Source organism: Heterodontus francisci, chromosome 2, assembly GCF_036365525.1.
Source record: "Heterodontus francisci isolate sHetFra1 chromosome 2, sHetFra1.hap1, whole genome shotgun sequence".
NCBI lineage: Eukaryota > Metazoa > Chordata > Chondrichthyes > Heterodontiformes > Heterodontidae > Heterodontus > Heterodontus francisci.
In genome coordinates, this window is record NC_090372.1 from 14,891,771 (window position 1) to 15,144,870 (window position 253,100).

Sequence of the window (253,100 nt, forward strand, 5' to 3'; positions counted from 1 at the left end):
ATTTTTCCAGGCACACTGTTCAAAATGGAAACTGGTGCCAACATTTATTACCACCACTTATTAGCGAAAATAACAGGGGCAAAAAAAAGTTGGAGGTAACCTTTTGAATTAGCTGGAAATTGGTTGGGTCGTAGGAGAGTCTGTAGTCCGAATGGCAAGATGTAACAAAGTGGTAGTACCAAGCATCAACGTTTCACATTTATTAATGATTTGGATAATAATGGAGAGTTGCGTATCCAAGTTTGCAGGTGGTATTAAGAAAAGAGGGACACTAAGTAGTGTAGATGGGAGAAGAGGGACATAGATAAAATGAGTGGGCAAAATTATTGTAAAGAGAGTTCAACGGGGGCAAATATGAGGTCATCCACTTTGGATCCAAGGAAGGTAAAGTTGGAGTTTTTTCCTAAATGGTGAGAAACTAGGAACTGTAGAGGAGCAAGGAATTTGGAGGTCATGTAAACAAATTAAAATTAGTTGTATACAGCCTTGGTCAGACCCCAGCTGGAATACTACATTCAGCTTTGGGCATCACTCTTCAGTAAGGATACATTGGCCTTGAAGGGGGTTTGTAGCAGATTCACCAGAACCATACTGTGGGTTACAAGGTAAAATTATGAGACTGCATAAACTTGGTTTGCATTCCCTTGACTACAGAGCGATCTGATCAAGAAGTTTACATTTTTTTTAAATAAAAGGCTTTGATAGGGCAGATATAGAGAAACTATTTCCTCTGGTAGGGGAATCAAGAACAAGGGATCATAAAATTAGAGCTAAGCCATTCAGGAGAGAGATCAGGAAGCACGACTTCACACAAAATAATGTTAGAAATCTGGAACTCGCTCCCACAAAAAGACAGTTGATGCTTTCAACACAGATCTTTTTGTTAGTTAAGTGCATCAAGGGATATGAAGCACAGGTGGGTAACTGGAAGTTGAGGTGCAGATAAGTCATTATTCGACTGAATGGAGGAGCAGGCCCAAAGGGCTGAATGGCTTACTCTCCTTTTTCTAATGTTAACATTGACAGGAGGAGAAAAATGAATATGCTTTGTAAATGTGCCAATGGGGAAGTTTTCTTCAGCTATGACTTACAAATTGATCTTCACTCAGTGATGAATTCTTAAAAGGAAACAACCACTTTGATACTAAATTCTTTTAATGAAAGAGATTCAATTAAAGCAATTAACAAAATATTTTAAATGTTGCCAAAGTATTAAATTTACAATGTTGCAGCCAGACAATACAAAATGCACACATTACTGTGGTTTCAACACCTAGAAATGAGTATTCTAGTCTACCATCAAGATGTCTTATTGAGTTTAAGATATTTTATTAAGTTTATGGGACTTCTTAGTTTTTCAGAATGATCAGCACCCAAGATTGGTAAAACAGGTGAATTCTTGCACATTATATACACATATTTGCAACTTAAAGCTGAAATATTTCAACAAACAGCAATACAATTATACTCTTACGTATAACCGTATTGAAAAATGTCTGAAACCACCATCTTCACTTTCATTCAATACTGAAGAACTCTTTGCTCTCAGTAACTGGTGTTGAAGCTAAGATAATGAATCATCATTCGCAGGTGTAGGCATTTTACATTTGTGGTCCCTACCTATGAAATAAAACACAGGATAAGAAAATAGTAGAACATGATGCAAATATGAAACAAGCTTACTTATGAATTACCTCTCAACCTGCAACATAGCCTATTTATAAACTGTTTAATTAGATTCCCTGCACCAAAAATGCTATTACAGTACAGTGTAATATTTAACTAGGCTAATGGGAAATGGGAGCCAAAACTGGATATTGCCTACTATAATAGTAGTTAGGACATTCAGAATGATAACTGAGGTGTGGTTTATATGCTATATCAATTTCAATGTATATTAAAGTTTTCACATATAGCCTAAACAGAACCTGCAAAAATAATATAACTAGTGAAGTCACAATCATACGAAAACAAAAGTCTTAATATAACCAAAATTTATCACCAGAAACTGTATTGCAGGTTTCAAGCTGGGCTTACAGAATTATAGCTTTTTAAAAAACCTTACTACACTTGCAGCAAATCAAATCCTTCACTATAAAGACAACATCCAACAAAAAGTGGGATTATTTTGGTTTCTGAAATCACAAAATAGTCTTTGGTAAAGATCAAGTGTTGGGCTCCTTGATATTACGTAACAACTATAGGTCAAACTTTCACTACCTTTCCTTAAATGAACTGCCCAAAAGCCAAAATCAATTTAAAATCGGCAGGGTTCACTTAAACCTGTAACCAATTTGTTAATCTTTCACTAGAAGAGTAGCAATAAAAGTAAAATACTGGTCCTTGCCAGTGAAGGTCTTTAAAGACACCATTTTAATCGAAAAATCACAAGCAAACAGTGATGTTCTAGTTACTTAAAGTCACTGTAAGTGTTGTCTTTATGGAACAGAAACCTTAATTCAGTCTTCATTTTCTTGCAATATGCATCGTCTCCCATCAGGGTGCACCTAAGAGACAGAGAACAAGTAAAACACCTTGATCCCTTAAGTTTTGCTGTGCTTTTCTTTTTTTAAAAAAAGCCTGTGAAAAAATTTTGCATAACAATAAGGAATTTAATAATTTTGAGTAAACATCTCAAGTCTGAAGCTCTCAAACTTAATTTACAAACTTTAAATATATCACAATTCAACTGGAGCAAAGCAAAGAATCCTTAGAAGTGTCAGCTATTCAAAGAAAAGTGTTTTATTTTCTTTAAAGATAACAGTTGCAAGAAATGCACTTTTCATCTGGTATGAAATGCTTATCTAGGCATGCCGTCAGAAATGACCTTGTGGAGAAGGTGAAGGAGAAGGTGTCTCATTCAAAGTAGGCCCATGGAATAGGCGGCGTGGCCTGTTGCCTCCCAGCATAGCAACATAACGTGCTTTCCTTTCTCTCTCAGCACCATCGAAGGGAAGTAAGAAAACAGTACAAAACATTAGTCATTTTGCAGTAACAGAGTAACTGGATTAGACTTCCAAACAGCTTTGTGAATTGTGGTGACCTTTAACTGGCATTACTCTGGGACACTCAGTTCCAATAAATAACATCACCTTTTAAAAGGTACTTTGCACAGTAAGCTAGAACATTAACTAAACTGATGTTGAAAAGAGACACTGGGAAACTGATCAACTACTCCTTTGCATAAATCATTTTTACCAGTTTTTATTTTTTTTTGAAATAGTAAGTGAAAGGCTTACAGCAACTAAAGGCAATTTACGTTGAGTGCATTGATCTGTGACTTGATAATCTTACTTTTTTTTACTTTGTACAAAAGGTTGTTGGATAAAAATGTCACATTTACATAGAAAATGACGCTCGTTAAACATTTCATACCAAGACAATTGGGATAATAAAATAAAATAAAAAACAGATCAGATCAGCAAGTCACCACTGTAGTTTTATAGTTGTACAGAGACTTGACTGCACCTTTGGACCACTGTGAAACAGCTATAATAATGCTTGTTCAAAATGAACACTTTATTCACCAATGTATCTATAAATGCATACCAAAATCCTCCAGTATTCTGCATGGGTAACTTTAGATGCAGGAAGAATGTGCTGCTGTCTGACAAAATGCCCCAACTTACCTTTATATATAAGCAAAGGCATTGTGCAATTATTTTAGCTCCTTCACTGGCCATTTGTGTGTCTGCAGGCCTTAGTACAACACTAAGCTCTGATCAGTTAGTCTTTGAATGTTACTTTTCTTTGTTGATTTATTTCAAGAGGAGGATATCAAAAACATTTGTGCCATTTTATGCATGGATTGCCCCATAGGTGCAACGGCTTACTGAATCAAAAAAAATTATGCAAACAGAAACTGGAGGGTTAACAGATCCTTTTTCAGTCTGAAATCAACTGTTAACTTGTGCCAGTGAAGGGGCTAAGTGCAGAACTACAATTCAAAGTCATCACAACTCATCTTAAACAAAAGGAAACTAAAAGCCAAATTAAACGTACAAAAGAAAAAAGGTAAAGAAGCAATTACCGCTTTAAAAAGCAGCTTCTTTGCTCAAGAGTGGAAGGTTATGTATGCCTGTATTGAGAGACAACATGATCACAAATAATGAAACCAATGCACATAACGTAGCAAAGGACATTCTTACTGTAAAACAATTTTAGTTTTAATTTTTAAAAATTCAGGAAGTGTCATTTTAGCCATCTACAAAGAAATATAAAATCCCAATCTTTTTCCATTTTAATGACTAAATGAAACTGCTTCTGTTTATTAATGGACTATAGGTACAGATTTACTAAGAAACAGAATTTTATGGCATCGACAAATTTCTACCACAATTCTATAACAACGTCAAATGGTGATAAACAGTACACTGAAGGTGCTATACTCATCAAGCTTCCCTGCACTGAAGTCTATAAATTGGCATAGTTTCAGCAGTACATTAGCAAATTCACAAGCTAGTTAATATCTTATCACATTCGCCAGCATGCAAGGCATTCTGCCATGATGCTAATACTTCTCATTCATGAGTTGTGCCTATCTGTGACAATGAATGCTAATAGACCAGTAATGTTGATGGTTTAGCTTACCTTCAGTGTACTGAAAGTGGTACACAACCTGCTTTAAATGATGTGACCATCCCTGCGAGCAGGCACAGGTAGGGACAGACCCCTTCGGCACTGAGTACACCAAGGGCATGCTGGCCTGCGCACACACACCTAGGAAAATGTGAATATAAACATCATTTTACCTCGGCCATTGTTACAGAGACAAGGATGGGCTAAGCCTGCACAAAAACAAAGATGTATTTTGCAGAGTTTCAGCCAAAATTCTTCTCCAAAAACACCACTGTTTACAAGATCTTAAAATAACTTTTTTTTAAATTAACAGTTTGTGTGCAGTCTTAGCAGTTAAAACAATTCAACAAAACTACAGTGAAAGTATGAAGAAAACATTTGGAAAAAACAAATCAATATATTTACAGTGACTCATATTCCTACTAGAAGTAACATTTCTCTTAACTTAACTTCATGCATATTTCACGGTAAACATTGTGTTTCACATATACTAAAATACTTTTCTCTGACTTTTCCAGTCTTTGTTTAATTGCTCAAACCCGTTAAATCCTCCGATTAAATCTTCTCCTGAATGAATGGGTGCTGCAGTGCCTGGTTAATGCTGACACGTTTGGCTGGGTCTAACATAAGAATCTGCTCGAGCAAGTCCTTGAGCTGGTGAACTTTTTTACGCTGGTCTTCTGGCAAACGCTGACAACCAATCATGTCCGACAACATGTCCTTAGTAGAATTAATAGTGCTCATAACAGTGACTTTCTCCTAAAACAAAAACAAAAAAGAAATCAGCCTTTGTCTGGGTGCATCCTGCGCTTCATTATTCTAGGTGCGCAAAACATCCAGAGCTCTATGTACTCAGTAGTGTTACAGTGACATGCATTTTTCAAAGCATTGTACCCAAAGACAAGACAATCCTAAAGCTGTGTATAATTAATGATTAAGCCTGCAAAGTTGTAAAACATTTAAACTTCAACTGTCCTAAATCAAAAATAATTGCAAACTTTGCTGCAAATAATCACCCACAGAAAAAAAGTATAATGAGGCACCATAGCTGAAGTACAACGGAGCAGAACACATAGTGAACGTAAATTTCGACACGCTTAAATTTCTGTGGGCTGTAAGTCTCAATTATAGCACTGCAAAGACACTGTAGCTCAAATACCAATCCATACTCATACACTCTACCAGGTTTGCTTCACAGAACTGCAGTGAACTAATGGCTCATTGCCAGTGTGTTCCAATTAAAATATTTTTGCTGTGTTCTATGCTTTCAGAGCATTAGACACAAACATATTTTGTTAGATTATAGGAAAACGTGTTAGTTTCCTTTGCAGACCATACCACCTGCACAGTATTCCATAGGTTTCTTCTGCTTACAATATGTTAAAATGTACAAACACAGTTTCATTATCTGAATGATGCCCATGAGACATCACAAGATCTATATACTCAGACTATTGTCCCATTTATCATTTACGCCACAATAAAGCAATAGGTATATCTAAAAATAGTAAAGGATGTTTGTAATTTGTGTTTTATGTCCTTATTGTTGTAAATCATAGGCCTCAGAATCTGATCTAATTTGAAACAAAACATGAATGCATAAACAATGGAACTTAACATGTAACCAAACCATGACGCAATCATACAGTGCAGAAGGTATGATCTGCAAACAATATAGATACCATATTTTCCATAATAAAGTACCATTCTGGTCTAAGTGGAAGCACTCTCATCTTATTTCAAGCTCCATCCAGAGCTTCAGCACACAATCTAAATTAACACTACAGTGCAGTACTTGGGGACGGGGTGGGGCTTTTCCATCGCTGGAGGTAGTTTTTTTTGAATGAGATGTTAAACTGAGACTCCACCTGGGCAGCACAGTGGTTAGCACCACAGCCTCACAGCTCCAGTGACCTGGGTTCAGTTCTGGGTACTGCCTGTGCGGAGTTTTCAAGTTCTCCCTGTGACCGCGTGGGTTTCCGCCGGGTGCTCCGGTTTCCTCCCACAGCCAAAGACTTGCAGGTTCATAGGTAAATTGGCCATTATAAATTGCCCCTAGTATAGGTAGGTGGTAGAAGTAGTCAGGGAAGGTGGGGATGTGGTAGGGAATATGGGATTAATGCAGGATTAGTATAAATGGGTGGTTGATGGTCAGCACAGACTCGGTGGGCCAAAGGGCCTGTTTCAGTGCTGTATCTCTCTATGACTCAAGCAAATGTAAGATCTATTTGAAAGGAAGGCAATTCTCCTGGCAAGCATTTAACCCCCACCACCCCAACCCCTTCCCCCTGCCACTTCCCCCTCCCAACTAACATCACCCAATACAGAATTATTTGTCATGTTATTGCTGTTTATGGGAGCATGTTGTGTGTAAATTGGCTGCTGTATTTGTCTACATAATAACAATATTTCATAAGGCAATGAATTAGCTGTTAAGTAATTTGGGCCTTCAAAGATGAGAACAGTGCTATAAAGATACAAATTCTTACTTTTAACATTCTTCTGGGGCTTTGAAAGTAAATAAGAACTAGTGGAATATTCAGAAGTGTATTGCTTTGAGTTTTCTTTACACCTTCGGAGGTGTTATTGTCTATACATTCATGTTCCGTTTCAAATTATGCCAGATTCTTGGACCTATGCAATGACAATAAGAACTTAAAACATATATTACAAATATCCATTGCTTTCTTTAGATACACCCAACATCTGTTCTTCAGACTTCTGAAAGGCATTTTTATTCAGAACATTTTATGGGGTCAAAGGACTGAAAACAATTAATATTTCAAATTGTCAGTGAAATTTAAATACTTCAAAACAATCATTGCGTCTTCAAATGTTTGAAGACAATGCAAGTTTTTGTACAAATTTATGGTACTTGAGCCTGGATTTATGGATTAAACTGTAGAAAATTGCAGAGCGTACCATATATGCCAGAGAATTGTAATGATTATAAGTCAATAGCATTACTCAACTTCAATATAACATGTCTTAATTAAAACAGGCTGTAGAAGCAGTATTATATTTCCTCCCACTAAATCTGGTCTCTATGCTATTGCTACTACACCCTCAAACCAATTCTCAAACATTTCCACCTGCAACATCATCCCTTAGAGATTGTTGGTAACCGCTACCTGTTCTGCTGTTACTTTTACCCTCCTAGAGGCCACAGTTGCTAGCCAGAAACACTACTCTCCCAAAGCAACTACAAACACTATCAGCTGAAGCAAAAACCTCCAAATTCAATTTTCATAGTTGGTGAAAACTTGGCACATCAATACAGAACATTTTAAAACCCTACTAAGCACAGTGTATACAGAATGCATTTCGCAGTTCATTATATTTGGACAAAGAGGGAAGGTTTCTGACTCAGAAATCAGACTATGAATTACGTTCAGCAGCTGCGATTTCTGTAATACTTAGTTCAGAGATAGCAATTCATGAGACACATAAAGGGAAACAAAATTTACTCTTTGTTCATTAAGGAGCCAAGATATTTTTTTCTGGTCTTTTTTGCTGGTGGTGGGAGCACACTGGAATTTCCCATTTAAAATCCTTTTTAGCCGATTGCTCAGGTTAAGCTAACTTGACAAAGAGCAATATTTGTGTTTCATTCTATTTATCGCAATGTCTTTACCAAACAAAATATTCAATTTTTAATAATGATAAAATAGGATATCTTCCATTTTCAATATATTTACTATTGCGTACATCACACTTACAATTATGATTGTTCACGAGGTTGAACAGAAAAGAAACTCCAAGATAATGCAGCGCTAAATAAAATATTGCCCGCAACCCCCAAGTTACTTGTGCCAGCTGGAATGCCCAGAAGAAGCTTTACTGACTCAGCAGAGATAACCTGGACTGTTTTCACATACTTCCAAGTGGTCATCATAAACTGACATTTCTAGAGATTGAGAATGGATCAACTACCCATCCACAATTGCCAGAGAATGGAAAGGGATATAAAAGAGGTGGCAAAGTATAACAAAAAAAATGTCCTATCTAATTATTCCTTCTCTAGTCTCCATGGTCTTCACACACCACCCAACTCGCTACAAAGTGCAATCGAGGTGCAAGAGGCGGCAAGGACAACTGTCGCTCATGTTTGTTGTTCTTTCCCGTGAGCAGTCAATTGTTCTTTATTATATATCACATCTTTGTACACCACCACAGATGCTGAATTTAAGAGTGGCATTCAACACAACAGTCAAGGTATCCTCTCATTTCAACTAAAAGGACTGCATGGGATTATCAACATAAAGGAAATACACTGATCTGAATGTCATGATGTGTGTTTTTTTTAATAAAAAGCAGCAAGTTGTTTTGTGCTGCAGTCGAAAGAGGGTATAGAGGGTATAATTTGAAAGCTGAAACAGACAATGCAAAATACTTTTAAATTCAAGGTTTCCCAACTGTTTGCCTTCAAAGATCAGTCTTGTAGTGTGAAAATATTAAGGACTATAATCTAAAAGACATTAAAAGCTGTAGTGCACTAACCCTTTCCGTCACTTTATCTACTTCAATGTACATGAAGTTCAGATTCTGATCAAAGTGCTGGTCCTTGAAGACGCCTTTTCTGATCATCTGAAAAGAATCAAATATTTTTCACACATTTGTACAAATACACAAGAAGTCAACCAGAGATAAATTCTAGCACTCAACAGAATCTGATCTTTTACTGATCAAAGAAGAATACGACTGAGTTTCCATCGTGCAAAAACATAGCATTTTTGGATGGCAAAGGAGAAAGTGGAAGAAAATAAATAACTACAGCCAATAGCTAATAACATAAACTATCCCATAGAAAAGAAGGATTCAAATATTGACATTGTACCCAAGCTATTAAAATCTGACAAAATATACAATTTATACACAGGGAGGTGTTACTAAAAGTTTGTTTCTCTGATAGCGACTTTATAATTTTCATAAAGATACAACATCCACAGAATGGAACTTTATTTTATTTAAAACAAAAAATACCTGAAAAGACTTGCTGAGCTGCAGTGGACCTCAAGAACTAGTGAAGAATACAACAAACAGGAAAATGCTAATGTACCGACCTTGGGTCTGGCCTTCCATACTCAGTGGATGTAGTTCAACCTCCACAAATAATTCAGAATTCCACACATGCAGAGTCTTGTGCACCAGCATCCAAGTACCAATAAAGCTTATAGTGTTAACAAAGAACCGGTAAGACAGTTGGCTTTTAAACAATAAAAATAAAGATAGAGATGATTTTAGCCAGTCCAACTGTTTAAGTGTTATCTATGCTGGGTTAAAATCCTGGAACCTCCTCCCCAACAGTACTGTGCGTGTACCTATACCACATGGACTCCAGCAGTTCAAGACAGCAGTTCACCACCACCTTCCCAAAGGAAATTAGGGATGGACAACAAATGCTGGCCTTGCCACCACACCGACACCCAATGAAGGAATTTTTAAAATCCCACTACAGTGCAAGAGTACTTCTTTTTCTGTTTTTTAAAAAAAAGCCGAAGCTGAATCGCCCAAAGCTACGCTGCAGATTTTGCATCGGCTGACACAAAATGCTAGGTATAACTGACTCATGAAGTACAGCTGTGATACAGTGTATACACAGAGAGTGTGCATCAATTTCTTGTCACCATGGCTTAACGCTGTAAGAGGAAAACTAAACACTTACCCAGCTTAAGAATGATTACTTTCCCCAAAATTATTCCACCATAAAAATTTCTATTTTAAAATTTGGTTTTCCTTAGTAACATGTCGTGATAAGAAACTAGAGAATTCATTCTCAAAGCATCGCTGTTACATGCAAACGATGAATTAACTGTAAAACACTTGCAAATTAAAGTTCTCATTACCCAATGGATAGAAACCAAATTCTAAGATTAGTTTTCCTACCTTATTTGGCATTTTGCCCTTTAAGTCCATCATGAGTTTCAGCATATGGTTATTAGTTTTGCCAGGAAATAGGATTTTTCCTGTGTATAGCTCATAAAGTGTGCAACCAACAGACCACAAGTCTATGGCATAATCATAAACCTTTCCAATAACTGTAAAAGATAAACAGAAATCATTGGGGTAAGACACAAAAAGGACGCAAGGTAGATCCAGAGGGAGGAAAAAAATAAAAGAAATTAACTCAAGACTGCTTCCTTAACGTGGCTACAGATCAGCAACAAACTGCGTTTATATAGCTCTTAAATGTAGTAAAATGCCCCAAAGCACTGGAAAAACCCTTGTGGCAAGTCAAGAAAAAAATCTGGCAGGTCAAAAAAAAACTTTATTAGTTCGGTGGGGAGGACAATCTATAAATAATAAAGCAGCACAATGGAATTCCAACACCACAGCATGCAAGCATGCATCTATAATTGACCCACGCTACGTTTCTGAACTCAGATATGCAGTGGCGCAGTGGTTAGCACCGCAGCCTCACAGCTCCAGGGACCCGGGTTCGATTCTGGGTACTGTCTGTGCGGAGTTTGCAAGTTCTCCCTGTATCTGCGTGGGTTTTCTCCGGGTGCTCCGGTTTCCTCCCACATCCAAAGACTTGCAGGTGATAGGTAAAATTGGCTGTTATAAATTGCCCCTAGTGTAGGTAGGTGATAGGGAATATGGGATTACTGTAGGGTTAGTATAAATGGGTGGTTGTTGGTCGGCACAGACACGGTGGGCCGAAGGGCCTGTTTCAGTGCTGTATCTCTAAAAAAAAGTCTGCTTGAATCACTCAGGTAGCTCCTATGGTCAGCTATAAAACAGCACCGGAACAGGCTTTGGGGGGGGGGGGGGCAGTCTCCAGCTTAATCGCTTGGTCAGAATATATGTAGATCATCAGGAGGCTCAAGAGGATGAAAAATGTGGAGGAAATCTAATTACCATAAAGCAAAACTAAATGTGCAAATTTTCAGCTGCTTCAGATGTTCGGTAAACAGTTAAAACTTACTGATTTCAGGGGCTCGGTAAAATCTGCTGACGAGGTATGGCGTTATATCATTATCAGCCACATGTGAAGCTGACCCAAAGTCGCAAAGTTTCAGGATGGTTTTGGATTCATTTACCTGTTAAGAAGAAATCATCGGCAATGAGTTCCTGAGGGTCTACATGGAAAATTCACATGCAATTTTTACAGCAAAAATTATAACACTTTTTAAGTAGCATTTTCAGTACTAAATAATGACTGCAGATGCTAATCGATTCCAGTAATGCTAATTTCACATAATACATAGTTTTAGTGATTATGGCATTTATATCGTTCCTTTTCATGCCTAAAACAATGAATTACTTTTGAAATCTTAGATGTTTGCTTTAGTTTCATGAGAAGTATAAATCTGCATCTCCAATTGTTACTAATCTCAAGAACATCTAATCAACTAATGGTCAACTTAAACTGGTGGCTTACAGCCAAGGAGCTATCTGCTTCAGATATTAAATAAGGACTTAAAACTTACTGATTTCAGGGGTTCAGCAAAATCTGATGAGGAATGGTGTTAAGATTATCAACCACATATGAAGCTGAGTCAAAGTCTCAGTAAACAAAATGTTTACATCTTGCCAAACATTCACAAAAGACTATTCAGTGCATGAATTGCTTAACAGCAAGTTGCCCCAAGAATCTGAATCTCTGAAAATTGATACTTGCATACAGGCTCCTCAGATTTTAGATACGACGCCTTAGTGGGGAAATATGTTGTTTAAATACTCCTATGTATAGCATTATGAATAGGTCTCAACTGCCCCCCAATAAAAGCACCATACGTCCTAATGTGCGATGCACTAAAGGCAACACTGCCATCATGCAAATGAACTAAAAGCCCACCAGTGCAATTTAGGAAAAATGCTGTGAATCCAAGAGAAATAACTACGTGTTTATTTTTGTAAACTCAAATTCACATACCGTGTACACTTAACTCCTCCCATTTTTCTCCTTGTAAAGGACTATTACAACCTTAATCTAGCCATTCTGCTATCCTCCGTTCCCCCCTTTCCATCCCCTCCTTTTGCTTTCTTTCAAGAAAATATCTACTGGCCAATCCAAGAACTTACAAAACTCAACTGACAAGAAAGGAGTGCTCTACCAATGCATGCTATGAATGATTAAAAAGTAGTGGAAAAAAAATTATGGAGATTTGCACCCATCAAAAATCAGAATACCATAAACTTTTCATGCAAACCACTATTTTAAGCTTATATTACTGACAAAAGTTGTAATTTACCAGAATATTGTCAGGTTTGATGTCAGCATGCAGGATGTTACATCTCTTCAACAGCTTCAGAGCCAGAAAAAGCTGTTGACTGTATGATCTTACAGCCTTTATATGAAGGCCGACATCTTTCCCATATTTTTTCAATACTTCACGCAAGTTCATACTGTGCAAAAAGGGAACAAAATGTTTTAGTACCCAAATTGTATAAATGTACATAATGAAATGCAGCACACAACTCATTTTACACAAAATTTTAAATACAAGGGGAATTAAATTATATCTTTATAACTTGTTTCAACTTAAGACAAAATGCTTGGTCCATATCTTTTAAAATATATTGAGTGATGCTCAACTGAAGCCAAAATACTTCATAATCACCCCTATTATGGTTTTTCAGTTCCACTCGAAACCCAAAATAGCCTTAAATCCGACTTCAGATGGAAGAAGTTACAAAGAAGTTCCATAATGCCAACACTTACAGGGGTGCTCAAGTGCAAGTTGTGCTGTGAGACTACAAGAATTCCATTTTAATCTCTCCTACAGTAAAGGCAGTTTCCTTCCATTTTCACAATAGCTTTGTTACATTTACCCCAGTATTGGTCAACATCCTGTTTTTAAACTGATCAACTTCCTCATCCATCATGAATCCTCAGCTTCCTTCAACTGGTAGTGAAAGGTGAAGGGAAAGTACATCAACTCTTCCAACAGGATGGAGCTGGATTTGCTATATTTTTAAATGCTTTATACCATGGATTTAGCAAATCATATACGCTTAGTCAGACATCTATGTTAATATCCTCAGTGGGTGCTGCCTCTCATATCCTACCCTCTGAAATTACTCGTCAAGACCAGGATGATAAAACTACTTCCTGGTAAGTTATTTAAATAGAAAGCATCCTCCACTTACCACAAGGATAACCTCTAGTTACCACTAAGGAGATCACGAAACAATGCTCCTGAAAGAGATTATGAGCCAGAATGTTACAACTCTAGTGTGGTCCCTCTGCTCTCCCTACTACGCTAACAAGTTTGTACTGAGGATGAATGAAAATAAAGTTTACCAGTCAAAAGGAATCCCTCAAGACTGGGGTTTATGGTACAAAGCTATTGTGAAGATGTCTAGGTGGCAGCACCAAAATCAACTCTGTAATGTGAAAAATCAAGAGCAGAAATTCCATGCTGGCCAATACTGAAATGCTTTGTGCTGAACCTTGACAACCATTTAAGCATTAATTACATAGTGCTGAAACATTGGTGTCAAGAGATAGACGGCAAAGTCTGGTTCAAGAAAAGGTCACCGGTGAGCAGTGGTCCACCCACAGACATTTGCAGCAGCTTTAGATCATGTGTATACATAGTACTATTTCTCAGGAATTCAAGACTGAACCTCTGAGTTGACAGTTTAAGACTGAGGGAAGATATTCTGTTTTGTTGGGCTCTCAGGAAGGAAATGTTGGCCAAGACACTAGGAGAACTCTTCTTTAAAAAAGTTCCTAGGAATCGCTTATCCCCACGTTGTCAAAAGTATAATTCTTAACAGTAAACTATTAAGGGCAGCACAGTGGTTAGCACCGCAGCCTCACAGCTCCAGCGACCCGGGTTCAATTCTGGATGCTGCCTGTGTGGAGTTTGCAAGTTCTCCGTGTCTGCGTGGGTTTTTGCTAGGTACCCTGGTTTCCTCCCACCACCAAAAGACTTGCAGGTTGATAGGTAAATTGGCCATTATAAATTGCCCCTAGTATAGGTAGGTGGTAGGAGAATATAGGGACAGGTGGGGATGTGGTAGGAATATGGGATTAGTGTAGGATTAGTATCAATGGGTGGTTGATGGTCGGCACAGACTCGGTGGGCCGAAGGGCCTATTTCAGTGCCGTATCTCTAAATAAATAAAAAAATAATAAAAAATAAACTACAGAGATGTAGCTTACTTTTGGCATGGGGAAAAAGACTGATTCCCACGTGAATTTTTTTTTTAATGCAGCACAGAATTGACACTGATGTTAACCTTCAAAACATCCTAAATAGGGTGCCGTTTACCCGATTCTCCCTACTGATACCCTTTGCTTACCCCATGTAATATAAAAGTTGTCAATGCAGTTGCATGATTACTAATAGCCACTTACCTATGAAGTTTCTCCAATAATAGTGATTAATTTATTTGCCTACGTTCCTTTACAGAACTCCTCTGCACAACATTGCAAACATCCATTTCAAAGACTCTGCGTTGCAGCCACAGAGATGACATTAGCCAGAGGATCCCTCCAGATTACAAGACGAGCAAACAGAAATCCCTAATCAGGCTGATCACAGTAGTTTGTTTGCTTCTCCCCCCTCCAAGTTTCTGTTACATATTAACCAAGTATTGGTAGTGGTATTAAAGGGTGGGTGAGAAACGGAAATATATTTACAGGGTAATATAGTAGCCAGTTACCTCAGAGGTTCAAAGACCAAGCAGAGATGTTGTTTGTGGTAGAAGTGCCTGAAGAGTCTCAGGCAGTGGAACTTATCATCAGGGTCTGCATCATTTAGCTTCTTCAGGAACTCTAGCTCCTTCAAACCAGTCTTCTGCCTATCAACACAAACATCAGCCTTAATTTTATTCAAAAGAAAACTGAACTGCAATGAAATAAATTGTATTGTATGACTAAGGAGCAAAAATACACATCAGTTGGGGGTATATGTGCTACAATTTACTGCAGCTCCCTTAGGTTGGGAAGGGGGCAGAAATCAGCCAGGGCGGCTGCTGGAAGTGCACACGTGGATGTTGGGCGAGGAGAGCATGGGACTGAACTGTGAAGTTCCTCACAACTAATATCCAGCCAACACACATATCAGAGTCCACATATGAAAATGACCATTTGTACAATTTTTGTACTTTTCAAAATCTTTTACCAGATGGTCTACTATTGGATTTGCTAGTGCACAGCAACAAATAATCACGGTAGGAATTCAGAATACTTCTATGCTCAACTTGCGCATAGAAAGTCCAGGGATAAAACTTCTTTGATGAAGTAACAAAAAGACTGTTGATGAAGGTCGTGCAGTAATGTTGTATAAGTGAACTTTCAAAAGGTACTTGATAAAGAACCACAATTCAGACTTATTCAGAAAATAGAAGCACGTGGTATTAAAGGAGCGGTGGCAAACTGGAACATAGGGACAGGAGATAATTTAGCCCCTCGAGCCTTTACTGCCATTCAATGAGATCATGGCTGAATGGCTGATCTAACTCCATATACCTGCCGTTGCCCCATATCTCTCAACTCCTTTGGCTAACAAAAATCATCTATCTCAAGTTTTAAAGTTAATAATTGATCTAGCATAAATTGCTGTTTGCTGAAGAGTTCCAAACTTTGGCACCCTTTGCATGACATTTACTAATGTCATTCCGGAAAGGTCTGGCTCTAATTTTTAGACTACGCCCCTTGTCCTAGACTCCCCAACAAGCAGAACTAGTTTCTCCTAATCTACCTATTTGTTCCTTTTAATATCCCAAACTTTGATCAAGTCATCCTGTAACCTTCTAGATTCCAGGGAATATAACCCTAGTTTGTATAATCTCTCCTTGCAGCTTAACCCTTGGAGCCCAGGTAACCCTCTAGCAAATCTACACTGCACTCCCTACAAGGCCAATATATCCCTCCTAAGGTGCACTGCCCAGGACTGCTCACGGTGTTCCAGGTGTAGACTTTGTAGATGAAGCATTACTTCTGAGCCCCTGTATTCTATTCCTCTTGATATAAAGGCCAGAATTCCACTCGTTTTGTAAAATATTACTTTCAGTACTTGTTCATGACATTTTAACAATCTATGTACCTGGACTCCCCCAAGTTTCTTTGGACTTCCACTGTTTCTAACTCTTCACCATTTACAAAGTACCCTTCTTTATCCTTTTTATGTCCAAAGTGGATGACCTCACATTTACCTATTTTGAAATCCATTTGCCAGAGTTTTGCCCACTCAATCTATTATCTTTGTAATTTGACGCTTCCATCTACACTGTTTACCATACTGCCTATCTTGGGGTCATCGACAAATCTGGATATGTGGCTTTCTATCCCATCATCGAAGTCGTTAATGAATACAATATATAGTTGAAGCCCCAACACAGATCCTTGCAGGACACCACTAGTCACACCCTGCCAATAGGAGTACCTGCCTATTTTCCCTGCTAAGACTTGAATCAGATTCAAAAGTTGAGGTTTGCGGAGGAGAAAAGACCAACAGGTTACCAGAGATTGTCTTATCAATGGAAGTCCAGGTCGAATGTGCTCAGGGGAAGTGAGTGAAGAGGATATTGGTTTTGAGCGATCCAACCTATTGCAACTGGGAGGAGTTTGGGACTTTTAACTACAAAGATACCAATTCAATGAGAACACGAAGTATAAATGTGGTGTAGGGTTTTCAAGTGTTTTAATAAGTTAATGGGAAATACCTTTCTCTGTAATTTTGTGTTTTAGCTACCAAGTACTGTTTAGTTAATGTCAATTTTTAGTTTAATGTCGATTTTTAGTTTAGTTGTTCTAGTAAAAGTCTTAAAACCTGAAATCTTGCATAATGATTTAACTGGTCTAGCCAGTTCATATTTCTTGTTTTTAAGTTAACGGTCTCAGCTGAAGTTGTAACGCATGCGGAACCTTTACAAATCACTGATTGGACCCGAGCTGCAGTACTGTGTACAATTCGGAGCACTACACGCTAGGAAGGTTGTCAAGGCCTTGGAGAGGGTACAGAGGTGATTTACCAGGATGATACCAGGGATGAGGGACTTCAGTGATGTGGAGACATTGGAGAAGCTGGTATTGTTCTTCGAGTAGAGGGGGTTAAGGGGAAACCTAATTAAGGTATTAAAAATGAGGGGTTTTGATAAAGCAAGTAGGGAGAAACTGTTTCCACCAGCAAGTAGGTCAGTAATCAGAAGTCATAGATTTAAAATAATTGCCAAAAGAACTAGTGGGGAAAACAGGAGAATTTTTTTTCAGAGGGTCAAGATCTGGATCACACATGAAAAGGGTGGTGGAATCAGATTCCATAGGAACTTTCAAAAAACAACTGGGCATGTACTAGAAGAGGACAAATTTGCACGGTTATGGGGAAAAAGTTGGAGCGTGGGACTAAACTGCAATGCTTTCAAATAGCTGGCACAAGCAGGACAGGCCAAATGGCCTCGTTCTGTGCTATAAGATTCTTTTATGACCTACATACAAAGTAAACAGTACATTTCCTTATCATTGTTAGTCACCCAAAAACAATTATGGAAATATACACTAAAATCAATAAGTCATTAATCAATCCAGTGTTACACCTCGACCCACCTCTTCGTCCTTTTGACAGGCCAGCAGCTGATTCTAGTTTATTGGTCCATGCTGGATTTCCTAAAAGGGCAGATGAGTCTACTCTGAATAGCACATCACTGCACCAACCAAAAGTCTGGACCATCCTGCTCTGCATGGCTGACTGCCACAGTGATGTATTTTTCTTTCCTTTCATATGCCGCGCCCCTAGCCAAGCTGTTCCAGCACAGCTCCAACACTGTCATCCACCCTGCAATGTGGAAAATTGCCCAGGTATGTCCTGTACACAAAAAGCAGGACAAGTCCAACCCGGCCAATTACCGCCCCATCAGCCTACTCTCAATCATCAGTAAAGTGATGGAAGGTGTCATCAACAGTGCCATCAAGCGACACTTGCTTAGCAATAACCTGCTCAGTGACGCTCAGTTTGGTTTCCGCCAGGGCCACTCAGCTCCTGACCTCATTACAGCCTTGGTTCAAACATGGACAAAACAGCTGAACTCAAGAGGTGAGGCGAGAGTGACTGCCCTTGACATCAAGGCAGCATTTGACGGTGTACGGCATCAAGGAGCCCCAGCAAGACTGAGGTCAATGGGAATCAGGGGGAAAACCCTCCGCTGGCTGGAGTCATACCTAGCGCAAAGGAAGATGGTTGTGGTTATTGGAGGTCAATCATCTGAGCTCCAGGACATCACTGCAGGAGTTCCTCAGGGTAGTGTCCTACGCCCAACCATCTTCAGCTGCTTCATCAATGACCTTCCTTCAATCATAAGGTCAGAAGTGGGGATGTTCGCTGATGATTGCACAATGTTCAGCACCATTCGTGACTCCTCAGATACTGAAGCAGTCTGTGTAGAAATGCAGCAAGACCTGGACAATATCCAGGCTTGGGCTGATAAGTGGCAAGTAACATTCGCACCACACAAGTGCCGGGCAATGACCATCTCCAACAAGAGAGAATCTAACCATCTCCCCTTGACATCCAACGGCATTACCCTCACTGAATCCCCCACTATCAACATCCTAGGGGCTACCATTGACCAGAAACTGAACTGGAGTAGCCATATAAATACTGTGGCTACAAGAGCAGGTCAAAGGTTAGGAATCCTGAGGCGAGTAACTCACTTCCTGACTCCCCAAAGCCTGTCTACCATCTACAAGGCACAAGTCAGGAGTGTGATGGAATACTCTCCACTTGCCTGGATGGGTGCAGCTCCAACCCCACTCAAGAAGCTCGACACCATGCAGGACAAAGCAGCTTGATTGGCACCCCATCTACAAACATTCACTCCCTCCACCACCGACGCACAGTGCCAGCAGTGTGTACCATCTACAAGATGCACTGCAGCAATGCACCAAGGCTCCTTAGACAGCACCTCGCAGCCTCTACCAAACCCGCGGCCTCTACCAACTAGAAGGACAAGGGCAGCAAATGCATGGGAACACCACCACCTGCAAGTTCCCCTCCAAGTCACACACCATCCTGACTTGGAACTATATTGCCGTTCCTTCACTGTCACTGGGTCAAAATCCTGGAACTCCCTTCCTAACAGCACTGTGGGTATACCTACCCCAAATGGACTGCAGCGGTTCAAGAAGGCAGCTCACCACCACCTTCTCAAGGGCAATTAGGGATAGGCAATAAATGCTGGCCTAGCCAGCGACATCCACATCCCTGAATGAATTTAAAAAAAAAAAAATCCTCAATGTCCACGAAAGGGGACGTAACTAAGAGATCTCTCCCTCCACCCCCATGTATTACATCAGTTTTTACACATGCTATTTATTGCATCATATTTGTGTTTTAATACCTTTGCTACAATAACATTGCTTGCACACTGCAGCAATTATACAAGTCATACTTGGCAGTATAAAATGGTACCATAACTATGATCGCATGTCAGGACCTAGGAAAAGTCCAATCTTGTCCCACAGAATAGACTTACATGAGCTCATTATTCCTGATGATTTTGACAGCCACCTCCTGGCTAGCTCTTGCCATGTCTCTGGCACGTACAACATTACTGAAAACTCCTTGACCAGTGTAACCATATACACTGTAACGCTTATCAAGAACTTCTCCAATATTTACTCCTGCAAAACACAGACGAACATTTACAATGTGTTATAACTTAAACAATGATGTTGCATGAAAGTAAGGTAAGAGAACCTTTCCTCAAATTGGCCAAGGATTACTCAAGATTAACAAATGTATGGGTCAGGTTGACAGGATCTACAGTTTTCCCTTTATCCACCTGAGTTTTTTCTAGTATTTTTTATGGTTACTTGTTTAGTACTGCCTGAAGCTAGTTTACTGTGTGTTCTTTCTTCAGCGTCTTCTCTCCCTGGTTAGGGCCACTAGCGTCATTATTCACAGGCTAAGGAGAGCACCTGAATTAGTTCCTACATTTCACAAGTGGGTCAATTTCCCCTCTAACCTTTCCTCCCTAGTGGGAAGCAACTCATTACTTGATGTCAACATGGTTGAGATCCAGTCTGAATCATACAGATCATGGGGAACAAATACAATTGTCCACTGCTAACAGACATATCAAATCAAAACATTTTGTCACATTCAAATGCCAATTTATGATGAGTTGGCTAAAGGACTGTGGGTTGAATTATTCAGTGCAGATACTGTAGCTTTTCATAATGTGGACAATTGAAATGATTGTTGAGGTCTTAGCTCAGTTTAACCCAAGACCTACAGATCTGTTCTAAATCCTTAACATCATTCGCAGAACGGTCTTATACCACTTTAGAGCTTGAATGCTCATTACCAAAGTATGGTCAAATGTGGGCTTGTGCCAGAGAGAAGTCACCATGGGACTCTTCTTATGTGCCTCCTGGAGGCCAGCTTAATAGCAGTCCTGGCAGATGCCTGGAAGGTCTCTTACTTGCCCTCTCAGCTGGAACTGGTGTGTGACTTGGAGAGCTGAATATGGGAAGAGAAAATAATTTTAAAATCAACAGCAGCTTGCAGCAACTACCCCTCACACCCCCAAGAAAAACTACAATTCCTTCCCCACCTCTACAGCATCAATTAAGGCAAATAAAGCCCAGCAGATGTAAATTTGTTAGCAGAGAACTCTCTCTGACTGTTATGTCAGTTGCTTAGCAAGGGTATCCCCTTGCCCTGAAAAACTTCAAGACAGATGGTTCAGTGCCACAAGCCACGGGAACTGACTCAGTATTTATAACACTGTGGAAATAGAATGAGACGGGAAAGGATTTCTGGGATGTAAGCATGTCAGGCACCATAGCCTGTCATACTCAGCCTGCCTCAACTTTATCGCAAATTAATTTTGACATACAAGAATAAGTTTAATTACAAAAACAAATCTGAAAATTCACTGGTGGTAGGTGGGAATGTATATTGACCAAAACTGTCCAATTTTCAGTACTTCAATCTTCCTCAACATAGCCGCGAGAGCAAATACCCTTTCCACTCATCGAAATTGTAGTTCGTTAGACAGCAACAAGGACACTACTAGTGACAGACACAATGTTTTGCTCGAATATGGAATGAAATAAGCTTCCATTTGTCAAAAAATCTTGAACAAAAGAACAAACAGGTTTCAGAGTGAACAAACAGGTTTGCTTCAGTCCTTGACTAAAATGAATACGACACCAGAGGCACAGGGAAGAGTAGAGATCAATGAAGAGGAGAAACTCACAGGAATTAGTATAAATGTAAAAACTGTCATGGGATGATTTAACAAGAATAAAATCAGAAAAAATACTTGGGGCCCAGAAAGTTTGCACCAAGTTATTAAAAGAAACAGGAAAAGAATGCGAATACATTAGTTATAATCTTTCAAAGATCCATGAATTCAGGGACAACAAATGATTAGAAGGTAGAAAACATTACATCTTTAGTCAAAAAGGATGGAACAAAGTGACTGTACACCAGCAGATTTAATGTTAGCAGTAGGAAAATTACTACAAGATATGGTCAGGAACTGAATTAAATGTACATTTAAAAGAAAAAACTGACAAGGTGGGCGAGTACAGTTTTATGAAAGGCAGGTCATGTCGAATTAACCCAGTAGTGTTCTTTGATGGTCACTTCAGATGATAGCGCAGGTTCATCGATGTCACATACATGGATTCTCAGCATTAGCGAGCAGATCGGTACAAGAGATTAATTTGCTAAAATTTTGGGCACCTGGACTGGCAAAAACCTAAGGAATTGATTGGGAGCTGCAGTGGACCAAGATTGCAAGAGAAGTAACATTGATGGATTTACAGGAAGTAACATATGGTGTGCTCTCATAATCAGTGCTAATGGCCTCAGCTTTTCATTGATAGGGTGGAATGACAACTGATGCAGTTTAACAAATTAGGAGGTAAGGTACCCTGGACACTAGAATGGCAGGTAGGGCTACTAAGATTAATTCAGTAATCCTGCATTTCAACAGAAAGTCACACTCAAGAGTCAGATTGTAGCCCCTATTCCCTTAGCGCATTAAATTAGCCCTAAAGTTTGATAGGGAAAGATGAGATGGAGAGGACATGAAAAAAAGGGATCTATTGAGTCCAAGCGTATAAATTAAAAGCTGGCTCACAGGTCATCAAAAAGTCCAACAGCATGTTATGGATAAATAATGCAAAGAACACAAACCTTGAAGACCATAGAGCCAGATTGATTAAAGCATTAGAAAGGAAGATTGGTACATAGGTAACAGAAACATTAACAGCAATGAAGAAAGTCCAAAGCATTGCAGTTAAGAGATAAGGAACTAAAAATGGTGGAGCAGATTTAGTGAGCGGAATTGCCAACCTAAATATGACACAAGTCAGAGAAACTGGTGCGAAAAATATAACTGATATGGCTACAAACCGGACTGGCTACCAATTCGAAACAGAAAAGTATTTTTCCTACTGGAATAACTACATTGAGACACTCTACAAAATGTCTGCGCTCAGTTCTGAGGCCATGATGCACTCACAGCATCAAAGCAGGATAAGACTGCAAGGCGACAGTAAGCATATGTCTTGGGATCATTGTGCAGTAATGGAAAATTGTACAATCGACTCAATCTAAATTTATATAGAAGACAAAACATTTAAGAAGAATGAAAAGTTGACAAGAATGCAATAGAGTTCCCCGTAATATGCGAAGCAGAGTAAAGAGAGCTGGACTCCGTAAGCTATACCTAAGCGGGATGAGCTCGATCCCGACAAGAGAATCACAAAAGTGGTAGGGTTTCAGTGCTCAGCAGTGGTAATGCCAAGCATACCATAACTCTTACTACGACTACAAAAAAAAATTATACTGGAGATTAAGATGTACTGAATACATTTATCTGGATCATTTTGCTCAATTGGGGAAAAAACTAGATTAATTGCATAGCAAGTTTCTCCAAAAATTGTACTTTCAAAGCTAGTTTTAGAGTAAAACAAATCAAATAAGTAAAATAGAAAATGCTGCAACTACTCAGGAGGTCTGGTGGCAAGAAAGTAAGAACTTGCATTTATATAGCCCTTTTTTGATCTCAGGATGTCCCAACGCCCTTTATAATTAGTTTTGAACAGTCACTGGTGTAATGGAGGAAGACAAAACAGCAATGAAATAAAGGAACAGAAATCATCTTTAGTAATGTTGTTTGAGGGATAAATATTGGTCAGAACACCAGGAGAATTCTCTTGTTCTTCTTCAAATAGTTTTTTTACCTCCATCTAAGAGGGCAGGCGAGGCTTCTGTTTAACATTTCATCGGAAAGTTAGCATCTCCACTCAGTACAGCAATGAAGTGACAGCCTAGATTACGTAGTTGAGGCAGAGGAGACATCATTTCATTAAAGCCTTCCTACATCACTTCTCAATAATTACAGCAGATAGGGTATCAATTTTCAAATACTCACTATAGTAGCCTTCTGCATCAGTCCAGTTATCTCTGAGATTGGGATTTTCTTTGAAATCTTTTCCAAATCCAGCAGCTCTCAGGTGATCCCTCTGGAGACAAACACATATACTTCAGATTTCAAAGTTTTCTGATCGTTTATGCTCCCAAATAGGTACAATTGAGACTCTTGAAATCAACCTTTCTCCACCCCAATAATATGAACATGCCCAGCAATCAGCAAGGTAAACTTTCTGTCAATGAATAAAACACGAAGTTTACAAAATGGCCAATTTCAGAGTGGACCAGACATGTCACGGAGGATCCAAGATTTCACGGTCCATGACACATTTTTTACGGCCGTGAATGTAATAAGGCCCTAATGAGACATAAAATGTTACAACAGGTCATTTGACCCATCAAGTGTTTTTTCTCTTTATGAGTTACCCAGTCTAATCTCACACTTGCTTGAATTCTCTTTTTAAGCAAGTATCTAATTCCTTTCCAAAAATCAACATTGTTTGCAAAACATTTGTGGTAGGAATTTTTTTTTTTATTCGTTCGGGGGATGTGGGTGTCGCTGGCTATGCCAACATTTATTGCCCATCACTACTTGCTCTTGAGAAGGTTGTGGCGAGTTGCCTTCTTGAACTGCTGCAGTCTCTGGGGGCGGCGCAGTGGTTAGCACCGCAGCCTCACAGCTCCAACGACCCGGGTTCAATTCTGGGTACTGCCTGTGTAGGGGCGGCACAGTGGTTAGCACTGCAGCCTCACAGCTCAGGAGACCCAGGTTCAATTCTGGGTACTGCCTGTGTGGAGTTTGCAAGTTCTCCCTGTGTCTGCGTGGGTTTCCTCCGGGTGCTCCGGTTTCCTCCCACAGCCAAAAGACTTGCAGGTTGATAGGTAAATTGGCCATTATAAATTGCCCCTAGTATAGGTAGGTGGTAGGGGAATATAGGGACAGGTGAGGATGTGGTAGGAATATGGGATTAGTGTAGGATTGGTATAGATGGGTGGTTGATGGTCAGCACAGACTCGGTGGGCCGAAGGGCCTGTTTCAGTGCTGTATCTCAATCTAAAATCTAGGTGTACCCACAATGCAGTTAGGAAGGGAGCTCCAGGATTATGACCCAGCGACAGTGAAGGAACAGCGATATAGTTCCAAGTCAGCATGGTGTGTGGCTAGGAAGGGAACTTGCAGGTGGTGCTGTTCCCATGCATCTGCAGCCTTTATCCTTCTGGTAGAGGTAGGGGATTTGGAAGGTGCTGTCTAAGGAGCCTTGGTGCATTGCTGCAGTGGAGGGAGTGAACGCTGAAGGTGGTGGATGGGGTGCCAATCAAGCGGACTGCTTTGTCCTGAAGGCGTTGAACTTCTTGAGTGTTGAAGGAGCTGCACCCATCCAGGCAAGTGGAGAGCATTCCAACACACTCCTGACTTGTGCCTTGTAGATGGTGGACAGGCATTGGGGAGTCAGGAGGTGGGTTACTCACTGCAGAATTCGTGGCCTCTGACCTGCTCTTGTCGCCACAGCATTTATGTGGCTGGTCCAGTTCAGCTTCAGGTCAATGGTGACCCCCTGGGATGTTGATAGTGGAGGATTCAGCAATGGTAATGCCATTGAAAGTCAAAGGGAGATGGTTAGATTCTCTCGTTTGAGATGGTCATTGCCTGACATTTGTGTGGCACAAATATTACTTGCCACTTATCAGCCCAAGCCTGGATGTTGTCCAGATCCTGCTGCAGATGGACACAGGCTATTTCAGTATCTGAAGAGTGGCGAATGGCGAACACGGTGTAATCATCAGCAAATATCTCCACTTCTGACCTTATGATTGAAGTAAGATCATTGATGAAACAGCTGAAGTTGGGCCTAGGACACGACCCTGACGAACCCCTGCAGTGACGTCCTGGGTCTGAGATCATTGACCTCCAACAACCACAAACATCTTGTGCTAGGTATGACGCCAACCAGCGGAGAGTTCTCCCCCATTCCCACTGACTCCAGTTTTGCTCATGCTCCTTGATGCTATACTCGGTCAAATGTTGCCTTGATGTCAAGGGCAGTCACACTCACCTCACCTCTGGAGTTGAGCTCTTTTGTCCATGTTTGGACCAAGGCTGTAATGAGGTCAGGAGCTGAGTGGCCCTGGCGGAACCCAAACTGAGCAGTGAGCAGGTTATGGCTCAGTAAATGATGCTCAATAGCACTGTCAACGATCTCTTCCGTCACTTTCCTGATGATCGGGAGTAGCCTGATGGGGCGGTAATTGGCCGTGTCGGATTTGTCCTGGTTTTTGTGCACAGGACATACCTGGGCAATTTTCCACATTGCTGGGTCGATGCCAGTGCTGTAGCTGTACTGGAATAACCTGGCTAGGGGCACAGCTAGTTCTGGAACACAACTCTTCAGTACTATTGCCGGAATGTTGTGAGGGCCTTTGCAGTGTCCAGTGTCTTCAGCCGTTTCTTGATATCACATGGAATGAATCAGATTGGCTCAAGACTGGCATCTGAGATTCTGGGGACCTCAGGAGGAGGCCAAGAGGAATCATCCACTCAGCACTTCTGGCTGAAGATGGATGCAAATGCTTCAGCCTTTTATTTTGCACTGATATGCTGGTCTTCCCCCATCATTGAGGATGGGGATGTTTTAAGAGCTTTCCCCTCGTTAGTTGTTTAATTGTCCACCACCATTCACAACTGGATGTGGCAGGAAGGCAGAGCTTAGATCTGATCCGTTGGTTGCGGGATCACTTAATCCCATCAATTGCATGCTGCTTCCGTTTTTTGGAATGTGAGTTGTCCTGTGTTGTAACTTCATCAGGTTGACACCTCATTTTTAGGTATGCCTAGTGCTGCTCCTGGCATGCACTCCTGCACTTTTCATTGAACCAGGGTTTGTCCCCCGGTTTGATGGTAATGGTAGAGTGGGGGAATATGCCAGGCCATGAGGTTACAGTTTGTGGTTGAATACAACTCTGCTGCTGATGGCTCACAGCACCTCATGGATGCCCAGTTTTTCGAGTTGCTAGATCTGTTCAAAATCCATCCCAATTAGCACAGTGGTAGTACCACACAACACAATGATGGGTACCCTCAGTGTGAAGACGGGACATCGTCTCCACAAGAACTGTGCAGTGGTCACTCTTACCAATACGGTCATGGACAGATGCATCTGTGACAGGTAGATTGGTGAGGACGAGGTCAAGTAGGTTTTTCCCTCACTATCTACCACAGACCCAGTCTAGCAGCTATGTTCTTTAAGACGTGGCAGCTGAGTCAGTAGTAGTGCTCCGAGAGACTCTTGGTGAAGGACTGTGAAGTCCCCCACCCACAGTACATTTGTGCCTGGTGTTCAACGTGGAGAAGCACTGATTCATCAGCCAGGGGTGGGGGGGGGACAGTAGGTGGAGATCAGCAGGACGTTTCCTTGCCCATGTTTGACCTGATGCCATGAGACTTCACGGGGGCCCCGAGTCAATGTTCAGGACTCCCAGGGCAACTCCATCCCGACTATATACCACTGTGCCGCCACCGCTGGTGGGTCTGTCATGCCGGTGGGACAGGACATAATCAGGGATGGTGATGTCTGGGACATTATCTGCATGGTATGATTCTGTGAGTATGACTGTCAGGTTGTTGCTTGACTAGTCTTTGGGACAGCTCTCCCAATTTTGGCACAAGCCTCCAGTTGTTAGTAAGGAGGTCTTTGCCGGTTCGACAAGGCTGGGCTTGCCATTGTCATTTCCGACGCCTAGGTCGATGCCTGGTGATCCATCCAGTTTCATTCCTTTCCTTAGACTTTGTAGCAGTTTGCTACAACTGGGTGGTTTGCTAGGCCATTTCAGAGGGCAGATAAGAGTCAACCACATTGCTGTGGGTCTGGAGTCACATGTAGGCCAGACAAGGTAAGACCAGCAGATTTCCTTCCCTGAAAGACATTAGTGAACCAGATTGCTTTGTACAACAATTGACAATGGTTTCATGATCACCACTAGACTAGCTCTTTAATTCAAGATTTATTAATTGAATTCAAATGCCACCATCTGCCGTGGTAGGATTCGAACCCATGTCCCCAGGACATTAACCTGGGGCTCTGGGTTACTGGTCTAGTGACATTACCCTATGCCAACGTCGCCCCTAAACACCCTTTCTGCAAGCTCTTCTCTAATTTAATGATTAAATCCGTGCCTTACTGTTACCAGTTTGACCATCACTGCAAACAATTATTTATCTCAGCACAACCTTCCATATTCTTGAAGGCCTTGAGCAGCCACCCCTTAAAATTTTTCAGCTCCAGTAGAAAAAAAAAGCCCGATTTTCTCAATTCCCTTCATAATTACAACGCCTCATCTCTAGTAACATCTTAAGGAATCTATGTTGCAACTTTACCATGCTTTTATAGTTTTCTTTTAATAGGGTGCCCAAAATTTCACACAAACCCCCGATAAGCAACCTGTGGTTTTGCACAGGTTCAACATTACCTCTTCTATTTTGTATTCTATGCCTTTGGATGCAAAACCAACAACTGTTTGCCTTTCTTGTGGCTATCTATTTATCTATCTATTTCTGCTGCCGTATTTCATGATCTGTGTATTTGCATATCAAGGTCCATCTGCACCATTACTCCACTTAAAATCTTATCATTTAAAATGTACCACTATTTTTTTTTAATGTATTGAACTACATCTGCCACATTTATGCTGCTCCTGCAAGCCCTGCTACATTCCCCATATCAAAATTTGCCATACTTCTAATTTGGAGACCCTGCCATGCATAATGACAAAGACTTTTCATGGGCACTCTGAAACTGCTTGAGCATTTAATTTTATTGGGAATAATTTACAGGTAGGGTATTTAGGTCCAAGCTGGGGATACAGATAAAATCCAGGAAATGTAAGTGCTATTGACACTGCTGGAATTAAGACATTTCTAAAAATTCTCATTTGGACAGAAATAGTGGCTATATGGCACTGCATAGTAAGTTACCAAGTTGCAGTTTGGTTTTTAATTAAATTTGAGTTCAATATTGTAATATTAGATATGCGTTATAGCCCGAGATACACTTGAAGTTAATTTAATTCACTGTAATGTAACAAACGGTAATTTATTTATTTCAATTGTGTGTTACTTTGGAAGTTAATTAGAATCAAAAGATTTGGGCTGTATTTATTGTCAATGGGAATATTGTGAGTGGCGTGCAAGCAAAGGGTGCGTTTAAAAAAATGTAAAATTAAATTATAATTTTGCTCCAGAGCTCCCGATTTTGCTTGCAAAAAAATAGGTGTGTCCATCTCTGCAACCAGAGAAATGGAAAGACAGAAATCACATAGAGCAAGAGATTTAAAAAAAGAAAGCCAAGAGGTCAAAAGGACAAAAGAAAACATTTCTGGAAACTCACAAAATTAAGCCTGTTACCAGCTCAAAGTTTTGATTTTGTATGCACTTGCTCTATAATTTGGAAGTGGAATATTCTCTTGAAACTTCAAACTAAAGACACGATATGTATGTAGCAGCTTAATAACTAATAAACCACAATTATAAGACTTGTTGCAACAGACACAGAGTCATAGAATCGTACAGCATAGAAACAGGCCCTTCGGCCCACCGTGTCCATGTCAACCATAACGCCTATCTATACTAATCCCACCTGCCTGCATTAATTCCATATCCCTCTATGCCTTGCTCATTCAAGTACCTGTCCAGATGCCTCTTAAATGTTGCTACTGTTCCTGCCTCCACCACCTCTTCCAGCAGCTCATTCCAGATACCCACTATTCTTTGTGAAAAATTTACCCCTTTGATCCCCTTTAAACCACCTCCCTCTCACCTTAAATCTATGCCTTCTAGTTTTCACCACCCCTACCATGGGAAACAGACTCAGGCTATCTACCCTATCTAAGCATCTCATAATTTTATATACCTCTATCATGTCCCCTCTCAGCCTCCTTCACTCCAGGGAAAACAGACCCAGCCTATCCAATCTTTTTTTATAACTCAAGCCCTCCAAACCAGGCAACATCCTTGTGAATCCTTTCTGCACCCTCTCTAGCGTAATCACATCTTTCCTGTAGTGCAATGACCAGAACTGCACACAGTACTCCAAGTGCAGCCGAACCAACGATATGTTGTGTGGCACTATCACTGTGCTAAATGGGATAGATTCCGAACAGAACTAGCAATGGAAAATTGGGATCCATATAAGATTGGGTACTAACAATTGTGGTGCTTAAATTTGAAACAAGATGGTCAGGTTTGGAATTACAATGCCAACCTCAAAGCTTCTGTTCAATAATATCTTTAAGAATATATATTTGAAACAATACAACACCAACTGACAGGTTTTGATACACAAGCTATTAAGTTAAACAAAAAAGTTATCATTTACATTCAGAAAAAATACACGGTGAATTGGAGATGACTTTAACCACACCTTTGGCAGCATATCATATTTTTAAAAAAAGATAGAGCATACATACATCAAAGTAGGCAGCAAACACGTCATCAGATTCAGTAAACATATCTGGAACTGTTGGCTTTTTCAGAGCAGCTCCTGTAAATAAAAATTAATTAATTTCAGTCAACACTGTTCACAACTTCAAATACAAATTTAACATTGTAAATCGGCTAACTTCACTATTACAAAGACTGGAAAAGAGCACTCTGCATATTTAAAGCATTAGGAAGAAAAAAAACTCTTGACCACCTACCCTTCAAAAAACAATATAGTCGACATATTTTAAAATCAAATTGTGGGAAAACACTACTCAAACTTGAAAAGGGAGTTGGAGGCAAGCTACAAGTGCAAGGAGCTTGTAAAGTCTCCCAAAATATACATGTTGTTACTGGTCACTTGGTATAAAAAAAAATACAGAAAATGCTTCATGATGCTGATTGTGATTTTCAAATGGTTTCCAAAATTTATATCATTGCTTTAAAGCCATGTCTTCAAAACAAAATGTGCACCTATTATGATTTTTATTCAAATTTCTTTGATGTGTTCCCTGGAATAACGATAGGAATGTTTAAATCCTGTGATGATCCAAAGCGACAACCGTGGCTTGCACAGGGAGTGAAGAGGTTGTTGCCGATTCAATGATGCTTCTTGAAGATATCCAACATAGCTTTCACCCAGTCACCAAAGTGCTTGCTGTAGACAATGGCAGCTCAATTATCCTCCTCAGCAAGTCAGGAAGAACACTGGACACCCTCAGCAAAGTAATGCGGCACAGGGCAACACCACAGCCAGCCATCCTGGCCCTTGATCAAGGGCATCCATGAATGACAAATGAACCAATTTTACTGTTTGGCTGGTGATGTCCACAGAGCCTGCATCTATTAATGATCTTGGTAGTGGTTAAATCACTATGTTGAACTATATGTACAAGCCTAACGTGCTACGTTTTATAAGAAGCCATGTGCAGGTGGGGCAGCTTATGAATAAGCCTCTGATGCCACTTTCCCAGTTTCTTTCTCAGATGAAGTGAAGGTCTCTCTTAGATGGGTAACTTCTTGTACACAGGATAAGCAAGCCAGTAGGGAGCTGTAAAACAGGAACCTTTCAGGTACATGGCACAGTCTGTTTAGCTTAAATGACTGAAGATGCTTGGGACTTTCATGAGGACACGAAATAGCAATAGGCTGGGAGAGGGAACAATGCAAACACATGGCTTGCACAAATAGCTACTAAGTTGCCAGACTTGAGGCAGAACCCTGAAGGTAAGTTGAAACCTGTAACTACTACTGAAGGAATGATGAAGGCCCCTACAATATCTTCAGTTTTATGAACTGACTCAGAATACGGCTTTACTGACACATACTTAACGCAGTCATGCAACTGCTCCCTGCCCATCTACACTTGATTCCCTAATGGACTTGGGAGGATTCCAAGCCAAGCTGCAGCCTCAGACCGCTGTACCAGAATGATCCAAACATGGACAGTCTGGCAGCCAAAATAACCTTTCAGAGGAAATAGTCAGGTCAGACACTTCTGATAAGTTGAGAACACAATTCACTGTAAATTCACACAATGATGGAAGGAAGACATCATGGGAATCAGTCACTTAAAAATGTCTATGGCACATTTTAAACCTGAAACCGGAATCAACCAGCTTCTGCACTTATTAGCCCTTGGTAGACTGCAAAGCAAAATATCATGAAAATGATCAAAGAATCTGACAGACCTTCAAATTAAACTTAAATAATTTAAACTGCTTTCTTCTTTTGCCTAAGACCACCACAGGAGAGGAAATAGAACTTACTCACAGCTAACAACCAAAATGTTTTTTGGTCCCAACTTCGATTCTCAGTCTGCAGAGTCAGCTGATCTCAGCCAGTGGAGCAGCTGGAGAATGACTATAGTCTCAGTACTCCTAGATATGATCACTAACTATCAACCCTTGCTGAAAGAGTGGCAAACGTCAGCTGAGGACAGTATTGGACTTGCTTGGATAGCCCCACAGTGCAACAGCCTGTTAACATTCACTGTCTTCGGCGCATACATGAACTATTGCCACTCAGGGAAGGTACTAAAGGGTGCTTGGCCATTCGGAACTGTATCTCTGCCAAAATCTTTAGGAGTGGAAGAGGGAAGAAGTGAGTTAAACAAAAGGGGGGAAATAAATAATTCATAAGTGACAGCTTAATTTTTACTAATCAGAGAGACAGAATTAAGAATGCAACCTGAAAGTGAATATCATATAACTAAACGAGAAGCAACATTCAGGCTGCCAAAGATTAAGCGATACTGCAAACCCAATCCATGCTAATTTCCGAATCTCACCTTCTTTCTGCTCGAGCGCCATGAGGTTGCGTTTAGCATTCACAGAAGCCTCAAATGTATCAACATTTTCCCTTTCGTACTCCTTGACATCAGCTGCCGCTCGCTCAAAAATGTCATCAGGAGAAGGAGAGCGGCTTCTAGTGCTGCTCTGAGGACTGTTTGGTTCGGATAATCCAGACATGTTGCTGTCTTCATTTGGGTTTCTATATTTCTATAATACAAGAGAAATTAGTTTCAGTTTAACCCCTTAACCTTTGTAAACATTACCCACATCCTTGGTTCTTATGTTTTAAGATTAAGCCTTAGCAGCAAAGAGACCGGCGAAACTTGCATATGTGAGGAATGAAAAATATTGATCATACATAAGACATGCATAAGTCTATGGATGCAACTTACATTACTGTTGTACAAGATAATTAAATGCATATAAACAGGCAGCATAATTACTTTCACAACTTAGAAATTTGTGAGCAGATTGTTAACACTTTCATAAAAGTATCAACTGGTGTTCCTTCAAGCCATAAAGAGTGCAAAGTACTCGGGTTCATTTCCAGAGGAACAGAATGCAAAAGCAGGGAGGAAATCTTAAATTTATACAGGACTTTGTTAGGCCATACTTAGAAGTACTATGTACAGTTCCAGTCTCCACACTAGCGAAAGGATATTAAAGCACTAGAGAAAATGTAGAAAAGATTTATAAAGATGCAATCAGAATTAAGAGGATGGAACTATCAGGAAAAATTAAGCAGGTCGGGGATCTCTTCTCTAGCGAAGAGATTTAAGAGACGACCTGATAGAACTCAAATTATGAAGAGATTTAGTAGGGTACATGTGGAGAAACTGTTGCCAGTTGTGAGGTTTAAGTATAAAATAGCCACTAACAGATCAAATAAAGAATTTAGGAGGAATTTATTTACATGACGAGCAGAAACTGTGGAACTTGCTGCCACATGAAGTAGAGCTGAAGCAGACAGTGATGCATTTAAAGGGAGTCTTAATGCATATATGAAGACGGGAATAGAGGAAAATGAGGACAAGATGGGAAGAGATAATTAGGGTGGGAGGAGGCTCGCGTAGAGTATAAACAGCAGCACAGACCAGCTGGACCAAATGGCCTGTTTCTGCGCTGTAGATACTATATAATTTTGAAAGATTGGCATTTAAATAAAATTGTTTAAAAAAAATTCCTCCCCATAACCAGAAAGTCAGACCACTGACATCTTCACAAATGCACAGCTCACATCAGACATCTAAAAAGGTTTCAACAAGATATAACAGAAAGACACGAGTAAGTGTGCCATCTTTGTTCCAGCGTATAAAATTATGGACCAATGAATAAAATACTTCTAAGAAACGAAAGAAGCTACTTGCGAAAACACATTTTTTATTTTATTTATTTTTATTTAGAGATACAGCACTGGAACAGGCTCTTCAGCCCACCTAGTCTGTGCCGACCAACAACCACCCATTTATACTAACCCTACAGTAATCCCATATTCCCTACTACCTACCTATACTAGGGGCAATTGACAACAGCCAATTTACCTATCACCTGCAAGTCTTTGGCTGTGGGAGGAAACCTGAGCACCCGGCGAAAACCCACGCGGTCACAGGGAGAACTTGCAAACTCCGCACAGGCAGTACCCAGAATCGAACCCGGGTCTCTGAAGCTGTGAGGCTGCGGTGCTAACCACTGCGCTGCCCTCTACATCATGACAACATTCCCACAAGTGTTAGATTTTATTAAATTTCTTTGTTTTTTTGAGTTTCATTCACTATTTCTAACCAACATGAACAGATAATGGAGACATTTTCTATTTCAAAGCCAGAAACTAAAGCCTGAAACCATACCTGAACAATTGCCAATCTCTGTTCACGCCTTTGCTGGATAACAGCTTCTTCATCTTCCTCTTCAACATCAAAATCCTCTAAACTAGATTTAAAAAAAACATAAAATGTAAGCATTACATATCACAAACTGAACAAACTAAATTTGGGTAAAGACATTCCTCTTGAATTCCCTATTGGATTTATTGGTAACTAGCTTATATCAACGGGTCCCAGTTTTAGATTTGCCACAAGTAGAAACATTTTCTCTACATCGACCCCATCAAACCCTTTCATAACCTTAAAGACCTGTACATGGACATCCCTTTGCCTCTTTTCCAGAGAAAAGACCCCCAAGCCTGTTCAGTCTTTCCTGATAGGTATAGATATTCAGTTCTGGCATAATCCTTGTAAATCGTTTTAGCATCTTCTCCAGTGCCTCTATGTCCTTCTGATAAGATGGAGACCAGGCTGTCCACAGAATTCAAGGTATGGTCTAACCAAGGTTCTGTACAAGTTTAGCCATAACTTCTCTGCTTTTCAATTCTATCCCTCCAGAAATGAACCCCAATGATTTAAAAACAAGAAATGCTGGAACCACTCAGCAGGTCTGGCAGCATCTGTGAAAAGAGAAGCAGAGTTAACGTTTCGGGTCAGTGACCCTTCATCGGAACACTCCGATGAAGGGTCACTGACCCGAAACGTTAACTCTGCTTCTCTTTTCACAGATGCTGCCAGACCTGCCGAGTGGTTCCAGCATTTCTTGTTTTTAAATCAGATTTCCAGCATCCGCAGTATTTTGCTTTTAATTTAACCCCAATGATTTGTTTGCTTTTATACAACCTTACTAACCTGTGCCACAACTTTTAGTGATTTGTGTGGCTGTATCTCTTCTGCTCCTCTACCATTTAGACTTAGTTTCCAACGAGTACGTGGCCTCTGTATTCTTCCTGCCAAAATGCACCTCCTTACACTTATTTACATGGAAATTAATTTGCCAATTTCAAGCCCATTCTGCAGGTTTATTAATGTCATCTTGTAATTTGTCATACTGTTCTACATTAACAACTATACTTCTCAATTTGGTGTCATCTGCAAATTTTGAAATTGTACTTCTGATTCAGAGTCCAAATGGAAATGGTGAACAACAGCGGGACCAGCAGTGATCCTTGTGGAACACCACCTCCCATCTTTTGCTAGTCTGAGTAGCTACCCATAACCCCTAATACTGTTTTGTATTGTAGTCAGTTTGCTATCCATTCTGCTACATGTCCATTGATCCAATGCCTTGACATTAGTCATGAATCTACTAGGCGGTAGCTTATCGAAGACCTTTTGAAAATCCAAATATATTACTTCTACTACATTACCCTCATCTACTCTCACTTCCTCAAAGAATTCAATAAGGTTGGCAAATCATGATTTTCTCCTTTTGAAATCCATGTTGACTATTCTTTACCATATAAACTTAAAAAAGCCATTCATAAAACCAAGTCCAGATTGCAATAAGAATCAAAAAGGATGCAGCAGCACACTACAAACAGAAAACCCAATCCATTCACAAAATTTTAGTTTTCATTCCTTTTAAAATAAATTGACAGTGCAGGAAAGGCCCAATTTTTAATCACTATTTGCCAACACTTACTTTGTGATTTACAGGCTAAAAGTTCTCACCCACTGCTGTTTCTTGGCTTGCATTAGCCTGCATAACGAAAGTGAACACTTTTGTTTCTTTAACCTAAAAGGGGAAATATGATATAGTACTCTTCCCCTGCTCCAAGTAGCGAAGTTGGAAAAAAGTACATTTAAATCCTTCGCTGCAAACAAGAATATGCTGTGTAACCAGTCAGTGGTGACCTGTCCCAATTCAGACATCTTTGTTCAACCTGCATTATTCCTTGGAGCCGCCTGCTGACTGGTCTCATGCAGCTCCTTACAAAAAGGTTTGAAAACCTTGCATCTCACATAAGTTTAGTGTTCTCTTATCGGAGTACTTTTAAACAAAGAATCTTACTTTTCATCAGAAGATTCCTGTTCAACTTTCATGCCTTCAGAAAGACTTCCTTTAAATTTGTCTTCTTTGTCTCTGCTTCCGCTTCTACGCCTACGTCGACCTCGAGACCTGGATCGCCTTCTGCGAGATCTGCTTCTCCGATTCCAGTCTCTGTCCAGAGACCTGTGGGAGAAAAGAGTGGATAAAGGAAAGGGTGTGCTAACTTTTTCTGTGAGCCGCTAAAGTCGCATGGAATTCCAAAAACCACACAGAAAAACAATTATATTAAGTTCAAGAAATGCTGCATGTTAAAATACACAAGTTTTCTAATTCAATACAGCATTACCAAAAGTTTTTGCAACATAGAAACTAAAATCCCAAGAAAAACAGTGTAAAGACTATTAACTATGTTGGAAATTTTTTTTTTGTCCATTGCTGATTCACACTTTTCTCCATCTCCACTGCATTATTCTTCTCTTCTGCACTTGTTTTCAAGATGTATTTTTTCCACTGTTAGGTTGGCTTCTTGAACTTTATAGAGGATTAGAAAGTACACTACCATACTGGTGAAAAGGAAATTCCACATCACTGGTGGTTAAGGCCTTAAAATTGAGGAAGCCAACCCTAACTGTGGAAAAAATATAATTTAAGCATACAAGCAGAAAATGAGAGGGGACAGGGAATTCACAGGCTGAATAACTGGAGCTTGCAAGTTGGATATAATCAACAGGCCTTAGCTTGAACATGTCAGATACAGAAATAGAGGTGTGAGAATATTCACTCCCCTTGTAGTCTAGTGCGTAAAGGCACTGCCTGGTGTAGCAGTAAGCTATATAAACCAGATGATTCCAGGTTCAATTTCTGAACTATTCTGAGCTACAGCTCTCAGTTGGGAGACAGTTAAAATGCTATAGGCTAACAGTGGGTGGGAAGAGAAGAGCTTGCAAGGATCTCCACATTACTGAAAAATGTGCATCTTTTGGTAGAGACAACAGAGGGAGGGACTTGCTGTCTTCTCAGAAAGAAGAATTTTTTTTTTTATAAATAGCTTTACACAATCAGAGCTCCCTTGAGGGCTCAGTAAGTCAAGATATTACCCAGCCATAGAGACCAGTAAACTCCTCTGGTACTGAGGGGAGTAAGTGGATGTTGTATCTGCATATGGCTATCCAAAAAGCATTTGATAAGGTGCTACAAAGGTACTTCACAGTAAAATTAAGCTGCAGGATATCAGGGAAATGTGGCAAAATAAATATGAAGTTAGTTAAACGATAGGAAACATCGATAGGAATTTAAAGGACACAAAACAGCATTGATTAGACTGGAGGACTGAACTGTGGTGACCTCAGGGGTCAGTATAGGGTTCAGTGCACTCAAAATCTAGGTTTGCACATAGGTGGCAAAATATATACTGAAGTTGGAGCATGTTTTACTGCGAAGAGGGCCACAAATAACTTATGGACACATGAAGGTTAGATTAATAAATTAGATGGATAGGTGACGAGAGAATTTAATGCAGAGAATTTTGAAGTGGTATACTTTGATAGTAAGTATAAGGAAAGAGAAACAATGGTAAAACTTATGACTGATTTAGGGGTTCAGATGTACAAATCATTAAAAGAGAACGAACAAGTTGATAAAAGTTTCTTTTTTTAAAAAAGGTATATCGGATCCTAGGTTTTATAAATAGGTACACAATAAAAATCAGAGACAATGCTAAACCAATACAAATCTGTGGTTAGACCACAGTTAGAACTGTTTGCTCAGTTTGGGTGCCCTACTTTAGCAAGGCTGTCATGGTATTTTTACGACCGAGGTGGGAGAAGTGCACTGTTCGGGCTGAATTTTACGCTGCCCCAGCGGGTCGGATGGTGGAGTGGGGGCGTCAGCCAGCCCCAGGCCAATCGAGGCCCTTAGATAGCCTCTTAAGGGCATTCGCCCACCTCCACAGGTATTTTACCCATGGCAAGTGGGCGTGCTGGGGACATGAAAGGCCACCCAGCGATAGCTGCCAGCCTTTCCTGCGCCAGGGGGAGGGTGCCATGGCAGTCGGGCACAGGGCGCCTGACTGAGGGCCGCCCCCACCTCCCAACCCACCCCCTGGACTCAAGATGGTCCCCCCCGCCCCCCCCAAACAGCGACCCTTGCCTCACCGCCATGACCGACTACCACCACCCACGACCCCCCCCCCCCCCCCCCAAAACAAGGCAAGCCCAACTTACCCGAGGTCTTGACTCCATGGTGTTGGCTGGGCTGCAATCCCAGCAGTGACCACCACTCCCAGTGGCGCTGCTGGGGCCAAGAGCTGCTGGCCCGCTGATTGGCCGGCAGCTCACTGAGGCCGGACCTCCTCCCTCAAGCGGGTGGAAGTCCCGCCTCAGGACAATTAAAGCCCGGAGACGCTTAAAATGTGGGCCGGATCCCCGGGTTGGGCGGAAACGGGTTCGCCACCAACTGGCTAAGTCCTGTACATCTATGGTAAAATCCAGCCCTTCATTCTAGTTCCACTTCTCCACGGGTCACAACATATATTTAAATTTTTTCCCACTTACAGATACGATCATAGACTCTATTTTCATCCCAGAATAAAAAACACAACCAGGTTTCTTTATTAAACAACAAAATTATCGGTTTATTATTTTAAAAAATCAACCAGTAATGAAGTAAAGAATAAAAACAGACTAAAATATTAACGTTCCCTTTTTACCTTAGCCGCTCACACTCTCATAAACCAGTTAACCGGAAAAATAAAGGGATCTTTGTTTTTAAAGCTCTATTACAAACAAAAAAACACTTGGGCTGAATACTTGCTCATTCTTGAAGAAACTGCAGGTGAGATATGCTGTGTTCCAAAATTGGCATATAGTCTGGCCTCCAAGTACACGTAGACAGGTCACTGGGATCTTTTTAGAACAGTTTATTTCAGGCAGCATTGAGAATTAATTTAGCAGGCTTTTTGTTTTCCAAAGACAGGAGACGAGATAAGTTGACACAGTGGACTTCTCAGGGTCTTAGGGCTGCTGGAAAGCTGAGCTGTGTTGGGACCCTCTCTCCTTCCCTGGAATTTCCCTTCCTTTTAAACAGTTCAACCCCAAATCAAAACAATTCAAAAGCAAAACCGACAACAGGTTAACCTTTTGACCTCCAACAATCTTGACCTGTCACTTCTTTGTAAACAACTTTGCCAGGTGTCCAAAGTTCTCTTTTGTTTATTGAGCTGGAAGTCAGGTGGTTTCCCAGAAAGACTGGTTTTCCTCAAGACCTCTCGGTGCCCCTTTTAAAAAACATTTTCCAGGGACTGTTTTTCAAAGTCAAGTGGCCTTTACATGACCCCCTTTGAACCCCAAAGTTTAGCATTTCTTCAATCTTTCAAAAATGAATCCTCAAAAAATATATTAAACAAAACAGAGGCACTTTCGTAACAGTACGAGAAACTTCAGTTAGAAGAGACAAGAGAAAGTAAAGTTATGAGGGAAAGATGATATACTATTTCCACTGATGGTGTATTAGTAACTAGAGAATAAACTTAACACCAAAAGAAGAAAAAGGGATAGGTTAGAAGGTTTTTTAAAAAAAATACACAGAGGATTGTTAGCAATGTTCCCTGAAAGTTGTGCATGCAGCTGCGCAGCAAGCCAGAAGGTACCACGCAGGCCAAACAAGATGTCTCCATTAAGATACATGTGCACAGCTGCGCAAAAAAATGTAAAAGATACTGCACATGCAAATGAACAGACCGCACACGCAAATGAACAGACCGCACACAACAGAAAAAATTTACAGGAAACACTGGCTGTTAGGACATGGAATGCTCTACGAAGAACAGTGTTAGCAGCAGTAACTTTTAAAAGAAACTAGACAATTTTTTTCTTTAGAAAGAAAAAATTAATAGAGTATATGAAACGAAGTGAAACTAAACTTTCAGAGAGCTGGTGACAGTGCCTCCACATATAAGATTTCATGATGCCACTTTAGCAATTGGGCTGATGCAACTTGACTCAGCATCCAGGGTATAGGTGATTACCAGGATCAGGAGGGGTTGGGAAATTTATAATTTTTAAAGCTACATTTTCTGCAGAAAACTGTCCCTTACCGCATTTTCTCATTGTGCATCAGAGGAGCAGGAGATTCAACTAAATGAACAATTTTGACATGTTAAGACATGCTTAACCTGTAAATCTCAGGGAATATAAAAAAAACAAAATTCTACCTTGCTCAACTTCATTAATACAGAAGGACAAATAACTTGTCTCTAGAGACAACTGCAGACAAAAAGGCGCAGCTTGAACCTAAACATCTGTTACATTATCCATCATGCATTGTATTTAGGGATTTCAGTGCATTTAAGCACATTTTTAATTTGCACCAAATTCAGCGATTCCGTTTATTTTTATATCAAATTTTTAATAAACTGCCGAGTCAGGTGAAAAAAGTAAATTTGAAGCACCCCTTTATTGTAACCTGGAGGAAAAAGCAAGATCACGAAGTGGAGAGTCTGAACAGAATTTGAATTCTGTTTTTGAGTTGAATACTCAGCTTTTCTGATCAATCAAGCAAGCTTTTATTCTGTTGATCCCTCACACAGAAATTAAAATCTATTAATAAACAAGTATCAGATGAAGCATTTCAGTTATTTTCAGTGTCGATGATTAAAAAATTATTTTAAACTTATTATGGGGAGAAAGAAGTCACCTCAAAAACCCTAACATTCCTTTGTTGTTGAATCTTGATCTCCAACATTGAACGTTTTCTCCAATTACAATTTACGTAAAAGTTCACAATGTTCAGAAAAAAATGTAATACTTACCTCCTTCTAGATCGGCTTCTTCTCCTTGGAGAACGACTTCGTCTCAGGAGTGAACGAGATCTCCTCCGGATAGGCGATCTGCTGGCCCTCCTACGTGCTGGAGAACGCCGAGAGGTGCTTACATCTCTGGATCGTTCCAGCCTATTCACTGGCTCATCACGTGACCTTATTCTAAAGTTGACAAACACAGTCAATACATAAGCAACAAATGCTGAATAGAAACATTAAAACAATACAAATATTTTTCTTCAGGAGATTCCAACACCACAATCAGACAATCTTTCACCATTGGAAAGATATAGGGCTGGATTTTATTCGCACACCGCACTCCGCGGCAGTGCGCTTTGAATTCGGTGGCCTTCTGACATGGAAGTGCTGCCACACAGCCCCAGCAACATTACGCACAGGAGTTGATTTAAATAGAGGGTGCAAAGCGGTCACCCCCGATGACGCAGAAGGAGCAGCCGCCGTATCCCCAACGGCGTCGGGCGCCACCATGCAGGCGCCAGCACATTTTTTTAAAGGGCTTTAAGCCATTAGCAATGATTTTAATTTTTAAAGTTACAGTAGTCTTGTTTTTGTTTTTAGTAAACAATTAGTATATGGAGGACCTTCCCCAACCCCACCAATGGTCTTTTAATTGGCCCTTATTGACAAAACGTACTTTATTCCCCACCCAAACTTCCCCGCCGCCCCCCCAACCGAACATTTGCCCTTCAACTCCTTCCCACCATCCCCACAGCTAATTAAAATGGTTTTCCCTGCTCCCCCACCCCTCCTGCCCTGAAAGTTTTATTCCTCCCTCCTCCCCACCAGGTTATCACCTTGGAACTCCATAATGAGTTCCGAAGGAGCGTGAGCTGTGTTCAGCCGCAGTAAAATCAGCGTGGGATGGCTGCAGCCTGAAGGTAAGTCAATTTACATCACTTCATTCTTCATTTAAATATTCAGACGAAGGCCCCGCTGCCAAGTGACTGGGGGCGGCAACACCGAGGTCCCCCCGCCGCCGGTAATATGCAGCGGGCCCTTCTCGACGTCGGGGGTCGAGGCGGGCCTCTCCCTGCTGAATTATACGGGCGCCCCCCTGCTGTGACCCACAGCATCGAGGGACTGGTAAAATTCAGCCCATGGTGTGGGATTCATTCACTAGAACATACGAATTAGGAGCAGGGGTAGGTCCCTCGAGCCTGCTCCGTCATTCAATAAGATCATGGCTGATCTGATTTTAACCTCAACTCCACATTCCCACCTACCCCCGATAACCTTTCACCCCCTTGCTCAAGAATCTATCTATCTCTGCCTTAAAAATATTTGAAGACTCTGCTTCCACTGCCTTTTGAAGAAGAGAGTTCCAAAGACTCATTACCCTCAGAGAACAAAATTTCTCATCTGTCTTAAATGGGCGACCTCTTATTTTTAAATAGTGACCCATTGTTCTAGATTCTCCCACAAGCAGAAGCATCCTTTCCACATCCATCCTGTCAAGGCCCCTCAGAATCTTATAATTTTCAAATCAAGTTGCTCCTTACTCTCCTAAAGTCCAGGATACAAGCCGAGCCTGTCCAACCTTTCCTCACAAAACAACCGGCCCATTTCAGGTATCGGTCCAGTAAACCTTCTGTGAACTGCTTCCAACACATTTACATCCTTCCTTAAATAAGGACACCAATACTGTACACAGTACTCCAGATGTTGTCTCACCAATGCCCTGTATAACTGAAGCATAACCTCCCTACTTTTGTATTCAATTCCCCTCGCAATAAACAACATTCTATTAGCTTTCCTAATTAATTGCTGAACCTGCATACTAACCTTTTGTGATTCATGCTAGCGACCTGAACCCGATGACATGTCAGGTTCGGGTCGGGCCCCTCTTCCGGGTCCAGCCAAGTCCAGGTTGGGTGGGCTGGACACACACAGTAAGTGCTCTGCCGTAAGTATTAAAAAATAAAAAAAAACTTAGCTGAGCTGAGAGTCCGGGACGAAACTGAGTCTGAGCAGTGAGCGAGTGTCGTCACTATGACGTCATCACGCATGCGCTGCGGCTTAGTGGAGCTTCCCAGTCGGAAGGTAAGTAAAGGGATGGTCAGATTGGGCTCGGGTCCACTGTGGGTCGGGCTCAGGTCCGGGTTGGGTTCTTTTTCCCAACCTGAGCAGGCCTTTAATTCATGCACTAGGACACCCAGTTCCCTCTGCATCTCACAGCTCTGCAATTTGTCACCAATTAGATAATATGCTTCTTTTTCATTCTTCCTGCCAAAATGGACAATTTCATATTTTACCACATTATACTCCATTTGCCAGATCTTTCCCTACTCACTTAACCCATCTAGATCCCTTTGTAGCCTCATGTCCTCTTCACAACTTACATTCCTACCTAACTTTGTGTCATTCCCGAATTTATCAACCATACCTTCGGTCCCTTCATCAAAGTCATTTATATAAATTGTAAAAAGTTGAAACCCCAGCACTGATCTCTGCGCACGCCACTCGTTACATCTTGCCAACCAGAAAATGACCCACTTATGCCTCCTCTGTTTCCTGTTAGCTAGCCAATCTTTCAACCTTGCCAAAACGTTACCTCATACATCATGAGCTTTTATTTTCCACTATAACCTTTGATGTGGCATCATATCAAATGCCTTCTGGAAATCTAAGTACAGTACATCCACCAGTTCCCCTTTATCCACAGCACATGTTACTTCTTCAAAGAACTCCAATAAATTGGTTAAACGTGATTTCCCTTTCACAAAACCATGTTGACTCTGCCTGATTACCGTGAATTTTTCTAAGTGCCCTGCTATAACGTCTTTTATAATACCTAATATTTTCCGAGACAAATGTTAAGCTAACTGGCCTGTAGTTTCCTGCTTTCTGTCTCCTTCCCTTTTTGAATAAAAGGAGTTACATTCACTATTTTCCAATCTAATGGAACCTTCCCCAAATCTAGGAATTAAAACCAACTTATCAACTATCTCACAAGCCACTTCGTTTAACACCCTAGGATGAAGTCCATCAGGAACCAGGGACTTGTCAGCCCGTAGCTCCAACAATTTGCTTAGTACCACTTCCCTGGTGATAGTAATTTTCTTGAGTTCCTCCCTCCCTTCCATTTCCTGATTTACACCTATTTCTGGGATGTTACTTGTGTCGTCTAGTGAAGACCGATGCAAAATACCTGTTTAATTCATCCGCCATCTCCTTATTTTCCCTTATTAATTCCCTACTCACTTTCTGTAGGACCAACACTCACTTTGTTAACTCTCCTTTATCTATAGAAACTCTTACTATCTGTTTTTAATATTTCTAGGTAGTTTTCTCTCATACTATAATTTTTCCCTCAATCTTTTAGTCATTCTTCACTGTTCTTTATATTCTGTCCAATCATCTGACCTGCCACTGACCTCTGGGCAATTATATGCTTTTTCTTTAAGTGTGATACTATCTTTAACTGTTTTTAGTTAACTATTGATAGTGGATCCTCCCCTTGGAATTTTTCTCTCTCGTTGGAATGTATCTATTTTGTGTATTCTGAAATATTTCCTTAAATGTCTGCCTCTGCATCTCTACTGACCTATCCCTTAACCTAATTTGCCTCCAGCAAGCAATATGAATGCTCCAACAAATTATGCTGGAGTGTATTCTAGCTCGATCATATATTAACAGGAATATTAAAGTCCAACGGATTTTACAAAGCCAGGCCCTAGACAGTGGAATTTACCACTTCCAGTTGAAAAGACTTGGTTCCATTTTTCTGGAGCTCCTGCAAGGAGCCTAGTATAATAACCCAACACCCTTTCTCTATCACTACACAATACAACAGATTAATATTGATTTGCATGGTGTTGAATAGGGATGTCCTTCAAATTAAAGTGAATCAATCAGGAATGTTCCATGATTCACCGTGGAGTGAAAACCAAAACATAACCCAATGCCCTGTTAGCTTTAACTACGGCTGCTCTACATTATTCATGAACTTCAATGATCTGTGCACAATAACACCTCAATCTTTTCTCTTGCAACCTCTTTCAGTACTGTCCTGCAAATTATGTGTATCCAACATTGGGACCTAGCGGCATGCATAACACTATATTAAACAAATTTGCCAGTGTGTGACCTAGCCTCCAAGCACATTTGAATCTTTGCATGAAAGTACATAAAAATTATACCTTTGATACCTTGATAGGTTTCCCTTCCCTGGGTTGAAGTTAATTAAGCTGGATATAGGAAAGATGATCTCTCCTCTAATCTGCTGACAGAATATGGTTAACTGAAGTTTATTTTCCAAAGTCATGTTGTTGTTTCACTATTGATTAGAGTTTAAATTATCTGTCACGTTTTCTTCTCTTCCCTGCAGATGGCTTTGCAAGGGGAGTGGACTTAGAGACATTTGCAGGACACTAACACTATGATATGCCAAATTAAGATGGAAGAATATGCAGCTCCTTTTCTGTATTAAAACACATTAATTCAGTATAAATAAAGGACACCATTTCAACACCATACAGACAGCATCTGAAGTACTGTGCCCAGCTCTGGTCACCTCACCTCCCGCACATAGGGCTGAATTTTATCAGCCCCTCAACGCCTTGGGGTCAGTAAAATCCAGTAGGGAGAGGCCAGCCTGGAACCGCGACTCCGTGAAGGGCCTGCCGCATATTATCAGCGGTGGGGGGGACCGCGGTGCTGCCCCGCCGTCGCCTGGTAGCGGGCCCTTCATCTTAATATTCAAGTTAACAATAAAGAGATGTAAATGAACTTAGCTGCAGGCAGCCATCCCACGTCGATTTTACAGTCGCCGTTCGTACTCCGCGCGCCTTCAGAACTCTGTACAGAGTTCCAAGGTGAGAACCTGGTGGGGAGGGGGTGGAATAAAATTTTCAGGGCAGGAGGGATGGAGGAGCGGGGAAAGCATTTTTTATTGGCTGTGGGGATGGTGGAAAGGGGTTGAAGGGCAAAGAATGCAAAGCTTGGGGTTTAAAGGTCAGGACCGTCAAGAATGGTTTATCAAGGGGGGAGGGAAATAAATTTGTGTGATCATTGGGCAGGGTGGAAGTAGCGCTTTTATGTTAAATGTAATGTTTTTATTGAAAGTTAAAGTGCTAGTGCCTTTAAAAATTTAAATCTCTGCTAAGGGCTTAGAGCCCTTTAAAAATGGCGTCAGCACCCTGCGCGCTTGCGCCGGGCGCTATTGCCAGGGACACGGCAGTCTCTACGTCATCGGGGATGACCACTCCGCTCCCTCTATTTAAATAAGCCCCCACACGTAATATCAAGGGAGCTCCTCAGCGGCACTTCCATGTCGGAAGGCTGCTGAGTTCAAAGTGCACTGCTGCGGAGCACGGCACACTATTAAAATTCAGCCCATAGTGGGTGATATAGTGGCCTTGGAAAAGTCCAGAGGACAGCTACATTAACGATTCCTAGCTTAAAGAACCTCAAACTACATGTGACTCCAGATCCACAGCAATGTGGTTGACTCTTAAATTCCCCCTGGGATGGTGTAACAAGCCACTCAGTTCAAGGGCAATTAGGGACGGGCAGGCATGAAATGCTGGCCTAGCCAGCGACGCCCACATCCCATGAACGAATATATTAAAAACTCAGGACAGAATCAAGGACCATATCTATTTACTTTACAGCACGTGGAGGTGACCTGATTGAATACTATAAAATAATCAAAGGGCTGGATAGCATTCCTATTGAAAGATTATTATAGTTTAACAATTTGAGGACCAGGGGCACATGTTTAAGATATGGAAGAGCAGAACAGACTGGATGTTAGGCAGGTGTTTTCCCAGAGTAGTGAGCTTCTGGAATACACTGTCAGCTAGTGTGGTGGGTGATGGCCTTGAAGAGGGAGCTGAACCAGTTCTTGACTATGGCAATGAGCACATCATATGGAAGATAAATGTTTTTAAAGGTAACAGATGGCCCATGTGATTTATTAGATTGGTTTTGACCACCTGAGGGTTCAGGGAGCAATTTTTCCAGAGTACCTTTTCCCTTACTGGGCCAGGGCTTTTCGGTTTTATTCTGCCTTTTTCAGAAACTTACACATCTTGGGGTGGGAGAACAGAAAGAGAGGAAGTATTTAGTCATGAAGCTCTGGCCATCATACTGTGTGGTGGGCTTGATGCATTGTTTGGTCTTTTCCTGTCAGTTAATTTTGTACACTCACCAGATTGCTCCCTTCGCTAATTGTATTCGGCAACTACGTACTGTCAGTGACTTTTTCCCAACTAACTGCAAATTGCAACACTTATCCCACGTGTGTACAAGAAGCCCTCGCTGGACTTTTAACTAGAGAATATAGTCTACCAAGTTTTATTATTAACCTGCTCTTAAAGAACAGCTTCCCAAACAGTTGTCTAGTTTATCTGGATGTTTGAGACATCTCAGACACTCAAATGCTGACTGTGCTGTCTCAGCACTATCTTGAAAGGCTATGTATACCTCCTGCAGTTGTGCACATTACATGAGTACTCAGTCTCGTTCAGAGTCAGAATACTATTCTGTTTGAATGTACCACGCTATCTGGAGTAGGTGCAATTAAAAGTAACAACTGCGCCACACAAGTGCCGGGCAATGACCATCTCCAACGAGAGAATCTAACCATCTCCCCTTGAAATTCAATGGCATTACCATCGCTGAATCCCCCACTATCAACATCCTAGGGGCTACCATTGACCAGAAACTGAACTGGAGTAGCCATATAAATACTGTGGCTACAAGAGCAGGTCAGAGGCTAGGAATCCCGTGGCGAGTAACTCACCTCCTGACTCCCCAAAGCCTGTCCACCATCTACAAGGCACAAGTCAGAAGTGTGATGGAATATTCTCCACTTGCCTGGATGGGTGCAGCTTCAACAACACTAAAGAAGCTTGACACCATCCAGGACAAAGCAGCCCGCTTGATTGGCACTCCATTCACAAACATTCACTCCATCCACCACCGACACATAATGGCAGCAGTGTGAACCATCTACAAGATACACTGCAGCAACGCACCAAGGCTCCTTGGACAGCACCTTCCAAACCCGCAATCTCTACCAACTAGAAGGACAACAGCAGCAGAGGCATGGGAACATCACCACCTGCAATTTCCTGTCCAAGTCACACACCATCCTGACTTGGAACTATATCGCCGTTCCTTCACTGTTGCCGAGTCAAAATCCTGAAACTCCCTTCCTAACAGCACTGTGGGTGTACCTACCCCACATGGACTGCAGCGGTTCAAGGCGGCAGCTCAACACCGCATTCTCAAGGGCAATTAGGGATGGGCAATAAATGCTGGCATAGCCAGTGATGCCCACTTCCCATGAATGAATAAAAAAAAATCACTATTTTTACGAGAACGGTGCAGTGTCATGGGTACTAGAGAATCAGTGACCTCAAAATGGTCCTCGAGCATAAAATGTAGATAATAGTCAAGCAATGCAAAAATTAGCCAAGGCCTTGCTCAACTCCCAGGTAAATGAGGCAATGAACAAGCAATTATATGATGTAAATGGACAAATTAAAAGGTTCAACGGTCAAAGAGAAGTGCACGCTGCTAATGCAAACATCAGTGGCATTATTCTTCAACAACTATTGAACAGCAAATTAAATTTTATAGAAGGATGTTGTATTACCTTGGAGATAAAGCTCTTGTTCGTTCATTCTCTCTCCGTCTTTGTTCTATAGATCTACTTCTAGCTCTTCTGGGTGGAGACTTATTCCGTGAGGGGGATTGACTGCGTTTAGGTGCACGATCATTAATAATAGGTGATCGGTTATGTTTGGATGATTTTTCTCGATGCTGTTTTGGAGACAGGCTTTTCCTTTTAGGAGAAAGTGCAGGTTTCTTCAGTGGCGATCGATTTTCCTTTCCAGAAGGAATGTCTTTAGATGGAGACTTAACAGATCTTTTTTCCTTTTCCATTTCAGATTTTCTAGATCTCTTCTCACGGTCTTTGGATTTAGATCTCTGACTTCTATCTCCCGACTTACTCCTCTTCACTGGAGGAGATTTAGATTTTTTATTTCGCTCCCTCGTTTTGCTTTCATTTGTTATACTCTTTCGATCCTTTGACTTAGTCCCATCTTCTGCAGTTGATTTTTTCTTTTCTTGAGATCGTCTTTTAGTCGAAGTTGGAGACCTTGGTTTTTCTCCAGGCTTACTGCTTCTGATGGGACTTCTTGACCGCTTTCGCTCATGTGATTTACTTCTCGTTTTTTCTTTGTCTTTTCTGTGTTCTGAACTCAGCCTACTTTTCTTTTTCTCAGATTTAGTATGTTTAGTCCTGTCTTTTGATCTGCTTTTACTTCGCCTCTTTGAAATAGACTTAGATTCTATAGGTTCCCGTTTAATTTTGTTGTCCCTAACAGGTAATATTTCAGAAACGTCACGACTGGATGCAACTCTTTCACCATTGCGAGTCTTCTCATGGATTTCCCCCTCTTCCTCAGAGTCAGACACATAACCCTGCAGAATTAAACCCATGCCTGATTGAACCTTCCCTTCCATTAGTTCACTGTCCAATTCCGCTTTTATCATTGCCCTCTGTTTCTCCAAGTCCTCCAGAAGAGCATAATCATCAAATTTAGGTCTTTTTATTGAGTGATCATCCTCCTTCTCAAAGCTTTCGTTCTCTTTCCTTTTATGCTTTTTATGCTTGTGTTTGTGTTTATGTTTTCGTTCCTTGTCATCTTCTGAAGAATGCTTATGCTTCTTGTGTTTGCTCCGATGTTTGTGTTTCTTTTTCTTGTGTTTAATGGATTTGCCTGGAGCTGTATTTGAAGCTGTATTTGGATCTCGATTTTCTTCCGACACTTCTCCATTCTCTTCATTCCCACTTTTTTCAGATGAATCTGCAGCTTCCTGACTGCAAAAGAGAGATGTTCAAATTAAGGTAAGAAAAATGCTTCCCAGCAAAAGAATACACAAATGGAGCTCACTTTCAAAACAAAGTAAAAACATTGTAATTATATGGTAACGATTTAAATTTTTTTTTAATGAGAACCCCTCCAAATATTGACAGTCCAGGGACCACTGCCCTCTAAGTATCCCAAAAATAAGTATAGTACAAAATTCAAGGTTTCTGCAGCACTTGCTAGGGTGTCTTGAACCTTCTCTACAGCACACCACCCCCCAACAAAAAGATATGTGTTCTTTTTTATTTTTCTGCGTACTGAGTGCAAAGAAAAGCACAGATATATAAATTAAATTACATTGAAATTTCTGGACCATATTTTGTGACACTTTCATACATTCTGGGTAAGACAGCACTATACTTGTACTACTGACTTCATTTTTCTTGCAGCTCCTGTTCAATTCAACATTTATTCATTAAAAAATATGAAATAAATATTTTGCCTTGGAGCTTTAATGAGGCTGAGTTTTTTTGAACTAGAATTAAAATGGAAAATGTCATGACAGCAGGCATTTAAAAAGCTTGATAACTGTCCTTTTTTTTTTGAAACAGAAAACAAACTAAACCCCAGATAAAAAAAACCTTGTAGCTTTGTATGCACAGTTAAAACATTCCCACCATCCTGGCGTACTATAAGAAAGAAAAAATTCCAATGTTTGCACAGGAAAGGAAATAATCAGGACACTGCTGCAATGTAATATTTTTTGAGCTCTGCTGTTAAACTCTTCAACTTAGAAGACACAACTTAAGAATGCTAGGTAAAAACTTCATTTATTTTGCCCGTGACTGCATCAATTTTCTATTGTTGCAAGTTTGGTTTGAACATTGCAAATATTTGGTTGTGACTTAGAACTACAAAACTTTGAAACACAGGACTTGAGCTCTGAAGCTTTTAATATGGGGGGGGGGGGGGGAAGAAGAAATCACACTTTGAGGAAATGCCCTAAACCTTAAGCACACGGTACTAACCAGCTTGAAACAGGGATCATCATCAACTGATCTCTACCATGACATCAGGATAATGGGCAACTCCCGAATGTTGACTCAAAACTTATCTGTAAATTGTACACCAATATTTTCTCTACAGTCCTATCAGCACCTTCCAGAGAACTAGGTTATCCATTAAAAAAGGTTTCAACTTTTTTTTATTCTGGAGGTAAACCATCTGTCATGGGTTTAATTTCATTACTATCTTTTCAATACGGAACTGCAGGTATTACAGCGGTGCTGGAATGGAACAGTGCTGTAGAGATTTAAAGGTGGAAGTACAGGTTCATAAAAAGGTCATTCAAAAAAAACAATGGGACTTCAGCAGCAACACATACTGGGACTGAACTAAAAGCAAGGAAGTGGTGCTGAATAGTACAAAGCAATTCACAGTTACGCCACAGTCGAAAGCTTCCATTCCATTTTAGGTACTTCACTATAAGAGGAATATTAAAAGACCTTGAGAGTAGAGCAAAGATTCACTAGAGATTATAATTATAAAAAATTGAGAAAAAAATTTGGAAGTGTGATTAGACCGGTCCAGCTGAAGAAATATCACTAGCACAGGCACAATGGAATGAATAGTTTCCATCCTGTGCTGTAAATTCTATTTAAGTTCCTGATCCAAGTCTTGAAGAGGTATCAAGCAAAGCTAGGTTAGACCACCAACAGGGTACACATTACTTACTCAGGGAACTTTTATATACTTTCCAGTAATTACAAAGCTGGCAAACACCCAAACATAGGTCACCTGTCCTGTTGCCATTAAAGACCACAATACTGCTGCATAAAACATCTCTGCATTGACAAGTATGGGAATGCAAGTTTCTGAACTAAACACTGCACTGGACCATTGATAGTGGCTGTAGTGACTGCCCAAAGAATCAATTGCAAGCACTGGTCTGACAAACCATTGTCAGTTTTTTATGGAATGTACTTTTTTTGGTTACAAGTTAGTTTCCCAACAGGTATCTTTGAATTGAGAAAGTGCACTGACTATGGGTCCAGCATCTTGCAACCCCAAACTAATTACCAGGCTATGTCCTCTTCAGTCTCAGAACTACATGGTGTAAGTTAGAGGTGACTCATTTTCTTTTTTGCAAGAGATGAAACAGTCTCAAATCTATTTGAATTCCATCTGCAAACTTTGGTTAATTTACTGAAAATAGCAGCACAATGGCAAAATCTGAAGTTCAGCAATGCCAATGGTTCAATTTTATCAAGGTAGTGACTAATACAACAACAAAATATAGATGAGCAGAATACAGATGAGAAATAGGAGGGAGCCAAGAACGGAGCTCCAGAGGCAAAGGTACAGGAGCAGGAAAGGGAAAATAAACCAATGCAGAGGTTTCTCTCGCTACAATTGGATAGGCAAGAGCAGAGTCGTCCTACTCAGCTCAACAATGAAGAGGAGATGCTGGAAGAGGAGGGTGTGATCAACTGTATCAAAAGCTGAGAAAGAAGTGGGATAGTGAATCATGGTCACAGTCAGATAGGATGTAATTTGTGACTTTGATTACAGCTATTTCAATGCTGGAGCAGCAGTGGAAACCTGACTGGAGGGGTTCAAACATGGGACTGCAGGAAAGATGGGCACAAATTTGGAAAGTGACATGTAAATTGTAAAGACAAAGACCAAAAGTGGTTTTTTTGAAGTTGGGGTGTCAGTTAGCATGGGGGCTAGAAAGAAAGTTGGGTATCAACAGTTCAACTGGAATCTGGTCAAGACGGCAGGAGGTGAAGATGAGCAGAGTGCATGAGGAGATGGAAGAAAAATTAGAAAAATGACAGGTTCGGAGCCAGGTTAGGAAGAAAGAGTGCTGTGGCAATGGAAAAATTATGATTGGAAAGGTTCGAACATGAATTGCAGGAAACATAGGCAGAGATTTGGGAGACCACAACAGGAAGGGTCTTGGAGAGAAAATCGAGTTGAAGACGGGGTGGTAGTTTATAGGGACGAGGGGTTTAGGTTTTTTTTTTGAGGGGCAGCTGACGATGGAAAGTTTGAAATGGGTGGGCATGGGAACAGTAACTAAGAAGCGGCCTTTTATATCAAGATAGTATAGGGGGAAGTAACATTGGGCGGTTTGCAGTTTAACAAGAGTAAGGTTGAGAGCTCAAGAGGTGGGTCTCATGGACAAGTTGAGCTCGAAGAAGGCATGACAGCAGAAAAACAAGAGATTGATGTGAGTTCAAGGCTATCACAGGGAAACCTTGGGAGACGTGTGATTTGGTTGGCTAGGGAGAAAAGTGGCAGAAGTGACCAAACAGATGATCTTAATCTTAGTGACTAAGACGTCCATGAGCTTATCCCACTTGTTGAGGTGAGGGTAGAGAGAAAAGAAATGGGTTTTCATTGGATTCCAGGATGATCTTGGAGTAGTGAGCAGTTTTGGCAGGACAGCAGGGGCAGGTAGTGCTTGATGTGGTCCAGCTAGATCAGCGATGAAAGGCTAAACCAGTTTTTTTAATTCATTCATGGGATGTGGGCGTGGCTGGCTAGGCCAGCATTTATTGCCCATCCCTAATTGCCCTTGAGAAGGTGGTGGTGAGCTGCCTTCTTCAACCGCTGCGGTCCATGTGAGGTAGGTATACCTATAGCGCTGTTAGGAAGGGAGTTCCAGGATTTTGACTCAGTGACAGTGAAGAAACGGCGATATAGTTCCAAGTCAGGATGGTGTATGACCTGGAGAGGAACTTGCAGGTGGTGGTGCTCCCATGCATTTTCTGCCCTTGTCCTTCTAGTTGGTAGAGGTCGCGGGTTTGGAAGGTGCTGTCTGAGGAGCCTTGGTGCGTTACGGCAGTGCATCTTGTAGATGGTACACACTGCTGCCACTACGCTTTGGTACTGGAGGGAATGAATGTTTGTGGATGGAGTGACAATCAAGCAGGCTGCTTTGCCCTGGATGGTGTCGAGCTTCTTGAGTGGGGTTGGAGCTGCACCCATCCAGGCAAGTGGAGAGTATTCCATCACACTCCTGACTTGTGCCTTGTAGATGGTGCACAGGCTTTGGGGAGTCAGGAGATGAGTTACACACTGCAGGATTCCTAGCCTCTGACCTGCTCTAGCCACAGTATTTATATGGCTACTCCAGTTCAATTTCTGGTCTATGGTAGACCCTAGGATGTTGATAGTGAGGGATTCAGCGATGGTAATGCCAATGAATGTCATGGAGAGATGGTTAGATTCTCTCTTGTTGGAGATGGTCATTGCCTGGCACTTGTGTGGCGCTAATGTTACTTGCCACTTATCAGCCCAAGCCTGGATGTTGTCCAGGTCTTGCTGCATTTCTACAGAGACTGCTTCAATATCTGAGGAGTTGTGAATGGTGCGAAACATTTTGCAATCATCAGCAAACATCCCCGTTTCTGACCTTATGATTGAAGGAAGGTCATTGATGAAGCAGCTGAAGATGGTGGGGCCTAGGACACTACCCTGAGGAACTCCTGCAGTGATGTCCTGGAACTCAGATGATTGACCTCCAACAACCACAATCATCTTCCTTTGCGTTAGGTATGACTCCAACCAACAGAGACTTCCCCCCCCCACCCCCCGATTCCCATTGACCTCAGTTTTGCTTGGGCTCCTTGATGCCATACACGGTCAAATGTTGCCTTGATGTCAAGGGCAGTCACTCTCACCTCACCTCTTCAGTTCAGCTCTTTTGTCCATGTTTGAACCAAGGCTGTAATGAGGTCAGGAGCTGAGTGGTCCTGGCGGAACCCAAACTGAGCGTCACTGAGCAGGTTATTGCTAAGCAAGTGCTGCTTGATGGCACTGTTGATGACACCATCCATCACTTTACTGATGATTGAGCGTAGACTGATGGGACAGTAATTGGCCGGGTTGGACGTCCTTTTTGTGTACAGGACATACCCGGGCAATTTTCCACAGGGTAGACGCCTGTGTTGTAGCTGTACTGGAACAGCTTGGCTAGGGGCGCGGCAAGTTCTGGAGCACGTCTTCAGGACTATTGCCAGAATATTGTCAGGGCCCATAGCCTTTGCAGTATCCAGTGCCTTCAGTCATTTCTGGATATCACGCGAAGTGAATCGAATTGGCTGAAGTCTGGCATGTGATGCTGGGGAATTCAGGAGCAAGCAGAGATGGATCATCAACTCGGCACTTCTGGCTGAAGATCGTTGCAAATGCTTCAGCTTGATCTTTCACACTGATGTGCTGGGCTCCCCCATCATTGAGGATAGGGATCTTGTGGAGCCAACTCCTCCAGTTGGTTGTTTAATTGTCCACCACCATTCACGGCTGCAAGTGGCAGGACTGCAGAGCTTAGATCTGATCCGTTGGCCATTGGATCGCTTAGCTCGGTCTATTGCATGCTGCTTACGCAGTTTGGCATGCAAGTAGTATTCTGTTGTAGCTTCACCAGGTCGACACCTCATTTTTCAGGAATGCCTGGTGCTGCTCCTGGCATACCCTCTTGCAGTCTTCATTGAACCAGTGTTGGTCTCCTGGTTTGATGGTAATGGTGGAGTGGGGGATATGCCAGGCCTGGTGGTTACAGATTGTGGTTGAGCACCATTCTGCTGCTACCGATGGCCCACAGCACCTCATGGATGCCCAGTTTTGCACTGCTAGATCTGTCCGAAATCTATCCCATTTAGCATGGTGATACTGCCACACAACACAATGGACGGTACCCTCAATGTGAAGATGGGACTTGGTCTCCACAAGGACTGTGCGGTGGTCATTCCTACCAATACTGTCATGGACAGATGCATCTGCGGCAGGCAGATTGGTGAGGACGAGGTCAAGTATGTTTTTCCCGCTTGTTGGTTCTCCCACCACCTGCCGCAGACCCAGTCTAACAGATATGTCCTTTAGTACTCGGCCAGCTCGGTCAGTAGTGCTACCGAGCCACACGGTGATGGACATTGAAGTCCCCCACCCAGAGTACATTCTGTGCCCTTGCCACCCTCAGTGCTTCCTCCAAGTGGTGTTCAACATGGAGGAGGTACTAACTTATCAGCTGAGGGAGGGTGGTAATCAGCAGGAGTTTTTCTTGCCCATATTTGACCTGATGCCATGAGACATCATGAGGTCCAGAGTCGATGTTGAGGACTCCCAGGGCAACTCCCTCCATACTGTACACCACTGTGCCACCACCTCTGCTGGGTCTGTCCTGCTGGTGGGACAGGACATACCCGGGGATAGTGATGGCAGTGTCTGGGACATTGTGAGGTATGATTCCGTGAGTATGACTATGTCAGGCTGTTGCTTGACTAGTCTGTGGCACAACTCTCCCAATTTTGGCACAAGCCCCCAGATGTTAGTAAGGAGGACTTTGCAGGGTCGACAGGGCTGGGTTTGCCGTTGCCCAGGTCGATGCCGGGTGGTCCGTCCGGTTTCATCCCTTTTTATTGACTTCGTAGTGGTTAGATACAACTGAGTGTCTTGCTAGGCCATTCCAGAGGGCATGTAAGAGTCAGCCACATTGCTGTGGGTCTGGAGTCACATGTAGGCTAGACCAGGTAAGGACAGCAGATTTCTTTTCCTAAAGGACATTAGTGAACCAGATGGGTTTTTACAACAATCGACAATGGTTTCATGGCCATCATTAGACTAGCTTTTAATTCCAGATTTATTAATTGAATTCAAATTCCACCTTGTGCTGTGGTGGGATTCGAACCCATGTCCCCAGAGAAATACCCTGGGTCTCTGGGTTACTAGTCCAGTGACAATACCACTATGTGCACCACAATCATTTAAGTCTGCACATTTTGGATTTAAGGGGGATTACATACCAAGGGAAACATTACATTAGCGCAAGTTACGCGTTACATTTATAAACCATTGGTTAGGCCTCAGTTAAAGTAGTGTGCCCATTTCTGGGCACTGCACTTTAGGAAGGATGTCAAAGCCGTGGAGAGAGTGCTGAGATTTACCAGAATGATACCAGCACTGAGGGACATTAGTTATGTTGAGACTAGAGAAGCTGGGATTGCTCTCTTTAGAGCAGAGACAGTTAAGGAGAGATTTAGTAGAGGTGCTCAAAATTGAGGGGTTTCGATAACGTAAATAAGGTGAAATTGTTTACCAGCAGGTGGTTCAGTAATCAGAGGGCACTGATTTAAAGTAATTGACAAAGTAACAGTGGAGAGATGAGGGGAATTTTTTTTGTTTACACAGCCGTTATGATCTGGAATGCATTGCCTGAAAGGGTAGTAGCAGATTCAATTGGGCACTTTTAAAAGGCAACTGCAAATAACTGAAATGGAAAAAATTGCAGGGCCGTGGAAAAACAGTAGAGGAGTGGGACCAGCTGAATAGCTCTTTCAAATGGCCAACACAGGCACGATGGGCTGAATGGCTTTCTTGTATGCTGTAAGATTCTATGAAAGTATTCTGGTAATGCCAAACCTGCTTTTATTCTTAAATTTAACTGCAATATGTATTTAATGTCATAGCAATGTAATAAAAAGATGCATGCTGAAAGCAGGACCAAGCTTTTGTCTACTATATGACATCACTGAAAAAAGTGCTACTGTTCTTGCAATGCAATCTAATTCTGAGAAAGTTTTCATAATGTTGGTGAGGCCCGATTCATCATATATCTCATGCCTGACAATAGTACCCAAAGTTCTTATTTTCCCAGCTACCGGATGCATATTGACTTATTGCATTATTCTGGAATATAAAATTCACCTTAGAACCAACCTACATGGTTTAAACCTGTAATTTTTTTTTAACGTCTCCTTCAACTGCATTGCTAATTCAAAGTGGGTCAAGTGAAACAAGTTATTTTCAAAGTCAATTATAAAGTAAGCCACCCATCAAAATCTCGAACGAGTCGAAAATAGAAAATTTGTCAGCACCTTCTAAATCTGCAACTTTTACCAACTAGAATAGCAAGGGAATATAGGAAATAGGAGTAGGCCATTCATCCCCTCGAGCCTACTCCGCCATTCAACTGGATCATGGAAGATCTCCTACCTCAGCGCCATTTTCCCCACACTATCCCCATCTGCCTTTATATCTTTAATATCTAGAAATCTATAGACCTCTGTCTTGAATATACTCAGTGACTGAGACTCCACAGCTCTCTGGGGTAGAGAATTCCACAGATGCACCACCCTCAGTGATGAAATTCTTCCCCATCTCAGTCCTGAATGGCCTACCTCTTATTGTGAGACTGTATCCCCTGGTTCTAGATTCCACCTGCCCCGCAGCCACCTCCCCCCCACCCTCCAGCCAGGGGAAACATCCTTCCTGCATCAACCCTGTCGAGCCCTGTAAGAATTTTGTATGCTTCAATGAGATCACTTCTCATGTTTCTAAACTCTAGAGAATATAGGCCCAGTCTCCTCAATCTCTCTTCATAGGGCAATCCCGCCATCACGATGCACCAATGCAAATTCCCCTCCAAGTCACAGTATCCAACTTAGATATATATCACCATTCCTTCATCGCTACAGAGTGAAAATCCTGGAACCACCCCCCCCCCCTAACAGCACTGTTGGTGCAACATCACAGACAGCAGTTCAAGAAGGCAGCTCACCACCTCCTTCTTGAAAGCAATTAGGGATGGGCAATAAATGCTGGCCTGGTCAACAACGCCCACATCCCATCAACAACTTAATATATATATTGTGTGGCAGCAAAAAGGAGAAATACATGTAGAGCAGTTTGCTGCTTACTTCAAATGTTATTTGTAGTGTAGAAGGATTCAAATAAACTAGATAAACAGACTACATTTTATCAAGGTTAAATTTCAAGTACTCCAATATACAATCCCCATGACAAACTGCCCACATTTAAATTAGGAAAATATCGGCAACCAATTCCCATCGATTGCAAAATCATCACTTACAACATGCTATTTCGGGGAGAAAGATGTTCAGTAAGTAGTTTGCATCTTATTAAGCTTACATAACAATAACCCAACCAAGCAGCTCAGGTACAGCTAATCCAGTCAACTGTTCATAATTATCTTTGGTATTTGTTCACTATGCACAGGTTCTCAAAGGATTTTTTTGTCCACTTCAAGGTTTATGTCAGAACTTTTTGATCATGCAAACAGTCCCAACCCAAATAACCAGCACATCGCATTAGCACCAATATGCCTACCAGAAGCAGTGGAGATTGTACTTTGAAAACAAAATATGTTTCACAAATATAAAACTAATGAAATGGAGTTAAAATAACAAGGATAATTTAAAAATAATTTTCCATTGGCACTGAGACTATGCCAGAGCAGAGTTCAAATGAAGACCCACAACCCCCAAGCAAAACCGCTTTTACTACTCTGGTCTCTCTCCAGTCCTATGCTGGAAAACCAATAAAAGCAATTGCTGTCCATACTTCCACAGAAAGGTGGGCTCTGGGGGTGGTCTGTAGTCTATCTGTATATTAGTGCCTTGTTCATGGGAGTATTGCTCACCTGCCAATACAGACACCATCAATGTTAAAGTGCACATAGAATGTCACATGGTAATGATAGCAAACAAGTAGCTTTCAATGTCTAGCTAATGCGGCAAAGGAAAATAATAGTGAAAAGAATGTTCCCTAGATATTTAGAACACCAGAATTCAAGTCGATGCAATGTCTTTACGGTGTACTTGTCAGACAAATCTTGGGACTGTTGCGTTCAGGTCTGGTTGCTTTTCTACAACTATAATAAATGTGCTTTGGAAAAAGGTGCAGAACAGATTAGCAAGACTGATGCCAGCTGCATAGAGGATAACCTATGAGGAAAGATTAGAGAATCTCAAATTAGAAAGACCTGGAAAGATGAGTTCGGAAGGAGGAACAACCTCACTCAAATACATAAAATATTAAATAAGTATCTAAGGTAACCCCAGAGCATGACTGCAAAGTAATCCAGGGAAGCAGAGCCATAAGGATTAATTTAAATTGTTGGAAAAGAACATATCAGGAGCACTTCTTAGTCAAAAAAGTGATAAACTTGCCAGGGAGTCACAAACATAAAAACATGGAGAATGTTCAAAATACAGTTAGAAACTAAGAGCTATGATACTACACTCAAGTTCAAAGCATGAATGGCCCTTTGTCATTGACTTGTTTTATGTTCTTATAACCAGAAATACATTTAAGGTTTTATTAAGGAAAATTCAGACTTTGTATCATCAATGTTCATCAGTATGCTACTACTTTACTTGTATTAGAATATATTTATGTACATATATTGTATATTAAACAATATAGGTTTACTCTATGTCAGCATTAGGGAAATATGCTAAAGAACAATTAAGTGGAATGTTTTAATTTGAAACCTAGAGAAACTTATGAATTAGATGATTTCAATGAAGTGCAACTCCTACATTGACTGCCCAAAACTTTGGATTCATAAAACCTTCAAGATGAGCAGTTTTAAAATTGTTTTGAGTAGAACCTTTGTCAAATGCAGCTAAGTAGCTAAGCAAGAGAAATTTTTCCCCCTTTTCAGTACCTCCTTTGAGATTCTACACAGCCATGTGAGGGAAGAAGAAAAAATAATCACTTTCCAAAATTTGACGTTTCCAAATTTAATTGATTAACCTTCATGAAAATTGCCCAAATAATTAAAAAAAAATTCTGGCAGCCAGCATTTGTTTAAAAATATTTCCATTACAGTATTGTGCAGTTATTTATGATGTTATCCAAGTGAACTACTCAGTACTATAGTTAGAAACAGGGCTGACTACCATTTTAAGATAGATCTGATAGTGTTATAGCTACTGTAAGCAAAAAGGTTACTTGCATCATCCATCTTCAGCTTCACAATCTACAAGCTTCCTCACACTCATCATTTTTCTTAAGTGCTCTACCACTCAACCTATTCCATGTTGCAAATAAAACTACTGTATTAATTTCCTTTAAAATAACCCAAGCCTCCTGACTTTCTATGTAAGTGTTTGCAAGGACTGCATTTCATAAGATTTCACACAGAAATTCAACATTTTTCAATTGAGACTCTATCTCTATTCCCATTCTCCGAAAGTCATCCAAAAGCATACAATCAGTAGCTAAGTAACTGTAGCAAACATATTGTCATGAAAACAAGTAACAAGCACTCAATCAATAATACGCACAAGAAACAAAGACAATTGCACTGTTTGCATTGTTCCAGTGTCTATTCACACCTCAACAAATAGGAAGAAATGCTTCAAAATTTCCACAATGTAACTTTAATTCAGCAATGTAGTATCCCCTACTGCTAGTGCCATATAGCTGTTACATTTGTAAGCTGAAGAAAATCAAAATCAGAAATGTACCCCCACTTGTCTCTCGTGATTGAATGAGGCCAAATTCGAATTCCCATCAGCTTGAGGATCGGTAAAATGGGGGGGGAAGAATTTATAAATGCTGACATTAGATATCTGTAGATTCCACCAAAATTTGTTCCATGTATTATGAAATTCTAAAATCATACGTTGCTTTTATTTATACTGTTTAAAAATTCACCAAAACAAACCACCTTCCAAAGTAATGTTAAGTTCATTAGGATCTATTTCTAGACGAAAAAATCCAATAGCTCCTTTGCAAGTATGAAAGACCCATATCTCCAAGATTGCAGATTCGTGAGCTTTTCTTTTGCACAAGTGAAAATACCTTAAATTCGCAGTCCCTAAGATTTTGTAGGTAGCCAGCAAACAACTCCAAAGACAATGAACTAAATGAAATGCAAGCTAATTGGACTCAAAACAAGTCAATTCTTGGGACAGATGGTTATTTATCCAAGAGTGCCGAGAGATACTAGTTCTGTGAAACAAGGAGAATTATATGGGAGACAGCGAACACTGGAGATACCAAAAGATTAGTAACAGTCTAACATGGGGCCCATAATCAAAAAACAGACAACTACAGAGCCATTAGGTGTTGCTTCATCCCACGTAAATCAGTGGTTCTCAGAGTTTTGTCTGCGGACCACTTAGGCATGGCAAAAGACCCCAGGGACCACTTATCAGTCCTACACCACCAGCTTTTGCTTGCCACCACAAAAAACTCAATTAATGGGAACGTAAAAAATATACGTGCATTACATTTATTAAGTAAATTATTAATTCATGCCAGAAACAAAAGTATAACAGTACAAAGGCAATGGACAGTCTTTAAAGAAATGTTCCATAGTTTACAGCAACTATACATTCCTTCAAGGCACAAAAACCCCAAAAGTAAAAGCAGTCAACTGTGGATAACAAAGGAAGTGAAGGATTGTATAAGATTAAAAGAAAAGACCTATAAAGTTGTTAGAAATAGTAGTAAACCTGAGGATTGGGAGGATTTTAGAATACAGCAAAGGAGGACAAAGAAAGTGAAAGAAAGGGAGAATAGAATATGAATGTAAGCTAGCAAATATAAAAACGGACTGTAAAAACTTCTACAGTTACGCAAAAAGAAAACATTTGGCTAAGACAAATGTGGGTCCATTACAGGCAGAGTCAGGAGAATTTATAATGGGGAATAGAGAAATGGCACTAAATGATTACTTTGTGTCTGTCTTCACTGAGGAAGATACAAGAAATCGCCCAGAATTAGAGATCCAAGAGAATAGGGGGAAATGAGGAATTGAAGGAAATTAGTATTAGTAAAAGCTTGTATTGGAGAAATTAATGGAGTTGAAGGTGATAAGTCCCCAGGACCTGATATTCTACATCCCAGACTTTTGAAAGCGCTAACTATGGAGATAATGGATGCGTTGGTGATCATCTTCCAAAATTCTATAGATTCTGGAGCAGTTCCTGAAAATTGGAAGGTTGCAAATGTCAGCCCACTATTTAAGAAGGGAGAGAGAGAGAAAACAGGGAATTACAGACCTGTTAGCCTTACATTAGTCATTGGGAAAATGCTAGAATCTATTCTAAAGGATGTGATAAATGGACACTTGAATAATAATGATCTGATTGGGCTGAGTCAACATGGATTTATGAATGGGAAATCATGTTTGACGAACCTGTTGGGAGATTTTTGAGGATGTTTCTAACAGAATTGATAAAGGGGAAATCGGTGGATGTGGTATACTAGGATTTTCAGAAGGCCTTTGATAAAGTCCCCCACAGGAGGATAGTTAGCAAAATTAAATTACATGGGATAAGAGGTAAGAAACTGGCATGGATTAAGGATTGGTTAACAGGCAGAAAACAGAGTAGGAATAAACAGGTCATTCTCACATTGGCAGGCTGTGACCAGTGGGGTACCGCAGGGATCAGTGCTTGTGCCCCAGCTGTTCACAATATATATCAATGATCTGGATGTGGGGACCAAATGTCGTATTTCCAAGTTTGTGGATGACACAAAACTAAGTGGGAATGTGTGTTGTGAGGAAGATGCAAAGCGGCTTCAAGGGGATTTGGAACAGACTCAGAGTGGGCAAGAACGTGCAGATGGAATATAATGTGGAAAAACGTGAAGTCACCCACTTTGGTAGGAGGAACAGATGTGCAAAGTATTTTTTAAATGGTAAGAGATTAGAAAGTGTAAATGTACAAAGGAACCTGGGTGTCCTTGTCAAGAAGTCACTGAAAGCTAACATGCAGGTGCAGCAGGCAATTAAGACGACTAATGGTATGTTAGCCATTAGCGCAAGAGGATTTGAGTGCAGGAGTAGTGAAGTCTTGCTTCAATTGTATAGAAAAATTGGTTAGACCGCACCTGGAGTAATGTGCACAGTTTTGGTCCCCTTACCTTAGGGAAGATATCATTGCCATAGAGGGAGTGCAACGAAGGTTCACCAGACTTGTTACCGGGATGGCGGAACTATCCTATGAAGAGAAATTGGGGAAACTGGGCCTGTATTCTCTAGAGTTTCGAAGAATGAGAGGTGATCGCATTAAAACCTACAAAATACTTAAAGGGACAACAGAGTAGATGCTGCTAAGATGTTTCCCCTGATTGGGGAGTCTAGAACCAGGGCACACAATCCCAAAATAAGGGGGAAGCCACTTAGGACAGATGAGGAGAAATTTCTTTACTCAAAGGGTTGTGAATCTTTGGGATTCTCAACCCCAGAGGGCTGTGGAAGCTCAGTCATTGAGTATGTTTAAAGCAGAGACTGACAGATTTCTAAATACAAATGACAAAGGGATATGAGGATAGTGTGGGAAAAAGGCATTGAAGTGGATGATCAGCCATGATCGCATTGAATGGCGCAGCAGGCTTGATGGGCTGCTCCTGCGCCTATGTTCCTATAAACATTTTCATATAAACATTTCTGAGAAGCTAATACTTATCTTACATCTATATCAATCAAACAAAATCGATAGTAACAAATCTTGCTTATAAAACTACATTATTGTTGCATACATATGACAATTCATGCCACGTACGTGGGAGCCGGTATGGTTGTGTGCTGTCACACAAGTGGTGGGGATGAGGGTTCTGGCCTGTTCTCTCATATGGCCTCGGTCATGGCGCTGCACGTCAGGAACTTGCATTTTGGACCAGCCCACGAACCACCTGCAGGACCTTCTGGTCCGCGGGCTACACTTTGAGAATCACTAATGTAAAATAATAGAATCAATTATCAGGAGTAAACTGGAGGATCATCTGTCCAACATTAAACTCAGTATCAGTAGTCAGCATGGACTCGGAAGGGGGAAACATCTTGCCTGCTCAACCTCAACTTTTGTGGCATACCAGATGGACTGTGGTAAGCCTTATAACGTTGGCTACCCTGAATTCCAAAAGGTTTTTGACAATTACACACAAAAGTCTGCTTGTTAAATATAAAATTGTGGGGATTCAGGGTTTACCGAAGGATTAGATAATATGGTCGGGGTAGGAAACAATCAGTACTTGTTAAAGATGTTACATCTGAGTGGGGAGAAAGAGGAAAATGGAGGAAGATAGGAGGAGAAGAGTGAGAAAGAACTCAGAGCTGCCTCAAGGCTCAATGCTGGGACCACTACTTAAAAAGACCAGGATTCCTATACACAATGCAAAGTGGTCAAAATTTGCAGACCATTCCAAACTAGAAGATGGTGGAATTAGAGGAGGCAGATGAGACACTACAGAATTAAAAGCACAAAAGATGAAAATGGGCACAGCAATGGCAGATGAAACTCAATGCAAATAAATATAAAGTACTGCACAAAGGAAAAAATACACAACTCCAAATGTAGTAGTGAAATAGCTAAAGATGAAGTCCAACAGACCAGAGTGTCTTCATGGGTCAAATACCAAACAAGTCCAAATAACGCAGAGTAGTAAACAACAAATCAAGAGGATGTTCAATTATAATGCCAAAACTGTACAATACAAGTAGTGATCAAACTTAACAATGCTGGAGTGCATCCGCACCTCGAACACTGCGTCCAGTTCTGACTGCCAAAAAAGCATTCAAGTACTCAAGGCAGTGCATAGAAGAGCTGCAAGGCAGATATCCAGTGTTGTGAGAAAAGACTAGGGGGGGGGGGGTCATTTACTCCAGAAAGGAGATGATTAAAGAGGTATACAAGAGTGCTAAGGATGTAGAAAAAATTAACCTGGAATATTACCTTAAACTGGGACTACAACAACTTTCAAACTAGAGAAGCATACTTTTAGAAGATAGCTGGCAATTCTTCTTCACAGAGTGACCGACATGTGAAATTAATTTCCAGGTAATAGTGACAAAAACTTTGGAATCATTTAAGCATTATCTGAATGATACAATGGGGACACACTAGGATGGATGATTAAAGATGGACCAAATGCCTTCCACATCAGTAATCTTGTGATCTTTATAAACAAATTCTCAAACATGCAAAGCTGCCAAATATTAGGTACTTCATGACCAGTGGAGTACAATTCATGCTCATGAAGTAACTGAAGTTTCTCACTAGTGAATTACAAGCTTCACCTCCCCAAATGTTGACAACCCATAACGCACAGGCACAATCTTGTATCCCATCATATTTGAAACTCACCACCCTGTTCACTAGATGAATGCATATTCCATCAAATCTTAGCTCAGCTATGAATTCTATAATGGCCTCTCACTTTAAGATCCCTGTATAAGTTACCAACAAGTTTTTTTTTTAAAGTTGACAGCAAATCTAAAAGTTACATTTTAGAATAAAATATTGAATCTTCCAAACATTACAATTGCATTTTCTGGCAATTTTGGACTTCAAAAATGTGCGGAATGTGTTTTAAAATGCAGGGTAAAAAACAGGAGGAGCATCCATAACTGCGGAAGCTACTGCTACATTCACAAACCCATTCTACATTGCCATGGTGTAGCTAAACATTAAAAGCGCCATGATGATATTTACATAGTGTGGGAGGGGGGAATCAAGCTTAAGACACAATGCTGAATTTATTTTCATAGTGGAAAGTGACAATTGACAGATCTGCTTGCCAGAGTATTTCAAAACTAAAATGTCAACTTGACTCCATTTGTAGCATTCTTCACCCAAGTCAGATTACAAACTCCAATCTGCAGTTGAAAATAACACTGGATGAGCACAACGGAGAGTGCACTATATTGCTGGAGGTGACAACGTTCAGATCAGACATTAAACTAAGAACTTGGCTGCCAGTTCCAGTTGACAGAAAAAATCCTATAACACTATTTGAAGCAGAGTGGGGACTTCTTCCAGTGTTCTAGCAAATAATTGTCTTTCAACGACTATCAACACCAAAACAAGATCGAATCATGCATTAATTTGCTCTGTGCTGAAACTAGCAGCTACCTTCCTATATTAAGAGTAGTGATTTTATTTCAAAAATAATCCATTGCTTTAGGTACTGAGACACATGCCGAGGATGCAATATGGCAGCATTTAAATGCAAGTTGTTTTTATTCACTTATGTGGATGTCAGTATTTGCATATATTTAGAAAAGACCAACTTTAGAAAAATAATCAACTCCAAAGATAACTCACTACAATCGAATAGTCCAGTAGTCTGACTTGTAGGTCAAAGTGAAAAAAGTTACTTTAAACAAAAAAAACTGTCTAGTAGGAAACAAGAGATAGCCACAAAGTGGGATAAAATAATCAACAAGGATAATTAATTCAGAATGGGGGGGGGGGGAATTACAGGATGAAAAAAATCGACCGGAAGGTTAATAAAAAACAAAAAAATGCTGGCAACACTCAGCAGGTCAAGCAATGTCTGCGAAAAGAAAGGATAATGAATTGAGCATTGAGAAATAAATTAATGAGAAGGGCGGGGAATAATGTGGGATCCAGGAGGAAAGTGAGGGAGGAGTCTTCCTTCACCTTCTCTACAACAAACCAGTTTGGCCTATGTTGAGTGAGGCCCACATCGCTCAAAAGCGCCGGCAGTACTGGATGACTTTCAGCGGCTGGGTGGAAACTTCTTGCACCCAGAAACAGGACGAACAGCACAGGGACACGCGGCAGCCCTCGCGCGTGTTGTGGAAACGGGGAGAACGGCAGCCGCGGCTGCCCGAGCGGCCTGTGCGGGCACCGGGCCGCTCGTTATTATTTAAACCACAAGCAGCGCGGCTACCGCGTACCGGCTCTCTCCGTCTCATTCACGCACGAGGTTTAACGGCAGCTTTTGTTTATAATCGCTACCGCTAAATCAACTCGATCCGCAACGAACGCGGGCGGCTCCCTTACTCTTCCTCCAAGGTGGCCGTCAGCCGCTCGTTCTTGCTCCAGTCCGCTGCCTCCTCCTGGCTATGAACATCCGCCATTTCAGCAGGGCCGTCCCTCACCATCCGCTCGCCTCTGCCACTTTCCCACAATGCCCCCGCACACGTCCTCCACTATCCCACAATGCCTCCGCGCAAGTCCTCCACTATCCCACAATGCCCCGGCGTTCGGCATTTCCGAATCAGTGCGCATGTGCTTAGAGACCACAGGGCATGCAGGGTCATTGAGTGGGAAAACCTATTGATTACTCTCTCATCATTTTAGAGGTTAATTTAGAACCTGCCATATTTTATGTCCATAACAAACAAATAAAAAGAAACTTGGAAATGTGAAATAATGACAGAAAATATAGAGCAGGTGTGTCACCATTGTAAAGAGGAAAGACTGGAAAAAATTAGCTACTTAATGGAACCAAACAAAACAAAAGGGGAAAGAGGGAAATAACAGTTAACCCATTCTCCATGAATCGTGTTGAAATAAAATAAAAGATATAAAATTAAAGATAGGGTTGGTAACTGGTTGAAGTTATTCTTGGATGTCTGGCCATGTGTCATCAGCAAATGTTATTCTGTTCACCTTATAAAGGTTGAGCCCCCTATAACTGAGAATGTTTGCACATGGTTTCACGCCAGCAGCTGTTTGCAAAGTTCTGAGAATCAGAATGCTATCCCTGAGCAGCTGATGAAGGGAAACCAAAAAAAGCTTGCATTTATATACCTCTCGTGACCTCAGGACATCCCAAAGCACTTTACAGCCAATGAAGTACTTTTGAAGTGTAGTCACTGGTAATGCTGGAAACATGGCATCCAATTTGCGCACAACAAGCTCCCACAAAGAGCAATGTGATAATGGCCAAATAATCTGTTTCGGTGATGTTGATTGAGGGATAAATATTTGCCAGGGCACCAATAACTCCCCTGCTCTTCTTCAAAATAGTGCTTTTATATCCAGCTGAGAGCAGCCCCAGTTTAACATCTCATCTGAAAGACAGCACCTCCAACAGTGCAACACTCCCTCAATACTGCACAGTAGTGTCAGCCTTGATATTTGTGCTTAAGTTCTGGTGTGGGACTTGCACCCACAACCTTTTGACTCAGTGGTGAGAGAGCAATCAACTGAGTCCCAGATGACATGACAAGGTTGAGGGGTGGGGGAAGGGGATTCATTGGTGGGAGGCCGGAGGTGAAAGGAATTTTGATTGCACCAGTAACTAATAGTAACTGGTTGATGTTACACCAATAACTAACAGTAATACTTATAACACTCAGACGCCCCTCTAAACCAACAGCGAACAGAAGCTTAACAAGTCCCCATCCACCACTGCCCTCCTCTGCCTGACTGAACTTGTTTTGACATTGAACAATTTGTCCTTTAAGTCCACTCATTTCCTCCAAGTAAAAGGTGTTCCTATGGGTCCTAGCTATGCCTGCCTTTTTCTGGTCCGAACTGGAAAATTTCATCAACTTTACTTGCAATTTCCATGCCTCCCTGGCCTTCATCAGGTCCGTTGCTAACTCTTCCCTTCCTCGAATCTCCATTTCAGGGGATAGGCTGTCAAGCAATATCTGCTATTACGACCGAGGCTGGATGAATGCACTGTCTTTCTCTAGTTCCACTTCTCCACGGGTCACAATATATATTTAAATGTTTACCCAGTTACTGATACGGCCAATTATATATTCTATTTTTATTTCAGAATAAAATCCACCAACCAGGTTTCTTTAATAAACAACAAAAGTATTAATTTATTATAAAACAAGACTTAGTCAATAAAGATGCAAAGCTTTAACACACAGTTTGAAGTATGACAGTAAATATATATAATCCCTTCTAAATATCCAACACACACACACACATAAACACCAGTTGAAGGAAAAATAAATATTCTTTGGCTAAAGTGTTTGTTAATTCTTGAAAAAGGATAAAACATGTTCCAGATGGCATACAGTCTGGCGTCCGAGTATACTTAGAGAGGTCACTGGGATCTTTTCAGAAGCAGTTCGTTCAGGAGACGTCGAGAGGAAGTCTTTCAGAAGCTTCTCAAGAGTAATGCGGCATCAGGGGTGTTCTTATCATACACTGGATTTTGCAAGGTTTCTCAGAATTGGAGAAAGATGAGCTGGGTCTTTCTCTCTTGGCAGGCTGACCTTCAACTGACTCAAAACAGTATTCAAAAATGAAACCCACTCGTGAGCACCATAAATCTTGACATGTCACTTCTCTTGTAAACAACTCCCATAGTCAGAAGGCACCTGTTGTTTACATAGCTGAAGACATGTGACATCCAGTAAATGTAGTTTTTAAACAGCGTTCTTCCAGTGACCCTATAAAAAAAACACATCCATGGAATCCCTTCAGTCTCAAATGAATCCATCTCCACAATTCTAAAACATAAGTCCTCAAAAAATATTTTTAAAAATAATTTAAGAAAGGATACACTGGAACTGGAGGCAGTTCAAAAGAGATTCACTAGGCTGATTCCTGGGATGAAAGGGTTGACTTATCAAGAACGGCTAAACAGGTTAGGCCTTTATTCATTAGCATTTAGAAGAATGAGGGGTGATCTTATTGAAACGTACAAGATTCTGAGGGGGCTTGACAGGGTAGATGTTGAGAAGATGGTTCCACTAGTGGGGGAATCTTGAACTAGGGGACATAGTTACAGGATAAGGGGACACTCATTTAAAACTGAGATGCGAAGGAATTTCTTCTCTCAGAGGGTAGTGAATGTCTGGAATTTTCTACCCCAGAGAGTTGTGGAGGCTAGATCACTGAAAGTATTTAAAGAGGAGGTAGATAGATTTTTGAAATATCGGGGAGTTGAGGGCTATGAGGAGCTGGCGCGAAAGAGGAGTTGAGGTCTGGGGCAGATCAGACATGATCTTATTGAATGGCGGGGCAGGCTTGAGGGGCTGAATGGCCTACTCCTGCTCCTATTTCTTATATTCTTATGGTCTAAAAATGGAAGCAGTTTCATAACACTACGATAAACCCACTGACGCCCCCAACTACCTTGATTACATTTCCTTCCACCCTGCTTCCTGTAGGGATTCTATTCGATTCTCCCAGTTTCTCTGCTGCATCTGTTCTGATGATACCACCTTCCCTATCAGCGCTTCTGATATGTTTTCCTTCTTCCTCAGCTGAGAATTCCCATCCACCATGGTTGAGTTGGTCCTTGACCGTGTCCGTTTCATTTCTCGCAGTTCTGCTCGCACCCCTTCCCCTCTCTGTCAGAACTATGATAAGGGTCTCCTTGTTCTCACCTTCCACTCCACCTCTGCATTCAATGGATCATACTATGCCATCTCCAGCTAAATGCCACCAATAAACACATCTTCCTCTCTCCTATCCTTTTAGCATTCCAAAGGGACCGTTCGCTTTGCGACATGCTGATCCACTCTTCAATCATCCCCAACACTCCCTCTCCTTCCCATGGCACCATCCCATGCAAACATACAGGGCTACAGGCCAAGTGCTGGAAAATGGGATTAGAATAGATAGGTGCTTGATGGCCAGCATAGACATGATGGGCGAAAAAGGACCTGTTGCTGTGCTGTATAACTCTATGACTCTCTAAGCACAGGAGATGCAATACCTGCCCTTCCTTCCTTCCTTCCCATCATCCAGGGCCCCAAACACTCCCTCCACGTGAAGCAACGATTGTACTTTCAATTTCGTATACTGTATTTGCTGCTCACATGGTGGTGTCCTCTACACTGGGGAGACCAAACACAGATTGGGTGATGATTTTGCTGAATTTGGTCTGCAAATGTGACCCTGAGCTGCCAATAACCTATCATTTTAACTCTCTGCCCACTCTGCTTCCTACACTGTTCTAATGCAGCTTGAGGGACAGCGCTTCATCTTTGATCTGGCACTTTATAGCCCTCCAGACTCAACATTGACTTCAACAATTTCAGATCGTAACCACTATTCCTATTTTTTCTGACAGCAGCTGCTGGCAATGCTTCTGCTGTTGTCCGTTACACCTCCTCTAGACTTATGTTTTGATTCTTTACTTGTCCCATTACCAACCCCCTTTGTCTTGCGCTATCATTTTGTCATTTCATTACTCCTGCCTTCCACCCTATCACAGACTTTCCTTTTTGTTCTTTCCTCCTCTTTCCTTGCCTCTATACTTGCTTAAATCTCTGTTACATCTCTAATTCTTCCAGTTCTGATGATAGGTCATTGACCTGGAACATTAACTCTATTTCTCTCTCCACAGTTGTTACAAGACCTGCTGGGTAGCTCTGGCATTTTCTGTCTTTATTCCAGATTTCCAGCATCTGCAGTATTTTGCTTTTGTAACACAGTAACTCAATGATAGTCCACATGCAATAGGTGTAATCCCCCAATATCCGACCTACAAATTAATAGCAATCGTATAACCCACTGATATTCATCCTGTAGCTACAGCTAGAATCCTCTTGTACTGGACAAACTCCGGTCGGGCTACCCAGTCAATGCTACTTTTTGGCCTTACCTCTCCTTGGATTTTGGTTTGGACTCAAATTCTGTGCAAAGGTGAACACTGAGCTAGAGCCTCTGCACTTGGACTTCACGCGTCAAAATGAGCTGGCACAGAACAACCTGAAGCAAACTCAGAGATTGCACAAAGGGCAGTAATCTTAGTTTTTGGAGCATTTCACATAGGGCACATCATCCTAAACCCAGTAACAACATTTCTAAATCACTCTCTGGGCTCGAATCAATAAAGGACAGTTTTTATAGAATGATAGTACTTACAACACAGGAAAAGGCCATTCAGCCTTTGGTGCCTATATTAGTGCTAGCGGCTGGCATTCCTTGCTGTAACCTCACTCCCCCAGATCATTTTATATTCTCCCCTTTCAGATATTTATTGCATTACATTTTAAATTATATTCTCGTCCCTGCCTCAATAGTCACTTGTGGTGAATCATCCCATATTAATCCTCTGTTTAAAAACGTCCTCCCTTCCTCTTTGGTTCTTTCAGTGTCAATTCTTAGTCCCCTTATTCTCCATTTGCCTGCAAGTGGAAACAATCAATCACTATTTACCCACAGTAAATTCCACAGGTTTTATTCATCCCTTTACTAGCTGCTCCTCTCTTGGTGCCACTTACAGTCAAATGCTGGACGCCATGCCCACCCCATTCCTGCCGATCATCTCTCTGCCCCATTCCCCAGTCTTCCTCAACCACTGCCCAAGCCCCTGACCCCCATTCTCCTTCTCTCCCCAAGCCCCCATTCCCAAGTCTCCCCATTCTTCCTCTCTCCCCATGAGTCTCCATCCCCCCTTTTCCTCCCGTCTCCCTCTCACCAACCCCCCTAGTTCCTATTCACCCTAGTTCCGGACCTCTCCCCCTCCTCCTGGCAACTCACTGGTCCTATTTCTGGTCACTCCTAAGCAGGAGCTGTGGTAGAGTGACATCAGCAAGTTGGGGGCTTCTCTATGGTGGCAGGCAGTGACAGCACAGAGTGGGAGGCCACTGTGGCAAGACATTTAAAGGGAAAAGTTGTCCTGTGCCACTAGCAGCAGTGCTCAGGAGATTCACGGCCCATTCCAGGAGACAGCCAAGCAATCTAGGAGAGTTAGTACTCTAGTTAAAGACAATAGTAAACTCAAAACTTAATACATCCAACCAATGCAGAGCAGCTACCAAAAAGCCAATAGAACGATGTACTACATAGCTTAAATGGTAGATCACAAGCTAGAGGAAGCCATAATCAAATCCTACAATGCTCTGCTAGACCACTGTCCTGCAAGCCCCCACCTGCCAAGAATGGGGCACAGATATTTCACCACATGGACATTAAATTTTAAATTGTTGCTGGGAAGAAAAGAAGGCCTATTATAAGAGGTTGCCAGGCCCATGACTGGAAAGACATTTGCATAGTAACAGACAGTACTTGGAAAGGACAAAGGGGGCCACTCCCTGCTCCAATTTAATCCACAATGGAGTTTTGATTACCAGACCTTGAAGGTGGAGAGGCTAGCATTCCCAGTTAACTGCTAAGATGGCCGAATACACAAACAGACGTGGTCAGACCAGTTTAGTCACATGACTAACTGGCTGTTGGAGTTTTTTGAATTTGAACTCAAAGCTCTTTGCTCCTGGACTGAGAACATTTCTCTCCTGTCTGCTCCCATCTCTTTCTCACGGAACTGAAGACCCATTGAAGACACATGAACCCCAAGAACGAAAAGTCTCCTACAGTGAACAAGGTTTAAGAAGAATACTGGGTCCCAACAAAAAGCAAGAACTACCTACAAAAGGACTACAGTGAGCTCGAAGCACAGTAACATGAAACTCTTCTGATATTGCATCAAACCTCTCTACTTTATTTTCTCTTCTGCTTTTTTCTGTCTCTATTTGCATGTATGTATCGCAAATGCATGCTAGCGTGGCGCGTGGCATGTATCCGTAGGCATTAACCAAATTAGAGTTTAAGTTTAAATAAATTTTGCATTTCTTCTTTAAACCTAAGAAAGCCTGTTTGTTCTCATCTCTTTGCCTTATAATTGGAAAGCGGTGAACAAGGATTCACCAAGGGGAGCTCAAAACACAGTGTGTTTAAAAATTAAATCCTGTTGCAGTTAGACCAGGTGAAGACTGAAAGAGACCCCTAGACACCTTTCTCACCTGGTCGTAACACCACATTTTGAATCGTGCATCCAATTTTGATTTCAGAAGAACAAGAGAGTCAATAAAGTGCTGGAGACTGAGTGCAGAGGGACCATAAAACATTTGGTTGACTTGCAATGCATGATAAATGCAACACACCATCCCATTGCCAAACATTTAGTTCTCTACATTCATCACACAGTATGATATTGAGCCATATAGACAAGGAAGATTGCTCATTTGCAAACAATCTGCTTGCAGATTACAAATATCAACACAATTGCTGTATTTTTCCAACATTTTCTGTTTTTATTTCAGATTCCTCATTTGTGTTAACCTAGCTTGCCAGTTGCTTCAGTTTCCCCAGTGGCTAAGCACATTAAAGCAGTAAGCAGCAGAACTATAGATAGGAAGGTTTTGGGTTAAATCATCAGCCATAATCTTCATGCCTCTCAATTAGGGACCATATCATTTCTGAGGATTCCAGCTGGAAGGATGAATGTGTACCTACAATCAGGTTACGCTGTGAGCAGTTCCCTGCTGCCCCACCTCCCCCACCAATGAAAGATGATAGACATGCAACAGACAATCCATTTAGATGGAGTGTCTTCTCTTGGTGCACCTTTGCTAATGGCTGTAAAGGCCAGTCCTCGAGAGGCAGGTTGTGCTGCATGTGAAGCTGCCAAGTAATGCTGTGAATTGTTGTTTTCAACATTGGCGTCTTTTGCCGAGCTGCTGTAGCCACTGCTGATCATGGTAGTGCACACAGTCCACAGGATGTGTCGCCCGCCATTTCCCTCTTCCGCCAGCTAGTGACTGCCAGGTGCAATAGTTGACATTTAGGGCCTACATGTCACGCTTGCAAGGATCCTTGAAGCAGAGCTTTGGGCAACCTACTGGTTGTCTGGCCCTGGCTACCTTACCATACAGAAGGTCGTTGAGTATGCGACCTGCGGACATGTCCGATCCACCGAAGCCGCCTCCATTTGTTTAGTGCCAACACACTTGGAAGCTCTGCCTTTGAGAGAACTGTCACATTTGTGATTTTCTCCTGTCAGGATATGCAGCATATGTTCTCATCACAATGACAGCATGAATGATACAAGAGGCTTATCGTTCACAGACTAGAGAAGAGGAAATACTGGTTTTGCTGATTATTATCGAATGACTTCAACTGGATTTGCCATTTTATTCAATTCCCTCTTAGATTTCCCCAGGTAACTTTTCTAGCCCTTTGTGAGGATTTTGCAATAGACAAGCTAATTCAAGCTAATATGGTTTCATGTTTGAACAACACAACAATATAGCAGTGTTCCCTTTCATAACTGAACTTTATCAATGTACAAACAGCAAAGCTATCGAAGTCCACATAGCACTGGGAACCTTTATAAACCACAATAAAAGTAAAGATAATGCCTAATACTCAATTAGAACAGCTTCAAAAAGTTGGTTCTGCAATATTGTTTGAAGATTCTTTTGCTGTAAAGATTGTTGGGAACATTTGCCAATGGCTGAGACAATAGAAAAACAACTGTTTGTGCACAATCTCTTGCAGTGTGCAGTTGTTTGAAAGTCGCAGTTCAATATTTTATTTCTGGGCTGAGGTATATAATTGCAGGCTAGTGAGCTGGTAAGATCAGATAAGATGACTGCCTGTGTCTTCACTGTCACTGGGGATGTCACTGCCAGTAGAATTGCTGACAAAAACAACTTATTTGGGTGGATGCTCTGAGCTTCCTTAGAGACCAAGTGTTGAAGTCAAGGCTAATACAGTAGTAACATTCAATAAGTAAGGGACAGATTTTGCATTTCATCTATTCAATGCAATGTTCCAGGTTGGTATCAACAGAATACCATTTGTGACACATGTTTAGAGACTCCCAGTCTACAATTTCCTCCAGTAACTTTTGCAATCTCTTAACTGGGGAAACCAAACTTTGAACTTTCAATTAAATAGATACTTTAAATAGACAACTTGAAATTAAACTGAATATGGCCCTATATATTTATGGGGAGGCGGGTTTGGAGTGGCTGGGAAACCTGGATACCTGAAGTCCTGTCAAATTTAAACTTCATTTAAATGTTTTTTTCTCTATTTCCTTGCTGGCTGGTGTGTTTCAAAGCTTGCAGCACCGGGCCACAGCTGGGGAGAGGAGGGTGGGATCAAGGGAGAGATCTCAGAGGCTGGAGGAGGGGATGTGGGTGGCGGGGAATGGGGGTGGGAATGGGGGTGGGGGTGGCAAGGCAGAAAGGGGAGTGCATGGTGGGGGAGCTGGAGATCCTAACCCTAAGACACTGTGGCTCACTCACTTAAGAATGAATTGTGAACCTTGATTTACACTTCTCACGAAAACTGACACTTGTCTTCAGCTTGTTGAATCAGAAACTTTGGAACAGCAGGCACATTTCAGGAGTCTATCTTTGGCCTCCTTATCTCAAGAGACAATGGGTAAGCGCCTGGAGGTGGTCAGTGGTGTGTGGAGCAGCGCCTGGAGTGGCTATAAAGGCCAATTCTAGAGTGACAGGCTCTTCCACAGGTGCTGCAGAAAAATTTGTTTGTCAGGGCTGTTACACAGTTGGCTCTCCCCTTGCACCTCTGTCTTTTTTCCTGCCAACTACTAAGTCTCTTCGACTCGCCACACTTTAGCCCCACCTTTATGGCTGCCCGCCAGCTCTGGCGAACGCTGCCAACTGACTCCCACAACTTGTGATCAATGTCACAGGACTTCATGTCGCGTTTGCAGACGTCTTTAAAGCGAAGACATGGACGGCCGGTGGGTCTGATACCAGTGGCGAGCTCGCTGTACAATGTGTCTTTGGGGATCCTGCCATCTTCCATGCGGCTCACATGGCCAAGCCATCTCAAGCACCGCTGACTCAGTAGTGTGTATAAGCTGGGGATGTTGGCCGCCTCGAGGAGTGATTACAATATAAACCAGAGATCTGATCCTGTAATTAGAGGAAGGCAATGATCTTAGCCATGTGATGCTATTAAATATCACAAACCAGTAGCCCAGTTGGCACTATTATTGTCCATACCCACCTGTTGACTGTCTGCTACCCTGAAATTTGTCTTTTCCAGCATTTTGCTTTCTATTTGCTCTCTCCTCCCAGCCTAGTTTAAATGATTTTGATTTCTGCTCCAGAATTCCTCACAGATCTCTTTGTTCCTACTTGGCTTCGATCACTGAATAGTAATCAAGAGGAAAAGCCCTGGCCAATTTCTAACCCAGAGGCACTAACATCAAATTGCAGCAACTCCATCGTTAGCCTCAGCTGGTTTCAGTTAACACAGCACAGACTTCCTTGCCTGTGTAGCTTGGCTACTCATTTGTGCCATGGGGGAGTGTACATCACTGAAGTAACTGGTTATGCAATGACATACCTAGAAGTTACAGCACAGAAATAGGCCAATCAGCTCAAGCAGTAAAACTCCACACCAGCAAATATCTTGAACACATATCCCTCAACTCCTTGTCTAATCTAATCTTGAATTCTGATATAGCTTCATCCGCTAAGATAATAGTCTTGGCTTAGTGATAGTATTCTCACCATTGAGTCAAAAGGCCGTGGGTTCAAGACTCACTATAGGAACTAAGCACATTATCGAGGCTGACACCTCAGTGAGGGAGTGCTCTACTGCCAGAAGTGCTGTCTTTCTGATGGTACCTCCCCTGTCCTCTCAGGTGAACGTAAAAGATCCTGGGAGACTAATTGAAAAATAGTGGGGGAGTTCTTCTGGTGTCCTGGCCAATATTTATCCCTCATCTAATATCACTGATACCATTTATCTGATTTGTTTGTAGGACTTTGCTATGCAAATTGGCTGCTATGTTTCCTTACATTGGAACAGTGACTTTAAAAATCCTTCACTGGCTGTGAAGTGCTTTGGAATATCATAGAATGGTTACAGCACAGAAGGAGGCCATTCGGCCCATCGTGTCTGTGCCCATGACGGGTTCTATATAAATGTAAGTTAATCCTTTAACAGTGGAAGTAAATGCCACAGCCTCACAACTCTGTGTCAAGAAGTTTATCTTGCTCTCTTAACTAAATCTCTTGCATGAAATTTTGTATTAATAGCCACTTGTTATTGACCCCTCAACTACTAGAAACAGTCTATCTACCCTGATCCATCCTTTCATAATTTTAACCACTTCTATCATACTGTAATCTGTATTGCTTTCATGTAAAAAGTTCAATTTTTCAAGTCTTGCTTCATATTTATATCCCCTCATCCTTGTGAATCTGTGTTTTGCCTTCTCTGAAGCCTCAATATTCTTCCGATAGTGTGAAGCCCAATTCTGCACATTGTGCTCTAACTGACAGCTTAGTAAGGTTTTATATAGGCTCACCATTACCTCTTTGATTTTATATCTTGTATCTAGTGATAAAACCCAAAATTTCTTTAGTTTTTTTTTAACAGCCTTTAACAGGACCGAAGGTATGGTTGCTAAATTTGATGATGACAGAACGATAGATAGGAAAGTAAGTTGTGAAAAGAACATAGAGGGAGGCTACATTGGGATTAATATAGGTTAAATGAGTGGGCAAAGATCTGGCAAATGGAGTATAATGTGGGAAAGTGGGAAATTGTCCACTTTGGCAGGAAGAATAAAAAAGAAGCATATTATCTAAATAGTGAGAGATTGCAGAGCTCTGAGATGCAGAGGGATCTGGGCGTCCTAGTGTATGAATCGCAAAAGGTTAGTATGCAGGTACAGCACATAATTAGGAAAGCTAATAGAATGTTATTGTTTATCGCGAGGGGAATTGAATACAAAAGTAGGGAGGTTATGCTTCAGCTATACAAGGCATTGGTGAGACCACATCTGGAGTATTGTGTACAGTACTGGTCTCCTTATTTAAGGAAGGATGTAAATGCGTTGGAGTCAGTACAGAGAAGGTTTGCTAGACTAATACCTGGAATGGGCGGGCTGTCTTATGAGGAAAGATTGGACAGGCTAGGCATGTATCTGCTGGAATTTAGAAGAGTAAGAGGCGACTTGATTGAAACGTATAAGATCCTGAGGGGTCTTGACAGGGTGGATGTGGAAAGGATGTTTCCCCTTGTGGGAGAATCTAGAACTAGGGGTCACTGTTTAAAAATAAGGAGTCTCCCATTTAAGACAGAGATGAGGAGAAATTTTTTCGCTCAGAGGGTTGTGAGTCTTTGGAATTCTCTTCCTCAAAAGGAGGTGGAAACAGAATCTTTGAATATTTTTAAGGCAGAGGTAGATAGATTCTTGATAAGCAAGGGGGTGGAAGGTTATCGGGGGTAGGTGGTAATGTGGAGAAATCAGTTCAGCCATGAACTTATTGAATGGCGGAGCAGGCTCGAAGGGCTGAGCGGCCTACTCCTGCTCCTAATTCGTACGTTCGTATGTTCGTATGTATCAACCTGAAGTTTTACCTTTAATGTCCTGTAAACCTGTTCCCACAATTCTTCTGATCTTCCACAGCATCAAATCTACTTTTATTCAAAAATATAATTTATGCTGTTATTTCTTTTTAACCAAACTGCATCAAAGAATAAAGAACAAAGAACAGTACAGCACAGGAACAGGCCATTCGGCCCTCCAAGCCTGCGCCGATCTTGATGCCTGCCTAAACTAAAACCTTCTGCACTTCCGGGAACTGTATCCCTCTATTCACATCCTATTCATGTATTTGTCAAGATGTCTCTTAAACGTCTCTGTGGTACCTGCTTCCACCACCTCCCCCGGCAACAAGTTCCAGGCACTCACCACCCTCTGTGTAAAGAACTTGCCTCGCACATCCCCTCTAAACTTTGCCCCTCTCACCTTAAACCTATGTCCCCTAGTGACTGACTCTTCCACCCTGGGAAAAAGCTTCTGACTATCCACTCTGTCCATGCCGCTTATAACTTTGTAAACCTCTATCATGTCACCCCTCCACCTCCGTCATTCCAGTGAAAACAATCCGAGTTTTTCCAACCTCTCCTCATAGCTAATCCCCTCCAGACCAGGCAACATCCTGGTAAACCTCTTCTGTACCCTCTCCAAAGCCTCCACGTCCTTCTGGTAGTGTGGCGACCAGAATTACACGCAATATTCTAAGTGTGGCCTAACTAAAGTTTTTAGATTAGAGATACAACACTGAAACAGGCCCTTCGGCCCACCGAGTCTGTGCCGAACATCAACAGTTCCGTACAGCTGCAGCATGACTTGCCAATTTTCATACTCTATGCCCCGACTGATGAAGGCAAGCATGCCGCATGCCTTCTTGACTACCTTATCCACCTGCGTTGCCACTTTCAGTGACCTGTGGACCTGTATGCCCAGATCTCTCTGCCTGTCAATACTCCTAAGGGTTCTGCCATTTACTGTATACTTCCCACCTGCATTAGACCTTCCAAAATGCATTACCTCACATTTGTCCAAATTAAACTCCATCTGCCATTTCTCCGCCCAAGTCTCCAACCGATCTATATCCTGCTGTATCCTCTGACAATCCTCATCACTGTCCGCAACTCCACCAACCTTTGTATCGTCCGCAAACTTACTAATCAGACCAGCTACATTTTCCTCCAAATCATTTATATATACTACAAAGAGCAAAGGTCCCAGCACTGATCCCTAGTCACATCCCTCCATTCAGAAAAGCACCCTTCAACTGCTACCCTCTATCTTCTATGACTGAGCCATCAACTCACACTTACTGACATTGAATTCCGTCTACCACCTTTTAGCCCATTCCTCATCTTATCAATAGCCCTTTGTTTTTCCAAAACTGTAGTTCCTATTTTAGTATCATCTGCAAATTGCAACACCCTTCCCTCTAGTCCTATATCCAAACCATTAATATACACATTTAACAAATATGGCCCCAAAACTGAACTCTGTGGGACAGTATTACCCACTTCCATCCACTTTGAAAAACTGAACATAACTCCTATTTTATGTTTTGTCTGTTCTTACCAAATGTTAACCTAGTTTGCTATCCACCTTATATTCCTTAAACTTCGCTAGTAATCTCCCTTCTTGTTAAAGGCTTGCCTGAAGCCCATGTACACTACATTCATTGCATTTCTCCCATCTACCTTGAAGTCGGTCTCTTTTTAATCGTGTCTGAGGCCATTAATAATGATTTGATCTTAATCATGCGTTAGCCATAAATATTTAGCTAATTATGGATAGTGATCAGGAGTGGTAACCTTGGCTGATTTTCTCCTCCCCAACCCAGGCAGGCTGAGGCTCTGTGTTGACCATCCCAGTTTGCATATCAACATGTCACCAGATGGACCCATTGAGCTTTTAACAAGTTCTTAAATACAAAATTGTAATACAGGTACTGTAATAATACAAATGGCACATACAATTGACATGTGTTCCTTGGTGTAGGTAGAATTACTTTGCTGTGCTTCTAACTTTCACCTAAAATCATACAGGGTGAAACTGTAATAAAATTAAGGATAGGAAAATGCATTCTGCAAAGTTACAGATCTACATAAAAGTAATTGCTTAATCATGTAAAATTAATAATCAACTGTAATGCCAGTAATGTGCCTGATAGATGTAAAAAAATATATGAACAGAACCTTTCCTATAAGTTCAATCCAACATCACTTCTTGAAACCAACAACCCAAAGTGTCAGTTGTAGCTCAGTTGGTAACACTCTGACCTCTGAGTCAGAAGATTGTAAGTTCAGTCCCATTCCAGAGACTTGAGCAGAAAAATTTAGGCTGACACTCCAATGTGGTACTGAGGGTGTATACTGCACTGTCAGAGTTGCCATCTTTCAGATGAGACAAAGAAACTGAGACACTGACTGCTCTCCTAGAAGATGTAAAAGATACCATAGCACTATCTGAAGAAGAGCAAGGAGTTATCCTTAGCGTCCTGGCCAATATTTATCCCTCAATCAACATCACAAAAACTGATTACCTGGTCTATAAATATATTTGCTGTTTGTGGGAGCTTGCTGTATGCAAATTGACTGCCGCATTTCCTACATTCCTAAAGTATGTCCTGAGGTTATGAAAGGTACAATATAAACACAAGTCTTTTTCTTTAAAGGAACAGAGCATACCCCTAGTTTACTCCAGACCGTTCAGGAGTGAAATTAGGGAACACTTCTGCACACAAAGTGGGGTAGACGTTTGGAACTCACTTCTGCAAATGGTAATTGATGCTAGGTCCAATAATTTTAAATCTGAGATTGATCGACTTTTGTTAGCCAAAGATATTAAGGGATATGGGGTAAAGACGGGTATATTGAGTTAGGTTGCAGATCAGCCATGATCTCATTGAATGGCGGAACAGGCTTGAGGGGCTAACTGACCTACTCCGGTTCCTATGTTCCTAACAAAAAGAAGCAGCAGTAGTTGTGTGTAGAAAATACTTTTGCTAAACTTTTATTAACCAGTTGTTACTAACAGGGACAAAGTCCCCCTGATCATGGATTGGCAGTGGTATATTGGACTGCAGTGACGTCACAATTGCATTCTGGGAATTGTAGTTCCCTGTCTGCACTTTTGACGTCACCGGAGGGACTGCAACCCCTCGCAGAGCGCATGCGCCAGCCTGGGTCGGGCGCTGTTTCCTGTCCCGGAAGACAGGAGGATATGTCGGTGCTGTTTGGTGTAATGACAGTCAGGCACAGCAAGAGCTAAGGAGAAAAGTTCCCATTTTGTGAGGCTGCAATCAGAAGATTAGCTCAGAAAAGTTGCGAGCCTTTCCGAGGTCTGTAATCCTATTGTTAATAAGTTTATCAGCAAGAATTTAAATTAGTTTGCTAGTAATAAACCTGACGACCGATCCCTGTAGCACAGTATGTGAGGGTTAACGCTTTCTCGTTGCCCTGGTTACTTCCTGACGGTTACCCTGATGTTTTACAAGGGACAACTGTTGGGGAACTTTCTGTATAAATGCCGTGAGTGACAGAAAGCACAGCACAGGCCATTGTGTAAAGTGTTTGAGTTGAAAAAATAATGTTGGCAAGTAAAGGTCATGGAGCATTTTCAGAAAACTATCGGACCTGGTAGTGAGGTGCAACACTTTTGGTAAAGGCCCAGTCATTTTGCAAAGGAGTCCTGTTATATGTTTTGAAAATTAGGAGTTTGAAGGATAGAAGTGGAGTTAGCATTTTTAAGAGGAAGGGTAGAATACTTGACTTGAGAAATTACTCAACGAAGGTGGCTCAATGGTTGAAGTTTAGTTTAGAGATACAGCACTGAAACAGGCCCTTCGGCCCACCGAGTCTGTGCCGACCATCAACCACCCACTTATACTAATCCTACACTAATTCCATATTCCTACCACATCCCCACCTGTCCCTATATTTCCCTACCACCTACCTATACTAGGGGCAATTTATAATGGCCAATTAACCTATCAACCTACAAGTCTTTGGCATGTGGGAGGAAACCGGAGCACCCGGAGGAAACCCACGCAGACACAGGGAGAACTTGCAAACTCCACACAGGCAGTACCCAGAATTGATCCCGGGTTGCTGGAGCTGTGAGGCTGCGGTGCTAACCACTGCGCCACTGTGCCGCCCCAAAAATTGTTAATGTTTTAACATTTAAAGTTTTTTCCCGAGTTCTGTATGTTCCCTGAAACAGTGATTGTTAAAATGACGTAATTAGTAAATGCCCTGTGTCATTGGCCACAGGCAAAATGGATGTTTGTAATAAATGTGAAGTTATAAATTGAGCTATGAATTTTATTAATTAATAGTGGATCACTTTTATGATGTTGCTGAAGGTAGCAAGGGTCTGGCAGTATTTGGGAGAAGACAGGCTCTAACAGTCTTGGTTCCAGGTTCTGGTACTAGCATGGAAGCAGGAGTTTGCTTGTGTCTTTATGTGCATAGTTTTAGGTCAGAATTAGGATGGATGTTTATCTTTATGTAGATGAACAAACCATGTACACAGCATCAACCTGTGTAACTCACTTTTAGCGATCCAGGAAGTTTCATAATCCAAGAAAGTGTACAATATTACACCATGCACCAGTTTAGGCGAGTGTAAGATGAAAGGATGGAAATTGAGCCCATTAACTTTAGGGATAAAGTCAATGTGAGTACATTATGGGAGATCTCATCCTGGAATCATACCAACATTTTTGCTAAAGTTACTGACACAAGGAATTTCAATCCTTGGTTTCTTTGCTATTTTGATTTATTTAACGACCTCAATTTTGGCTAGCACGTCTAATACAAACCTCACAATCCAAAAATGTAGACCTAATTGTCCTTGACCTTTACTATCGTAAGACTTTCCCCAGAGAGTATTTTTTACTTTGTGAATTGCATTAAGAGTTATATTCTGCTGCAATTTTCCACATCATAAACTTTGAAGTAGGATTTACCCAGCAGTGAAAACTAAACAGTAGGTAATGTAATGGATTTCACAGTTTGCCATTTCAATCTGTAATCTGTATTCACAGATATGTTTATTTTGAAGATGAATGAAGCAAAATTTGTCTTCCAGAACATTCAGCCAGTGACTTTACATTTGCGAGAAGAGACTACTACAGCAAGTTTATGCATAAGCAATATGGAAGAAGGCATTGAGCACCAGTTTAAAAACTTTGTGGAGATATTCCTTATTGAAGTTTACAGATGTAAAATCTGTGCATTCACCTGCAGCCTGAAGATCAAAATGAACTCACACATTGAAGACCTTCACAAACCCAAGGCTAATGATCAGCTTTCTAAGAAGATATCTGGCACATGTCAGACAGAACATGACTCCTCGTACAGCACTGATGTAGACATGGACACTGAAAGTAAGGTGGCTGAGGATATTATTGTGGACAACCTAGAGAGGATATCTTTTCTTCTTCCTATGTACAGGATGCTTCACAACATTAGCCCAGTGTCCTGTGAAATGGGACTGGGAGGACATAATGATAATCTGCATGCTGCTGATGCATGCGAGGTCAGCACGTTGTTTGAAGAGGAGTCTGCACCTTTTCAATTAGATGGATCCCACTCTGTGGCATCAGGGCCACAGCCAACCCCAGTTGGGACAGCTGTGCCTGAAGATGATGAGGAAGCTCAGTCAGAGCACCTTATGACACTAGGCCTCTGTCGGATATCCAATAATAATAAAAGTCATATGGTGAGCTTGGAAGCCAATGGCGATCGTGCAATTCTTAAGAAGCAAAGGCAGCTCAGAAAGAAAAAGCGGAATGAAAATCAATGTTCCAATAATGCTGAAAACTCTCAAAGTGGCTCAAAAAATGAACATTATATTTGCATGACGTGCAACCTGGACTTGCAGTCAAAAGACATTTATGACCTTCACTTGAACTGTCACGATAGGGACGCCGGTTTTAAATGCATGCACTGCAGTTCCAGCACGACTGAGTGGAACCTGATGGAACAGCACCTCAAGAGTCACAATTTCAAAAGGCGGACCTATAGTTGTTCATTCTGCAAGAAAGTATTCACGAGACAAAATGCTTGGAAACTGCATGAAGTCACCCACCAACAAAAATCAGACCTCTTTTACTGTCCAAAGTGCCCGTCCTTTTATTCCTCTGAGAACGTCAGAGATTTGCATTCTGCCTGCCATTATGAGGATGCTTTTAAGTGTACACAGTGTGATTTTACTGGTAGGTTTATTCATTTCCCACCCCCCCAAAAAAAACCCAGAAATGGGCAAGAACTCCACGACCATTTCTTTTTATTTGCAGAGTCTGCCTCTATCTAGATTTTATGTATTGACACAGTAACCGTGTGGGAAACTTTCCTCTGTACACCATTTCTGATCAAGTTGTACTAAAATGTGTTCTAAAAGATGGAACTTACAAATTTGTAAGTAATAGCTATTGGAGACTAACTCTTCACAATGCTCCAGCAAGCCAGTGTGATTCAGGTGCTCTGTAACTCGTCACTGTCTGATTCTCTCAACCACCTTTTTGAGCTCTTCTGCCGATTCAGCGGCTAAGTGGACTTTAAGTTGCAATACTGAGCTTTGTAAGCCAGATGCTCCCTGATTGATCCCTGGCCTGTGCCGAGTCCAGTTATCTCAGCTGTAGTAGTGATTGGGTTGCTACAATTGGCCTCGGAAACCCTAGGTTAGAGAGGAGAAAAATCAACCAGAGTTTCCTATGCTGATCACTTTCTAGTAATCCCTGTTGGAAAATGCACATGTGTGGGCACAGAATTAGGCTTATCTGTGATTTCTGCATACCCTCCCTCTCTCCATCCAGCCTCCTATCAACACATGATCTAGATTCTCACTTGAAGCTTGGCCATGTAGTGACATAACCAGAGAGCAGTCAACTCCCATCGGACCACACTGCAGCATATCCTGGTACATTGGAGGGGGTGGGCTTTTAAGGGTAACAGATCGCACGCATCATTACATGCGCCATGAACGCAGTAAGATAAGTTTTGGTACATACAATCTGCAGACTTAATCACTGCAAAGTACTGAAATAGAAACAGAAAAGGCTGGAAATACTCAGCAGGTTTGGCAGCATCTGTGAAGACTATAGATAAATTAATGGTCATGTTTCAGGTATGGACCTTCATCAAAACTGGAAAATATTAATGAACAGCATTTAAAAAAAGAACAGGACATGGGAGAGGAGGAGCAAGTGAAAAGAAGCAATCACATAGGAATTAGAAATAGTCCAATAGCAGAAGTAATATAAACTGTAGACCATAGGAAGTATAATGAGAGAAACAAAGGACATATGCAAGACATAGATTGTGTGAAAAGTGAAAGGGGTGGTGAATAGTCTGGTTGAAGGGGAAGCATAAAAGACTGGCAAAGGTAGAGGAGGTTTTAGTGGCCCAAATAGAAGAAAAGAGCAGGTTGACATGAAGGATTCAGCAAGATGTTCTGGCAGGATGTGGGGGAGAAACTGGGAACAGGGAATGGAGCCCTTATAGGAAGCAGGGTGGGAGGAATTATAATCCAGGTAATTGTGGGAGTCAGTTGCTTTGTACTTTTTTTTTTATTGGAAAGCCCATCCCCAGTTTGGAGCATGGACTGGTATTTAATTTCAGTCTTGCCAATTTAAAAACAAAACAAAACTTTATTTGTACTGTTGCAAGTCTTCGTCAGAATGTAAATTCATCCACAGTCCTGTAATGCAAACAAAAACAACACTTTTGATGCAGGAGCAGGCCATTTGTACTTTAGAAATTCAACTTTTACTCACAGCACCACTCTGCCAGCTATTTTTAGTTTTAAAAAAAACATTTATACTATCAAGAAAGTATGTTTTGTCCATTGCCACAGTGGTAACCATTTACAGCTCTCCAAACAGTACTTCTGATAACTTATTCTGTTACTTCTCAATTTATTAATACTTTTGTCTTGTTTTCAATTAACTTTGTGTTGCATTAAATTTCTGTCATTGACAGTCAGTATGTTCCCATACTTGTAACATCATTTAAGAGCTAAAAGGTATATAAAAGTGCTTTGCAATGGTTCATTTTGCTCTTTTTTTCTTAATTGCTGGGATAAATCACTGGCCTCAGGTTTGTGACTACATCTGCTTAGAATAGCTTATAATGTGATCTAGGAGCCATACCATTCTGTGGCACAGCAACATAGAACACTATGCTATGGCACTGCCCTAGTTAAATACAGTATAAGTTAATATAATATCTCATGTTACAAATGTTATCCTTTATTAATGATGCCAACAATGTGTAAATAAGACAGTTAGCCTTAGCTCAATGGGTAACATTTTCACCTGAGGCAGGTGGTCATCGGTGCAAGCCCACCCCAGAGACTTGAGCACAATTTCAAGCCTAACACTACTGCACTGTCAGAGATGCCATCTTTCTCATGAGTTTGTTAAATAGAAGCCCTCTCTGGCCTTTTGGGAATGTAAAAGATCTCGTACCACTATTTGAAGAGCAGTGGTGTTCTCCTGGTCAATATTTATCTCTGACAACATCACTGAAAAGAGACTATCTGGTCTTTTGTTTCATCACTTTGTGGGACCTTGCTCCGTCTGCCTACATTACAACAGTGACTTCATCGGTTGAGAAAAGCTTAGGGAAATCCTGAGGTCACGAAAGGAACTACATGAATGCACACTCTTTCTTTAAATGTTACCCCATAAGAAAACTTGATTCTAGTTTGAAAGCAATTAAAATTGCATAGTTTACAGTAAGATGGCCAACAACAGTTGCAGGTAGTGGTTATATTACTGAACATGTAATTCAGAGGCTTAGACTAATAATCCAGTGAACACGAGTTCACCACCATGGTAGTTTGATAATTTGAAATCAGTTTTAAAAATTTGGAAATAAAAAGCTGACCAATAAAAGTGACCATGAAGCTGTCAGATTGTTGTAAAATTCCAACAGGCTGAGTAATGTCTATTAGGGAGGGAAGGAAACTGCTATCCTTACCCAGTCGTAACTATATATGACTCCAGTCCCACACTAATGTGCTTGACTCTTAACTGACCTCTGAATTGGCCTAGCGAGCCACTCCGTTGTATCCAGCTTCTCGTCATGGCAACTAGAGATGGGCAAAAGATGCTGGCCTTGCCCATATCCCAGGAACAAATTTATTTAAAAAGGTGATCCATATTCTGAGGGAATCTGGGAAAAAATTGAGGGTTTCATTATCATTACAAAACTTTGACAGGGCACAGTAATCAGAGGTGCACTTACACTTCAGGATCAGTATTTAAACATGTAACTAAACAATCCCTTATTGGAATTTGTAGATACCACTTTTTAAATAATCATACAAAGATTATCCTTTGACTTGGTGTGAGTAATGTCATGGGTGATCTGCTAATCCATAGAAATATTGAGTCAGTCACTTTTAAGTGTCAAATACATATGTGCAATTTTATTGCTTTTAATCTTACTTGGAAATTTAAGGCCACTTAACAGTATACAAATTGTCTTTACCAACAGTTATAAACATTCAATACAAAAGCAAAATACTGCGGATGCTGGAAATCTGAAATTAAAATAGAAAATGCTGGAAATACTCAGCAGGTCAGACAGCATCTGTGGAGAAAGAAACAGAGTTAATATTTCAGGTCTGTGACCGGTAATAAATATCCAATTAATCTCAGCTTTGTTATGAATAAGTAGCAATGAGACTATGTAGCCAGGTTAAACATAAGCTGTATCTTTGTGCATAACACGGTATAACATTCTGGTTATGAAACAGTGTATTGTCTGACTTACCATAAACAATGCCATGGAGGATCTGCTAGGTGTGTATATATTTTTTAAAATGCTGAACATTTTCTTAAAAATAAATATGCTGGATCCAATGCATACCCCTCTGTGAGTGTGTTTTCTTTTTGGAGGGGGATGAGGGTGGTGTTGTAGTGTGAACAGCTGATCCAGATTGGCTCCCAGGCTGGTCTGATGTCATAATAAAGGCAAAATACTGCAGATGCTGGAAATCTGAAGTAAAAACAAGAAATGCTGGAAATACTGAACAGGTATGGCAGCATCTGTGAAGAGAGAAGCAGAGTTAACGTTTCAGGTCAGTGACCCAGTTCTGATGAAGGGTCACTGACCTGAAACGTTAACTCTGCTTCTCTCTCCACAAATGCTGCCAGACCTGCCGAATATTTCCAGCATTTCTTGTTTTTATTATGGTCTGATGTCATGTCCCCCATGCAATTAGTGGTGCTGTTCCAGAATGCCTGGGAGTTCTCACGGTCAGTGACATTGGTGAAGCAGCCTGGTGACCAGGAGAGATGATTCGGCAGATATTCATTTGATTAAAAAGTCTTATTTACCTTGTCAAATTTTGTTTGATAATGCTTCTGTGAAATGCCTTGGGATATTTTTCTATGCTAAAGATGCTATCTAAATGTAAGTTATTTTCTCCCTTCACGTGCTTTTGTGAAGGCAGTGACTCCATTCACAGTTGCACAGGCAATGGTCACCCTGCTGCGTTTCACCCAAGTTATTGTAACTCATTTGTGACATTTGGCAGATGGTCAACAGGCTATTGGACTGCGGGTTTCCTCGCAATCCTGTCCTGACCCAACATAAATCCAGCAAGGATTGCTGAACTGTGATCAGGAAGAGAACCCTGGATCCTTCCCCCTTTAAATGGTATCAATTATAACATCCCTAATGTTGCCTGCCCTAGCTGAGAACAGCCATCTCAGCACGAACCTTTTGCAAAAGTAGTATGTGACTATATGTATACATATGTATTTTTCTTATACAATGGGGGAATACTTTACTCCCTCACAAAATAGTGTTGCCTTAGTGTTTAGATATTGATCAAAGCCACAAGCACTGTATTGATTTAAATTGAACTGCATTTTCTTTTTTCATCAGATGAAGCATGGAGCAAGGTTTATAAACATCTGTGCAACCATGACAGCAGTATTAAGCCACACGGGTGCACTGATTGTGACAAGAGGTTCTTCAGAAAGTAAGTGCTTTACAGTACTCAATGGTGTACCTAACTAGAATCAGCATGCATAGCTTTAATAGCCATAGTGAAATGTACAGCCCAGTTATCACCGAGCTAGGAACAGAGGATGGGGATTGTGGAAGGATAGATTTCCGAGTTAAGCTACCTGTTTCAGTATAACTTCAGTCAAAGCTTCCCATTTTCCTAATAATTTTGTATTCCCTAAAAAGCAACTTTTGTAATGAAAAATCATGTGTAGTTCCTATTTACCAGTACAAAAAAAAAACACTGCTTAATTCCAGATTAGGCTTGACGGTCATCATAAAATAATCTCTACACTTTTTCTGGCCTACAAGGATCCTTTATACTATTTAAAGGTACATGATGCCCACTTTTTAATTCACAGTATAAAAAAAAAAGACAGCTTAATTTACTGCTGATAAGGCAAAAACAACACAACCTGCCACCCAAGGCCTATTGTCAGACAAACATAAAGCAACTCATCTGCCTGCACATCAGAAGCGTATGTCAGGGAAGGAAGTATTATCCATAAAATACACCTATCTCTTATGGTCCATAAATTACACACAATATTATCTGTAAAACACAATCCCCATTTTAAAAAAAAGCAGAAAATGTCAGAACTACTCAGCAGGGCTGGTAGTATCTGTGGAGAGAGAAACAGAGTTTCAGGCTGATGACCTTTCGCTAGAACTGGAAAAAGTTGGAGATGTAATAGGTTTAAAGCAAATACAGAGGTAAGGAGTGGGGGGACTAGAAGGGAAAGTCTGTGGTAGGGTGGAAGGCAGGAGAGATTAAATGGAAGAATAATGTTGCAAGGCACAGGAGATAGTAATGTGACAAGTAAAGAAACAAAAGTTGGGGAAGTGTAAGTTGGAGAAGCAGAATCATCACCAACAGTTGCTGTCCAAAACTGGAAAAAAAAAAGAAAATGGGGGGCAAAAGTTACGACATGAAATTGTTGAACTGAGTGTTGAGTCTGGAGGGCTGTAAAATGCCCAATTGAAAGTGGAGGTTCCATATCAAAAATTAAATAGAACCCATAAGCTCTGTCTGAGTCCACAAGGACCATAGAAGACGTAACTTTTTGGGTCTTTTCTGATCCTGGCTCCTCTTCCCAGGAGTTTGACCTGCTGGGAAAGCCACAATGTCTTCCCCGCTCAGGCCTGTTGTTAAAATAGCAGTCCTGATGATATGATCAGAGGAGGATCTGCATATTTAAAGAAGGATCGCACTGGTTTCTGACAAGTGTCTGTCCTGCCTCAGAAGGGCAAGTGAAAGTGGGATATTAGCATGTCGCCTTGGTGATTTTAACTGCCTGCCTAATCTGGTTTCTGCCAGACTGGCAGATCAAAGTTACCCACAGTGTCTAGACTCGGATATGAAGAATGATAGTGGATGGCTCTCTGTGGAACCATACCACAACAAGTCTGCATCTCTAGGAGGAACGGAGACTAAAATGGAGGGAAAAGAAAAGTTTTAAAGTGGTGAAAGCTCATTTTTCTCAGCTTGATATTCGATCATTGGGCCTTTTTCTTCAATTATCTATAAGCCTGTTCAATATGCAGCAATTTATGTATGAGCAGGGTGATCTGCTTTTTTTTTTGCAGCATGAGATGGAATTATTTTCTGCTTTTGTCAGAGTTGAACTGAAGGAACACATGGCAAAGCATTACGAGGCAAGACCGTTTCTCTGTCAGTTTTGTGGACGGACATTCAAGTACAGACGGCAGATGAATAAACATCGCAGACAAGTCCATCAGAAGACAAAGGAAAAGAGGAGAGAAAATGTAAATGGTGTGACAAGTAGAAGGCACGAGGAGAAGGAGCCTCAAATTAAGACAAAGAAACCAAGCAAAGAATTTGTCTGCAATACTTGTACCAGGTATTAACTCATCAAACTAAGGAATACTAAATAGTGTTTTCAAACAGGATCCATTGCTTCTTGAAACATAGGGATGTCAGCTAAGGAACTTCTGAGACCCTTATCTGCATTTATGTTACCTTGGGACACAATTTCTCTCATGTCCATCTTGATGGCCTCCCATTCTCTCCCTCCATAGTCTCCAACAGTTCCAAATCTCAGCTGCCTATATCCTGTCCACCACTAAGTCCTATTCATCCTAACTCCTTTGATCTACATCAGCCCACAACACATTCAATTTAAAATACACAGTCTCATACTCCCATAGCCTCACAGACCTATCCCTGCAATCCCCTCTGGGCCAGTATTTCCTCTTAAATCTTTTGGTCCTCTGACACTAACTAACCTGTTATGCTTCTTGTCCTCACTTTGCCCATCATTTACGATAGAGTTGTCAACTGCCTAAGTCCTGACCTCTGGAACTCCTTCCCAAAGGCCCTCTGCCTCTCCTCTTCTCAAACCCTATCTTTTTGGCAAAGCTTTTAGCCACCCCCTAGTCTCCTCCTCCATGGCTTGCATCTATTCCTCATCTGTGCCCCTTTGTTTTTGCTTTCTCCTATGTTAAAGCTGCTATATTAATGCAAGTTGTTTTTAATAGGCTGTGTGTTTTATATTGTGGTATTTTTGTATTACAATATATTTGATTAGTTAAGTTACATTGGAAACAAACAAAAGCCACTTCATTAAAAGCAATAATTACATTTTGAAATGGTGGTCCAATTTCTGGAGCTGTAATTTAAATAAATATTTCGAAGATGTAATTTTATCACAACATTAAATGCTCAAAATGTCATGCTTTGCTTGATGTTTATTAACAAAGCATGACATTTTGGACAGAGCAGAACCTGGGCTTTGTTTTTGTTATGGAATTCTAGCATTTTCAGTTTTTACATTTTTTATTAAGATTTCTATTTAGCTGAATTACAAAGTAGATTGTAGCCTGAGAAGCTGCTGGAACATGTGCTTTTATAACTTTAGAAAATGCACATTTTAAGAAATCTTATTAGTAATATATAAAAGAACATGTGTTGAGATTGCATATGATTTATATTTGGGTAACCTTCTGATGATGTGACTATGATTTTGCCATAGTTCCTGGGACTCTGCAACTTTTATACTACTGCTGGGTATCTGATTGCTTTGGTTATTATGGCTTTACAGCCAGATATGATCTTTGCCAAACTTCTCCTCTGCATGTGTTTCGAAGCCTTGGCTGAGAAACTGTTTTAGTATTCTAGCTTTTTGTAAGGGATTCTGATAATTTATGAGAAGCAAAATTCCCAGGCTGGAGTGTCTAATTCCCAAATTAATAATCAACTCTATGACTCTACCAATGAAAAAAAACACTTCAACCACAGTTTTGAAAACATTGTGGGCACTTGTTTTACTGTGTAAGCTTCGTGCTTGAAAAAAAAAGCTGTTAACTTTTTCATTGGTTTTAGATATTCGTTGAATTGTATGTTTTGTTTCCACAGAATTTGTACGAGTATACATTTAATCCATTTAGTCTGTTGGCATAGTTGCAATGTTTGGAGGAGGGGTAGATTAGAAGTGGGAGGGTGTAGTGGTGGGGCACTTGAGATTTCTTCCAACTTGTTTTAAGATTGTGTTGGATTGGTCCATTGCTCTTTGTGCTCCTTTGCTGGGCTCTTCTTCCTCCTATAGTGTTATGCTATTATATTAATGAAGTGCTGTTGTCTAAACGTTCAAGCAGAAGGCTTGAATACATCAGGTTCAGGCTAAGTTATTTACTCATTGATAGTGGTTAGCACCGCAGCCTCGCAGCTCCAGCGACCTGGGTTCGATTCTGGGTACTGCCTGTGCGGAGTTTGCAAGTTCTCCCTGTGACGGCGTGGGTTTTTGCCAGGTGCTCCGGTTTCCTCCCACAGCCAAAGACTTGCCGGTTGATAGGTAAATTGGCCATTATAAATTGCCCCTAGTATAGGTAGGTGGTAGGGGAATTGAGGGAAGGTGGGGATGTGGTAGGAATATGGGATTAATGTAGGATTAGTATAAATGGGGGATTGATGGTCGGCACAGACTCGGTGGGCTGAAGGGCCTGTTTCAGTGCTGTATCTCTAAATAAATAAAATACGTCACGTTGGGTACTTTATTCACATCTTTGTTATAGGGGAGAAGGAGTGCAGACGGATTAATTCCTGCAGCATGCAAGTTGGCTTGACTGTCCATTCCAATAGGAAGCCTCTATTTATTATGAACTAATTTTACTGTAAAAACGCCTGTTGGTAATGGTTGGTTATGGGCAAGTTCTACTACCTTGTGCTCCAAATGAGGAGCGGAGCCAGGGAGTGGGACTAATTGGATAGCTGTTTCGAAGACGACACAATGGGCTGAATGGCCTCCCTCTGTGTCGTATCATTCTAAACCATGCTTGAAGAGAGGGCTACAGTACTGTAACACAATTCTGCAGCCAAACCTTCTGCAAGTGTAGTTCCCCACTATGAATTTACTTTAATACAAAATAGGCATTTACATTTTTCCCCTTGACTGACAAAAATGGTTGTCTTGAACTGGAAATGTTTAGAATGTAATCCCGATGGCAGAGGTCTGTGGAGGTAATTTTAACTTTGCGCACATGTATAAAACGGGTGAAAAGAAAATCTGATTTTAAATTTTCCTTCAGGAGAGATGTAAAATGGACTGCTGATTCCTCATCACCCGTTTTATACTCGTGTAAAGTCAAAATTACCCTCTTTTTTTTTACATTGAAATCCATTTTTCCATCATAGGCTGATCTTTCCTAGAGGAATTTGGGCAGCACAGTGGCGCAGTGGTTAGCACCGCAGCCTCACAGCTCCAGGGACCTGGGTTTGATTCTGGGTACTGCCCGTGCGGAGTTTGCAAGTTCTCCCTGTGACCGCGTGGGTTTTCGCCGGGTGCTCTGGTTTCCTCCTACTGCCAAAGACTTGCAGGTGATAGGTAAATTGGCCATTGTAAATTTCCCCTAGTGTAGGTAGATGGTAAGGAATATGGGATTACTGTAGGGTTAGTATAAATGGGTGGTTCTTGGTCAGCACAGACTCGGTGGGCCAAAGGGCCTGTTTCAGTGCTGTATCTCTAAATAAAAATAAATAAATAAATAAATTTGGGCAAAAATGGTTTCTTTTGCAAGTGGCTGTACTGGTTACATGTTTGTACATGAAGAGCAGTGCTACAGTAACATCACAAACTACAACAGTTACACTTTAGAAATCATTTTCTGTCACCAGGTTTGGAGTGCTTTTGTAAATAAAGATGGAAGCATTGTTATAACTTCCCTAGTACTTTACTAACTAGCCCCAACGAGTTAGGTTTCAAACGTGAAACAGCTCAAACCAGGCCTGTTGTGGTGCCAGCAACTACACCTGCAAACTTTGGTTGCCTTATTTCAGCATCCTAATAAAGGCAGTACTGTAGTTGTTGACACACTGTCACTTGTGTCACAAAGTCAAAGCGTCTGGGCTGGATTTTCGACCCCCTCTCGGGGCCAGGAGCAGAAGCGGGCAGAAGCTAAAAATAGCTGCACCAGCCAGCGCGCCGGTTCCCCGACTCCATTCCGCCTCTGGGACATTTTTGTGGAGGCGGAATCGGGGGCCGGCAGGGCTACCCGTCCGCACACAGTAGGTATGCGATCAGGCTTAAGAGCTACTTGAGGCTAATTAAAGGAATTTTCTAGTCGACCTCCTGGTTCCCGCAGGCGGCGGGGGCTAGTTTAGGTGCCTGTAGGCAGGAGGGCCAGTGCACCAGGCAGGGCTAGAGGCCCTCCATGCCTGCCTGGGTGTAGAAGCAGCCACAGATGACCCTGTAGAGAGCTTTCCTCCCCAGTAGTGGCCTGACTACATAAGCCATTTTTTAATTTAAGATTTTAAAAAAAGCTGGAGGGAGGGCTCCTCCATCATGAAGCGCCATCTCTCATACTTACCTTCTATCGCAACCTGCCGCTCCTTATAAGCTGGAAGGCCTCTGATTGGCCCTCCAGCTTCGAGAGCTCGCCCACTCATCCTCAATTGGATGGCGAGTCTGTCTCCAGGCCAATTAAGGGGGCACCCCAGCGAAACACAATAAGTAACTATTTCCCCCAGGGGTTTCGGCACCCGGAAACAGTCCCGACCTCTGTTTCCTGTCTCAGAGGGAAAATCCTACCCTCTGATTCTGCCACAAAGATATAATTTATCACAGTAGCAGCATTGCACCAACCTGCTGATGTACGTGCTGCTGGAAAATTAGCCTATGTTAATTATTCAAATATTTAGCCTACACTAAACTGCAGAACTATTGAAATAATTGACATAGTTAATTTTATCTCTAGCATATTATTCATCATGTTATCATACACTCTCCTGCTCCTGCCTCTCTCCACTACCTCAATTTCCAGGGAAAACAACACTTCATTATTCGTGGTGATTATGTAGCAGCGCAGTGAGTTGCAGCAGCAACTTGTGTTTCATGAAGTAGTGGATGCAGGTCAATTTCTATCTGAATTCAACCAGCCACAGTGGAGGTGCTTAGTGATGGCCATGTGCTTCCCCTCAGTGTGGGGACTGGGAAGCATCTCCTAGCAGCTGTGTCAGAGCAAATCCTCTGGAGCATGGTCCCTGTTGATCTTCTCAACTCCTACTTCATTGATCACTGATTATATGCACCTAAAATGTAAAAATTCTAAGATAACAAACACACAAAAGCCTAAATAAATCAATGTGTTCAAACATACCCATAAATTGCCCTTATCCTTGTGGGAATCTGTCCAACAAGTTTTGTCATCAAAACCTAACCTCTCTCGGTCTTCGGTCTTTCTTGGTCCTTGCTGGACTTTACATTCATTTTTTCCAGCTCTTCACTATGCACATCCTTTCAGGCCTCTGTACATTAGGAATAACAGCTACTCATTCACATTCCCCTGTTGTTGACAGCTCCTTGAGCCATTAGGGGAGAGAAAAATAACCTGAAAGATTTCAATAAAGTCATTGGCAATCCTCCAAGAAACAGAGCATTTCTGTAACTAAGAATTAACTATTTTATTCCCTCAAAGGGAACAATTCCACCATGATGATTCTCCTAATTTAGATTTAATTATGCAGATCAGCTTCTCATAGGAGTGATTAGGCCTGTTGTAAACCTTACAAGACAAATGTTCAATGTGGAATAATGTAGCTGGAGCTGGTGCTGCCTTTTCCAGGCAGAACCAGGTGGTACTGTTTGGCTCAATCTCGGGATGCAGTTTTACCTCACTTACTTCCAGCTGTTCATTCATTTTTATGGGGCCTTACAATACACAGGTGCAGGCAACACAAGTAGGAAGGCCAGTTATATATTTTGATAAAAGCAAAATACTGCGGATGCCGGAAATCTGAAATAAAAACAAGAAATGCTGGAACAAGGGTCACTGACCCGAAACGTTAACTCTGCTTCTCTTTCCACAGATGCTGCCAGACCTGCTGAGTGGTTCCAGCATTTCTTGTTTTTATTTTATATTATATATTTTGATGCCTGTTCTGGTAAGAATAAGCACAGTGACTTGTATTCAAATGTGTTTAGTATGTTTCACTCTTGCTGATCAGAAATGCCACTCTGAATATTTCTCACTATGTTGTTGACATTCTAAGATTTTAATGGACATTTTAATGCCCATTTAGTAAGTAATATGGAGATGTGTAAGATGTTATGTTTCTCAAAATATTACTGCAAAGGTAAATCTTAAATTATATCCTTGTACAAACCCCCATAAATACACAGTTACAATTAGTTTTTCTGAAGTTACTTGTTATAAAAGTATATCCTCCTGTTCACCATCACAACATACATTTAAAAGAGTAGCTTTAAGGCAGAAAAATGTCTCATGGTACTTTACAAGAGAATTTTATTTTTTAAAAGGCATCAGGCAGTGAATAATAGTGGGAGATTTAGGAGAGATGACTGAAAGCCTGGTTGAAAAGATTGGTTGTGAGAAAGAATGTAATGATGAAGAAAGAAATAGAGAGGTGGAGGGATTTCAAAAGAAAGTTCCAGAGATTAGGGCCAGTAGGACTGAAGGCTGTCCCATGGAGGCGCAAGAGGTGGAGGGAGAATGCATAGAAGACCAGAGTTGCAATGATTGAAGGACGTAGGAAGCGGGTGATGGAAGCTGGATAGGTAGTGTGGGAGCAAGGCCAAGGAGGAGATTGAAGATGAGGACGGGGCGTTTAAATGTAGTACGTTTGGGGATAGTGAGCTAGTATAGATCAGTGAGGGTTAGAGTGATGGAAAAGCAGACAGGTCACATCGTACGGGCTGGGGTTCACAGAAAAAGGAGGATGTTAGAAAACTGAAATCTAGAGTCAACAGAAGCATGGTATTGTGCATGGAGCATGTTATGGTTAACTAGGTACAATGTCAAGGAGGGAAAGCACACTGATATTGCAGTCGCAGCGAATGTGATTTGTGATTTTGACCAGGGTGGCCTCAGTGCTAGGGGCATAGCAGAAGCTGAACTGGGGGGAATTGAACAGGGAATTTTGGGAGAGATGGACATGGAGATGGGACGTGACAACATGCTCAAGGACTTGAGAGAAAAGGGTTGGTAGCAAAGTGAGCTACTAACATGATCAGCAGGCACAGGGACCAGGAATGGTTAGCATTCAGGAAAGAGAATCGAGGGAACAGGAGCTGAATTTCGTGGAAGAGTTGAGCTTGTAGAGAACAGGGTGGAGATGGGAGAAACTAAAGCATACTCTGGCTAGCTAATGATGGTAGAATCCAAGAACAGCAACAGAAAGGAAATATAATGAGGCACGTGGCTGCACAAGGGTACAAATAGAACATACAGTAGGCATACTGAAACATGAGATTCTGTTATCTGGGTAGCTCTGATTGTGTACTGCAGTACACCCTTGAAAAGGTGTCTGTGATAGTGGTATGCCAGATGATGCACATTTCTGTCATCAGGAGAGATGTCACCATGCAGCAGGTGCAAAATGACAATGGATTCAATCTTCTCTAGTTAATTGGTGAAAATTTCTTCTCATCAAGTACTGAATGTCAGACAAAGAGTTTTACAATTTAGAGACAGTGGAAGGGTCAAGAGAGGGGGTGGTAAGGTAGACCTCTGTGTCGCCACACAGCTCTACTCATCGAATCATATAGCACAGAAGGAGGCCATTCTCTGCCAGCTCTTTGAAAGAACTATCCAATTAGATGAACAGCTCTATATTAACCATTGCACTTAACAGGATGCTTTGTATTCTCTCAAACAACACAATGAATTGACTATTTTCTTTTGTAGGCCAACCCCTTTCTGTTCCTCTTCTGCCTCCTATACCTGTTGTTTATTTGTATTGAGTTGCATCCAATGCTCTCTGCCTATCTGATTTCCCAGAATGGATATTCTTGAGCTGGTGCTTGCTGCAAGAGGAGTGAGTTTATAAATCAAATTTGTATGAATTAAACTTAAAGTGGGTACAGAAACAGTGAGGTCTGGGGTCTCATGTACACAAATCTTTGAACGTGACAGGACAAATAGAGAAAGTGTATGCCATCCTAGGCTTTATAAACAGATTCAGCACAAAAGCAAGGAAGCAAATGCTAAACCTTTATAAATGACTGGTTAGGCTCCAGCTGGAGTATTGTGCCCAGAACACTTTAGGGAAGCTATCAAAGCCTTTGAGACTGTGTAGAGGAGATTTACCCAAAATGGTATTGAGCTTGAGGGACTTAAATTATGTGGAGAGACCAGCGAAGCTGAGATTGTTCTCAGAGCAGAGAAGGGTTATGTGGAGATTTAATAATAGAGATGCTCAAAATTATGAGGGGTTTTGCTAAGAGTAGACGGGGAGAAACTGTTTTCACTGACAGAAGGGTCAGTAACTAGAGGACACAAATTGATAAGTGGCAAAAAAACTAGTTTGTTTAATCTGGAATGCACTACCTGGTGGAAGCAGATTCGATAATAAATTTTTAAAGGGAATTGGATATATATTCGAAAAGCAGAAAGGGAGAGCAGGGGAATGGGATTGATTGGATAGTTCTTTCAAAGAGCTGGCAGAGAATGTTTTCCTCCTGTGCTGTGTGATTCCATGAGTAGAGCTTTGTGGCGACACTCAGCTCTACCCTACCACCACCTCTGTTGACCCCTTCTTTGTCTCTAAATTGTCAGACTGCATCCCCGACATCCAATGCTGGATGAGCAAAAGTTTTTGCCAACTAAATATTGAGCAGAACGAATCCATTGCCTTTGGTCCCCACCACAAACTCTGCTCCCTAGCCACCGACTCTATCTCTCTCCCTGGTTCCTGTCTGATACTGAACCAGACTGTTGGCAACCTTGGTGTTGTATTTGACCCCAAGATGAACTTCCAATCACATGTCCGCAACATCGTTAAGACTGCCTATTTCCACCTCCATGACATCACTGACTCCACTCTTGTCTCAGCTGATCTGCTACTGAAACCCTCATCCATGCCTTTCTTGCTTCCAGTTTTGACTCTTCCAATGCACCTCTGGCTGGCCTCCCTCCATAAACTTAAGCTCATCCCGTATCCTATCTCGCACCAAGTCCTGTTCACCCATCACCCTTATGCTTGATGACCTACACTGGCTCCTGGTTAAGCAACACCTTGATTTTTAAAATTCTCATTGTTGTTTTCAAATTCCTCCATGGCCTTGCCCCTCCCTGTCTTTGTAACCTCCTTTCAGCCCTACAGTCCTCCAAGATGTCTACGTTCCTCCAATTCTGGCCTCTTGTACATCCCCAATTTTAATCGGTCCACCATTTAGCCGTTGAGGCCCTAAGCTCTGGAATTCCATCTCTAAACCTCTCCGCCTTGCTAAGTCTCTCTTTCTTCCTTTTAGGATGCTCCTTAAAACCTACCTCTTTGACCAAGCTCTCATCTGCCCTTATATCTTCTTATGAGTCTGTCAAATTTTGTTTGATAACACACCTGAGCAACTCCTTGGGTTGTTTATTACATCATTAAAGGTACTATATAAATCAAAATAGTTGTTTTTATGGATGCCCTTCAGTATCGAGACTTTGTAAGCTGTGATAATCAATGATTCATAAGTAAAAATAATGGAAAGAATTTATTGCTATCAGTAAGACACTCTTTGTGTAATACACCACCAGATGAACATGCCATATTGTCATATGGGGCTTAATGACATTCCTAATGACAATGCATTCTCCAATGTGCTAAACAGAGTGAGTTGCATCAGTTTCCAGGTTTAATTCCTTTTGAATAGGTTAGGGATTTTCAGGTTGGGTGTGCCTCTGGCATTTAATAGCCTCTCCCTTTGGTTATCCACTTCTTCCTGCAATGTCAAAGATATTGTTGAAACCTGAGCCCTGCCATCGCAATGGAGTTAGCCACACAAAACCTGAATGCATGAACATGCAGCATGGAAGCAGGCTTTGCTGGAGTCTTTTACACCCCCACCCACTGTCATTAAAGGAGTTGCTAGAATGTGACAGTTGTATCATGTCGAAATATGGGTTGCTTCGTGATAGTGTTGGACAGGCCAGAGTTCCCAAAAGATAAGCAAGGATATCATTTGCATATACAACTTATGAAGGTAAAGGTCAGTATTACTGTCGTGCAGTAGAAAGAGATACTTCAAACAATTCCTTTGACCAGTATCTTGCAGTTGTGTCTTTCTTTGCATCAGGGTTGCCAGTATCTTAACCACAGGCACAATTTTGACCTGTCTGTGCAACTGCTTTCTGAGGAATCTGCCCCTCTGAGCAAAGATAGCAACCCTTCTTTGGCTCACCTCCCTCAGCTTTACCTCCAGAACGCCATCAGAAAAGAGAACTGTCCTTCCTTTTCCCTAGACTCTTGCAACTCTCAGACATCCTCATAAAACACCAACCAAATCGAAATGCCAGCAAATGTTTCATTACAACAGGAAGTGCAGGTGGCCTTTAAAGATGAGGCAGCAGCTGTTCTCTAACTGTTCCCTGAATATCCTACCCCCTTCCCAATCTCCATGGGCCCAACGCTGGGAGCAATTAGCTGTGGAAATGCTCCATAGGAAAATACTGGCTCGACCTCCCTTCATCCATGATGTGAGCTGTACCAGTGCATTCCTGCATGCTACTAGTGCATTCCCAGGTGTGCCTCCACTGCAGCTACAATTGAAAGTCTTTCCCTTTATGATCTTTTTAAAAAAAAATTTGTTGTAGAGGTGCAAAGGGTTGAAATTCTCTCATAAAATTAACCAAATAACTTTGTGCTTTTGTAAGAATGCTCCGGTGAAAAACCCACGCAGATTACTTGTTAGCGAATTGTGAGAGAGAAAACACCTATGACCTGTAGCCATTGGGGAAACGGCGGCGCAGTGGTTAGCACCGCAGCCTCTCAGCTCCAGGGACCCGGGTTCAGTTCTGGGTGCTGCCTGTGCGGAGTTTGCAAGTTCTCCCTGTGTCTGCATGGGTTTCCGCCGGGTGCTCCGGTTTCCTCCCACATGCCAAAGACTTGCAGGTTAATAGGTAAATTGGCCATTAGCAATTGCCCCTAGTGTAGGTAGGTGGTAGGAGAATGGTGGGGATGTGGTAGAGAATATGGGGTTAATGTAGGATTAGTATAAATGGGTGGTTGTTGGTCGGCACAGACTCGGTGGGCCGAAGGGCCTGTTTCAGTGCTGTATCTCTAAATAAAAAAAAAAAAATAAAAACGTCATCTCATGTCACGAGTTGAGGCTCGCAGCTACTTTTGTTGTTTACTGCATCCCAGTAGAGGGCAGCAAAGTATAGTTATTTCATGCTCTTTTATTTCTCCGACGCAGCTCAATACACAGACTTTATCCACAAAACTTTTGTTTGTCGTAAAATTAAAAGTTTCTGGGTTCCAAGTTGGTGTTATTTTTAGGCTACTCTAGGTAGAAGATGGAAACAAATCCAATGGGGAATTCAGGAGAACTTTCTTTACCCTGTGAGTGGTGAGAAAGTGTGGACCTTACATGTGTAGAAGCGGAGGTGAATAGCATAGATGCTTTTAAGGGGAAGCTAGATGCGTATATAAAGGAATGGAAGGATATGCTAATAAATGAAGTAGGGTGGGAGAAGGCTTGTGTAGAGCATAAACACCAGCATGGACCAGTTCAGCTGAATGGCCTGTTTCTGTGCTGTAATTTTTGTGTAATGAGAAATTGTCTAGGGGCAATTGTTCATGAATGGTGATTACAATCTAGGTTTTCCAGAATCTCACTGTGTAAGAAACAAAACTTGTAAGACCTTTCTACCTATTCTTATAAAGTGAATAGGTTGTGAAGTTTGTCTGTTCCAGCGGTGTCCATAATTGTACCAAACCAAGTTGTGCTTTAAGTTCTCAAAAGACTGATCTTTGACACAGTTTGTAGCTTGCGTATTGTAGCTAACAGTCAGATTGAGGTTGCCTGCTGCTGAGTTTGTCTCTGTGGAAATGGTTCTGTTATAACCGTTGATAAATGTGGTAGCAGTTTTCTGGGAAGAAAAATAAGCATGCTCCTTCGCAAGACTGGACACTTTTACTTCATACTTGGCATCAATAAAGTTGTTGTTCTCCACCACCCCCCCCCACCCCCCAGTATTACTGCACTTCTCCTCTGAAGATGCTTATATGGCCTTTATAAGCACTTGCAGCCCTCAGGTACCTTACCCAAATGGCTGTTCTTCATGTGCGTGCAGCAGGCTTTCAATTCTGGAGGACAGTGCAGCAGAGTGCTATCCTATCTTAGACACACTTTACCAGCAAGAGTCACTGGTTAGTGATCAGGTCCCGGCTGATACCTTCTTTCCTATCCCAAGGGTGCTGAGACCAACTATAATGTCCCTATTGCTGTTGTGATTGAAGTCAGCTAACTGCACAGATTGGGCATTGGATCTGGTCCATATGGCATGGTGCCACACTGGGTGGTGCCCGTAACCAGTAGGACATCAAATTATATCTTTAACTAAAACATTGAATAATGTGTACAATTAACAAAGTTTTGGACCATATATTTATAGCAAAGTTTAGGCTAATGTAAAGCTAGTATGACTGTACCATCACAGAGTTAGAAAGGGAATTCATCCAGTAATAAAAGATGAGCATCTGCTCCATTTCAGGATTTATCCACTTAAACCTCATTCTTCTTACATTGTCTGTATAAAATATCTTTTTTTTTAAAAAAGTGTTTAGGTTTGGAGACTGTGCAAAGTATGTACACTTAATCAACGCTCCCATTCTCAGATGTGCACTTGGAATAGCTTCCAAAATTTTAACAGAAGCTAAAAAGAAATCTGCACTTGTTGCACATGAGATTTTTCACAAAACAGATTTGGACTCAAATTTTTGTGTCTTGAAGAATCTGGTCTGGACTAAATGTCATTGCTGGAGTTCCTGGGTGCACTTTTTTTTGTTTCTATTCTTCTTTACCCTCTCACCCCCCTCCTTCCCCCCCGGCCACATACATACACACACAATTCCCTATCCAAGCGGAAGGGCAGTTGACCAGTTCCCAACTTTCTACCAATACTGTCCTTGGCTGACCAGCTGAAACTCAATCAATTGTGTTTCATAGGTGTACACTGTTTTACAGCTAAAATTAAAAGTTGCACCTTAATGATTGGTGATAGGAACCATCGTAGTGTGTGCATTGGGTGCCAATGGTTCAAATGCCTTTAATTTCAATAAAATTAAACTTGCAGATGAATACAATTCATCTTTTTCAGAAAGTGTGCTTTGAAAAGTCCTTATTAATGCAAATTTTTGCTCTTTCTGCTACCTTGATGGTGTGCATCATGTTTGACTCACATCTTAGCTTTTTCCTGCTTGGGTCCGAACTGAATTGCTATCTTCTGGTATTGCCAATTCATTTTTAAAAGTTGCAATTATGGGGAATGATGCATATCGACTTTTGCCAGACTTGCATTGGGTATTTATTTTGTAAAAACACTGTCATCTCAACTGCACGCTAATCTCTACAGACTATAATAGCTGTGGTAATGTAGTTTGGCTCCTTGATCTTTCCCTCCATACTGGTTATGGATCAAATTTCTATTTACTCAGGCCCAATAGATCTGATGACCAAGGTAACTTACTTGGAGGTCAGTTTGCAGTGCAGAGGTCTTAGTACAAAGAGTATTAGCTTTGACATAGTGGTAGCATGCTTGCCTTTGAGTTAGAAGATGTCACATTTATAACCCATTCCAGAGACTTGACCACATAATCTAGGCTAATACTTCAGTGCAGTCCAGAGGGAGTGTTGCACTGTCAGTGGTGCCCTCTCTCGGATGAGGCATTAAACCCTGTCTGATCTCTAAGATGAACGTAACAGGTCCCCGGCACTATTTAAAGAAAATCAGGGGAGTTCTGCAGATGTCCTGGTCAATATATATCCTTCAACCATATATATCTGGCCATTATCATATTGCTGTTTGTGGGACCTTGTGTGGAAATTGGCTGCCTTGTTTCCTACCTTATAACCGTGACTGATTCAGAAGTACAAACAGATCAGCCATGATCTTATAGAATGGCGGAGCAGGCTTGAGGGGCTGAATAGCCTACTCCTGCTCCTAGTTGGTAAGTCTGTATGTATAATGATCCACCCTTCTACTTTTCTCCCCGCCTTTCCGAAAAACTATGCAGACTCGCGGTTCTTTGGGTGCTCTTGGTTCTCTGATAGCTTGCCCAAGTGGTCAGACAGTGGTCTTTATTTGCGAGATACATGCTGAAATTTGGAAGGCTATTTGATCATGCAGCTGAACCAATCTAAATATGTACTTAACATTAAAGGTTCAATTACCCAATCACCTCCATTCTGCACTGGAATAGTGGAGTCATTATATGTAGCCTTAAAAGATTGAAGTCAAACATCTTTGGACTGGAAAGCAGATTGTCTTACCAAGCTTAAAATAGATTGCAGATGGGTCATAGAAAAGTTTGACAAAATGTCTGTAATAACCACTTCGTTGTAATATATTTGAGTGCATCTTTCAGTACTGTTTTAGTACCTTGGGATGTTTTTGCTACGTTAAAGATGCTATTGTTGTTGTCTTTTGTTCATCTTAATGATTGAATTCTCAATTTTATCCAGCAGAGTAAGGGTTAAATAAAATAATGCTTAATAAATGGCACTAAACAATTGTAACCTTGAAATGAAATGTGAATGAAGAGTGTAGTGAAATGTTTTGTGATGGTGACAAGTCTGTTTCCTGTTGGACAGGAAATGCTCCTCCAAGTTAGCACTCCAGAGACACATGGGAACACACACTGGTATAAAACCATTTCATTGTCAACGCTGTGATTATAAGACCAGGCTAAAGGCATCGCTGATACAGCACATGAGAATTCATACAGGTAAGAATAATGTATCACATATTGGATAAATGTTTTCTGTTAAATTATGAAGTTCCTATGTTCTATCTCCAAGTTCTCTTATTGTTTCTGTGGATCTGGAAGCCCAGGCAGCATCCCGAACATGCTTCCAACTTTTCATCCAGTAACTGAGTTGGCCATTCATGAGATGATTTCGAAATGACTCTAATTTCCCCTCCCACATCCTTCCATGAGCAGGGGCCTGATTTGACATTCCCCCTAAACCCCTCCCCCCCACTTTGCTCCCTAGGGGTGAGGGTGTCAGAGATGGAGGTGAAGAAGTGATTGAGCCAATCAACAGCTGTAGCGATATTGTGGCAAGTGCAGGGTCAAAGGCTTGACACGTGACAGTTTGAAAGTGTCGCTGTAAGCGACTTGGAGATTTCTTTTCTGGAGTGGATGCAGAAGGAAATGAGCTTGGAAGGGAATGGGAGATGTGGGTAATGAGGGACACAAAGAAGTAGAAAAGGATGGCCTTGTTATTGACCAAGGCTACAGGAGACAGCGAGGTCGAGGGGATAGCTTGGAACATGGGTAGGAGAGCTTATATGGAAGGGGGCGTCAATGGAGAACAGATGACCTGTCAATTTAAAAATATACGAAGCTTGAGTACTATTTCAGAAATATGATCAATGTATTTTTCTTTAACTTAGTCATGCAAATTGTGAAAATTACATTTAATTGAGATCTTCATTTTCTGATTTAATTTACCTAATAACAGTAATTGCACTTCAGAAGGCAATGTGTTGGTAATAAAGTACTGTGGAAGGTTAGTTGTTATGATAAAACACTTGCTTTAATTTTGTGAGCAATGAAGTATTTTTATTAACTTTCCTTTTGGAAAGCACATAATTTATTTGTCCCCTACCCCTTGAATTATCTTGTTAACCTTCTTTAATGAATTTCTTTTTTTTTAATTTGTTCATGGGATATGGGGGTCGCTGGCAAGGACAGCATTTGTTGCCCATCTCTAACCGCCCTCGAGAAGGTGGTGGTGAATCACTTTCTCGAGCCGCTGCAGTCCATGTGGTATAGGTACACCCACAGTACTGTTAGGGAGGGAGTTCCAAGATTTTGACCCAGTGACGATGAAGGAACTGTGATGTATTTCCAAGTCACGTTGGTATGTGACTTGGTGGGGAACTTGAAGGTGGTGGCATTCCCATGCACCTGCTGCCTTTGTTCTTCTAGACATTAGAGGCTGAGGGTTTGAAAGTTGTTGTTGAAGTTTTGACGAGTTGCTCTAGTGTGACTTGTAGATGGTACACACTACAGCCATGGTGCTCTGCTTGGAGGAAGTGGTGGTGGATAGGGCGCTAATGAAGCTGGCTACTTTGCCCTGGATGGTGTCAAGCTTCTTAAGTATTGGAGCTGCACTCATCCAGGAAAGTTTGAAGGATTACTGCTTATGCACATTGTATTTCCATGAACATGATGCCTCTCTTTCAAATGATGGCATTTACTGTGTATGAGCTGTGAGTTACTGCACAGATATTTTGGTATATCACTCCTGGGTCTCTTTAGTACAATGGGTATTTACTTCTCCAGTTCGATGTGTGAGGGGTGGGAGTCAGGGAGGTGAGCTCTTTGAGTCCTATGGGATGTGTTACTATAATGCTCACACTGTGGTCAAGACTGTGAAGTGCAAAGGACAATAAAAACTTGCATCAATAGAAAGAAAAATTTGCCTGGGTGTAAAACAGGCGGCTGAGCTGACATCACCCATGTTACAGGCCTGCTCAAGTTGAAAGTTCTGCCTATAGTTTTCTATACAGTAAGTACTTGAAAACCTTTAGATTCATGTGGTTTGAAGATCTGTGTTGCAGAGGGGAGGAGAAATGGAAGTAATTACAGCATTTTTGAATTACACCAACATATCTGAATGAGGTTGTTTTACGGGGTATTTTGTCTTTTGTCTCCAAAGGTGAGAAGCCCTTCAAGTGTACAATCTGCCAATATGCCTCCATTGATGCCAGCTCTCTGAGACGGCATTCCCGCACACATTCTACTGAGAAGCCTTACAAATGCCAGCTGTGCTCATATGGTTGGTAGGTGGATGCATTATCCATTCTTATGCAGAGTACTTATAGAGTCATAGAGTGATACAGCACTGAAACAGGCCCTTTGGCCCACCAAGTCTGTGCCAACCATCAACCACCCATTTATACTAATCCTACACTAATCCCATATTCCCTACCACATCCCCACCTTCCCTCAATTCTCCTACCACCTACCTACACTAAGGGCAATTTACAATGGCCAATGTACCTATCAGCCTGCAAGTCTTTGGCTGTGGGAGGAAACCGGAGCACCCGGCAGAAACCCACGTGATCACAGGGAGAACTTGCAAACTCCGCACAGGCAGTACCCAGAACCGAACCCGGGTCGCTGGAGCTGTGAGGCTGCAGTGCTAACCACTGTGCCGCCGTTTAATTTTTTTTTTCATACCTGACCCAAATATCACAATGAATTTAATAATATCAAACATGTTATTTAATGCATTTATTTATAAAACACAGAGCCAGTACAGTCCACCCCAACCCGACCCAAAGCCAGGCTGTGGCAGGTGCTTGAGTAAATAAACATCTTGTGACTTTCTGCATAATTACACCATTAATGATATGAGGTACAACTTAGGACATTATTTAAGTTCCATTGCCTTTTGGCAAATTCATTGGTACTAAAGGAAAAGAATTGATATTGTGTAAATTTTTACACTATTCAAAAGGAAGCTCAGTCACAGATCTGAAACATCAACTTGGTTTCTCTCTCCACAGATGCTGCTAGTTTTGCTAAGTATTTCCAGCTTTTTCAGATTTCCAACATCTGCAGTACTCCACTTTTATATCCGACCTCTTTCTAGCTGTTCATAGATTTTTTTTGCTGGTCTTTGCAAAAATCACACATGCACAGTAGAGTACAAATTAAAATGTTTCATGTGTTCAGTAGCACAGCTGCATATTTCCTGTAGACCGATGTATGTACTTCGACAAAATGTTATCACGTTTGAGACTCCATGCAATATTACATCTGAGCACCTGATGATCTATAACATGGATTAGTTACAATACAGGATATTGTAGTATAAGGGTTTGAAAGGGTTAATGTTTGGGACAGTGAGAATAATACCTCCCACTATGATGATATAAGATATCACATGAGAGAGACTTGAAGGAGTAGTAGTATAGCATCAGTGAAGTTAGACATACTTGTGTAAAGCTATATATCGTTCCTTAATATGTAATAAACTAGTTCTTGTTAAAACTTAACGAAGGCTCAGTAATCTTTCCTAGCTAGACTAGCCGAACATACACCAGATATAGATTTTAAAATACTGTTTAATGCAGCAGTTCATGTTCCTGACCTTTCCGTTCCACGCAGCCTTGGAACTCCCAACTGAGGGGATAGAAACCCTAACCCTCAATAAGTGCTGTACTGTAATTGAAGTAGTGGACTCTTCAAGAACATTTTGTCCCTTAACTTTAGATTTCCTTGGGGAGCCTTAGCTGAAATCAGGAAACTGTGTGGGAAGAGGTCGACAGTCCATGTTGGGAATGTGCTAAGAAAACATTATTTTTTTAATAAGCCCTAACAAATCCTGACTGTTGGAGTAACAGTTTCTGAAATCAACTCTCTCATTTGCTGTCTGGGTGGATTCCATTCCACATGTCAGCTGCTGTAAGGAGCTTTCTTTCCCATTGCAAAATTGTTTTAACAGCCAACCAAAAATGCTGTTTTTCTTCGCCTTCCCTTCTAATTTCAGTTTAAGAATTTTATTCTTCATTATATTTGCTTTTATTGCTTCTTTCTTCAGTCAAGAATGATTTGCTTTTTTCTGAAAAATGTAAAATCTTAAAGAAAAATAAATCGGGCAGTTGCATGATTCTCATTAAAGCAGGAAGGAAATAGCAAAGAAACAAGAGGTCTCCTCGCATCCAGACTCTGCAGATTTTTGCTGCAGCACTAACATATTGCAGGAAAATGGTTAGATCAACAACATTTATAAATGTTTTCCTGTATAACATGTATTTTTGTTTTTGAGAGCTAATGCAACTTAAACTTAATACCAGCTCCGTATTTAAGTACATTGCGTGGAGTGGCATTGATCCATGCAGAATAATGTTTTGACCCTGGCCTGCACCCAGTTAGCTGGTCGCGATTGGGGTGCCACTGAAGGTACTATAGTCAGCGTAACAGCTGAAAAGTGGAAAATTTGGTCAGCATTCATGGCTTCTGTTTTGTTATCCAGTCATTAGTCTCAACTGTCATGTACCCTCCCACAAACAGCTAATAGCCCGCTGATGCATTGGCCCAGGTTTTCCAATTATTACATCAATTTAAAATGAATGGGTTACAGTCAATATTACAGATGTAAAACCTAGGTCTAAAAATGACCTTTTTCAATTGTTTGAAGTTTCTAGCTCCAGTAACAGCATATGTGCACTTCTGAGGGCACATGCTTCAAAAATTATTTATTTTTATTTGGAGCAAAATAACTTCGGGAAAAGAATGCTGGAATTCTGTGGCACTCAGTGCAGTTGTTTGATTTTTTTTATTTATTTACCAGCCAGAGATTTATTTTCATATAAAAGGTTGAAAAAAAGCCTAAAGATTTTTTATTTTAAAGCCTTTCCCTAACTAGTGGATTAGATTCATGTCTGCCATTGGGAGAAGAAGCTTCAAATTGTAGCCAAATATTCAAATAACAAATGGGAAGCATATTTGCACCCAAATGCAGGGTTTTAATCTCACATCTGCTATTGAGGTAGAGTTTCACATTTTTGCCTTTTTTGCCATCTCTAGTTTTCTTACTCTCTCCTTTGTCACCTCTGATTTAAGTTGCGCGCATGCTTTCTTGCGTTTTACTCACAGCTTGCTTTGCTCTCTGTTTCTATTCTCATATTCCTTTGTTTCTGATTCTCTTTTCCTCTTTCCCTCTCTGTCCCTCTCATTCGCAGTCAATGGTGCTGTCTTTCATCTTGTTTGGTGTATTCCCTCATGTTCTCCTTTGCCATTTTTTTTTGGAGGAGTTGTCTTTTATCTCCTGTATTTAAAGCATGCAGCTCTCAAACACTAGCAAAATGGGAAAGATAATGAAAGATGAGTATTGTATAAAAATGGTTGTTCATAAAATAAGATTTATATAGGGGAGACAGGCATATACCCCAAAAAAATTAGCAAGGGAATGGGGACATGTTGTCGCTTGGCAACCTATGCATCTCATGATTTTTTTTTACAGTTACCTCTGAATCTACTTTAATGACTATCCTGTGATTTTTGCACACTGTAGATTAACAGTACAGAATCTTGACTGTTAGGGGTGAATTTTTATACAGTAATTGAAGTGCTGTTGGGTGAACAGTTCTGCCCTTGGACCTTGCTAAAATGAGTTCCCTCAAAAACATTGCTCACATTTTAGTGAGAGAATAGTGAGTGTGACTCTCTTTGAGGTTTTCTTTTTAATTTTATTTGCAAGCTTGCCTTGTTACATGAGAGGGTAACAAAAGTGTGTGCAGAGACTTGCATGAAAAAATAAATGTTTTTCATTTGATCGTTCACATTTCAATGGTGAAAATTATTGGAACTTAAGAATAGGTGAGTATTGTGAATTCAAATGAGAGAAGGGGGCATTTAATGCAGAGCAAAACCTTTTCGAAATGGACCTGCTTCTATTTAACTCTGTGAACTTTGGATTTTAAAACCTGTTTGAGTTTTCTTTCGATTAAATACCTCACAGGTTGCAACTTCCCAAATAAGTTCAAAATGATTACTTTTAAAGTACCAGATAGAAATGACTCCAAAAAAAGTCTCACTATAACAACTGAGCCAGAAAGATGAATGAATAAGTGACAGTTCAGATTTTCTGCATAATCAAAATATATATTTTCTCATTACAGTGTTCTGCTTTGCAGGAATGATTAAAATAGCAATAAGTTTAGTTTTAGTTTAGAGATACAGCACTGAAACAGGCCCTTCGGCCCAACGAGTCTGTGCCGACCATCAACCACGCATTTATACTAATCCTACATTTCTACCACATCCCCACCTGTCCCTATATTTCCCTACCACCTACCTATACTAGGGGCAATTTATAATGGCCAATTAACCTATCAACCTACAAGTCTTTGGCATGTGGGAGGAAACCGGAGCACCCGGAGGAAACCCACGCAGACACAGGGAGAACTTGCAAACTCCACACAGGCAGTACCCAGAATTGAACCCGGGTCGCTGGAGCTGTGAGGCTGCGGTGCTAACCACTGCGCCACTGTGCCGCCCCAATAAGACTGGTTGGACTATAATCGTCACTATATGAAGTTGCAGTACTTTATTCCTAATTGCTGAGAGCTAACATACTGGTCAATTAAAGGAAATGGAACTTGCATAAAGGTTGATCTTGTTATCTGCAAAGCAGTTAGTGGCACAGGCTGACCATTTTTCTGGATGCTGTGGGCTGACCGTTTAGGCTGTACAGACCTTCACCAGCAAACAGGCATTCTTGTCAGTCAGATAACCAAAGTCACAATCAGAACTTTTAAAGAACTGGGCACGCACAAGCTCGCAAGTACACGTTTATTTTCGTGCTGCCGCGTTACTTTGGAATGCATCCTGCGCTGTTAATGGGGGTGATTACAGAGACCAGGCAAAAATGGAACTGCTTCTCTCCAAAGTGGTTCTTCATATTATAAATTATACAATGCAAAGATGCATTGAAATCACAAGTTTAATTGGTTTTGGTTCTTCCTCTGTTATGCAGCATTCAAAAGAAGAGCCTGGACCTTCATGTGCGCAGGCATCACACGGGTGAGACATTTGGGTGTCACTTATGTGACTACTCCTCTCCTGACAAGCAGCTTTTGCAAAAACATCTGAAGAAACATCAGAAGGAAATGGAAGAATCATTAAGGAGCATTGAAACAGCCCCTAGAGTGGAGCCATTCACAACAGAACATTTTGTGTCAGCCCCTGACATCCTGCAAACTGGAAAATCATAAGAACCTGTGAGATCGCACATCTGCAGGCTAGGGATTTTTTTCCCCTTATTTTTAAATAGGTCATCTGGGCCAGCTGTTATTATCTCAATACTGAAGGAGCTGGCAGCAATTACTAAACTCACTGATGACTAGGAGTACCTTCCAAGATTGTTAACATTCTAAAAGGAGCTTTGGTATGTCAAAGTTAGAATGTGCCAGTGAACTGTGAGAAAGTTAACTGTAGAAGCCCTTGTGCTTACAGAAAATAGTGTCTCTGTTTTCCAGCCATTTAGACCTTTCACAACCGAGCATGCTCAACCCCAGTGTTACCCCTTGCTTATTTATTATTCAAGGGAGAGTTAAAGTGATGGGTTTAATTTAGTAAGGACCGTGTTCGCAGTAAGGCTGACCAGAGAAATTTAAAAATACTTACAAACCAGAGAATGAAGATGAATCTTAAAAAAGAAATGCTGCAGTGGTATACTTTTAATATATTGTTAACCAACAGCATTCCGTAGCAGTAACATTTGAATCTAAAAACAGAGCTGGATAGGAGCAAGTTTGGCTTTTTCTGCAGCTTTTGTGCCACGTTTGGTTCCTGTCGCACAGTCTGATGGTCCAACTGTTAGTTTAAGTTTCCACTATTGCATCATACAGAGCTCAGAACTGTTTCCATCACCACACAGCCTGCAATTGAATATCGTTTAGTTGGTTGCAGTAGAAAGCAAATTGCTTTTAGATTTTGATAATCACATTGTTATCTGACATTCTCAACCAATGCAGTGAAGCTGCTAATTAAAAATAGACCGAAGACAGAGATTTAGACAAAGTTACAGAGCAATAGACAATGAGGTACTAGTAATGCATTTTTTTTCCTGAAGAAACAATAGCCTAGAAATTACATTTGGCAATATTAGTCGAGCACTTAATGCAGTGGTATGATGGTGTCAGCCTTGACTCAGTGGTAGCACTTACCTCTAAGTTAGAAGGTCTCCGATTCAAATTTCACTCCAGGCACTTGAGCATATAATCTAGGCTAACACTTCAGTACAGTACTGAGGAAGTGCAGCATCATTGGAGATTAAACAAGGGACCTGTCCGCTCTCCGCTGTGGATGTAAAATCTCCTAGAGCAGTTATGCCCTTGTCCTGGCCAATGGGCAAACCTCAACCACCAGCAGTAAAACTGATTATCTGATCATTAATTTCACTACTGTTCATGGGAGTTTGCTGTGTGCAGATTGGCTGCTGCATTTCTATACATTACAACAGTGACTACACTTCAAAAATATTTCATTGGCTGTGAAGCATTTTGGGACATACTGCAGTTGTGAAAGGTGCTATATAAATGCAAGTTCTTTCTCTGTTAATTTAACATGGGCGTTAACCCATGTTAACCCATTTATTTTACATCTATGTTAATAGCATATGCCTATTAATACTGTCAGAAGTAACTTCTAAACTAAAATCTCTGTTCTGTCAAAGAAAATGCACAATGATACGACCGTTCTATTGATTAGCATGGATTAACTGCCACATCAGTCCCTTTAAGTTTCTTAGAATACCATGCATATAGCTGAAGAAAAGGATTGTAAGCAGATACAAAACTTAATTGTGGAAGTGATAGTGAAATATTTGAGCTAAATATGAAGCCTGGGTAGCATTGCCAAAGAGGAACAATCTGTAGTACAGTTGATCATTAATATTGCACCTGCAATCTAGAGAAGCACACATTGACATGGTAGCACAAGAAATAAGGCACTGGGGCCATTAGAATTGTGGATCAAGGTGCGGATTGGAACTGAGTTCTGATGCCTCAATGCAGGCAAAGAAATGTAAAATGCCAGTGCCAAATGATACAACAGTCTGGTTTAAGTCATTAACTCTCAATGAGATCATGAGAACGGCCCTGCAAAACCATTACATTTTCTTCTTGGCCTTTTAAATTTTTTGGAACTGTTTCATGTGTTTGTTGAAGCCTGGCTTTCAGTAATTCTGTAAGGCTGCATTTGTTATTCTGAAGGGAAGTTACATTTGCATTCTAATTTGCTGATTCCAGTGTTTTTTTTTTAGAATGCTAAAAGACTCAACCCCCAACCAGTGCCCATGAATTTGGAGTTGGCCAAGACCCAGCTCCTTTGTTGTTTCTGATTTCTGAAACGACTCAACTCTTGCATTACTTTAGTTCTCTCTGCTCTCACTGCCCAGTTAGCAGCACTAAGAAAGCAAAGATATACAGACGAACATATGAATTAGGAGCAGGAGTAGGCCATTCGGCTCCTCGAGCCTGCTCCACCATTCAATAAGATGGCTGATCTAATTGTAACCTCGACTCCACATTCCTGTCTACCCTTGATAACCTTTCACCCCCTTGCTTATCAAGGAACTGTCTACCTTTGCCTTAAAAATATTTAAAAACTCTGCTTCCGCCGCCTTTTGAGGAAGAGTTCCAAAGACTTACGACTTTTTGAAAGAAACAATTTCTCCTCATCTCTGTCTTAAATGGGCAACCCCTTATTTTTAAACAGTGACCCCTAGTTCTAGATTCTCCCATAAGAGAATTTGCTGTGCGCAGATTGGCTGCCATGTTTCCTACATTACAATAGTGAATACACTGAGAATTCTCCCACACTCATCCGTTCCTCATCCACCCAGTCAAGACCCCTTAGAATCTTGTATGTTTCAATCAAGTCGCCTCTTGCTGTTCTAAACTCCAGCGAGTACAAGCCTAGCCTATCCAACCTTTCCTTATAAGACAACCCGCCCATTCCAGGTATTCGCCTAGTAAAGCTTCTCTGAACTACTTCTAATGCATTTACATCCTTCCTTAAATAAGACCAATACTGTACACAGTACTCCAGATGTGGTCTCACCAATGCTCTGTATTATTCTTCTTTGGCCTCCTTGTCTCGAGAGACAATGGGTAAGCGCCTGGAGGTGGTCAGTGGTTTGTGAAGCAGCGCCTGGAGTGGCTATAAAGGCCAATTCTAGAGTGACAGACTCTTCCACAGGTGCTGCAGATAAAATTGGTTGTCAGGGCTGTTACACAGTTGGCTCTCCCCTTGCGCTTCTGTCTTTTTTCCTGCCAACTGCTAAGTCTCTTCAACTCGCCACACTTTAGCCCCTCCTTTATGGCCGCCTGCCTGCTCTGGCGATCGCTGGCAACTGACTCCCACGACTTGTGATCAATGTCACAGGACTTCATGTCGCGTTTGCAGACGTCTTTAAAGTGAAGACATGGACGGCCGATGGGTCTGATACCAGTGACGAGCTCGCTGTACAATGTGTCCTTGGGGATCCTGCCATCTTCCATGTGGCTCACATGGCCAAGCCATCTCAAGCGCCGCTGGCTCAGTACAGTGTATATGCTGGGGATGTTGGCTGCCTCGAGGACTTCTGCGTTGGAGATACGGTCCTGCCACCTGATGCCAAGGATTCTTCGGAGGCAGCGAAGATGGAATGAATTGAGACGTCGCTCTTGGCTGACATACGTTGTCCAGGCCTTGCTGCCGTAGAGCAAGGTACTGAGGACACAGGCTTGATAGACTCGGACCTTTGTATTCCGTGTCAGTGCGCCATTTTCCCACACTCTCTTGGCCAGTCTGGACATAGCAGTGGAAGCCTTTCCCATATGCTGTTGATTTCTGCATTGAGAGACAGGTTACTGGTGATAGTTGAGCCTAGGTAGGTGAACTCTTGAACCACTTCCAGAGCGTGGTCATCGATATTGATGGATGGAGCATTTCTGACGTCCTGTCCCATGATGTTCGTTTTCTTGAGGCTGATGGTTAGGCCAAATTCGTTGCAGGCAGCCGCAATCCTATCAATGAGTCTCTGCAGACACTCTTCAGTGTGAGATGTTAATGCAGCATCGTCAGCAAAGAGGAGTTCCCTGATGAGGACTTTCCGTACTCTGGTCTTCACTCTTAGACAGGCAAGGTTGAACAACCTGCCACCTGATCTTGTGTGGAGGAAAATTCCTCACCCATTGAGCCATTTGGGAACCTAGTGCTTTTTAAAAAAAAAAAAAATTTAGTTTTCTTCAGTCAGTAGGGATAGAACCTGGAGCCTTCCAGGTTTTATAGGTTAATGTCACATTGTACAGTACATTTATCCAGTGAGGCATTGGAAATGCAAAACTTCCCTGCATTCTAAAAAAGAACTTGCCTGGAATATTTTGTTTTACAAAGATGGAAAAATAACTAAAAATCTGCAGTGACTTTTGAATTAACTATTTCTCAAGATCTTTCAAAATATATTCTCTACGTATTAAATGTTTTCTTTGAAATTTGGAGCTCAGTGGGGAAATGCATTGCTTGGTATAATACTAAGTTCCTAGGTTCAGTGCTTAGCCCAAGCTGTACAGTTTGATCCCAGTTGGGACGACAGTTTGTTTTGTTTTTGGCATGTGGACAACACTAGCAAAGCCGCATATGTTGCCCATCCCTAATTGGCTTCTTGAGGAATGGAAAACAAACTTATATAGCACCTTTCACGATCTCAGGGCACCCAAAGACCTTTAAAATCAATTACGTACTATTTTTGAAATGCAGTCGCTGTTGTAATGTCAGAAACGTGGCAGCCAATTTGCACACAGCAAGCTCCATACAAACAGTTATGAAATAAATGACCAGATCATCTGTTTTAGGTATTGATTGAGGGATAAATATTGTCCAGAGTGCTGGGAGAAATCCTCTAATCTTCTTCGAAAAATACCGTGGGATCTTTTATGTCAGCCGTGGCACAGAAATGTAGGCTTACTCTCCAGTGCGGTACTGAGGGAGAGCTGCACTGACTGAGGTGCCATCTTTAGGCCGAGACACTAAACCGAGGCCCTGTCTGCTCTATAAGGTGGACATAAAAGATCACATAGCACTATTTTGAAGTATAGGGGAGTTAACCTCAGTGTCCTGGCCAATATTTATTCCTCAATCAACATCAAAATAACATAATCTGGTTATTAACAGATTGCTGTGCGTGGAATCTTGTTGTGTGCAAATTGTCTGCCACATTCCCTACATCACAATAGTGACTACACTTCAAAAATACTTCGTTAGCTGTAAAGCACTTTGGGACTCCCTGACGTTGTGAAAAGGACTATCTAAATGCTAGTATTTCTTTTACTACTTCTTAGTTTGGAGGGCAGTCAGGGCCTTGCTTTAGCATCTCAAAAAAATTATACTTGTGTTTAAAATCTGAGTGGCTTGCTTGGCTGCCTCAGAGGATTGTGGTACAAGAGTCACATATAGACTAGACCAGGTAGGGGTGGCAGTTCCTTATCCTGAAGGGCATTACGCAGCCAGTGAAGTTTTCAAACTAATTCAGCTGGTTTCTTGGTCATATTTGTTTTCTGATTTTTTTATTCTTTCATGGGATGCCCATGTTGTCCATCCCTAATTGCCTTTGACACTGATCAGGTTGCTAGGCCATTTGAGAGGGCTGTAAATAGTTAACCACATTGCTGTGGATCTGGAGTCACATGTAGGCCAGACCAGGTAAAGATGGCAGATTTCCTTCCCTAAAGGAGATTAGTAAACCAGTTTTTTAAATAACAATCGATGATAGCTTCATGGCACCATTACTGAGACTAGCTTTCAACTCCAGATTTTTGTTAATTAATTGAATTTATGAATTAATTGAATTCAAATTCCACCAGTTGCCATGGGAGGATTTGAACCCATGTCCCCAGGGCATTAGCATGGGTCTCTGGATTCCTAGCACAGTGACATTAACACTACACCACTATCTCCCCTAAATGATACCCACAAATTGCTAGATTTTTTTTTTTGAGTTCAGTTTTACTATGGTGAGATTTGAACTCACGATCTCTGTGTTGCTAGTCCAGCACCATAATCACTACACTACCATAGTCATTTGGAGTGCTGCAGTTGGTTTGGGGCTGGGGGTGCACTCCTGGGTTCCCATTCCTGATCATTATCTACTAACCCTTAGAAAGTGTCCATGTGTGGGTGTCAGATAGGGACAGAGTTGAGATCAGCTCTGATGAATAGCCCCCTAATGCTGATTTGTCCAAGCCCACATTTGAAAAAGTGACGCCCAGGTGAGATTCTGGAGAATTGCTGATCAGATTCCATGCTTTCAGGAGAAAAAGGGAGAAAATTGACAAAAGAGAAGTCTGCAAATACATTGTAATTATTGTAATAGGCTTCAACTCCTGACATCTTTATCCATGTTTCTTAACTTTAATGGCCATGAAAAAATGCCTCATCCTTAAAGAAAGCCATAGTTTTCTAACATTTCAATATACTGACAGATTTCGAAAAGAAGAACCCAGGATTAGAAGGTGCCAGTTGCATTTGAAAGGGTACAAAGATGAGTAACAAAGATGGTTCTGGATATCGGGAATTTAAGTTGAGAAACTTGTTTTCTGTGGAAAAGAGGCACTGAATCCCGGAGTTACCCTGTGTTGAAGGGAACACTATTGTGCATTTGTGCATGTGTATTGGACTAAGCTGTGGAGCAGGCAAAAGGAACTGTTACTGAAACACTGCCTTGAGATGCTAATCTTTTTTGTAAAGATTTCTTTGCTTCGACACCTATACACAATTACATTCAGTGAATGCTTTAAGATTGTGTTTGTTGCTTCTCATAGAGTTCTTATTGTAAATTGGGATTACGTGAGAGAAGGCCCCTGATGTTCCACCTATTTATAGTAATTTGATTAACTGACAACAAATACAGTGTGAAAGGTCATTAGATGTTAATTATGAAAAGACATTCCCCTTCCCCCTTGTAATGCGTCACATTTGATTATGCATTTTTTTTCTCTAATCCAGACATTCACATTCTCTCCTCCTGTCTCTCGCTGAAGGTTTTAACTTTTGGGGTACAGTTGCACGGGCATCATGCAATAATTTTCCCAAAAGATAAACCTTTGTGTTTGAGCCTAGACATTGAATGCCAATGGGCTATTTGTGGAGGGAATCACAACGGCGCCTGCTTTTGACTTTACCTGACATCCATTCACACATTTCCCAGGCAGCTGTCACTGACTAGCAAGTAGGAAGTATACAGCTGCACTTGAAAGAGTACGAGGTGAGCAACAAAGATGGTTCTGGATATCGTGAATTTAAGTTATGAGGAAAGATTTCTGTGGGAAAGAAGTGATTTCGAGAGATGTAATTGAAATTTTCTAGATTGTGAAAGAGCTGTTAAAGTTGATCATGGCAAATTGTTCAGTATGGTGAAGGGTTCAAATATCAGGGGACTCGAGTACAAAATTAAAAGTTAGGAATAATAACGATAATGCGTTGGAACTTCATTCAAAGAGTGATAGTTGTGGAATTAATTACAAGGTGCGAATGGATTCAAGAAACAATTGGTTGCATTTCTGGAGAGAGAGGGATAGATTTTGCAGTAACTACACATGGATGTGTAGAATTGGCCTTTATAGCCACTCCAGGCGCTGCTCCACACACCACTGACCACCTCCAGGCGCTTACCCATTGTCTCTCGAGATAAGGAGGACAAAGAGAAACACATGGATGTGTTGGATTACCTGAGCGCATCAAATGCAGCAAATTCAGATGGGGAGGATCACACACCCATAAGGGAGCCTGCCTGATTTTTCAGCCATTAACTTAAGTGGAAGTAAAATTGTGTGGGATGCCTTAAAGGTGTGCCTAATGACCCTTTCCTGTTTCTGAAAATTCTGTATTCCTGTAGCGATTGTGAGTAGGGACTCTGGTTGTTTCTGCTGCCTTATCCCCTAGGTCAGGGTGCTGAGGACAGTTAGAGCAACCTTACTGCTGTGCTTGCTGAGAAGAGTTAACTAAGGTCAAACTGGGGGTTAGATCAACTGACTGAGTGCCACTCTGTGTGCCAGATTTACTGACTAAATTGTCAGGAGGGTATTTAATTACGCATTTTTTTATCAGGGCATTGCAATTTCCTTTATCCTAATCCTAAGAATCTGTGTAAGAAATCTAGTTATTTACAGTTTTTGAATTGACTTAATAGCAATTAAAATCTCTTTTTTTTTGCTGCTGCTGCAAATATAAGCATATGTAAACCCTCGCTAGGCATTCCAGAAAAATATTTTTGGAACAACATTTTGAACTGCATTCCACTCTCCACTCATTAGTATATGATGAATGGGGTGATTGCGTCATTCCTAGTTCTTCACTGAATAACACACAGTTTTATTTTATCAACTGATTGATTGGAACCATGGAAAATACATTAATTTTAAGAGAGAAATTTTTCTTTCAGAATAAAAATATTTCTGGAATGTTTTTTTCCCAGCAAGAATTCCGCCTCCATGCCTACCCCTATCCGCAAGGTCTTTAGAAATTAATGTTTTTAAAAGCTGTATGTTGGAGGGGTTGTGATGAAAGGTGCTGTGCCTGAAACATTAACTCTGTTTCTCTCTCCACAGTTGCAGCCAGACCTCCTTAACATTTCCAGCATTTTATGTTTTTATACTGGAAGGATAATGGGATAGCCGATTGCAGATCCTAATTGCAAAGTAATGTACCCGCCAATGTTGGGATGAAATCAGATAAGAAGTGTAGTGACTTTGTGTCATCTGATTGTCAGTTGATGTAGTATATGGGACTGAATCCCACCCAAAGCAATTGAGTTTGCATAACTTAACTTCAAAAATGAAAGCTGGGTAAATGTTTAGTTGGGTGGAAGATTGAAGGTGAGGAATAAGAATAGATTGTGATAACCAGTTCATGGGACACAGACAAGGCCACTAACTTGCCGTTTTTCCAGAAGAATGGACCCAATCCTTAAATTCAGGCAAAAATCCTGAAACCCATATTATAAAAATGGAATGGAAGCAGAAATGCACAGCAGGTCAAGTAGTGCCCACAAAGTGGAAAAAGAGGTTATTGTTTAGATGTATATCTTACATCAGTGTTCTAAAGAAAGGTCTATGCCCAAAATGTTTAATGATCTTTACTCTTTATTGATGCGGACTGACGTGCTATTCATCCAGCATTTAGCTTACATTTACTGAATTTCCTTTTCCTTTTTGCTGATTTATCCGGTCACCATTAAAGCCAATGCCCCCAAATATGGCTGTGATTCTCTGCTGCTTAGGCCTCAGGATAAAGGGGAATGTTGACTGGAGGGCAGCATTATATAGTGTCAGGATGGATGAACGTTCTGAATTTCCTGTCTACAAACCTTGCTTCCTGCTGCCACGATGTTTGGTAATGCATTTCTGCCGATATTTCCTCTTGAATTTTGTAATGTCAGCTGTTGTGATGCAGTGGCAGGTTTTGGCTACTAGGTGGCTCTACGGAGTGAGTTTCTGAAATCTGACACCTCCATCACCATGTGTATATATAAATACGTTTAAAAAAAATCAAACAAAAGAACACAATTTCCTCGCTCTCTTTCCTGCTCTTGTTTCCCTCCTATCTGCTTACTGTCTTTGTCCCTCCTCCTCTGTTCTGCATCAGCATTGACTCCTCTGTGAAACACAACAGGAGATCTACCAGTAAAACCATTCCAGAATAAATTATTTTGGCTTCAAATACTGAATGGCAGTGCACTTCAAAATGCAGGGAAAAGGCACCAAAAATCAAAATTTCCTGGGAAGGTTAGCGTGCCCTCGGGCTCCCATGCCCCCTAGCCCCAGAAATAAATTTTGCAGTATCGGAGATAACTTTCCTCTTCAAAAAAAATTCTACAGCAGTCACTGCAAAAAGTGCACTTTTGCTGCAATACCCAGTATTGCTGCAGTGTTTCCTTTGCACTCCCATTGTAGTTATTTATTTTCATATGTCATACGTAGGAAAACAAATTGAATTGTGGATGTGATCCCAAATACTACTGCATGTCCTGAAAGAAAAAGTAATTTAATTTTTTCAGTCATTTCGAGGTAATGGAGCTGGTCAAAAAGCTTTTTATTCAGGGCTACTTTTCAGTTGTATGTTTGTTTTGGGCTGTGTCCATTTAAAAAAAAAGTTCTTGGTCAGCTTTTTTCAAATGTTGTAGCTTGGTACTTATGACTAAAGTGAAAATGGTGCTAGTTTCTTATAACTAAACCTATTAAAAACCAAGACAGCCTTATCCTTGTCATATGATAACAGGGTGCCAAGCCATACTTGGATATTTTTATGTATAACTTTTCTGTTGGTGGCCCTTTTTTTTAAGTCAGGAAGGGCAATAATTTCAAGCTGCGTCTGGTGCCATTCTGATCAGTTCACAAGGAAGGGCATTTATTAGTACAGGGTAATATGGCCAAACAGAATACTTGTTCCATCTATTTTTCTGTCTTTCCTTCCTCACCACCTCCTGCCCTCCTCATGCTTGGATCTCTGAGATGGTACTGAAACCAAGGAATAAACTAGTCCGACCTGTGATTATTGAGAACCCTTGGAATTTGATTGTGTGAGCGTCAGGTTCTGAAGCAATGGCGATAACAGACCACAGCATGGCTCAGAATTTAATGGGATATGTTCTGTTACAATTACCCATTAATTTCATATTATCAATATTTGTGTTTGAAGTCAGGGCAATTCATCAGGCTAATTGATCCGTGTTCATGCAGACATGTGGCTATTTTTGTTTGTTTTCTATTGAATGGCACATTAGGAGGCTAACGGATTGACCTGACTATCAATTTGTGTGAAAATGATTTCTACTGATCAATAAAGTGGTTCCAGAAATCTCAGACAAGACAATATTTCTATTTGACATTATTACACTGTAGCCTGTATGAAAAAAAATTGGAATCCAGTGAAGATTTTGAATCATTCCTTCTCTGTATGAAAATGTACAATTAAACTAGAGTGAAATTTGATAGTATTTCTCATTTCAACTAAACAAGTTGATTTTTACTAGGAGAGACAAAGTAAAACCCAATTCAGACAGTTTTAATTTGTCTCCTTCATTTACACAAGCTGCTGTATTGTTTAAACAGCACAAAGAATCCTTGGTGAATTTATACTGATGTGTGACAAGGAACAGTGTACCAGAGGACTGTTGACTCTGGGTGGAATGTAACCCAGCACTTAATAATTAGCAGTGTTTGAGAAAAAGGTCTCCTGGGGCTTAGAGTAAAAGTGGGAAGTAGGAAGTGCGCGGCACTTGTGAATTGGCACCAGAAACAGCTGCTTGAGGAATCGCTGGGAGCTATTGAGACAGAGAGTGGATAAAAAAGGACTGGAAAGTTTCAGACTGCAGTAGCTTTCAAAACTGTTATAATGCATACCATATATTTGCCTTAAATGTAATGTTCTTTTAACAACTTTGAAGGGTGTGTACATAAATAATTATCTTTTTTTTGGGCCTCCCTATCTCGAGAGACAATGGATACGCGCCTGGAGGTGGTCAGTGGTTTGTGAAGCAGCGCCTGGAGTGGCGATAAAGGCCAATTCTAGAGTGACAGGCTTTTCCACAGGTGCTGCAGAGAAATGTGTTTGTCGGGGCTGTTGCACAGTTGGCTCTCCCCTTGCGCCTCTGTCTTTTTTCCTGCCAACTACTAAGTCTCTTCGACTCGCCACATTTTAGCCCTGTCTTTATGGCTGCCCACCAGCTCTGGCGAACGCTGGCAACTGACTCCCACGACTTGTGATCAATGTCACAGGATTTCATGTCGCATTTGCAGGCGTCTTTAAAGCGGAGACATGGACGGCCGGTGGGTCTGATACCAGTGGCGAACTCGCTGTACAATGTATCTTTGGGGATCCTGCCATTTTCCATGCGGCTCACATGGCCAAGCCATCTCGAGCGCTGCTGACTCAGTAGTGTGTACAAGCTGGGGATGTTAGCCGCTTCGAGGACTTCTGTGTTGGAGATACGGTCCTGCCACCTGATGCCAAGTATTCTCCGAAGGCAGCGAAGATGGAATGAATTGAGACGTCGCACTTGGCTGGCATACGTTGTCCAGGCCTCGCTGCCATAGAGCAAGGTACTGAGGACACAGGCCTGATACACTCGGACTTTTGTGTTCCGTGTCAGTGTGCCATTTTCCCACACTCTCTTGGCCAGTCTGGACATAGCAGTGGAAGCCTTTCCCATGCACAGTGGTGCAGTGGTTAGCACTGCAGCCTCACAGCTCCAGCGACCCGGGTTCAATTCTGGGGACTGCCTGTGTGGAGTTTGCAAGTTCTCCCTGTGTCTGCGTGGGTTTCCTCCGGGTGCTCCGGTTTCCTCCCACAAGCCAAAGACTTGCAGGTTGATAGGTAAATTGGCCAGTATAAATTGCCCCTAGTATAGGTAGGTGGTAGGGAAATATAGGGACAGGTGGGGAAGTGGTAGGAATATGGGATTAGTGTAGGATTAGCATAAATGGGTGGTTGATGGTCGGCACAGACTCGGTGGGCCGAAGGGCCTGTTTCAGTGCTGTATCTCTAATAAAAAATAAAAAATTCTCCTCTCTCGTTATAAACAACCCTCTTTCAATGAGGAGTGTCGGGGTCCATGCCAGAAGCAGTATGGAGCAGATCTAAAAACGAGGTGACAACCTCATGAAGCTACAACACAGGACTACATGCATGCTAAACAGCGGAAGCAGCATGCTATGGACTAAGCTAAGCGATCCCACAACCAAAAAATCAGATCAAAGCTCTGCAGTACTGACACATCCAGTCATGAATGGTGGTAGTTAATGAAACAACTAACCAGAGGAGGAGGAGACTTCATGAACATCCCCAGCCTAAATGATGGGGGAGCCCAGCATGCCAGTGTAAAAAAAAAGGCTGCAGCGTATACAACCATCTTCAGCCAGAAGTGCCAAGTCGATGATCCATCTCGGCCTCCTCCTGAGGTCCCCAGCATAAGTGCCAGTCTTCAGCCAATTCCATTCACTCCACGTGATAGCAAGAAATGGCCGAGCGTACTGGATACAACAAAGGCTATTTGTCCCAACAACATCCTGGCTGTAGTGCTAAAGACTTCGGCTACACCCCTAGCCAAGCTGTTTCAGTACAGCTATAACACTAACATCTACCCAACAAAGTGAAACCATTCTCGTGAATGCACTGTTTTTAATGCCTTTGCATCTTTCCTAATGTGTGGCACCCGTAACTGGACACACAGGAGGGATGGTGGCGTAGTGGTAATGTTACTGAGCTAGTTACCCAGAGGCCCAGGCTGATGCCCTCGGGACAGGGGTTCAAATCCCATCATGGCAGCTGGTAGAAGTTAAATTCAATTAATTAATAAAAATACAATTAATAAAAAAGTGATCTGGAATTGAAAGCTAGTCTCAGTAATGGTGCCCTGAAATTATCATCAATTGCTGTAAAAACCCATCTGGTTCACTATTGTCCTTTAGGGAAGGAAATCTGCCTTCCTTACCTGGTCTGATCTACATGTGACTCCAGACCCACAGCATTGTAGGGTGTAAATTACTTAATTTTCCACACGATCCCTGGACATGGTGAGAGAGGTGCCCAGCAGCAGGGAATTGCAGAAATTGGCACAGATGATGAAGGGCAAAGTCAAATCTTTCCTACCCAGCGACCCCACTCAGATGAGTTGATGTGCCAGATTGTGGGTGGATTCAGGTAGCCCTGCTCCCAGTGTTATGCCAGCAGGTGCAGGGCCATGTCATGATCTAGCACAAGGAACTACCAGACCACCTTCATCCTGAGGGACACATACTGATGCCCAACAGCCAGCCAGCCAGCCACCCCTCTCGCTGCATACAGCAGTGAATCATTGCCAATAATTTCAGGATTAAGTAGTAGAGGGTATACACCTTATACTCTAGTAAAGGCACAAGACTGATGTAGAGCAGAGCTCATTAGTAGGATGGTGTATTGGTCCACTTTTTTGTGCATATGTAGATAATACTGTTGTGCATTGGACAGGCTGGCACTTAAGAAGGACTTAGCTCTGGAAAATTATGCATCTGTCACCTGCTAGATGAATTAGTGCACTACTGGTTGCAAAATTATCCTCTGCTGTTGCTTGAAAGGGTTCAGTAGAATAGAAGGCAATGGATGCAGCCCCCTTAAAAACTACCGACCGAACCATTCCTATCGCGGTACTTGTCTGAAAGTCTGAAGTGTGACTACGTCCCTCGTTCCATATCAGAAGCTGAGTAGTGCCCAATCCATAGATAGGTGAACCCAGTGGGACGTCCATCTTGAGAATTATGGATGTGGTAACTTAGACTGCAGCTATTAACAACTGTGGGAGGAAATTGAGGAGCTATAGACTGATCCAGAAAAAGCAAAAACTACAAATGCCAACACTGTAAGCTGAGTGCTGTAGCAATACAGAGTTCTACAGTTAATAAGATGCTGTGGCCAAAATGGTTGAAGGGCCTGCAAAGCAACATTTCTTTTCGATAGACACTGAACACCAAAATGGCGGCAACACATACTTTAAATTAGTTAGTATGACTTTCAAAGGTTTGATTAAGAGGGTCACATGAAAAGGGCAATCGCCCAGTGCTCTTAAATCACAGCCTGGCTGCAGAATGGCACTCTGTGCAAATCAATCAAGAAATAGGCCTAAGGCTGGCTTGCCTAGTAATGCATTCCCTACTTTTCCAACTGGCACTGAAGCACACAGTCACATAATCGTTCCCATACAATATGTAAAAGTAATTGCCTGTAAAATTTCAGTTAATGCCCATTATGGCATTAGATGTGCTGCACCCAATTCACAATGTTCCTCGAAAAGAAATGAAATGTAAAAGATTTTACAATTTTTACACATACATTCCTGCAGGCCTAAAAGGGTTAGCATATGAATATTTACCATTTGATCTGAAAATAAAGTTTTACCTCATCAGAGAGGAAGTGCTGTGCACAGAATGTGCTGCTGTGTACACTGCAGCTGCTGACATGGCAGTTGTGGTTCTCCTTATAATTCCATGTTATTACAGTTATGTTGTCTGCTACACGCCTAGTTCCAGAAATTTATGTCAGATTCAGTAACAAGAAAACCAGTTCACATTTCCATCTTATAGAAGCAACTTAGATTTGATGGAGTTATGTTTCCAACTTTACCATCCAGGCATAAAGTATGGCCTGTTTAGAGCAGCGGGATGAAAATGGGCTGGCGAATGTCCTCTGCGTGTAATGAAGCCCATCTGATTTTCCTTTAATATTTTTAATTTTATGTCGCTCCTTCTGGATGTGTGAGCTGATGCTGAGACCTTTCTCCACACAATTTGTCAATCAGGGTGAATGGACTAGTTGTCTGTAGGGGCCATCACAGTCACATCTGACCCTTTTCCTAATTCGCCATCCATCGGCTCGTACTTCCAGCATAGGCAACTGAATAATGAACAGGGAGTAGGCCTTCTGTCTGACTCCTCCTCTTCTTTCAGCGCGAGAACATTGAGACTACTTACAGCACTTGCCACCCTGTTAATTCAGTACAGCTGGAAAGTTGAGCTTGAACTCTTGCTAGTATGGGCCCAGTGTCATAATACATGTATCATTTGTCCACGCTCATTGCTTTTTGCAGGGTAATAGAAGCTTGTTTCTTTAAAGGTGAACGTTAAGAGGCAGATGGTTAAATTAGCCTGTTATGTAATTGGCCAGTTAAAACCCAATAAAGATACTGGCCTGAATTGTTAGATTTTTTATATTCTGTTCCCAGGAGTAGCCTGATGTACATTGGCCTAGCCTAACCTGCTTATGTACTCCTTCTTTGCTTTTGCTGCAATGGAATTTAAGAATCTTGCTTGCTTCAGAATGTTTTCTTTAATATAAGATTTCACACATATGTTGCCAATACTGGATATGTTGCATTCACAGATGTCATTGCCATTTATGATTTATTCATATGTCACATTTCCACAATTCAGCATAGCGGTGCCTCATCAGACCCCTTTCCTATCCTGAGTGGCGTGAAACAGGGCTGTGTTCTCGTACCTACACTGTTTGGGATCTTCTTCTCACTGCTGCTCTCACATGCAGTCAAGTCTTCAGAAGAAGGAATTTTCCTCCACACAAGATCAGGTGGCAGGTTGTTCAACCTTGCCCGTCAAAGAACGAAGACCAAAGTACAGAAAGTCCCTCATCAGGGAATTCCTCTTTGCTGACAATGCTGCATTAACATCTCACACTGAAGAGTGTCTGCAGAGACTCATCGACAGGATTGCGGCTGCCTGCAACGAATTTGGCCTAACCATCAGCCTCAAGAAAATGAACATCATGGGACAGGACGTCAGAAATGCTCCATCCGTCAATATCGGCGACCACGCTCTGGAAGTGGTTCAAGAGTTCACCTACCTAAGCTCAACTATCACCAGTAACCTGTCTCTCGATGCAGAAATCAACAAGCACATGGGAAAGGCTTCCACTGCTATGTCCAGACTGGCCAAGAGAGCGTGGGTAAATGGCGCACTGACACAGAACACAAAAGTCCGAGTGTATCAAGCCTGTGTCCTCATTACCTTGCTCTACGGCAGCGAGGCCTGGACAACGTATGTCAGCCAAGAGTGACGTCTCAATTCATTCCATCTTCGCTGCCTCCGGAGAATCCTTGGCATCAGGTGGCAGGACCGTATCCACAACACAGAAGTCCTCGAGGCAGCCAACATCCCCAGCATATACACCCTACTGAGCCAGCGGCGCTTGAGATGGCTTGGCCATGTGAGCCGCATGGAAGATGGCAGGATCCCCAAGGCCACATTGTACAGTGAGCTCGTCACTGGTATCAGACCCATCGGCCGTCCATGTCTTCACTTTAAAGACGTCTGCAAACGCGACATGAAGTCCTGTGACATTGATCACAAGTCGTGGGGTTCAGTTGCCAGCGATCACCAGAGCTGGCGGGCAGCCATAAAAGCGGGGCTAAAGTGTGGCGAGTCGAAGAGACTTATCAGTTGGCAGGAAAAAAGACAGAAGCGCAAGGGGAGAGCCAACTGTGTAACAGCCCCGACAACCAATTTTATCTGCAGCACCTGTGGAAGAGTCTGTCACTGTAGAATTGGCCTTTATATCCACTGCAGGCGCTGCTGCACAAACCACTGACCACCTCCAGGTGCTTACCCATTGTCTCTCAAGACAAGGAGGCCAACGAAAGAATACATTTCTCCCATCGTTATTCTAGTCTAAACACTATTTAGATTGTTATGAGCCTTTTAAAACAGCAGAAACTCAGCAACAGCTGCTAGAACAGATCAGCGGAGTATGTGAATGGACTTTGTTTCTCTCCTGATGGTTTGAACAGAAAAAGAGTGTTGCAGCGAACATGTTGCAGTTTCCAAACCCTTCCTCATGACACAGTTAAATAAAGTGCCTGTTTTCTCCAACAATGATTTGCCCACAGCAATCTTCCTGTCACTACTTGCTGCAATAATGGTCGGAGTTGTTATTTTATTAGACTTTGTTGTTCCTATGGCAATGAGGCATGATGGTTGTTTCTTGTGAGTGATTCATTTTAGCAAATGAGCCACAGTTGCTAACCCAAATAGCTTATTTGGTAGATGCAGACTGAAACTGAGCCATTCTAATCAGGAGGTCATCAGCTCACTTCCCAATGTTGCTGCATTAGCTGGTGTCATGCAGGCCCCTACCTGCCAAGAATGAGACATTAATTTCACCACATGAACATTGATCTTTAAACTGTTACTGGAGTAAAGAAAGAACTTGTTTTTAAAAAAAACACCAGACTCTTGACTGGAAAGATATTTGCATAGTAACAGACAGTACTTGGAAAGGGCAAAGGGGTCACTCCCTGCTCCAATTTAATCCACAATGGACTTTTGATTACCAGATGTCGAAGGTGGAGAGGCTAGCATTCCCAGTTAACTGCTAAAATGTCCGAATACATAAACGGACATGGTCAGACCAGTTTAGTCACATGAATTTGAACTTGCCACAGAGAACTTGAACTCAAAGCTGTTTGCTCCTGGACTGAGAACATCTCTCTCCTGTCTGCTCCCATCTCTTTCTCACAGAACTGAAGATCCATTGAAGACACATGAACCCCAAGAGAGAAAAGTCTCCTACAGTGGACAAGGTTTAAGAAGAATACTGGGCCCCAACAAAAATCAAGACTACTTACAAAAGGACTACAGTGAACTCGACGCAAAGTATAAAGAAACTCTTCTGATATTGCCTCAAACCTCTCTACTTTATTTCTCTTCTGCTCTTTTCTGTCTCTATTTGCATGTGCGTATCATGTATGCATGCTGCTGTGGGGCGCGGCATGTATTCGTAGACGTTAACTGAATTACAGTTTAAGTTTTAACAAATTTCACTTTTCTTCTTTAAACCTGAGAAAGCCTGATTGTGCTCATTTCTTTGCTTTATAATTGGAAAGCTTTGAACAAGGATTCACCAAGAGGGAGCTCAAAACACACTGTGTTTCAAATTAAAACCCTGTTACAATCAGACCAGGTGAAGGCTGACAAAGACCCCTAGACACCTTTCTCACCTGGTCATAACATTGGTCGTAGCTGGAATAGTGATAGGCTGTGGTACTGTTGGTCTTAATCCCCTTTAAATTGGGAAGGATGTCCCCCCTCCTGACATTTACTGGAAAGTGCACACGTAGATGTTGGATGAGCAAATGATTGCACTCAGGTCATGTCAAATAGACCACGTCCGTTACCCAGACTCATACATGAAGAATGGCCAATTGGCTAAGGTATCAGAGGGCACTCAATACCAGTAGGGCCATATCCCAGCTATGGGTCCATGCCGTAAGGAAAGGAGGAGGAGTAAAAAAGTAGAGTTGTGGCATCAATACTGCCTTGCAGAACCCATCAGATTTGTATTGCAAAGAACAATAACAGATTACATTCTAGTAGAACATTATTCACTATTAAACATTCCTTTAAGTTGCTCTAATGGCCAAATGAGCAAAGACGGTGCAATGAGAATTTTTTATGTTGTCCGGTGCAACATAAATGAGATGCATGGAGTTCAGGTTGTTTGAAGATCTCAGAATAGGTTTATTAAACAGCTAACAACTGTACAGAGCTAACTATTACAGAACTTGTCTCTTAGTGTAACAGTAGCAGAGTGAGCCTGGCATGTAGTCACATAACTGCATCCTGGCACTTGGCTTATTAGTGTACTAAGATTTTAAAGGTACATTACTCTGAAAGGCAATCACACAACAGAAGGTTGCCTGCAATACCACCATCATTCAGATGCCACATTGCTGATTTATTTTCTTATATTTCTTGTCTCCTGGGCCTAGGCTTTCTGCCACTGCTCTCCCTGGATGATGTTATGGTGGAATTGGGGTTGCACTCTGCTCAAGAGCAAAATGAAGCTCAACATAAGCTTGAGGAACTGCACCTCATCTTTCGATTAGGCACTTTACAGCCTTCCAGACTCAACATTGAGTTCATCAATTTCAGACTGTAATCTCTGCCCCTATTTTGTTTCCTTTTTCTTTTCTTTACAAGTTTTAGTTTTTACCTTTGTTTTTGCTTTTGCATAGCAGCACACCTGCTTTAGGCACATCTTTTGTTTCTTTTCTTGCCTCATCACCACTCCCTTTGGCCCTGCACGACTTACCCTTCTGTCATTTAACCTCTCCTGTCTACCGCCCTATCACAAACCTTCCCATTTGTTCTTTTACCCACCCTTCTCTTCCTCAAAACCTATTAAATTTCTGACTTTTCCTAGTACTGATGAAAGGCCATCGACCTAAAACGTTAACTCTGTTTCTCTCGCCACAGATGCTGCCATGCCCTGTCGACTATTTCCATCATTTTCTGTTTTTATTTGCACTTTTCTCTGTTGCTGCCTCCCTGTGACTAGTCCTGTTGTACAAAGCCATGACTGCTCTTATTTTACCGCACAGAAGGAGGCCATTTGGCCCATCGGGTCCATGCTGGCTCACCACAGAGCAATTCAGTCCCATTACCCCGCTTGGTGCCCGTAGCCATGCAAGTTTATTTCCCTCAAGTGCCCACCCGATTTCCTTTCCAAATCGTATTTCTAATCATTTGCACTCTTGCAATGCTGAACACTGAGGCTGCCTGTTAGTCCTCAGTATCCAGTATTGAGAGATCAGCAGAGGCTGTGCCAGGGGAGAAGAGCAGCTTGTGTTAGGTGTATGCACTTTGAGAGCGTTTTCAAGCAAACATTCTTTAACATGCAACTCCCACGTCACCTCTTTTTCCTGCCACAGTGAGTCTTCACTCCCTTATTGGCGCAACACGCCAGCCGTGGCCTGGGGATCCATGTCTCAAATATAAGTGTTGCCAGGACCAGAACCAGACATATGGCTGGGTTCAGAGCAATGAGCCCATGAGATGAGCACAAGCCCTTTTTTTATTCTTTCGTAGGGTGTGGGCATCACTGAGAAGGCCAGCATTAGTTGCCCATCCCTAATTACCCTAGGTCATTTCAGAGGGACGCTCTTCTTTTCTTCTTTGGCCTCCTTGTCTCGAGAGACAATGGGTAAGCGCCTGGAGGTGGTCAGTGGTGTGTGGAGCAGCGCCTGGGTCAGAGGGACGTTAAGTCAACCATATTGCTGTGGGTCTGGAGTTACATGTAGGTCGTAAGGAAGGCAGATTTCCTTCCCTAAAGGACATTAGTGAGCCAAGGGTTTTTTTTTTTTACAATTGATTATAGTTTCAGTAATGGTGCCATGAAACTAGCTTTCAATTCCATATTTTTAAATTAATTAATTTAATTTAAATTCCACCAGATGCCATGGTGGAATTTGAGCCCATGTTCCCATGTCATTAGCCGGGGCCTCTGGAATACTAGTGCAGTGCCATTACCACTACACTACTGTCTCCCCACTTGTCAGAGGTTGGCCCCAATTATGTAAGGGAAAGCAGAAAGCCCTTATGCTCTTATAATTTCTTCCAATTTCAGTATGACCATAGGTTTTTCCAATATTAGATTGAAACCATCGAGCTTGTTATGTTATTTACGCATCTTTAAATGAATCATTTTTAAATGATTTATAAATTCTGTCATGGAAATAGTTTGGTGAACATTTACATCGGTAACTACAGGCACATGTCTCCTCATTTTAATCAAAACCGGGTGAGAAATGTTGCCTAATTTCTTGATTCTAACAGACAATCCCACAAAAATGTATTGAGTCTGACTTTGAACAAAGACTAGCTTCTGAAAGAAAGCGTGAAAAGGAAATATTTGAAATTGTTATTAAAAACAGTGTCTGTCTAGTAAGGTTTCCAAAAAGACAAGGCTTTCAAAACAAGGCTTTCCTACCCTTGAAGTGATGGGGTTTATGATGAATAGGGGAAGGTACATTATTAAATTTGTTAATTCCCACTATTGAATTAGTTAATTAGGGCACATTGTTGAATACAGTTTTGAAAGTCTTCATTCCGTTGGTAAAATTAGTCAATTACGTACATTCTACCCGATAATTAAAGAGACAGTGCTAATTTGACATAGTGATGTGCAATAACATAGTTGATAAAATTGAAGCAGTTTTGTCTATGGTGTATCATGGCATTGGTTTCCTTTCTGAGTGACAACACAAATGGGTTAAAAGCAAGGTTCACTCACAGAAAAGGGCCCAGCTTGTTTTGATACTTGAAGTGACACCAGTTTTCCAGCATAACTTGGGGAACCAGGAGTGGAAAATTGTCTAGGGACCATCCTGCCAGTTCTCTGCTCAGAGTGTCCCAACAGCATCATTCTCCCCTGGACCCAGGGTGAAACCAAATAAGGCAGTAATGACAGAGTGATATATGTCATATTTTCTGTCACTATCGCCTTAGCAACATTGCATGTAAGGATTATTTGTATGCAAATGCCTGCAAAGGACTTTTTAACAATTAAAAGCTTGCCATTTAGAATGTGTTTGATTGCAGGGATTTATTTGTGGGCACCCACTGGCACTTCAGTGGCCAGAACTTTTGCCTGGCTTGGGGAGAGCTTGAACTTGCATTATCTGATACAGGCACCTGGTTCTGCAGCTACAGAAATCTTCCACACCTTCCCTTCCCCAGAGACCTTCCCAGAATATGCAGAAAACCCACTGGAAGTTCCGTTAAAGTACTCAAATCAGACCAGGGTCAGAGGCGGCTCAATCAGGCAGCCACAAGTCCTGCCCTACCGCACATATGAAGATACAGCTCCCAGAGAAACTAAAATCTAGTCCACAAAGTCCTCAAAAATAGACATGGAGGGACCAAGCCATTCAATTCAAATATAGACATTTTGTGGGTTTTGTTTAAATATGTATTCCATTGGCAGCTAAGTTAAGAGTATTCATTTAAATTTTAAAAAAGAAAAATGTGCAGATGCTGCAAATCTGAAATTAAAATGCTGGATACACACAGCAAGTCAGTAAACATCTGGAAAGAGAAAAGACAAACTAACATTTTGGGTCAGAACTGAAGATTACGAGATAAGTAAATGTTTTACTAAGGATGGAATAAAGATAAAGAGCAAGAAAGGCAGGTAGCATATCCTGCACTCACACACAGAGAGAATTAATGATTTGAATGAGGTGCAGCCTGTACATTTGGTCACTGTTTAGCCGAACACCTGTTCTATCCACAAGTGCGTGACCCCGACCCAACTTGTCACTTTAACAACAACTTGAATTTATATAGTGTCTTTAATGCAATCAAATGTTCTAAGGCATTTCACAGGAGTATTATAAAGAAAAAGATGACACCAAGGCGAATAAGGAGATAATGGAGCAGATGATCAAAAGCTTGGTCAAAGAGGTGGACAGTGATCATAGGATCATAAGGTTTAGGTGAGCTACTGGAAAGGACAAGGAGCAATCCAAAGTAAAAATAATTAATTGGGGGAGGGCCAACTTCAATGGGGTGAGAACGGATGTGGCCCAGATAAATTGGAATCAAAGATTGTCAGGCAAAACTGTAACAGAACAATGGGTTGCCTTTAAAGAGAAGATGGTTCAGGTACAGACAACGTACATTCCCACAAGGACAAACAATGCCAGAGCTCCCTAGATGACAAAAGAGATAGAGAGTAAGATGAAGCAGAAAAAGAGTGCGTATGACTGTTTTCCTTAGAGACGAGAAGGCTGAGAGGAGATTTGATAAAGATTTTCAAAATCATGAGGGGTCTGGACAGAGTAGATAGGGAGAAACTGTTCCCATTGGTGGAAGAGTCGAGAATCGGAGGACACCGATTTAAAATGATTGCCACAAGAACCATAGGTAACATGAGGAAAAACGTCTTGACACAGCAAGTGGTTACGATCTGGAATTCACTGCCTGAGAGTTTGGTGGAGACAGATTCAATCGTGGCTGATAATTACTTGAAGAGAAAAGATTTGCAAGGCTAGGAGGGAAAGACAGGGGAGTGGGACTAGCTAAGTTGCTGTTGTAAACAGATGACATGAACACAATGAGCCGAATGGTTCTTTAATCATTCTATAATTCTAGGTGGGTTTTAAGGAGTGTCTTAAAGGAGGAAAGAGAGGTAGAGCAGTGGTGAGGTGCAGGGAGGGAATTCCAGAGCTTAGGACCATGGCAGCTGATTGCTCCTCATATTCCCACTTTGGCCCTCTGTCTTTCACCTCCCATGCGACTATGCCAAACTGGCTCAATGCAAGCTTCAGGGAAGGTATTTTATCTTTCTGCTGGAAACTGTGCAGCCCTCCAGTCTGAAAATTGTCTTCAGTACCTTAAGACCATAATCACATCCTCCATTTCCTGTACAGTAGGAAGTGCCAGTATTGTGGAGTGTGTGTGGAGGTGTCTGGGGGAGAACTGCATTGCTGTTTCAGGTGTAGATAGTATCTCGGAACACAGAGTTTTTGGAGATTAATCGCTCCACCATTGTTGTCTGTGAGCTCTACAACTCCCTCCCTAAACCTCTCTGCCTCTCTCCTCCTTTAAGACACTCCTGAAAGCCTACCTCTTTGGCCAAGCTTTTGGCCATCTGTCCTAATAGCTCCTTATTTGGTTCTAATATTGTTTGATAATGCTCCTATGAAGTAATTTGGATGTTTTACTACATTAAAGGGGATATATAAATAGAAGTTGTTGTTGTTAATTTTGCACCCATGGAGTTGGCCTCTTTTTCTAGCTTCGTCACTGGTTGAACCACTTTTATTTCGCCAGCATTTTCCTGTTTGCATTTCAGATCTCCTGTATTTGCATCTTATTTGTCATTTTTGCCAATTTCCCACAGTAGCTTGACTTTTGGTTTGTGTGGGCCTCGCCCATATCCTTTTACCCTCTTAACACTTTGCACGTTCCTTTGTACTCTTAATCTTCCATTTCCTCACTGACATTCTTTTATACAACCAAGTAGTTTGTATACAAAATATACAAACTGGGTGGTTTTATTTTAATAAAAAAAGTCAACAGATGAAACTCTCCGCCGAACAAAGGCGGTGGAGGGGTAGCACCACCACCTGATAAATCATCCACTAACACCCTCTCAGTGGTTAGACTTGGTGTTGGTTCATCACCAGTCATTTTTTCCAGTATTTCATGAGTGAGTTTTCAGCAAGGATGTAAGGAAGTTGTTGTTAATTCCAGTTATTGCTGACGGTAGCAGGACACAGCCCCTCTCAGTACACACAGTAGAAAACACAATATTATGTTGTTTCATACAGTGTGAGAGACAACCATTGGAGGTCACACTTCCTAACTGATTCAACAGATATTCCAGCAGCATACACCCACTAACTGCATACTCATCCCACAGGCCAGTGAAACTACTACCAGCACAACTTGACAATTGCATCAAAACCACACATTATCATTTAAACGCCAAGCAGTGCTCACTTTATTCATACGCTGCTCCATACTCAGCTTGTGATTTATTCACATCAAGGATTTGGCTAAGGGCCTCTGACTTTGGCCTGTGTTATTCTTTGTTACGTTCAATTCATTCCACCATTTCTATTTTTTGGATTTAGATGTGTTAGATGAAAGAAAAAGATTTGCATTTATATAGCACCTTTCATGACATCAGGACACCCCAAAGTGCTTTACAATCAATGAAGTTTTTTTAAGGTGCAGTCACTGGCGCAAGGTAGAAAACGCAACAGCTAATTTGCACATAGCAGGCTACCACAAACAGCAATGTGATAATGACCAGATAATCTGTTTTTTGTGATGTTGATTGAGGGACAAATCTTGGCCAGGACGCCAGGGATAACTTCCCTGCTCTTCTTCAAAATAGTGCCATGGTATCTTTTAGGTCTACTTAGAGGACAGAAGGGGCCTTGGTTTAATGTCTCATCTGAAAGACGGCACTTCAGCACTTCCACAATATCGTACTGGAGTTTCAGCCTTGATTTTTGTGCTCTAGTCCTGGAGTGGGGTTTGAACCCACAACCTTCTAACTCTTTTAGCTCTTTGTGGTAGTTCTTCATTAGCATCAACAATGACAATGAATGACAATGCCAGCAACAACAACAATAATCTGAATAATGCCTTTAACAGAAAAAGATCTCAAAATGCTTCGCAAAGGCATAATCCAAAAATGGACATCATGCCAAAGAAGGAGACGTTAGGAATTGTGAGCAACATCTTGGCAAATTGGTGGGTTTTAAGGAGGATTTTAAAGGAGGAGAGGGAGGTAGCTGAAGGCACGGAGGCTAGGTGGGAGGGTGATTGTGGGACTGGACAAATGTTCACGAAAATCTGGAGTTAAATGAATTGTTCCAAATTCCTATTAGTGTTTATACTGGAAGCTTCAAGTAATTGAGGATTTAATTGATAGATTGTTTAAGGCAAACAGGTAATCTACAAATTGGTATCAGCATGCTTGTGAAATGTTGGGAACCTAGACTTCAATTCAAAAGTCTTCCTTTTTCCTTAAATGAGGATTTTCCTCCACTGTGGTTGACAGGGTCCTCGACTGTGTCTATTCCATTTCCCGTACTTCAGCTTTCACCCCTTCCCTTCCCTCCCAGAAGCACGATAGGGTTCCCATTGTCCTCACTTTCCACCCCACCAGCTTCCACAATGAACGGATCATCCTCTGCCATTTCTGCCACCTCCAATGTGATACCACCACCTCCCCTTCCTACAGCACCTTCCCATGTAAGTGCAGGAGATGCAACACCTGTCCTTTTACTTTGTCCCTTCCCACTGTCCAGGGCTCCAAACGATTCTTCCAGGTGAACATTGATTTACTTCTACTTCCTTCAATTTAGTATACTGTATTCACTGCTCACCTTGGGGTCTCCTCTACATTGGGAGCCCAAATGATGTTTGGGTGATCGCTTTGTGGAACACCTCCATCAGTCTGCAATCATGGCCCCGAGCTTCTGGTTGCCAGTCATTTCGATTCTCCACCCCATTCCCACTCTGACCTATCTGTCCTCTACCTCCAATACAGTTTACACCCTTCCGGACTCAACAACTAATCACTGACCCATTTTCTCAGGCAGTGGCTGTAGGTAACAATTGTGCTATTCCTATTTACACCTCCTCCGGCATAGACTTGATGGGCCGTAATGACTCTCTGACTCTAGACCCATATTTTATTTCATTACTTGTCTCATTACCATATCCTTTTGCCTTGCGCCATCATCCTTTTTGTCAGTTAATCTCTCCTGTTTTCCGACCTATTACAGACCTTCCCTTTTGTTTTCCCCCTCCCTGCCTTAATCCCTGCTTAAAACCTATTCCGTCTCTAACTTTTCCCAGTTCGGATTAAAGGTCACAGACCTGAAATGTAAAATTAAAATGCCACAGGAGTTTAATGAATCAGAGGCAAGACTTCTACCATTGGGCTGAGCTGATAGTTAATAGTGCAACATAACTTTTATTGAAATTACTGTCCCAAAAATCTGCGGGGGTTAGGAGGCTATAAGCCACAGGCCTTTGTTGTATTGGGGGTACATCTACACTTCCCCTCTCGTCAATGCCAGAGCCCTAAATAGCAGCTTGTTGTCCTGAGGTGGCTGCTGTGTCTATCCAAAAAAGGGGTAAAACAGCCTCTAGTGCTCTCCTGTGTCTGGGAGTCAGTTGCACCATTAAAATAAAAATTGTCCTCTAGTCTCTGGGGTCCACTTAAGGGCCTCTTCTGCTGCCGCTGGCTACGTGGGGAGATCGCCCATTAAAAGCTGGCGACCTCCTTACGGGCTCGAGTGTGGAGGGCTCTCCTGATCGGGCACCCTGTGGCCCACGGAGTGCCCGGTGCAGCAAGAGCCATCCCCATTGAACCCCCCCCACCCATATCAATGACCCCCTCATCCCCCACCTTTTGCCAGGATCTGCCTAACTGGCCCCAGTGACTCTGACATCATTCACCTGGGTTCCAGGGGGATAAAAATTGATAAAGATGAGATATTAGAACGGTTGGCTGTACTTAAAGTTGAGAAGTCACCAGGACAGGGATGGGATGTATCCGGGGATACTCAGTGAAGTAAGGGAGGAAATTGCGGAGGCAATGAATAAAGCCTAAAGAGACCCGGGGGTCTTAACAGATGCAACACAGACTCACTTTAATCCAAGGAGGATATATTGCTAATGATCTCCCTAGGAACATTCCTGGCAGCCAACATGAAAGAGTCCTCCAAGTGCTGATCCTAACACTGAGCTCTAGTTTCCTCTGTGTCCTTAGCAGCTGGGCCCACTTCCTCCAGTCCTTTCGCAATTACAAAGTTGTTGACTTGAACAGTAAGTAGCCATGATCTGAGAGATTTACTCAGTAGCAAATAGCAGTGCCCCCCTCTCCTCCCATCTATCAAACATCACCTTCAGAACCTCCTCTCAATGACCACAATGGTGGATACATGGCCCTCATTACAGCGATGTTCTGCTAGTGAGTTTGACATTGGGAAATATGCCATTTGCATCAGGAACAAATGCCATGAAACAAGGTCCATGTCAGTTCCATGAGCATGAAGAGCCAACCAACTCTCGCAATAATGGCCCTCAAGGGGCACCTAGAAGAAGGATGACAATAGGTTATAAAAGGCACTTGTCAGCACCTGGGTAAGCCTGGTGTTGAGAATGGTTCAGCTGACTGTATCTACTTTGAAATTTATTTTATTTTTTATTTTATTTATTTAGAGATACAGCACTGAAACAGGCCCTTTGGCCCACCGAGTCTGTGCCAACCAACAACCACCCATCCATACTAACCCTACAGTAATCCCATATTCCCTACCACCTACCTACACTAGGGGCAATTCACAACGGCCAATCCACCCATCACCTGCAAGTCCTTGGCTGTGGGAAAAAACCAGAGCACCCGGCGAAAACCCACGCAATCACGGGGAGAACCTGCAAACTCCGCACAGGCAGCACCCAGAATCGAACCCGGGTCCCTGGAGCTGCAAGGCTGCGGCGCCAACCACCGCGCCATTGTACCGCCAGTATGGATTTCCTAATGAGAAATGTTTAAGCTATGAAACAGAGGAGAATGAAGACATGGAAGAGGCTAGATTGGACACTTTTACATCACAAACCTTTGGCCCTGTAGCGGCCAATTTTTCACCGCTATGGCTGCTGTTTTGCATTCAAAATGTCATCTATGGACTGCATGCACATTTCTGGTACTAACAGCGCTGGACGTCATTTTGGTGAGGGGGAGTTAGTGCTTATACAGGTATGCAGAGTGGGCCGATTTGATGCCAGTGCTGCCATTTTGGAACTCAATGCTCCAGCTAATGCTTGTCTTAACCTCACACAGCTGAACTCGTGCTCAGGAGCAGGAATGATGCCCACGAGTGCTAGTTAAAGGTGTCAGATCAACGGTTTTCAAGTTAGTTGCTGGTGATTTCTACTGGCTCTTGATGTAATCGTAGGTATTTAGTGGTTTCCAGAGCTTTTTAAACAAAAGACCTCAAAAAATAGGAGCAGGGGTAGACCCTGCTGTAATAAAATAGAATGTGCACTGACATGATGTTTTGTTATTAATGGAGGTCAAAGTCATACAGGAAAGAGTGCACTTATGCACTACTGACGCCTGCACTCAGTTGTTGATGATTGACATAGTCATGATGGGGCATAGAGAGCTGATGTGTTTTCACGTGGTAGGACGGGTAGTGGTTTGAGGGAATCTCTCTTTATTTGAAAGTGGAGGAGGAGGAGTTAAGGCTGTGGTGTCAAAAGTAGATTGTGTTGCATAGAAGACTTTGGTAACAATAGGTGCTGTTGGCTCCTACATTAAATGCTGCCTGAGTTTCCTTTCCTCCAACCTGTGCTCCTTCTCCATGGTAATGGCAGACAAATACAGGCCTGTAGGGAATGCTAAGGGATGGGGTGTGTCTTAGGGGTTCCAACAATCTGCCAATGGCCTGATCCTATGGGAATCAATAAGAAAGCCAAGGTGTGTGTCGTCAGAATGACCAAACGACTGCTGAAACATAGAAACATAGAAAATAGGAGCCAGATTAGGCTATTTGGCCCTTCGAGTCTGCTCCGCCATTCATTATGATCATGGCTGATCATCCAACTCAGTAGCCTGTTTCCGCTTTCCCCCCATACTCTTTGATCCCTTTAGACCCAAGAGCTATATCTAACTCCTTCTTGAAAACATACAATGTTTTGGCCTCAACTGCTTTCTGTGGTAGCGAATTCCACAGGCTCACCATTCTCTGGGCGAAGAAATTTCTCCTCATCTCAGTCCTGAAAGGTTTACCCTGTATCCTTAGACTATGACCCCTGGTCCTGGATTCCCCCATCATCGGGCACATCCTTCCTGCATCTACCCTGTCAAGTCCTGTTAGAATTTTATAGTTTTCTATGAGATCGCCCCTCATTCTTCTGAACTCCAGTGAATATAATCCTAACCGACTCAATCTCTCCTCATACGTCGGTCCCACCATCCCAGGAATCAGTCTGGTAAACCTTCGCTGCACTACCTCTAAAGCTAAGGAGACCAAAACTGCACACAATATTCCAGGTGTGGCCTCACCAAGGCCCTGTATAATTGCAGCAAGACATCCCTGCTCCTGTACACGAATCCTCTCACTATGAAGGCCAACATACCATTTGCTTTTTTACCGCCTGTTGGATCTGCATGCTTACCTTCAGCGACTGGTGTACGAGAACACCCAGGTCTCGCTGCATATTCCCCTCTCTGTTTATAGCCATTCAGATAATAATCTGCCTTCCTGTTTTTGCTACCAAAATGGATAACCTGACATTTATCCACATTATACTGCATCTGCCATGCATTAGCCCACTCACTCAACTTGTCTGAATGACCCTGAAGCCTCGCTGCATCCTCCTCACAAGTCACCCTCCCACCCAGTTTTGTGTCATTTGCAAATTTGGAGATATTACATTAAGTTCCCTCATCTAAATCATTAATATATATTGTAGCTGGGGTCCTAGCACCGATCCCTGCGGTACCCCACTAATCACTGCCCGACATTCGGAAAAAGACCCGTTTATTCCTACTCTTTGTTTCCTGTCCACCAACCAATCTTCTATCCATCGCAATACACTACCCCCAATCCCATGCGCTTTAATTTTACATGCTAATCTCTTATGTGGGACTTTGTCAAAAGCCTTCTGAAAGTCCAAATAAACTACATCCACTGGCTCCCCCTCATCAACTCTACTAGTTACATCGTCGAAGCAATCTAGTAGATTTGTCAAGCATGATTTCCCTTTCGTAAATCCATGCTGACTCTGCCCGATTCTACCACTGTTCTCTAAGTGCTCTGCTATAAAATCTTTGATAATGGACTCTAGAATTTTCCCCACTACCGACGTCAGGCTGACTGGTCTATAATTCCCTGCTTTCTCTCTACCTCCCTTTTTAAATAGTGGGGTTACATTAGCTACACTCCAATCTGTAGGAACTGTTCCAGAGTCTATAGAATCTTGGAAGATGACCACCAATGCATCCACTATTTCTAGGTCCACTTCCTTAAGTACTCTGGGATGCATACCATCAGGCCCTGGGGATTTATCGGACTTCAATCCCATCAATTTCCCCAACACCATTTCTCTACTCATACTGATTTCCTTCAGTTCTTCCCTCTCACTAAGCCCTGTGTTCCTCAACATTTCTGGTGTGATATTTGTGTCCTCCTTTGTGAAGACAGAACCAAAGTATGCAATTAGTTGGTCAGCCATTTCTTTATTCCCCATAATAAATTCCCGTTTCTGACTGTCAGGGACCTACATTTGTCTTCACCAATCTTTTTCTCTTCACATACCTATAGAAACTTTGACAGTCAGTTTTTATGTTCCCCGCGAGCTTGCTCTTGTACTCTATTTTCCCCTTCTTAATCAATCTCTTGGTCCTCCTTTGCTGAATTCTAAACTGCTCCCAATCCTCAGGTCTGTTGTTTTTCCTGGCAAATCTATATGCCTCTTCCTTGGAGAAAAAAGTATCTCCCAGATGCAGAAATTGTTGTTCAAAATCCTCAGAGTTTTCTGTGTCAGCTTTTTAAAACATTTTCTTCACAGGATTTGACAGTCACTGCCAAGGCCAGCGTTTATTGCCCGTCAATTGTATCAGTTGATCCCGGCTACTGTGCTTCATTAATCTGTCTAAATTAATAGGAAAGTCAAGCCAGGAGACTCAGAGCTGCTGCACTCTGGCCCTCACTTTGACACATACTTTTGTGGATCGATGAGCAGTTCAAGAAGTACGAGGGAACTCCAGAAAGTGTTTTATAATAGTGCAAGATGGGCGGAAATAGCTTCTGTCCAATTTTCCGGCACCACTGGTAAGCTAAATATGCTGAGGGAAATTTGTCGCCATAGTGTGCAATCCATGCTGTCAATCTGGAATGCTGCTCACATCAGGACGCCATGCTTTGATGATGCAGCCATTGAGCAGGATGTCAAGCAAGAGAGGGATGCCCCATTTCCTCACCATGGAAAGAAGATCCTGATTGCTGCAGGCCAAACATGGCAAGCAATGGCTGAGACCATCACTAGCTGCAGCGCAGGCCAAAATACATGGACACAATACTGAAAGAAATGTAATGACCTCAGCAGGCAGGAGAAAATAAGTGTGATCCTTTACACATGTATAAATCTCTTTCTGGGCCTCATATCAACAACCTACTGTTTCCTATCAGACAATGTTATGCTATCATTCAAATGATATAATGGAAGCCTGTGGAGTCTCATGTCCAATTTGACTTATGCACCTGGTCACAGTCTACATATACTCTACACAAGTACTCAAAAGCATCTAATCCATGAAAGAACATGTAAACAATAACGACTTCAAATTCACTGTCACTCATTGCTTAAGGAGACGTCTCCGCTGATGTTGCTGGGTGCCCTGATACTGCACGAGTAATGAAAGTTTGATATGTTTCTGCTAGTGAAGACCTCTTAACAGAAGGTCCAGTGTCACTGGTGGAGGACCTGCTACAATCCAGGAAGTCAACCTGTTTGAAGGGCTGCCCACAGGGCAAAACTTACTCTAAAGCTCCTCCTCCCTGCCCTAGCCCTGCACTGCCTCTTTCTCTAGTTTCCCTCCTTTCTCTCCTCATGCTCACCTTATCCATAAGACCCACCTCCTGCTCTCTCGACGCTATTCCCGCTAAACTGCTGACCACCAAACTTCCATTCCTGGCACCTAATTTAGATACTATTGTTAATGGTTCTCTCTCTGCAGGTATTGTGTCCCACCCCTTTAAATCTTCCCTCATTATCCCACCTCAAAAAAACCATCCTTGACCCCCTCCATCCTTGCAAACTACCAGCCCTTCTCCAACCTCCCTTTCCTTTCCAAAACCTCTCAAATCTGTGTCCATCTTTCCCGGAACTCCATGTTTGACTCCCTCCAATCAGGTTTCTGCCCCTGCCACAGTACTGAAACAACCCTTATCAAAGTCACAAATAGCATTTTATGGTGGCTGTGGTAAACTTTCCTTCCTCGTCCTTTTTAACCTGTCTGCAGCCTTTGCCACAGTTAACCACACCATCCTCCTCCAGCACCTCTCCACCATCGTCCAGCTGGGTGGGGACTGCTCTCGCCTGGTTCCATTCTTATCTATCATAGCCAGAGGATCAGTTGCAATGGCTTCTCTTCCTGCTCCCATATTGTTACTCTGGAGTTCCCCAAGGATCTATCCTTGGCCCCCTTCTATTTCTCATATACATGCTGTCATTTGGCGACATCATCCAAAAGCACAGCATCAGTTTCACATGTGTGCTGACGACAGCTAGCACTGCCTCACCACCACCTCTCTCAACTCCTCCACAGTCACTAAATCGCCAGATTGCTTGTCCAACATTCAGTACTGGATCAGCAGAATTTTCCTCCAACTAAATTTTGGGAAGACTGAAGCCATTGTCTTTGGTCCCTGTCACAAACTCCTGTTCCCCAACCACTGACTCCGTCCCCCTCTCTGGCTGTTTGAGGCTGAACCAATCTGTTTGCAATTTTGGTGTCATATTTGACCCTGAGCTATCTTCCAACCACATATCCGCTCCATTATTAAGACTGCCTACTTCCATGTCTGTGACATCGCCTGACACTCCCCCTGCCTCAGCTTGTCTGCTGCTGAAACTCTCATCCATGCCTTTGCTACCTCTAGACTTGACTATTCCAGTGTTCTCCTGGACAGTCCCCCATCTTCAACCCTCCATAAACTTCAGGTCATCCAATACTCTGCTGCCCGTGTTCTAACTCGCACTAAGTCCCGTTCACCCATCACCCCGGTGTTCAGAGATATACACTGGCTCCCAGTTGAGCAACATCACGATTTTAAAACTCTCATCTTTGTTTTCAAGGATGGTGGCAGAGACTGGGGGGGATGTGAGGATGGCAGCAGTGATTGGGGAATGACAGTGACAGTGGTGATTGAGAGAGTAAGAGTGGAGATGGTGATTGGGGATTGAGGGTAGCAGCAGTAATTGGGAAGTGAGGATGGTGGAGGTACTCGGGAGAGAGGGTGGCAAAGGTGATTGGTGGGGGGGGGGGGTGAGGTTGGCAGTGGTGATGGATGGGTGTCCGAGGGTGGTAGTGGCAGTTGAGGACCTTCAATTTTTATGTGGGGTGGGTAGAGAACTCCTGCTCTTCCTGGCTCCACACTCGGGCAAGCTTACCTTGTTGTTGGTGGCCTGCAGTGTTCCCTTCATGGACCATCTGTTCGGCTGCATGTAGAGCTGACTTTCCTGAATGCAGCTGGTCCCGGTATCTTGCCAATTCCCAATTTCCTTCGCCCGACTATGTGCAGCTGAGCCTTCAGCTGCCTGGGGCTCTGAGCTCTAGAATTCCCTTTCTAAACCTCTCTGCCTCTCCACGTCTCCCTCCTCCTTTAAGAAACTCAGAAAAACCTACTGCTTTGATCAAACTTTTGTCACCTGTCCTAATCTCCCCTTATATGGCCAAGTCTGAAAGGTTTGTAGCCAGCCGGTGGCCTCGCGGCCTGGTTGGAATAAAAGCAGAGAACTGGCGCATGACAAATGAATCATGGCCGCTGGCATGAAACTGGGCACGGCTGCATAACGCACTGTCTGCAGTCGCAAACCAGCTGGACACTGAAGAAGTGAAATCCCTACCTGTTGAGTAAGATGCCAGGCTGGCGATGGGGAGCACACAAGGCAATGTGAGTGCAGTCAATGGTACTTTAAACCCAGGGGAAACCTGCAATCTGGATAAAGCTGAGTACTTGCTCATTCTGCTTTGCTCTGCCAATGGTGAAAGAGGTGTAGGTTTTCCTCCTAGTGTAGGGAGCCTCAGTGACACTGCTGATTCAGTATTGGATCGCTTACCAGGAAGTACCGCTGGCATCACCTGCTGCGACCTGTGGCACAAAAGCTAAGGGCCTCAGTGACAGCCACAGGCAATGCTGTCCTTGCATTGATTCAAGGCTCGGGTTGAGGCTGCAGCAGGTGACATAGTTCATGTTGGAGAAGTGGACCCCGAAAGACCTGCTGTGGGTATGACCTCCAGTGTAGTGCCCCCCACCTTCTCCCTCTTGCTCTGCTCCTGCTCCCTCTTGCCCTCCAGCCCTAAAGGCAGACCTAGTAATTCTCCCATGACTGCACTAGAACTATTTCGAAGGCAGCTAAAAGAAGTCCAGGTCAAGCAGCCACGAATCAGTTCTCTGTCTGAAAACAGGCCAAAAAACACCAGAAGTCAACCAGCAACCTCAAATGACTGACCAGAAACTAGCCTGTATTTAGTGGATAAAGCCTTTAAATAGCACTGCTGAAGGGCCCTTCCTGCCTGTTAGTGCCACGAGTTTCTGGGCAAATCAGGCACTTGGGCAGTCTAATTTCACAAAAGGGTTCTATAACAAGTGTAGGACCCCTAATTTGAATATATTCATTAGCAATTATGTAGTTCTGGTGTGTTCCAATATGGCTGGCAGTGCACTGCCAGCAGGTAATGAGTGTGTGCATCCTGACCACCTTATTCGATGCTTAGGCATCTGTTTTGCACCTGAGAAACGGGCATGGCACCATAAGATTTCAATGTGTAATTCTCCTGACGGGAATGGCCACCTGGATTTGTTGGTTGAATCTCTATGACTTCTGACCTACCAAAGTTGACCCTTTTCCTCCCGAGAGCAGGGAATTCTCGTGCTGTCCTGACTGATATTCCTGCCTCAGGCAGCAGCAACAAAATCAGACAAACAGGCCATTCATCTCATTGCTGTTTTCACTCACATAAATTAATTATCATCGGGGACGTTCCTTGGTGATGTGATAAGACGCTAAATACATGAAAATTCTTTCTTTTCTCTGTATCAGTTCTTCCTGCTCTACCAGTACTAAAGCTTCTCTATGGCCTTTCCATAACATAAAAAATTATAAAAAAACACCTGCACATGTCTGCAACATAGAACGTGAAGTTCGGCAGTGAGTGCGCATGTGTGCAGGTTTATTTTACATTTATTTTTTCATTAGAGTCATTTTGGGAGGTGAGGGAGGAACCGATTATCAGAAGGGGGAAGGATGTCCAGAAGGACACCACTTTAAACTGGAGTTGCCTAGTAACACAAACAGCTTCAAATGGTGAGTCCAGATTCGGAATTTAATTGGCTGTTTAGAAAAAGTGAATTGCTCAAAATGGCAAGAGAAGTTCCAGCAGCAGAGAGATTATGTTGAAGAGAAGAGAAAAACTGGGAAAGAAAATAGAGAATCTGGGAAAAGCAGGAACAGAGAAACTGTCAAAGAGGAGGAATGGAAGAACTAGGGAAGAAATCAGAGAAAGAATGGAAGAAAAAATGATGAGCTGGTAAGGAGAAGGAACAGAAAACTCAGGAAAAGGAGATGCTGTACACTAACACTCCGAAGAACTGAATTCCTTGAATGGATCCATGGATACTGTTATTGGGATCCTTCTCTCCCTCCACATTGTTTCTTATGTTGTATGACAAGGATGCAGGACCCTGGTATCACAAAATGTTTCTTTAAAAATAAACTTTTCACTTGACATACCATACCTCGGGGAATAATTATCCTTGTTGGTGGCTGATTGTGTGTTCTAGATCAGGGGTTGCCAACATGTTAATCATGAACTACTGGTAGCTCGCTGCAGGTCTTTGAGTGGCTTGCATAAAGCTTTGAAAAATTGCACTAAAAAAGAAAGGTTTTCAGTTGTATATTACAATGTGCTCCTCTGTATAGTGAAGATTATTTGATGTGTCTCTGCGTTTTGACCTGTACCTGGCCTGGACACTGCACCCCATGCTCTCCGCGTACCACTTGTTTTGATTCTAATTGGCTCTCACTGAGCACTGCTCCAACTGCCCTGTGCTCTCCAACCAAATACGGCAGACCTTACATCCACCGATGTCATGGACAACCAATTAGATGTGTTGTTTCTTAGCAATGCCCAGATGAGTGTGTCCTCAGATATTGGTCTGTATCTGGGTGGAGCAGCGGACACGGGGAAGAGTCTGTTCCTGGAGGAAGCAGCCGGACCTGGGAAGAGTCCGCATCTGGAGAGAGCAGCCGGAGTCGGGAAGAGTCTGTACCTGGAAAGAGCAGCCGGAGTCGGGAAGAGTCTGTACCTGGAGGGAGCAACTGGACCTGGGAATATTCCGTACCTGGAGAGAGCAGCCGGAGTCGGGAAGAGTCTGTACCAGCAAAGAGCAGCCGGACCCGGGGAAGAGTCTGTAACTGGAGAGAGCAGCCGGAGTCGGGTACAGTCTGTTCCTGGAGGGAGCAGCCGGAGCCGGGGAAGAGTCTGTATCTGGAGGGAGCAGCCGGAGCCGGGAAGAGTCCGTACCTGGAGGGAGCAGCGGGACCCGGGAAGAGTCTTCCTGGAGGGAGCAGCTGGAGTCGAGAAGAGTCTGTACCTGGAGAGAGCAGCCGGAGTCGGGAAGAGTCCGTACCTGGAGGGAGCAGCCGGACCTGTGAAGAGTCTGTACCTGGAGAGAGCAGCTGGAGCTGGAAAGAGTCTGTACCTGGAGGGAGCAGCCGCACCCGGGAAGAGTCTGTACCTGGAGAGAGCAGCCGGAGTCGGGAAGAGTCTGTACCTGAAGAGAGCAGCCAGAACCGGGAAGAGTCTGTACCTGGAGGGAGCAGCCGGACCCAGGAAGAGTCTGTACCTGGAAGGAGCATCCGGAGCTGGGAAGAGTCTGTACCTGGAGGGAGCAGCCGGACCCGGGAAGAGTCTGTACCTGGAAGGAGCAGCCGGAGTCGGGCCTTGACAGAAATCTTTGCATCCTCATTGGCTACAGGTGAGGTCCCAGAAGACTGGAGAATAGCCAATGTTGTTCCTTTGTTTAAGAAGGGTAGCAAGGATAATCCAGGAAATTATAGGCTGGTGAGCCTTACATCAGTGGTAGGGAAATTATTAGAGAGGATTCTTCGGGACAGGATTTACTTCCATTTGGAAACAAACGAACTTATTAGTGAGAGGCAGCATGGTTTTGTGAAGGGGAGGTCGTGTCTCACTAATTTGATTGAGTTTTTTGAGGAAGTGAGAAAGATGATTGATGAAGGAAGGGCAGTGGATGTTGTCTATATGGACTTTAGTAAAGCCTTTGACAAGGTCCCTCATGGCAGACTGGTACAAAAGGTGAAGTCACACAGGATCAGAGGTGAGCTGGCAAGATGGATACAGAACTGACTCAGTCACAGAAGACAGAGGGTAGCAGTGGAAGGGTGCTTTTCTGAATGGAGGGATGTGACTAGTGGTGTTCCGCAGGGATCAGTGCTGGGACCTTTGCTGTTTGTAGTATATATAAATGATTTGGAGGAAAATGTAGCTGGTCTGATTAGTAAGTTTGCGGACGATACAAAGGTTGGTGGAGTTGTGGATAATGATGAGGATTGTCAGAGGATACAGCAGGATATAGATCGGTTGGAGTCTTGGGCGGAGAAATGGCAGATGGAGTTTAATCCGGACAAATGTGAGGTAATGCATTTTGGAAGATCTAATGCAGGTGGAAAGTATACAGTAAATGGCAGAACCCTTAGGAGTATTGATAGGCAGAGAGATCTGGCTGTACAGGTCCACAGGTCACTGAAAGTGGCAACGCAGGTGGATAAGGTAGTCAAGAAGGCATACGGCATGCTTGCCTTCATCGGTCAGGCATAGAGTATAAAAATTGGCAAGTCATGCTGCAGCTGTACAGAACTTTAGTTAGGCCACACTTAGAATATTGCATGCAATTCTGGTCGCCACACTACCAGAAGGACGTGGAGGCTTTGGAGAGGGTACAGAAGAGGTTTACCAGGATGTTGCCTGGTCTGGAGGGCATTAGCTATGAGGAGAGGTTGGATAAACTCGGATTGTTTTCACTGGAACGACAGAGGTGGAGGGGCGACATGATAGAGGTTTACAAAGTTATGAGCAGCATGGACAGAGTGGATAGTCAGAAGCTTTTTCCCAGGGTGGAAGAGTCAGTTACTAGGGGACATAGGTTTAAGGTGAGAGGGGCAAAGTTTAGAGGGGATGTGCGAGGCAAGGTCTTTACACAGAGGGTGGTGAGTGCCTGGAACTTGCTGCCGGGGGAGGTGGTGGAAGCACGTATGGTAGCAACGTAGAAGAGGCATCTTGACAAATATATGAATAGGATGGGAATAGAGGGATACGGTCCCCGGAAGTGCAGAAGGTTTTAGTTTAGGCAGGCATCAAGATCGGCGCAGACTTGGAGGGCCGAATGGCCTGTTCTTGTGCTGTACTGTTCTTTGTTCTTTGACGAGTCTGTACCTGGAGAGAACAGCCGGAGTCGGGAAGAGTCTGGACCTGGAGGAAGCAGCCGGAGTCGGGAAGAGTCTGGACCTGGAGGGAGCAGCCGGAGTCGAGAAGAGTCTGGACCTGGAGGGAGCAGCCGGACCCGGGGAAGAGTCTGTATCTGGAGAGAGCAGTCGGACCCGGGAAGAGTCTGTACCTGGAAGGAGCAGCCGGACCCGTGACGAATCTGCTCCTGGAGGGAGCTGCCAGAGTAGGGAAGTATCTGTACCTGGAGGGAGCAGCCGGACCCGGGAAGAGTCTGTACCTGGAAGGAGCAGCCGGAGTCGGGAAGAGTCTGTACCTGGAGGGAGCAGCCGGACCTGGGAAGTCTGTTCCTGGAGGGAGCAGCCAGACCCGGGAAGAGTCTTCCTGGGGGAAGCAGCCGGACCCGGGAATAGTCTGTATCTGGAGGGAGCAGCCGGACCCGGGAAGAGTCTGGACCTGGAGAGAGCAGCCGGAGCCGGGAAGAGTCTGGACCTGGAGAGAGCAGCCGGAGCCGGGGAAGAGTCTGGACCTGGAGAGAGCAGCCGGAGCCGGGAAGAGTCTGGACCTGGAGGGAGCAGCTGGAGCCGGCGAAGAGTCTGGACCTGGAGAGAGCAGCCGGAGCCGGGGAAGAGTCTGTACCTGGAGGGAGCAGCCGGAGCCGGGGAAGAGTCTGGACCTGGAGAGAGCAGCCGGAGCCGGGAAGAGTCTGGACCTGGAGGGAGCAGACAGAGCTGGGGAAGAGTCTGTACTTGCTGGAGGGAGCAGCCGGAGCCGGGAAGAGTCTGGACCTGGAGAGAGCAGCCGGACCAGGAAGAGTCTGTACCTGGAGGGAGCAGCCGGAGCCGGGGAAGAGTCTGGACCTGGAGAGAGCAGCCGGAGCCGGGAAGAGTCTGGACCTGGAGGGAGCAGACAGAGCTGGGGAAGAGTCTGTACTTGCTGGAGGGAGCAGCCGGAGCCGGGAAGAGTCTGGACCTGGAGAGAGCAGCTGGAGCCGGGAAGAGTCTGGACCTGGAGGGAGCAGCCAGAGCTGGGGAAGAGTCTGTACTTGCTGGAGGGAGCAGCCGGACCCGGGAAGAGTCTGGACCTGGAGGGAGCAGCCGGAGCCGGGAAGAGTCTGTACCTGGAGGGAGCAGCTGGGCCCGGGAAGAGTCTGGACCTGGAGGGAGCAGCTGGACCCGGGAAGAGTCTGGACCTGGAGGGAGCAGCTGGACCCGGGAAGAGTCTGTACCTGGAGGGAGCAGCTGGATCCAGTAAGAGTCTGTACCTGGAGAGAGCAGCCGGAGCCGGGGAAGAGTCTGGACCTGGAGAGAGCAGCCGGAGCCGGGAAGAGTCCGTACCTGGAGGGAGCAGCCGGAGCCGGGGAAGAGTCTGGACCTGGAGAGAGCAGCCGGAGCCGGGAAGAGTCCGTACCTGGAGGGAGCAGCCGGAGCCGGGGAAGAGTCTGGACCTGGAGAGAGCAGTCGGAGCCGGGAAGAGTCTGGACCTGGAGGGAGCAGCTGGACCCGGGAAGAGTCTGGACCTGGAGGGAGCAGCTGGATCCAAGAAGAGTCTGGACCTGGAGAGAGCAGCCGGAGCCGGGAAGATTCTGGACCTGGAGAGAGCAGCTGGATCCAAGAAGAGTCTGGACCTGGAGGGAGCAGCTGGACCCGGGAAAAGTCTGGACCTGGAGGGAGCAGCTGGATCCAGCAAGAGTCTGTACCTGGAGAGAGCAGCCGGAGCCGGGGAAGAGTCTGTACCTGGAGAGAGCAGCCAGAGCCGGGGAAGAGTCTGTACCTGGAGAGAGCAGCCAGAGCCGGGGAAGAGTCTGGACCTGGAGAGAGCAGCCAGAGCCGGGGAAGAGTCTGGACCTGGAGAGAGCAGCCAGAGCCGGGGAAGAGTCTGAACCTGGAGAGAGCAGCCGGAGCCGGGGAAGAGTCTGTACCTGGAGGGTCCCCTTCTCCCCCCTCTCTCTTTCCCTCTCCCCACCCTTCTGTATCTCCCCTCATCGCTCCACCCCCCCCCCCCCCCCGTCGCCAGTGTTCCCCTCTCCCCGCTCCCTGCTCTTTCTGTCCCCCCCTTCCATCTGTCCACACATCTCTTTGTCCCCCCATCTCTCTCTCCCCCTCTCTATCTCTGCCTCTCTCTCTGTCCCCCTCTCTGTCTCTCTGTTCCCTCTTCTCCATCTCTCTCTCTGTTCCCCCTTCTCTCTCTCTCTGTCCCCCCCCCTCTCTGTCCCCCTCTCTCTCTCTCTTTCTGTCCCCCCTCTCTTTCCCTCTATGTCTCTGTTCCGCCCCTCTCTCTCTCTCACTCTCTCTCTCTGTTCCCCCTTCTCTCTCTCCCTCTCTCTCTCTGTTCCCTCTTCTCCCTCTCTCTCTGTTCCGCCTTCCCCCTCTCTCTCTGTCCCCCTCTCTCTCTCTGTTCCCTCTTCTCCCTCTCTCTCTCTGTCCCCCCCTCTCTCTGTTCCCCCCTCCCTCTCTCTCTCTGTTCCCCCCTCTCTGTCTCTGTTCCCCCTTCTCTCTCTCACTCTCTCTCACATAGTTGTAGAGAGTGGAATGCTCTTTTCTTTTAAAAGTCTGTTCTATTAAAAATGATCATTGTCAGTTTCACAGGTGACAGCCGCTGACATCGGGAACAGCTGTGTCCCAAAAGACTCGGGGGTTTTCCTGGCGGATTTTTTTTTTAAAGTCAGAATCCGCTGGAAAACCCCGAGTCTGTTGGGAAACGACTGTTCCCAATGTCAGCGGCTATCACCTGTGAAACTGACAGCGCAATAGTTTAAAAGCCAGACTGACAAAGGGAGATTTCTCATCTCCAGTCACAGTGAGGATGAGGAACGGCCCTGCGAACAGTTTACACTCTCGGGCCGGATGGAAACGGTTGGTGGGCCGGATCCTGGGCCATGGGCCATATGTTGGACAACCCTGTTATAGAACAATGATGGCCATTTCCCAGCCACACAGGATTCATGTGTTTCACAGGAACTGCCCTTTCAGTCTATCAGGACTGTGCTCATTTATTTTCAACATGAGCCACTCGTTGAATCCCGTGTTCCTGCTCAGTGCACCAACTCTATAGTATTCCACTTTTTCAATCTAATTCCATATTGGGAAAATTTATAGACTCTGTTGAGAAATTGACTTGTAGCAGAGAATTTTGCATTCTAACCTCCCTCGGTGTAAAGAATTAGGCTCTGAATTTCCATGGGGTTCTGCTGCCAAAACTTTGATGGGTGCTCACAAATGAACAGCTGTTTCTGGATATTTGTGCTGTATCTCCAGGGGTTGGGGGTGGGATCTCGATTTTTAGGATTTCAAACCCTGACCCGACCCTTTCCTACCCATAATGGGATGAAGGGAAAGTTAAAAATCGAGGCCCTTGTTTCTGCAGAGGAACTTGTTTATAATGAAATCCGATTTGCTGCAACAAATGCCAATTCATAAGATACCAGATGGTTAAAATGGCGGGTCAGCTATAAATGGTGAACTGTGTGTTACAGCAATTAGCTCTTTAAATAGGACGATATTCTTTTTGTTGTGACATCATATAACATTAGCGCCATTGCTTGAAAATCTGCACTTTTAAAAGGTTATTATGAGCCTTAGAACGAACACAATGAACGTTTAATTGATAGCTCAGCTTTTACATTATTTTGCGGGTGAAATTCCTCCTGCCAATAATAGCAAAAAGGCAGCATGAGTACTAAACGGGAATTCTTTCCCTAGCACTGCTGTCCTCCCTCTTCAACGGTTTTGGTCAAATTGCCCACAGGAGGGATGTCACCACACACCCCCTTCCCTTTGTTTTGGCCCTGTCGTGTTAATCATCATTCCTGAACACAAAACAGCACTCTCATATCTCAGCCAATGATGCTGTGTACCTGGTTGATAGGAGATGTGTGTGTGAGGTGGCCTAGCTATCCTTTTATCCCCAGTTGGAAGTTATTAGCCCCAACTCGGATAAAACTGGCTGGGATCAGAAACTCACTGTGTCGGAGATCAATGACACATTCTATGCATCTCACTATCACATCCTTGTGCCTTGTAAGGCCAACGTCACTTCCTCAATGTAGTACCATTTGGTCCTTTGAAAGTGAATACCATGCCAAACACCTTGTAAGCTTCTAAGTTATTTTGAATGCAAGTGGATCTGCACAATATATATTTGAAAGGGGTTGATCTGCAAGGAATTGCAATGAAAACTTTTGACAGAAAAGATATACATTGATGAAATACATCATAACTTTTATGGCTCAGTGTTAGAAGACCTGGAAGTCAGAGTTATAAGAGCTTTTGATTTATTTATAAGATTGTTTGTAAGATTGATTGCTTGAGGGTTACATGTTCTCTTGGTAACGGCCCCTACAAGATTGATAATGATGTAAGATGACTAAGTTCACATGGAGGTGTACTCAGTCTGAAAACACAACAGGGAGATTGAGAATAGGAGCTGTTTGAAGGTCACAATCCATACAGCAGTCTGAAGTGAAAGAGCGGAACTTGCTTTGTAAATAAGCAACAACTGCAGCAGTATCAGCAAACTGTCCACAGCAATGCAAAGATTCCAGATACTGTTTCTTTCTGTTTTCCAGACAATAAAAGTGAAGTTACAATATGAGTGTTTCATTCCAGTACAATGAGACTTTCTCCAGAGAAATATCTTGAGCAGAATCATTTTACAATACATCACCATAAATGAAGTCAATCCCTTTGCGACTGCACTGCTGAAGAGAATGAACTCGCTCTCCTTGTGGAGAGAGCTGAGCATATTAAATTGTCTGGTTGGAACATTACAGGGAAATGAGAATGGAAACTACACATGTATGTGTAAATTTGATGAATGGAAAGAAACAATGGCTAAGCTTTGACAATTAGTGATATTGCAGGTTTAAAAATATCAATGGGAATCTACTAAGATGAATGAAGACTTTAGAAAGATTATCACTTACACAGAATACGCATCTGGCTTAGTTGACAGTGCAGGTAAACCAGGGTAGTGCTGCTTCCTCTAAGGTCTTTAAGACTCACCTAAAATGATTGTTTTGACTAGTTCTTCCAGAGGTCGTACCAGGCCTGATTTTAACCTGTGCAAGTGAATGGGTTTTGAGTGAGTTAAAGTTTTGCCCAGTCTGACGCCCCTAGCAACAACATAAAAATCGTCACTAGTAGCAGAGTCTCCTGTATTGTGTCTTAGAGTGTATACTTGGGCATAAAACATTAATGAAGAAAAGACAGAGAGGTTACAACTTTTACAGTTTGCATCCTTTGCTCCATTAGTTCTGCACTCATTCAGTTTCACTTTTTCTTAGCCATAGATGAGTGGCTGATATAATTGTGCGATAAACTTAACGCGCTCAGATCAAATTCCTCTCTCCATTATTTTAATGGAGGCCTTAACTTATGTGCAGTTGACTGTTAAAGCTGATCAATGTGATATGTTGACAGATTGCACTGATCTGTTGATACAGCTCCTTCATTTGATGAAACCTCAAGCCTCAGTCAAGGCTATTGGGAGGTCAAGCACCAAGCAGTGACTAGGCCATTCCTTGAGGAAAGATAACTGGGAAGTACGCCATTTTATATTGCTGTCACTGGTTGTATAATTGCCTTTAAGAATGATATCCTTTTAAGATCTTACTATGCTAATGAGCTACGTATCAGGGTGCAATCATGTGATTCGAAGCCAGAGTCACTCTGCAACTGTAACACCCAGAGTAAAGTTCTGTAAATAATTAGCTCTGTACTGTATATAATAGTTTAGCTGTAATAAATCTTCAACCAACTGGACTCCATGCATCTCATTTATGTTGCATCAGACAACATAAAGAATGCATTACATGGTGGCAGCTGTGATGAGAAGAGAAAAAAAAAGCTAAGTAAAATACCATGGGTAAAACAGCTCTGAAAAAAACCCTTCCTGCAGCCAGAAGAGAGAAAGTTCAAGAGAAATACTGGCCCAAACAGTAGAAAGAAAAAAAGAACTTACCTCAAACTGTAGAAGACAGAGCTCAGAGCAACAGGCTGCAACTAAATCAGACAAGTCATTGTGCCAATCATCAAGGGATACTGTTTTAAGGAGAAAAAAAACAAGCTTTGAAGTGCTTGAAAGATTGATTTTTTCTAAAGACTCTAAAAAAACAGGGAAGACCCAACACCTCTCCCAGGCTGCTTGAGGTCGGCGCCTTTACAGGAGGCGCTCAATTGCAAAAAGCGGGAAAACCCTGATCACTGCAGAACCTGCATCCATGCAGCCAAAGTTTAAAAAAACTCATTAAACTCGAGCATGAAGAAGAGCTTCCATTAACGCAGCTCCAGCTTTAAAATACCATTAAACCACTCGAGCATGAAGAAATGAACAAACTCTAAAAATAAGTAATTGAACTGACTAATGAACAGCTACATAAACAGACAGGCTTAAGTGCTGCAAGCAAGATAAACATTGAGCACTGCCAAACACCTGCCCCTCTCAATCCAAGCAGTCTAAATAACAAAGAGTTTATTAAAAGTGAAAGTGTGTAGAGTCATAGAACAAGTCTTAAAGCAAGTTTTAAGCAAAAGAACAGCAGGAAGATGGATTCCAGATTTTCCAGCATGAACTGGAAGGCCATGGATATTCTATCCAAGTTCCAACTTTTCAAACAAAGAATGCAGTTTCACTTCACAGACCAAGTGATTGCAGAACCAGAAAAACAGGCTGCAAAAATACTAATAGCAGTTGGAAATGAGAGATTACACAGAATCAATACCTCTGGCTTATCTGACGAGTACCAGAAAGATCCTACAAAGATATGGAAAGTGCTAGATGATCAGCTCCAATTAAGAATGAATTTTCAAATTCACCACCTGGAATTAATGTCCTACAGGCAACAGCCACAGGAATCAATTGTAGATGCCGTCGTAAGGGCAACGAATGTGATTTTTCAGAAGCTGAGCTGTCAGACCAAATAACGGAGCTGGTGATTTTATCAACACCCATTGAAGCATTTCAGAAAGACCTCCTGGGGGAAAAAAGCATGCCATAGCATTGATGCTCTGCTAGAAGATGGCAGGAAATACGAAGCCATTGTAGCTGGACAATGGCACCTGCAAGCACTAGATGCAGGCAACAATATAGGCACAATAACCAGGTCAAAAACAGCAAGCAAGCTGTGTGTTAAGTGTGTTTGGTCCTACTCACTGCACAGTTGTCCTGCATTTCAAGACCTATGCAAGGCGTGCACTGCAAAAGGACACTGGGTCCACCTATGCAGGAATTCTGGCTCCAAAGATGCAGCCAGCAATCACGGCAGGACACAAACAAATGGAAAACAGGGCAGCAGCAGCAAGGAAAGCACCAGAGACCTGTGTAAAAGTAAGCCGATACATGAAGACCACAGCAAATTTGATCTGAGACAAGACTCAGAGAGAAGCAATTCTCAGCCAAAAGACGAGAAGGCATTTCACATTGTGAACCTGACACAACATGTTGATGAAGTCAAACAACTGGAAGCTTTTGTCACTATTAACATCATGTCCCCAAAGAAAGCTGGCAAACATACACTCAGGGCTAAGATTGACACTGGAGCTAGCGCAAATATCCTACCAGTTCAAATCCTGAAAGATATGTACCGGATCGTTGGAAGTCAAGGATACAACCGACAACTGCAAAGTTATCTGCATATAGGGAGGGAACAGCGATATCCTGGAGCATATCAACATTACAAAGGAGGAGGTGTTGGAGGTTTTGAAGTGCATTAAGGTGAATAAATCCCCAGGGCCTGACCAGGTGTATCCTAGGATGCTATGGGAAGCAAGGGAGGAGATTGCTGGGGCCCTGCAGAGATCTTTGTATCATCGTTAGCCACGGGTGAGATACTGGAAGACTGGAGGATAGCTAATGTGCCTTTATTTGAGAAGGGCAGCAGGGATAAACCAGGGAACTACAGGCCGGTGAACCTTACATCAGTGGTGGGAAAGTTATTGGAAGGGATTCTGAGAGACAGGATTTAAATGCATTTGGAAAGGCAAGGTCTAATTAGGGATAGTCAGCATGGCTTTGTGCGTGGGAAATCATGTCTCACGAATTTGATTGAATTTTTTGAGGAGGTGACCAAGAGGATTGACGAGGGCAGGGCGATGGACGTTGTCTACATGGACCTTAGCAAGGCCTTTGACAAGGTCCTGCATGGTAGGCTGGTCCAGAAGGTTCGAACACATGGGATCCAGGGTGAGCTAGCCAATTGGATACAAAATTGGCTTGGTGACAGGAGGCAAGGGGTGGTAGTGGAGGGTTGTTTTTCAGATTGGAAGCCGGTGACCAGTGGTGTGCCGCAGGGATCAGTGCTGGGCCCTCTGTTGTTTGTCATATATATTAATGACTTGGATGTGAATGTAGGGGACATGATTAGTAAGTTTGCAGATGACACCAAAATTGTGGTATAGTGGACCGTGAAGAAGGTTGTCTAAGGTTACAACAGGATATAGATAAACTGGGAAAGTGGGCAAGGGATTGGCAAATGGAATTTAACGTAGACAAGTGCGTAGTGATGCATTTTGGGAAGTTAAACCAGGGCAGGACATATCCAGTGAATGGCAGGGCCCTGGGGAGTGTTGTTGAGCAGAGAGACCTTGGGGTGCAAGAACATAGTTCCCTGAAAGTGTCAACACAGGTAGACAGTGTAGTGAAGAAGGCATATGGCATGCTTGCCTTCATTGGCCAAGGCATTGAGTACAAGAGTCGCGACGTCATGTTACAATTGTACATAACGTTGGTTAGGCCACAATTGGAGTACTGTGTGCAGTTCTGGTTGTCGCACTACAGGAAAGATGTGATTACGCTAGAGAGGGTGCAGAAAAGATTCACAAGGATGTTGCCTGGTTTGGAGGGCTTGAGTTATAAAGAGAGATTGGATAGGCTGGGTCTGTTTTCCCTGGAGCGAAGGAGGCTGAAAGGGGACATGATAAAGGTGTATAAAATTATGAGAGGCATAGATAGGGTAGATAGCAAGAGTCTGTTTCCCATGGTAGGGGTGACTAAAACTAGAGGGCATAGATTTATGGTGAGAGGAAAGAGGTTTAAAGGGGATCGAAGGGGTAAATTTTTCACGCAAAGAATAGTGGGTATCTGGAATGAGCTGCCAGAGGAGGTGGTGGAGGCAGGAACAGTAGTGACATTTAAGAGTCATCTGGACAGGTACTTGAATGAGCAAGGCATAGAGGGATATGGAATTAATGCAGGTAGGTGGGATTAGTATAGATAGGCATTATGGTCGGCATGGACGCGGTGGAGCGAAGGGCCTGTTTTTATGCTGTACGACTCTATGACTCTATAATGGGTCACCCATTCCTTGTAGTGGCACACTTACAATGCAATGCAGCTATGGCAAGTGGGCATGGAAACAATAAATATTCTACCTGATAGACACGAGCAGACCAGCAGTGGCAGGACAACCAGAACGTAAAAACCTCACATCATAACTATCCACGAGATCACCTAGGTACCAATTGCAGCAGAAGAGATCAAGGGTACCTGCATTGAGTCAAAGTTCCTCCAGGATCTCAGTAGTTCTGGTTTGGAGAGTATCAACCCCTTCTCAGAGACATCACACCAAGAGGATGAAGATCCAAACTCAGATGGTGAAAATTCTTCGTCTACAGGCACTGTCTCTTCACGCTCCAGCGACCCAGAAGAAGAGATTGGTGTTGTCACTACTGAGAGCAAAGGCTGGCAGTAGGGAGCATTGCCAAGGGGAAATCTCCAATGATCGGAACCCGCTCGCAGACTCTGGCCAGCATCAAATGGTGCAGTCTGGAAATCCAGCAACAGCACAACTAAGCCATGCCCTCACTTCTGCACTCTAGAGAACAGCCAGCACCACAGCAAGTCAGAACAGGCAGGTACCTCCACGAGGCCAAGTACTTCTCCCCCAATAAGTCCTTGACCTTGAGCCCAAGTCCTTCAGACGCAGAGGATGAGGAGGGGCGATGGACACGTAGTGCCCTGAGGAGGCAGGGGAGGAATGAATTGAAGCAATGTCTGTTGGTTCTTTGAGATGAGGTGCTGGAACTTTCCGAAAATGAGAAGGCCTCAAAAGTGGTCACCTTGAGAAAGGCAACAGAGTATGTTAGCAGGCTGAATGCAGAGCAACAGAAACTGAATGCAGAAAGGGAGAAACCTCAGGAAAAACAGCAACAGCTGAGATACAAATTCTCTGAGCAAGGGTTGTTAAACTACCGAAACGATGGGCGGACTCTTAAGCTTCTGCACATGTAAATTTCACAATCTCTATCCATGCGTAAATAATTTTGATGTCATCTAATTTTATGTATCTTTACTTTTAGCATCCAAGATGTATCTCTGGAAAGAAGGGAGATGTTGTATGATTGCCTTTAAGAGTGATATCCCTTTAAGATCTTACTATGCTAATGAGCTATGTACCAGGATGCAGTCATGTGACTCAAAGCCAAAGTCACTCTGCAACTGTAACACCCAGAGTAAGGTTCTGTAAATAATTAGCTCTGTACTGTATATATTAGTTTAGCTGTAATAAACCTGTTTGAGATCTTCAACCAACTGGACTCCACATATCTTATTTATGTTGTGTCAGACAACATAAAGAACACATTACATACTAATCTGCTGATGGACGGCTTTATTGGTCACAGCAGAGCCATCTGCCTGTTTTTCCCATTATGGAAAGATTAAGGGTGTCAAATATAAGGGGGAGGGGAGAGATGGAAGGACATTTTCAAAAAACCACTGTTCTGCATTGTCCATTGTAGTTACCAGTTTCTGCAGTTTATACATTGCCAGGGTCAGAAAATGGCCCAGAGACAATGCCTGACCTTGGCAAATGCAAATATACTGCTATATGTTTCTCTGCCCTTCATTCACAGCATACCCAGTGATATTTACTCTGGGCTGAAATTTAGTTCCCTCAAGTTTTCTTCTTCTCTTCCAAAAGATAAGAGAATGTTATATAGTCTGTATGGTTGCTCCAGCTTGCGGTGAAAGATCCATATTTAAATAGAACCATTGAATAAAACTATTGGACCTGTAACTACTTTTACTTCTCATGAGATGGTTACCCAAAGTGGCATGATTGAAATTTCAAGTGTGTAATCGAGTTCCATCAATGTGTAGGACAGAATATTGCAGAATTCCAGTAAGTGGCCTTTGAGCATTTCCTCCTTGAAAAGCTAATGAGTGCACAGTTCAATACTGTGGAGGTAGCTGATTAGTGCTCTATTTAAGCATTGTGCTGACTATAATGAGGTAACTTTAGAAAAGTACACCAACATGTACAACTGCTCTTCTGCCTCAGTATTTTTCTGCCTATAAAATTAAGAGCTGAATTTTTTTGAGCAGAGGTCTTTTTTCCCGTTTGTGCTTGGAATGTGACTGGCACCGGCAAGGCTACATTTATCACCCATCCCTAGTTTCACTAGGAAGGTAATCCTGGGCCCTCTCCTTGAACCTCAGCAGTCCTTGTGATAATAGTGCCAACCACAGTGATGTTAGGTAGAGAATTTCAGGATATTGACCTAATGACCATGAAAGAATAGTGATGGATGTCAATGTCAGGATGGGATGTGACCTGAAAGTGATGGTGTTCCCATGACAATATTGTTCTTGTTCTTCTTGCTGATGGTGATCAAGGGGAGGGAAGTGTTGTCAAATTAATCTTGGTAATTGTGGCAGTGTATCCTGCAGATTGTACATATTGCACACACAGTTTGTCGGTGGTGGATGTTGAGTCCAGTGGCAGAGGAACGGATGAAGCAAACTGCTTTGTCCTGTATAGCATTGAAGAATTCCATCACACTTCTAACTTGAGACCTGTAGGTGGTGGAGAAGATTTGAGGAATTTGGAGCTGAGCCACTAGTCACAGAGTATTCATCCATTGCCCGGCCCTCTAGCCACATTGTTAATATGGCTGGTTCTGTTAAATTTCTGGAAGGATGATCTCCAGGACAGGGGACCCACTTTTAGTTGTGCTGCTGAAGGTCAGGGGAAGTTGGAACTTTTCTTGTTGAGGATGGTCATTGCCTGGCAATTATGTGATGCAAATGTTATGTGCCGTTTGTCAACCCAAGTTTGGGTGCTTTCCAGGTCCTGCTGCAGACTGGCATGAACTGTTTCATTAGCCGAGGTGTAGTAAATGGGGCTGAACACTCTGAAATCTTCAGCAAAATTGCTCCATTCCTGCCCTTATTACAAAGTATTACAAAGTACTTACACCATAGAAAAAGGTTGTTGCTGGTATTTGTGCTCCACATGAGCCTCCTCCCACCCTTCTTCATCTACACATCCTTCCATTCATTGTGTTTTTCTAGCTTTCCCTTAAATGCATCAATAGTATTTGTGTCAACTACTCCATGAGGTAGTGAGTTCCATATTCTCACCTCTCTCTGGGTAAAGAGGTTTCTCCTGAATTCCCTGTTGCATTTATCAGTAACTATATTTATTTATGGTCAATAGTTCTCGTTTTGCCTGCAATTGTAAATGTCTTCTCTACGTCTACACTATCAAACGTTTTAATAATCTTAAAGATCATATGACACCGAGAAAGCCGAGAGGAGTATAAAAAGTGCAGGGGTGAAAACAAAAGGGAAATTAGGAAAGCAAAGAGAGAGCATGAAATAATATTGCTAAGTAAAATTAGGGAGAACCCAAAGATTTTATCAATACATTAAGAGTAAGAGAATAATTAAGGAAAGAGTAGGGCTCATAATAGACCAAAAAAGTAACCTATGTGTAGAGGTGGAAGATGTGGGCATGGTTCTTAATGAATACTTTGTGTCTGTCTTCACAAATGAGCAGGAAGATGCATGCATTGTAGTTAAGAAGGAAGAGTGTGAAATATTGGATGTGGTAAACATAGGGAGGGAGGAAGTATTAAGGAGATTAGCATCCTTGAAAGTGGATAAATCACCAGGGCCAGATGAAATGTACCCCAGGCTGTTAAAAGAAGCTAGAGAGGAAATAGTGGCTGCTCTGACCATCATTTTCCAATCCTCACTGGCTGCAGGTGTGGTGCCAAAGGATTGGAGGACTGCTAATGTTGTACTGTTGTTTAAAAAGGGAGCGAGGGATAGACCGAATAATTACAGGCCAGTCAGTCTCACCTCGGTAGTGGGAAAATTATTGGAAATTCTGAGAGACAGGACAAACTGTCACTTAGAAAGGTACGGATTAATCAAGGATAGTCAGCATGGATTTGTTAAGGGAAGATCGTCTCTGACCAACTTGATTGAGTTTTTTGAGGAGGTAACAAGGAGGATGGATGAGGGAAAAAAAGCTCATGGGATCCAGAGGAATGTAACAAGCTGCATACAAAATTGGCTCAGTGACAGGAAACAAAACGTAATGGTTGATGGGTGTTTTTGCAACTGTTTCCAGTGGGGTTCCGCAGGGCTCAGTACTGGATCCCCTGCTTTTTGTGGTATATATTAATGATTTGGACTTAAATGTAGGAAACATGATCAAGACGTTTGCAGACACAAAAGCTGGCCACGTGGTTGATAGTGAGGAGGGAAACTGTAAACTGCAGGAAGGTGTCAATGGACTGGTCAGGTGGGCAGAAATGTGGCAAATAGAATTCAACCCAGAGAAATGTGAGGTGATGCATTTGGGGAGGTCAAATAAGGAAAAGGAATACACAATAATTGTGAAGATACTGAGAGATGTAGAGTAAGTGAGGGACCTTGGAGTAAATGTCCACAGATCCCTGAAGGTAGCAGGACAGGTCGATAAGGTGGTTAAGAAGGCAGATGAATACTTTCCTTTATGAGCCAAGGCATAGAATATAGGAAGTTATGCTGGAGATATATGAAACACTAGTTAGGCCACAATTTGAGTACTGTGTGCAGTTCTGGTCATCTCATTAGAGCAAGGATGTAATTGCCCGAGAGAGGGTACAGAGGAGATTTATGAGGATGTTGCCAGGACTGGAAAACTGCAGCTATGAGGAAAGATTGGATAGGCTGGGGTTGTTTTCTTTGGAACAGTGGAGGCGGAGGGGAGATATGATTGAGGTGTACAAGATTGTTTGGGGCCTGTATAGAGAGGATAGGAAGGACCTATTTCCCTTAGTAGAGGGGTCAGTGACGAGGGGGCTTAGATTTAAAGTGATTGGTAGAAGGATTAGAGGGGAGATGAGGAAAGATTTTTTCACCTAGAGAGTGATAGCGGTCTGGAACTCACTGCCTGAAAGGGTAGTAGAGGCAAAAAGCCCCAACTCATTTCAAAGGTGTTTGGATATGCACCTGAAGTCCTGTATCCTCCAGGGATACGGATCAAGTGCTGGAAAATGGGATTAGGATGGGGGCTAGTTTTTCAGCCGGTGCAGACACGATGGGCAGAGTGGCCTCTTTCTGTGCTATAAACTTTTCTACATTTTCTAAATATCTGAAGAAGAGGAATGTGCAGGGATGTGGGGAGAGGGCGGGGGAGTGGCAGTACATGAATTGCTCCTTAGGAGAGCCAGCACGGACATGATGGGTGGAATTTTATGCTGGTAGCAGGGGTCTTGACGTCGGAGGAAACCGACGCTGAGATCCTCGTGTCGCCTCTTCTATGGAAGGCCTGCCAAATTAAGTTCCAATCAGGCACTTAACTGGACAGTGGCGGGCCTTCCGTATGATTTAGGACCCTACCGCCAGAAGTCCCGGCCTTGCAGAGCTGCCAGCCAATGGAGGCAGTGGCTGCTGCTGTAGCTGCAGCGACTGGACACTGAGGAACGGCACTGGAACTAGGCTCAAGGTAGGTCAGGTCAGGAGGGGTCTCGCGGGGTGAGGGTCCAGGGGGGAGGGTCAGCAGCAAGGGCAACAAGGGCAGGGGGTGGCTCTCAGCAGGCCCCCCTTCCTGATACCAGCTCTCCCGTTCAGGCACTGTGCCTTTGAAGGAGGAAACCTCCCCACCATCCCGAAGCCGGGAAGCAGCCCGCACGGTTTCTCGTGCCATGCTCTCCGTGTGGTGACAGGGCCGCCTGTCACCTGGGCAATTGTAGCTGTGGTGGGAAGAGGACATTAATTTGCAATTAATTACCCAGTTAAGAGCCTCAATTGGCAGTGGGGTGGGAAGATCATTCACAGGCCTTTCCACCCTGGACTAAATTTCAGAGGAGGCGGGATGGTGACGGGGACCCCCCACGCCACCACCATTCCACCCGATTTTACGCTCTCCTTGCCTGCAAAGCCGCCGGGGGGGAGAGTGTAAAATTCCACCCGATGGATCGAATGGACTGCTTCTGCGCCGTTATGATTCTTTGATGAAGCAGCTGAAGGTGGCTGAGCTGAGGATGTTGCCTGGAGGAACAGCTGCAGAGATGTCCTGGGGCTGTGATGATTGGCTTCTAATAACAATAAACATCCTTCTTTGTGTCAGATATGACTTCAGCCACTGGAGAGATTTCCCTATGACCTCCATTGACCTTAGTTTTGCTTGGAGTCCTTTGTACCATAGTCTATTCCTCTTCATTATAAATGATCTACTCACCTGAGAAGTGAGTTTTCCCTGATTCCTTGGTGCTTATTTTCCACAACAATAACCAGGGAAGGAGTACATTGTGTGTGTTATACAAAACAACAGATGGCCTGGGGATAAATTACACATTAGGGGGGATGAGGGCGGTGGGGGGGGGAGAGGGGCTGGGGTGGGAGTGGGTGATCCCTTAGATTCAGGTTCATCTGTGCATGAGCGACAATCTGACCTAACTCTGTACCTCTGTGCTATATACTTGCAGATAACTCCAGGCCGAAGCTACTCTTCGTGTAACCTCAATGTGTGCTGTTATTATCTTTTCTATTAATCAGACAGTGGGATATACATTGATTAAAAATAAGGAACTGCACTCATCTGTAGCTGCTGGGCCCTTCCATATGCAGGTCACTGGATCATCATAGTGCTAAAGACCGCAGTGGTCAGTTTAGGGTTTCGAGTGGATTGAGAGGTTATGACCTGACTGCCGGGGATACAGCAGACATTCTTTGTGCCTCAACAGATGCATCCTTTCTTTGTTTTGGCTGGTTTATGGCCTGAAGCTGAAATAGAGCAGCATCCTCTGAGCAGAAAGCATCTGGCATGTGCCACAGATGTAGAAGCTGTATTCTGTTTTAGGATTTATTTTCCCTCAATGAGAGATGAAACAATGTTTCTGGATTTCTCTTGGGTTTTCGCTCCTTTATTTCGGTACAAGTTGAGAACTTTACCAGAACAGCAGAAATCTGTGATTCATTCCTGCAGCACAGTGTGAAGGAAAGCCTTTATGGCTTATCTCAAGGGGGACATCTGGGTATTGAACCAAGCAGAATGAAGTAATAACCAAAAGCAAATTCAGGTTATACACGTATTGTAGGACGTTTGTACTGAAACTCTAGCCAATGTAGCTCATGGTAGAGCTCAAAATGGAAATAGCATATCGTGTGATGATTGAATTTTCAGTTGGCAACTACCATACAGATTTAAATCCAATTTCTTCTGCTTTTTATTTCCATTTCCCCTTTACAAAATGGACAGATTAGCCTAGAAATTATGTTTGGTGATATCAGCAGATGAATGCTTAATGTGTTCATATGCCATCTATTTCAGCAGATGTGTTAACTGATTTAAAACCCAGCTTTAAAATAATGCTCAGGAGAATGCTGCCATATGAATGTGTTTGCTCATTAATATTGGCAACAGTAATTTCAGGGCCTTTGATACTTAAATTGGTTTTCTTCAAACCTTTGTACAGCTATGGTAATATTTCAAACTTCATCGTTTTTCTTCACGTCACTCCTATTGTTAACAAAGAACATTTATGTTACTTTTTATTTTCTTATCCAATTTTGCTTACTCTTACCTGTCAATACCACCCCTTTCAGGTCTCCCTCGGCCATCGCTAGATGAGAAGGCAAGCAGGCGGTCTCCTCTCAGGCTCCAGCCAGTGCCTCTCTTCCGATGACTGACAGAAGATGCCCGTTAGCAGGACGGAGTGACTCATCTTCTAATTTCGCCCCTTCTTCCACTGCCGCTGCGGTTGACTGCGATCAGAAACTTGCCGGGTGCAGTATTACAGGTTCGTGTCCAGACCCTGCCCCACTCTGCGGCCAAGCACGATTACACCTTTAAAAGAAATCTGCCGTTTGGTGAGAGTGGCACTGTGGGTGCATAGTGGGAGGCATTCCACATCCTCTCTATTGCCTGTGGTTCAGGCTTAAATTGTGCAGCCAACTCTAACCATAAGCCTTATTGCGCATTTATTGCCTGGTTTAGCTGGCGTGTTGGATGCAAATGATACAAACTAAAATTTTCATTGGAACGTAGGACAACCCAAGTAATGAACAATTATAAAGCTCAGGTTACAGGGCGTACTACAGGCCATTTAGCTCAACCACATATATTCTTGGAACTGGCTGTATCAGTCTGCAATAGTAAACATGTTTAATGTAAACATGTGACTCAGTAAACCTAGTTTGTGAGTAGCCAAGCCATATAGCCAGGGCTGCTCTGATATTTACTGAACCACATGTTCAAAGCAATGGGGTTGGTGGGGGTTGAGGAGTCAGTTATGGACGGAAAACCCGTGTTTCTTGAATGTCCTGCAGTTTTTAACTGTCGGAGCACTTTTAAATATTTTCTGCAGGTTTCCCGTCGAACAAAGCCTGATTGGCAAGGCAGGCAGCCTGGGTGGACCACCTGCAGCAGAGGAGCAGGAAGGGAGGGATCGCCATCGGAGTGCGGGGAGGGGGGGAGTTCTGGGGTAGGGAGGAGAGATGATGGGAAGGGCATGAGATGGTGGTTGGGGGTGAGATGGTAGTCGGGGATTGGTGGGGGGCAAGATGCCAATCAATGACAGGGCCTGATTTAAATAAATCGGTGTGGGGGCCGGTACAATTCTGCGGGGAGAGGCCCGCCTCAACCTGCGATTTTCGAGAAGGGCCCGCCACATATTACCGGCGGCGGGAGGCCTTGGTGTGGCTCCCCGCCACTCAGCGGCAGCACCCCAATTAGAATATATAAAACGCTATTTACCTCTAAGGATTATGCATCCCGCCGCCTCTTACTCCACACTTCCTCATTTTATGTAGAACGGGCGGCTGTCATGTGCTGTCCTGTTCACAAACAAAAAACTAGAAGCAGGAGCATTGTACAGTGAAGGAAAGTGCAGATTTATAGCGGTCTTAGCTCTGCATTCTGTAAGGGAGGAGGGGGGGGGGGGAATTACAGGGGTCTCACTCTGCATTCTGTAAGGGAGGAGGGGGGGGGGAATTACAGGGGTCTCACTCTGCATTCTGTAAGGGAGGAGGTAGGGGAGGGAATTACAGGGGTCTCACTCTGCATTCTGTAAGGGAGGAGGGGGGGGGATTACAGGGGTCTCACTCTGCATTCTGTAAGGGAGGAGGTAGGGGAGGGAATTACAGGGGTCTCACTCTGCATTCTGTAAGGGAGGAGGTAGGGGAGGGAATTACAGGGGTCTCACTCTGCATTCTGTAAGGGGGGGTGGTTGCTGTGATTACTGGAGGGAAAGCTCTGAAGGTATGAAGGGAGGTACTGTGTACCCTCCCTCCGTAAACAGTGTACGGTCTGCGTTTGTTTGTGTGATGGAGCAATGGCACTCTAGTCACCCTGTGTGTGGGGAGGGTGCCAGAAAGGATATATGGATGGTGGGGGCAATTGACGCAGCTGATAGGATCTTGATGTGGTCATGCTGTGCCACTCTCAGTGTTGGCTATGATGGGCAGTGCTATGCCACACCACATAGTTGATCCATGAAAGCACCTGATGTAGCCATCAACACTGATCCCTGCCTTGTTAGGAGCCTTCGAATGAATGAAGGGTTCAACTTTATTTATCACATGGAAATGGGTATGGCTCATTCTAGATTGTGTGATCCGCTTCTTCTGAGGGTTTGTATGCACCGGTGCCAAAATCAACAGGCAGGTGCAGTCCACGTAGAGGCCCCTAGTCGTGAGCAGCAGCCCCCAAGGAGAGCTCGCCATTACAGTCGCCGTGCATCTACAGGCCCCACATGACATGCCATCGGATGTCAGAGCACCAGTGTCAGAGGCGATTGTGCAGGTTGGGTGGGTGGTGATGCGTCTCTGTGCCCTGCTCAAAGATGAGCTGCAGCCCATGGGCTTCAGTCGACATCCTATGCCTGCGATCCTCATAGTGGCAGCGGTTCTCAAGGTTAACGCCTATGCAGCTTTTCAGGGGCCCATCGGAGGCCTTTGTGGGGTCACACAGTCAGCAGTGCACCGCTGCATCAGGGAAGTCACCGATGCCCTGCACTGGAGGGCCAGTGAGTATGTCCGCTTCAGGATTGACTCTCACAGCCAGGCCCAGAGGGCCATCGGTTTCAGCAACATTGCCGGAGAACCATAGGTTTTAATGTTCATAGACTGCACCCATGTGGCCATCAGGCCTCCCGCCAGGCTACCACCTACAGACAGCACCATTAAAGGAATCCTCTCAATCTAGTTGAACCTGGTATGTGATCGCCGGAGATGCGTCATGCAAATCTGTGCCCACTTCTCAGGCAGCTGCCATGACACTTGGGCCCTGCGCCAGTCCCAGCTGCAACTGCTGTTCACTGAACTAGCTAAGATGGAGGGGTGGCTTCTTGGAGACAAAGGCTATCCCTTGCAGACATGGCTCCCAACACCAGTGGGAGATCCCATCACTGCTGCAGAGGAGAGATACAACACCAGCCACTGAGCTACAAGAGCCACCATTGAGCAGGCGATCAACAAGCTGAAAAAGTGCTTCCAATGCCTGGATGGATAGGGTGATGGCCTGTACTATGGACTGAAAAGGCCAGCTCCTTTCTTTGCTGCTCGCTGTGCTCTGCACAACTACCCACCCAATAGGGGGCAGGCCTGGCAGGATGAGGAGAGACGTCAACAGAATTCCTTCACCGACTATGAGGATGCTGAGGACCTACAACAGGAAAGGCGCATGGGAGGGCAGATGGCACCCAAGCTCGGCATGCAAGGCTAGCAGTGAGCTAAGAATGTACGGCAGTGGCTTATCAGATAAAGGCTCTCTGCTCCATAGGAACCGACATGAGCTCTGCAAGCCACACATCACCCTCGCTCACCTGCTGTGTGGCAGTCCACATGTGCAGCGTCCCTGTGTAAACCATTGGAGGCAGCAGCTGACTCAGCCAATGTCCACGGAAACGCTCATGAGTAATGGTAGCATGGCAATGATGTTATTTGTTATTGCATATGTTGGCTCTCCTGAAGGGCCAATGGTGCAAAGGGATGTGACATTGGCGTTACATGCTGGCACACATCATTCACACAGAGAAAAGGACACACATGTTGGTGAGGAACATTTTGTGAAAGACATATTTACATTGCTGTGACACCCGTGCATTCCCTTTGTTTCAGTGTGTTCTTTGCAAACGCTTGAGAGTGCCCTTTCTCGGTGCAACCTCTGCGCTAGCAGCCTGACTGGAGGAAGGCTGCTGATCTGATTGCCCTTTGGCTGCGGATGGCTTTGGCACTTGTACCCTGTGCACACGAGGCCTAGCGGGCCCCGGCTGGCTGGGGGAGTGCTCGTTCATCCCCTTCTGGCATTGGACCCTTTGACGCCAGATGGCCCCAAGGCTACTCACCTCCTCTGCCATCTCCAGCCAGACTGCCTTGTTCAGGCAGGAGGGCCTCTTCTTACTGTCACTGGTGAAAAGGACCTCCTGCCTTGCCCGCACAGTCTGGAGGAGAGCGAGCAGGGATGCTTCGCTGAACTGCGGGGTCACTCTAGATCACCCCTCTGCCATCCTGGGCTTTTGGTGTGGTCCTTTAAATGCAAAGGTGACTCCGTGTAACTGCTCTAACTTCTGGCTGCAAAGTTTGTCTTGCACACGTTTGAAAACCAATGCAGGATTAGTGAGGAAATCTGTGCTGTTGTCATGGTTTTTTAACTATTACACATTGGCTCATGTTCTCGAACACTTTGCTTCTGCAGCAGCTAACCATAGTTATTGATGTAATATTTCTAGTTGGCAATGCAGATAGAAAATGAACATATTTTCCTATTTTTTAACAAAGATCATTTAATTGCAGTTACATGTATTTTCACATAACTTTTAGCAGAGAAATGAATACAGATTCCAAATGCTTATTAATCTGCAGCTTTTCACAGTCAGATGATTAGAAGCCCAGAGTATGTAAATATTCTTCAATTATGGTTTTATTTCTGTTGTGTATTTGTCTTTTATGGTACATTTAAGTCTCACGTCCTGGAATGTGCAGAATTAAGATTATTCACCCAGGTGCGGCACGCCTACAAGAAGCAATGTAACACTTGAGTAGAAGAAGAGGATCACAACGTCACAGGACACTGGGACACAGCGGGGTAAGTATGTGGCAGCAAAGTGGAAAGTACTGGGGTCACTCAGCAGATCAGGCAGCATCTGTGGAGAGAGAAGCAGAGTTACCTTTCAGGTCTGTAAACTTGGTGAGAGACCTGAAAATTAACTCTGCTTCTCTCCCCACAGATGCTGCCTGACCTGATCAGTTTCTCCAGCACTTCCTGCTTTGCTGCCATATTGACAGCCGCCCCACTCTTCAGCAGTGATGGAAGTATTTCTTTGACGGCTGTCAAGAAGCAGGTGCTGGGCGCTTTAAATAGGGCCCCAGCACCTGCCACACAGCTGTCAAAAGGTTCCTCACTGCTCCTGATGTCCTGCCTCTCCCCACCTAATATTTGTGGGGGGTGGGGGGGGCACGGTGCGGCTGGTCACAGTGATGCTAATGAGGCCCCGTGTGTAATATCGCGGGGCCTCGGCAGCGGCTGCTGAATGCGGGCATGCCGCCGAGTTCAAAGGACGCCGCCACGGAGCATGGTGCCCAAATAAAATTCAGGCCGGTATTTGTGCTTGACTCGAAATGCTTAATGCTGCTATTAGTGACAAATGATCACTTGGATCAACAGCACCTTTTAATTTAATAAACACAAATTCTCCCCTCTCCCAATTTTTAAAGGACTTTGATTCTGTGCATTTTTAAAATCCAATATCCAGTGTTAGAAATAACATGTTTCTGTGATGCAAAGATGTGCATGTATTGAAAACTGCAAAGGATATTTTCTACATTGAAACACCTCAGCTTGTCACACCTAACTCGAATGGAAAATGTAAACGCAACAAAACTTTTCTGCTTGCTTGCAGGTGAATGACTCTGAGATAGCTGTGTACTTCATGTTTAATTTATACTCTCCATGATGGGGTAGATGGTTCATCATGTCTGGCTGCTAAAGGGGCAACTTCTTGGCTCAGGCGATTTGCAGCTGGGACTATTTCGTATCTGCTGTATAATTGCATGTATAAATACTCTATTTAAATCAGCTACAGTTATCGCTAGGAGCAACATCTGCCATTGGATTTGTTGCACGGCTGGATTTTTGGCCATTAATTTCACCGGAACACTCTTGACAAGAGCAAGCTATTACTTCCATTGTCAGGCTATACTAAATTCCCTTGACAAGGAATATCAGATTAACTGAGTTAGATGTCTCACTGGTGGCTGCTGATGTAACAGCCTTTGGATAGTCATTGTACTGTACTTGATAGATTTCTCAATTAAAACCACCTGGTTTACAAGCAGTGTATCATAAAGCATTCACTCTCCAATCAATTAATAACAGTTAACAGGCGAATTCATGATAGCTGCAAGTCCTGAAATTTGTTGACAGTTACAATTTGTTCTGTAGCTTATCATTAGCCTTCAATAGGCTCCATTAATAACTATGGACTTTGAAAATACCTTAATACTTCTCAATTTGTTTTCCAGATTTTTTTTGAAACCAACTTTGCCCTTCAGTTTCTCCTCTCCTCTCGCAAAGATATGGAATCACCGTTGCAGAGTTACCTGGAGCTTCCTAGTCCCTCATCAAGGATGCAAAATTCATGTGTCAAACAAGAGGGTGGGGCAGTTCTTGTCTTCACTGCATCCCCTAAATGATCACAGATGGGGCAGAATGGAATGGTAAGTTAAATGGAAATCAGTTAGAGAGACCTACAGCACTGAAACAAGGCCTTTGGCCCACCGAGTCTGTGCTGACCAACAACCACCCATTTATACTAATCCTACATTAATCCCATATTCCCTACCACATCCCCACCTTCCCTCAATTCTCCTACCTACACTAGGGGCAATTTACCATGGCCAATTTACCTATCAACCTGCAAGTCTTCGGCTGTGGGAGGAAACCGGAGCACCTGGCCGAAACCCACGCGGTCACAGTGAGAACTTACAAACTCTGCACAGTCAGTACTCAGAACTGAACCTGGGTCACTGGAGCTGTGAGGCTGTGGTGCTAACCACTGCGCCACTCTAAAACATCAATGAAGCAGGGCTCATCTAGTTCTGGTTGACTTCACACCCTTTGGGCATAATTTTGATTTTGGTGATAGCGTAGAATGAGCAAGATTGATTCCATTATACGGAGATGAAAGGCTACCTTTTAATTTACAAATAGGAGGGTGTTCAATTATAGCAAGGCAGCCACTTTCATTTTATCTTGGAAAGTTTCTAAATATTGCCTGGGAAATGCATGGGTCCTCCGGCATATAACGTTTTAGTGTTTAATGCATTGAAAATGTTATCGCATGTGGCTTTGATGACGTTGCACAATGCAGGAGGTTGTAAGAGCCGTTTAGTAAAGCTTTGCATGCCCACTGGCCACACTAAAGAGTAATAGAGAATGATAAGTCTTCACAGTGATTTGTATTGATAGATTAAATGTCAGGAGTGAATGGTTGCATTGTAAATTGTGCTGGACAAATCTTTCCATTCTGACCAGCTCTGTGACACCTGAGGTAAATCTTCATACAGCTGCAGGCTATCTTTCTTTGAACATTATCAGCTACTTTGCTCTCTTTCTTAATTCGCTCATTTAAAAGTTTTTGGGGGCAATTTTGACTTTGACGTTGTATGATAGCGAATTGGCTGCCCGTTTTACATCTCTCTTGATTTGCATTTCCATCACTGGTTTTATACTTTTGTACAAACTCATAACTATCCCCATTTTCTTTCTTGTTTTAACCTCCCCTGTTCTTTCTTCCTACGGAAAACTATCATTTGGTGTCAGTTGTTATTGTGAGTCTCTTTCCCAAAATATAAGATACAGGACTTGGTAACTGGTTGCAGGGAGGTGTGTGAGGTTGATTCGACTGAGATTTTCCTCTCTTTCTGTGGGGAATAAGGTTGCCAACTCTCCCGGATGCCTGGGAGACTCCAGGAATGGAGGATTGATCCGCTGGCCACAGGCAATCTGGGAGAAGAGCACTTTGCAGTTGTGATTTGTGTCTGTGTACATTCACATCTCTCATGGTTCAGAGATGGGCCTGCACTGCAGGCAGGAAACACACAGCAATAATTCATTCGATTTATATACTGAAAAAGTCCCAATAAAATAAAAATAAATTCAAACTATGTTTTTGTTTAAATCCTCTTGCCCTAGAGATTCCACTGTGAGGTGCCTGTTTTTCAGGGTAATCAGTACTTGTGTCATTACATGTGGGTAGAACCCATGTGGGCTCCTGGGCACTCAGGTTTCTGTTTATTTTATTTATGACTGGACCTGCCTCTCCATTGACTGCTCCAAATGTGATCCTCCCTGGCCCCAATCTTAATAGGATCCTTTCTGTAATTGCTGAGAATGCACACCGTGCTAGAATTTAGAGAAAAATGGTGTGCAGCTGAAGAAGGGGCTCTTTGTATGTCTGCTGGTCAATTTAGTAACCCATGCTACTGTATGGAGGAAAAGAGCGATGTTATGATTTAACATCAACACTTCTTCCTATCAAAATTCAGATTTGTATGAGGCAAGGTAGTAATAGGCAATTTGCACCCTCTTAACTGTGGAGAAAATTAGTTCTTCCAAAAGTTTGAACTTATGTCTAGAAATAATTGAGGACAGCGAAAAGGCTAATATGTTTAATTCCACAGGATCTAACAATAATACACGCATAGGGAAAGCAGCTACCACCTTTGGCCAACTCAGGAAACGCACATGGAATAACACCAAGCTGACCCTTAGGACCAAGCTGATGGTTTATAAGACCTGTGTTCTCAGCACTTTGCTGTATGGCTGTGAAACATGGGCAACTTACAGCTACCAGGAAAAGAAGCTCATTAATGTCCATCTTCACTATCTACAGTGCATTATGGGTATATCCTGGCAGGACAAAATCACAAATGTGGCCGTCCTCTCAAAGGCAGAACTCCCAAGTGTTTTGGCACTAATCAAACAGAGATGGCTTTGGTGGATTGGACACGTCCACAGGATGGAAGACAGTTACATATCCAAAGACCTTCTGTATGGTGAGGTAGCCGGGGCCAACCGACCAGTGAAGCGCCCAAAGCTCCGCTTCAAGAATGCATGCAAGCGTGACATGAAGGCCCTAAATGTTGACTATCTCACCTGGGAGTCACGAGCTGGTGAAAGAGGGAAATGGCGACACATCCAGTGGACTGGTGTTCACTACCACCACAACCAGTGGCTACAGCAGCTTGGCAACAGGCACCAACATCAAAAACAACAACTTACAGCATCACTTGGCAGCTTCAGGTGCGGCACTTGTGGCAGAACCTGCCTCTCGAGGATTGGCCTTTACAGCCATCATCAAAGGTGCATCAAGAGAAGACACCCCACCTAAATGGATTGTTTGCTGCGTGTCCATCACCTTTTGTAGATGGAAGGATGCCAATCAATTATAATTTAGTATATCAAAAAGATAACTTGGCTTTGGTTTCTCATGTTAAATTACATTGTGTCAGCAGTGGCTCAGTGATAGCACTTCCACCTTCTGAGTCAGAAGATTGTCGGTTCATAATCCCATTTCATAAAACTGAGGCTCACTTTCCAGTGTAATATTGAAGGGGTGCTGCACTGTTGGAGGTGCTGCCTTTTGGATGAGGCATTAAACCAAGGCACTCTCAGGTGGATATAAAAGTGGATAGGCACTATTTGAAGAAGAATTGGGGAATTCTTTCTAGTGTCCTGGTCATCATTTATCCTTCATCCAACACTTCAAAATAGATAATCTTGGGTCATTATCACATTGCTGTTTGTGGGACCTTGCTGTGTGCAAATTGGTTGCTAAGTTTCTTGCATTACAGCAGTGACTACACTTCATAAGTACTTAATTAGTCCTAAAACACCTTGGGGATGTCCTGAGGTCCTGTAAGACATTATATAAATGCAAATCTTTCTTACTTTCCAGCAGGTTGAGAGGAGATAGCCCATTTATCAATGAGATGCCGAAACAGTTCCCTTGCTTTTAGATAATTGTTTTGTTTTAAAAGAAAAAAATTCCTTTTTCACAACTGTGTATTAAAGAGATGGAAAAATAAATAAATATTAATAATAATTAATTATAATAAATACCCTGTAGGTTTCATCTTAAAATCCCGAAATGCTCTAGTGACAAAGCTGACTGAGAACTCCACAAGAAATTAATTTACTTATTCATTCATGGGATGTGTGTGTCACCAGCAAGGTCAGCATTTGTTGCCCATCCCTAATTGCCCTTGAGAAGGTGTTAATGCCAACCCGGTGGCTTCCTAGGCCAATTCAAAGGGCAATTAAGAGTCAACCACATTGCTGTGGGTCTGGAGTCACATATAGGCCAGACCAGAAAAGGACAGCAGATTTCCTTCCCTGAAGGACATTCGTGAAACAAATAGGCTTTCATGATAATCCAGTAGTTTTATGGTCACCGTTACAAAAACTAACTTTTTATTCCAGATTTGTTTGATGAACTGAATTTCAATTCCCCAGCTGCCAAGGACTCACGGCTAAGATTTTATCCAGGCGACGGGGGGACTCGACCACTGGTAAAAGTGCCAGTGAGAACCCTGCGTCACCTCCTCTGGGGAAACCCTGCTGGATCAAATGCCAATTGGGCACTTAAGTGGACAGTGGTGGGCCTTCCCCGGGATCAAGGACCCCAGTGGTAAAGTCCCGCCTGCTGAGAACTGCCTGCCAATCAGAGACGGGGAGCTCTTCAATCGAGCAGCGGCTATTGCTGGTACAGCACTCACCCGAGGCCCTGGAATTAGGCAACAGGTAAGCTAGGGCGGGAGGGGTTTCATGGGGACAGGGGGTGTAAGGGGGGTCAGCAGCAATGGCAGGGGAGTGGCTCTCAGTGGGACCCACCCATTCCCGATGTTGGGTCCCTCGATCAGGCACTAAGTGCGTTTTAATGAGGGGCCCCCTCCCCGCTGCCCCCCCCCCCCCGATCCCCCAAGAACCAGCAAGCAGCCCGCACGGGTTTGCTTGGCCTGTGCAGGCCCACAGGCCTGTGCTCCCTGTGCAGCGACAGGCCCACCTGCCACTCGGCTAATTCCGGCGGTGGCAGAATGAAGCCCTTAATTGGGCATTAATTGCCCACTTAAGGGCCTCAATTGGTGGTGGGGCAGGAAGGCCATTCACAGGCCTTCCAGTCCCGGACTTAATTTGGGTGGAAGCGGGAAGGTATCGAAGCCCCCCCTCAGCCACCTTCCCACCTGATTATATGCTCTCCCCATCTCCAAATTTCGCACAGGGGAGAGCATGAAATTTACTAGTCTAGTAACATAACTGCTAGGCTGCTGTATCCAAAAATTAGAGGGTTAATTATGTTTTTCATTTAATGTGACAGTTTAGACATAAATCTTCAAAAGTTTAATGCTTCATTGGATATATTAACATGTCTCACAAGTTATTTTGAATGGTTTAGACATGGAGAAACAGATTGAAAGGTTTTCCTTTCAGAAGTGACAGAGGAAAGTGTTTAGCATGTGGGGTTTAATTTTTTGTGTTAACATGCGGCCAAATATCATGTGACCAGATGTCATGAGATTCGATGGCGGGTAATCAAATCTCCTAGAATACATCCAACTAGAATTGGCAGGCATAGTAACAAAGTTTCAGATGACACCCTAAGCGACTGTGATAAAGGTAAACTCTCCCCTCTTGTCCTTCATGACCTGTCTGCAGCCTTTGACGTGGTTGACCACACCATCCTCCTCCAACACCTCTCCACTGTCGTCCAGCTGGTTGGGACTGATTTGCCTGGTTCCCTTCTCATCTATCTAATCATAGCCAGAGAATCACTTGCAATGACTTCTCTTCCTGCTCTGTTATGACCAGGTGAGGCAGGGCTTCCCTTTCAGCCTTTTCCTGGATTGGCCGTAACAGGGTTTAATTTTTTAAAACACTGTGTTTTTAGCTTCCCCTCAGTGGGTCCTTGCTCACTGCTCTCTAATTGTGATTGCAAAGAAATCAACCAGACAGATTTTCTCAGATTAAAACAAGAAAGGTGTAAGCTTATTAATCTTAAAACTCTAACAGTTAAAACCACTAAAGTTATGTAAGGCATATGTTAGCATGCATATGCGGTAAACACACATGCAAATAGAGACAGAGAAGGAGAAAGAATGAAAGGGGAAAGATTTGAAGCAATAACTACAGTTCCGTTACTGGCTTTGGGTTGGATGTAAAGTCTTTGATTGAAGTTAAGTCTTGCAGTTCTCATTGGGGCCCAGTGCACACTTTCAAACTTGTTTCAGTGGTCTTCTGTCTTGAGACTTAAGTTACTTCTGTGGGTCCCTGGAACCTTGCATGAGAGATAGAGAGAGAGAGAGAGAGAGAGATGCTCTCTTCTTGAAGTTCAGTTGCAGTCTCTTCCCAAAACTGTTCTGTGTCAGGCACAATTCAAAAAACCTCAGATTGGCCAGCAGGCTAGTCATGTGACTAGCTCCTTGTTTACAGCAGCCTCGCCTGCGAGATTTGTGGATTCCTTCAAGCTTACCAGACACTCTCAGTGGTGGATTGGGGGGCGGGGGGGGGGGGGGGAATGGAGGGGGTTTGCATGCTGGCTCAATGACTCTCAATGTCTCTTGATCACCACTATTGACAAAACCCATCTGGCTAATTGAAACAGAGAGTACTCTCATTGTCTTCTTCATGCAACTGTCTTCTAGAATACAAATGTGCAGCCATGTTTTCAGCCACAGTTGTGGTCTTTTTAAACAAGTCATTTCCATGTCCAGTAACAGTTCAAAAATAATGTTCCATATGACGAAATTAATATATCTCATTCTGGCAGGTGTGGTTTCCATCACACGCTCCCACACGTTACCTCTGGTGTCCCCCAAGGTACTTTCCTTGGCTCCCTTCTATTGCTCATCTACATACTGCCCCTCGGCAACATCATCTGAAAGCACAGTGTCAGTTTTCTCATCCATGCTGATGATACCCAGATCTAGCTCACCACCACCTCTTTAGACTCCTCCACTGTTGCTAACTTATCAGAGTGTTTATCTGACAACCACTACTGGATGAGCAGAATTTTCCTCCGATTAAATATTGGGAAGACTGAAACTCCAAATTCCGTTCCCTAGCTACTGACTCCATCCCTCTCCCTAGCAACAGACAGAGACTAAACCAGACTGTTCGCAACCTTGGTGTCATATTTGACCGAGATGAGCTTTTGAACACATATCCACTCCATCACTAAGACCGCCTATTTCCACCTTCATAACTTTGCCAAACTTCGCCCCTGCCTCAGCTAATCTTCTCCTGAAACCCTCATTCATGCCTTTGCTACCTCTAGACTTGACTATTCCAACAGACTCCTGGCTGGTCTCCCACATTCTACCCTCCGTAAACCTGAAGTCATCCAAAATTCTGCAGCCCTTGTCCTTACTCACACACAGTCCTGTTCACCTATTACCCCTGTGCTCGCTGACCTTCATTGGCTCCCAGTCAAGCAGCACTTCGGATTTTAAAATTCTTATCCTTGTTTTCAAATCACTCCATGGCCCGGCCCCTCCCTATCTCTGTAATCTTCTCCGGTCCCACAACCGTCAAAATATCTGCAATCCTCTAATTCTGGCATCCCTGGTTTTAATTGCCCCACCATTGGTGGCCATGCTTTCAGCTGCCTGGGTCCAAAAGCTCTGGAATTCCACCCTACACCTCTCTGCCTCTCTACCTTTCTTTCTGCCTTTAAGGTGCTCCCTAAAACCTACCTCTTTGATCAATCTTTTGGCCATCTGTCTCCTTATCTCCTTATGTGGCTTGGTGTCTAATTCTGTTTCGTAACACTCCTTTGAAAGGCCTTAGGAAGTTTTATTATGTTAAAGGTGCTACACAAATATAAGTTGTTTTGTTGTTGCAGTGGGGAAGCATTTCACAGCTTCAAACCTTCTCTCGTCCAAATCAATAATTCACCATGACGTAAATCAACAAGTGCAAGTCTGCATCATGGCACGGAATTTTCATACCCCATTATATTGTGCCATTCCAGTGCGTTTAACAGAGGTTCAACCATGTATAGAGTTGGAAGGGAATACCAATTGTGGAATTCAGAGCAGGGGGAAAAAGTGAGCCACAACCTATGCCAAAAAATATTTGTGGAGTGGGGGAGCAGGTCTGCTGCATTATTCTTCCCCTAGCCGGTACTTGTGCGAACACCATCTATTCATTCTGATAATATGAGTCTATGGTTGGTGATAACATTCAAATAAGAGAAAGTGATACCAGCAGCTCACAGTCACATAATGAGGGGCTCTTCCTGAATACTGAACTGGTAAATCTAGTCTGTCAGAGGCAGCACCATTCTCAGAGCTGAAGCTCAGATCCTAATTGCTCCTTTTCTGTGATAAAATGTCAGTGTCTGGGTCAATATCTTTATCACTGATCCATAAGATGTAAAAATCACATTGATTTAACGGGCCCATGGGATCATGGGCCCAACTTCTTTACTTGCGATTAATTCCAGATCTGGTGCAGCACAAGCAGTGAATTTTGGTGTCATTGTATCCATTTTGTTTATTCTTATCTAAAACATTGAATAGTTTCCACTGTGTCACTGTGCCACAAGTCTCCTCTTTGAAATCAGTGCAGGGAATTGGGGGTGCGGAGGGAGAAATGACCAGCCATAGTACTTTCCTTTCCCCTTCTTGTGTTTACGATTTACAAGGCACATATTCTGCAGAAATAAAACATTCAGTCTCCCTGTTAGGACTCCAGTCTCATCATTTATTAAAAACTGCATTTCTTCAAACGAGTTTGAAGTAGAAATTGCAGTTGTGTCATTAAAGTGTTGTCTGAAAAATCAAACAGTGAGTGATGAATATTATTGGGCAAACTAGTCTCACTTATAAAACAGTGTGGGAGTTGAATGAACTATATTAGAGGAATTGATGCATTTTGAAATGAATCCGTGGGCAACTATACCAGAATAGCAGTCAAAGAGGAGGATTAATAACCCGTCGCGGTTACAGTTATCCAGGATGTCATTGGTGACCTTGATTAGGGTAGTTTTAGAAGCCAAACTGAAGAGAGCTGAACAGTAAATGGTAGGGGGATGTGGCTGTGGTAAAGTTGAGGTGAAATGTTTGAGAGGACAAAGGATAAAAGGACAGGGCAGTGGGGTGATGACAGCAGTATTGAAAGCAGGGGAAACAATAAGTGAGGTTTTAACTCACTCAAAGCCCATCCACTTACGCAGAGTTAAAATCGGGCCTACGTGCCTGGAAGGAAGTTAATGGTATCCATGAGCATTGGGCTGAGCAGAGGTAGTTATACGGCCATGATCCCAGTTAGAATCAAAAATCGGGACAGCTGTTTAACTGAGCTGATATTGTGCATTTCACACTATTGCTGAAAGTCATCGGACAGTGTGGATCAATTCCCATACCTTTGGAGCCTCCTCTCAGCAAAGGCAGACATGGACAATAAAACTCAGCATCGCCTCCTGTGTGCCAGTGCAGCCTTTGGTCATCTGAGGGAAAGAGTTTTGACGACAAAGACCTCAATTCTGGTACCAAGCTCATGGTATACAGGGAGGCAGTGTTACCTGCCCTCCTGTATGTGTTGGAAACATGGACACTGTACAGCAGACATCTCAAAGCCCTGGAGAGATATCACCAGTGGTGCCTCCACAAGATCCTGCAAATTCAGTGGCAGGCCAGATGCTCCAATATCAGTGTCCTCTCTCAGGCCAACATCCCCAGTATTGAGACACTGGTCATGGCTAGTCAGTTACGCTGGGCGGGCCACATTGTCTGCATGCCTGACACAAGACTCCCAAAACAAGCTTTCTACTCCGAACTCTGTTACAGCAAGAGGTTACCAGGAGGGCAGAGGAAACACTACAAGGATGTCCTTAAAGCATCCCTGAAAAAATGTGACATCTCCATTGATGCGTGGGAACCTCTTGCCTGAGACTGCCCAAAATGGAGAAGAAGCATTTGCAAAGGTGTCAGTCAGTTCGAAGAATGTCAACATGCCCAGGCAGCGACCAAGTGCAGACAGCGGAAGGAGCGTTCGGAATTTTGAGCATCCCATTCACTAGCCTCACCAAACACCACCTGCCCCATCTGTGGCACAGTGTGTGGATTCAGAATTGGACTATTCAGTCACCTAAGGACCCACAACCCTGGATTGGAAGAAAGTCATCCTCATTCCTGAGGCACTGCCTAAGAAGAGAAGATTGCTCAAAGACAAAAATGATCATCACAGACCCTGGCTGATTGTCGTTCCATTGGAATGAAAGAAAAATCACCATGGCTCTGCTACAAGTAGGTGGTCCTCTCCACCGGATTTCTGTTGCTGACTTTTCCGTCCATTCATTTTCATGGACTGCGAGCTGAAAACAGGCAATATGCCCATGTTTTGCTGATATGCGTAGCTGGAGGTTGTGGTACAGCTGGTGAGTATGGCTCCTCACCAGCCATGTAAATTTGGACAATGGCAACCATTGATTCCAACTTTACTCTTTATTTTAACTGTTTGAGACATGTCAAGAGAATTCACCAAAATAGATACCAAGCTCGTATTACTGGCAGTCCTGTGTCTAATTCCCTTAGCATTCTGGTGCTGGGTCTAGGAAATGTGTCTGGATTTTTATTGCCAGCAGTGGGATGGCTATGATCTGCCCTGGTGCCCAGTAGATTGGTGAGTCTGTGCTCAGATTTGCTAGCTGCATGGTGGGGTCAGTGGGAGGATGTGTGTTCGTGTTTCATGGGGATTACAGCGGATGGGTATGGGACTGTAAGGGTGAGGCTGATATTTCAGCTTTATAACTTTTTGATGTTTATGTGCTTTTAAACCAAATCTAAAACTAAAAAATGGAAGCATTCATCCCTAAATCCAGCATGGAGTCACCATGAAATTCAGAGGGTCCCACTGCCAAGCAATGAGTTCTCACGAGTTAAGTGTGAATCTATAAATACTCTGAATGAAACGATGACCAATGTAATTTACTCATGGTCATGACAAAAAGTAAGTGATTTCAATGGGTAATTAGTGACAGCAAACATGTGGTTCATGCACCATAATGTCCAAAAATAGTGATGTACATATTCCAGATGTCCACATAGAGACATCAGTCCACAAGCACCGCATAAAGCCCTTTAATAATTTTAATAACATTAAATGTATCACACTTGCAAATGAATGCTGAAATTGATGGTAACATTTGTCATGGATTCAAGTTTGATATTGAAACGCTTGCTAGACTTAATACATGAATACAAATTTCATTCTGGAGTCATGAACAGTCCTGAAACTTCATTTTTCCTGCACTAACAAGTGGCCTGTAATAGGAAGCCAATTTGAGAAGAAGGAGAATTGATCTTTGTAAAGTTAGCTGATGTCAGGCGGGGCTGCATTTGAAGCAGTAATAATCTACCCTCAATGATTCTGGGCTAAATGGCAGAAAAGAGGCCCATGGCCACTCCTGATCATAACCTAATGGCTTTGGATGGAGATTCACAGATATGTGAGTGAAAGCAGGATCAGACTTGGCTGTGATATAATGAACAGGCAATTAGCCTGCTGACATTTACTGTGAAGGCTGACAGATTGTGGCAAAAAAGTGAAGCACTTTTGTCGATGATGGATTATTTATTTAGTGTCTTTCTTGCTGGTCATAGTGCACAGGTATTTCCACAGGCTGTGGTGAATACAAATCCCAGAGTAGCAGATATGTGTTTGCTAATTGCTGCTGTTATTGTTGAATGGGAACCTATGTAAGGGTGACAGAACTAATCTATACATAATTTACTGCTGCTTGGGTGAAGTTAAAATGACCTCTACTATGTTTGCTTGGCAACTGCACTTGTTTGGACAAAAACCTTTTCGAATCCTGTGAATGGATGACCATCTCACATAATTAAGAGAAATATCATTTTTAATTCATTGTGTTTTGGCCTTTTTTTAAAATCTGTTCCTGGGATGTGAGCATCACTGGCAAGGCCAGCATTTATTTCCCATCCCTAATTGCCCTTGAGAATGTGTTGGTGAGCTGCCTTCTTGAACCACTGCAGTTCATGTGATTGAGCAACAGGTTTAGTGCTTTTTGTAGAACTTTGATATAACTGAGTGGCTTGCTAGGCCATTTCAGAGGGCAGGTAAAAGTCAACCACATTGCAGTGGGTATGGAGTTATGTGTAGGCCAGACCAGGTAAAGATGGCCATTTCCCTCCATAAAGGACAGTAGTGAACCAGATGGGGTTTTAAACCACAATCCAGTAGTTTCATGATTATTATTAATGAAACTAGCTTTTTATTCCAGATTTATTAATTGAATTTAAATTCCCCCAGCTGCCATGGTGGGATTTGAACTCATGTCTCTAGAGCATTAGTCCAGGCCTCTGGATTGATATTACAGTAACATTACCACAATGCTACCATCATCTTTATCTTCAAAGAAATTTGGAGCTATATCATGGCTGTTTTACAATCAAACAACAGACATCCTGAAGCCAGCAGAGATATCGTGATCATGCACCGGCACGTAAAAGTTAAAGGAATCGTGGTGGGGTTGAAGTCCAGAGCATGTGAAAAACAGGCACTGAGTGGCACAATTTAACCCCTTAAGGTTTTCAGGATCAGTCTTGTGTTGAAAGCTAATGCCTTAATTATTTTGGATTCTGGGGAAATCTGCAACTACTATAAATCTACTGGTTTTAGTACTTTTGTTACGATCGAGGTGGGAGGAGTGCACTGTCTTTTCTAGTTCCACTTCTCCACAGGTCACAGCATATATTTAAATGTTTACCCAGTTACTGGTACAGCCAATCATACACTTTATTTTTTATCCCAGAACAAAATACAGCAGCCAGGTTTCTTTAAAAAACAAAATCATCAGTTTATTGTAAGACAAGACTTTATCAGTAATGAAGCAAAGCATTAACACACAGATTGAAATATGAAAGTTCCCTTTTTAAAATTCCCCAATTACACTCACACACACACACACACACTGGAAAAAAATACAGAAGTTCTCTCTGCAGAGGTCTGTTACAAAAAAAAAGACAAAAAATAATACTTTGGCCAAATACTTGCTAATTCTTGATGAAAAAAAAAAGAAGATATAGAAGGATATCAGTTGTCCCTTTTTGCTGTGGCGTCTGGGTATCCAGTTTCTCAGGAGCTATGCAGCACCAGGGATTTTAACTCTCCCACACTGGATCTTTGCAGGATTTCTTCAAAGAGGTAGAGAAAGAAGTAAGCTGGGTGGTTTCTTTTCTCCTTGGCAGGAAAACAGCAACTGTCATCAAGCAGTTCACACCTAACTGCACTGACAACAATGTCCAAACACCAAACAGAGAGTCAACCTCCTGACCGCCATAAACCTTGACATGTGGCTTCTCTGTAACTATTTTCCCCAAGTCACTCAGGGTTCTGTTGTTTACAGAACCCAAAGCACATGATTTCCAGCACAGGTCTTTTTCAAACTCTTGTGCCCCTTTGGTGAATTTGGTAAAAAGAACACATTCATGGAATCTTTCAGTTTTAACACAAGTCCTCAAAAAATAAAATATTAAAAAAAGAAAGCACTTTTGTAGCACTGTTCATTTACCTGTTTTAGCATTCAATAATATTGTCTTGTGGTTTTATAGCCAGAGCCGTGATCTGGTAGAATATTATTCTCTGCCTATGAAAGTCAAGATGATTATGTACTGGCTTGTGATATATTCCAATAAACGCCAGGCAATGACAAGGGCCCTACAGCACAACACTACATTTACCTAGAGAGTGGGCAGAAAAAGATCGGCTCTAGCTGGTAAGGGATGTGAGATTTGCTTATGTAAGTGGCCAGTGATGCTGCAGCCAAAGAAAATATAGCACAATAACCCAGAATAGTAACATGCATGAAAATAAGGAGATGGCAGATGAATTGAACAGGTATTTTGCATCAGTCTTAACCATAGAGGATACAAGTAACATCCCAGAAATAGCTATAAATCAGGAAATGGAAGGGAAGGAGGATCTCAACAAAATTACAATCACCAGGGAAGTAGTAATGAGCAAATTGTTGAAGCTGTGAGCTGCTGATGGACTTCATCCTAGGGTCTTAAAAGAAGTGGCTAGTGAGATAGTTGATGCGTTGGTTTTAATCTTCCAAAATTCCCTAGACTCGGGAAGGTTCCATTAGATTGGAAAATAGCCAATGTAACTCCTTTATTCAAAAAGGGATGGAAACAGAAAGCAGGAAGCTACAGGCCAGTTAGCTTAACATTGGTCATAGGGAAAATGTTAGAAGCAATAATTAAAGACATTATAGCAGGGCAGCTAGAAAAATTCAAGGTATTCAGGCAGAGTCAACATGGTTTTATGAAAGGGAAATCATGTTTAACCAATTTATTGGAGTTCTTTGAAGAAGTAGCATGTGCTGTGGATAAAGGGGAACCAGTGGATGTATTGTACTTGAATTTCCAGAAAGCATTTGATAAGGTGCCACATCAAAGGTTATTACAGAAAATAAAAGCTCATGGTGTAAGGGGTAACATTTTGGCATGGATAGAAGATTGGCTAGTTAACAGGAAACAGAGAGTAGGCATCAATGGGTCATTTTCTAGTTGGCAAGATGTAATGAATAGTGTGCCACAGGGATCCGTGCTGGGGCCTCAACCTTTTCCAATTTATATAAATGACTTAGATGAAGGGACCGAAGGCATGGTTGCTAAATTTGCTGATGACACAAAGATAGGTAGGAATGTAAGTTGTGAAAAGGACATAAGGAGGCTACAAAAGGATATAGATAGATTAAGAGAGTGGGCAAAGATCTGGCAAATGACTATAATGTGGGAAAATGTGAAATTGTCCTTTTTGGCAGGAAGAATAAAAAAGCATATTATCTAAATGGTGAGACTGCAGAGCTCTGAGATGCAGAGGGATCTGGGTGTCCTAGTGCATGGATCACAAAAGGTTAGTATGCAGGTTCATCAAGTAATTAGAAAATCTAATAGAATGCTGTTGTTTATTACGAGGGGAATTGAACACAAAATTAGGGAGGTTATGCTTGAGTTGTACAGGGCATTGGTGAGACCACATCTGGAGTACTGTGTACAGTATTGGTGTCCTAATTTAAGGAAGGATGTAAATGCGTTGGAAGCAGTTCAGAGAAGGTTTACCAGACTAAGACCTGGAATGGGCAGGTTGTCTTGTGAGGAAAGGTTGGACAGGCTAGGCTTGTATCCGCTGGAGTTTAGAAGAGTAAGAGGGTGACTTGATTCAAACATATAAGATTCTGAGGGGTCTTGACAGGGTGGATGTGGAAAGGATGTTTCCTCTTGTGGGAGAATCTAGAACTAGGGGTCACTGTTTAAAAATGAGGGGTCACCCATTTAAGACAGAGATGAGGAGAAATGTTTTTCTCTCAGAGGGTCATGAGGCTTTGGAACTCTTCCTCAAAAGGCAGTGGAAGCAGAGTGTTTGAATATTTTTAAGGCAGAGGTAGATAGATTCTTGATAAGCAAGGGGGTGAAAGGTGATTGGGGGTAGGCAGGAATGTGGAGTTGAGGTTACAATCAGATCAGCCATGATCTTATTGAATGACCCAGCAGGCTCGAGGGGCCGAGTGGCCTACTCCTGCTCCTAATTTGTATGTTCGTATGTTTCTGTCAAAATCACGATGGTTGATCGGAAAAACTTCAGAGGAAGTGCTTGACAAGAGTGTCGTAAGACATTTACAACATAAATTAAACAATATGGTTTCTTTCAGAAAAATGTCTTGTTTTTTTATTTATAACAAGCATAATGCATATAAAATTGCAAAAAATCAAAACACAAAGTTTAATTTTATGTATGACTCAGAATAAGCTACCGAGCTCCAGAACTAAGGAGAAATAATTACATTCCACTAGAAGTTGTTGTTTGAATGAAACTAAGGAGCAGAATTTCACATGTACAAGTAAAACTCAGTAGGACTCTTCCAACTCTAACTCTGCTGAAAGCAAAGGCTTCCAGGCTGAAATAATAGTCTGTGTGTTGGGTGAGGAACCATGATCTAATTGAGTGGTGGAACAGGCTTGAGGGGCTGAATGGCCTCCTTCTTCCAATGGGTGTGCGTATGAGCTTGGTGTCCCATTACTTGTTTCAGTTTTCTTCATTCGTGTGTCAAAGGAAAACAACAGGGAAAGGCCTTTGGATTTAGATGGTGACATCATCTCACAGGCATCCTGCCATAAGACGACAAGTATAGACTATTGGCTGGAAAGACTGATGTTCTTTGATACACAACAGCCACTCCATGACTGCCTGGCTTCCTCACAGACCACACAGTAACAACATGCTCTGCTCATCATTTTACTTTTGTAAATAATCCAAAACTGCATATTTTAAAACCATTCAATGGAGCCCTGATCATTGAAAAGGTATTATCAGGAGTTTCTGGTTTAAAAGCATGACATTCGGCATACAGTTATATGTACTTGCTGTAATGATCCCCAGGGAGATCAACAAACCAAAAGAATCGAATGACCCCAATTAAAAAAAAGGACAAGATTTCACTTTTAGAACTTTTATTTTAACAATCAAACCCAAATGCAAATCAACACAAGTTAATGTTTCAGGTCTGTGTGACCTTTCATCAGAACTGGCAAAAGTTAGAAATGTAATAGGTTTTGAGCAAGTGAAAGGAGGGAGGGGGAAAGAAGAACAAATGGGGAGGTCTATGATAGGGTCGAGGGCAGGCGGGATTAAATGACATACAGCTCCATGGTGCAAAGCCAAGGGGAGTGGTAATGGGACATGTTCAGAGACAAAAGACAAAAGAGGGGTACCAACACCCCTCTGTATCGTTTTTTCCTCTTCACCCACTCTGACCCCAGCCCTTCTTTGAATCTCAGCCCTTGTTGTGCATTCATGATACCCTCTGACCTTCCCCTCTCTGACTCCGAACGATCTGTCCTCAGCAAAGGACTCAGCTTCATCCCCTACACCCCTGCCTCAATGAATTTCAGGCTCGTAATGACGCTGAGCTCTTCTTCTGTTGCCTCCGCCGCTGGGCCCACGTCTTTGGCCAGGAATCATTCCCCTGCTCAGTGGATACTTTTACCCGTCTCCAATATTCTCCCCCCAGCTGGACCCCTCCCTCAATCATTTCATTGAGAACTGCCGGTGTAAGATCGGCTGTCTCAATTTCTCTGCTGCCCTCACTCACTCTAACCTCTCTCCCTCTAAACATGCTGCACTCAGTTCACTCAGATCCAACAATAACATTGTCATCAACCCTGCTGACATGGGTGGTGCTGTTGTTGTCTGGCCTACCGACCTCTATCTAGCAGAGACCAAACACCAACTCTCTGACACTTCCTCCTACCTCCCCCTGGAGCATGACCCCATTACTGAACATCAAGCCATTGTATCCAGGACTGTCACTGACCTCATCTCCTCTGAGAGCTTCCCTCCACAGCCTCAACCTCATAATTTCCCAACCCCATACAGCCTGCTTCTGCCTCCATCCCAAAATCCAGAAACAAAGCTGCCCTGGCAGACCCATTGTTTCATTTGTTCCTGTTCCAATGAACTGATTTCTTCCTATCTCAATTCTGTTTGTACTCCCCTTGTCCAGTCTCTTCCCACCTACATCCATGAATCTTCCAATGCTCTGCTTCACTTCAACAGTTTCCAGTTTCCTGGCCCTTACTGTCTCCTATTCACCATGGACATCCAATCTCTCTACACTTCCATCCCCCACCAGAATGGTCTGAGGGCTCTCCGCTACTTCCTTGAACAAAGGCCCAACCGTGCCCCATCCACCACCACCACCCTCCTCCACCTGGCTGAACTTGTTCTAACATTGAACAACTTCTCCTTCAACTCCACTCACTTCCTCCACATATAAGGTGCTGCTATTGGTATCTGCATGGGTCTGAGCTATGCCTGCCTTTTTGTGGGATATCTGGAACATTCCTTGTTCCAGTCCTACTCAGGCCTCCTCCCTCACCTCTTCTTCCAGAACATTGATGACTGTATCGGTGCCAATTCCCGCTTTCACCCTGAACTGGAAAATTTAATTGACTTTGTTTCTATTTTCCACCCTTCTCTCACCTTCACATAGTCCATCTCCGACTCTTCTCTTCCCTTTCTCGACTTCTCTGTCTCCATTTCTGGAGATAGGCTATCAACCAATATTTACTATAAGCCCATGGATTCCCACAACTGCCTCACACCCAACTTCTTGCGAGGACTCTATTCCATTATCCTAGTTTCTCCATCTCCATCGCAGCTGTTTGGACAATGCAACCTTCCGTACTAGTGCTTCTGATATGTCTTCCTTTTCCCTCAATTGAGGATACCCCCTCCCCACCCCCCACGGTTGTGGATAGGGCCCTCAACTGTGTCCTGTCTATTTCCTGCAGTTCTGCTTTTACCCCTTCCCCTCCTTCTCAGAACAATGAAAGAGTTCCATTGTCCTCACCTTCCACCCCACCAGCCTCTGTATTCAATGGATCATCCTCTGCCATTTCCACCACCTCCAGCATGATGCCATCATCCCAAACACATCTTCCCCTCCCTTCCCCTTTCTGCATTCTGAAGGGACCATTCCCTCTGCGACACCCTAATCCTCTCCTCAGTCACTCCCAACACCTCCCCCATTTCCTATGTACTAGATCAGGCAATTGATAGTAGAAAATTGATTTCAAATTATGGATCAATCAGATCCTGTGGTTATCATAACTTGTGAGTGTGAGTAAGGATCCCAGACTTTTCAGAAATTCTGTAACAGATAACTCTTATCCTTCCCAGAGTGTGTTTGGGGAAACTACTCAGGCCACCAATGCAGTGTGAGACCACTCACCAGGATCTTAAAAACACCTTAATAATATTGCTCTAAGATGGGTAGAGCCAAGGTATGGTTAGGGGAGGAAGCAGGAAAAATGGGAGATTTGTCAGAGCCACCCAGCCCTCAGTTGTTTTTCTGTCAATATAAGAAAACTCCTAGATCTCACTCTGATGCCTGGATGAATGTGCTCCATCCCTTCCTTCCTTTACTGGCAGTGTAGCTTTCTGCTGCTTCTTATACCTCATTGTCAATGCCTGGTGACAGCCACTAGGTTTGGAGGAGAGCTTTGTTTTTGACTACTCTTATGTGAGCCAATGTGAGCAAAAGGTAATCCTTAATCCTGTAGCTTCCGGGGGATGACTATACAGATACTGTGATGAATTGTATGATCCGCGGTGACTAATAACTCATGAAGAAGCAGACATGGCTACTTTCAGTGTAAGATCCTGATATACAACCTGCTAAATATCAGCTACAGTGATTGCTTTGGATGTAGAAAGTTTAGCTGTAATATTACTATTACTCAGACTGCTTGAAAAATGACAAACTAGGAAACCTATGAGTAAAAGATTGGAAAAGACAATTGTTTCTTCCGGATATGGTACAGTTTATGTGCACAGTTTATCAGCTACACCCCCCCCTAATAATCCCCCACCATCCCCATCAATTTCGACCAATTTAGAAATATTCTCTTGGAGATTCCTCTCCAAACTCCATGAGACTGCATTGACTGACATCACTATTCACAGTTAACATAATCTACTTCGATAACTTAAAATGGCTTCAACTCGCAGGAAACCGTCCAACCCCCTCTCTGAAGCCCTGTAGTAAATCCATGGTCACCATATGTTTCTGCAATCTATTCTTACGGGAAGAAGTATTTCTTGACATCCAACATGACTCCACGTTTTCTTATTTTGTATTAATGCCTCCTAGTCCTCCCCTCCCTATCCAGTTCAAATAATCTACCCACCCAAACAGAACCTATTACCCTCATCATTTTACAGACCTCAAGCAGACCTCTCCAGAGTCTATGTTTTTTCCCAGAAAAAAGAGCCTGTTCTCTAGTCTATTTTGATAACTAAGATCCCAGTGTTGAATGATTGCCTGAAGAGTGATGTCCCTTTAAGATCTTAGTATGATAATGAGCTGAGTCATGTGACTCAAAGCCAGATTCACGCTGTAACTGTAATACCCCGACGAAGGTTCTGTAAATAGTTTGCTCTGTACTGTATACAATAGTTTAGCTGTTAATAAACCTGTTTGAGATCTTCAGCAAACTGGACTCCACGCATCTCATTTATGTTACATCAGACAACGTAAAGAACTCATTACATGGTGGCAGCTGTGGTGAAAACACAAGAACTAAGCTTGAAGACCGCAGGTAAAACAACTTTGAAAACGACCCTTCCTACAGCCAGAGAGAAAGTTCAAAAGAAATACTGGCCCAAAAGTGCAAAGAAGAAAGAACCTACCTCCAGCTGCAGAAGACAGGGCACAGAACAACAGGCTGCAAATTAATTCCTGTGATTGGGTGAGTCATTGTGAATCCTAGTTTTAAAAAAACCCAACTATGAAGTGCTTAAGGAATTGATTTTTTTCAAAGGCTCCATGGGAGAGAAAAAAAACGTGGAAAACCCTATTCCTCTCCCAGGCTGATTGAGGTCAGTGCTATTACAATAGCAAAAAAGTACGGGAAAACCCTGATCACTGCAGAGTCTCCATTCACACAGCCAAAGTTAAAAAAAAAATTATACCATTCGAGCATGAAGAACATAAGCAAACTCTAGCAAAAAAAGCAATTGAACTGCCTATTGAACAGCTAGTAAACAGACAAACGTAAGTACTGAGAGCCAAATAAACACAGAACACTATCAAACACCTGCTCCTCTCCATCCAAGCAGCTCATCTAAATAACAGAGAATTTCCTAAAGGGAAACAGTGCAGTGTGAATAGAATACAGTTAAATAAATAGCAAAAAGATGGATACCAAATTTCCCAGCATGAACTGGAAGGTCATTGATATCCTATCGGGGTTCAAACTTTTTAAACAAAGAATGCAGTTATGCTTCACAGACCAAGTGGTTGTAGAACCAGGGAAACAGTCTGTAAAAATAATGATAGCAGTTGGAAATGAGGGGTTACACTTAATCAACACCTGAAGAGGACCAGAAAGATCCCACAAAGATATAGAAAGTGCTGGAGGATCAGCTCCAATTAAGAGTGAATTTTAGAATTCACCACCTGGAATTGATGTCCTACAGGCAGCAGCCGCAGGAATCAATTGATCAGTTTGTCAGTAGATGCTGTAGTAAGGGCAACGAATGTTATTTTTCAGAAACTGAGCTGTCGGAGCGTCTAATGGAGCTGGTGATGTCTCAACACCCGTTGAAGCATTTCAGAAAGACCTCTTGGGGAAAAAGAAAGGTCACAGCATTGATGCGCTGCTAAAAGATGGCAGGAAATATAAAGCCATTGTTGCTGAACAACAGCATCTGCAAGCACTAGGTACAGCCAACAGTATCGGCACGATAACCAGGTCACAAAAAGCAAGCAAGCTGTGTGGTAAGTGCGGTTTGTCTCACTCACTGGAAAGCTGTCTTGCAGTTCAAGACCTGTGCAACGCATGTGGTACAAAAGGACACTGGGCCCACCAATGCAAGAAGTCTGGCTCCAAAGACACAGCCAGAAGTCACAATAGGACACAAGCAAATGGAAGACAGGCATAGCAACAGGGCAATAGCAGCCCGAGTCCTATGTAAATGCAAACTGAGACACGAAGTCCACAGCAAAACAGACCTGAGATAAGACTCAGAGTAGAGTAATTCTCAGCCAGAAGACGAGCAGATGTTCCACATTGTGAACCTGACACATTGTGAACCTGACACATTGTGTTGATGAAGTCAAACAACTGGAAGTTTTTGTTACCATTAATAACATGTGTCCAAGGAAAGTTGGCAAACACACACTCAGGGATTAACACCAGAGCTAGTGCAAATATCCTACCAGTCCAAATCCTGAAGGATATGTACCGGAGTCATTGGAAATCAATGATACAACTGAAACTGCAAAGTTATCTGCAAACAACAGGTCACCCATCCCTTGCAGTGGCACACTGACAATGCAATGCAGCTATGGTAAGTTGGCATGGAAACCACAAATATTTTACCTGGGAGACACGAGTAGACCAGCAGTGGCAGAATTACCAGAGTGTAGGGACCTCAACGTTGTGACTATCCATGAAGTCACCAATGTACCCATTATAGCAGAAGAGACCAATGGTACCTGAATTGAGTCAGTCCACGAACTACAACAAATGTACCTGGACAGGTCCGACGGCATAGGAGATGTCAAAGACGATGCCGTACTGCACCTTAGAGAAGATGCAATTCCATCAATCGACCCTCCCAGAAAGTACAGCGTGCACATACAAGAAAAGCTTAAGCACAAGTTAGATGACATGGAATGCAATGGAATCATCCGTCGTGTGCATCATCACACAGACTGGTGCAGCTCAATTACGTGTGTACCGAAGAAGGATGGAGCTATCTGGGTGTGTCTGGACCTGGGGCGTCTAAAGCTTTCCCTAAAGAGATTCAGACTGTAGAGGAATTGAATCCCAAGTTCACAGGAGCCAAATTCTTCTCCAATTTGGATGCTAAACATGGATATTGGTCAGCATACCGAGCTAAGGAATCTCAGGAAGTCACCACCTTCAGAACACCATTTGGAAGATACTGCTTCCAGAGACTACCCTTTGGCTTATCTGTCAGTCAAGATCTGTTTCAGCAGCACAGGGACAGAATTACAGAAAATGTGCCTGGATGCATTTGCATTGCTGAAGATATTGCGGTAAATGGGCAAAACCAAAGAACAGCATGATCGAAATCTTCATTCACTGATGGCAGTAGCTCTTCATGAAGGGCTCATTTTAACAGCAAGAAGTGCCAGGTGAATCTAAGTCAGATCAATTTCTTTGGCTCCATCTATACAGGTTGCGGAATCCATTCTGACCCAGGCAAAGTTGAAGATGTAAGACATATCCCTACCCCACAAAACAAGGAAGATCTACAGAGATTCTTGGATTTTTCAACTTCTTGACACCATACATTCCAATTTTCTCTGACAAAGCATCATCACTGAGAGAGCTCTTAAAGAAAGACGTACCATTTGTATGGCAGGAGGACCATCAGCATATGTTTGAGTCTCTCAAACGTGCATTGTCAGCAGAAACCTGTACCCTGCAGTACTACGATCCAAGGAAGAAGACAATCCTGGAAGTCGAAGCCTCACTGAAAGGGCTAGGAACATGCATCCTGCAGGATGGCAAACCAATTGTATTCGGTTCCAAATGTTTATCCTCAGCACAATCCAATTACTCAAACATAGAGTGTGAAACACTTGCTCTGGGGTTTGGGATCATGAGGTTCCATACCTACCTGTTTGGTAGGCAGTTCACTGTGGAAACTGACCACAAACCACTGATCTGGCGCAAACCATTGACAAGCACACCACCTCGACTACAGCGACTCTTAGTGAAAGTATGGGGTACGACTTTGACATCTGCTACAAACCGGGTACCAAAATGGTCACCTCAGATACGCTGAGCAGATTGCCAAACACGAACAAGTATGAAGAAGTTCCACTGTATTTACAAGTAGACAGCATGGACATCGAGGTGGAAGATGTGCTCAAAATCAATTTACTGCATTTTGGTCAACACAAATGTGACCAACTACAATCAGAAACAGCCAATGACACACAGCTGAAGGCAGTGTGGAGAGTCATCACAGAAGATTGGCCTGATACAGTAAAAGAGGTGCCAGAAACCCTCAAATGCTTACCGTCACCAGCAGAGGTCATGTTTGGCAGACAAGTGCAAATGACTCTGCCAAGCCACCATCTATCCAAATTCTCCAAGGTGCAGGAGACACTGTTCGAAAAACAAGGGAGAATGAAGATGGTGCATGACTGACATGCAGGGGCGGAACTACCTCAACTACACGTAGGGCAAAAGGTCAGGGTCATACACCCCACAATGAGAATATGGTTACCCACAGAGGTGTCCAAAGTATGCAGTGAGCCCAGGTCCTACAAGATTACAACATCTATCGGAGCGGTGTTGAGAAGGAACCGAAGCCACCTAAGAGAAGTGTGCAATGCTCCAATTGTGCACAGCGGACTCAAAAGAATGCATTCCAATGATGAGGGTATGATGGAACAACAGGACAACGACCAACACATTGACAACACATATGCAAACCAAAAACAGCCAAGAGTAAAATCCACATCCCCAGACGGCTTTACCATAACCAGATCTGGAAGAGTTGTCAAACCACCGAAACGACATATGGACTCTTAAGCTTCCATACTTGTAAATTTTATAATCTCTATCCCGTATAACTAATTTTGATGTTATCTAATTTTATGTGTTTTTTTTAACTTGTAGCATACAAGACTTACCTTTGGAAAGAAAGGGGATGTTGTATGATTGCCTTAAAAGTGATGTCCCTTTAAGAGCTCAGTATGCTAATGAGCTAAGGACCAGGATGTAGTCATGTGACTCGAAGCTAGCGTCACTCTGCAACTGTAACACCTAGAAGATGATTCTGTAAATAGTTTGCTCTGTACTGTACATAATAGTTTAGCTGTTAATAAACCTGTTTGAGATCTTCAGCAAACTGGACCCCACACATTTCATTTATGTTGCATCAGACAACATAAAGAACTTATTACACCCAACACTAAATATTCATCTGGTAACCCTCGTTTGGACCTTCCCCAGCACCTTGATATCACCCACTATGTGGGAGGCCCAAAACTGGGCATAGGAGTTGATGAGATTGTATCGCAACTCTCTATATGGTAAGTAATGTATTTCTAGTTTTGTATTAAACTGTCCTAGCAATACATCCTAACACCCTATTCGCTTACTGCACAACTTCATGGATGTTTAGTGTTTCTTGAACTACGACCATCCAGATCCTTCTGCTCCTTCTCCTGCTCTGTAGCCTTAAGTGGGTAACCTTGCATGATAAACACATGCCGGAAATAGTGCGACCGAAAAGCTTCACGCTGCATTTATCGACATTGAAGAACACCAGAAAGAATGGGCCCATTCCCTCAGTGTATCCATTCCAAATTCATTCATTCATTCTAAACTCCTACCTCCTGCACACGTCCATGTGCCATTGACAAACTTAAGGATTGTACTTATATCCAAATCTTCAAGAAAATGGCAAACAGCAACACAGTCCCACAGGTCAATGTATTTGCAAAATTTGTGCTATCACAAATCTTCTCATTGAGCTCCAGATGGTGATTTCCCAATTTCAAGTCTAGCTTTCAGAAAAGGCATGATTCACTTACTTCTGAGTTCCGCAGGACAGTGTCCTAGGTCCAACCATCTTCAGCTGCTTCATCAATGACCTTCCTTTAATCATAAGGTCAGAAGTGGGGATGTTCGCTGATGATTGCACAATGTTCAGCACCATTCGCAACTCCTCAGATACTGAAGCAGTCCATGTGGAAATGCAGCAAGACCTGGACAATATCCAGGCTTGGGCTGATAAGTGGCAAAATTGATTGGCACCCCATCCACCAACTTCAACATTCACTCCCTCCACCACTGACACACAGTGGCAGCAGTCTGTACCATCTACAAGATGCACTGCAGCAACGCACCAAGGCTCCTTAAACTGCACCTTCCAAACCCACAACCTCTACCACCTAGAAGGACAAGGGCAGCAAATGCATGGGAACACCACCACCTGCAAGTTCCCCTCCAAGCCACACACCATCCTGACTTGGAACTATATCACCGTTCCTTCACTGTCGCTGCGTCAAAATCCTTGAACTCCCTTCCGAACAGCACTCTGGGTGTACTTACCCCACATGGACTGCAGCGGTTCTAGATGACAGCTCACCACCACCTTCTCAGGGCAATTAGGGATGGGCAATAAATACTGGCTGAGTCAGCGACACCCATATCCCATGAATGCATAAAAAACATTATCATCCAAGGTTTAATTATCAAGTTATTCGCACTTCATTACTTTGTTTGCTGCTTGGATATCAACACAAGTAGATTGGTGGGTATGGGGACAATTACTGGATGTGAGACCCAAGGGCTGAAATTTTATGGGCTGCCCGAGGTGGGAAGGAGGCCGAGGGGCACGTAGTATTGCGATGGGTGGCGAAGGGTTCCGGGGCAAAGGGTCTGTCATCTTCCCGTCCCCAAGCAATCTTCCTGCGGGCTGGATAGGCTGACAAAGGCCTTCCCGCCCAGAGGCCAATGAGGCCCTTAAGTGGCCCATTAATAGCCAATTAAGGGCCATGTCCCACCGCCGTTGGGATCTTACCAGCAGTGGGGGGGAAGGGCCCTCTGCCATGCGGGGAGGATGCCTTGCAACAGGAAGTGCCCTCCCAGTGGGCTTGGGGGGCTGGGGGGAGATGGCCTCCTCCGTGGACAATTTGTGGCCCACAGAGGACACCCACCAGGAACAACTTTACCCCCTGGGACACCTCTCCCCCTGGACTTCATGACCATCCCTCCACACACCCTTGCCGGGGCCAGCACCTCATCTACCTCTCGTCTGGTGTTCCAGCGCTGTGCCTGGGTCCGAGGCTTCTGTAGTGCTGGCAGTGGCCACCGCTCCCGGTGACGTTGCTGATATTGCTGAGCTGCCGGCACTCTGATTGGCCAGCAGCTCATGGAGGCGGGATCCCCATCTTTAAAAGGACGGGGATACCAGCTCATGAATCTTTCATTGAAAAACACCAGAGGATCGCTCTGGGGGGCCATGAAAATGCAGAGGCGGTGTTCCCCCCATCCTTACTTCCCAAAGCCGGGAGCCCTGCCTCCTACACAAAATCAAGCCCCTGGTTGTAGGATCACTTGTGTCTTCAATTGTACCAGTGTCCTTCAACTCTTTCAGCATTGTCTCAATTTTCTTTCATGGAGGAAATAATACCTTGCATAGACACTGAGCAACCCTCAGAACAACAGACTTATTAAGATGCAGTTTGAGCTCCCTACCCCTTCACTTTGGCTATACAATTGAATACTTGAAAGAATTAATTGCAAACAACATACTCTGATGTTGACGCAATGATTGATAGAAACTGCTGAGGGCAGACTAATGAGTTATAGTGCTTGTGCTGCATGATGTACAAGCTGCTGTCTAAGCTTTCCCTCTGCAACAAACACATCAACTGAAACTGTTAGCTAGCCGGGCTCAATATGAGCAATAAATTTACCATGAACTGGAAGGGGTGTCTTTGTACCTTAGAAATAACTGGGTTTGCACATGGTGTCGAGATTCCCAACTAGCAAAGATAGACTGATAACTATAGACTGAATAGACTATAATATCCTGTGAGAAGCAGAATCAACAATGACAAAGCTCTTGAAAATATACTATTGAGGTTGGCTTGTTGCTGATTACTGATTTGATGCTCTGATATGATAAATAAACATGTGGCATAATCTCCAGTGCTGCATACAGCAGGTCCTGTTTCAAAGACTCACTGCACGTTGTGCTGTTTTGGCTGGTTATATTTCCATGGATACATACATGGGTGACATCATGGCTCCAGTTTTAACTGTGGGGTGGTGGGGAGCAGTTAAAATAAGGCCGAGCCCTTACACCCCCCAGCCCTCCCCACCACTGATCGTACTGCCTTTCCATTGTGGTCCAATATTTTGGGCAGCCAAACAGGAGGAAGGAAGCGGGATTCTACTTTAAATATGCAGTCCTGATCCGGTTGGTGCCATTAGAGTCCAATCTGCAACTTTAACCTGAGACTGCAGCGTGGTATGTTGGGCAAACACATCTGGCTACTGGGCCAGAAGAAGCCCAGAAAGTTTTAAAATTTTATTTAAGGCTTTCTTGTGGGCCAGGAGGGAGCAGGATTCCTCCTACTGTCTTCCCAAGGAAGCCTCGGGCCTCCCTTTTCCCTTGACAGACCCCATCCCTTTTCCTGTCCCCATGCACCCCTGACCACATCAGATTCCTGCCTGCAGACTTTCACCTCCCACTGACTGGCGCAGACACAGGTCCCCGGCTGTGGTTTCCTGCCACCAGATTTTGTTGACGTCTACAGTTGGATCACTGACAGCACCAGGAGAAGTTGTTTTGTTTCCTGCATGCACAGCGTCCTTTGCCTTTTCCTGGGCAATGACCAGTTTGGAGGTATTTTCCACCCCACACAAAATTATAGGTGACCTGGCCTGAATGTGGTTTCGCCTTGGCATGACATGACTTCCGCTTGATGTGTACCTGGTTGACTTGTTGCTTAGTTTTCACATCTGTGCATAACATTCAGGTAGATCAGGTGCACAAGGCAGTTCTAAAAGCCTGACTAAGCAGGACTTTCCCCATGACTCAGTGCTGCATCAACGTTTAGATGAACATTCTTCCATAATCTGTTTTGATTTGACTTCAGCAATGTTTTGTGGCAGAGATTTCCAAATTCTATTCACCCTCTATATAGCATCTTTTCTCTAATCTCCCTTCTGTCTAAGTGGTTAGCACCACAGCCTCACAGTTTCAGAGACCCGGGTTCAGTTCTGGGTACTGCCTGTGCGGGATTTGCAAGTTCTCCCTGTGACCGCGTGGGTTTTCGCCGGGTGCTCTGGTTTCCTCCCACAGCCAAAGACTTGCAGGTGATAGGTAAATTGGCTGTTGTAAATTGCCCCTAGTGTAGGTAGGTGGTAGGGAATGAGATTACTGTAGGGTTAGTATAAATGGGTGTTTGTTGGTCGGCACAGACTCGGTGGGCCGAAGGGCCTGGTTCAGTGCTGTATCTCTAAATAAAAATAAATTTGCGTCTTCTCATTACCATTTTACCTACCCTGTGACCGCAATCTATCTCTATGGACTTTATCACAAGTTACAAATTGAAAGTCTTGCCTTCGATGTTGTCTCAGGTACAGCAATGCTGGCCAAACACATAAGTGGTCTGATGTCTTATGCACCTGCACTACCCAATATCTATACAATAGCACAACCAGAGATGTAAGAATGGAACCACCTTGTTATCTGAGTGAGATATTTATGTCCTGTGCATCTCTCCAAAGGAAATTGAGAAAAACACCAGGTGGGACAAGATAATTTCACAGCAAGTGAACATACAGGCCAATAGTTATGAATGGACTTATTCAATTAGTACAACTGTCTTAAAGTAATAATATAAAAAAACTAACACGCAACATTACCCCACATCAATGGGTCATCTTACTTGACCTAAACAAAATAACTTCTAACTACTTCCTACCTAGTCTTCTTTTGAGCCTGACCAAAACTTGAACTTGCAGCTTCTGTTTAAAAATCTGACTGACAACCTGTGTCTCTGGGCAGAATTTTCCCAGCCTTGGGGTTTCGAGCTAGGAGGTGGGTGAGCCAGGAAAATAGCAGGGAGCCAGGTCAGACATCTCCCCGACGCATTCCTGGGAGTGGGCTGATATGCGGATCACCTGCCCACTACAAGGTAGCAGGCAGCCAATCTGCATATTTAAGACCTGAATTAGTGGCCACTTAGAGCGCTCACTGGCATTTACTGGCAGTGATGTGCTCCCCCCGCCCCAACCCTCTCTTCTCCCACTTAATGGAAGCATCCTCCCTGCGGCAGTCCGGGGGCTAGCAGAACCGGAAGCTCCTTCCCCCAAAGAGGGGGCCACTGGCAGCAAAGGCCACACTTGTGGCCCCAACGCTGCCGCTGGAGAGTTTTCTCCTCTGATCAGTGGGGCCTGCCTGCTTGGCCCCTCTAAAATATTTAATTCTTTTTCACCTCTGCAGGCACCTCCATTTTGAGGTGCCGGCGCATTCTCCTCGCTGCCTCAGCAGCACCCTCCTCTCTCAATGGGGCTGCCAAAGCTCTGGAGCAGCAACTGGAGCCCACCCACTCTCCTTAATTGGATGGCGAGCTCGGTGGCAGGCACTCAGGAGGCTGCCTCTGGGAGAATAGCTCTCCTGGTCTGTCTCCCAGCAAGCGCGGGCTCAGAAGCTCCTTTTGGCCCAACGTTGAGATCGTGAAGCCCTCTATAAAATCCTGCCTTCTCTTTTTCCATCTCCTGTGTTACAGCCAGTCTTGCTGGATCATCACTACGAGCATGCAGGACTAGAGATTTACCAAATTCATATATGGCAGATGTTTATCGATTACTAGAACAAGTTAACAAATTTCTTATTGTTTACAGTTTTTGGGATGCCAACATCAAAGCTTAGTTTATTAGTATTAGAATCCCCTTCCATCTCAGCAGCTTGTATTTAACATTGCTTTACAAATGTAACACTTAAGGTTAACTCTTTTCTTTCAAATCTTTTTTGTGGGAAATTGGTTGAAAGATTCGGAAAACATGACATTAGCCCTTAGGTGCCCCTTACTCTTCTTAGTTCGATTGACCAGACACACCTAAAGGCTGGATTTCGTGGTCAGGACTGCTCAGAAAGATCTAACGATACCAGTGACTTGGATTTCCCCTTTCCTGACATCAGTTTCTTTCTGGCACCAAGTCAAGGGGATCTCCAGGCTTCCGGCAACAGTGGTGCCAGCAAGAAAGATAAGCAGCCAATCACATTGAAGTATTCTCACAGACAGCAAACCAGGAATTTAAAAATATGCGGAAGTTTATTTTTATCGTAATGGAGAAACTGACATTCAACAAATAAAATTAGCTTTTCAGGGCCAATGAGGTTGTTTAGTCATAATTATGAATCTAGTATGATGTTAAAAAACCAGCTACACCTCATTCAACAAGGTAAAACATTTTCAGGGGTCCTTACAGCGAACCTAACAGCGTAAGTGTGGACTTTCTCATCAGTTCAGTGATTTCTAATTGATTGCAGTCTTCAAAGGCATAGCCCCTGGGGAAGCATAGAATCACTGTTAGCAACTTCTGGAATTCCGCATGTAATTGTTGTCCATTTCAAAGGAGTAATGATGGACAGTTTAGTCGTCATTACTACCGCAATATCCAGGGTGTAATGTTTGAGTGTGTCACTATAGCTCAGTTGGTAGCACTCTCACCTCAGGATTAGAAAATTGTGGATTTCAGAATATAATAGAAAGCTAGCAAGAAACTCCTGCATTGAGGAAGTTGCTGTGCTTCAGATGTTAAACTGAGGTCCTCTCTTGCTTGTTCAGGGAGACATTAAAGATGCCATTATATTGTGTGAAGAACAGGAGTTCTTCTAGTGTCTTCACCAACATTCCTGCCTCAGCAAATTAAGAGCCAGGCAGGCATAGACACTGAATGTATAGATTTCAAGAATGACGTGGGGTAAATCATTGAAATACACACTTTAGTCACCTACCTAAATAGTTTGGAGAATTAATTTACTTCTGAGTTCTGTTTATGATCATTTTTATGTCCAATGAAGTGAATGCGGGCACATCATCTGCCTATCTTTTGTGACAATAGAAATAACCTGAGTATGCCTATTCTTCATAAAACAAGTGCACAATTAGTGGACTGAGGTATGCTATGCAGCAAAGGACAATGAACAGGTAGAGCGGGGGACAGAGATAGTGTCAACAAGAGTGATTCCCTCAATTAAAATGTGTCTCAGATGTAAATGAAAACTTCTCTTGCCAAATATACAGGCACAACCTCTCTTCCCTCAGAGGCAACTCCTCATCTATTATATGGATTGTATGGCCCCATCTATAATGTCTAGGTGAACATGCCCCATTATTGCTATGTACAGTATACCACAACTACACCACTAACCTGCTCTGAAGATGTCCCGCTCAGAGTTAACCAGGCACCAAAACCTGTACGTCAGGATATTAAATGTGTAATCAGGAAAAGAGCATGTAGTGGCATGTGCCTGTTTCTAGCAGTGCTTGATTGGCTAATGATGTCATTAGCCACAGTTTCAATGGAGTCAGTCATCTTACCCAGCTCAAAGTGACTTCCGGATGAATGAGTGATGTGCTATCCAAGGAATTTGACACTGTTCACACATGGATACTTTACATAGCTTTGCATACCACCTGCATGATAAGCAATAGGAAGCTTTCAGAGTTGACGTATGCCATTTTATTGGTTTACAGCACTTACGGTTACTACATATGTCGGCAATTGCTAATGGATTGTGCTTATAGTTTCGTTAGAAATAACGATCAGGTCAAATATTCCTGTTGCATTTATAATATCGCTGACACACAGTGACAAAGGAAATATTCCCCCATCAGTTAGGATTCTGGGAATGGCAATATCAGCATAAGGAGTTTGCTGGCTGTTTTTGAGGATTCCTGGCAAATAGAACTCGAGTATTTTCTGGAAAAGCTGCTAGTTGAATGTATAGTGCTTTAACTATAGCCAGTAAAATCACTCCTGGTATCTGGAATGATTCCATAGGCAGGAGTCATTTATTATTGTGGTTGTCATTTTTATCGACAGAATAATTGAAATCACTGAGGATCTCTCCACATCGGGTATCGTAAACTCAACAGCTCTGGAAGAGAAAAGAAAAATACTACAGTTACTTGAAATCTGAAATATAAACAAAAGATTGTCTGCCCGACAATGTGGAAAATTGCCTAGGTATGTCCTGTCCATAACAAATTAGGACAAATCCAATCTGACCAATTACCGCAACATCAGTCTGTTCTCAATCTTCAGCAAAGTGATGGAAAGTGCTGTCAAACACTATTAAGTGACACTCACCAATAAGCTGCTCACTGATGCTCAGTTTAGGTTCCACTAGGACCACTCAACTCCTAATTACAGCCTTGGTCCAAGCATTTGACCGAGGACGGCATCAAGGAGCCTTAGCAAAATTGAAGTCAATGGGAATCAGGGGAAAAACTCTCCATTGGTTGGAGTCATACCTAGCACAAATGTAGATGATTGTGATTGTTGCAAGCCAATCATCTCAGCCCCAGGACATTACTGCAGGAGTTCCTCAGGGTAGTGTACTGGATCCAACCATTTTCAGCTGCTTCATTAATGACCTTCCCTACATCATAAGATCAAAAGTGGGGATGTTCGCTAATTGCACGGTATTCATTACATTTGCAACTCCTCAGATACTGAAATAGTCAGTGCCTGCATGCAGAAAGACCTGGACAACTTTCAGACTTTGGCTGAGTAGTGGTAAGTAACGTGTGCCACACAAGTGCCAGGCAATGACCATCTCCAACAAGAGAGAATCTAACCATCTCCTCTTGATATTCAATGGCATTACCAACACTGAATTTCCCCACAATCAACATCCTGGGGGGTGGGGGTGGCGTGGCGTTACCACTGACTAGAAATCTAACTGGATTTGCCACATAAATGCTGTGGCTACAAGAGCAGGTCAGAGGCTGGGAATTCTGCAGTGAGTAACTCACCTCCTAACTTCCCAAAGCCCTTCCACTATCTAAAGGCACAAGTCAGGAGTGTGATGGAATACTCTCCACTTGCCTGGATGAGTGCAGCTGCAACAACACTCAAGAAACTCAACACCATCCAGGACAAGGCAGCCCACTTGATTGGCACCCCATTTACCACCTTAATCATTCACTCCTCCCAAAACTGGTGCACCGTGGCTGCAGTGTGTATCATCTGCAAGATACACTGCAGCAACCCACAGCTTCTTCTACTACATAGAAGAACAAGGGCAACAGGTGCATGGGAAAACCACCACTTGCAAGTCCCCCTCCAAGTCACACACTATCCTGATTCGGAACTATATTGCTGTTCCCTCATCATCACTGGGTCAAAATCCTGTTACTCCCTCCCTAACAGCACTGCGGGTGTACCTATACCAGACAGATTGCAGCGGTTTAAGTAGGTGGCTCACTACCATTTCTCAAGGACAATTAGTGATGGACAATAAATGCTGGCCTTACCAGCAATGCCTGTATTCTGTGAATGAATTAAAAAGATTTGGTGGAGGGAAATATATGTATTAAAAATACCCAAACAAACAAATGCAGTGAGGAAGCATCAGTGGAGACATATAACAAATTCCTTTTCTGTACCTTAAGATGCCATATTAACTATTTTATTATGGGGGTGATATTGGCGCTTTCTTCTCACTGTAGATTAAATCCTCCTCAGAATGTAAACTATTGGATGCATAACATCCAATTTTAAAATCAATGCGTTGCTTGGCCGGGAGCCAATGTAGGCACAGTGGCACAGTGGTTAGCACTGCAGCCTCACAGCTCCAGCGACCCGGGTTCAATTCCGGGTACTGCCTGTGTGGAGTTTGCAAGTTCTCCCTGTGTCTGCGTGGGTTTCCTCCGGGTGCTCCGGTTTCCTCCCACATGCCAAAGACTTGCAGGTTGATAGGTAAATTGGCCATTATAAATTGCCCCTAGTATAGGTAGGTGGTAGGGAAATATAGGGACAGGTGGGGATGTGGTCGGAATATGGGATTAGTGCAGGATTAGTATAAATGGGTGGTTGATGGTCGGCACAGACTTGGTGGGCCGAAGGGCCTGTTTCAGTGCTGTATCTCTAAACTAAACAACAACAACTTATATTTATATAGCACCTTCAAAGTAATAAAATTCCCAAGGTTCTTCACAAAATTAGACACCAAGATGCATAAGATGATATTAGGGCAGATGGCCAAAAGCTTGGTCAAAGCGGGAGGTTTTAAGGAGCATCTTAAAGGAAGAAAGAGAGGTGGAGAGGTGGAGAGGCGTGGGGAGGGAATTCCACAGCTTAGGGCCTCGGCAGCTGAAGGCACGGCCGTCAATCATGGAGCGATTAAAATCGGGGTGCACAAGAGGCCAGAGTTAGCTGAAGCCTGATATCTCGGAGGGTTGTGGGGCTGGAGGAGATTTCAGACATAAGGAGGATCGAGGCCATGGAGGGATTTGAAAATAAGGATGAGAATTTTAAAATCAATGCGTTGCTTGGCCGGGAGCCAATGTAGGCCAGCGAGCACAGGGCTGTGACCTTGAGCTTACTGAGGGTAGATTGTGGGAGGCCAGCCAGGAGTGCATTGGAAAAGTCAAGTCTAGAGGTATGAAAGGCATGGATGAGGGTAAATTTTGCTTGAAGCCGCTCTCAGCAGAGACCCTCACTCAATGGGAGTACAATTAGGGGAGTTGGATGTGGAGTAATGCATCCCAGTCCTGATGCTCCCTAATTTTCTACTTCTGCCTGCACCAAGTTGTTTGATCTGCGTTCCAATCGAGTGAGGTTTTACACTGTGAGTGAAGCCTCGCAAAATCTACTGTGTAGCCCTACCTTTTTATATTAGCCAGAAATAGCACATTACTGCAGCTGATTTGATCCACTACCTCATAATTGTCTCAGTTGACATTTTCAGTCCATTAATGGGGATCATCTAATGCTTTTAAAACCATTTTTTTAAAAACTACAGCTAGGAGAGTATTGGCATTTTTAAACCAATGCCTTTGAAATTGGGCTGTGAGATATTAGTAACAAACACATTGTATGAAATTCATATGTTCACTACTTTAACTAAGCAAATAACCCGTTTCAAATGAAAGTCTTTGTTAAATTAGTAGATACATTTTTTTATACAAATGCATTCACACTTCCATTACAAATATCACATAGCACCAACTTCAAAGCACCAGCCAGGGATTTTCCATTTGACTTTCAATCGATATAAAGATCGATGGTGGGACTGACTGGCGGTCATTTAAAGATGGAAAAAGCTTCCAAAGTGGTTCATGATTAAAGGCACCACTATTGCTAAACAGAAAGTCTCAGGTTTGATTCCCTGTCTTTATTGACTTGATCTCAACAAGGCAGCAGTTTGAAGCTTTACAATTGACCCCATCCCCTTCGATTACAGAGAGGAAAATCAACCGGGGGAGGGTAGCTTTTCACCCCGCGGGGTTGCCCGTCGATAGAGTGTGACAGCCAGCTGACTGATAGTTCCAGCAGGAGGCACGGTCCAGTTTGAGGGCGAGGCCTCACTAGCATTCAGCTAGTGCTGTGGGCAGGCTGGCCGTTGGCTCCAGTCTGCCCCAATATCAGCTGGCTGGCCAAGCTGCAGATCGGAGGCTAGGTCTGTGGTGGCGATAGGCAGGACGGTGATCTCCAGCAGAGGGGCACATGGTCCAACCAGTACTGTCCTAAAATGCCATTCAGGGTCTTAGGTACATCATGGGATCCCAATTTGCATTTTAAAAGAGCCTACCTCCTGACTCAGGTGAACTCTCAGTAGACTTAGGGAAAGATTGTTGCAGCCACAGTGATTGCGGAAAAGGAGACTTCAGTCTATCTCCACCGTTTATTGAGGCCAACCCACATCTGCCAAGCTGAAGGCCTCAAAATCTATCCCGAGGATTCATACACCTGATTATTGCCCAAGTGAAAATTATGAATGGCGGAGGAGGAGATGATTAGGTTTGGCTGGAAAGCCCTCTATAGTTGAATAGCCTGGCCCTAGTCACTGTTTAGATCCTCTTTTGAAGAATGGCTACTTGGATGAAGGTATTGGAGGACTCCTGGTATCTCTGGAACTATACTCCAGCAGGATCAGGAGTCTCATGTCATAAGACAGGACATGTAGGTTTAGCAGCAGAATTATAATGGCCATTCATCCTTGTATTGCAACATAACAGCAGACACTTCTCTGTTTAGCAGGAAAATAGTACAGCAGCTGATTCTGTGCTGATCTCAGGACCTCTATCAACTGCAGATAATAGTTCATTTTCAGATCAATGTACCACATCCTGCTTATTCATTGATTCAGCTTTCCAACCTGAGCACTGACAACCAAAAAATAAAAGTGGAACCATTACCATAACACGCTGGCTGCAGGGAAGGACGAGATTCCGAGGCGGTGATCTTATTTAATGATGGAGTTGGTGCATGTTGTCCCAAGAGGTTGAACAAAGTAGGGGTATGTGTACTGCTGGGGGTAAGCGAGACAACTCTGGAGGGTACGCAGGAGAGATAGTCTAATGGTGGATTTAATTAAAGAAACACAAACACTTGCATTGATATTAGCACCTTTCATGACCACCGGACTTCCCAAAGTGCTTTACAACCAATGAGGTACTTTTTTGAAGTGTAACCACTGTTGCAATGTAGGAAATATGGCTGCTAATTTGCACACAGCAAGCTCCCACAAACAGCAATGCAATAATGACCAGATAATCTGTTTTTGTGATGTTGACTGAGGGATAAATATTGGCCAGGACACTGGGGAGAACACCCCTGCTCTTCTTCAGAATAATACAATGGAATCATTTACAGCCACCTGAGAGAGCAGAAAGGGCCTTGGTTAAGGTCTCGTCTGAGAGACAGCACCTCTGACAGTGCAACACTCCCTCAATATTGCACTGGGCATAAAAACAAGAAATGCTGGAATCACTCAGCAGGTCTGGCAGCATCTGTGGAAAGAGAAGCAGAGTTAACGTTTCGGGTCAGTGACCCTTCATCGGAACTGACAAATATTAGAAAAGTCACAGGTTATAAGCAAGTGAGGTGGGGGTGGGGCAAGAGATAACAAAGGAGGTCTAGATTGGACCAGGCCACATAGCTGACCAAAAGGTCACGGAGCAAAGGCAAACAATATGTTAATGGTGTGTTGAAAGACAAAGCATTAGTACAGATTAGGTGTAAATACACTGAATATTGAACAGCAGCAAGTGCAAACCTGAAAAAAAACAGTGGGTAAGCAAACTGAACAAACAAAGATGAAATGAAATAAATCTTTTTTGATTGTAAAAAATGTAAAAAAGAATGTTAAAAAAAAGGAAGAAAAAATAACTAAAAATGAAAGTAAAATGGGGGTCTGTCATGCTCTGAAATTATTGAACTCAATGTTCAGTCCGGCAGGCTGTAGTGTGCCTAATCGGTAAATGAGATGCTGTTCCTCGAGCTTGCGTTGATGTTCACTGGAACACTGCAGCAATCCCAGGACAGAGATGTGAGCATGAGAGCAGGGGGGAGTGTTGAAATGGCAAGCAACCGGAAGCTCAGGGTCCTGCTTGCGGACTGAGCGGAGATGTTCCGCAAAGCGGTCACCCAGTCTGCGCTTGGTCTCCCCAATGTAGAGGAGACCACACTGTGAGCAGCGAATACAGTATACTACATTGAAAGAAGTACAAGTAAATCGCTGCTTCACCTGAAAGGAGTGTTTGGGGCCTGGGATAGTGAGGAGAGAGGAGGTAAATGGGCAGGTATTACACCTCCTGCGATTGCAGGGGAAGGTGCCCTGGGACGGGGACGAGGTGGTGGGGGTAATGGAGGAGTGGACCAGGGTGTCGCGGAGGGAATGATCCCTTCGGAATGCTGACAGGGGAAGGGAGGGGAAGATGTGACTGGTAGTGGCATCACGCTGGAGGTGGCGGAAATGGCGGAGGATGATCCTTTGGATATGGAGGCTGGTGGGGTGAAAAGTGAGAACAAGGGGAACCCTGTCACAGTTCTGGGAGGGAGGGGAAGGGGTGAGGGTAGAGGTGCGGGGAATGAGTCGGACACGGTTGAGGGCCCTGTCAACCACAGTGGGGAGAAATCCTCGGTTGAGGAAAAAGGAGGTCATATCAGAAGCACCGTCATGGAAGGTAGCATCATAAGAGCAGATGTGTCGGAGACGGAGAAACTGGGAGAATGGAATGGAGTCCTTACAGGAGGTAGGGTGTGAAGATGTGTAGTCGAGGTAGCTGTGGGAGTCAGTGGGCTTATAATGGATATTGGTAGACAACCTATCCCCAGAGATGGAGACAGAGAAGTTGAGGAAGGGAAGGGAAGTGTCAGAGATGGACCATGTAAAGGTGAGAGAAGGGTGGAAATTGGAAGCAAAGTTGATAAAGTTTTCCAGTTCGGGGCGGGAGCAGGAAACGGCACCGATACAGTCATCAATGTACCAGAAAAAGAGTTGGGGGAGGGGGCCTGAGTAGGACTGAAACAAAGAATGCTCGACATATCCCACAAAAAGACAGGCATAACTAGGACCCATGCGGGTACCCATAGCGACACCTTTTACTTGAGGGAAGTGCGTGGAGTTGAAGGAGAAGTTGTTCAATGTGAGAACAAGTTCAGCCAGGCGGAGGAGGGTGGTGGTGGATGGGGACTGGTTGGGCCTCTGTTCCAGGAAGAAGCGGAGAGCCCTCAAACCATCCTGGTGGGGGATGGAGGTGTAGAGCGATTGGACGTCCATAGTGAAGAGGAGGCGGTTGGGACCAGGAAACTGGAAATTGTCAAAATGACGCAGGGCATCAGAAGAGCCACGGATGTAGGTGGGAAGAGACTGGACCAGCGGAGAAAAGATAGAGTCTAGATAGGAAGAAATAAGTTCAGTGGGGCAGGAGCAGGCTGACACAATGGGTCTGCCGGGACAGTCCCGTTTGTGGATTTTGGGAAGGAGGTAGAAGCGGGCTGTCCGGGGTTGTGGGACTATGAGGTTGGAAGCTGTAGAGGGAAGATCTCCAGAGGAGATGAGGTCAGTGACAGTCCTTTGGACGGTGGCTTGATGTTCGGTGGGATTGCACTGGGCATGTCAGCTTAGACTGTTACGCTCAAACCTTGGAGCAGGATGTGAACCCACACCCTTCTGCATTATAGGCAAAGATTGCTACCAACTGAGCCACAGGTCTCACATGCATTAGTTAGTTCGTTTATTTATTTAATTATTGCATTTTAGTAATCAGTTCTGTGAGAATTTGTTATATTATGTAGCAAATTTACTTCAGGATGTACAATGAGAACAAAGATACACAAAGACAATGACATACAGAGCCCTCACCTCCAATCACTGTACACTATAGCCTAGTTTCAGTTGTCTAGCAGCTGTCCAGTCTAACTGAGCTCAGTACTAAGTCAGTTTTATCTGGATCTATATGTTGCGCAGTAACTATTATTGTCTGGACGTAATGTGAGTACTTTCCCTCAATGGGAAATGCAAGTTTTTCGTAATTTTTTCTGCAGAACCAACGCCACAAAACTTGTCAATAGAAGAATAAGGGAAGCTCCTGGACATCCCAAATAACGGCGGACTCAAGATTGAGTTCCAAAGAAAGCAGTTGGCTGAGTTTTGGGTCCAAATGTGAGCAAAGTTTCCCAAGTTATCAGCTGTCATGGTTTTGATAGCGTTTGCTGCAATGTTCCTGTGCTAAAAATGGATTTTCAACACTCATTGGAATGAATTCAAAGCATTGTCAGTGCCTTTGTGTAAACAACAACTTACAACTCAAGCTATCGCCTATCACTCCAAGCATTATGCACCTGTGCTCAAACAAATAAGCTCATGTGTCACATTAATGGTGAGTTGTACCATTAGGGCATTGTTAGCAACAGAATTGATAAAGGGGAGTCAGTGGACGTGGTATATTTGGATTTTCAGAAGGCTTTTGATAAAGTCCCCCACAGGAGGTCGGTTAGCAAAATTAAAGCATATGGGATAGGAGGTAATATACTGGTATGGATTAAGAATTGGTTAACAGGCAGAAAGCAGAGAGTAGGAATAAACGGGTCATTCTTGCATTGGCAGGCTGTCACTAGTAGGGTACCGCAGGGATCAGGGCTTGGGCCCCAGCTGTTCACAATATATATCAATGATTTGGATGTGGAGACCAAAATATCGTATTTCTAATTTCTAAGCGGATGACACAAAACTAGGTGGGAATGTGTGTTGTGAGGAAGATGCAAAGCAGCTTCAAGGGGATCCGGACAGACTTAGTGAGTGGGCAAGAATGTGGCAGATGGAATATAATGTGGAAAAATGTGAGGTTATCCACTTTGGTAGGAGGAATAGATGTGCAGATTATTTCTTAAATGGTAAGAGATTAGAAAGTGTAAATGTACAAAGGGACCTGGGTGTCCTTGTCAATAAGTCACTGAAAGCTAACATGCAGGTGCAGCAAGCAATTAGGAAGGCTAATAGTATGTTAGCCTTTATCGCAAGAGGATTTGAGTACAGGAGTAGTGAAGTCTTGCTTCAGTTGTATAGAACCTTGGTTAGACCGTACTTGGAGTACTGTGTGCAGTTTTGGTCCCCTTACCTTAAGAAGGATATTATTGCCATAGAGGGAGTGCAACAAAGGTTCACCAGACTTGTTCCCGGGATGGCGGGACTGTCCGATGAAGAGAGATTGGGGAAACTGGGCCTGTATTCTCTAGAGTTTCAAAGAATGAGAGGAGATCTCAATGAAACCGACAAAATACTTAAAGGGATAGACAGGGTAGATGCAGCTAAGATCTTTCGCCTGATTGGGGAGTCCAGAATCAGGAGATACAATTTCAAAATAAGGGGGAAGCCATTTAGGACAGAGATGAGGGGAAATTTCTTTAAGCAGAGGGTTGTGAATCTTTGGAATTCTCTACCCCAGAGAGCTTGGAAGCTCAGTCATTATGTTTAAAGCAGAGATTGACAGATTTCTAAATACCAATGACATAAGAGGATATGAGGATAGTGTGGGAATAAAGGCATTGAAGTAGATGATCAGCAATGATCATATTGAATGGTGGGACAGGCTCGATGGGCTGAATGGCCTACTCCTGCTCTTATGTTCCTATGTTTAAGTTGTACATGTGTATTATAATTTGTACATTTTCTACAATGCTTGGGAATTAGAGGGGTTAACATATTAAACCTTTATGCTGGTAAGGGTACGTAGGCAGCTAGTAGATCTGGAAGGAGGTATGCTATAACTAAAGTTTAGGAACCTCTGGGAAAACAGATTCATTTTGGAAAGAAGTGACAGAATAGAGACCTATTAGGTTTTCATCACTGAAAGATTACCTACATAGGAACAGGACTTCCATTAAGCCCCATCGAGCCTATTCTGCCATTCAATTGTATCATGGCTGATCTCGATCCAGTTACCCAACTTTAATCCATATCTCTTGAAACCCTTACCTGACAAAAGAAATTGATCTCAGTGCTGAATATTTCAATTGGCCCAGTATCCACAGCCTTTTGGAAAAGAGAGTGGGAGATTTCCATCCCCACTTTGTGTGAAAAGTGATTCCTGATTCTCCCCTTAAATGGCCTAGCTCTAATTTTAAGATTCTGCCCTCTTGTTCTGGATTTCCCAACTAGAGGAAGTAGATTCTCTATATTGTGACCCTATTGAATCCTTTTATCATTTTAATCAATTGATCTTCAATGAGATCACCCCTCAAGCTTCTAAACTCAAGCCAACCTGTCCTTGTAATTTAACCCTGGTGTCATTCTGGTGAATCTGCTCCACAGCCGCTAAATGGACTCAGAAGAGGATCTTAACTCATCCAACTTGATTTGCTTGAGGAAGAAGCATCCCAAATGGACAGTCAATATCCTTGCTCGATCTTCAGCAAGCATTTTAATTAACTGAATTGAAACTCTCCAGCTGCTGTGGTGATATTTGATCTTATGTTCCTGCATCATTAGTCCAGTAACACAACCACAATGGTACTGTACCCTACCCTGGCCACTGCTAATTCACTGTTGCTCATTTGTGCTACTGCTCCCTTTCACCACCCCCCCCCCTCCCCCCCACTCCCCCCCACCTTAAGGTTTTAGTTGACTCGATGGTCAACTATAAAACTATAGAAGTTTTCAGCACAGGAGGAAGCCTTCAGTCTAGCTTTTTGCTAGAACAATTCTAAAGTAATCCCACTGCTCTGCTTCCTTGTCTTTTGGGTGAGACGTTAAATCTGAAGCCCCATCTCTTGGGTGGACATAAAAAATCCCATGGCACTATTTTGAAGAAGAGCAGGGGAGTTATTCCCGGTGTCCTGGCCAAGATTTATCCCTCAATCAACATCACAAAAACAGATTATCTGGTCATTATCACATTGCTGTTTGTGGGAGCCTGCTATGTGCAAACTGGCTGTTGTGTTTCCTACATTACTACATTTCAAAAGCTCTTCATTGCCTGTAAAGTGCTTTGGAACATCCTGAGATCGTGAGAGGTGCTATATAAATGCAAGACTTTCTTTCTGTCCCCATAACCTTGTTTCATTTTTTACTTCAATCTTTCTCCCCCATCTTGCCTTTAAAAGATACAACAGTCTCTGCCGCAACTGATTATAGAAATGCGCTTAAATATTTTTGCAGTTGGCCCAGATTGGCCAGAAATGAGGCAAAATGTTATATTTGCTGTAAGCTAGTGAGCCTACTCGATATAACATTCCTTTATGTTTCAATTCCTGCAGTTCTTTTTACTGTGATTATTTTCAAGGTATTTCATTTTACCATTCGTGCTTTTTGCTACTTTGTCCACCAGGCATCAGCACGTTAGACCAACTGTAGGATGGCAGTTCCCACTCAGTCCAATCCAGCCCTCTATTTGCAAAATGCCACAAATCAATAAACGCTCCCTCTTTTACAATTCATTCAGAATGAACAATTGTTGCATTCTCGCAGGATCCTTCTTAGTCAAGGGGCTGTTCAGTTACAAAATCACCAGCCAGCAGACCTGCTAGTTGAGGTCAGACTGATCTGGGAAAGACAAGAAGCAAACATTCATAATGGTGCACAAAAGCCTGTGAGGAAAATCCCATCTAAATCTCATATGCTCGATGCATAGCTGTGTGAATTAGACTGAACTGTTGCAGTTAGTCTTTCCTCCCGAGCTTTCTAAACCTTTATTGTAATGTATCCCAGATTAAACAAATCTTGGGAGAAAATTGGAGTGGGGAGGGAGGGAAGTCAGTGAACATGCCAGAATTTTTGCCCCCTCCAAAGAAAATCCAATCAATGTTCCTTTAAAAGCAATGCTTTGGCACAAATTCTTTGGAGTTCATTACAGTATTGACATCAGTTACTGAACTCCAGTCATTGACTGGAGATTAAAAGTTAATTACTGTTTGAATATTAATATGGTAAAAGCTTGTGTAAATCTGTATCTATGCAGTGAAATTGTATCGAAATGGAATGAAAATTAAGGTGACAGAAACAGGCAGAACACTTATGCCAAGCTCAACAAAGGGATAATTGAATTCCAAAATCACCCCACCTGTCTAGGACTATGAACTGGAAACAACAACAACAACCTGTATTTATATAGTGCCTTTAACATAATAAAACATCCCAAGCTGCTTGAACAGGTCACCTAGCCACATAAGGAGATATTAAGGCAGATGACCAAAAGCTTGGTAAAAGAGGTAGGTTTTAAGGAGTGTCTTAAAGGAGGAAAGCAAAAAAGAGAGGTGGAGAGACTTATGGAGGGAATTGCGGAGTTTAGGACCTTGGCAGCTGAAGGCAAGGCCACCAATGGTGGAGTGATGAAAATTGGGGATGCTCAAAAGGCCAACAACTCATTTGAACCACCTCTGCACCAACAATTAGAAATAATATAAACTGCAAGGGTTGCACAAGACGTACCAAATTGATGGACAGGCAATAAAATTTAGCCCCGAAACCTCTCAAACTTTCTGCTGCTGTGCTGTTTAGCTTCATCACAAGTGTGACATAAATCTGCCACAATTCCAACGAAGTCACGGCTTACACGATGGCAGGATGTCTAAGGAAACTTGGGGCTAAAGCGTATGCACATGTAACCCACCTTAATATACACCACTGTAAAAGACCTAAGAACGTTTTCTAATTTGTCAGTGAGTAAATATGGTGAGTGGCAAGGGAGAATGGAGAGAGGCTGGGAGATTGTGGCAATTATAATTTACTTTAAATTATGTCAATCATAAGCAATGGCAATGAATATCCAGTAGGTTCTATTTATGATAGAAATATGTCAGTTTTTCTTTTCATAATTGCTAATAGCTAAGCACACACAGAAATTCACAATGCCATGATGGTGATTCCAAAATGACATAAAATTCCACTAACACTAGGAATTTGCAGGAAGCAGATACATTCAGTGCATTTATTCATTTACAAGCCAGGCTCTTCCCACCTTCTACCAAGATTTCTTCAGATTGTATGAATGGTTAATGAGCTCTGTAATTCTATGGAATTTATAAGCAAGCTGCATTTGTAATAATGAACAAAAGAGATATGAAGTTGATGTCACAATGCCATCAGTTTGGTAATGCCAACCAGAAAATTAAAAGTCTAATTATTGGGAGATTGAGAATTTGACATCGCTGGATCAGGATAGATAGCTAAGTCTTTTTTTTATTATCTTATCTGTCTACAGCATTTCCTTAATCCTCACTATGATGCACTTGCACGCTTTGTTTCATTGTATACTCCTATCCCAAACTTGCACTGTGTTCTTTTCCTTATTATTCTGTTACTAAGACTAAGGTTCAGAGTGTGGAACTCTTGTATGCAATGAGGTGAGTCCCCACCTTTGGGCACATATTTATCCAATGTCACCTTTGACCTGCATCTGCTATGGAGCGTACAGTTCTTAGATGTCAGCTTTTATTGCTTCCAGTTGAACATGGAATTTAAAAATTGCATTTATATAGAACCTTTCAAGAGCTCAGGATGTCCAAAAACACTTTACAGTCAATGATATACTTTTGAAGTGTAGTCACTGTTGTAATGTAGGAAATTTGTGCACAGCAAGCTCCCACAAACAGCAATGCAGTAATGACCAGACAATCTGTTTTAGTGATGTTGATTGAGGGATAAACATTGGCGAGGCCACTGGGGAGAACTTCCCCTTGCTCTTCTTCAAAATAGTGCAATGGGTTTTCTTTCTATCCACCTGAGAGAGCAGACGGGGCCTCGGTCTGATGTCGCATCTGAAAGACAGAACCTCGACAGTGTAGCGCTCCCTTAGTCATTGACAGAATGTGAGGGACTGACAGTTCAGTGATACTTTCACACGTGTGCATTGTTATTTGTATTTTCACTATATGGAAATATTGGGATATGAAAGCACGGTTAGGGGATGTGATTAAATAGATCGAGGATTTTATGTTGCCACCGCCGAGTATGGTGACGGCCGTGAAAGATTGGGACCCGCACGTGTGCGTTTCTCTCCACGGAGCCGCTGCGATCTTATACGCAGCAGCTCATTAACATGGTCAAGTTGGACTGCACCCTCCCCACTGATGACAGGCACAGGCAGTGGCACTATTTTTAAAGGGCTTCAAGCCCTTACATTTACTTTAAATTTTTAAAGAGACGTTACTTGAAAGGTTAGTACAAATAATAAAATAAATGTTCCCAGCCCCTCTCCCACCTCCCCAATAAGTTTACATTTCATCACTTGTCCTCTCCCCCCAAAAATACTCACCTTCTGTACCTGTCCTTCCCCGCCCCCAAAGGTCAGACACTTTTAACTTTTCCTCTTCCCATCACCCCCTAGACGAATCAAATAAGTTTGACCCACTCCCCCTCCCGTACTGATAAACCTACCTCCTCCCCCCTCCCCACAGGTGTTGCGCCTCGTCTCCCTGGACGGGGATCTGAAGGCGCGTCAGTGCCGGCCGTCAGGATGAAGATCGCGGCATGTGTCAGGAGGCGATGGGAACTTCATTAATGCAGGTACATTAATTGATTTACATATTTAAATTAAGGTTCCGTCACGGATCGGCGGCGGGTGGGGGGGGGGGGGGGGGTCCGCCACAAGTCCTCGCCGCCGCTGGCAAGGTCAGGAGGGGCCCTGCCAGCGTTGATGTCCGTGGCGGGCCTCATCTGGGGCAATCTTCATGACCCCCTCCCCCCGCCCCCCGCCACAGATCCCGAGATCGAGGCCCGTATAAAATCCAGCCCATAATCCTCAAACAAATTGGAAGGTCTGCTAAGTAGCAGTCAGCAAGACAGTCAGATTCATGAGTCATCTAAACATGTATTTAAAAACAGCAAACAACTGAAATAGCTGCTGTAATTATCTATTGCACAAAGAAGGAAAATGATCTTCAATGGACTGGTGCCAAGGTTTACAATCCTTTTGTTGCTTGGCTGATCTTATCATAACGTGAGGCAGTACAAAATGATCAAATAGGTTTTCCAAGTTTTTTTAAGTCACAGGTTTTACTTAAGTCTCCTAATCTATTGCTTCACATAGAAACCATCCTGTTATATCTCAGAAAAAATGCAGTTTCCTTATGTTCCATGGTATAATCCAGTTTATTTTCTTGAAAAATAATTTCTTGGAGAGTGACATTGGTTTAAGCCAGCATGCCATATGTAATCCTGAAAACAGTTGGAATCAGGTCTCAGGGTTAACTGTTATATATTGCATACAGCAGAGGCCATCACACGTCATGGTCACACATTTGTATTAGTGAGTGGATCCAACACACAAGGGACAAATAACGCAAGTGTGTAATGCCCATGAGTCATGTGGATATTTTAGCACAGCGGCATTTATTTGTACAATGGCAACTGTCTTTTTTTAAGTAGAGAACAAGTGCCAGGATTTTTCTCGAGAGTTCTGCTGGTCAGTCTCAGTGACTTTGTTGGAAGATTAGTGATCAACCTTTTTATGCATGAAAACAAGGTTTTTGAAGTTACAGTGGCCAATTAGGAGAAGACCTGCAGAAATTCATCTCCTGCATTTTATTTTCCTCCCTTCTTTACCATTGTGCCTGTTCCATCACACAGCTACTTAAAGAGAAGTTAGGTACAGACCTACTCTTCAGCTGTAATGCATGGCTATACCATTGCTTTTTCCTCCTCCTCACCAGGAAGCATCTGCCCTCCACTTACAACCTCCTGGACCACATGGTGCAGAATGAAACTCCCTGCATGGGATCAAGATATTTTTGCTAGACAAGGTTATTACCGGATATAGTGAAGGCAGGTGGATGGAGTTAAGAAACAGATCAGCCGTGATCTCATTGAATGGTGCAACATTATTGAGGTGCTGAATAGCCTCCTCCCATTACAATGTTCCTCTGAAAGTTGCTGCCACAAACCCTGGTTTTGCTGCCCAGCAACATAACATTAATGAGAGTATAGGAAGAAAGGTTTTTTTACACTGAGGCATCTTGGAATGCTTTATCACAGGGAGTGTTTGAGTCAGCAATCTTTGCATCCTGTAAGGGGAAATTGTATAACTATTTGAAGCACAGGAGGAATACATGGCTGTGGGGAGAAGGAAAAATAATGGGATTAATTTTGGATTGCTCTAGCAAAGAGTCAGAATAGGCATTATGGGCTGAATGGCCTTACTGTATGCTCTAAAATTCTATGTTGAACATCAAGTGACTAAATACCTCATGGTCGAAGGAAGCATCATTGTCCCTCACTGTGCTTCAGTTCTGAATCAACAGTCACATAGGATTAGGAACAGGACGTTAAGCACCTTGACCCTGATCCATCATTCAGTTATATAACAGTTGATCTGTACCCCAACTCCAGTTACCCGTCTTTGATCCATGTCCCTTAATACCCTTGCCTAACAAAATCAATCTCAGGTTTGACACTTTCAGTTGCTCTATCCTTTGGGGGAAGAGTTCCAGATTTCCACTATCCTAAGTCATTTATAAATATAGTGCCAAGCTGAGGCCCCAGTACAGATCTCTGTGGGACACCAGTCTTCCCATCCTGCCAATTTGAGTACTACACTCTGTCTCCTACCTCCTAATCAATTCCTTACTCATGTCAATAGGTTGCCTCCAATTAAATGCACTCTCCTTTTTGTTAACAGTCTCTTATGTGGAGCCTTATCAAATGCCCACTGAAACTCCATAAAAATAAAGTTAGCTACATCTTCATAAAATTCAGCTAGGCCATGACGTATCCTTCACAAATCCATGCTCGGTTGTTTCTGATCAGTTCATATTTGTCCAAGTGCTCAGTATCTCTGTCCTTAATAACAGCTTCTAGTAACTTCCCCACCTCAGATGTTTGACTAATAGGAAAACTAGGAAATTATAGGCCTATCATCCCTATGCTCACTAACTTACATTGGCTCTTGGTCGAGCAACCACTTGATTTAAAAATTCTCATCCTTGTTTTCAAATCTCTCCATGGCCTCGCCCCCTCCCTATCTCTGTAATCTCCTCCAGTTCCACAATCCTCCAAGATGTCTGTGCTTCTCTGATGTCTAAAGATGTCTCTTGTACATCCCCAATTTTAATTACTCTACCATTGGTGACCGCGCCTTCAGTTGCCTAGGCCCCAAGCTCTGGAATTCCCTCGCTACACCTTTCTGCCTCTCCACCTCGCTTTCCTCCTTTAAACCACTCCTTAAAACCTACCTCTTTGACCAAACTTTTAGTCATCTGACCCAATATCTCCTTTTGTGGCTCTGTGCCATACTTTTTTATAATGCCACTGAAAAGCACCGTGGGACGTTTTATTACGTTAAAGCAGCTACATAAATATAAGTTGTTGTTGTAATAGTTTATCTCTCCTACCCTTTTTAAATAATGGAGTGACATTGGAAATTTTCCAATCCAAAGGGACAAGAAAGTTTTGGAAGACCAGGACTAAAACATTTGCAATTTCCTCACCTACTTCTTTAAATACCCTGGGGTGGAAACCACTGGGTCCTGGAGATTTGGCAATCTTTATTTTCTATATTACCATTTTTTATTTATACATAAAATTTAGTAAGTTCTTCCCTGATTTATTTTTAGTTTTCTTTGTATCTCTGGTAATTTATCTTCATCCTTTACTAAAATGACTGATACAAAGTAATGAGGTTATTTTGGTGAAATGGTGGAAACATGCACCAAATTGTTGTTGTGATAATAAGACAGGCCTCTTTGAAAGTCTGGTTTAAGCATGACATTTTGGTCCTTATTACTGAATAATTTTTCGTGGAGCAGTATATGTGGGCTCCACACACCCACTTCTACTGGAAGCACAGAGTGGGCTAGCTGACACACAGTGGCCTGGTTCAGGATGCCTCACGAACCAAATCAGAGGGCGCACAGGTTCTTAGACGTTGCACTGGAGGTCCTGGTGGAGGAGGTCCAGAGGAGGAGGGCCATCCTGTACCCGTAGAAGGGAAGTTGTTCACCTCACCTTCCTGTCCCCCCCATCTTGCAGCACCTGGTGCTATTCCAACTGGCCTCACACCCTCCTCCCATTCTTTCTGCAGACCAAAGCAAGATGGCGATGACCAAACAATCCTGGTGACTCCTTTCAGGCATCCAATAAGGTGGAGTAGCACAGAACTTACTCTCTTTACATGAAGTCTTCAGATAATTTCTAGAATAAATGTTGATAAAAGTATTGGTGAAGACTTAACAAAGTATCCCAGAAAGTCTCCCCATGTATTTCAAAAGTCCTCTTCAAAACTCCAGCAGCAAGTGAGCAGTAAATGGTGATATACCTTTAAGGAGCACTCAAAATCCTCCGCAATGCCTCATCAGCTGGTTGCTGTTAGGAGAGAGCACAGGTCAAGCACCATCCACCAAAATGCCACGCAGCCTCCTTAGTGAGTGCTAGCAGGCAAATTAAGTGACGATCTGCTGCTTAACAATCCTCCGGGCAGCCGTACCTAGCTCAGGTTTAAACTCCCTTACCAAGATGGCATCGTGCGCTAAGTGAGGGCTAAACCGGTGTTGTAGCTCAAGACCCCATCTTGGCCACCTCGGAGATTCTTTAGTGCCTAAAGTATCCAGAAAAATCACCAACTATGTATTTAGCGAGTTTGTCATTCCTTAATTTTCAATTACAACTGCCTTTAAGGTTTCGTTGCCACTTTCTTTCTCTTGATGTAAAATCGTTACTGTTGTCCTTGACAGCCCTCGCAAGTTTTTTCTCATATTCCCTTTTTGCAGCTCTTAATACTTTCTTGTATCTCTTTACTGTTCTTTATATCTCTCCCAGTCGCTACTGTTTGTCGCATTTGTATAAGCTCTTTCTTTTAGTCTCTCACCTCTTTTTTTGACCAAGGTTGTTTAATTACACAAGTAGAGCTCTTTCCCTTTAAGGGTATTTACAGGTCTTGTACCAATTCCTCCTTTGAACACCTCCCACTGTCCGTCTGTAGTTTTATCCATCAGCAAATTATCTGGTCATTATTTACTCTACTCCTGTTCCTATTTCTTATGTTCTTATTATCACATTGCTGTTTGTGGGAGCTTGCTGTGCGCAGATCGACTGCCACATTTCCTACATTACAAAAGCCACTACACTTCAAAAGTGCTTCACTGGCTGTAAAGCTCTTTGGGACGTACTGTGGTAATGAAAGGCGCTATATAAATGCAAGTCTTTTTTTTAACATTTCTGCCCACTCTACTGTGTTTTTTCCTGCCTTGATCCTCCAAAGTCTTGCCTTAACTAAATTTAAAATCTTAGCTCGTTGACTCACTCACTCGTCTCCTTCTCAAATCTAATATCGAATTCTATCATATTATGGTCACTGTTAGCTAGGTGGTCCCTCACCTCAAGATTGCTGACTAATTCAGGCTCATTACTTATCACTAAATTGATGCCAGGCCAGTGAGTCGTGGGCCTCTGGTCAGTCCATGCTGATGGCTGTGCGCTCTTTGACCGGTGCTTCTACTACCTGCATCCCAGGAGGGATCTACAGCTGCCTTGTGCAGTCTGCCATGTAGAGATGGCACTGATACCTGCTGTTGAAAGACCAGAGCCCGTGCTGGTCCCACTGCCCAGAAAGGTGGCAGCAGCAGCAGGCACCTGCACTGCACCTGCTGTCCTTCCACTGTGCTCTTGATTTGCAGCCCCAGACATGAGCCTGATGGATGGAATGGCGACAGCCGTCAGCTCCTGCAAGGCCTCAATAAGACACAAGAGCGACTATTGTGCCCTCCAAGTCTGTCAGCCAAAGCCTCAAGATCACGTTGGAGCTTCTATCAAGGTGACTGCACCCTCACTGTCCCCGGCTGAGGCATCAGCTGCATGTCCCAATGCAGAGGCCACCTGCACCTGGAACATCACTTGTGCAATGTTGGTGCTGGCCATTACAGCAAGCTCAGAGGCTATACCCACGAGAAGCTCCAAATTGCTGCTGATAGAGCCCAGGGTCCTCATGCCCCTCTGATGTTTTGCCAACAGGCGCCTTTTCAGACCTGCAGGTGTTAAGTGATGGCCCAGTTATTAGTTGGTGGTTCATATCCCACTCCAAGGACTTGAGTACAAGAATCCAGGCTAACACTCCAGTGTAGTACTGAGAGAGTGCTGCATTGTTGGAGATGCCACCCTTTGGATGAGATGTTAAACTGGGGCCCCATCTGCTCTCTGAGGTGGATGTAAATGATCCTCGGACACTTTCTTGAAGAAGAACCATGGAGTTCTCCCCAGTATCCTGGACAATATTTATCCCTCAATCAACATCTATTAAACAGATTATCTGATCATTAGCACGTTGATTTATGTGTACAAGCTGGCAGTGTACACACTGCAGTGACCATACATCTTACTTTGGGATGAAATGCAGAAACAAACATTAGCTGATGTTGTGACGTCTGAAATGCTCTAAAATAAGAAATATTCTATTCTCAAAAATATTAGAGTATTGGATCGATTGTGCCTTCATGGGTCAATGAAATGGAACGCAAAACTATCAATCTGATACCCCTCCAATATCAATCTGGTACCCATCCAATATCAATCTGATACCCCTCCAATATCAATCTGATACCCCTCCAATATCAATCTGGTACCCATCCAATATCAATCTGATACCCCTCCAATATCAATCTGATACCCCTCCAATATCAATCTGGTACCCATCCAATATCAATCTGATACCCCTCCAATATCAATCTGGTACCCATCCAATATCAATCTGATACCCCTCCAATATCAATCTGATACCCATCCAATATCAATCTGATACCCCTCCAATATCAATCTGGTACCCATCCAATATCAATCTGGTACCCCTCCAATATCAATCTGGTACCCATCCAATATCAATCTGATACCCCTCCAATATCAATCTGGTACCCATCCAATATCAATCTGATACCCCTCCAATATCAATCTGGTACCCATCCAATATCAATCTGATACCCCTCCAATATCAATCTGATACCCATCCAATATCAATCTGATACCCCTCCAATATCAATCTGGTACCCATCCAATATCAATCTGGTACCCCTCCAATATCAATCTGGTACCCATCCAATATCAATCTGATACCCCTCCAATATCAATCTGGTACCCATCCAATATCAATCTGATACCCCTCCAATATCAATCTGGTACCCCTCCAATATCAATCTGGTACCCATCCAATATCAATCTGATACCCCTCCAATATCAATCTGATACCCATCCAATATCAATCTGATACCCCTCCAATATCAATCTGGTACCCATCCAATATCAATCTGGTACCCCTCCAATATCAATCTGGTACCCCTCCAATATCAATCTGATACCCATCCAATATCAATCTGATACCCCTCCAATATCAATCTGATACCCCTCCAATATCAATCTGGTACCCCTCCAATATCAATCTGGTACCCATCCAATATCAATCTGATACCCCTCCAATATCAATCTGATACCCATCCAATATCAATCTGATACCCCTCCAATATCAATCTGGTACCCATCCAATATCAATCTGGTACCCCTCCAATATCAATCTGGTACCCCTCCAATATCAATCTGATACCCATCCAATATCAATCTGATACCCCTCCAATATCAATCTGATACCCCTCCAATATCAATCTGGTACCCATCCAATATCAATCTGATACCCCTCCAATATCAATCTGGTACCCATCCAATATCAATCTGGTACCCCTCCAATATCAATCTGGTACCCATCCAATATCAATCTGATACCCCTCCAATATCAATCTGATACCCCTCCAATATCAATCTGGTACCCATCCAATATCAATCTGATACCCCTCCAATATCAATCTGGTACCCATCCAATATCAATCTGATACCCCTCCAATATCAATCTGGTACCCATCCAATATCAATCTGATACCCCTCCAATATCAATCTGATACCCCTCCACACCACCCTAACCTACTCTACACCTCACCTCACCTTACTAAATCACTCCACAGACCATCACTCCACACCACACTCCTCTACATCACTCCACAACACACCAGTCTACATCACACCCCTTCACACCACATCACTCCATTCCGCAGCACACCCCACTAAATCATTCCAAACCACACTCCTCCAAACCATTCCACTCCATTCCCCTCCCCTCCACACTACTCTATTCAACACCACACCTGACCCCATCCCACTAAATCACTCCACAGCTCACCCCTCTACACCCCTCCGCACTGCCCTGATGCCCACCTGAAATGAGCACAAACCTATTTTCAACATTAAAGTAAGAATCCTGCATCCATTTGTGAGAAATTTGTTTAAACTAGAACAGTCCCTGTGTAAGGTCCAACTAGTTTTTCAGGCTGTACAGTGGCCTAACCAGAGGTCCTTAAAGGGACTGCTCTAGGCCACAAAGCAACTGGCAGGCAGATTTTGAAAAAACTTACCTTAATTTAAAGCCAGAGGGAAACAAAGTGCTCCTCTTGCCTCTATACTAATAATGTGGGTTTCTGACAGCCCATGCTTGCCCTCGCTCCACCTCCCCCACCCCCCCTCCCCCCGCAATTGATCCCAATCCCCTAGACTTAGCTGCAGGCTGATTCGACATCCAGGCTGGCCAAAGTTCAAAGGGTCTGAACTAGTCAGTTGCATCGGGGCATCTGACTAGCTGCCCCCTGCGGCTACAGTGGATTTATTCCAATGAAGCCCAAAGACAAATTTAGGACAATCCTCAGGCCTAGCTCGTCTCACTTGTGAGACCAGTGCGCCGACAAATTTGTGACTGTTATCAGGTGCTAGTGAATTTAGGCCCCTATATCTCAATTTCCTAATGTATGGGCAAAATATTCACAATTTAACTATTTCCGGTAATTTAACACACTGCTTCTCTTTACAACACAAGCTCAACGACAGTTTTCATTCCACGTCAGCTAAACCGTGCAGATGATTGTGAGAAAATGTCAAACTGTGCAGGTGTTTTTTGAGCCCTGAGCTCGTTCAATGAAAGCTTCGCAAACCCTTCTCAGCCTCTACTGTTGATGCAGAGATCACAAACATTAATTGTACCAATTTGTTCAATTAGTCCCTGCATCTCAGACGGATTCCATGCAGAAGCTGCATAGTACAATTACAGCAATGATTCTGATTACAGCATCACTAACTGTACTGTTTATATGTGTAAACCAGTTCCTCGGTGAATTTCCAGTGTGATTTCATGCTTTCTGGGAAGCCAAACATTTTAGTATTCTGTCCTTTAACACCAGAGAGAGGATTATTCTTTAAACTATCATGGAACGGTTCCAGAGTTCTTGGACTTTATGGACGACCATTTGCCTTTGTACTTGTGCCACTTTAATTGGATACTGTCAAATTAAGTACTGCTGATTTGTACCGACCCCAAGCATTGACTTTGTGACGAGTTCTTGATTCATGCACGCAGTGTAAGTCTTGCTATTGCACTGCATTAGGATCTTGCCAATTTTTCTGCTTCTGTATGGCTAGTTTAACTGTAACTAAACCTAGCCAAGTCGTTTTAGTATGTATAGTCAGAGTTGCATTTTTCCCTTTCTTAAGGGCACCGCACATAGTCAGTGATTCACTGTGTTTTAGAGTTAATTGTTAGGCACGGACTATACTCACCCAGACATGGCGCAGTAAATACACACAGGTATTGGTTCATTAGGGACCTGGGGTTTGTCTACAGAATGTGCCATCCAGCCATAAACATAAGAAACGGTATTAGGGAACAATCCCAAACTGTAACCATGCCATTTAAAAAAAAGTTAACAGTTTTAATGAGTGACAAACTGCAAGAAAACTGGTGATTGAAAAGTAGATGTTGACACTTGGAAATTCTTACCCAGAGCAGTTCTGCCAATATTAAAAAATCATCGATCTGAACCATTAACTCTGTTTCTCTCTCCTCAGATGCTGCCTGGCCTGCTGAGTATTTCCAGCATTTTCTTTTTGTACTTCAGATTTCCAGCATCTGCAGCATATTGCTTTTGTATTATCAACAAGTAATGTGGATTCAGCAGTTACCTACTGTGCTGCTAGCCTCCACATTCCTACAAGAATCATGCTGACTTTTTTACTTTTAGATTGGTTGCTGAACATCTTAACGTTTGAACAAATTCAATACACCCTCAGTCATTTCTTCTTCCAGCTCAGACAACAATCACAGCTTTGTTTTCTCAATGGCTCAATATCACTGTCTCACATCACCAACTAAAAATCAGACTGGCATTTTCAATTTTCAAAAGGGCGGCACAGTGGCGCAGTGGTTAGCACCGCAGCCTCACAGCTCCAGCGACCCGGGTTCGATTCCAGGTACTGCCTGTGTGGAGTTTGCAAGTTCTCCCTGTGTCTGCGTGGGTTTTCTCCGGGTGCTCCGGGTTCCTCCCACAAGCCAGAAGACTTGCAGGTTGGTAGGTAAATTGGCCATTATAAATTATCACTAGTATAGGTAGGTGGTAGGGAAATATAGGGACAGGTGGGAATGTGGTAGGAAAATGGGATTAGTGTAGGATTAGTATAAATGGGTGGATGATGGTCAGCACAGACTCGGTGGGCTGAAGGGCCTGTTTCAGTGCTGTAACTCTAAACTAAATTATCTCTGCATTCACAGAACACACGAGAGGCAATCGTTTGATACATTTGCTGTTGTGACATCAGGATATAAATTGGTGTGCATTGCACCTGTTTTGTTTTTAGTGTGAAATCGGAGCACAGGTTGATGAATATAGCAGTACCCAATCTGAACAGGTGTTCGGGCCTATCTTCCAGGCACCTGCTACCAGCTGCCTTAAGGTAGACATTATGTACCTTGCATATGTTACTTGGGGGCCTAATGCCTATTTGAGGACTCTGCTGCCAAGTTGGGCTGCTCTGAGTGGTACAGGGGCTGGGCCTGCTCTGCTCAGTCTTTCAGACTTGGATGCGGCCTAGCAAGCAGCCCCACCAAAAAGACAAATCCTTTTTTTATATGTATAGCTTGATGTGGAGCCAGAAGCAATAGGAAGGCTCACCTGACTCCACACCACTCCTCAGGGCTGCTGCTGGCCCACAATCGGCCCCCTTCCTGTTGTCCTTCCCCCGGTGATTTACCTGAGGGCATCAGCCAGCAATGCAAGCCACCTCAAATTAATGTTTTTTTTCAAAATAGGCGCACTGCCTCTGGAGGCACATCAGGTACCGGCAGCTCGTTCAAATGATTGAAATGATGCTGGCTGATGCTTTGAATGTTTCCAGTAGTTTTCTGTTTTTGGTGGGGGGGGGGCGGTGAATATCCAGGGTTGGGGTGGAGATGGGGGTGTTTCTCCAATCATTTACTGTAACTTCAACAGAAGATTCACAGAAACCCTGAAAAAATGGAGTAAAAGAGGAGTTCATTCCATTTTTGCAGGGTTTCTGCATCTCTTCAGCCAAAGTTACAGTGGACAAGCAGGAGAACTCCCACAGGAATGAACCCCCCCCCCCCCCCTTTGTGTTTCAAGCCAAAAATTGAACATTAAGGGAAAAACTTCTTTTGAGGCTGGCTTGTAACGCTGAAGTGTTCTGAGCTTGATGACGTTCTGCATCAACAGAGAAAGTGGACAGAAAGAGATATAAAACCTGCATGATCCACAGCTGTGAAATCAGGCTGGTTCTGCTTAGCGGAGAAGCTTTTCATTACAATTTGATGTTGCTTTTCAAGAGGTTCTCTGCAGCTTGACAATTGCAGACTCCAAACTCAAGTCTGATGTAGAACTGCAGAGGTTCCCTTTGGCCTCTCAGTAGACGATTCCACAATAGAACATCCTGCTCACCATTTCAAAGAACAGAGAGTGGGAGAGGAATGACTTTGTAAACATATAACTGGAATCTCAGAAAGACGTTCCACAGATATTCAGATGTTTAGGTTCTTTCCTGAGCCTCCTAGACTTGGATCTTCTTGCCTCTCATCTGATATTAAGGGACAAATTTTCATTTTAAGAAATGGTTTCTCATTGTGATAGAATTTGTAATTAGTTTCTTCCAAGATTTCACCCCCCATGCCCCCACCATCCCACTTTAGTCTCTCCTAAAGACACTGAATGGAATTGCCATATATCTGCTCCATGTGTTTAATACAATTCTGTGTCCACTACTTTAATGTCTTTACTATCAGACAATGGGAGAAATTTTAACCTCCCAGGATAGATGGGAGAGGAAGCTAAAGTTGCCAAAATTTGAAACCTGACCACAACCTCAATTCCAACTTGCAGTTTTAACGGAGGCAGATTGGGGGATGGGTCATTAACCTCCTCTCCAGAGGTGGGTCTGTTATATAGTTCTGTAAGTGAAGCTGTGAATCCCAAATTTTAACAGGATTTCAGAATTAATGGTTGTGGGCAGGATTTCCAGGGCTGGGTTAACTCAGCAATTGGAGGGAGGCAGCAACAGCCAGATCCATCAGGTAAATGTCTTTCCAGCACTGCTTGTGGGTCAGGAGGATCAGGAGTGCTAGCCCCAGCACCATAAACAAAACTGCTTCATGATCCATGCTCTGATGCCCATAGATTCACTCACTGATCACCCACAGACCCTCCCTCCAATCACCCCAGAACCTCCCACCAATATCCCCCAGACCCTCCCTCCAATCACCCCAGACCCTCCCTCCAATCTCCCCCAGACACACCTACCGATACCCCCAGACACACACTCCGACCTCTCCCAATCCACCTTCCAATCACCCTCGACACAGGCTCCAATCTGTCCCCGCTCCCACCATCCGATCTCCCCCTGACGCACGCCCTGATCCCCCCTACACACACCCTCATCCCCCCCAGACACACCCACGGATCCCCCCAGACACACCCACTGATCCACCCCAGACACACCCACCGATCACCCCAGACCCACCCACCGATCCCCCCAGACACACCCACCGATCACCCCCAACCCTCCCACCGATCACCCCCAACCCTCGCACCGATCACCCCCAACCCTCCCACCGATCACCCCAGACCCAACCACCGATCACCCCCAACCCTCCCACCGATCCCCCCAGACCCACCCACCGATCACCCCCAACCCTCCCACCGATCCCCCCAGACCCACCCACCGATTCCACCAGACACACCCACCGATCCCCCCAGACCCTCCCACCGATCACCCCCAAACCTCCCACCGATCCCCCCAGACCCACCCACCGATCCCCCCAGACACACCCACCGATCCCCCCAGACACACCCACCGATCCCCCCAGACCCACCCACCGATAACCCCAGACCCACCCACCGATCCCCCCAGACACACCTACCGATACCCCCAGATACACACTCCGACCTCTCCCAATCCACCTTCCAATCACCCTCGACACAGGCTCCAATCTCCCCCTGGTCCCACCATCCGATCTCCCCCTGACGCACGCCCTGATCCCCCCTATACACACCCCCATCTCCCCGACACACAATCTGATCTCCCACTCAGCACATGCACTGATGTCCCTCCAATCAACACTCCGAGCTCCCCCATAATCAATTGTCCCTCAGAACTGCTTGCTGGCTGCAACCTTCCAGGGCAGGCCATCCCACCAGACTGCAAACCTCTTAATCTCCCTCTAATCCAGACAGTCTCTCAATCTCCCACTAATCCAGACAGTCTCTCAATCCCCCTCTAATCCACACAGTCTATGAATCCCCCCTCTAATCCAGACAGTCTCTCAATATCCACTCTAATCCAGACAGTCTTCAATCCCCCTCTAATCCAGACAGTCTCTCAACCCCCGCACCCCCCCCCCCCCCACTAATCCAGACAGTCTCTCAATCCCCCTCTAATCCAGACAGTCTCTCAATCCCCCTCTAATCCAGACAGTCTCTCAACTGCCCCCCCAATCCAGACAGTCTCTCAACCCCCCCCCCCCCCCACTAATCCAGACAGTCTCTCAATCCACCTCTATTCCAGACAGTCTCTCAATCTCCCTCTATTCCAGACAGTCTCTCAATCTCCCTCTAATACAGACTGTCTCTCAATCCCCCCTCTAATACAGTCTCTCAATCCCCCCTCTAATCCTGACAGTCTCTCACTCCCCCTCTAATCCAGAGAGTCTCTCAACACCCCTCTAATCCAGACAGTCTCTCACTCCCCCTCTAATCCAGACAGTCTCTCAATCCCCACTCTAATCCTGACAGTCTCTCTATCTCCCTCTAATCCAGACAGTCTCTCAATCCCCCCTCTAATCCAGACAGTCTCTCAATCTCCCTCTAATCCAGACAGTCTCTCAATCCCCCCTCTAATCCAGACAGTCTCTCAACACCCCCTCTAATCCAGACAGTCTCTCAATCTCCCTCTAATCCAGACAGTCTCTCAATCCCCCCTCTAATCCAGACAGTCTCTCAATCCCCCCCTCTAATCCAGACAGTCTCTCAATCTCCCTCTAATCCAGACAGTCTCTCAATCCCCCCTCTAATCCAGACAGTCTCTCAATCTCCCTCTAATCCAGACAGTCTCTCAATCCCCCCTCTAATCCATACAGTCTCTCAATACCCCCCTCTAATCCAGACAGTCTCTCAATCTCCCTCTAATCCAGACAGTCTCTCAATCCCCCCTCTAATCCAGACAGTCTCTCAATCCCCTCCTCTAATCCAGACAGTCTCTCAATCCCCCCTCTAATCCAGACAGTCTCTCAATCTCCCTCTAATCCAGACAGTCTCTCAATCCCCCCCTCTAATCCAGACAGTCTCTCAATCCCCCCCTCTAATCCAGACAGTCTCTCAATCCCCCCTCTAATCCAGACAGTCTCTCAATCTCCCTCTAATCCAGACAGTCTCTCAATCCCCCCTCTAATCCAGACAGTCTCTCAATCCCCTCCTCTAATCCAGACAGTCTCTCAATCCCCCCTCTAATCCAGACAGTCTCTCAAACCCCCCTCTAATCCAGACAGTCTCTCAATCCCCTCTCTAATCTGACAGTCTCTCAATCCCCCCTCTAATCCAGACAGTCTCTCCGACTGGCCACTGGGTGGGGAATGGAGAAAAGGTATTAAACAAGGTGCTGCTGTTAAATTCGGCAGTGTGTACAAATCACCCACATTTCCGGGTTTCCCAATTGCTACAATCCCCAACTCCACCCCTGCTCCCTCCCCATAAGTATTAGGACCAATGTAATTACATATTAATACTTAATATCGCACAGCATAATTTGTAGTCCTGCTTTTTAGCCCATCCTGGCAAAGTTCAATTTACAGGACGTACCAGAGAGATGTACATACCATAAAACTTTACAGATAATATAGAAAACAGGTTTACTGGCGGATAGTGCTGACCAGTTGTTTCTGTCAGAAGTTTCCTGCAGATTGATATCCTTTTACATATGTAACAGAATCCCATCTGAAGCATAATTCAAAACAAATTAGATACCGTAACACAAGTACCTTTCATTATAAAAATGAAATGTATTGGCCAAAAGTAAAAATTGGAATAATAAAGAAACAGTGTTTGTTTCACTCCGTGTGTAGAGGACAGGATCTGCCAATGACTCTCCCTCTCAGAGGTGCTACCATTACAGAGAATCTGCAGCCCGACTCCTTTGTCATGTGTTATTATGTGAGTTTGATAAAGGTAACAAAATCGGTTTAATATTGTTTTACAATTTTGTCTGTTGCACTGTTCTCACTGCAGCCTTTACCACCGCAATTTTGCACAGTACAGTGGCATAGGGGTAACTAGTAATCCAGAGGCCCCCCTTAATGCCCTGGGAGCACGGGTTCAAATCTCACCACGGCAGCTGGTAGAATTTAAATTCAATTAATTAATAAAAACTTGGAATTGAAAGCGAGTCTCAGTAATGATGCCATGAAACTGTCATTGATTGTTGTAAAAACCCATCTAGTTCACTAATGTCCTTTAGGGAAGGAAATCTGCCATCCTTACCTGGTCTGGCCTTCATGTGACTCCAGACCCACAGCAATGTGGTTGACTCTTAATTGCCCTCTGAAATGGCCTAGCAAGCCACTCAGTTGTCAAGGCAATTAAGGTTTGGTAACAAACGCGGGCCTTGCCAGCAACGCCCACATCCCATGGAAGAAGGAAAAAAAACTTTTTGCAGTTGGACATTAGCCTTGTTATTAACAGACCCTGAGAGTACTTCTTCCCTCAGTTATCTCCCCTCCTTTCCCACACTGAAGGCACTCATGCTGACATAGCATAGTATGAATATGAGCAACTATAAATGGGGATTGTGGGCACTGGCAGACACAACAGAAGCTGCAACAGAACCTCCGTTATTTGGAGCTTCCTTTGGAGGTATTATGGAGGAGGTCAGCTAGAGGAAGGACTTTTTGGTGACAGGAAGATGCAAATGAAAGCTGCCCTGCATGTGTGGCAGAGATGGCCAAGTGAATTAGTGCCATAAGTATTGCGCCCTCTCCCTGCCCTCTGGATATGACTGCAGTGCAGGAAGAAGTTCAATGACCTCACAAGGATAGCTAAGGTAAGCCTGTTAACGCATATCTCTCATTACTCCCTGCTTAGCCTTATATTACATGTTTCCCCAGCACTCCCACCCCTTCCTTTCCCCCAATTACCAGCACTCTCCTCCAATCATTGCAGCAAACTTCACTGTACTTCCTTCTCACTTAAATCCCACCCTTAAGCGTGATGCATGACAGATTGTGGTTGCTATCAGATGCCACAAAGTGCTAACTTTTCTCCCTTTCTTGCATTTCGGGACCAGAAAATACACACCGCCCTCAGGGAGCAGAAAGAGAAGAAAAAGGCAGCATTGCAGAAGACGGGTTGTCACTTGACCTTGCACTTGCAGGCACCAGTTCAGAGACTGGCACCATGCCTTGTTCAGAGGGTAAGCTAGAAGGGTCCGAACATGTAGGTGCACCCAGCACAAGTGTGTCGGAGGTAGGGCAGGGGGATAGATCCCTTCATGAAGCAGCTGACAATCTAGCTTGGCTGCACAGAGTACAGATGAAGATATCGAGGGCAACCCCCCCCCCATATACACAAAGACTGATGGCAATTCACATGGACCCTCTAAGTGCACTGAGCTGCCTGCCATCGAGTTTGCACACAATGTTGAAGAGTATGGAGGAGACCAGTTCCAATTTGTCAGCTGTCTTCATGCATGGCATTGAGGCCATGCAGTCAAACATGGAGTGAGTGGTCATCTCTGAGCACTGTGATGGAGCCGCTGGTGACAGCTCTGACAGCTTCGATGGAAGCTCAGACTACTGCCATAATACTTCTGCCACCCAGTGTTTCCTCTGGCTTACAAGTCTGAAAGAAGAGCTTGGATAGGGGCTTCAACAGCCTGCACTTTGTTGTCACACAAAGCAGTGGGTATGCTGAGCCTCAGTTCCCTAAGAGTGGTTCTCCACCACCTTCTCAAGGGCAGCTAGGGATAGAACATAAGAACTAAGAGCAGGAGTAGGCAATTCAGCCCTTTGAGTCTGCTCCGCCATTCAATACGATCATGGCTGATCTCATCTCGGCCTCAGCTCCACTTTCCTGCCTGTTCTCCATAACCCTTCAACTCATTAAAAATTAAAAATCTGTCTATCTCCTCCTTAAATTTATTCAATGTCCCGGCATCCACCGCACTCTGGGGTAGTGAATTCCACAGACTCACGACCCTTTGAGAGAAGTAATTTCTCCTCATCTCTGTTTTAAATCTGCTACCTCTTATCCTAAAACTATGACCTCTCGTTCTAGATTGCCCCACAAGAGGAAATATCCTCTCTACGTCTACTTTGTCAATCCCCTTAATCATCTTATATACTTCAATTAGATCTCTCATTCTTCTAAACTCTAGGGAGTGAAGGCCTAAACTGCTCAATCTCTCTTCATAAGACAAACGTTGAAAGTCAACAACCTCTACATCCTGAAGAATGATTTTTTTACAAAGGGTTAACTCTGCCTGCCGGGCAGGGGGTAAGAGATAAAATTGACTTGGAAGACTTACTGTCCCGTTCCCACTAGTTTCGCGCTTGCCACCATTTTAATTGCACAATTCTTTTAGCTGGCCAAGGTGCTTGCCGGAATTAGGCAAATTCCCTCATGAATGTATGCAAATCAGAGTCCGCAATATAATTAGGATCCCAATGTGATTTTAATGTGCAAAAATGGAAGCCCCGCCCAGTGGTACAGTGGCGCAGTGGTTAGCACCGCAGCCTCACAGCTCCAGGGACCCGGGTTCGATTCTGGGTATTGCCTGTGCGGAGTTTGCAAGTTCTCCCTGTGACCGTGTGGGTTTTCGCCGGGTGCTCCGGTTTCCTCCCACAGCCAAAGACTTGCAGGTGATAGGTAAATTGGCTATTGTAAGTTGCCCCTAGTGTAGGTAGGTGGTAGGGAATATGGGATTACTGTAGGGTTAGTATAAATGCATGGTTGTTGGTCAGCACAGACTCGGTGGGCTGAAGGGCCTGTTTCAGTGCTGTATCTCTAAATAAATAAATAGAATCTGGTATGATTGGTTTCCTAGAGCAATTGGAAGCAGCATTTAAAGGAGCATTCACCACAAGCCCTCAGATCATAGGTTTGCTATTGTAATGTGGATTTCTACAGGAAAGATTGCCTTGGAAATTGCTTTTATTCTGCATTGATACAGCCTGCACACCCTCAAGAAGACATTCCTGCTGCATTGATTTTCCTGCATTCAGGCTGGGGCTGATAAGTGGCAAGTAACATTTGCACCACACAAGTGCTGGATAATGACAATCTCCAATAAGAGAGAATCTAACCATCTTCCCTCGACATTCAATGGCATTACCATTGCTGAATCCCCCACTATCAACATCCTGCGGGTTACCATTGACCAGAAACTGAACTAGACTAGCCATATAAATACCACGGCTACAAGAGCAGGTCAGAGACTGGGAATTCTGCAGCGAGTAACTCACCTCCTGACTCCCTAAAGCCTGTCCACGATCTACAAGGCACAAGTCAGGAGTGTGATGGAATACTCTCCACTTGCCTGGATGAGTGCGGCTCCAACAACACTCAGAAAGTCCAACACCATCTAGGACAAAGCAGCCCACCACCGTTCAACATTCACTCCCTTCGCCATTGACTCACTGTGGCAGCAGTGTGTACCATATAGAAGATGCACTGCAGCAACTCACCAAGCCTCCTTTGACAGCACCTTCCAAACCTGCGACCTCTACTACCTAGAAGGACAAAGACAGCAGATACATCGGAACATCACCACCTGCAAGTTCCCCTCCAAGACACACACCATCCTGACTTGGAACTATATCACCGTTCCTTCGCTGTCGCTGGATCAAAATCCTGGAACTCCCTTCCTAACGGCATTGTGTGGGAGTACCCATACCAAATGGACTGCAGTGGTTCAAGAAGGCAGCTCACCACCACCTTCTCTTGGTGGGCAATAAATGCTAGCCTAGCCAGCAATGCCCACATTCCATGAAAGAATTTTTAAAAAGGGGAGGAAGAAAAGGAGCAGCATGCTACTTTGACACAAGGAGATGTAGTTGGGCCTCCCAGCAGACAGAAGATGAATGGAGGCTGCTCCACGTTGACCTTAATCAGCTCATAGTGTCTACAGGCAGAGTGATTTTCCTGCATCTGTCTGATGAGTAATGATGATGAGGAGCTCTGAGCTTGTCCAGACAGATGTTAAGAGTTCTGATGAAAGGCCATTGACCTACAACATTGGGCCTGATTTTTAGGCCCTGCAGGGCTGGAAATGGAGGCAGGTGGCCATTAAAGATAGTGCCACTGGCCTGCATGCCAGTTCCCCAGCTCCATCCTGCCCCCTGGGCCATTTCCCCAGAGATAGGATGAGGGAGGGGTGAGGCAGGGGGAACTGCCTACACATGTTGGGTAGCTGATTAGGCTCATTAAGGGCCACTTAAGGCCGATTGAAGGAGGCCAACCTGGATTTTCCAGTTGGCCTCCAGGTTCTCGCAGGCCACGTGGCCAGTTTAGCTGCCTGGAGGTGGCCTCCCCACAGTAGACTGTAGGGTTAACACTTCAGGCAGGCCTAAAGGCCTTCCCTGCCTGCTTGGGTGCAGCAGAAACCACCAGCCACCCTGTAGCTGGGCTCCCCCCACCCCTGTCCCCCCCACCAGCCCGAGAGTGGTGGCCTGTGTGCAAAAGCCATTTTTTAAACTTTAATGAAGTTGGATAGGGCTGTCTCCATTCTGAAGCCCCCTCTCTCTCAATTACCCATCATGGCACCCTGCTGCTGCTTTCAAGCTGCAAAGCCTCTGATTGGCCCTCCAGCCTCAAGAACCCACCCACCGTACTTAATTGGACAGTGAACCTTCCCTCTTGGGGAAAATCACAATGAATAATTGTTTCCCACATTGTCAGGGCCACTGACCCCTATTTGAACCTGACGGCAGATTTCAGAAGCCTCCAGGGAAAATCCAGCCCTGTAACTCTGTTTCTTTTTTCACAGATGCTGCCAGACCTGCTGAGTCTTTCCAGCATGTTCTGTTCTTATTTCAGGTTTTCAACATTCACAGCATTTTGCTTTAGGGTTTCTGAAGTAATGGTTAAGGTGCCTGGATAGGTCAGAGGACTTGGTTCAGTACATCCCAGAGGGAGTCTCTCATGAACTGTGGCAGTGTGCTGCACCTTGCGCAATCTCAGTATCTAAGCAAGTTTACACATGGAGGAACAATAACAGGAGGAACTCCCCTCATCTGACAAGGAGGACTTGGGTGAAGGTGAGGAAGGAACAGAAGAGGGAGGACCACCACAGCACCTTGCAGGGATCTGTTGATTGTACAGCGTTTCAGTTAACCTGCTGTTTAACAATCCCCTTCTGCATTAACATTATCTTCTTCACCACTCCCTCGACCCTTCAATAAAGAACATTAAAACCATGCAACCAACTATCTAGAAGAAAAAGAAAGACTTGCATTTATATAGCACCTTTCCCAGCCTCAGAATGTCCCAAAGCAGTTTACAGCCAATGAAGTGCTTTTGAAACATCGTCACTGCTGTAATGTGGGAAACACAGCAGCCAATTTGCACACAGCAAGCTCCCAAAAACAGCAATATGATAATGACTGTTTCAGTGATGTCAAAGGCAGGATAAATATTGACTGAGACACCAAGGATAACGCCCCTGCTCTTCTTCAATGTAGCATCATGGGATCTTTTATATCCACCTCAGAGAGCAGACAGTGCACCCCCCAACAGTGCAGCACTCCCTCGGTACTACACTGAAATGTTAGCCTGGATTGTGCGCTTGAGTTTCTGAAGAGAGACGTGAACCCACAACCTTCTGACTCAGAGCCACACCTGACAGTGCAGACTCACAAACTGCTATAAAACCATGCTGCAAACAAAAGTGACAAATTTGAAATGGTTAATTCTCTAATGGCAAAAGCAATAATTGTGTTGAAATCATGTCAACCCATGGTGTCTTTCTTCAATGTTTTTTTAACCAACTGCTGCCTGTACGAGATGCTCTCCTAGGGACTTCAGTGCAGCTGGTGGAAGGCTGCTGTTGGTCTCCCTGAGATACTCCCATGGTGCTATTGCCCGTCTCGAGATGCTGCAGCTCATCACTCCCACTGATCTGCAGGAAAGCCTTCATGGGGTTCACCAGCCTGTCCCAGGAAGAGCAGACGTTGGGACCCAGAATCCAAATGGCAGCAGTTTGAGCTTCCAGCAAGGCTACAAAAGCTGGTGACACAGGTTCATAGTGTGAGGGCCCGGTTGTAGTGCCCATGGAGGTGACCACACACACTCCAAGGTATACTGCAGAGTGTTGATTCCTTGTGACAGGGCACCACACAAGCTGGGAAGGGACTCCTCCAAACATTCAGACATGGTGCGGCAAGACCTTGTTCAACTTTCCAATGCATTGTACAATTGCTGTGCGTGGAAAGGAGTGGTTTTTTTTGAAGGCTGAGCCCCTGAAGTCAGCACCTCTTTCCGCCTCAGCAGAGCTTGGAGGTGAGCTTGCCCTCCAGAAGGCCATCTCCTGGACTGCCCATTCCATTCGTCCCTGATCCTCTCCATGCACCATGTGAGTCACCTGGTGCAGAACACTCTAACTCACTCTCTAACCCAACTGGGGTGTCAATCTCTGTGATTGTACTAAGGAGGGAGTGGAGCAGGTGACAATGCATCTTCTGGAAGGCCATCCTCCTCCGAATCCTCTTTGATAGGGCCCAGGTGCTCAGAAGTACCTAAAGAAAGGGGAAAAAAAGACAAGATTTAACATAGCACTGACAGGCTGCACAGTAGCAGATGACTGGCTTCACTGTGCAGCGTAACATTGTCAAGCATGCTGAATGTGTGATTGCTTTGAGCTAAATGAAAGCGTACAAGTAACCGGCTGCTCACTGTAGCCTCCAGCCTGGCCATCTCCAACTTTGTTAGGTCAATGATGTCCGGGCTTGCCTGCTGCATCTCGCTAAGGGCCTAGAGGTTTGTGGGTCCTTTCCCAGTTTTGCTTCTCTTCCTTGTGCTGAGAGCCATTTTTTCCTGCACAAAAATGTTAGTGAGTGGTTATTGGAAAGGATGGGTCCTGCCCATCCCCTTACCCATCCCCCACTCCCACTCCCTATACCTCCATATCTGCTTAAATGGAGCAAAGCAAATCGATCCATCTTTGAAAGGAAGTCATTTCTTTTCTTTCTCACCTGTCTGCTTGCCATCTGATCTTTATTAGCTTTGCTGTGACATTAGCCTATTTACTGAAAGCTTCTAAGAGGGTTTAACACAGGATAGCCTGTCAGTCTTTCTGCTGCCTGCAACATTTTGGAAAGGTCACGTTACATCCTTTGAGATGCTGTCACCCTTAGATGGAGAGTTGGTATCTCAGATTGTTGAAATTTAATTTTAATATCTTACCACATGAAAATTAAATATTCCTTCCTTAATACCCTTTCGTTCTTCAAATATTTTTTTAAATAAGTAACCGTTGCCTTTCCTCAGCACTTCTGTTGGCAGTAACTCGTGATGAATGATTTTTATTACACTGGAACATTAAATTGGAAAGTACATTTTCTATTCTGTTGGCTGGTTGCCCATTCAACAGTAAATCAGAAACTACATTACCCTCGCAAGGTAGCAGAGCCACACATGAAATCTTTCCATTTCGAGATGTTAAAAGCAGTCAAAGTTCTTACCTAAAGAACTAAGAGCTGCGGAATTGTAACTAACTTCCATGACCCGACCTGCAACCCTATCCCCTGGGCTTTAAATGGAGTTATTCTGGAATCTGAATGAAAAGGACACAGTTTATACTCCAGTCGGTGGCTTCTTGTTTCCATTGGGTGTTGATAATCACTCTTTTTCCCATTGAGAATATCCTGGGAATTTTGCCCTGGGATGAATGATTTATATTTTTATGGGTACAGATTGTCTACATAACCCACTTATGAAAATATGACAGCAACTTTATCTCTGAAAATACTGATCATATAGTTCTCTATTCTCAGATAATGTAGCACCTTTTGCCATTAGTCGCTGTCGTCTGGTAGTATCAATAATTGTATTCATTTAGAAAAGAATAAATACTCTATCTCTTGGAGTGAAAATACCAGAATCCTTAAGCAGCTTCTTAAAATGCAAATGATGTTTACTGATAGACCAGTACTGATATCTTAAATAATGCACTGGGCTTCCTTTATGCAAGTTCATTTCCTTCCTATCTTTATAAAAGTTTGGTTGCTTAGCAATAGCTTTGAATAGGTCTTCCCATCTGTAGTTCAAAATCAGGGGGAGAGAAAAAGAGACCACTATCCATTAGACTAAGCAATATACGAGTTCTCACAAAGTAACTAGTGTTCAGTTCCTACAGAAGCACTAAGCCTTCAAATCCCTTTGTGAAAAGTTCAATAACACCTACTTATGTATACTTGAAAACTACCAAGGATATTGCTGGTTAGATAAATACATTCTGAGCTTTGAAAGCTTAATGTTCAGGTCTATTCCAGGGAGGTTGGAGAGGTTCCTTCTTTTATTGGATCATCAAGATTTTATGAATATCATAGTTTCTAGGCCTTTCGCAGGCATTCACTGACAGTCATCAATATTACAAGCTTTCCATTTTGTGCCGTTTCAATTTATTTAAAATTATGACAAGCAACAATTGTGTTTTAAATCAGATGCTTCTTCAGTAACATTTAATTATACAGAACATTTGTTGATGTTTTGCACATGGGGAATATCGAGCTGGCCCAGTGATTCGATTTAAGCAATTTTATGTAATGTGTTGAAAATACAGTATTTGCTATGAATTATTGATGTCTGCAGCCTAGTCTATCCTTTTTTTTTTCTGTCTGCTGGTTTCAATGTGTTGATCTAACCACACATTGCTCTGTATATTTCTGTCATCGGCACGCCATCTCACCATCACTTTGCATTAGGAATACCAAAACAAAGTTCCGATGGACTGACATTGTAAATGTTATCTATGATACAGTATGCTGCCTGTTTACTGCATTTCTTTACTGAACCCATCAGAATTGTTGAACATTTGAAATTATGAGGAATCCGGCCCAGCCACTGAAACCAATAAAACTGGGATGGAGGCTCACTGAGACTGAGGCCAGAATTTCCCAGGCTCTTGGCAACAGGCTGAGAGGCGGGAAGGTTGGCAAAATGGCATGGGAAGGCATTGGTGGGTGCCTGACATTTTCTCACCACCATGCCATTTTTCCAGCAGCGGGAAAGCTGGCAGACGTGCTGCCTGCTGGGAGTTCAATTGTGCCTCTTAAGTGGCTAATTTAGGGCCTCCTTGCCTGCACAAGGGGAGACCATCCAGTGCAACCTGACAGTCTCCCAGCGAGCTCTGAGTGGGGCACTCTTTTTGGGGCACTCATGGCCCATGGAGGGGCTCCCTGGTATCAATGGCTGCCCTCACGGCAGTGGCAGCCCTGCCCTCAGCGACACCTGCCCTCACCCTGGTCACTGGGGCCTGCCTGCCTAGCCCTGTGTCCCAGTCACCTTTCTTCGAGGGCACACGGCCATCAATGTGCCCTCATCCTGCAGGTGCAGCCCCAACAGTGGCCACTGCTAGCAGTGGCGCTGCTGAGCTGCTGCCCCTCTGATTGGGCCAGCAGATCTTGGGAGCAGGCTGCTGTCCTTAAAAGGGCCGGCAGCCCCAGCGGCAGCCACTTAATTGGTCAATGCTGGGAATATGCCTCCCTGGGTCCTGCCACTGGCTGAAGCAGGCGCACCACCCACTTTTGGCTCCGGTAGCTGGACTTCAGTCGTTGTCATAACATTCAGCCCTGAGTGTTCACTTGGACAAAACTAATTCCCTTCACTCAGATTTACTCCCACACACAGATAGACAGACACACACAGATAGACAGACACACACAGACACACACAGATAGACACAGACACACACATACACACAGACACACACAGATAGACACAGATACACACAGACACACACAGATAGACACAAACACACACAGAAACACAGATACACACAGACACACACAGATAGACACAGACACACAGATACGCACAGATACACACAGATAGACACAGACACACACATACACACAGACACACACAGATAGACACAGATACACACAGATACACACAGACACACAGACACACACAGATAGACACAGATACACACAGATACACACAGACACACACAGATAGACACAGACACACAGATACGCACAGACACACACAGATAGACACAGACACACACAGATACACACAGACACACACAGATAGACACAGACACACAGATACACACAGACACACACAGATAGACACAGACACACACAGATACGCACAGACACACACAGATAGACACAGATACACACAGACACACACAGATAGACACAGACACACAGATACACACAGACACACAGATACACACAGACACACACAGATAGACACAGACACACACAGATAGACACAGACACACAGATACACACAGACACACACAGATAGACACAGACACACACAGATATGCACAGACACACAGATAGACACAGACACACACAGATACACACAGACACACACAGATAGACACAGACACACAGATACACACAGACACACACACACAGATAGACACAGACACACACAGATACGCACAGACACACACAGACACACACAGATAGACACAGATACGCACAGATAGACACAGATACGCACAGATAGACACAGACACACAGATAGACACAGATACGCACAGATAGACACAGATACGCACAGATAGACACAGACACACAGATACGCACAGACACACACAGATACACACAGACACACACAGATAGACACAGACATACAGATACACACAGACACACACAGATAGACACAGACACACACAGATACACACAGACACACACAGATAGACACAGACACAGATACACACAGACACACACAGATAGACACAGATACACACAGATACGCACTGACACACACAGATACACACAGACACACACAGATAGACACAGATACGCACAGATACACACAGATAGACACAGACACACACAGATACACACTGACACACACAGATAGACACAGACACACACAGATAGACACAGACACACAGATACGCACAGACATACACAGATACACACAGAAACACACAGACACACACAGATAGACACAGATACACACAGATACGCACAGACACACACAGATAGACACAGACACACACAGATACACACAGACACACACAGATAGACACAGACACACAGATACACACAGATACACATAAATGCACACAGACACACACAGATAGACACAGACACACACAGATACACACTGACACACACAGACACATAAATACGCACAGACACAGATAGACACAGACACACAGATACACACAGATACACACTGACACACACAGATACACATAGACACGCATAGATACGCACAGACTCACAGAGATATGCACAGACACATAGATACACACTGACACAGATACACACAGAAACACACAGATACGCACAGACTCACAGATACACACAGACACACACAGATAGACACAGACACACACAGACACACACAGATACACACAGACACACAGATACACACAGACACACACAGATAGACACAGATAGACACAGATACACACAGATACGCACTGACACACACAGATACACACAGACACACACAGACACACACAGATAGACACAGACACACAGGTACGCACAGATACACACAGATAGACACAGACACACACAGATACACACAGACACACACAGATACGCACAGACACACACAGATAGACACAGACACACACAGATACGCACAGACACACACAGATAGACACAGACACACAGATACGCACAGACACACAGATTCGCACAGACACACAGATACACACAGACACACACAGATAGACACAGATACACACAGATACGTACAGACACACACAGATAGACACAGACACACAGATACGCACAGACACACACAGACACACACAGACACACACAGGTAGACACTGATACGCACAGACACATAGATACACACAGACACACACAGATACACACAGATACACACAGACACACACAGACACATAAATACGCACAGACACAGATAGACACAGACACACAGATACACACAGATACACACTGACACACACAGACACATAAGTACGCACAGACACAGATAGACACAGACACACAGATACACACTGACACACACAGATACACATAGACACGCACAGATACGCACAGACTCACAGAGATATGCACAGCCACATAGATACACACTGACACAGATACACACAGAAACACACAGATACGCACAGACTCACAGATACACACAGACACACACAGATATACATAGACACACACAGATACGCACAGACTCAGTGATATGCACAGACACACAGATACACACTGACACACAGATACACACAGAGACACACAGACACACACAGATGGACATAGATACACAGATAAACAAAGACACATACTGCCACAGACACACAAATAAATACACTGACACACACAGTTACACACAGACATAGGCAAACACATAGAGCTGAATTTTACTGGCCCCTTGACACCATGGGTCGCGTCGTGGAGGCTAGTAAAATTCAGCGGGGAGAGGCCGGCCTCAACCTGTGATGTCGAGAAGGGTCCGCCACATGTTATCTGCGGCGGGGGGACCTCTGTGCGGCATCCCCACCGCCTGGCGGCGGGCCCTTCATCTGCATATTTAAATTAACATTAATAATATGTAAATGTACCTACCTGCAAGCGGCGGCTGTCCCTCGCTGATTTTACAGCTGCCTTTTGTGCTTCGCGCGCCTTCGGAATCTGTACGGAGTTCCAAGGTGAGAACCTGGTAGGGAGGGGGGAGGAATACAATTTTCAGGGCGGGAGGAGTTGGGGAGTGAGGAAACTATTTTGATTGGTTGTGTGGATGGTGGGAAGGGGCTGAAGGGCAAAAGTTTGAAGGTTGGGGGTTAAAGTTTGATTCGGGAAAAAGGCATGTTTTGGTTATCCTGGGAAATGAAATGACCATTGGGAGGATTGGGGAAGGGCCTCCATCGCAACAGATTTTATTAATAACAATTATTAATGCTACACCTTTAAAAATTGTAATTTTTGCTAAGGGCTTAAAGTCCTTTATAAATGGCACTGGCGCCTGCACAGTGGCGGTGGAAGCTGTTGCCGGGGGGGACGTGGTGGCCGCCGCCTCTATTTAAATGAGCCCCTGCGCGTAATATCACGGGGGCTCCTCTGCGTCATTTCCAAGTCCATCACAGAGTGCGGTGCGTGATTAAAATTCAGCCCACAGATACAGACTGAGACAGACAGATACACACACACACACACACACAAAGCCAAACAGGCAAACACACACAGACAAACACACAGGCGCACACACACATTCGCAGACACACACACACATACTCATCGCTTTTTTTATTAATCTTTTATGGGATGTGGGCGTCGCTGGCCAGGCCAACATTGTTGCCCATCCCTAATTGCTCTTGACAACTGAATGGTTTGCTCGGCCATTTCAGAGGGAAGTTAAGGGTTAATCACATTACTGTGGGTCTGGAGTCACATGTAGGCCAGACCAGGTAAGGTCAGCAGATTTCCTTCCCTGAAGGACATTAGTGAACCAGGTGGGTTTCATTGGAACCTGATCCTGACTGATTTCTCTCTCCCCATAGTTCTGGGATTAATTATAATGCCCTGTTGGGCTTGATTAAGATTAGGTAACTCACTTAAATAACACTCAGGACTGAGATTAAACAACAACTACTTATATTTATATCACACCTTTAACGTGGAAAAACATCCCAAGGCTTTGCACAAGAATGTAGTCAGACAAAAATTGACACTGAGGCAATAAAGGAGATTTTAGGAAGGGTGGCCTAAAGCTTGGTTAAAGAGATAGGTTTTAAGGAGGGGCTTAGAAGATGAGAGAGAGAGGTGGAGAGCAGAAAGATTTATGGAGAGATCTCCCAGAGTTTAGGGCCTATCAGCTGACTGCAGGGCCACTAATGGTGGAGCAAAGGAAATCGGGGTTGCGCAAGTGGCCAGAATTGGAGGAATGCAGAGAACTTGGAGGGTTGTAAGGCTGGTGGAGGTTACAGAGATTGGGAGGGACGAGGCCACGGAGCGATTTGAACATGAGGATGAGAATCAAGGCGATAGTGGACAGAGAGCCAGGTCTGACCATTGGTAGGTCAGAGAGCAAAGGTGTAAAGGGTGACAGGGTTGGTGTGATTTAGGATACGGGCAGCAGAGTTTTGGATGAGCTTAGGTTAATGGAAGGTGGAAGATGAGATAACAAAAACGTGGATGAGGGTTTCGGCAGCAGATAAGGTGCAGCAGGGGTGAAGTCAGGCAGTGTTCTGGTGCTGTATATAGGCAGTCTTTATGGTGAGAAGGATATAGGGTGAAAGTGCAAATCAGAGTCAAATAGGACGCCGATGTTGCAAAAAAGCCTGGTTCAGCCTGAGACAGTGGCCAAGAACAGAGATTTTGGTGGGGGTTGAAGACAATGGCTTTGGTCTTCCTGAACCAAAGATGTTCATGACTCACTCCCATATTGGCCAATGCATTTCCAACTAAGCTATTGGAAGGAAGCTCAGCATTGGCTATTTCTATTTTTTTCTCACGTAATTAAATCATAGGATTTAAATATAACTTCCTATTGTAATGTTGTTTATGGGGATATGCTCTAGGTGCCACAGTAACAAGGGGAGGACTTCAACCATGGAATTTTGTTCACTGTAAGAAATAATAGACAAATGTGTTGATTCTGACCCCCCACTGCTCGATCCATATCTCAGATCCTTCTCTTTCTTTGCCTATGGCACACATCTCTCTCATATCTGCCTCCTATACCACTTCCCTTACTCTAGACATGTGATGCCACTGGTGCTATTAATGCTCTGTCCATGTGTACATGAGTTCACTTCCTCCCCTTGTCCGCTGTGCTTTCACCTCCATCACCCACTCACTGCAGCAGTGAGACACCAGGGGCTGGATTTTCAATCAGGGGTTGGAAACCAGAAATGGGGGCTGGTATCAGGTCCCGACCCCACCCGGCATGCATTAGGCACCAACCGCAATCTTCAATGCTCCAGCCAATTAAAAGCCAGGGAGTGGGCTCACCATCCAATCAGGGACGGCAGGGGGGCTCCCGACTCTGGAGGGCCAATTGGAGGCCCTCCAGCACTCAGAGATCAGCAGCCCCACCGGCCGAGGTGGGAGCTGCTGATGTGAACATGGAGACAGTGAAGGACAAATGGAGGTAAGTTTATTTTTGACCATGATCTTGAAGGGGTCAGCCTGTGGCCGCAGCTGTGGCCAGGCGGTCATTATGGGTCCGGGGTGTGGGGGGGGGTCCTTCAGATGATCCACCTGCCCCCAACACCCCCGCCCACCTCCCCCCCCCCACCCCATCATGAGCGCACCGTGTCCATGCCAACGTGGGCTGCCCACATTGCCAACAGGAAATTCCAGTCAGTGCAGGAACGGGATATTGTTAGGCCCCTTCATTAACAATAAATGGTCTCTGATGGCTGTCTGCTGCTTGCCAATGGGCAGCCAATCTGATCCTGAGCCACCCTCATTCAAAATGGCTCGTGGACTGAACCGTGGCGGCGAAATGGCCAGAGGTGCCAAATTGTGTGCCCACCCACCTCCGATCCAGATCCAGGCCCTTTAAAAAATCCAGCCCCAGATGTACAAAATGAGTAAAATTCAGGGGTTCAAGAGCTCTGCAGTAGATTATTAGGACTTTAATTGAGTTTGTGGTGAATATTGAACCACATTTCCTTTGTTCTTCTGCATTGAGTTGAAGTCCAGTTCTCTTCTCACTTACTGCTGACGTAAAAATATCACAACTCTCAATGTGTTACAAGGATCCCATAGAATTTTCAGCAGATTCATACAACAAAACTATGCCAAATGGGAGTTCCATTTGGCAAAATGTGAGCTCAATCACTCTGGATCAGAGACAGACGAACCAGAATATTTTATTTTAATGGTGAGACACTGGGAGCTGTACAGGAGCAAAGGGATGTTGGTGTCTATCTCCACAAATCACTAAAAGCTGGTGGACAAGTCCTAGAAATACAAAAGTGAGGAAGCGATGTATCAGTTGGACAGAGCCCTGGTCTGTGGTCATCTGGATATTGAATTCAGTTTTTGGAAATATAACTCAGGAAACATTTTGGATTTGGAGGGGGTAAAACACAAAGATTTTTTTTATTCCTTCATGCGATGTGGGCGTCGCTGACCAGGCCAGCATTTATTGCCCATCCCTAATTGCCCTTGAGGAGGTGGTGGTGAGCTGCCTTCTTGAACCGCTGCAGTCCATGTGCGTTAGGTACACCCACAGTTCTGTTATGAAGGGAGTTCCAGGATTTTGACCCAGTGACAGTGAAGGAACGGCGATATAGTTCCAAGTCAGGATGGTGTGTGACTTGAAGGGGAACCTGAGGTGGTGATGTTCCCGTGCATCTGCTGCCCTTGTCCTTCTAGTTGGTAGAGGTCAGGGATTTGAAAGGTGCTGTCTAAGGAGCCTTGGTGCATTGCTGCAGTGCATCTTGTAGATGGTACACACTGCTGCCACTGTGCATCGATGGTGGAGGGAGTGAATGTTTGTAGATGGGGTGCCAATCAAGTGGGCTGCTTTGTCCTGGATGGTGTCGAGCTTCTTGAATGTTGTTGGAGCTGCACCCATCCAGGCAAGTGGAGAGTATTCCATCACACTCCTGACTTGTGCCTTGTAGATGGTGGACAGGTTTTGGGGAGTCAGGAGGTGAGTTACTCGCCTCAGGATTCCTAGCCTCTGACCTGCTCTTGTAGCCACGGTATTTATATGGCTACTCCAGTTCAGTTTCTGGTCAATGGGAGCCCCTAGGATGTTGATAGTGGGGGATTAAGCGATGGTAATGCCGTTGAATGTCAAGGGGAGATGGTTAGATTCTCTCTTGTTGGAGATGGTCATTGCCTGGCACTTGTGTGGCACGAATGTTACTTACCACTTATCAGCCCAAGCCTGGATATTGTCCAAGTCTTGCTGCATTTCTACATGGACTGC

General features: G+C 43.3%; 4 protein-coding genes across 9 annotated transcripts; 2 read left to right on the plus strand and 2 right to left on the minus strand.

The window, feature by feature from the left end:
- Positions 1-1,137: 1,137 nt before the first annotated feature.
- On the minus strand, positions 1,138-67,868 carry prpf4bb (pre-mRNA processing factor 4Bb). Of its 4 annotated transcripts, XM_068054569.1 has the most exons (18): positions 67,751-67,868; positions 48,950-50,182; positions 41,317-41,487; positions 36,531-36,692; positions 34,541-34,622; positions 32,690-32,900; positions 30,387-30,460; positions 23,929-24,019; positions 20,008-20,155; positions 15,199-15,336; positions 12,777-12,930; positions 11,507-11,621; positions 10,465-10,616; positions 9,079-9,165; positions 4,591-5,337; positions 2,828-4,078; positions 2,415-2,507; positions 1,138-1,620 (listed from the first exon to the last, which is right to left on the minus strand). In XM_068054569.1, exons 1-15 carry the CDS (start codon positions 67,849-67,851, stop codon positions 5,134-5,136), a joined length of 3,123 nt encoding a protein of 1,040 aa, XP_067910670.1. In that variant the 5' UTR covers positions 67,852-67,868; the 3' UTR covers positions 1,138-1,620; positions 2,415-2,507; positions 2,828-4,078; positions 4,591-5,133. The 4 variants fall into 4 exon arrangements, with proteins under 4 accessions (XP_067910670.1, XP_067910690.1, XP_067910660.1 ...); XM_068054589.1 differs by having other exon boundaries at positions 2,454-2,507; positions 2,828-5,337; XM_068054559.1 differs by having other exon boundaries at positions 2,828-5,337.
- A 15,119-nt stretch (positions 67,869-82,987) lies between these two features.
- si:dkey-154p10.3 (oocyte zinc finger protein XlCOF6) lies at positions 82,988-142,176 on the plus strand. Of its 3 annotated transcripts, none has more exons than XM_068054623.1 (7): positions 82,988-83,106; positions 84,814-85,986; positions 90,671-90,767; positions 92,413-92,655; positions 106,849-106,982; positions 108,925-109,048; positions 141,836-142,176. In XM_068054623.1, coding segments are annotated over exons 2-7 (1,770 nt in total). In that variant the 5' UTR covers positions 82,988-83,106; positions 84,814-84,815; the 3' UTR covers positions 141,837-142,176. The 3 variants fall into 3 exon arrangements, with proteins under 3 accessions (XP_067910724.1, XP_067910703.1, XP_067910714.1); XM_068054602.1 differs by lacking the exon at positions 141,836-142,176 and adding an exon at positions 113,755-124,671; XM_068054613.1 differs by lacking the exon at positions 141,836-142,176 and adding an exon at positions 113,755-124,671 and having other exon boundaries at positions 84,858-85,986.
- Positions 142,177-150,498: 8,322 nt separating this feature from the next.
- LOC137380520 (collagen, type I, alpha 1a-like) lies at positions 150,499-154,755 on the plus strand. Its single transcript, XM_068052448.1, has 2 exons — positions 150,499-151,318; positions 152,858-154,755. Exons 1-2 carry the CDS (start codon positions 150,499-150,501, stop codon positions 154,753-154,755), a joined length of 2,718 nt encoding a protein of 905 aa, XP_067908549.1.
- Positions 154,756-243,014: 88,259 nt separating this feature from the next.
- On the minus strand, positions 243,015-251,371 carry LOC137380524 (NADH-ubiquinone oxidoreductase chain 5-like). The gene is made up of 5 exons (XM_068052462.1): positions 251,165-251,371; positions 247,564-247,643; positions 247,078-247,340; positions 246,002-246,759; positions 243,015-243,077 (listed from the first exon to the last, which is right to left on the minus strand). The coding sequence occupies exons 1-5, from the start codon at positions 251,369-251,371 to the stop codon at positions 243,015-243,017; spliced, it is 1,371 nt and encodes a 456-aa protein (XP_067908563.1).
- Positions 251,372-253,100: the final 1,729 nt, after the last annotated feature.

Coding starts and splice junctions, on each gene's coding strand:
- si:dkey-154p10.3 (XM_068054602.1), top strand. CDS start 84,816: ATGTTTATTTTGAAGATGAATGAAGCAAAATTTGTCTTCCAGAACATT. Junction 92,656..106,848: donor GTCTGCAATACTTGTACCAG/GTATTAACTCAT, acceptor CCTGTTGGACAG/GAAATGCTCCTCCAAGTTAG. Junction 106,983..108,924: donor GCACATGAGAATTCATACAG/GTAAGAATAATG, acceptor TTGTCTCCAAAG/GTGAGAAGCCCTTCAAGTGT.
- LOC137380520 (XM_068052448.1), top strand. CDS start 150,499: ATGGACAACCAATTAGATGTGTTGTTTCTTAGCAATGCCCAGATGAGT. Junction 151,319..152,857: donor AGCAGCCGGACCCGGGAAGA/GTCTGTACCTGG, acceptor TTCTTTGACGAG/TCTGTACCTGGAGAGAACAG.
- LOC137380524 (XM_068052462.1), bottom strand. CDS start 251,371: ATGACCGCCTGGCCACAGCTGCGGCCACAGGCTGACCCCTTCAAGATC. Junction 247,341..247,563: donor GTGTGTCTGTGTGTGTCTGT/GTCTATCTGTGT, acceptor TGTGTGTGTCAG/TGTGTATCTGTGTGTGTCTG. Junction 243,078..246,001: donor GTGTGTTTGTGTCTATCTGT/GTGTGTCTGTGT, acceptor ATTTTTGTGCAG/GAAAAAATGGCTCTCAGCAC.
- prpf4bb (XM_068054569.1), bottom strand. CDS start 67,851: ATGGTGAGGGACGGCCCTGCTGAAATGGCGGATGTTCATAGCCAGGAG. Junction 24,020..30,386: donor TGTTTGCTGCCTACTTTGAT/GTATGTATGCTC, acceptor GTTTGTCTCCAG/AGGGATCACCTGAGAGCTGC. Junction 5,338..9,078: donor TAGATAAAGTGACGGAAAGG/GTTAGTGCACTA, acceptor TTTTTGTTTTAG/GAGAAAGTCACTGTTATGAG.